General features: G+C 37.2%; 2 protein-coding genes across 10 annotated transcripts; both read left to right on the top strand.

The window, feature by feature from the left end:
- Positions 1-16,192: 16,192 nt before the first annotated feature.
- LOC149839728 (pollen-specific protein C13-like) lies at positions 16,193-17,530 on the top strand. The gene is made up of 2 exons (XM_090004211.1): positions 16,193-16,486; positions 16,885-17,530. Exons 1-2 carry the CDS (start codon positions 16,330-16,332, stop codon positions 17,205-17,207), a joined length of 480 nt encoding a protein of 159 aa, XP_089860337.1. The 5' UTR covers positions 16,193-16,329; the 3' UTR covers positions 17,208-17,530.
- Positions 17,531-51,479: 33,949 nt separating this feature from the next.
- Positions 51,480-231,437, top strand: LOC149839727 (putative sulfate transporter 4.2). 9 transcript variants are annotated; one of them, XR_016431346.1, is made up of 18 exons: positions 51,494-51,854; positions 93,402-93,450; positions 93,687-93,888; positions 133,541-133,709; positions 142,612-142,677; positions 142,822-142,929; positions 143,250-143,357; positions 143,448-143,513; positions 145,510-145,570; positions 146,098-146,225; positions 146,492-146,533; positions 160,535-160,651; positions 188,629-188,680; positions 228,781-228,919; positions 229,202-229,290; positions 229,881-229,957; positions 230,060-230,528; positions 230,620-231,437. XR_016431346.1 is itself a non-coding variant. In XM_090002776.1 (17 exons), exons 1-17 carry the CDS (start codon positions 51,558-51,560, stop codon positions 230,312-230,314), a joined length of 2,025 nt encoding a protein of 674 aa, XP_089858902.1. In that variant the 5' UTR covers positions 51,494-51,557; the 3' UTR covers positions 230,315-230,601. The 9 variants fall into 9 exon arrangements, 6 of the variants coding, with proteins under 6 accessions (XP_089858905.1, XP_089858902.1, XP_089858904.1 ...); XR_016431347.1 differs by lacking the exon at positions 93,402-93,450 and having other exon boundaries at positions 51,480-51,854; XM_090002776.1 differs by lacking the exon at positions 230,620-231,437 and having other exon boundaries at positions 230,060-230,601.
- The last annotated feature ends 56,921 nt before the right edge of the window (positions 231,438-288,358 follow it).

Raw genomic sequence — 288,358 nt, 5'->3', positions numbered from 1 at the left:
GTAGAGTATGATGATGAATTTTTGAAATACAGATGTTTTAATCTCATTTCTCAAAAATCGGTGATATCTAGGCATGTTTTTCATGAAAATGACTATATGCCCAATCAACATGCTGCCTACCAACTGTAGGAAGTAGATTTGTGATCCTTGTCGCCAAGTGTTATAGCTCCAGCAGTAGAGGATATGTCTGGTTTACAAGTTGCTAACTAATCTGAATCAACTAATGAATCAACTGTAGAATTTGACAAACTTGTTCATCCTGTTTCATATCTGAAATTTGATGATGTTTTCAATTCTTTCCTCAAGTTTATGCTCAGAGGAAAGTTGTACAGGTTCCTTCCAGGACTGACATTCCAGCAACACTCTCTCAGTTGATGGTGGACAATCACACTCAGCCAAATCAGACTGAACGTAGCCTTTAGTCCACAACTGATACTTCTTCCTCAACACAAGGTACGTGTAAAGTTGTTCAAGAACGCATTTCAGCTGAAAACATCTTGGTAGAATCCCCACTACCTAGAACTTCAACTAGAGTTTGACATCCTCCACAACGCTGGTTTTCTTATGAAACATTTACAGCTGATGTTTAGACTTTTGCAGCAAGTCTCATCCAAGAAAAAGAACCCAGATTATATCATGAGGCTTGTTAAAACTCATGAAAGATGGAGGCCATGAATGAAGACATTTCAACCTTACATGAGTGCCACACTTGGGATGTTGTTTCGCGACCTTTAAATAAGAATGTTATTGGGTGTTTAAAGTTAAGTACAAGAGTGATGGAAGCATAGAACATTACGAAGCGTGATTGGTGGCAAAAAAGTAAACACAGAAGCATGGTCTTGACTTTGATGAGACCTTCAGTCCTGTGGTATGTATGGGCACTATTTATGTTGTTTTTTCTCTTGCTGTTTCTTATGGATGAGATCTTAGTAAGCTAGACATAAAAAATGTCTTTCTACATAGAGTGCTCCAAGAAGAAGTTTACATAGAGCACCCATTTGGATATACAGAGGGAGATCCTCAGACCACTGTGCTCAAACTAAAGAAAGCTCTTTATGGACTCAAACAAGCCTCACGAGTGTGGTTTGAAACTTTCAGTAATGTCCTATATTCTCTTGAGTTTGTTCGTAGCCAATGTGACTACTCCTTGTTCCTTCATCATGACAAACATCATCTCACTATTATTCTTGTATGTAGATGACATTATCACCACAGGGACTGACACCCTTCGGATAATACAACTGAAGCAGCTTCTCAGCTTTAAATTTCATATGAAGGACTTAGGCGATCTCAAATATTTTTTGGGAGTTGAAATTGACAAGAGACATGAATTTATGACTCTCACACAACATAAGTACACTCTTGATCTCCTTAATCATTTTGGTATGCTAGACTGCAGACCCGTATCTACGTCAGTAGCAGTCAACACTAAGCTGACTATGAGGGAGGTTGATGATGTACTTCTTGCTACACTCCATGATTTTCGCAGCTTAGTTGGGGCATTCAATATTTGACCTTCACTTGTCCAGATTTGGTCTTTCCAGTAAACCAAGTTTCACAATTTATGCATGAGCCCTGAAAAAGGTCATATGGAAGCAACCAAAAGAATTCTGATGTATATTAAGGGAACGGTCACAGATGGATTAGTGTATAAAGAACATCCCAATAAGACCACCAGCCTTTCTCTTGTAATTCAAGCATACTCAGATGTTGATTGGGAAAACGATCTTGTGACTAGACAATCAGTGATAGGGTATGAAATTTTTCTTGGTGGACATATTGTCTCTTGGGCAAGTCACAAGCAACAAACCATGGCTTGGTCTAGCATAGAGGCAGAATACAAGGCAATGACAACTGTTATTGCAAAAGTCTTGGGGATATGTCACCTTCTCTCTTCTCTATAACAAGCTATCTCTTGATCTCTATTATTTTGTGACAACAGGAGTGTCATTTCTATTGCATCCAACCTAGTGAAACATGGCAAGATGAAACATGTAGAGCGGATCAACATTTCAAATGTGAAAAGGTTGAAAGAAAGGAAATTCAACCTCTCTTTATTAAAGAGGATGAATAGGCTGCTGATTTATCACCAAGTCGCTAACATGTGTCAGACATTGGTTTCTTAATTGTACATAGTTCTCACAAGAGACCCATGTTCTATTTGAGGGGGCATGTTAAGAATATGTAAAATATTGTAAGGTCATTTTTGTATTTATGTCTTTCTGTTGTATATTGACTTTCCTTATTATACACAATTACACAAGAGATATACATATATACACATGAGCGTGGAGTTGTAACATATGACCCTTACTCCTTTCTACCACATTCTCTCTCTCTCTTCTTTCTCTCATATTGTGTGACTATAGGAAACAAGCTCCGCACCATTTCTATTAATTATCTCTTGCAAACTTAGCAACGGACAAGAGATTTTGTTTAATAGAAGGTATATGTAGAATTCCATTTAACAAAATTTTTTATTACCAAGTGCCAAGTGGCAGTGAAAGATTACCTGTACTAGAGATAGGGAGGTGTGTCCCACTTCCGACCATGACACCGTTTGGGCTCTGGTATCCACTTTTGTTGGTCATACCTTAATCTTCAAAGGTGACACGATGAGTGGCTCCAGTCTCAGGATACCATGCAGAGTCTTGAATGCCATTAAGTGTCATGATTGCAGATGCCTTGGGAATCTAATAGCATGTGCGTGTATGGATACAATGCCCACAAAACTGAGAAATAACTTGACTCTCTTTCTAAGGAGGTCATGAGGCCTGAGACTTACCTCCCTAACTTTCTCTATTCTGAAAATTACTAAAGGATCGCTGACCTCCTCTGGTGCGTTCTCTCTAGGGGGACCACCTCTTCCACCCGCTCTTTGAGAAAAGAAGGTTGTGGTAGATGACTCTTATTGAGGAGATTGCTTATTTATCATTTTTAACCTCTTCTCTTGATTCAATAAAAGCTCATAAATTTCCATAAAGGTGGGTAAAGAATCTCAAAAAGTGACAAACGTAACAAAACTTTCATAATCTCTCTCGAGACCATTCAACATATAGTGAACCAGATTTTCATCAGATAAAAGTTTACTAATAACACAAAGAATTAACAAGAAATTTAATGTGATTTAAGTACTCTTCCATGTTTTTCTTTTCTTTTCGGACATCTTGGGAACCTTCTTTAACTATAGGATTCGAACACAGGACTGGGATGAATAAGCATTTTCCAATGTAGCCCAAGATTCATGCGTGGAGGAAATTCAAATAATTGTCTCTAGAATCGGTTAAAAGTAGCATGAATCCAACTAAGAGCAAGTTGATCTACTTGTTTCCACACAATAAATTCATGATTTGGTTTTATCTCTTCTCCTACTTTGATATACTGATTGGGAGGGGGAAAGGGCCCATCAATATAATTGATGAGGTCCTGAGAGAACATAACGTGCTCTATTTGCAATCTCCATAAGATATAGTTGTGTTGATCAAGCTTGATCGACACTAATGACGAGAATGTGTTTCATTGGATGGTTGGATTAGGCATGAGAGAAGACAGACTTGATGAAGATGAAACTCAGTCTGGTGCCATGAGGATCATAACCAAATACGAGGGTGCTTTACACACACTAGAACAATATAGATCATTTGGCTATGATACCATGCAAAAGAACAACTCAGATACACACACAATCACAATCACAATGACACGCAAGATTAATGTGGTTCAGTCAAGCTTAACCTGCTATAATGTATTATATATATAGGTGCTTGAACGTTAGGTGCTTGCGATACAATCTTGATGGTTTTTTCTACTCTCTTGGTGTGTTTTTTACAGTTTCAACCCCATAAATGTGTTGAACATGGTCGATTTATAAGGAATCCACACCTGGATCATGTGTTTTTTATGAAAAAAGTGATATTTGGAGCCTAAAAACTTTACAAAGATTTTGGACCATTGATTTTTTGAACCTTATAAAAACCCATCCATGTGTCAGAATTGAACACTTCCAGAGCTGATCCCTATAAAATCAAGCACATAGATCACATATGTACGTTCAGAACATAAAAAAAAAATTGAAAAACCCATCAAGCACATATCACAAGCACCTAATGTTCAAGCACCTACACTCTAATATATATATATATATATATATATATATATATATATATATATATATATATTTGTTTTCTGTGTATATAAACTGAAATACCCATTAGGGGTATTTCAATCATTTCATCATTATAATAGGTGTCAGTCCACTAGGGACTGACAACTTTATTTTTATTTTTATTTTATTTTTTTTTTGTTTTTACTTTTGTTGCTATTGTAAAAATAATTGTTGGACTAGTCCCAACGACTATAAATCTAGCCATTGGGGCTGGTTTAACAGCTAGTTGGGTCAATCCCTTGTGTATTGGAGTATGCTTGCTGCGAGCATATTTGAATAAGAGATTATATTTTTACTTGTATTCTTGTTCTCTTTTGAGAGATTTATGTGTTAGCCCTTACTGGCTCATTGTATTTGGCCCATAAGTGGCTTGTGTATTTGTGGATTGCACACTTGTAGCCCTTTTGTGGCATTGCGTTTGTGCACTTGGTATTTCATTACATGGTATTTGAACTTGCGATTTTTGAAGGCACGTAGACTCATAAAGCAAAGATGTTGAAAGGAGGTGTTGGAGGCTATAAATGTGCATAGAAGCCTATGGCATATCTACATCAAATTGGAGCACCACCTCTTATCTATCTCTCTTTCTTACTCTTACCACTCTTTCTCCTCTTCTTCTCTACTATGGCCAATAAAGAAGTTGTAACGGTTGTTCCCATCAAATTTGATGGAAAAAACTAGAATATGTGGGTCGCGGTAGACAAGAGAATTCTTATGGAAAAAGATATGTGGCAATTTGTTGATGGTTCCACATTAAAACCACAACCAATTCTCATAAAAAATAGTTATTGGAGAAAATGGTGAACATAAAGAAGAGAATCTTAGGGGAGTTGATAGAGAAAAAAATATGATTGAATATAAAAAAGGCTATAAAGAATAAGAAGTTGGTCATGCCAAAGTGCTCTCCCTCTTCATGGGTAGTATGATTGATGAACCATGTTTCGACATACTTGAATTTGAAAGAGCCAATAAGGTTTGAAAATATGTTAAACAAACATATACTCATAAGTGGGATCTCAAAGACAAAATACATAATTGCAAATAAGATGACAAAGCCGTGAGGGAATACTATAGTACCCTCAAGAGGATTTGGGATCAATTAGTCAAACTTGAGCCTATATGGGAAACTTCTAATGATGCTCAAGAATTGAAGAAATACAAGCATGACAAACAATTGTTTCAATTCTTTAGAGGTCTTAGACCGAGTTTGAACAAGTTCGGGTCCACATTATTCATAAAAAAAAAAACTTCTTCTCTTACGTGAAGTCTTGGCTCAAGTATGTATGGAGGAGACAAAATTAAGATTTATGTCCAAATCTAAGGAGATAAAGGATAATGTATTGGTCGTCTCAAAATTGGGTGCCAATACAAATGTTTATAAACCACCACATTTTTTAAAACCTTACTATGAAAAGTCTAAATATGAAAACAAAGAAAAACTATATTGACTTGTCATAATTATGGAGAACCGGGCCATATTGTCCCAAGTTCAAAGGAAGAGAAGAAAAAAAGGCGGCATACGTGGGATTGTCTCACGAAGAAAGAAGTGGAACCAATGAAGATTCAAAATCTATTGGAACCATGTTCTCTCAAATCATGGAAGCCCTTCATCCACTTATCAAAAACTTTTTTTTTTCAGTGTCGTGATCTCTATTCTATATCATCACCTCCCTGTAAGGTTTCATGGCTTTTGGATTCTGGAGCTTGATTTCATATGACTCCATATTCCTCTTTACTTTCTAAGTGTTGCACTAATTCAACACAAAATAATATTTTTATCGCCAATAGATTCTCTCTTAACATAAAAAGTATTAGAAATTTTGAAAGTACTTCAAAAATCTGTATTCCAAAAGTTAAGCTTGTCCCAAAACTAAATTTAAATCTCTTTTCTATTTCACAAATTATTGACCATGGGTGTAGTGTCTCTTTCTCATCCAAAAAGTGTTTTGTGCAGGATCTTCAGTCCGAAAAGCAAATTGGGAAAGGATATAGAGAAGGAGACCCTTATTACATGGATCGTCTTCCTCTTCAAAAAAGCATTTTTTGTTATAATGTTCAAAATGTAAATTTAGCTTTATAGCATCGAAGATTGGTACATCCTAGTTTATCAAAATTATCTTATGTACCACATTTAAACAAATTTTGTAATAAAAAATTCTATTGTGAGGATTGTGTTTTTGGCAAAATGAAGGCTCTTTCCTTTCCAAAAAAAACCTTCTTCTCCTCTAAACCATTTGAATTAGTGCGCTCGGATGTATGGGAACCTTCTCCTATTTTATCTAAAGGTGGTTATTATTATTATGTGATATTTGTTGATGATTATAAGATACACATGGATATACTTTTTTAGGCACAAAACTGAGTTTTTTTGGAAACTTTAAAAAATATCATAAATTTATTAAAAACCAATTTAAGACTAAAATTTCTGTCTTTTGCTCTGACTCTGGGGAAAATTTTATGTCAAATGATTTCAAAAGTTATTTTAAAAATAATTGAATTATTCATCAAAGATCATATGCATATACTCATCAACAAAACTGATTAGCTGAGACAAAACATAGGCACAAAATTGAAACTACTAGAACTCTTTTAATTGCAAAAAATGTTCCAAAATATTTCGGGGTTGAAGCATGCTTGACGGCTATGTACCTCATCAACAAACTTTTGTCATCTAAGCTTCAAAATATTTCTTCTTATTAAAAACATTTTAAAATCTCTCATGATTATCTTAGACTAAGAACTTTTGGATGTAAGTGCTTTGTTCTCATCGACAAAAATGATAAACTCTCTCCTAAAGCCATATCGCATACTTTTTTTGGATATGGAGAAATTAAAAAAGGGTTTAGATGTTTTAATTTTAAAAAAAGACAAACTATATATATCTAGAAATGTTCACTTTCTGAAAAATGAAAGTTTTTTTCAAAATATGCCTAAGAAAGACTCTGAGTATTCTTTTTTGCTTGAATTATTGCCTCAAAATAAGGATGATTCTTTGTTTAAGAATGATAGAAATAAAGAGCCTCAATCAAATCAGAATAGTGAAAATATTGAAACTGAAGGACCTAGCATAATTCAATATGAAAGAGGTGAAAATGATAGTCAACCACATGCCTTAAAAAGATACTCTACCTTAGAAAATCAACAATCAGAAGGAGTGAAAAGATCAAATAGGACTTCTAAACCCCCTGATAGATTTGTCTTATATGAATCCTTTTCACCGCAATATAGGGCTTGTTTGGCTAAAATTTTGTCCTATTTTAAACCTACCACATATAAACAAGCAAAAAAATATCCTAAGTGGATAAAACCTATGAATGAAGAATTATGGACACTCAAAAAATCTGACTTGAAAAATATCTGATTTACCTAAAGCTAAGAAAACTATAAGTTGCAGATGAGTGTATAAAGTCAAAACTAAGAGTGATGGAACCCTAGAAAGAAACAAAGTCAAATTAGTTGCCAAAGGGTATACACAAGAATACATGATAGACTATGATGAGACATTTGCACCAGTAGCTAAGATGACTTCACATAAAACCCTTATTATTGTTGTTATTAAAGGTTGACATGTCTACTAAATGGATATAAAAAATACATTTTTAAATGAAGATTTAAAAGAATAAACTTATATAGATTCACCTCTTGAATATGAAGTCTCTTCTGGTAAAGGTACTTCGATTGAGAAAGGCTTTTTATGGTTTGAAACATGCACCCAAAGCTTGGTATGACCATTTTAGTTCTGTTATATTAAAGCTTAGTTTTAAATCTTGTTATACTGATACTGCCATGTTTACTAAGAAATCTGAAGCAAAGATTATTATAATTCTCCTTTATGTTGATGATATGATCATTACAAGTGAAGATAAACATGGACTAAAATATATTAAATGTATTCTTAAAAAATATTTTGAAATGACTGATCTTTAATTTCTTAGTTTTTTCTAGGAATTGAGGTTGCTTACTCTCCTAGAGGATACTTGCTTTCTCAAACCAAGTTTGTTAATGATATCATTGGCATGTCAGGCATTACTGATGAAAAAAGGGTGACACACCTAAAGTTATTAATGTCAAGATAAAGATTGATGATGGGACACCTCTAGATGATCTTACTCCATATCGCTAAATGATTAGTGCTTTGACTTATTTAACTATTACTAGACCTGATATTGTACATGCAGTTCATACTGTTAGCCAATTCCAACGTTCTCCCACCATAATTCACATGAGTACTTTGATGAGAATTGTTAGATATTTACGAACCTCTACTTCTAGAGGTCTTTTATTATCCTCTTCATTCTTTCTTGAGTTGATTGCTTAGTCTGACTCAGATTGAGGAAGGGATCCAAATGATTGATGTTCAACTACTGATTTTTGTGCTTTTTTAAGAGATTCTCTGGTGTCGTGAAAGGGCAAAAAAACAACATAAAGTATCATTGTCATCCACTGAGGTCGAGTACCATGCAATGGCTATGACAACATCAAAGATTGTTTGGTTGTAAAGATTACTTGACGATATGAGCATTCATCTTTATACACCTTTCAGAATATGTTGTGATAATAAGAGAGCAATATATATAGCTGACAACTATACATTTCATGAAAGAACCAAACATATAGAAATGGATTTCTACTATGTGCATGAAGAATTGTTAAGGCAGATCATCACCCTACCTTATGTTACTTTCGAATATCAACTAAAAGACTTTTTCACTAGGGTATGTATGTCACCTTGATTTTATTTTTTTCTTGACAAACTTTCAGTGATCACTCTGTAAGTTTGAGGGGGGTCGTTAAAATGTATTGTATATATATATATATATGTGTGTGTGTGTGTGTGTGTGTGTGTGTGTGTAAATTGAAATACCCATTAGGGGTATTTCAATCATTTCATCATTGTAATAGGTGTCAGTCCACTAGGGACTGACAACTTTCTTTTTCCTTTTTATATATTGTTTATTTTTGCTTTTGTTGCTATTGTAAAAATAGTTGTTGGAGGTGGTCCAACTAGATGTGGACCAATCACAACAGCTATAAATCCAGCCAGTGGGGCTGGTCCAACAACTAGTTGGGCCAGACCCTTGTGTATTCGAGTACCTATTTAAAGGCACTCCCTCCCTTGTATTTGTTAATTCTTGCTGTGAGCATATTTAAATAAGAGATTATATTTTTTACTTGTGTTCTAGCTCTCTTTTGAGAGATTTATGTGCTTATTGTATTTGGCCCATAACTGGCTTGTGTATTTGTGGATGTGCACACTTGTAGCCCTTTTGTGGCATTGTGTTTGTGCACTTGGTATTTCATTACATAACCTAAGTCCACAATGAAGCTCTCTCCCTTTCTCTAATTCACGATGAGAAGTGTAGTTGATCTCTCTTAATTTAAGTAATTGTTTACATGAGAGATACAAACTTGATTATGGACTTTATGATTCGTTATCACCTTAGAGTCTTTACAATCTTGATGATTGTGGTTGAGGAGAGTCCTTCTAATGATACACTTATTTACATTAAGATTTACATTAAGATTTACATTAGAAGTTGTACCAATAACTAACTTCTTCTCATTAGAATCCTTGTCAACGTAAGAACACATGAGGAACTTCACTTCATGTGGGCTCTCATTAATTATTGTGGAACTTGGTTCAGGATGTGGACCCGGGTCTAGATCCGTTATCTTTACATATAGCACATCATATAATCCATAATGCTACGATCTTATTGCATTAAGTACATAACTGCAACAGGTTTGTTGGATGAAATCTTTCATCTTAGGGTCCGAAGAAATTCAAAGTTTTAGGGGAAACAAAAAAGAAATTGTAAACTTAAAAATAGGAGAAAATGAATAAATTCAGAGAAATATGAAAACCAAAGGTAATAAATGGGGAAGAGTTCCTCAAATTAGGGACAAGGCTGTTAAATTATGTAATCAATCATGTAAACCAATATATATATATATATTATATATAAGGTAATACATATACATATATTATATATATGTATATGTATCTACTTATTATATATAATATATATATATATATATATATTCTAATAGTAGTTGTAGGGGTAGTTTAGTCTTTTTATGCAAATTCAATTTCTTGAATATGATTGTAATTTATTTTTGCAATTTCTTTTTCTTTTTTTTCTAAAATCCTTTTTATTATTTTGTACAATGTACCTTACCTTGGGGGGGCCAACACACTAGTCGTTGGACCCCCTCCAACTGTCACATTTGTGACCGTTGGAGGGGTTCCAACGACTATGTGTGGAGCCCCTCCCAAGGTGCTCTCTTGCCCTAAAAATAAGGGCTTCTCCCCTTGTATTTGTATGGCTTTGAGTCAAAGCCCAAGCTCATAATAAAGTTCGAATATTTATTTTTTATGCTTTTGGTGCATTTGTGAGAGATTGTGATTTTGTGCTTTTATGCACAAGTGTTGTAAGTGTTCTTATTGTGCATGTGTGCCATTCTTTTTCAAGAATATTGAAGTCTTGATCATAGTATCTTGTTGAAGATACTTTCACAAAGGCAAGAAAATCATAACTAATGAAACTAAAACTGAGAAACTAATTCTTAACTAAGTTCTACCAGACAGCCATCCATCTACATTCACAAAGATGGTACAAAAACTGAAGTTCTCAACTTGGAATTTTCCAAGAAAATACCAGAGTGCTCTCATGATATCCTTATGCGTCTGTGAATTTCCTGGAGATTTTGATTTGATTTATTTAGAATATTCCAGAAATAGTGCTTAATATTGCAAATTCATGCTTGGGTTGTGCACTGTTGACACCTCTTTTTTCTACTTGCTCCATCCTCCAAATAGTTGGTATAACCTTTAATTGTCTCCTTTCTGAGCTTGATATTGAAATTCATCTTTCCAAGAGCTACAACACATGGTGACAAACATTGTGAGATTTTTTGAGAAAAAGTGACTCCGTAAAGATTTTGCAAATCCCAAGATCTTCATGGTGTATAGCTTGCCTTATGAATCTTTTATCATTATGCTGAAATCAAATGCATACCTGGTGATTGCAGTTCACATTCCATGAGTCATCTTACATCTCAATATAATGAAGAACAGTTTATTTTCCAGTCAATTTTCCCCCGTTCTGCAGATTTCTTAAGAGTCTAAAGCAACGTGGTGGTACTGGTACCCTATCTGTAACTGACTCCGTTCCATTGGCTTATACATAGTACTTTCCTTCTTCCTGTTATTACTACAAAATATTTCTCCCTTTGCTTTTGCTTTAGAAACACAATGTTTCAATTTCAGTCTTCTTTTTTAACCCAACCTGTTTAATCAAAAGTGCTAGGTGCTGCATGGGCACCAAGTTTCTAAATGGCTAGGTGGTGCCTAGATGCCACCTAGGAAAAATGCAAAAAAAGGTTATAACATCATAATCAATTGACTAATATCACTATGATTAAGAAGAGGAGCAGAAAGAAGGAACAAGAAAAAGAATAAGATGAGGGACAAGAAAGAAAAGAAGAAGAAGATGATGATGATTAAGGTTGAGAGGGGGCTAGGGTTGTCTGGTTTAAAAGACAAACTTTTCTTTTTTAAACAATGTTAAAAGTGTAAAAAGAAGAAAGATCGCTTGAACACTAGATGATCCTAGGTGGTAACTGTCTAGGCATTGCCTAGTTCGGATAGAGTGCCTAGGCACTTACCTAGGAAACTAGTGCCTAGGACACCTGCACCTAGGTCGCCCAGTTACACTTGGATAACCAAGGTCCAAAGTCCTAACTGGGTCTATGGTTTTCATGACAAGTATCAGGAGAGTGCCACTACTTGTTTAGGGATGGAAGGTGGCCAAGCTTTAGAGACCTCTGCTGCAATCATGCAAAAGAAACCTTCTGCATCTCATAAAACACTTCCGGAAATGGAACAAGTTCATAAAGCTCCAGGGGCTAAGGAGAAAGAAGCAACAACTGTGGTTGAGATTTTACATTTGGAAAATGTTGAGAAGATTTAGGGGAGAAAGCTTAAGGTCATATAAGTTTCATGGACAATAAATTGAAAAGGATTTGGTGAAAGGATGATTTGAATGGCAAGCAAATGAGCCGAGTCTTAGGTTGTGCAAGCTTGGCAAATATTTGGGGTGATTTTTATTTTTTTTCTATATGGTACTGTAGTTCGAAGTGAAATTTGATGAGAAATCCCAATGTTTCTGATAGAAGACTCTAAATGAAACATACAATATAAATGAAATATACTTAATACAATTGTAAATGATATGTTTGGACATTTGGGTAATTGAATTCCAATGGCAAACATTCGTTGAATAATACAAAAAAATTATGGATAATGCATATCTTATGTAGAAGAGAACCATTACCCAACTTGTGTTGGTACCATTTGTTGCTGCTACTGTAGGCATCTGCCATGAAGCAATCACATCTTTTCAAGATAATCTTTTTAGGGATGTCCACCACCAGTACCTTTGCCTTTACAATTTTTTAGTTAAATGCAATGAGGGTAAGGAAACGCTTTTTTCGAAATGCTGGCATATGTGCACAAGTAGGTGAAAATATAGTGGGACACCAAAAACTTTTTGAAATAGGGTTGGTATTTGCCTTCACTCAAGAACAACAAGGTTCAATGCGAAATTCATATTGGTTTATTAAGCAAATTTGGTATATAACGGATTTAACTAAGATTTACCATAGAAGGCAGTTGATATTCTCCAACTTGATGAGACTAAAACACAGTAGAAGGTACAAATTCAAATGGTTTACTTTGAGTGTGTTACCTTGCCACCATGCTGTATTACTTTTTTACACGTTTTCATAAAATATTTAACTTCTTTTCATAGTGACCTAATGAAAAAGAAAGCAGCACAACCCAATCCTCTCTCTCTCTCTCTCTCTCTCTCTCTCTCTATATATATATATATATATATATATATATATATATATATATATATATATATATATATATTGAAATCCCAACCAGTAAAACTGAGGTTGAATTTGACTCATTTACAAAATAATCACAGTTTCAAACCTAAAAGCTCTAGACCTATAGTTTGCAACTCAAATACGTTAACCATTTATTATACGCTACATTTTATAATGTAAAATAGCCTATATAAGCTGAGCTGAACACCTGCTGCTCGTGTTCGGCTTGCCGATCCTATTTTACAAGTACAAGCAAGCTCTTAGTGAGCTGAACACAAGTAAAAAGTTAAAAGTTTTAGAAAATCTAGAAATATGGTTAGATACCCATATGCATATGGGTAGAAATCTAGAAATATGGATATGAGTAGAAATGTCATATTTCTATGGGTACCCATATACATTTTTCTAGATTTTCTAGCAATATCATGATGTTTTTCCACCCCTACCGATATGCCCATGGGTAGAAATCTAGAAAATCTAGAAATATGAGAATCTGAGTCCGACTAAACCCAAAGAGGCATATGAATTGAAATCTAGAAATAAAGTAAAAAGTTTTAGAAAAATCATAGAAAATATTGACATACATATATCAAAAACATAAAATCATTAAAAATATCATGAAAGAATGTACAAAAAAGTAAAAAAAAAAAAACTAAATCGCTTTTTTATCATGTTAAGTATCATTGATAAAATTCATGATAAGAGATATTTTCAAAATATCATGACATTGCCATGATTATAGCTTTTTTTTTTTTAAATCACGATATTTAAAAGTATCCCTGATGTTTAAGTACTCGAATGGGCCGGGTATGGTTGAACCAACCGTGACCTGAGAATACACCCGAATCCAACTCATTAAGACAGATCCGATTAAGTTGGATTCAGTAATGCCTAGTTCCCACCCGAATCCGACCCGTTGACATCCATAACAGCAATAGTTTAATGATGGAAAACTGCAAGTCATGTTGAAAAAGATGCTAACATTATTTGATATGAGATGTCATCATAGGCTCGATGGACAGGGAAGATGCTCCCATGCTAAGCAGGGAGTGCGTATCAGGTGCTCTGATGACGTTCAGCGCTGAATGACATCCCAAATACCATGGAGGAACTGTTTTTTAAGCCGTTCATCTTGAAAACCATAGATGCCGTTCATCCAGGGCATCTATGGCTCAGAGAAAAAAACGTGGGACCCATCTAGAAGGCGTAGAATCCATCCATGGTATTTAGGGTACGGCATCAGAGCAATTTGCTCTGACCTGATACGCACTCCTAAGTTGGGTTCGGAATTGGGTCAGATGAATAGTCAAATGTCATTATTTGACTAATCAGATGTTCTATAACTGAATTCAAATTTGGATTTGGATCGGAACAGTAGAAAGCTCATACCTGATATGGTTTCTTACATATAAACACATTCTAATATCCATCAATTCTAGATATTCATTAGATTCGGTAGCACAAAATCAAAACCATATTTGAAGCCGATTATAATAGGACATGGTCTTGGCTTACTAAATCTAACTAATTGGAGTCAGGTTCAATCGGATATCAGATAAAATCCAATCCGTTGACATCCCTACTCCTGAGGAGCAAACTCACAAATATCAGCCATTTTTTTAAAATCTCAAGAATTTAGTGTGAGAATTTGAAAAACTGATATAATCCAGAAAAGAACACTATTTTCAAAAATAATGTGTACTATGAAAATATTGCATTTTTATTGGGATGTTATTCTCTTATTAATATGATAATTATATATACTATAAAATTTCTATATTTAATGTTTTATATTTTTATAAATTTTATTTTATATTTTCAAATTTTAAATATGTTAATATTTTCCTTGAGAAATTTTGAGAAAAGTTTATTATTTTATCGTGATTTTTTTTGTCAAGAAAATCCTGATGATGATATTTGTGACTACTCTAGATGGTACGGTCATTTAAATAATGGTTACTCTTCAGTGGAAGCCACTTATTTTTCAATATCTCTAATGAATCTATTTTTGCAGATGTTTTGCCGATAAGAATGTGAGAAAACCAAAAGAATTTAATTTATCACAATAATCTGTCCGCCGTTATTTTCCCCCGTTTTTAACTTTTATGGCTATGGTTTACATCTTATAGTCACAATGCACAAATCTTTTCCACTTAATTTTTCGATATAGGTTTAATTTAGTAAGTAGGGCAAACAATCTTATAGTTAGAGTTTCCCTTTTTTTCTGTTTTTTTTTCTGAAAGGGGTTAACGTTCTCCTTAGGGTATGTTTGTTTGTCACGGAAAGTGGGCACTTTCCGTGGAAACGCATCACGGGCGTGTATTTTGGTGGGGCCCACAGTGACAAAACAAACTATGGCTTCTCTTTTCGCGCAGAAAGAGGCCCAAGATTCAATGCTGGACCCCGGAAGAGGTGCCGTAGCTTCCTCTTCCGCGACAGACAGCTAGGATGGCTTCAAAGAGTTTTTCACTTTTACTGGTTAGAAAGAGAGAGAGGAAAAGGTAAAAATAAAATAACAAGGGATGATTTGGAGCGCAATTAAGGGTGTCAATGGGTCAAGTTTGACCCGGACCCAACCCATACCAAACCTGATAAATAAGAAGGCCCGTCGAACCTGCAGAGTCCAATTAATATATGGAGTCAGGTATGTTTTGTAAAATTTCATACTAGCCCGGCCCAAGTTAATTTTTCAATGTAAAAAAGATAAAAAAAATATTATTTTACCAAGTATGATCGAGGTCTAGTTCAGGTAATGCTTATAGGATCCTGGTATGGTTTCTCTTTTGGTGGGCAAAATTAGACCCCGGTCTGAACCCGATACCAACATCTCAAATCAAGTATGGGTCTGGTTTCACCTGAATCCAAACCAAACCCAACCCAAACCCAACCCAACCCCTTGACACCCCCTAAGCGCAATGGGCGGATAAGACTTTTTCCTCCACCATTTTCTGCTAAAACACTCTTCGTTAATGCATTCATTCTCTCATTCAAGAGAGAGAGAGAGAGGGCGGGGAGAGCATTCCAAGGAGTATCCCAACAGTTTTTTACCGAGTCTTTCTCTCCCACGGAAGCCAGCCAACCGAAGCGCGAGCGTCGGCGAGATCCACATTCTTTTGGCGTGTACGCGCTTGCCCGCTGCCCTATAAGACGCCACCCTCCCCCCTCCCCAACGAACCACCCCCGAGTTCTTTCTCCTCGCATCTCTTTGTTGTTGGGGGTGGGGAAGTGCAAAGACTCAAACCAAACCAACAATCCCCATCATCACCATGGCCGGAGCCAAGTCCCTCGCCGTCCTGGCTGCCCTCTGCTTCCTCTCGGCGCTGGCCGTCACCCACGCCATAGAGCGCTTCAACGTTCAGGGCCGCGTCTACTGTGACACCTGCCGCTTCGGCTTCGAGAACAATGCCACCATTTACGTCCCAGGTACCTAGCCCTTCCCTCTCCATCCTTTCTTTTTTATGGCAAAAAAACCCATCAGGATCGAGCCTTGATTGGCTCAAGAAGAATTAATCTCTGACATTGAGCGCAATTTCTCGAATCGAAATCACAGATGCACAGTTTAAGTATGTTGCTGTACTTATCTTTTACTGTGGGGCTCACATCTGACAGGATGTACCCCAAAGATGGTGTGGTATTCGGGTGGTGCAATCACAATCACTGATCCTCGTACAATTTCTCACATATATATTTCAAACATTCTAACTCTTAACAAACCAAGGGCTCCTTCATCTTGCTTCTTTAGTAGTCGTCATCATCATCACTGTCAGCATTATCAACTTTGTGATCAAGTTGTGCACCAACTAATCATAACATGATTGCAGGTGCGAGGGTGAGGGTCGAGTGCCGGGACAGAGTGAGCGGTCAGGTGACTTACAGCATCGAAGGATTGACCAACGAGACCGGGACATACAACATCCACGTCGAAGAAGAAAGACCCGATGAGATCTGCGAGTCCGTGCTGATCAGCAGCCCGCTGAGCGATTGCAAGGAGTTCGAGAAGGGCCGCGAGCGTGCCCGCGTCCTCCTCACTAACAACAATGGCATGATATCAAGCATCCGCTACGCCAACGCACTCGGCTTCATCAGGGACAGGCCTCTTCCCGTGTGTGCTGAGCTGGCTCAGCTGTATGAGTTGGAGATCTAGAAGGAGGAAGAACCAGGGGACAAGCTATTAAGGACCACCAATTTTAATCTCTTTTCCTCTTTAATTTCCTTCAAGTTACAATAAGAAAAAAAATGTTTTGATGTGAATCTTGCTCACCAAATACCATTCAATTATGTTCTCCTTCAATCTAATATGAATGTGGTGTTTGATGGGGAGGGGTCTAGTGCAATGAGGGTTTGGTAATGCATGTGCCTGAGTCACCCTTGTTGTGAGTCAAATTCTCATTGAGGAAATTACCAAGAGATTTGTTGCATTATTATGTGGTTCTTAATATTTAATGATTATTATGATTTGTTGGGTAATGATGTTATTTATCTCTTCACGTGGATGCATGTTATGTAGACGTATAAATGCAATTTTGATGGCGTTGGATGGATCATGTTTTACATCAATTTTGATGGTTGTTAGGATGAGCTTCTTTTCCTCCAAATCATCTGTTCCAAAAAATATGGCATTGCACAATTATGGTGCTCATGCACATCTGATGAACCCATTAATATCAGCCTCAATATCAGATGCATTTTAAACACGACTCATTGGCAGTTTAAAAATGCTAACAATGATTGGGGCTGGGAAACGAGACGAGTCGCTCATGGCTCAGCTCGCAAAAATATTTCCAAATCTTGTTCTTGGATTTTTTCTGCAAGTGACAATCTTGGGAGAAATTTAAATTTTATGTTTTTTCTCAAAAGAATATCGGAAAAATCTAGGCACATTCATGATCTAAAAATTATGAAAGCATATTTTGAAAAACTTATTAAATATGTAAAAATTTACAAAAAATAATTGCTTGCAAATTCATTAAATTATGATCTAATTGCCCATTTAGTAACAAATATAAGGCTTCCTATTTTACTACAATCTAAGTAGGGGTTTTGCTTTATTAGGATGTCTTAGTTATGTATTAGAACAGTTTTTAGTCTCATATAGATGAGGGAGAGTAGGGATGGCAGTGGACCGGGGGAAAATAGGGCCCTACCCCACCACGCCCCGCCTAGCCCCGTTTGGACTAGGGAGGGAGGACATGAAGCGGGGATGGAGGTTAAAATCAAAACATGTGTATGGATGGACTTATGCTTTCCTCCGCCCTGCCCCGTTCCCATCCCGATCCCCGCCTTTCCTCACCCTGTCCCCAATCCTTCTTTAGGGATGGCAATGAACTGAGGAGAAATGAGACCTTGCCCCGCCCCTTTTAGACCGGGGATAGAGGACATGAAATGGGTATGGAGGCAGGGATGAAGGTTAAAATCAAGACCCATGAAGAGATGAAGATGATAATGGAGGGCAGGATTTTGAGATGGGGAGGGGGTGGAGACCTTGTCCCCCACCCTGGTCCACTGCCATCCCTGAGGGAGATGGTGTACACCCACATAGTGGTCTATAAAAAGGCCTCCCAGCCTCTCCTTTCCCTCTACGAGCGAAGCATGTTATATGTTCTCCCCCGAAACACGCAGATGTGTGTTCTCGGGTCTGAATGAGCGCCACATATGTAAGGACGTGGGGCTCATTTCTTTGTGTGTGTCAGCATCACTTAACATTGGAGTCTGGTGTGTTTGCAAAGACTTAAGTACCCTTTCATGCCATTAGCACCATAAAATGATGTTTCGAGTAAAGAACAAAAATATCCTTTCGCCAAAAAGGGTTAAAATCAGCATCGTTTTTGCCCTAAGGAGTAAACTCCTCTGCTTTAACAGGAGCTCCTCGCAATATGTCACCCTAAACATTATGGATCACCCTTTGGTGATGCACTATCTGTTGTAACAGGAGCTCCGATTGATGATGCACCCTTTATCGTCGTCTGCTGCCGTTAGAGCTCCCTTTGTTGTCGTCTGCTGTCGTCGGAGCACTCATTGCCATCGTTTGTTGCCGCTAGAGTACCGTTTACCGTCGTTGTCGTCTATTATCGTCGGAGCACCCTTTGTTGTCGTCTGTTCATGAAAAGTAGTTGAACTACCAAAAAAATCAACATTTTGTCTATTGTTCATCATGATACGATGGTGCAAATATCGAATTGAGTAGACAAAGAATAACAATTTACAATAGAGATAATAATGACAAGGTCAAACTATGTAGAGTAGCGATTTACAATAGAAATCAGATAAGAAAGTAGTGATTTACAGTACAAATCAAATCAGAGAGTAGCTATTTATAGTAGAAATCAAATAAAAGAATAGTGATTTACAGTAGAAATCAAATCAGAGAGTAGAGATTTATAATAGAAATCAGATAAGAGAGTAGCTATTTACAGTAAAAATCAGATCAAAGAGTAGTGATTTATAGTAGAAAACAAATAAGAGAGTAGCGATTTACAGTAAAAACCAGATTAGAGAGTAATGATTTACAATAGAAATCAAATCAGAGTAGCGATTTACAGTAGAAATCATATCAGAGAGTAGTGATTTAGAGTAGAAATCAGATCAGAGAGTAGCTATTTACATTAGAAATTAAATCAGATAATAGCGATTTATAGTAGAAATCAGATAAGAAAGTAGCGATTTACAATAAAAATCAAATCAGAAAGTAGCAATTTACAGTAGAAATCATATAAGAGAGTAGAGATTTACATTAGAAATCAAATTAGAGAGTAGCGATTTACAATAAAAATCAGATAAGAGAGTAGCGATTTATAGTAGCAATCATATTAGAGAGTAGCGATTTACAGTAAAAATCAGATCAGAGAGTAGCAATTTATAGTAGAAATTAGATCAGAGAGTAACGATTTATAATAGAAATCAAATCAGAAAATAGCGATTTACAGTAGAAATCAGATCAGAGAGTAACAATTTACAGTAGAAATCAAATCAAAAAGTAGCGATTTACAGTAAAAATCACATAAAAAAGTAGCGATTTACAATAAAAAACAAATTAGAGAGTAGCGATTTACAGTACAAATCATATTTCTACTGTAAATCGCTACTCTCTAATCTGATTTGTACTGTAAATCGTTACTCTTTGATCTGATTTCTATTGTAAATCGCTACTCTCTGATCTGATTTCTATTGTAAATCGCTACTCTCTAACTTTATTTTTATTATAAATCGCTACTGTCTGATTTGATTTCTACTGTAAATCGCTACTCTCTTATCTGATTTCTACTGTAAATCACTACTTTCTGATTTGATTTCTACTGTAAATCGCTATTTTCAACCGAGAGAGAATAAAAAAAACCACAGCCACTCAGAGAGAAATCTTATTATTTTTTTCAACAGTTACAAAAGAGAAAGAAAACAAAACATTTATACAAGGCAAGGGTGACAACCCTAAATCTAAACAAGTTGGGTCTGATCCATAAGAAACCGAGTCTCAAACATAAGCCCAAAAAAATTTTGTTCACAACTCCACCGGAGGAACCCCCAGACCCCCCTTTCTGTAAGACAAAAAACTATGAATCAGGCTTCACAACTCATCAGGCAGGAACGAGAAGGCGGCCATGTTTTATAACACAAGCTAAAAACAAAGGCAAAATGTGTAAATCTATTTACAAGGAGTGGGAGGACATTTTCATCCAACGCATATCTATCTTACCAGAGGATATTTTCGGCAAAAGCATATCTACCTTTTTATATGTTATTTTATTATAAAGTCATCGTGGGCAACATTGGCATATGAATTATCGTGGGTCCCAAGATATTTTTCCGTACACACAGGAACACGCAATTTGCGTTTCGGGGAGAACACACACCACCCTCTCCTCTACGAGGCACAAGTATCATAGTTCTCTTTATTGGGATCAGTGAAAAAAGGAATTACTTTTGAGTTGCTTAATTAAAAAGCTCTTTATTAAGAACCATGAAAATTAAATTGGCATTTTGTTTATTGAAAAAGGTGTCCTTCATGCTAACATTATAAGCATGTATTTTGTCTAATATTTATCAAAAATTTGTGAGAAATTGAAATATAGTTATTTTTTGAAAATAACATGTTTTAAATACTTATTTTTTTGTTTTACTAATGTTTTTTTTGCATGATTTTCAAAATATGGGTGAGATATGTGACTGTGTGTAAAGAGCTCATAAATCTCATTCGAACTTGTAAAATAGGTTCGCCAAAGTCAAACACAAACTTCTCACCCAAATTTCTCAGAACTGACTATTTATTTCATGGAATTACGTCTTGTCTGAGTAGCATACAAATAATGCACGAAAAAATGGATTCATCTATTATGATTTGCCACCTATGGAGTTTTTTTCCTTTTTTTATGCCTCCTATAGAGTTATTCAATGAACTTTTTTTTATCAAGGAACCCTGACCGATAACCGGGTCACTTAGTTTGGCAGCAGGGTACCAGAGGAGTTAGGTGGGCACCAAAGACAGTTATATGATGTGGCAAGAGGGATGAAGTTTTGGCCTACATTTCGGAGAAGGGAGTGGAGGGTGGCGATGATTTAGGCTGGGAATCAGCCAACTCCAACTTCTGAAAACTTCACGTTTGAACTCTCCTTAGAAAGAGGAGGTATTTACGATTCCTTCATTCACAAGGATTCTGGTAAGTCCCTGAATATCAAAAGTTTCAAAAAATTTACAACATTTACCACAATAAATATCCTATTTTGACTCTCCTTCATCCTACTCACACAAAGTCCCTTTAAGGTTGTCTTCCATTGGCATTCTCAATCTCAACAGAAAAGAGGTAACATTGTAATTTTGTTCTTGTTCCTTTTTTTATCTTTTTGAAAGAAAAGATATAGGTTGATTTATATTAGTTTATTGGTAATAAATCTCTCTCTATATATATCAGTTAAAGAAGATCCTCCAGTCGTTTGGTTCTTGCAACTGATTATGAACACACCACTATAGATTGCTGGAATGCAACAATGTTGGCCAAATTCTTTTCCATTGCTGGTTCTTTTTTGTAGTAACTCTGGATGGCATCCCTAGAAAATCATACATCCAACTAGAACAATATTATAGATTTTGTAATCAGTTGAACACTCCCCAAGAACCTTGCTGGGGTGATGGCCTTGCTTCTTGATTCTAAATACCACAACTTAGGAGCAAATTGTCCAGAATATGACCCTAACAAATGGAAAAATGCTCCCATAATGCTAGACATAAGCATGTGTTTGTTCATGTACCTGTCTCTGTTGATTAGCAAAGTTAAAATTGAGGTCAATATGCTTTCTAGTAAAAAAAAATTTTAAGTATGCATTAGAAAAGCTAAAGGCTAGTTCAGTAGCTTTCTGTTTTTTAGACAGAGAAAGTTGGGGGTAGTCTGACCCCTACCAGTTATTCAACCATACGATGGGGATTCAAACTTGCAACGTCCCAACACAAGGTGGCGTGCACTAACTGCTCTTGCCAAACAAGCGAAACCCCCATTGGTTAGTTCAGTATAAGGATCTTCTGCTTGAGTTGGTTGGCTTGTTTTGGCACCCGCTTGGTACAAACAACTCTTATATTGCACAGATATCCCTGTTTAGTACAAATCCTCCATGAAACGTGAACATTAGCCTTGGATGCGTGAGGAAGCAGCCCTTGGAGCACGAGACCGTGTGAGTGCGTGTATAGTGCCGACAAACGAGTCTGGTTGGTGTTGTTCGTTATGGCTTGCAATCATCAACCAGTCTTCATATTGAGGTTGAAAGACCTTGTCCCTTTGGTGGCAAGGTTATGCAGAGGTTGTGCCCATGAAATAGCTATTCGCTTCATAACACGCGAGGCTAAGGCATTCATACACTCACCAAGCTGGGGGACAGGCCGCACCTTACCCGACTTACAAATAAATATGAAATTATATGCACACAGATAATGTGTGTTTGTACATATGGAAATATGTATTTGTACATATGGAATTGTGGCTCATCATGTCAAGTTCAATAGCTCAGTGACAAAATGTAAAAAATAATTGTATTGCATGCAGTATTTTCTACTTAACGTAGAAACTGCTAGATAAAAGCCTCAGTTAGGTATACACAAATAATGCACATTGAAATAGCCCCACATAATTCATGTATTTATTACAAAAGCATTTAAAAACATAGCAGAAGTAAACAAGAGGGTGGTGTGTGTTCTCTCCCGAAGATGGTTGTTAGCCACAGTGTGTGTTTGGGGGTCTCAATGAGCGCCACGTATATAAGCACACGGGGCTTGTATTCCCGCGTGTGTAGGCATCACTTAGCATCAGAGTCTGGTACAGTTGCAAAGACATAAGTACCCTTTCTTACTATTCTCCCCATGAAACGATGATTTGAGAAAATGACAAAAATGTTCTCTATTCAAAAAAAAGAAAACGACGGTTTGAGAAAAGGACAAAAATATCCTCCATTCAGAAAGTAAAGGATGATGTTAACTCTTCAAAGTTCAAATGTTCCATTTTTGCCCTAAACAGTAAACTTTTGCACCATCTACTGTAATAGGAGCTTCTTTTGACGATGCAAACTTTGCCACCGGAGTAGCAGCCTTTGCCATCGTCTCGAGTTGAGGTTCCCACCATGGTTTTTAGCTTGTGTTGCAACACATTGCCACCTTCTTGTTCCTGCCTTGTGTTATAAAATATTCCTGGGTTCACGATCGACTGGTTCGATCATTGGTGGGCGTCATAGGGCATTTGTCGACCATCTCTTTTTACAGTCTTCTCTTGTTTTTCGTTGTCGTTAGGCATTATGAAAGAAAGAAATGACACACAAACATTCCAACAAGTGCCATTAAGGCATCGTGAGTACCTTTCCATATCATCATGCTATCGTTGATGAATGTATGTCGTCATGAGTGCCATTAAAGCACTGTTTTGCTATTGCAGGTGGATCTTGTCCTTTCGTTGGTTGAAAACTTAATGATATTTATAAGACGTTGAGACATGTTGACAAGAATGCTTGTTTACAAATGCGAGGAAGTGCCTCTACCCCATCCAGTATTCTCCATTCACTCAGTATATCCAATATATCGCAAATCACGGTTATAGTAACATACTACCAATTTGTGAGATATTGTTTTGTTTGTTAATATCGATTTGTAAGCTATTATGTTGAATTTTCGTATTGATTTGTAATATGTTTTGTGATATGTATATCGATTTGTAAGATATTATGTGTTTTGTAGTAACGATTTGTAAGCTATTATGCTGAATTGTCGTATCGATTTGTAATATATTATGCGATATGAATATTGATTTGTAAGATATTATATATTTTTTAGTATCGATTTATAAGATATTTGTCGAAAGACTTTTAAAATGTGCGCGTGTAGAAATACATTGTTACGCGCTTGCGGTGATGATTTTTTTATTCAAATCGCTGCTTTGTTAACGATTTCTATTGAAATCGCTTCAAAGCATAGTAGATATAATTAAATCGCTATCATCATCACATATATACGATAAATCATTTCTTTTATTGGCATGGTAAGTAACAACTCGATGCATAGTATAAGCAAATAACAAATCGTTGTTGCTTTTATACTGTGATTTATTCAATCATTTCTTTGACTTCCTAAACCTTATCGGTATTCGTTGTTGTATGCATATTGAATAAATCATAGTAAACGTATGCACTTTCTAACGCAAATTGATATCTTGCTTATAACAGTGGTGAGCTTATCATCTGGTTGTAATGAAGATGATCTATCTCAATCATTTGAAAGATATGGAGAAGTGAACATCTGTACTAATGACGTACATGAAGAAGTGAACATGTGTACTAATGATGCACATGATAACAAGGGTGCAGGCATTGGATTCACTCTTGACTTGAATGTTCCAACAAAAGAAATGCAATTCGATAATGAGGTAGACGATCATGATAGTACACTTGATAAAGGTGTAGGTACTGGTAATGTACATGATGGTAGACCTGACTCTGTTCCCGTAGAAGGAATGTAGTTTAATAATGAGGATGCTGCATATAAATTTTATAATGAGTATGCCTTAAAATTTGGCTTCAGTGTCAGAAGATATTCTTGGTCAAAAAATGCACATGGTGTCGTAGTGAGAAAGGCATATGTTTGTTATAAGGAAGGTTGAAAGAAGTCAAGTGGAAATCCAACAAGGAGCATAATAGAATCAAGATGTGGATGTCCAGCGAGAATGGTGTTAAGAAGACTTTCGAATAGGAATTATCTTCAAACCTCGGGTTATAGACGCCAATCATGGTCGTCCAAGATCCGACCTTTGTGTCAAACTTGTCTACCAATTGTCTCAAAATCAATTATCAATCATTTCTCTTGCAAGGGACCCTCTTTTGTAGGTAATGTTCGTGGGAGTTCGTTCTTTTCGCATGTCATTATTATTGGTTCGTTGAACCCTTTTTTAGGGAGAGTTTGAAGGGACGTGTACTTCGCAAACAGTTTGCAAGACAACCTTTTATTATCACACAAGGAACCCTGTTTTCTGGGAGAGCTTCGACGAAAGCTCGTTCTCCTCGTGACCCCCAATACTTTTGTTAGACTATCCCATCATTGAGAACCATTTTCCAAGGAGAGTGTGATGGACTCGCTCATCTGTGATATCTTTGATCTCAACACATCTTCGGCCACATTTCCATAAGATAAGCCTAAAGTTAAGAAGTTTTGATGAAAGCTTAATTTCTCTTTGAAAGTTCATTTTGCAAACCCCTCCTCTTCAGGGAAGAGAGGAGTATCTTTCGTTACCCGTTCAGGTAAGGGTCAAGCCTGAGTCTCTCCTTTGAGGAAAGGAGAGGAGAATTTAGCCACGGATATGTCAGTTGGATGTCAAGCGATTTCTTTCACCAAGGATTTCAAGAACATTTTGTCAATTTGCTATCAAAAATAGTTGTTGATCTCAAAATCCTTATCGCATAAAATTTTGCCTTAAATTACCTTCAGTATTCTTTCCAAAAGAACAAAGCTTTTTCTAAGAAAGAAGAAAATTCAAGCTTTTTCTGTTGGTCAACCAAAAGGATAAAGAAAAATCCTCGATATGACTTGTAAAAGAAAAATTCAATGATGTTGAAAAATCATAAGTGAACTGATATTGATCATAGTTATGGCACATTTTTAAAGATTATTCTTCTGATAATAAGGCAGTGAAAATATCCTTGGCGATATAAAGAATTCACTCGATATCAATATCTCTTCAATCAATCAAGTTGTAAGCTATAATTAATTATCTACAAAAGGGATCTCTCACCCATCATCAAGTTAAAGACTGATGTATGAGTTAGACCCCCGGGGCCAAAGAAGACTCAGATCATCTCCAAGTTGAAAGAGTATGTGATGTGTCTTTCCAGGGAAAGTTTAAATCATCGTCAAGTTGAAGGCTGATGTAATGAACCTACCATCAATACCTAAAAGATATTTAATCACTATTATCATGAAGAGATTTTCAATTCAATTCTTGGGACTAAAGAAGACTCGAATCATCTCCAAGTTGAAGGAGTATGTGATGTGCCTTTTCAAGAAAAATCAGAACATCACCAACTTGAAGGTTGATGTGATGAAATTCTTGCCCAATCCCAAAAGAGCTTAATTTTCATGTCTCAAAAGAATACAAAAGACTATCAAGAGATTCTCAATATAAGAGACTATTCTATCAATTTAATTCCTGGGACCAAAGGAGACTCAGATTATCTCCAAGTTGAAGGAGTATGTGACGTGTTCTTCTGAGAAAAATTAGAACATCACCAAGTTGAAGGCTGATGTAATGAAATTCTCGGAAAACCCTAAGAAAACTCAATCTCTATGTCTCAAAAAGGGTGCAAAAGGATCATCATGGGTAAATCTCAGATATCAAACTGCCAAAATTGTCAAGAATCATCTTTATTCATGTAAAATTCTTTTATCAATATCCTTTCATTAATTGCTTTTATGATATTGAGAACATATTTCTTTTCTTTTTATATCAAGGAAATGAATAGCTTCTTTGAAGAAACACAACAACAATAATTTGTTTTTTGATTCTCGATTCTACGAAATTAGCTCAATTGGAGGTAATACTCTAGGTAGAAGAGGGAATATTTTTTGTACGAATGTACACATTTCAATTATTTTGAATCAACTATAATTTTTATCATTTTGGCAATATTTTCTAGCTATCCCGATATGAAGCAAGAGCTTGATGACCATTTTGACACATGCTCGCGTCACCTTATGCCTCCTTAAAAGAGTCACCTTAGTCATCTTTCGCATTGTCGAAAGATTCACCTCACTCTTCATCAAAAGGATAGTCTTCGTCATCTTTCGCGTTGTTGAAAGATTCACCTTACTTTTTATTCGAAAGGATAGCCTTTGTCATCTTTCGTGTTGTTAAAAGATTCGCCTCACCTTTTCTTTGAAAGGATAGTCTTTGTCGTCTTTCGCGTTGTTGAAAGATTCACCTCACTTTTCTCCGAAAGGATAGCCTTAGTCGTCTTTCACGTTGTTGAAAAATTAACCTCACTTTTCTCCGAAAGGATAGCCTTCTTTGTCTTTCGCATTGTTGAAAGATTCACCTCACTTTTCTCTAAAAAGATAGCCTTATTCGTCTTTCGCGTTATTGAAAGATTTGCCTCACTTTTCTCTAAAATGATAGCATTTTTCGTCTTTCGTGTTGTTGAAAGATTTGCCTCACATTTTCTCCGAACGGATAGCCTTTGTCACCTTGTGCGTTGTTGAAAGATTCGCCTCACCTTTTCTCTGTAAGGATAGCCTTTATTGTCTTTCGCGTTGTTGAAAGATTCGTCCTGCTCCGCTCCTCTGGGTCACCTTATTTGTCTTTCGTGTTGTTGAAAGATTTGTCTCACTTTTCTTTAAAAGGATAGCCTTATTAGTCTTTCGCGTTGTCGAAAGACTCACCTCACTTCTCTCTAAAAGGATAGCCTTAGTCGTCTTTTGCGTTGTTGAAAGATTTGTCTCACTTTTCTCTGAAAGGATAACCTTATTCATCTTTCGCGTTGTTGAAAGAGTCGCCTCACTTTTCTCCAAAAAGATAGCCTTTGTCATCTTTCACGTTAAAAGATTTACCTCACTTTTCTCCAAAATGATAGTCTTTGTCATCTTTCGAGTTGTTGAAAGACTCACCTAACTTTTCTTTAAAAGGATAGCCTTATTTATCTTTCGCGTTGTCGAAAGACTCACCTCACTTCTCTCCGAAAGGATAACCATAGTTGTCTTTTGCGTTGTTGAAAGATTTGCCTCACTTTTACCTAAAAGGATAGCCTTATTACTCTTTCGCGTTGTTGAAAGATTTGCCTCACTTTTATCAAAAAAGATAGCCTTTGTCATCTTTCGTGTTGTTGAAAGATTCACCTCACTTTTCTCTGAAAGGTCGCGTTATTGAAACATTCACCTCACTTTTCTCTAAAAGAATAACCTTTTTCATCTTTCGTGTTGTTAAAAGATTTGCCTCACTTTTCTCTGAAAGGATATCCTTATTCGTCTTTCGCATTTTTGAAAGATTCACCTCACTTTTCTCTGAAAGGATAACCTTAGTTGTCTTTCGCATTGTTGAAAGATTTGCCTCACTTTTCTCCGAAAGGATAGTCTTTTTTATCTTTCGCGTTGTTGGAAGATTTGCCTTACTTTTCTTTAAAAGGATAGACTTATTCATCTTTCGCGTTGTTGAAATATTTGCCTCACTTTTCTCCAAAATGATAGCCTTTTTCGTCTTTCGCATTTTTGAAAGATTTGCCTCACTTTTCTCCAAAAGGATAGCCTTTCCGTCTTTCGCGTTGTTGAAAGATTCACCTCGCTTTTCTCTAAAAGGATAGCCTTTTCGTCTTTCGCATTGTTGAAAGATTTGCCTCACTTTTCTCCGAAAAGATAGTATTTTTCGTCTTTCGCGTTGTTAAAAGATTTGCCTCAATTTTCTTTGAAAGGATACCCTTTGTCATCCTTCGCGTTGTCGAAAGAATTGCCTCACATTGCCTTATTTATCTTCCGCGTTATCGAAAGAATTGCCTTGTTCATCTTCAAAAGAGTCACATAATTCATCTTTCGTGTTGTTGAAAGGATCACCCTTGCCCTTCTTCGAGAGAGTTGCCTTATTCATCTTTTGCACTAACGAAAATTTTGCCCTATACTTAGAAAAAATTGCCTTATTTATTTTTCAAGATTGCCTCTTGCAACCTCATTTTTTTCCTTTTGTAAACCCCTCTCGGATTTATTATGCAAAATCCGAAGGTTCCATCATGGTTTCTCTTTTCGAGAATTTTGTATCCTCTTCAAGTTAAGGGTCAAGCTTGAACCTCGTTCTTCCATGAGGTATCTTTCATCCCATTTGGGTTAAGGGTTAAGCCTGAGCCTCATTCCGATGAGGTGAATTTTCTTTTATTTTTTCCGTTCAGGTCAAGGGCTAAGCCTGAGCCTCATTTTGATAAGGTGGATTTTCTTTATTCTTCATTCCATATCTATCATAATCACCAGAGCCAATTCTTTCACACCCAGTCAGATTCTTTTATCTGGGGCATTTTTATAGTCTAAATTTTGTGTATTTTTCTTTGCCACTAAGCTCGACTTTTAATCGGCTTAGTAGCAAAGAGGAGCATCTGTAAACATCCCAAATTTTCCACCTTCGCTCACAAACCCTTTCCTCTTGCCACTGGGATCCACTCTCTAAATCCTTCAAAAATCTAGCTCGTCAACACCCGAGCCAGGGCCATCCAGAGCCCAAATTTTGCCCCAAATTCAAATATTTTAAAATTCAATCTCCATTTTAGCTCAATTTCAATCATCAATTTTTGCCTTCGAACAAAAGTGTCCAATTCTTTATCTTCGCTAGAGGTCCGAGATTTCAAATCCCATATCTAGGGTCTACCTTTTTGCATCTCATTTCATATCATCTCACAACATTGTATGTCATTACATGTCATTTAATTGCATTGCATGACATTGCATCTCATTTTCGAGATCTACCACTCCTGTTTTTCAAAATATTCAATCCATATTTTATTCTAAAACTTTTTTTTTCAAAAATCAATTTCAAAACTTGGGTTTTAAATCGATATTTTGTCATTTGTAAACCCCCAGGATCTTACATTCTTTTATTTCAAAATATTTTCTTTACAAAACGATCGGAATTCATTTTAAAATCAATTTTTAACTGATCTCAATTATATGATGAGACCCATCTAGGTGGTGTCGCTTCTGGATTCCTTCATTCCTCAAATTTCTCAAATTTTCAGAGTCATAGTCAGATGAGGACTCTATCTTTTTACTTTTTAAACCTTTTTCAAAATTCTATTTCGGTTTTAAATCAGAGGTACTCTTATCCCTTGTCCATTCCTATCATTTTGGCCAAAATCTTAGACTCTCAGTCGGATTAGGACACTTTTCCAGAGTTTCAGTCGGATCAGGACTCTACTTTTCACTTCTATTTTTATCTTTTTTCAAAAAAACCTTTCAAAACCTTTCATTTTGGCCAAAATTTTAGAGTTCCAGTCGAATTTGAACTCTGCCTCAGAGTCCTAATCGAATCAGGACTCTATCCTGCTTTAATTTTTCATTTCATTTTTACTTGTCTTCAAAAGTTCTTTTTAAAATATCATCATTTGCTTCTTAGAAAATAAAAAATTCTCAGAGTTCTAGTCAAATTAGGACTCTTCCCCAAAGTCCTAATCGGATCAAGACTCTAAACCTGACTTCAATTTCTATCTTATTTTTACTTGTTTTCTAAAACCCTCTCATTTGTTTTCTACAAAATCCTTAATTTTAAGAGTTTTAGTCGAATTAGTACTCTGTTCCAGTTGGATCAGGACTCTAATTCTGATTTTAGTTTTCATCTTGTTTTCACATGTTTTCACGAAAAACTCTCAAAATCTTCTTGTTTTCAGAAAAATCATTTTTTTAGAGTTTTAGTCGAATTAGGACTCTGTCTTAGAATCCTGAGCGGATCAAGACTCTGTTTTGATTTATGTTTTAACTCCCATTTTCACTTGTTTTTAAAATCTTTTCATCTATTTTTCAGAAAAAATCCAGTTTAATAGAGTTTTAGTCAACTTAGGACTCTATTTCAAGAGTTTCAGTTGAACTACGACTCTAACCCTAACTTCGTTTTTCAGCTCATTTTATAAAATTCTAAGAAAACCTTTTAAAATTCTTTTATTTATCTTTCAAAAATGCCAGATTTTCAGAGTTTCACTCGAATCAGGACTCTGTTTCAAAAGTCCTAATCAGGTTAGGACTTTAATTTTTCATGATTCTAATAATTTTTTTTCATTGTTATTCATTTTAAAAACCTCTTTTAATCTTCGTTTTAGCATTTTCAAAATCCAATTTTTATCAGCTTTTTTTAGGTGGGACTTATACTACAGGGGTGCTCAAACCCTAATTTTTCCATTTTTATTCAAATTCTTTCTATTTTATATTTTATCCATGACAAAAATGCAAAAAAAATGTTAAGAAGTCTAGGTGTCTTTTGAAGTTTTTTTTTAAATCATTTTTAACCCCTTTATTTTCAAGTTTTTAAAATCGTTTCCTGAAAACTAAGTGGGGCCCACTCTGAGTGGCGCCACATTTGAGAGTGTTAGGGTTAGCTTAGTGTCCTATATAGGTTAGAAGAGTCAAAATTGATTTTAAAACTCTATTTTAACTTTTCATTTTAACTTTGGTTTTTGTAATTAGGGTTTTAAAAAACAAATGTGGGCCCACAGGGGATGGCACCACATTTGAGATTGTTTTAAGTAAATTAGAACTCAATTAGGTCAAATTAAGGAAGGTTGAAAAGTCAAACTCCTCTAGGAAAATCGTTCTCCCCTTAATTAGATTAATTAAAAAGAGTTCTAAAAAAATAAAAACTTCTTAATTAACCCTAATTAAGGAGGTTTTGAAAAACTATAAAAAGGGAACTTCAAGGGGGCCATGACATCTTTTTCTTCTTCTTCTTTCTCTCAAAATTTCATGGCTTCTCTCTCCTCCCAGCATCCTCTCCTTCCTCCATTGAAGTTGTAGCAACCTAAGGTAAAGTTTCTTTACTTTATTTCATTAATATTATTATTTTTTCATAATTTTTCTCCATGATTTCCACCATTGTCGCCCCCTTGTGCATTAGATTCAAGCTAGGCTTTCATTTAAGAACCATAAAATCGATTTAAGAAGGTGATCTAACATTGTTTAAGGGTGTTTTTCATTATTCTAATCTGTCAAAATTGTTTAAATTATTATTTTTTATGTTTATGCCAGATAAAAGATGAGATTCGCTCGTTTAATGGGTTGAATCTTTCTTTTCGAATGCTAAATCAAATTCAACCGTGTATTCTTTTATTTGTTTTTATTTTCTTATCATTTTAATATTTATATTACTTATTCAAGCATCAAATACTATTTTATTGTGTTATTTACATATTTTTTCATTATTTTTTATATTTAGATTAGGGTTTTTAATGTTTTATCGAATACCCATGTATTTCAATCCCAGGCACGCGGAAGTCATGTTATTTCATGTATAAATTTCTGTAAAAAAATACAAACTTTTTATGGTTGCTTTACGGGTTTGTCAGTGATTTTATGTGAAAAATCATATTATTTTGGATTCTGGAACCTTGTCAAAAAAATTGAAAATTGTACTTTATTTTTCAAACTGTAAACTCGCTATGGAGATTCATAAACAACTTGCAGAGTCGATATCTCCCTCATTCAAGATACGATCGACAATCCGTAAGTTGTGATGGTTCTGGCTTGATGTCTAGTATTTACTATAAATTCTTAATATTTTTATGTATCTGTATAATATTTTTACTGTGATAGAAGGTAGAATTAGTTTTAGAGAGTTTGTTACATCTTGTTTAAATGCTAGATCAACTTATGTCGATCATATCTCCCTCACCAAATATTCGATCGATGATTCATAAATGGAAAAATCTTTCTATGTGTGTCTTCTTCAATCTGTTAAAATTTTATATTTTTAATGTAATTTGCTATATTTTTCTGTATCCAAAACCGGATGCATGTATTTCAACTCGTTATATATTTGTCATAATCAAGCGTATATTGCCGGAGCAATATCTCCCTAACCAAAGATGATTTTTTCAATCTGTAAAAAGGAAAATCTTTGTTTTTTTTATCTAGTATCGCTTTGTAAATTTTTATGAATTTCTATGGTGATTTGATCCTTGATTAGGGTCTGACACTGTGACAGGTACGTGCTCACGAGCAAAATCAAGTATTTTAGGGTTTTTATTCAATTTTTATATTAAAATAATGTCAAAACATATTTTTTTTTCAGTTTAATTTTAGGGTTATGAAAACTATCCATGCCAATTTTTGTTAATTTTTGAGTTTATTTGATATGTTATTTGATTAAATCATAAAAACAGGTTGTTTGGGGAGTCCCGATTCGAGTAAAACACTGGCGAAAGTCACTATTTTTGTGATATTTTCATTTTTTATAAAAAGTTTCATGTTTTTAATGTTTTTTCATGTTTATAGTCATTCTAGTGTACTTCATATCCAATTTGGTTTTATTTAAATCTCTTTGAGCCCTTGATCCAAAACTTTACAAAAAGCTTTTTTCTGAAAACCCTCATTTCAAGTCCATAGTCTTATTTTTAGGGGTATTTTTGTTATTTTTTTCCAAATTCTGAATTTTAAAGTTATTTATTTTTATTATTTATTCAATTTTATATCATTTTTTATTATGTTTATCTCAGAGAAAATGAAAAAAGGCTTATATTTGAATAAATCCACTAATTTCCAGATATTATTGGATAAATCCAGAAAAGCTGACATATTTTTACTAACAAGCTTTCTAGTTTAGCAGGGATATTCAAGACTGTATTATTTTTATTTTTCTTTATTTAAATTCAATTAGTAATGTAAATTAATTATAAATTTAGAATAAGAATTTACTTTTCCAGCTTAGAATAGGATTGCATTGCATATAATTTTATTTTTCAATGATGTTAAAGTGTAGTGGATGATGAATCATGCATATTCAGATTCACAATGGTCTACGTTAATGGCACGTGCACCAGCTTCTAAGAAGTTGATAAACTCGGTGGGTTTCGTATTTTTTGCCATAGTCAGAATACGAACGAACTCCGCCTGTGTATAACTGTTTAGTTATACACTGTCGATCCCAAGCCAGGATAAAGGAGGAGGGTTTCAGTAGGCAAGTGACAGCCCACATAAAAACTTAGTCATACCCTATGAATATGAACCAATATGAGAATTTCATTGGTGTGTTCCCTATTGAGCGATGCATTGTACTCTATAGGCCCGGAGGCAGTGATAAATTGGCAAGGGTTGCTAGGTTGTCGCCCAGAAGCGACGCGTCACACTGAACCCCAGGTGTGGTGTCAAATAGGCAAGGGTTCCCTCACTTTGTTGGACGGGTGGGGGTAAAGAAGTTAGTCCAAGACCATAAAATTAAATTAGGATCGTAGAATGCCATTGCGGTTGAAGAAAAAGTTTTATAGGACGACTATTAGGCTCGCTTTACTATATGGTACAGAATGTTGGGCTGCCAAGAGACATCATATTCAAAAAATTAGTGTAGCTGAGATGCGTATGCTTAGATGAATGTGTGGAAATACAATAAAAGATAAGATTCAGAACGAGGAGATACATTAGAAGGTAGGCGTTGCACCCATTGAAAATAAGAAGAGAGAGAATCGTTTACGGTGGTTTGGACATATTCGGCGAAGGCCTAATGATGCTCCAGTTAGAAGGATGGAGAAATGGGAAAATATATTAGTTAAAAGAGGTCGGGGTAGGCCTAAGAAGACATGGATGGAGATGATAGGAAAGGATATGAATGCTTTGAACCTCACCGAGGACATGACATTGGATAGAAATGATTGAAGGAGAAGGATTCATGTGGAAGACCCAGAATGATTTTCTTTGTTGGTTCATATCGCCGACCCCAATTGTTTTGGGATGACGGCGTAGTAGTTGTTGTTGTTATTGTTGTTGTTGTCAGAATACGAACGAAACCCAGATTTATTAAAACAGAATACATGGAATGTAGGTTTAGTAAGCAACGAAGTAGTGATGGGAGTGTAGTGAAGCTTGGTGAACAAGAAATATCGGTGGATGACTGTTTCAAATATTTGGGATCTATCATTCAAAAGTATGGAGAAATTGATGGAGATATAAATCATAGGATAAAGGTTAGGTGGATGAAATAAAAAAGTGCAATTGGAGTGTTGTGCGATCGTAGAATGCCATTGCGGTTGAAGGAAAAGTTTTATAGGACGACAATTAGGCCCGCTTTACTATATGGTATGGAATGTTGGGCTGCCAAGAGACATCATATTCAAAAAATGAGTGTAGCTGAGATGCGTATGCTTAGATGGATGTGTGGAAATACACTAAAAGATAAGATTCGAAACGAGGAGATACGTAAGAAGGTAGGCGTTGCATCCATTGAAAATAAGATGAGAGAGAATCATTTACGGTGGTTTGGACATATTCGACGAAGGCCTAATGATGCTCCAGTTAGAAGGATGGAGAAATGGGAAAATATATTAGTTAAAAGAGGTCGGGGTAGGCCTAAGAAGACTTGGATGGAGATGATAGGAAAGGATATGAATACTTTGAACCTCACCGAGGACATGGCATTGGGTAGAAATGATTGGAAGAGAAGGATTCATATGGAAGACCCAGAATGATTTTCTTTTTTGGTTCATATCGCCGACCCCAATTGTTTTGGGATGAAGGCGTAGTTGTTGTTGTTGTTGTCAGAATACGAACGAAACCCACATTTATCATCTTTTTCTAGGCCACAAATGACCTACTCTTTTAGGCATTTTTACAAATCATATTATGTTTTCCAAACTTTTCTAAGTATTTTCTCCTTTAGAAGTCAAATAAAATATATTTAATATATATTTGTGGTCATAGTCAGGGATATATAAAGAATCTATTTCATCTAAGTTCTATAAGGCACAAAAATTCTCTATTTCAAAGATTTTCTCAAATTCTTTAGAAAAATATTTTTGCAAATTGCATTCATTCATTCATCTTGGTTTAGATTGCATCATGACTAATTTTTACAGGGCTACACACCCATTCTTTTGACCAATTCAAGAGTTCAAAACTCAGAAAAATCAATTTTCTAAAAAATCTCTAAAGTTTCTTCAAAATTTGATATCCTTTTCTTCAGAAATCGATTTTTTCTTTCTTCAAAGATACTTCTCAGATGTGGTTCACGATTTTCAAAGTATCCTCTTTTCTAAGTATTTTTTAATATTTGAAGCATACATCATGTTTTCAGTCAAAGTAGTTTTTGAGTCATAGCACATGCCTGATTCTTTGTGCATTAAGTAAAGCAAATCATAAGATTGATCATTGGTTCGATTACCCCAGGTTATGGTGCCAGGAACGGTTGAACCTTGTACCGACAAGCGAGTCCCATTCTTCGGAATTATCCTACATTTTAAAACGGAGGGGAGTTATTTTCAATTTTTTTTCAAATGTCAGTTTGACTTGCAAAACTAAAATTTTGCAATAATAACAGTCTGGATCAGGTGCAATCATTAGGCACCTGATCACCCTCTATCAAGCCTTGGGCCCCGCAATTGACTAGCCTTGTCTCTAGGATAGAGGGTGATAAGGTGCTTAATACACAAATATTTGTGCAATCATGTTGCATCTAATCTTTTCATAGGGATGAAAGTGGGCCGGGGAGGGGGCGGAGGACAAGGTCTCCACCCCTCGCCCCGTCTCAAAATGTTGCCCTCCATCCCCGTGGTGGTAGGGACTTTTGACCTCCACCCCCACTATGTCTCAAAATAATTGTCTCTATCCTTGTCTCGAGCATGTATTCATTATTGTCCCCGTTCTTGTCTTCGTGTGCTATAAAGGTTCAACTGCTACAACTGCAATGCCCTCAATTGGCACAGAAAGAGTAAAAAATTGTGAACAAACATTAAATTAACAAAAACATGAGAAAATAGGCCCCAAATGTCGTTGGTAGCCTAAATAGACTCCAAATCAATAACATAAATATGAGAAAATGCACTTCAGATTGCACAATTGGACCCAAAATTAATATTCCCGACATGAATACAACAATTCTAAGGTATGCACAAAAGAATAGTGGCACTAATTAGGTATGCTTGCAAGTCGATCAAGTGGACTATAAAGTTACATGGCGGGTAAGATTATCACAATATGAGAGAAATACATCACTCATTTGTTAAATGGTAGCGACTTCTAGTTTTGAAAACTAATACATCACTCACAACCAGAAATACATTCAAGATGATGATTTCAACGATTTTAGAAAAGAAAAGCACATTCAAGCAAAAGAATATCGAACTATCTGAAAATAGAGAATGAAAAAGACATTGAGAATATCAAAATAAATGTAAGAGAAAATTATATCAATTTGATTTGTTGCAAATAAAGAATTACCATTAACTCATTAAACTCTAAATATCATCAGCATTGATAGCATTTGTATCTTCTACTTCATTTTCCTATTAACCAAACAATATAGATAGTATCATTGTGTGATAGTAGCATATAAAATAATGAGTAAAAGCTAAAATTCACAAGCCCATATCCTCCAATAATGTATAACACTGTGTGTAAAATCCACATAAAAAAAAGTGGACCTAGGTCACATCAAGACTCAGACCCGACCCGGATCCATATAGGAGCTGGGGGTCGGGCACCGCCTCACCGCTTGCGTGTTTTAAATAAAACACACAGGAGGAGAAACAGCCGGTGAGTCGCTCCCACACGCATTGGTGGTCTTCCCTCCACCTGGCAATCACTGCCCTCTCCCCCCTCTTCTTATTCTCATCGGTGACCCACTGCCATCGAACAACCCAACGACCTCCCTTGGCAAACCCTCAAACCCCCCCGGTAGCCCCTATCTGTGCTCTCTCACTCCCTCTCATTGTTTTCCCTGACCCATCGTCGTCGATGAGCACAACCACTGGTGACAACACCGGCAGAGCCCACCCTCATCGATGACAGTCTCCCTTTTCTGTTGTTCCTTCTCTCTCCCTCATGCCTCTTCAATTCGATAAAGAAGCCCTTGATGTAGGAGCTCCCTCGCTCGCCTCTCTCCTCCCATTTGGTTTTCGACCTCCGACCTAACCTCGGTCGAAACCTCATGTCCGACCTCCGGCCATCTGCCGACGGCACCCTGCGTCGGTGATGCCTCCCTCACCCAATCCCACCATCGATGACCCTCGTCGTTGTTGCCCCCCCCCCCTCCCCACACACACACACACACACATCTCTCTTGTCTTCCTCAAGCTCGTCGAGCAATTGACTCCCTTCGCAGATAATCACTCTCGTCTTCTTCTTCTTTGACTCCTCTTCTTTTCGGCAGGCCGGCAGGGGCAAAGCCCCTGTTGCCTGGTATTTTCGACAGACAGGGGCAAAGACCATGTCCCCACCTCCTTTCTCTTTCGTCTTTCACAGTGGAGAGGCCAAGCCCTCTCCTAGTGTTCTCAGGTTACAAGGGAGGCGCTCAACCCCCTCCTTGTTTCACTTTTTCACAAGGGAGGGGCTAAGCCCCTCCCTGTCTCCCTTTTTACTTAGGTTACGAGGGAGGGGGTTGACCCCCTCCTGTTTCTCCTTCTTCGTAAGGGAAAGGCCTTGCCTCGTCCCTGTTGCTTAGGATTTTAGGGAAGGGCTTGACCCCTCCCTCGTTCCTTCTTTCATCAGGGAGGGGCCGAGCCCCCTCCCTGTCTCCCTCTATGTTGGGGGTGCAAGGGAGGGGCTCGACCCCTCCCTGTTCTCACTGTTGCGGCAGGGGAGGGGGATGCCCTCCCTGCCTTTTTTTTGACAGTGGAGGGGCACAACCCTTCCCTGTGTTCCACCGCTGTGAACGGAGGGGCCAGACCCTTCGCCTTTTTCTCTATTGTTCGAGCATGCAGGGAGCACGGTGATGTCTTTTTTTTTATCGTTGTAATTTTGAAAAGATTTTTATATGAAAAACATGTAAAAACCAGACATCAAATAATAAAAACCAGTTCTCACTAGTTGATGAGACCGGGTCGAACTCAGGGAACGGGAATATTTCGTATTTAAACACACAATTCTAAACTATTCTTTATTGACGAATTATTGAAATGTAAAATGTTCAAGAAAAGTAAAACAACTAACTATTACAACAAATGAATACCCTTCGCAGAGGGCGTAAAGTGCAATATTTACAAACCCAATTAAATTCCTAATTCTAAACTGAAAAGTAAAAATCTTCTATCTTCGTACTTTGTGTCACGTAATCGCTTCCGCTCCAGTCCCGTGCTATTCTGCACAAATCAAAGGAACACGAGCAGTACAAGAGAGAAAAGTAAAAACTATACTAAACACAGTTTATGTTAATTCAATGCTAAAACATGAAAGCAATCTAATGACAAATAACTAAGTAATTCTACGATTAACTAACTGATTATTATGCAATTAACAATGCTAATTACCTATCATTTACTTAACTAACAACTACTTAAAACTCAATGAACTAGGATCTAACAATAGAGTAAGCTAATTATGAAAACAAAACATGAGATTAAAATTATAAGAATTGAAAGAAATGAAAATATCAAGAATGTAATGAAAATCAAGAATTTCAATATGTAAAGAAAACTAAATAGGAATTGACTAAAAACTAAACAAAAAAATCAATTAAATAGGCAAAAGCAAGAGATATAAAACTGAACAATACAAAAATTGAATACAAAATAAAAAAAAATAGAAACATGAAAAAGTTAAAAACAGTAAATTTGAACTATAAAGAAACAGAAATTAACTGGAAAAAACAAAGCAGGAAGATGATAAAAAGACAGGAAAATCAGGACATTAATTTCAGAAAAGAAAGTAAAAGAAACAGAAATTAACAAATGAACAATAAAACCAAATGTTAATGCAATGCAAGACATTTATGAAAAAAACAGGAACTTAATGCAATGAAAAATACTGTAAAATTACTAATAATTCAGGAAAAACAAAACATGAAATGGAAAACTGGAAAATGAATTTAACGAAAGCATAGAATGAATGTAAAAGCAAGAAAAACAGGAAATTACAAATTTCAGGAAAATAATAACATGTTGCAAACAGAAATTTCAAAACAGGAAAATAACGAACTATCAAACAGAAATCTACTCTATGTGATGAATGAAAAACATAATTCAATAACAAATAATGAACTACTTATGAAACTAAAATACAGATCTAAGTAACGACTTAACAAAATACAAATCAGACAATGAACAGAAAAAGGAAAAAATCTGAAACACAACTATCGATTTTTTTCTTTTTGTTTTTCACAATCAACACAGCCGGAGAATCAATTAAAATGAAAAAAAAAATTAACGAAGCTGAAGAAGAAGAAGAAGTAGATGAAGAAGAAACAGATCGGAAGAAGAAGAAGAGGAGGAAGATCTGAATAAGAAGAAGAAGAAGAAGAGGAATTGGAAGAAGAAGAAAAAGAGGAATTAGACTTACCGTGAAATGGAGGAAATCGTGGAAGAGGTTGGCGGCCTCCACCACCAGCCGTCACCGGAATGAAGAATTCCCCACCACCGCCGGCTGGAGTGTCATTAGAGGAAGAGGGAGAAGAGGAAGGTAGGGAAAGGAAGGAACCACCGGCGATGGTGGAGGAAGGTGAGAAGAGAGAGAAGAGAGGGAAAGAGGGGAAAGAAGAAGGGCTTCAGCCGTATGGGGGAGGCGCTTAAAAAATTTTCGTTTTTGGGTTTTTAAAAACACCAAACCGGCTGGAACCGGTTTGAAACAGAATTTTTTCAGTTTGAAAAAATGCAAACCGGTTCAAGCCGGCTTGCTTATTATTTTTTTTTCAATTTTTTCAAAGAAATCAAACCGTGTAAAACGGTTTGTTATTTTATATATTTTTTTTTCAGTTTTTTTTTTAAGAAATCAAAAACTATGTAAACCAGTTTATTATAAAGTTTTCAAAAGTTAAAAACAAAACTTATTTATAAATAAACTCAAAAACTATTCTAACTATTTATATTTATATTTAATTTTTTTCTTTTCTAAAAAAAACAAACATTTAAAATGATTTTATTAACAATATAAAACTATTTTCTCTATTTTTTTATTTTTTTATTTTAATTTTAATTGAAAACTAAAACTAAACTACTATGACTATAACAAAAACTAAAATATGCATAAAAATGTAAAATAAAACTATATTTCATGCATTTTCTATTTTAAAATCATTTTAACACATTTACTCGAAAACTAACATAAAATTGGGTTTTTGAAACATTATTTTATAAAATCATGCATATTTTACTGTTAATTAACCCTGAATTATATGCATGATCACACGGCTCCCTGCCTTTGCCACTGTCGACAGCTAGCAGCCAACAAGACCCCTTGTTCTTCTACAGGGAGCTCCTACGTACCCTCGTATCAAGGTCCAATCTGGAGACCATTGCGGGTCTTATTGGACCCGCCTCTTGTTTTGATAATGGCATACTAACATTTTTAGGCATCGTAGGTTGCATGACGGAGTCGCTCGTGCCTCGTGGCCGAGCACATACTTACCTACGTCGCAGGCATACGAAAACCCGCAACCCCCAAGGTAGGAGAAAGTTGTGCAAAAAGGGCAGTAGATGAATTGAATTAAGTTAAAATAATTAAAATGGCCATGATAGATATGCCTAGATTTACTTTCTTTTTTTTTTACTTATTTTGTGCAACCTGCACGCTTATTGGTTGAGGTATGGTTTCATACCTCATGCATTATTTGCATATTTACTTGCTTGCTCAAATATTTGGCCAGAGTATGGTTTCGTACCTCGTGCATTACTTACATATTTACTTGCTTGCCCATCTTTTTGACCGAGGTATGATTTCGTACTTCGTGCATGTTATGCATTTTTTGCTCAATGTGTGGTTTTGCACATCGAGTATTACTTAGTACTTTGATGTCATGCTATAATGTGCACATGCTTGCAGTCTTTTATCTATCCCGTTTTTGCTCATCTTCAAAAGATATGAGTTGCGCTTGTGCGTAATAGTTCTTTTATTAGGATTCTATATGAGAATCTAGTTTTCAAATGCATCATTTTGCAAAAGCAAAGATTGAAAGTCTCGCAGGTTGAGAAAATGCAATTAAGTTTTCCCAAGTTGGCATTTTCGAAAAGAATGTTTTACAACTATAATTTGATATTTTAATATGACTCGGAAACTCTGAAAATGGGTATAACTTATCGAGTGCGCAGTCTTGCAAAGCAACCCCGATGGGAGTTGCAATATATCAATCAAGTCTCCCAAATTGTTGTGTCTTTGGAGAACAGAAGCAAGATCCGTAGCGATATCCTGTATGCAATATTGTATCATCGCTCTAAAAAAAAGAATACGACATCTGAGCATTTTTTGATTTACATTCAATCTTAGTGTAATTTTTGTTGGGGTTTTTGTTGGGAAACCTATACCCCTTTCGTCGTAACTTACTTGTAGACATGCACAGCATGGTAGTTCTACGATGATCGAATGAGAGATCCGAGGCGATCTCATATTGTGCAATATGTCTTTGTTATTAATATAATTTAAAAAACTTGATCTTGTCAGACTGAGTAATTATTGTATCACTTCTTTTCTGAAAGATAAATGTTGGGGTTTCTTTTGAGAAACTGTTACCCTTTCGTCGTAATCATACTTATAGACATGTACGACCGTACCTTTGGACAAGTACATCACGTATGTGTTACGATGATGGGATAAGGAGGTTGTGGCAACCTCGATGCTTGTAAATGACATAATGCCTAGATCACCTAAAATGGTGATTATTTTACCTTCTTAGGCAAGAGGCTCGTGTCAGTCTAAAAGACCAGAGCGTGTTAAGATTGAACCTGAATTATTACACTATGTACTTTTGCAAAGCTAATGTTTGGGGGGTTTCCTTTTAGAAATTCATTCCCCTCTCATCGTGGTTATACTTTTGAATAGGTACGTTGCGTACTACGATAAGTAAGATCAGAGGTCTATGTTTGCCTCGAACGTGCAATGGCACATGTTTGAGACCACAAAGTGGTGACATTTTTACCCTCACAATAAGTTGACCCCTCTCATCATTGTTGTACTTTTGAACAGGTATATCGCGTACTGCGGTGAGTAGGATAAGAGGTGTGTAGTTGTCTCAAACGTGCAATGGCGCATATAACTCACATAATGGTGATGGTTTCGCCTTCACAGACAAGATGCTCAAGTGGGTCGAAAGACCAAAGCATGTAGAACGATGCGGCAATTAAGAAATCCCTATCGTACTTGTTCGACATGGTTCATTAAGAAAGATGATGGATGGTACAAAAACTCTTATGGACAGGCCATTAATGGCTATTTTGGGCAAATGACTCAGCTTCCCCAGTCACCAGAGTTAGGGGAAATGGGCTACAAAGATAGCTTTCAGGCTACTTCTGCAGAAGTTGGATGCAGCCACGGGCCACCTATGCCTTTGAGGATTTACTCTCTTGGTCACTGGTCATCCCCTTAAGAGCGGACTCAGTTAACCATTCGGGTTATCTAAAACACATAACAAAATAAACCCCTGGACTAGTCTCGGTTGTTTCTACGTTTCATGCATTGCGTGTACCCGCCTGACCAGCTAATATTGAAACATAAGTTAAACTATTCACATTATTTGAGATGTGTATACTGTGACGTGACTTGCTTGTTTGCTTAAAAGTTCAGTATACTACTCGTTGAATTATGCATGCCTCTTATAGCGTTACACTAGTTCTTTTCTAGTAATAACTAGTTGCTCGTACTAGTCAAATGCTTATGATAATAGCATTATGTTGTTGCAATATGCACATGTGACTTGCTTTACTACTTGGTTGAACTATTTTGGCTTATTGTGTAATTGCTTACAATTCGTAATTTATGAACTCGTTACATCTTATATATAATGTGATTGCTTAAACTTGTAATCTACGAACTGGTTACATCTTATGATTAATGTGACTGCTTACAACTCGTATTCTATGAACTAGTTGCATCTTATGACTAATGTGATTGCTTATAGCTAGTATTCTACGAACTACTTATAACTAGGACTAATGCAATTGCTTGTATTATAAGTAGCTTTCATCTTGTGATCAATAGAACTGTTTGGTGTGCAATTGCTTGCATCTTATGATTGATGAATGCCTTGTGATGAATGAACACTTATCTTGTGATAATTAATAGCCTACTTGACTTTATAGCTAATTGTTCACCTTGAAAACCTTTAATTGTTTGCATACTCAATTGTTTATGTTAGAAGTTCTTATTTTTTTGCATAGTCTATGGCTCATGGAGTCTAATTACTGCTTTACAATGCTTATTCTGCTAATATAATATGCCTTGCTTTAATTTAGTTCTACATTATTCTACTTGCACACCTATCAGTTTTTCGTGGAACTGTTCCATTTTATGGGTGCATGTGGTGTTTAGGTTTACGAGACTGGCAATGACACGATGACATGATGGTGCCAAGATGAGACTCTTTCCCTGGCATTTCGCTCCTGAGGATAATTCAGTAAATTTGCATAAAGGTCTTCTTGAAAATCTCTCATTTGTGCAAATTATTAAAATTGCATTCATTTTAATCTATTTGGTTTTGAATATATGGAGTTTCAAATCTATTTGAAAAGGAAAGTTTGTGCTGTAATGCGCCTAAGATCCGTTGACTTGTTATTTTAAAAATATCATTTTTCGCTGAATTACTATTTAAACTCTGATAATTGAATGATTTTAAAAGCTTTCTAAATTCTTCTAAAAGTTATAAGTCCTGGATTTTGGGGTGTTACACTGTGAATCCTTCAATGATGTTGAACCTATAAATGAAAAAAATAATGCATTAGTTACACATTATAACATAAACATTCACTAATTATAGAATTATTATTCCATTACCTTGTGCTTCAGCCCACAACCAACTTTGAGAGTACATCAAAGTCTCTACTGTAGTTAGAAGATGTTTGTTACGATGTGAACTCACCACCCTTCTGCTTATATTAAAAGTAGACTTGAAAGCAACTGTGGAGACATGAATAACAAATATATCATTTGCAATAATTTGTAAAAGAGGATACTTGGGACCACTTGACTTTCAAAAAATTAGTATATGAAAATATGTAGTTCTTGGCATCATCCCATCTTCTAAGTAATGTTCCAACTCCGATCTCTCACATGTTTTTTCCATATCTTTAGATTGTACAAACTTATCAAAATCAGAAAGATCATCAATTAATGGGCATTTGAATCCAACACTTTATTGAGGAGGAGGATAAGAAAGTTGAGGTTCATTGGAGTTGTTTTCTTATTTTTCATATTCACTAATCTTCAAACAAAAATTATTAATCCTCGTGATTTCATTTAATGCCTCGATATCTCCATAAATCTTCTTGTAATAATACTCCAACATGATCAGCTTGTATCTTGGATCTAAAACAGTGGCAACTCTCATAATACCACAGATCGCACTCCAATACTTATTAAAATTTTCTAACATTCTAAAAGTCATGTTTTTTACCACATCTTTTGGATCATTGCGCCACTTAGTCACCTTAACTATAATTCCATAAATAGTTGAAAAGTAGGCATTTGTTGTAGGATACTTTGCACTTGAAAATAATTATATTGCGTTATGACATAGCTCTAATTTTTCACAATTATTTTATACTACCTCTCAATCCTCTTATGTCGAACAATGCTTATAGTGGGGATCTCAATATGTCAAACAAGCAAAAACATCTTTATAAAGCAAAACAAATTGAAGCATGAGAAAAGTTAAGTTTTATCGAGTTTTAACATCAAGAGCAAGTTTCTTAGTAATTGAAATATGCATTTGATGTATAACCTCTTAAAATCTTTGTATTTTCTTGAGTGAAGTTGTCCAATAAGCAAGACTGTCATGAATTATTTCAATTCTTTCTTCAATCACAACCAAACCATCTTGGACAATCAAGTTAGAAATATGTGCACAACAACACATATGAAACAACTACTCATGTAATATTAATGAACCAAACTAAAGCTTATCCAACAAAATATCTATAACTACATTTTTAGTGGTGCAATTATCCATCGTCAAACTTATCAATTTTCTATCATGTTTCCATTCAAACAAACAATCCATCAAATACACAACAAGAACTTCTTTGGTATGTCAATAAGGCACATATAAAAACCTAAACATAATATAACGAAGGTGATTAAATATTGATATTGAAAAAATATGTTAGTAATGATTGAAAAAAAAAAAAGATTGACATTTGACAAATATCTTATTATTCGACTTTGCAAGCTCAAAGAATTATCAATGAAATGAACAATGATAACCATGTATACCTTCTTTTGATTGATAGATGACCGTATGTCCATAGTGATGACAAGTCTACTCTTGGTTTTTTCCAACAATTTCAGTGTATTCTCTCATTCTACATTATAAATTTTTTATCTTTCTTCAAAGTGTTTCGAGTAATCATTTTGAACAAGGGTTGAAGAGTATTAAAATATTTTCTAAACTCATAATGATCAACCATATTAAGAGGATATTCACATAGAATAGTTATCATAGCAAGATCCCTCCTCCTAACATCTTAAACAAATTGTCAATTCTCTATTGCTTTCTCAACATTCATTGTAGCTTTGTTTGTGGTCAAAATATATTGCTGAATATTATTATACTTAATCCTATGACAGATCTTAATATGATCATGCAAATGGGTAGTTCTAGCATTGGCACCACCAGCAAGGCATTTATGACAATGATTACACTCAGACTTATCTTTTTCACCAATCTTTTTCTTAGTGAAATATTTTCATACAGCTGATTTATGCCTACTTGTTTGTCCAAGTGCCAATGTACCAAAATTAGTTGATTGATATGCATTAACTTTTATTGAAACTTGGTTGCTATCAGCTGGAGCTTGAGACATACTATGTGAACTTGAAGATTGAGAAATTGAATTATTGGTTCTTGGTTCTTGGTTTTTGATTTTTTCTCTTCTATATCAAATTACCGCCCACCAACTTATAGATCTACAAAACATAAAAAAAAATTGACATACATAATACATTGCAGTTAAAAATAACAAATAATGAAAAAAACAATACCAATATAAATTTACCCATGTTCTATTTGATTCGACTGAAGTTTTGTTAGAAGATTCAACTAATTGTTTGTGGGAAAAGAGGTAAGATGACTCTTTGTGCATTAGATTTTGAGTAGAACAACTTTGAAATTCTTTTGTAAATGCTTTAAACAAAATGATTTTTTGTTTTTTTTATAACGAGAAACCTTTGCCAGAGTAAGACAAATCCCCAATGAGTCTCACAACCACCCTGCCTTATGTGATTTAGGAAATGAAGATTTCTTTTACTCTTGTTGCAAGAACCTATTGATCCCTTCAAATGTTTAGGTTGAAAATTATATTGGTTTTTTCTCTTGTTTTTTAGACAATGAGATAAACAAGGAAATGATAGAGTAAATATTTTTAGAAATATTTCTTTGAAAGTTTAGAAGAAATCTGAAAATTTTCACTAGGTGTAGAAATTCATAAATATTTCTTTGTCAAGAAAAGGGTTTATCTTTCATTCCATCGACCGTATCATGCTAATGCAAAGTGGAAATTATATGATAAACCAATAAATTTGGTGTTTGGACAAGTTTTTACCGTAATTTAAAAACCATAAAAAGGGATTATCTTTCATACCATTGATCGTATCATGCAGATGCAAAGTGGAAATTATGTGTTAAACCAACAGATTTGGTGTTTGGACATGTTTTTACAGTAATTTAAAAACCAACAGATTTGGTGTTTGGACAAGTTTTTACAGTAATTTAAAAATCATGAAAAGGATTTATCTTTCATACCATCGATTGTATCATGCAGGTGCAAAGTAAAAATTATGTGATAAACCAATAGATTTGGTGTTCAGACAAGTTTTTAGAATAATTTAAAAATCAACATTCAATATTGTAGCAAAAAGAAAACACTTTTACATCAAAATATTTAAATCCAAAAAATGTTTGGTATTAAAAAAAGGAGGAGGGGCGAGACAAGGAGTTGCAAGCAGAGCCCTTTACGTCAATCAACGAAATTGGCATTCCTCTGTCTTTAATTCTCTATCAGAGAGACGAGGACGTTCTGACAAGGAAACCCTTTTCTACTGTGTGGGTTTCCACACAGGGTAATGGAAATGAGATTGTGATCGTACATGGAGAAAAGGGCAGGCATTGATGGAGACCCTTGTCCTACGATTAGTAGACACATCGAACGTCCGTGGGGGATACCCTTAATGAAAAAATGCCAACGCGAGAAAGAAAAAAAAGGTAGCTAATAAGAGGCCATAATGAAGAGAGAGAGAGTCCATGTATAAATCACCACGAATGAGAAAGAGAGGAGAACATTCACCATTCAACATTACCAAAATACATCCAAAAGAATATTGGATGGGAGAGAAACAAAAGAGAAACATAAGAGCAAAACAACCACAATCTAGATGGTGATTGTGCATAGTTTAGAGTACAAGCGGATCAACCCCTCCCCCCTACTATGTAATTTAAGAGCCAAATACACATCAGACATGACCCGTTGGCGAAGCCTTCCGAAATCGAATTTGATGCCCCTGAAGAAGATGTCGTTTCTTTCAGTCCAGATCACCCACCCTGCTGAAAGCAACCAAACCTGCCACAATAATCTCCATTTTTTTTGTGTCGTACAAACATGGGACCAAACAAGAGGTCCCGAATAACGGAACACAAACGAGTTTGAACAGGCGGTGCACCCCAAGTTTGAAAAAATAAGTCTAGAACGATCGAGCAGAGCCAAAATAGGTGAGTCATGTCCTCTACTGCCTTCTCGCAAAGAACGCACATGCTGAGAAATTGAATCCCCCATTTCCTAACATTAATTTGGGTTTGAACACGATCCAGAGCCACAAGCCACGCCAAAGCTTTTGCCCTTGGGGCGAGCTCCTTACCCCACATACAATCACTGGGAAATCAGTCCATCCCGGATGGCAATAAGGAATGGTAAACTTGCTTAATGGAGAACCTATCTCCGCTCGCCATGGCCCAGTGAAGCCATGGCTGACCATGGACATGCTTCAGATCTCTGCCACTAAAGGACCAAAGTGTCTTCTGCCACTCCAGCCAAAGGGACGAATGACACACTGAACTGAGCGTCAAATGAAAGGAGTCAGGTAGACTACCATATTTTTGCCTAACAAACGTAGCCCAAGGAGATTGAGATGTGAAAGCTTCTCAAGCCCACTTCAAGACTAAAACGATGCTCCTCTTTCTCAAAGCTGAAATCTCCAAGCCGCCTCGCTACCTTGGGAGAACGATCTGTTGCCAAGAAACAAGCAAATACTTTTTGTGCGACACATTCCCAGACCAAAGGAAGTGCGAAAGCAAACAGTTAATCGTCAGTTCTACTGTCGTCGGTATAATGGACATGCTCATTCAGAACTTTGGTAATCGGGATAAAATATGGTGAATGAGCGTCGATCGTCCCACAAAAGATAAATATCGGGCCTTCCAAGCCTGCAATCTCCCTTGCATCCGCTTTATAGTAGACATCCAAAAAGAAGTTCCCGCTGGCTGCAAAGAGTGCAACGATAGACCCAAGAAATTGGCAGGAAGGTCAAATATTGGGCGGTTGAAGATCCTTGCAGCAACCGATTGGAGACGAGGGTCATCATTGAAAATTACCAGAGCGTACTTACTCTCGTTCATGCGAAGGCCTGAAATTGCAACAAAGACTTTAATAATGAAGCACAACCTTGACATTTGATTAACATTCGCATGTCCAAATATTAAAGTATTGTCTGCATATTGAATTGTGTGACCAACAAAACCAGGAATGTCCAAGGATTCTAAGAAGCCTGTTTGTTCTGCCCTTTTCATGAGAATAGGTAAACCATCTGCCGCGATATTAAAAAGGATAGGTGCTAGGGGACAACCCTGTCATACACCTCTAGCCATCTTGAATTCTTTCTCTCTTATTCCGTTGATGAAAACTGACAATACGAATTTTGTGACCAACTCCTTAACTCATGCTATAAACCGGTTGACAAACCTCATGTTTGTTAGAGATTCAATTAGAAAATCCCATGTCAGACTATCATAAGACTTGTGAAAATCCAATTTTATCATGAAGTGCGGCGATCCAGTCGACTGTAAAGAGTGAAGAAGCTCTCGCTTGGTTTCACACGATGATTCCTCACTTTCTTCTTCTTCTTCCTTCATCTTCTTTGCGTTCTTCTAACAGTAGAGTCAGCCATTTTCCGATTGAAGTAAAGGGCTCTGACTACGACTCATTCTCTACCTCTAAGAAGGGGCAACACGTTTAAGAATTTAGGGTTATATATATATGAGTTATATGTAATTTTATTAATTAACTTAGGATATTTTAGTAATTTTATTAACAGGGAGGGAGGGGGAAGAAGAAAGCGTTAAGTCCATTCCTTCCACCATCCCCGCACATGTTTTGATTTTAACCTTATCCTCATTTCATGTCCTCCATCCCTGGTCTAAACGGGGCGAGGAAGCCCCCCGTTCCACTTTCATCCCTATCTTTCCCTCCAAAACAAGGGACCTCAGTTGAAAAAAAAAATGAACTGATGGTTGAGATGCCAAGTTGGAAACAAATTACTTATCATTGCTTGCCACCTGTGAAGGATGTAAGCCTACTTACTCAGAAGCCAAAATCATTAATCTGCATTCCATATTAGCACATCGGCGACGACATTTTTTCTATCTTAAATTTTTATTTTTTAAAGGCAAGCTGGAGTTAGGCATACCCCAACAGCTACTCAGCGTACCACTTGGTTTTGAATCTACAACGTCCCACCACAGAGAGACGTGCACGGACAGCTCCTACCAACCACCGGGAGCCCCCAGTTGGTTATCTTAATCTTGAGTCTTGACGTGCTCTCATTGCTCACCGAGCGACCATCCTTCTACGTCTACGCCGTCTTTATACATCTCCGTGTGGTTGGTAGGAGCTGGCAGTGCACGTCTCCTTGTGGTGAGACGTTGCAGGTTCAAAACTGTGGGACGTTGAATAATAACTGGGTGACAAAAGTTTAAAATAGTAAAATATCGACAGTCAAATGCTCGGGAGGTATTTTTCTGCAAAATTTCGGCAATAAAAAATAAACTAAAAAATATAAAAAAATAAATTTTATAAAAGAATATAAATAAAACACATTTAAAAATAAAAGTCTTGCGGATTTTCACGATAAATATCTGCTAAAACCATAAATATCACGATATTTATCACGTTTGAAAATCTCACGAGAAATTGCTGTTTTAAACTTTCAGGCAATTCCTTGCGATATTATCACGAGATTTTTATAAATCTCGCGATATTTGTCACCGTCAGCCTAACCCCAAGCTTGCCTTTCAAAAAAAAAAAAAACTCTTCATTTACACGTGTTACGTCGTCTTTGTCATTCGTCGCTACGTTCTCTGAGCCGACTCGTGATTGAGAGTCAAAAAGGAAGGAGGCCAGAGAGAGAGAGAGAGAGGTGGAGATGGAGATCTCCTACGCCTCCTCGAGCGCGCCGGATTTCGCGGCCACGGCCGGCGGCGGGGGAAGGCAGGTGAAGGTGATCCCCCTCCGCCACCCCGACCCTTCGTCTTCCTCCTCGGCCTCATTGGCGTCCGCCTTCTCCCTCTCGGTCCCGCAGAAGCTCAAGCAGATGACGTTCCTCGATTGGGCGGAGCTCCTCATCCCCTGCATCCGCTGGATCCGTACCTATAAATGGAGGGAGTACCTCAAGATCGACCTCATGGCCGGCCTCACCGTCGGCATCATGCTCGTCCCTCAGGTTCCTCTTCCCTCCTCCTTCCTTTTCGGGGTTTCTGTTTGTTTTCCCTTCTGATTTAGTTTCCTTTCGTTTACTGGAACAAGAATTCAGTTGTTGTTGTTGTTTTTTTCTCTTTGCTTTCGCTTGGGACTTCCTTTTGTATCAATTGCTGGATCAGGGATTTAGGTTTTTTCTTTTGATTCTTGTGTTACGGATTTCTTTATTCATGTTAATTCTGAATCCAAATTGTATTTTTTTGAGAATTTTACTTTTTCTTTTAGTCTGGAGTTTCTCGTTTCTTTTGTTTTTTTGATGAACTGTTTTTGGTTTATGTAGATGAATTTGATGATGCTTTTTCGGAGGAGTGATAGCTTTGTAGTTTACGGTTTGCTTGTTTGCTTTGATTGTCATTGGAATCACAGATTGATTTTTTTGTGATGGTTGAGGCATTGCGGAGAATTGCAATGATCAAAGTGTGGCGTGTTTTTGGTTCGATTAGTCGATAGTCTGCTTTATCGGGTAGAAGTTTCGGTTATTTATTGTGCGGTTGCTGTTGTTTGTGAATTCATGGTTCAAGATGGAATTTAGCTCTATCTTTATGCGAAGGGTTCTTGTTCTTCATGGTTATCAGTTTCAAGGTTACAGCTACGTTGAGATTTAAGCATTTTTACAGTATTATGCTTTCCACTGTTAAAATGCTTATACAGTGTATGCTTGTGGCATAGTTGGATGAAGTGTTCACTGGCTTGATCTGGACAGCCTTTTGGAATGCAGGGTGGAAACTGTAAAGTATGAATTAATTCATGCAGAAGAGAGATTTGTGTTTTGAGTATGAAAATGAATATCTAGCAGAATGGAGTAAAAATTATGGTAGGAAATCACTAGCTGTATTGGTAGATGAAAGAGCAGAAAGCCAATTTTTGTTGTTGAACTTGAGAAGTAGGGGAAATTTTCATGAAATAAATGAAAATAGGCATTAAGGTGTATACTCATGATTGAGAAAAGAAGGTAAAATTTTGAAGGAAGACAATGCAAAAAGGGCACAACAGAGAATGTAGAACCGTTGAAATAGAAGAAAGGTTGAAGACAGACCACAAATAGTTCATGCAATAGCACTAAGGCAAACTAAGAGCTATATCTGAAAAAAGATAGAAATGTAGTGTGTAGATTTTCAAGAGTCTGTTGAACAGGGAGATGAGAAGATGAAGAAAAGCCTAAATTGGCAAATTTTTTGAGTTAAGACTGTCGATAAGAGAGAAACTTGGATAATGAAAGCATGGCCTTTAGGGGAAATGTTTATTAGGGGAAAACAGAAAAGAAACCAAGGCCATATTCTTGTCCTGAATTTAGAAGTACATGAGTTGTTAGGCAGCTGTAGAATTTTTCAGAGGATGTTGTTGTTAACAACATTTGCAAATGATGCCCCAAACAATTGGACAACTGTTTTGAATCAGAACTCTTTGGACCATTGCATAAACCAAAGAATTATACTGTATTCTCTTTCCTATCAAATTTTCAGTTTCTAGCATAGAATATCCACATGTAGTAACTTGCTCAATAAATACTGCTACAGGATAATTTGTCAAAAGAAAATCAATTTTTCTCATCTCGCTTTTCTCATTTTCATTTCTTTATCTTATTTTGTCTTGTGTTTATTATGTCTTTCATTTTTCTTTCGTTTGTGTTTGGTTCTTCTTTCACTTTTCTTTCTTCCCTTACTTTTCATGTTGTTCTTTTGACTCAAAGCAAGCAATACAAGGAATAAGCCATCTACCATAGGCATGATATGAGACCACACAGAATTCTAGAGCAGGTTGACCAATTGGCTGTGACTTCAGTGCAGATCATTTCATCTACCCTAGTTGAAAAATCTAGTACCCAATATGAAACAGAGCCTTTTCACGCAGAGAAGAAAGAAAGAGAACAGAGGTTTAGGGCAGAATTTTTCTGGTCCCATATTTCCCAATGTGGGAACATGTTATGGGTCTCCTTTTATAATTAAGAAACATGATGGCAAATTACAAAAATGCCCTTATAATACAAGTCACAACATATACATTAATTAAGGGCAAACCAAACCAAACACATACAGTTACATATAATAATAAAAAAAACAGGTCTGACATGATTTGGATTTGGGTTTGAAGTGGCCCAAATTTGACGTGATTTAGATCTGGATTGGTTCAACCACTATTCAATACCCTCCCTCAAGTTGTACATGGTCTTCAACATGGACAACTTGTTTTTAAGATACCAAAATCTTTGTGCCGTCAATCGTTTTGTAAACAAATCAGCTATCCGATAATCTGTGCCCACAAATTTTGCCTCCAACTCTTCATCTTCAATCTTTTGCCGGATAAAGTGATGATCAATCTCAATATGTTTCGTCCTACCATGATGGACAGGATTTAACGATATTTTAATGGCACTTTGATTGTCACTAAATAACACAGTCTTTGGCAATCTTTCTTCCAATTCTGATAACAAGAATCTCATCCATGTAAGTTCTGATGCAACTGCTGCCATCACTCTATATTCTGCTTTGGTACTAGATCTAGTAACTGCACTTTTCTTCTTGCTGCTTCATGATATGAAATGTCTCCCAATGTATACACAGTAACAAGAAATAGATCTCCTTTCATCCGGATCATCAACCCAATATGCATCAGAAAATGCCATTAACATCAAGATATCTTCTTGCCCCTTCTTATATATCAATCCGTCCCCAATAGTTTCCTTTAATAATCACAATATTCTCTTTGTGGCTTCCATGTGACTCACCTTTGGCTCATGCATAAACTGAGAGACCTGATTAACAACATATACAATATCAGGCCTTGCAAAGGTTAGGTATTGAAGCATACCTACTATACTTTTATATTCGGTGGGATCACTATAAAGCTCTGTCTCCGAATTCCCTAATCTTTGATGCACCAGACTTGGTGTAGAAATCGGCTTACATTCTTTCATACTTGTTTTGGTCAGTAAATCCATAGTGTATTTGTGTTGTGTAACGTGTTAGGACTAAACTGCCATCTTGATTCCTGTCCACTTCAACACCTAGAAAACACTTCAGTTTTCCCAAATCCTTCATCTGAAACATCTTAGCAAGTAGACATTTAGTTTCTTTAATATGCTGTTCAGAATTTTTAGTTACTATAATATCATCAACATATATAAGACGTAATGTCATCGTATTCTTTTCCTTGAAAATAAACAAGGAGTGATCAAGAGAAGACCTTTAAAAACCATATCTCTGAATTTCTAATGAAAATGTTTCAAACCAGGACCCTGATGCTTGTTTAAGGCCATATTTAGCTCGCAGACATATGCATTTGGGTCATCAACACTATATCCTAAAGGCTGATCCATATACACTTCTTCCTTCACATCTCCATGCAAAAAAACATTTTTAACATCAAGTTGATCCAATGGCCAACCATATTCAAGTGCAAGGGATAATATAAGCTTGATAGTACACATTTTAACCACATGACTAAATGTTTCATCATAATTCAGTCCATACTCTTGGGTGTATCCCTTCACAACAAGTCTAGCTTTGTATCACTTTATTGATCCATCTGGCTTGTGCCTCTTCAATTGTAGCCTGATTGTTCATGTTCCTGGACACATTTTTGAACAATATTTCATCAAAAACAATATTTTGAGATATCCGAATGCATCTACTCGATGAATCATAGTAGTGATATCCCTTATAATTTTCTGCATGTCCCACAAATCTACATACACGAGCTCTGTCATCAAACTTAGTCCTCCTCGTTGCCTTGTCTGTGAACATAACATGTGCATCCCCAAGCCTTTAACTCACTATAAGCTGGATGTTTCCCATATAGCATGAAATAAGGTGACTTATTTTCCAGCTTTCTCATAGGGAGCCTGTTTATCACAAACACAATAGAGTGAAAAGCTTTCGTCCATAAATACAGAGGCATATTACTTTCATGAATCATTGCCAGTCCACTCTCTACAATATGGCGATGCTTTCTTTTAGCAAGCCATTCTGTTGAGGTGTATATGGGTATGAAATTTTGCGATTAATTCCATTATCATTTAAATATGCATTGAATTCATTTGAATTGAACTCTCCACCTCTATCACATTGAAAATTAATGATGGGTAGATTGAACTGATTTTTGACAAACAAAAAGATATTGAAAACTTCAGATTTACAACAACAACAACAACTACGCCTTCATCCCAAAACAATTAGGGTCGACGATATGAACCAACAAAGAAAATCATTCTGGGTCTTCCACATGAATCCTTCTCCTCCATTCATTTCTATCCAATGCCATGTCCTCGGTGAGGTTCAAAGCATTCATATCCTTTCCTATCACCTTCATCCATGTCTTCCTAGGCCTACCCCGACCTATTTTAACTAATATATTTTCCCATTTCTCCATCCTTCTAACTGGAGCATCATTAGGCCTTCGTCGAATATGTCCAAACCACCGTAAACGATTCTCTCTCATCTTATTTTCAATGGGTGCAACGCCTACCTTCTTACGTATCTCCTCGTTCCGAATCTTATTTTTTATTGTATTTCCACACATCCATCTCAGCATACGCATCTCAGATACACTCATTTTTTGAATATGATGTCTCTTGGCAGCCCAACATTCCGTACCATATAGTAAAGCGGGCCTAATAGTCGTCCTATAAAACTTTTCCTTCAACCGCAATGGCATTCTACGATCGCACAACACTCCAGTTGTACTCTTCCATTTCATCCACCCAACCTTTATCCTATGATTTACATTTCCATCAATTTCTCCATACTTTTGAATGATAGATCCCAAATATTTGAAAGAATCATCCACCGGTATTTCTTGCTCACCAAGCATCACTACACTCCCATCTCTATTTCGTCGCTTACTAAATCGACATTCCATGTATTCTGCCTTATTCTTACTCAACTTAAAACCTCTTGCTTCCAATGTCTCTCTCCATAATTCTAACTTAGCATTAACCCCAGCTCTAGACTCATCAATCAAAACAATATCATCAGCAAACAATATACACCACGACACATTTTCTTGAATTGATCTCGTAAGCTCATCCATCACTATAGCAAATAGGAAAGGGCTTAAAACAGATCCTTGATGTAACCCAACCGTTATAGGAAAATTGGTTGTCACCCCTCCACAAGTGCGGACATTGGTTACTACTCCTTCATACATATCTTTAATTATACTAATGTACTTGAGAGAAACACCTTTCTTCATCATTGTCCACCAGAGAACGTCCCTAAGTACTCTATCGTAAGCCTTCTCCAAATCAATAAAAACCTATGTCACATGGGTGCGGGTGCGGGTGCGACACGGGTGCGGCACAATTTTAAAATTTTTGGACACGGGGACTCGGCAAAAAAAAATAAATAAAAAATATATATATATATATATATATATATATATATATAAAATTTTATTTTATTTTTAAAATGCCGCAACTGACAGCACAGTCTGTGTGTCTGTGCACAGTCACAGACTGTGACTGTGCACAGTCACAGGCACAACACTGTGCACAGGCACAGACTGTGCACAGGCACAGGCACAGGCACAGACTGTGCACAGGCACAGGCACAACACTGTGCACTGTTCACAGGCACAACACTGTGCACAGGCACAGACTGTGACTGTGCACACTACACAGTCACAGTCTGCACTGTGCCTTTTTTTCTATATATTTTTAAATAAAAAATATAAAAAAATTGGTTTTTTAGGGACATTTTTGGACTCGGTCAAAGTTGACCGAGTCCAAAATGTGGACGGACTCGGCCTGGACTCGTTGACCGAGTCCGACTCGGCGTTGATCGAGTCCGGGCCGAGTCCGAAGCCGCACCCGAGTCCGCACTCGTGTCGGGGTGTGTCGACTCGGGTGCGGCACCTCCTTAGCCGAGTCCGTGTGACATAGATAAAAACCATATGCAAATCTTTGTTCCTCTCTCTATTTCTCCCAATAAGTTGTCTAAGAAGATGTATAGCTTCCATAGTAGATCTTCCAGGCATAAAACCAAATTGATTCTCTGATATCATGACAACCTTCCTCAACCTAGACTCAATCACCCCCTCCCAAAGTTTCATAGTATGACTCATGAGTTTTATACCACGATAGTTTGTGCAATCTTGTATATCACCCTTATTCTTATATAGAGGCACCAAAGTACTCTTCCTCCACTCATTAAGCATCTTATTTGTCCGCCAAATCTTGTTAAAAAGATTTGTCGACCATTATAAACCTTTCTCTCCCAAGCATTTCCAAGCCTCGATAGGTATACCATCTGGGCCAACTGCCCTTCTTGATTTCATTTTCTTCAAAGCCTCTGCAATTTCTTTCTTTTGAATCTTGCGCATGAAATCACGATTCATCTCATGAAAAGGAATGAAAAAGTCTCCAAGATCCTGAGCATGACTTTCATTAAATAGCTTATCAAAATAATCTTTTCATCTCTCCTTAATCTCCTCATCTTTGACTAAAACCCTTTGCGTTTCATCTTTGATATATCTAACCATACCCAGATCCCTCGATTTCCTATATCTCATTTTTGCAATCCTATAAATATCCTTCTCACACTCTTTGGTATCCAACTTGTCATAAACCTCCTTATATACCTTATCTCTCACGTTCCAAACTACTTTTTTAGCTTCCTTCTTTGCTATCATATACTTCTCCAAATTCTCATTATCACGACTTTTACTTAGATTTCTATAACACTCTCGTTTAACCTTAATGGCTAATTTGACATCCTCGTTCCACCACGATGTATCCTTACCTAGGGGTGCACCGCCTTTAGACTCACCCAATACCTCCTTAGCCACCTTTCTCATGCCACCCGCTATCTTATTCCACATAGATTCTGAATCCTCCTCGAGACACCAATCAACTTCATTAACTACCCGCTCTATAAACATTCCTTGTTTAGCTCCTTTCAGTGCCCACCACTTAATTCTAGGATCTATCCTATGTCTATCCCTTTTGCGGCATTGTCTAATTCTAAGATTTAAAATTAAGACTCTATGTTGTGTAGCTACACTTTCTCCCGGTATAACCTTACAATCGATGCAACAACCCCTATCTCTCTTTCTAAGTAGGAAAAAATCTATCTAACTCGTATTAACCCCACTTTTAATCTATAAAACTTCAGATTTACATTTCATGAAATAGATCCATGTAAAACATGAATAATCCTCAATAAATACGACATAATACTTGATGCTAGACAATGAATCCTTGGGCGCAAATCCCCAAACATCTGAATGTACAATTTCAAAAGGCTTGGAAGCTTTATTATCAGATGGTGAAAAAGGTAATACATGACTTTTTGATACTTGACAAATAGGACATAAGAGACCTTCAAAAAAAGTACTAAAATTGTACCTAGGAATTAAATTATAAAAAACAAGGCGATGTACGAATTGTCTACCACAATGAGCTAAACGATTGTGCCATACTTTAGACTTATTGAACTCATCAACAACGAAAACATAAATGAAAGAGGATGACGACAAGGGCAACAATTTCAGCTTGGGGAGGACTTCTACTAACGGCTTCATGGGCTTTAAATGACTCTCGTTGAGGACATACATATTTTTGCACTTTTTTCCTTCAACGAACGTCTTCCTCATGAGAAGATCCTTCACATAAATAGAATCAACGTTGAAATTCATGTCATCAACAAACTTAGAAACAGAAATAAAGTTCCTTTTGATATTGGGAATGTATAAGGTATTTGACAATGACAGAGATTTTAATGAGAGATAGAAGATGGGGTGTCGAGTTCCATTACCAGTAATAACATTGTTATTTCTATGATAAGGAATTAATTCAGAAAACTTATCCACATCACCACTAATGTAATTGGCTGCTCCAGAGTCTATGTACCACACCCCTTTTTCATTCCGCTTTAGATTCGGACCTGTAAGTTTAACAAGCAAGAGATTCTTGTCCAGCGTGACAACATTTGAACTCTGTACCTCACTCGTCTGCCCTTTCTGTTGTTCTTGACCATTATTATCTCTCTTGGTTTGCACCATATTCACTTCTAAATTATACATGGGATACATAGCATGTAAAGACTCCCCGTTCTCCTTGATTACTAACAAATAGAGGAGCGTTTGGACTAGGAGTAAGCCTCTACCTCCACCATTGTTTATGCCACGACCTCTGCCTTCTTGATAGCCACGACCTCTTCCATGAGATAGTCCAGTAAACAACACATCCTGAGAATCTCCCTGGTTTTTATTCATTTGATCATATAACCTCTTTAGAGACATCTCATAATCTAGCAATTTTGGCCTCAAGTTTTCAAAAGTGGGAAGAGCAGGGAGACATGCCAAAGAGATTGATAGAACATGATATTCAAAACCTAAACCATTAAGCGTCTGTTGTGTAATCTCTTGCATTTTCATACTTAGTTAAATTTTGAGATTTCTGAAATTTGACTAAGTGTTGTAGAAATATAGGAAAACCCTTGATAATAGGATGGGATAATTGAGTCTGGGCGTCGCCCATGTCTCATTGACAAGACCGAAGCAAGCCAATTAAAAGGTGATAAAAAAAAATTTAACCTTTAAAATCAAGCAAAATTCGAGTGAAATTCAGGTTAAATTTAGGTGAATTTCTGAGGCAAAATTTGAATTACATACCGTTAGATGCGCCTCAAAATTCTAAGTTTAACGATATTTTACTTTTCTGAATTCAAGTTACGATTGGTCCGAAAATCACATTTTTTCAAAAAAGGCTAGTCTCGATGAGACCGAGTCTGGATTGGATCAGACCGGATCCGATCCATATGATCCAAATTAATATTGATATGGACTCAATCTAAGACCCATATTAATTAGGATCAATCCATCTTAGGATCAATCCATCTTAGGATCCAAATGGATTTTGGATATGAATTTGGATCTTGAATCAGGATCCACATCCAAAATCGAGATCCAACAAAAATACAACTTTAAATTCAATATACAAGTTTAAATTAAGTAAATAAAAGATTTAAAAGACTTCCACAGGGATAAGGCACCCTCTGGAAGTTTTTTGGATATTTATTTATTAATAAATAAATAATTAAATTAATATTAAATATTATTTAATTCCAATTTTTTTAGTTTCTAAATGGTGGAGACTCTAGAAGAGTCCATAATAGTTATGAGAAAGGCATAAAGTAGGAAAATAAAGGAATTCTAATAGAGTTGGAAAAAAAGAAAGAATTGGAGAAGTTAACAAGAAGAGTTTTAGAAAATTTGAAAAGAAGAGTTGGAGATGATGTCCAATCTCCTTCTTTCTATAGAAGAGCTGGAAAAGGGGGAGGCGTCACCCCTAGGTGCCTCTATATAAACTCAAAAAAAAAGGGAAGAAAGAAAGAAAGGAAAAGAGAGAGAGAGAGAGAGAGAGAGAGAGAGAGAGAGAGAGAGAGAGAGAGAGAGAGAGAGAGAGAGAGGCCTTCTTCCTCTCCGAATATCCGAAATTTGTTTTCCATCATTTTTCAAGCTTCGATATAGGTACGAATTCCCTCTCTTGATTCAAATGGGGAAAAAGAGCATAGGATGGGTTTGTGCAAGGTTGTTATTGAAAAAAAAAAATTGATTTACGCATGGCTGTTTATGTGTGTTGCAGATTTAAGTTTTTGTTTATGGCAAAAGCATCTCATACATGTGATCAATGCATTCATTCTTTATGAGATTCGAAAAGAAATTGCATACATATTATTTTTGTTGATCTTATGCTGTCACATGGGTGCGGGTACGGGTGTGACACAGGTGCAGAGCAATTTCAAAATTTTTGGACACGGGGACACGGCTATATATATATATATATATATATATATATATATAACAATCATAAGACTCGGTCAAAGTTGTGCCATTAAGGGACACGACTATATATATAACAATAATAAGACTCGGCTATATATATATTAAAAAAAGATATAAAAAGATTGATTTTTTTAGTTTTTATACGTCTTTTGCCCTAAAATTAGACAAAAATAGACTCGGTCAAAGTTGACCGAGTCCAAAATGTGGATGGACTCGGTGCATTGACCAAGTCCGACACTTGGTTGATTGTGTTCGAAGCCGCACCCGTGTCGGGGCGTGTCGACCTTATAGCCGAGTCCGTGTGACTTAGATCTCATGTTAATCACGGGCACACACGCACGTTAAATACACCTCCAGATCAGTCATAATGATTGTTATGACTGATTTGGTATGGATTTTGGAAATAAGGAACTTTAGGAAAGATATTTGATAAAACAAAAAAAAAACTGTCTTGGGGAACGTTAGGACCAAGAGTATATATATTTATCTATATCTAACTTGTCAGCAGAATATATATATATATATATTGGCCTGGTTGGTAGTAAATCAGAAAATTTTGTATCGGCCATCCTTGTCATTAAATTTCTGTTTATACAATCAGTTTACATATTCCTGGGACAGTATGTGTTAATGTTACCGATCTGTCGCCTTTTTCAGTTGGTGTTCATACAGGTTTTTTTTAGAGGTAATCTAAAGATTTAGAAATGTTGATAGTGAGGAGAGATGCACAACAACCAAGGTAGAGAGAGAGAGAGAGAGAGAGAGAGAGAATAATCTAACTTACTCTTTTCAATTAGGGCTACTCTCTATATTAAATAGAGATAGTCCAAAGAACACAATTACACCCAGGTCCCTCATTAAAGAATAAGACTCAAATAATCTCTACTTTAGAAAAACTTATTTACTAAAAGCATCATAAAAACATCTTAGTCTCAACACTCCCCCTCAAGCTGGAGCATAGATATCAATCATGCTCAGCTTGTCACAACACTTTGAGAAATTTGGTCTCGCCAGGGCTTTGGTAAAAACATGAGCTATTTGATCTTCGGAAGATACATGATCGGTGCAGATATACCCAGCCTGAACCAAGTCGCGGATATAGTGACAATCAACTTCAATATGTTTAGTCCTTTCATGAAATACTGGATTGTTGGCAATATATGTAGCAACCCTATTGTCACACATCATCAACATAGGTAAGGATACTTTCTCCTGAAGCTCAGTCAAGACTGATTTTACCCACATAATCTCAGCTGCACTCTGGGCCATTGCTCGGTATTCAGATTCAGCACTCGACCTGGCTACAACGGTTTGTTTCTTACTCCTCCAGGTAACAAGATTTCCTCCCACAAACACACAAAATCCCGATGTTGACTTTCTATCTTCAACAGATCCTGCATAATCCGCGTCAGTGTAAGCAACAACGTCCAAAGATGGATTTCGTTTAAACAACAGACCTTTACCAGGAGATGCCTTTAAGTACCGAATAACCATCATAGCTGCATCCCAGTGAACTTTTGTAGGTTTGTCCATGAACTGACTGATTTTACTCACAGCTAATAAAATGTCAGGTCTAGTAACAGTCACATATAGTAACTTACCCACCAAGGATCTAAAGCTGGAACTGTCGACATACTCAGACTTCTCATCGAACATGTGAGTTTTGGGATCCATTGGAATATTAGCTGGCTTGGCTCCTAGCATTCCAGTCTCTTTTAATAAGTCCAACACATACTTTCTTTGAGACAACACTAAGCCCTCTTTGTTTCTTGCAACTTCGATACCCAGAAAATATCGTAGGTGACCAAGATCTTTAGTAACAAAGTGTTTCTGAAGATGATCTTTTGTGGCAGAAATATCTTGGGCACTGCTCCCTGTTAATATGATGTCATCGACATATACCACCATAACAACAATTCCAGCACTGGTTTTCTTGATGAACAAGGATTGATCTGAAGCGGACCTGACAAAGCCAAAACTCGACATTACCTCAAACAATTTGTGAAACCATGCCCTTGGACTCTGCTTCAGGCCATAAATCGCCTTCTTCAACTTGCACACCTTCTTACCTTGAAGCCTGGGGGTTGTTGCATGTAGACAGTTTCATGCAAATCCCTATACAAAAAGGCATTCTTGACATCCAACTGAAACAAGGGCCATCCATGGTGCACAACAACAGAAAGAACAATACGAATAGTGCCAAGACGAGCAACTGGGGAGAAAGTTTCAAAAAAATCAGCACCATAAGTCTGAGTATACCCATTTGCAACCAACCGGGCTTTGTACCGTTCAATTGACCCATCTGAGTTATATTTAATGGTATATACCCACTTGCAACCAACAATATCTGCATCAGTTGGGAGATCCACCAAATCCCAAGTGCCCCTAGAACATAGGGCATCCATCTCATCCTTCATAGCCTGCATCCATTTTGGGTCGAATAGAGCCTGACTGTGATGAAGCGGAACAGAGGAGGCAGACAAAGCCGAGATAAAATTCTTCATAGAAGCCCCAAGATTAACTTCAGAAACAAACTGAGAAATGGGATGAAGGGTGCACCGTCTTTTCCCTTTTCGCAGAGCAATAGGAAGATCCTCATCAACAACAAAAACTTCAGTATACTCAGAGATACTAACTTCAGGAGAAAAAGATAATGGGGGCATGGAGGTAGGTGGTAACCTGTGAGTATACACTATAGGAGGGTTTCTGTATCGAGACTCCCCAGAGGATGGAGCCACAGGCTTTGGAGTGAACGACTCTAAAGGAAAAGGGGGAATTGGCAGAGAAAAAACATCACCTTGACTATCTTGTAACCTTGGAGTAGTACTCGAAAAATAAGGAATAGACTCAAAGAAGGTAACATCCGCACTGACATACTCTTTATGAGATATAGGGTCATAGCAATGATATCCTTTTTGGTTCTTAGGATACCCAAGGAAAACACATTTAATAGACTGAGCAACAAGTTTATCTCGATCAGGACCCAGCTTATGCACAAAACACACACATCCAAAGACTTTAGGGGGGATAGGAAAGAGAGGAGCCTCTGGATGAAGAATTTGAATTGAGATCTGGTCTTCTACAGAACTTGACGACATGCGATTTATAAGAAACCCGACTGTCAAAACCGCATCGCCCCAGTATGTAGCAGGCATATTGGATTGAATCATAAGGCATCGAGCAACATTAAGGATTTGTCTATGTTTCCTCTCAGCCACCCCATTTTGCTGGGAGGTATGGGGACATGTAAATTGAAGTTGAATCCCATTAACAGAGTAGAATTGAAGTAAGTCTTTGGATTTGAACTCAAGAGCGTTATCATTTTAACACATATGTCAAATTGAGTTTTTATCTCTGCAATTAAAGATTTAAGAATGACAGGACCTTGAGACCGATCTTTTAACAGGAACACCCACGATAGTCTCGAGAAGTCATCAACAATAACTAGATAATAACGACATTGAGACCTATTCGGAATCCTACTCGGACCCCACACATCTACATGAAGAAGATTAAACAATCCTTGACTTGATGGACTCTGACTGGAGGGAAAAGAGCTTCGACAATGTTTTCCCAATTGACATGTTTCACACTGAAGAGAAACTGAGGGAGGTATATGAGGAATGACACGACGAAGTTTTGTCACTGGAAGGTGACCCAAACGATGATTCCACAAAAGAGGACTTGAGGATGATGTAACAGCAGAATTGGCCGAAACCTCTGGTTGGTGTAGGTAATACAAACCACCTTCCTCATAGCCACCACCAATCCTTCTCCCCGTCAGCAAGTCCTGAAAGGTGCATCCCATAGGATCAAAAATTTATTATCCGTCAATCGACTGACGGATAATAAATTTTGTGGAAACGAAGGAGCATGAAGAACATGTGACAATTGAAGAGTAGGGGTAATAGACATGTTTCCCTGCCCTACAATTGGGGAAGAGCTACCATCAGCAAGACGTACCCCTTTTTGACCTGTCACAGGTTTTAAACTCACAAAGTTGCTCGAGTTTCCGCACAAGTGACCAGAGGCTCCAGAATCAATGACCCACCTACCACCTTAAGCAGATAGGCCATCACCTGCCGACTACACAACCTCCGCAAAAGAAGACTTCGAATTGAATGATCGTAAAGCAAGGAGCTCGTCATATTCAGCCCTGCTAGGAGTTACACAATCATTGGAGGAATCTGCATCTGATTTAACCACTTGAGCCATAATATAAACTAATGGGCTTGATTCACAAAATGCAGGAGCAACCACACACGCATACCCACAATCAACAACAAGCCCGACTATATCAAGTTTTGACTTCACCAATGAAATCTGAGAAACACGACCTTCGACTGTTCAGATCCAAACTTTAAATATAATTTTAAAGAAACTTGACCAAAACTTTTCACCTCAACCAAGGATGACTATAGGTTGTAAATCAAGATCACACATCTAACGCGACTTAGAATGTGTTACCATCACACATTCGCCACTACGACAAACAGTAGCAACACCCAACACATAATCTCACTTCAAAAGACAAGGTTCCCACAAACAGAATATTTTTCCACATGTTGTTTTCAAACATCAATTGAGTCAAAAGGATCACGACACAACACCCAGCTGCTTGCTAAATAAAATCTGAGCACAACCAGCGATAACATGAGCAGAAACAAAATAATTTTCCCTGTGCAATTTCACGACTGCTTTTCTGATCAGTTTCACGACTGCTTTTTCTGATCAGCAGCAACCTCAACGCAATACAGTCACAGCACCAGCACACACGACCTGTGCAGAAGGTTCCCTCCTGCTTTACCCTTCACGACTGCGTCATCCACGACCTCGACAGGCTGAATACCATGACTACAATAGGCTGTCTACTACGACTATACATCCACCACTATAGAGATGCATATCACAACTAAGATAGAGATGCATACCTCGACTACACATCCACCACGAATATGCCTCTGATTCATGCTAGAAACTGGAGTCACTCAAACTTGGAGCAGGGCACGAGATCACGCTCCCAAGGACAATGGATCAGATCTCTGCTGTATCTGATTCTTCATAGCCTTTAACAGAACCGACCCCCACTTGATTTGATTTCGCGACTTCTCTGCATCAGATCTTCACTCGATCTGAACTTCTCCACCATCCACACGTCAAAGATCATTTATTTTGAAGCCCGCAACATCCAATCAATTTGCAACGATCAGATTTTTTTTTATGTAAAAATCTGTGTCGACAACACAGAGAATCAAATCAGACCAGTGGCATCACACGACCCACGATCTGAGTGCTTCCACGATCAGCCACGATCTGAGTGCTTCCACGATCAGCCACTTTCCACGTTTCACGACACATGATGCAGCTTGCTGCAGTTTTCCACGATCAGCCACAACAGCATTACACGACCCACGATCAGCAACTGTATCCCAGGAGGGGACGCTGCTCTAATACCATGTTGGTAGTGAGGAGAGATGCACAACAACCAAGAGAGAGAGAGAGAGAGAGAGAGAGAGAGAGAGAGAGAGAGAGAGAGACGGCTGGAGAATAATCTAACTTACTCATTTCAATTAGGGCTACTCTCTATATTAAATAGAGATAGTCCAAAGAACACAATTACACCCAGGTCCCTCATTAAAGAATAAGACTCAAATAACCTCTACTTTAGAAAAACTTATTTACTAAAAGCATCATAAAAACATCTTAGTCTCAACAAGAAATAATGCTAAGGAGCAGAGTTGGCTGGAGCAGAGTTACCGGAAGCGCCTATACCATAGGGGAAGCGTGCTTCTCCTACGCTTCCCCCTCACTTCCCTCTTTTTTTTCTTTTTTCGCTTTCCCCTCGCTTCCTAGGTCGCTTCCGGTTCACTTCCGAGATGGTTCGTGATTCATTTCTAAGTCGTCCCACGCTTCCCGCTTCCTAAATTTTTTAAAGTGCCTCGCTTCCCGCTTCCCGTTTCTTCGACTAGCAACCATGGGCTGGAGTCACTTTGACCCTAGCCGTGGGCCACTGCCAACGGTGCTGCAGCCTGGTACTGCTACCCAGAGCAGACCAGTGGTTCGGTTAACTCCAGTCGATGAGTGTGCAGCTATATGCCGCTGCTGTGCTGAACACCATGGCGTCTGACTGCTACGTCAAGCCGTGTCTGCAGTGGAGCTGGGTCTGCAGACAAATATAATATGCAATACTTAGTGAACAGAACCAAATTTTTGGGCAGATTCATAAACTAATAGGCCCAGCCGACTGTAATCGGCTGGGCAACTGTAAAAAAAAAACCATTATAAAAAATATATATATTCCTTATTTGGACAGAAGAGTGTGTTGTCCAGCCCCAGCTGACACAATTGGCTGGGCAGAACAGTGTGCTGTTCAGTCCCAGCCGACTGGTTTGGCTGGGGGCAGAGCCCCTGTAAAAAAAAAACTGTCTTCAAAACAGTCCGCCTTCCCATGCACATAGCTGTAAGTTTTCTGGACTTCAATGGCCTGCTTAATGTGTATGTATATGCAGCCATGGGCTTGGGGTCAGACTTGACCCCAAGTCATGTCTGCCTCAGGGTTTTATATTCAAACTATAGTTTTAATAAGATATTACATGATCTAACTGGTTAAGAAATGCTAATAAAGCATTGATTCCTGTACAAAATTAATGTATTGCATAAAGTTTCCTATGTGTATATTAGAGTTGGTGAGTTCATGTGCTTGAGTTTCATGTCATACCAATTGTCTTTTGCTGGGAAACTGTTAGCAGACATCGTTTGATGCTGCCATAAAAGCTGGCATCAAGACCACCCTGAAATTTTAAATTTCTATCTATGTTAGAATTATGTCAGAAAATTTTCTGTACGATGTCATGATTGGGCTGAATATCTAGTTGTTCTTATTGCTGCCATTTGAGCTGTTATAATGCTGTTACATGTGGTACATTTACATTATGTGCGTTGTTGTGAGGCAGACTAGTGCTGCACAATTTTTTGCAGCATTGCCTGCTGTCCAACATTTTTTGGCTGCATGTTTATGCATGAGAAACATGCCGCCAATGACACGTCCTGTGTATGGGGGCAGCTTAGCTTTGGCTCCGTAATTAGGTTTTGTAACCTGAGTATGCCCGAATTGGTAAAGATGTTTATTGGTTATGCATGATCATGAAATTGAATATCATGTTGGCATATATGTGTATATCATGAACGCATGGATTCTGAAGTTACTTTAATGTTGCATCGACATACTTGAATGACATGCATAAGATAAAACACGATATGCTCATATGCATATGAAATTTATTCATGTACGTTCTTAATTTGTGTGTATGAATGTGCATGTGAGAGCATGTTGAATGATTGCATAAGTGGATGCTCATTGTGGTTTTTGCATAAAATGCATCGGTGGTCTAAAGTCAACCACTGTAAGCCATGTGAGCCACGAGCAGGTGTTGCTCTAAGTTTTTGTTGAATGTATTGCAAATTTCATAAAGATTTATTGGTTTTCTAAACAAATTACACTGTTAAATGTTGTAACGGGCTGAGGTCCCGCATTGCGTTCTGCATGTTGATTTGCAAAACAAGTATTGTGTAAAGAACCTGTCTTTTGCTAAAAAGATAATAAATGATACAATGTAATTAATGTTTCTTCCTTGATGTCCCTTCCACAATGTGGGAATCCTGGACTGCGGTTTTGGGGAACCGTGATGATACTAAAACTTTGTGTGCAATTGTGCCCTGAACCCAACTAGGTGGTTCATTTCCTGACCACAGTTTTAAGGAGATTCCATCAATTTGCCTGGGGGTAGTGCGTAGACACAACTCTTGTTATTGGTATAACAAGAAAGTGACATCAGTGGATGTTGATTTTCTTGGTGTCCCGATATTAGATATTGATTTTTAATGTTCCGATGAATGGTATTGATTCCTGATATCGGTTGAGGGCCAAATGTCGAACCTAGTAATAAAATACAAATTGTGTGTTAAGTTATAAATGAGAACCTAACTTGAACTCAGGAATTTATGTGCCCGTTTTGAGTATCCGCGAGTTTTAATGAAAGTGAAACTAAAATTGTGTGCATTTAATAGGGACATGCATACAAAAAAAACTCTGATAATAACTTAATAAGTTATTTATACATATGCATTAATTCTATGCATATTCCTGTTATGCATTAGTTCATGCATATTTACCTGTTTCTCTTATCTGTGATGTAGTGTTGTTGCATGAGTGTTGTTAATGCATGAATAGTTATTTGAATACTGGAGCTGTTGTTATATTTCCTCTAAAATATTGCATAAAATTGATTTATGTTCTTTTTGCTTATTTGATTCATTAGAGGAGTTCGTACGCACAATCTATGATTCTGACACTGTATATTTTATGTTTTCACAGCCTCTGATGCCCAGTGATGAGATGAACTGTTATTGAGAGCTACGAGGACTGTGTGACTGCTTGACATTCTACTTTGGGACAGAGTGGCTCTATATTTTGTTTTACTTGTCTTTTCTTATTGTTCTTAAACGTTATTGATTGATGAATAAAGTTATTATGGTTTAGAAAATGGCGGTGTAAGATCTCTTGTGGTTGTGAATGTGTTATGACTGTAAAGCCTGTGTCCAAGGTTTTAAAACCCAGTGACTCGGGACTCTATTCGTTCTTTATTGACTCGTGACTCGACGGGTCAACTCGTGACTCGGATCGGGTTTTGTTAACTTTTGATTTAAAAAAAAACAATATATAAATTGTCATTTAAACATATAAAGGTTTGTAGAATGACTTAATATGGCACATAGAAAGGAGATATGGACAAATATGTGCACTTATATAATGATATTTATTTTATAACCTCTACATAAGGCACATCATGGAATATCAATGGAGTGATCATTAAGTCCATTTCTTAGCCACATTCTAGAAATGTACTTCGAATAGCAAAGGAATAGGCAAGGAGGCAATTCTAGTTTTCTATTTCTTTGCCATAATTGTAATCAACACGACACTACATTTTCCCACTTGCTAACGTTCCAAGAGACAGTATCACTACTGTCCAAATATCAGTAAGAATATAAAAACAACTGCAAAGAGCTATAGAGCTATACAAGTACTTTGACTAATTCATGACTTGAATTAGAGGATGTGGTCACCATGAGTTCAGTCTGCTACTATCTACGGTTCCTAAAATGACCAATCATATATGCTAGCTTGTTTTAAAAGTTTCAATTCCCTCTCTAACAAATCCATAAATGTAAAATAGGGATATATGTGCATGTTGAAAGTTTACAGAATGCCCAATATCAACATAAATAAGCAATTTTCTCATGTATGAAAACTATGCAGAAAATATATTAATGGCACAACTATAAAAAGACTACTAATATTTGAATATATAGAATGCTTGTTCACGTAACAAATGGATGATGAAACCTAAATGTGACTTCCTATAGGCACATTTGACCCTCCACATATAGTGAGAATCATTTCTTTAAAATATTTTGCTAAAATAAGTTGATAGCACTGGGTGAACAGTAGTTCCAACAACATGACAATTTTATTTTATGGATTTAAATGATTTTTATTTTCTTTTTTATACAAAATCTGGGGGTAACCCTTGTTAAAATATATGTACTTATATATTTCGAAACTCAAAAATCAAATTTCAAACATCCCAGAACTCGCCCGAGTTAGGCCGAGTCAAGCCCGAGTCTTGGCAAACCGAGTCTGCCTTGCCGGGTTGACTCGCTGGAAGGCCGAGCCGAGTCAACAAGTTGACTCGGCGAGTTTTAAAACCTTGTCCATGTCTCTAGGTTGTTTTCGCAATTGTTTAAAAAAAAATCCACTTTTTCACCGGTATGAGTTGGGGTCGTTACATGTTGCACCTTGTCTTTATCTGAAACCTCATATCCGATTAACGCCAGTTGGTCACTAATGCTCTTCACCTTATTCAGATATTCTATAATGCTGGTGTTGCTGTCTTTCTTTAGGTTTTGAAATTCCTTCTTTAAGAACATAACTTTGGATACAAATATTTGAGAATATGTCCGTGCAAGATGTTAAAATATGTATATATTATATATATATACATATACTTATATATACATGCATATATATAAGTATATATATACATATATTTATAATTCAAATACCCGAGAGGGGTATTTGTGTAATTCCCCATGTATTTTTTACTTTTTATTTTTTGTTTCTCTTTTTCTTTTCTTTTTATTTTTTCTTGTCTTTTTTCTTTTTCTTTTTAATATTGTAATAGGACCACTAGGGGCCCCACCTTCTAGTCATTGGGGCCCCAACGGTCATAAATATGACCGTTTGGGCTCCCAACAACTAGAAGGGAGCCCCTATGTGGTCCCTTCCTCTACTTTTTCTCCTCTCTAAAAAAGAGGGCTCTCCCTCTTGCATTGTATGGGTTTTTCACTCACCTTCTCTCTTTTATAGGCACTTTACCCCTTAGTGGGTTACGTATGCACTTTTTGTGCTTGTGTTCTTGGCTTCTTTAAAGTGTGTTTTGCTTTATTGGTGTTTCCGCTATTTTCATTACATGGTATCAGAGCAAGGTTGGTGATCGGGCTTCTCTTCTTATTGGTGTCTTGGGACGTGTGCCTCTGAAGCTTTTGAAGAAAGGAAGGCTATTCGGTACCTATGGAGCACGAATCTAAAGTGGATCTCTCTTTTAAGCTCAATGGATCCAATCACTTTATGTGGGCCTCCGCTATGGAAAATCATCTAAGAGGTAAAAAACTTTGGGGTTTTGTTATGGGAACTACTCCCGAACCCTCTCTTGTTCTCACTAAAATTGAAAGTGAGATTGGAAAAGCTTTAGATGGCGATGAACGCATCAAAGCTATCAATGACCATCAATCCAAAGTTGAGGATTGGGAAAGTAACCATGCCAAAATATTGTCATGGTTTATGAACAATGTTGACCTCAAAAATTGTGCCAACATTGCTAAGTTTAGAAGAGCTAATGAGGCATGGTGCTTTCTTAAGGGTATGTATACCCAAAAGGATCTAGCTAGACAAATTTTTTGTCAAGAAAAAATTCGTTCTACTAGACAAGCGGATATGAGTGTCCGTGACTACTTTAGTATTTTAACCCCTCTTTGGGATGAACTTGTTCTTCTTGAGCCCAAATGGGTGGCTCCGGAAGATATTAAGTTAAGAAGAGAACAAATTGAAAATGAGCATTTCTTCCAATTCCTCCATGGTCTTTGGCCAGAATTTGAACAAGTTAGGGCATCCCTTATCCATAGAAGTAGCGCCTTACCCATTGAAGACACTCTTGCCGAAGTATGCCAAGAAGAAACTCGTCTTGGCATAAGTATTAAGAGTGATGAAATCTTGGTCGTTACTAGGCCCGGATCAAATATAAAAGCATATATTTACTAAAAACTGGTAGGTGCACAGACAGGACAATATTGAACATAATTAAGCAGAATAATTTAATATGTCAAGCAGACAGACAATTATATAGTAATTTAATTTCAACAGATTCACAGAGCAAACTATCATGAGCACAATGCTAAAATTATTACAAGCATTTTACTGGCACAAGTAGGCTAACTAGTACAAGCAAAGAACTGCACAAGAAAGTTAACTAGCAAAATACAATGCTTCATCAACCACACACACAATTCCATAAGTATTGAACCTGTTGTACCCTATAACTTTCATACGTGCATAACTGAACACATTGTGTGATCAGATTTAAATTATGTTTCGATATTAACGGGCCAAGCGGGTACGCACAAGGCACGACTCTAGAAACAGCCTAGACTGATCCGGGGGTTTATTATGATATGTATTTTATGATAATCCGGATAGCTGACTGAGTCCGCACCTAAGGGGACAGTCGGTGACCAAGAGAGAAATCCCCAAAGCAGCATAAACAATGGATGCATCCCAAACATGGAGAGCTACCACCTAAGATAATTATGGTAGTCCCATTCCCCTAACTCCGATGACTGAGAAGCCGAGTCTTTTGCTCGTAACTGCCATTAATGGCATGTCCATCGAAGTTTTGTACCTTCCTGTCCTCTCTCCTGACAGGAGTCAACGATTCGAATGGGTAAATCAGTGGTAGTTAACTGAAGACCCATTCTACATACTCTGGTCTTTCGACCAACTCGAGTATCTTGCCGGTGAAGGCGAAAACATCACTTATTTAGGTGATCTCAGCATTTTGTTATTTGCACTCATCAAGGTTGCCACAACCTACTCATCCAATCATTGCAACGTAAGAAGACGTACTTGTCAAAAGTACGACTACGATAAAAAGGATATGGTTTCACCAAAGAAACCCCAACAAATATTATCTGCATAAGAAGTAACACAACACAATTTGACAAGATAAGTCTTGAATTCATTTCAACAATATTTTGCATATTTCATGATACAAGGTCGTCTCGGATCTCTCGTCCGATCAACAAAGTACTTAACATGTTGTGCATGTCTAAAAGTACGCTATACTGAACCAGGGAAGTGTGTGGGCTTCTAAAAAGGAACACCCAACACACAACTTCATAACGATCCAAAGAATATAGGAGTACTCATTTGGCACGATTCATCCCTAAAAGCCACAATGCCCCATTAAGTCATTCACACGAGGCACAACACTATCAATCTTGCATCCAAAATTTATCTTAATATCGACATGATTCGCACGACACGCGACACTAAGTTTAATAAATGAAGAATGGGTCCTTCAACAGAACCTCACTCAATCATAGGCTCCTGCCCCCCAATCGGGGTTATTCAAAATGAGCCGCAACTGAATCAAGGTTATAAAACATTTCTCCCGTGTGTGGACTTGGGAGGGGCCAAATGTGACTTCGCAATCCTGCAAGACTTAATCATACTTTGCAAAAGTTGTGCATTTTGAAGAGCACCGGGTTCGCAGAAGGAAACTCGTTTTTAGAGAACTGAAATGCACAAGCACAACTTCTAGTGTTTTGAAAACAAGTGAAATCAGGATGGGCACAAGACTACATTTATGTAGGTACATATTTACCATAAGTGTCACATATGTAGGCTATAACATGACGACAAACAACCCTCGACTTGCGATGCCGCACCTCGAGCAAAAAGCACATAAGTAACACACGAGGTACCAAAATCATACCTTGGCCACTTAGATAGACAAACACATAAGGTCATAAGTAATACATGAGACCCGAAGTCGTACCTCACTTAAAGGAAACGTGCAGGCAAAAATGTATGCAATCAAACAATGGCATAGGTATTGCAAGAAGTATGAAACCACACCTCAAATTCATAAACAACTACCCAAAATAATAATCGAAGAATGAAATTGTACATCAACCCATAGGAACGTACATGCAAGTATATATGCAAGCAATTAAGGGCATAAGTATTGCAAAAAGTGCGAAACCACCTTCAACACATAAGCAAATACGCAAATTAATACTCGAAGAGTAAAATCGTACCTCGACTCATAAACATGCAGACAAGAATAATACGCCACGCAAAAGCAATATAAATCTAAGTACAACTAGCATGAACATCTTAATTATTTCAACTTAATTAGATCTATTGCCCCTTGTGCGACTTTACCCTACCTTGGGATGTCGTGCAGCTGCGTACGCCTACGCGTGAGGATAATACGAGGGTCGGGCCGCGGAGCACGAACGGGACCTGTTGCGTAAACTGCAAAGGTACGTTATTAGTATGCATTTAAATGAATAGGAAAAATGACAACAAAGGACTGGGGTCTCGACTTCTTTACAAAACAAGGCAAGGATCAACGGTCACTGCTAACCTGAAACAGAATGGGGTAAGGTCTAATGACCCATGCTGCCAAAAGAAATAGGTGCAGGGGCCATCGGCCCCTGCCGGATATCTAAAGAAGGGCAGGGGCCAAGACGACTAAGAGAGGGGCAGGGGCCATCGGCCCTTGCTGGGTTTCCGAAAAGGGAGGCAGGAGCCGAAGGCTCCTGCTGGCTTTAAAGGAAGGGTAGGGGCCATCGGCCCCTACCAGAAAGAGAAATGGAATGAGCAGAGAGAGGGGAGCGCAGGGGCCAAAGCCCCCCTGCGGCTTTCAAAGAGGAGGCAGGGGCCAATGGCCCCTGTCGTTCATGGAGAAAAAGGGCAGGGGCCATCGGCCCCTGCTGGTCTTTAAAAGAGGAGGGCAGGGGCCAAAGGCCCCTGTTGGTCTTGGAAAAAAAAATGGCAGGGGCCATCGACCTCTGCTGGGTTTTAAAAGAAGAGGAGCAGGGGCCGATGGCCCCTGCCGAAAGGTAAGAGAGAGAGAGAGATCGGGGCGGCAGGAGCCACCAGCCTCCTGCCGACCCCTACGCAGGTCAAGGAAGAGGGGAGGGTGACAGGGGGACGACCGACCTCCTGTCGGTCGCCCGATCTCCCACGGGGAAGAGAAGGGGGTCCGCAGGGGCCATTGGCCCCTGCCGTCACTCCGGCGTACCCCCAGAGACGGGGGTCCCGTAGGCCCCCTGTCGGTCTCTGATGGCTACGCAGGGCGCGGCAGGGGCCGTGTGCCACCTGTCGGCCCACCTGTGAATCCCAAAGAAGGGGGAAAAAGAAGGAGGTGAAGAGGGTGGAGATGGCGTACCTGGAAGGGGCAGATCGCCGGCGGTGCTCGCAGCGGCGGCGGCGATCGGACCAGCAGGAGGAGGCGTCGGTAGGTTTGCCGGCGAGGTTGTCGCCTGCAGGGAACGAGAAGGGGGGGCGGGGCATCGATCCTCCCCTCCCGCAACGCTCTTAAAGAGCTCGGGGAGGGGCGACAAAAGGGGAAACCCCGATGGGTTTCCCTTATCGGGTCGAAGGCGCGGTGGGGGGTGCGGCACACAGGAGAAAGGGTTTTCTCAAAACCCTTTCCCTTGTGTCGGGTTTTTAAAAAACCCTAACGATAATGGGCCCGGGTCGGGTCCGGACCCGACCCGGCCCGGGTCTGATAATTTTTTTTTAAATGCGGGTTTTACAGCCCCACCATCTAGTCGTTTGGGGCCCCAACGATCATAAATATGACCGTTTGGGCTCCCAACGACTAGAAGGGAGCCTCTATGTGGTCTCTTTTTCTACTTTTTCTCCTCTATAAAAAGATGACTCTCCCTCTTGCATTGTATGGGTTTTCACCCACCTTCTCTCTTCAATAATATTAATCTTATGCCTTAAAGGCACTTTACCCTTTAGTGGGTTACATATGCACTTTTTGTGCTTGTGTTCTTGGCTTCTTTAAAGTGTGTTTTGCTTTATTGGTGTTTCCGCTATTTTCATTACACAAGATGCATCCAAAGTTGCATGGCTTTGCAGTCATCTGGGATACTGATCAATACCTCATGTGAAAGGGTTGATGTGATGCACGCAACGAGGGCCTAATCTCTCTTCATCCAACTGATAAAATTTGAATTCTTGATCTGACCGGAAGATACATTCTGCCCTGTTTCATCCTTCTCTTCCTGCATAATAAACTCTCTTGGGACCGTAGTGGACCCATCCAGATGCCCTGACAAATATTGACTCCTTATAAAAGGGGTAATTTGCTTTTTCCAGATTAAAAAGTTAGAATTGTTTAACTTTTCAGAAACAAGTTGAGGTAAGAAGTTGAAAGAAAGATTTGGAGAAGGGGAATAAAAACTAAAATCCATGGAGAAAAGAAACAATTAATGATCAGTTTGATCTGCCCTACAGTTTTTTTTTGGTAGGAGCTTTTCGAATGACTGATCACGAGCAATCAGACCTCAATAACACATTTAATTAGGCAAAGCAAGTACCAAACCCAATTTAGATAGAAGGACCTGCGTTAATCAGATAAAAAATTTCCAGATCTGATTTGTGAATATTCAAATTGAAGAACATAGAAAAATACTTTTTTTTAGACAAGAGATATGAATATAACTGAGAATATGCAGCTAAAACCCACAAAAAATACGAGGTTTTAATCAGGACCGTCTATGTATATGGATTTGATATATGACAATCAGATCTATATATGCAAAAAGATATATTTATGTTAATGACATTCTATCGGATGAAATGAGATCTATTTCTGGTTACTGTGTATACATTGGGAGAATTTTAATATCATGGAGCAACAAGAAGCAAATAGCAGTTGCTATATCTAGTACTGAGGCAGAATATAGAGCGATGACAATAGTTATATTAGAACTTACATGGATGAGATTCTTGTTATCAGAATTGGGAGAAAGATTGTCAAAGACTGTTATTTTGTAACAATAAAAGTGCCATTAAAATATCGTTAAATCCGGTTCAACATGGTAGGACAAAACATATTGAGATTGATCAACACTTTATCTGGCCAAAGATTAAAGATGGAGAGTTGGATGCAAAATTCGTGGGCGCAGAAAATCTTGTTTACAAAGAGTTTGACAACACAAAGTTTTTGGTATCTTAAAAACAAGTTAATTTGAAGACCATGTACAACTTGAGAGAGGGTATTGAATAGTGGCTAAACCAATCCAGATCTAAATCACGTCAGATTTGGGTCACTTCAAACCCAGATCCAAATCACGTCAGACCTGGTTTTTTTATTATTATATGTAACTATATGTGTTTGGTCTGTTTTGTTAGAAAGTGGCTTTGAATACATTAGGTTCAATAAAGAACCCATACATATGCACATGAAGTGCGAATAAACCCATTAAAGGGAACAACACAAGCACATAATGTGCTAACACATAAACCCACACAAAGGGCAAAAATATGACATAAAGTCATAAGTTGAATATTATTGAAGAAGAAGGAAAAAAGGGGGTATAAACCCCATACAATTGAGCATAAGCTCCTCCAAGGAGTCAAGAATACAAAGGGGGAGACCCCTATTTATAACACAAGAGAGGGGCCACCAAGGGGGCTCCCAAAGGAGTCGTTGGGAGCCCCCAACGGTCACATTTGTGACCGTTGGGGGCTCCCCAATGACTCTTTGGGGAGCCTCCCTAGGTGGCGCAAACCACAAAAAGGGAAAAATAAAAAATAAAATAAAAAATAAAATTACAAACATATTCCAAATGGAATATGCGTAAAAACTGTGAAATGTCTAAACTACCCCTATGCCTATAAATAGATAAATATATATTTTATATATATAATTAGGATAATACATATGCATATATACCATATATGAATATGTATTATCCTTTATATATATAAAATATATATAATATTACAATTGTCGAATGATACATTTTAACACCCCCCTCAAGCTTTGCGTGGGGGAACGAAAAGATTGAAGAAAGCAAGAGGAAGAATCTCAAGGCTTCAAGAGCCTTCAGGACGAATGCCATTGTAAATGTCTCCCTCCAATGTCTTTAACGATGAGCACCTTCCATGATCTATCCAAGGTACTTCTTTTCCTCTTCAAGATCCTGAGGAACAACAACAAAGAACAAGTAAAAAATATCTTTGCACTTTACTCAAAAAGGAACATTCCTAACAAGGTGCAAAATTTATGCATAATAGGATAATTACTTTAGCATGAAAAGAAAATTTAGAAAACCAAAGTTTTAAAAATCATATATCATGTTTAAAGAGTGAGCGGAAACATATTGCAAGAATGCATAATGCATTCATAAGGTCCAATATTGGACAAACACAACCCCATAATGGAGGATTAACAAAATAGTCCACTAAGGGACACCACAATAATCCTACGAAGAGGCATAAGCAACATATACTTTATTGAATGAGATCCTAAAAGGCCATATATGCATATATTATCATGAAATGAATTAATACGTAAAGGAATCATTAATGAACATGCTTCAAACATGTAATGAAGTGCCAAACAAGAGAAACGAAGTCTCCAAGCATACTTTAGACAAAAAATAAACACAAGAGTTCACAAGGTTTTAAATCCATTTACGAGGCAAAACGAATAGTGTTATTTGAGTAGAGAATCTTACCCATTTAGGAAAATCTCACTCAATTGACAAAAAGGACACATTTTGCATACAAAAGTGGCCAAAATACCATAAGCACTTAATATATAGATTAAATTCCAAAAAATCAACTTGATTTTAAAATATGCATATCAAAAATATGATTCACTTGAATATCTTAAAACAAAGTCATGAATGAAATTTTGCAAATTTCAACAATAGTTCATCCATTATAAACAACTACCTCATTAGTCCTCCAAAACCCATAAATCAAGTGTATAAGCTACTAGATCAAGAATATAAATATAATGCCATTAAAGGCTAAAGACACACACAAAGGTGTGCAAAAGAATATATTGTCTACATATAATAATACTTGAAATGAGTGCATTTACGACAAGAACAAGAGAATACACGCCAACATGGACCAAAAGCATCTCTTGTCTACGTAAAAATACACTCAAAACCAAGTATGTTCAGCTACTAGAACAAGAGTAACAAGCCAACCATGGACTAAAAGCACAATACATCTCTTGTCTACATAAGATGACACTTGAAATGAGTGAAATAAGCCAACCATGGGCATACATCTCAACGACTAGAGCAAGGACACAAACGCCAACATGGAGTAAAATCACACACCATGGTGTGAATCAACGTGCCTTGTCTACATAAAATAACACTCAAGACAAGTGTGTTCAGCTACTAGACCAAGAGAGCAAAAGCCAACAAAGGGCTACCAACACACGAAGGTGTAATAAAATTCTTGTCTACATATGATGACACTTAGATAAGGGGCATAAAAGGAGAAGACTTTTGAGGTAATCAAACTTGTAATGACAAACATATATATAAATCAAACCTTGAATCAATAAAACAATATTCTTAAAAAAAGAATACCCATAAAAATAACATTTTGGAATAAACTATGTAAAAGTATCTTCAACAAGATACAACAACCGATAGAACAATATTCTTGAAAATAAATGTGTGAACATACGCACACCAAGAACATATGGAACACTTGTGCACAAAAGCACAAAATCACAAATGTGTAAATGCACTCATAATTTTCATAAACAATGGAAGGTTGGACAATAATCCCTAAAACCTTGATTTCAATATACCTTAAAACATTTTAAGGTTCCAAACATCATATATCCATCATATTTATATATATAAATAAGAGCATCCATAAGATCAATGGCCAACATCAAACTAGTGTCACACTCATATACCAAATCATTTTAGAGTCCCAAGGTGCCCATAACTCACCTCACCCCCCATCTATAATATGGTAAGTGGACAATCTAAAAAGACATAAAAACGAGTGTCACACTCATAATTAGAGATCATATACTAAATCATTCTAGAGTCCCAAGGTGCCCATAACTCACCTCAACCACCATCTATAATATGGCAATTTGGACAATCTAAAATGATATAACACGAGGTGCCCATAACTCACCTCAACAAACATCTCTAATAAAACAATAATAAGGCCAAAATAATGATGCCTTAAAGAAACATGTGATGGACAAATATAAATGCCACAAAAACGCAATAAACACTTTAGGAATCATTTTTCAAAGAAAAGAGGACCGATTAAAAATTGAATCAAAGGTCCAATATAATCAATCACAATAATATGCTTCATAACAACAATTTTGCATAAACATCAATTATGCTTAATCTTCAAAAGAAGTCATTTATACAAAAAAGACTTATTATGCAACTAACACAATTATGAAATATTAAACAACATCATGCGTAAGAACCGATTTGGAATAATAAAAAAAACAAGCCTCAACTATGATAGATATAAAGTGCAATTAAATGCACACCAAATGATAATAGATGCACTTTTATGCAATGCAAGATTTTTAAATGACAATAATCTTGAATAAGCAAATAACAAACTTAGGCCAATATAGGCATTCATAAAGATGGTGAAGTTTGAAAAATCTTATGAAATCCACTATTGTAACTTAAAAAATGATGCTCACAAACAATCTTCTCACAACAACCATGAAATCTTCATAAAAGAGTATATACTCACAAGAAGATTATAATGACCGAAAGACTCCTTAAAGAGAGCTCAAAACACACAAAATTCCCAAAGAAGGGGGAAACTCCACTAAAGTGACAGAAATTCCAACAAAGAAGAATAATAGATTTGTTAAAAAAACCTTATGATAAAGTAAGATTGTACTATGGCATAAATCTATAAAATTAAACATTTATTGAGGAAAAATTCAAAAGCTTTTAAGTTTTATCAAAAAACATGACTTAATAGATTATTACGAACTCCTAATGTAATAAGTACGCAACAAACATTAGTGAAGACCATAAATTTTATAATGAGACAAGCTCTTTAAATCAAATTGAAAAAATCTTTTAAAAGAAAATCACCATATTCCATAAGACTATTTTAAAACTTAATTCAACCGGAATTATATAAAAAAAAAACTTTCTTATTTAAATGTTGCTCATTATAAAAAGGACACATTGGGTAAGTGAATCAAAACTTATTAAGGAATTTAGCATTTTTCGAAAAACTACATCTCACAAACATTTTAATCTTAACATACCTTTCTTTAAAGACTTACCATATATAAAAGGTATTCTTATAAACAAAGTTAGATTTAAAATATAAATTCAAGGCTCCAATGGTCATAAATCTTTACTGACCCATTAAGTTTTGAGCAATCATATATCTAATTTTTCGCCAAACAAGTTATCATTTTCAAAATTTTCAAAGAAAAACATACGAAAAAGTATGTATACGAAAAAGATTCAATAGGGTATCAAGTAACTCAAATTTTTATAAAAAGACATAATGACAAAGAGTACACATAAAAAAAACATATTAAATTCTTCATACAATACTTAAGGAAATAGAATGCATACCTAATAACTTTAAGAAAGAAAAGAGAGAGAAATAAATACTTCACCATTTTTCTTTAAAAATTTCTTGAATACCACGCTTCCCGATGCACCAAAGAGCAACTCGATCTCAACTTGGCTCTGATACCATGTTAGAAAGTGGCTTTGAATACATTAGGTTCAATAAAGAACCCATACACATGCACATGAAGTGCGAATAAACCTATTAAAGGGAACAACACAAACACATAATGTGCTAACACATAAACCCACACAAGGGGCAAAAATATGACATAAAGTCATAAGTTGAATATTATTGAAGAAGGAAAAAAAGGGGGTATAAACCCCATACAATGGAGCATAAGCTCCTCCAAAGAGTCAAGAATACAAAGGGGGAGACCCCTATTTATAACACAAGAGAGGGGCCACCAAGGGGGCTCCCAAAGGAGTCGTTGGGAGCCCCCAACGACTCTTTGGGGAGCCTCCCTAGGTGGCGCAAACCGCAAAAAAGGGAAAAATAAAAAAGAAAATTAAAAATAAAATTACAAACATATTCCAAATGGAATATGCGTAAAAACTGTGAAATGTCTAAACTACCCCTATGCCTATAAATAGATAAATATATATTTTATATATATAATTAGGATAATACATATGCATATATACCATATATGAATATGTATTATCCTTTATATATATAAAATATATATAATATTACAATTATCGAATGATACATTTTAACATGTTTTGCCCTTAATTAATGTATATGTGGTGTCTTGTATTATAAGGGCATTTTTGTAATCGATTGTCATTTTTCTTAATTATAAAAGGAGACCCATAAGCCATAACACGTTCCCACATTGGGAAACACGAGACCAGAAAATTTCTACCCTAAACCTCTATTCTCTTTCTTTCTTCTCTGCATAAAAAGGCTCTGATACCATGAAAATAGAGGTTTAGGGCAGAACTTTTCTGGTCTCACATTTCCCAATGTGGGAACGTGTTATGGGTCTCCTTTTATAATTAAGAAACATGATGGCTGATTACGAAAATTCCCTTATAGTACAAGACACAACATATACATTAATTAAGGGCAAAACAGACCAAACACATACAATTACATATATAATAATAAAAAAACCAGGTTTGACACTATGTCACACAGACTCGGCTAGGGAGATGCCGCACCCGAGTCGACACGCCCCGACACGGGTGCGGCTTCGGATTTGGCCCGGACTCTGTCAACGCCGAGTCGGACTCGGTCAACGAGTCGAGGCCGAGTCCGTTCATATTTTGGACTCGGTCAACTTTGACCGAGTCCAAAAATATCCATTTTTAGGACAAAAAACAAAAAAAATCCTTTTTATATATCTTTTAATATATATATATATATATATATATATATATATATATATATATAACCAGACTGTGCACAGTCTGCATTGCACAGTCTGTGTAACTGTTAACGTATAAAGTTTAAACATTTGAATGTCAAAACTGAACAGACTGTGCACAGTCTGTGCAACTGTTAACGTATAAAGTTTAAACATTTGAATGTCAAAACTAAACAGATCACAAAGATGTGAATGCTATAGTAAAGGGGTCATTTCAAAAATTGGACCAGTACAGATTATGGACCATTTCACAAGGTCATAGTTTCAAGTTTTTTTTCTTTAACCATGGCCCATAGATGTGTTTACCTTAATTTTAATTGTTTACTAGAATTATTGTTATATATATATAGCTGAGTCCCCGTGTCCAAAATTTTTGAAATTGCTCCGTACCCGTGTCGCACCCGCACCTGCACCCGCACCCATGTGACATAGGTCTTTGACATGATTTGGATCTGGGTTTGACTTGACCCAGATCTGACGTAGTTTGGATCTGGATCGGTTCAGCCACCATCCAATAGTAGTGAGACTATATAAAGCAAAAGAAAAAAAAGCAGCGTATCTATCTGGTCACCGATTTGTCTTTACCTTGTTTTTTGTTACTATTTTTGCTTCTAATATTGCTTCTTCAGTCACTTCTTCATTTGATTGCTGATTCTAGTCTTCTTCCTTTGGCTTCTTCATTTGATTGCTGATTCTAATCCATAAACACCAGTATTTTCTCGGCAATCTCATCTAGGGTTTTTTCTTGGAAGTGTTTTTTTTAAGTGAGTTTTCTTGGAAAATCTTGAAAGTTATAAAAATTCAGAAAAATGCAAAGAATAATAAAAAAGACAAAACAATAGGTTTTAGTAGTATTTTTTTACAAAATATAAAATAAATAGTTATAACATTTTTGTAATATAAAGGAAACAAGAAATTAGAAAATATACAAAAATAAATTTTCACGTTTTTTAAGGATTAGGAGAGAAATGTTAATATTGCAATACTTTCAAAATATCGGCAATGTTGGTGACTATGTTCTAATCGTCCTCCCATGGTTATTTCTTATAATAAAACTCAATGGATGGGTGAAAGGTGGAAATGTAAGCTTGGGGATAGCATCCCACGACTGAAGGAGTTGAGTGTAATGAAAGAGCCTCCAAGAGATGAAATCACAATGCCACTAAGGGCACTCACAAATGCACAAAGGCACCCACTCACAATATGAAAAATATTATCTTTTATTAAATGCACAAAGAACACATAGAGAACAAGGGGTGAGAAACCCCAATATATATACAAAAGAAGATCCATGACTAGCTGTTAGGTTAGTATAATGGCCAGAAATAGTTGTTAGACTAGTCCTAACAGCTAGTTATCCCTAGCTACTATGTCCATTTTATTAAGTTTTCAGTGTAACTAGTTGGGATTTCTTTTTCTGATAGGCAACAAGTTGGGATTTTATTCTTATATATATATATATATATATATATATATATATATATATATAAAGGAATGTGTATACTTGTGAGAAAAAGTAACAAGTTGAGATTTTATTCGCTCTGTAGACACCTTAGTTTTGGTTCTTCTTCTAGCTTACTTCATTCACTCTAACTTCTTCCTTGAGTTATTGTCATGCTGTGTTCTAACCTTGAGGAGTTTTTTCTCACACTGGGTGACATAAAGGGCTTTATATTAAGCTTAAATGGAGAAGTGCTTTTGGCCAACAAAGTCAGAAATTCAGAATACTATTGGCAACACCTCTCTTTGAATGTAAAGAGTACACCAGAAGACATTGAAGCAGCTCATATAATACAAGGAGAGCTCGGATCAGGAGTAAACGTCCATTGAATCCTTGATTGCACTACAAAAATGTCAGGGACATCTTGATTTGCAAAGACGATTGGTGGTAAATGAGGTGTATTAAGTTAAATTTTAAGAGAAGAAGAAAATGTCTTCGTTGTGGATTTTGATGGGACATGAACAACCCAAACTCGATTGTGTGCAAATATTGGTGTAACAGGAGATTGAGAAAACTAGGGATGATCATGTCAGTGGTTAATCATGCGAGCATTTGCTTGACGATGCCCAAAGAACTCTCCAAAAGGTACTGGAAAACACTATTAAAGTGGGAGATATCTAGGTCCAGGTTAATCCAAAACTGCCGCCAGATTCTAATCACAGTCTTAGTGTTGGCAATGCCCAGCCATTATCTTCAGTGGAGCGTGGTTTTGGGGGTTGGAGGGATGGAACAGAATGCTCCATTATTCACTGCATATTTCTTGTATAAAAAGTCTATTTTTCATGGTTTTGGTTTTGTTGGAGTATGGTCTAGATCGTCAGAGCCTCGAGTCTAGTACAAAGCCTGGCACCTTTTCATAGAGTGTTGGCTTTGCATCGAGTTAAACCACATGTTGCACCATCTGCATACTCATCAATTCCTTTATCATTATTGTGAACATATTTTCCAGGTGGTATACCTAACGTGTTAGCTACAACACTGCCATGGGTCAAGTCAAAGATTAGATACCTTATTTTGGAGGCTCATGTTGCCTTTACAAAGAGAAGGATGCAATAAATTCACCTTTCAAGTAAGGGAATGTTATCTTCGCTCTAGTTGTGCTTTGTTATGTCAGCTTAACTGTGGAGTTTTTGTTTATCCTTAGCTTAGGTTGTTTTGCACAACTATCCTTTATCAACGAGGACCCGAGCTAACATTACTGCTACCAGTGATCAGGCCCCCATGGCATCCATTGGAGTGGGAAACAATCCTTTTCTTGGTTGTTCATCGATAGATTTCTTCTAACCTAAGACATTCGTTTCATATACACCATACTTGGGTTTCACTTGATGGTTCAGGAAGCTAGATCCAAAGTCTAGAAAAGACACTCTCTAAGATCAGTCCTGGTCTGCTTCATCCTCAGGTTTGATCACTATGACCGATAATCTCCTTCCATTAGTCCCTCTTCTACCTTCAGGGATAGAGTTCTCCTTGAAAAGCGTGATGAGCACAATTGAGGAAGTAGGAGAAAGAAGAATTACTTGGTCGAGCATTAGGAAGCCTTTCACTACTAAGTACACGACTGGTTATTTCAAGGGTTTTAACTTAGCCAAGCATTAACATGAATGCAAATGGTGCATGGTTGTTGTCGGCTTGTAAGCTTGTGCCATAAGGTGTTTGTTAAGTCTTGCAATGTTCAACTTGGATGTTTGGTTAAGTCTTGCAATGAGCAACCCTCTTGTTTAATTGCTATCAAGGAGCTTGGAACCCTAATCAAACTTCTGCTGATAAGTTAGAGAAAGGTGAGAATGATTTGATGTCATTATGCCCCTTTTGTCCTAGGCGACACATGCTATAATGGCCAGGGCAAAGAGTCATGATCTCATGAGGGTGGCTAATTCCTTTAACCTGCCTAACATTTGAATTGCAAGTTGCGACTTGTGTGAAAGCATAATTGCTAGTAAGAGTCGGTTAGCCTGTAACAACCCCAACTCATACCTCTTGAAAATGAGTTTTTTTTTAAACCATTGCGGAAAACTTTTCAGAGACTCGGGGTCCTCACATTTTCAATTCAAACTGGATAACCAATCAACACAAGGGAACTTACAATCATCATCCATAAGAACCAAAACAATCTCTTTATTTATGAATCGAGAATCAATTTTAGAGACAATGTTTTACTCGACAGAAAGTATCAAAACAACTGACTGCAACAAAAGAACAGTAGAACTAAAAGACAAAAAAAGAGTCACTCTATCCACTAGTGAAGCTGTCAAGAACCAAGTGCGACTCATGCTTTCCCAGTAGCCGCCAACTTCACTGATCACCTATCCCTGTGAAAAACCAATAAAGTAGGGTGTCAGAATCAAAATTCTGAGCACAACTACTTCTAGTGAAACCGGTGAGAAAAAGAATATAGATAAGATTCTATGTAATAGTTTGAGTGAGTGCAATTATAATAATTTACAACAATTAAGGAAACAACCATGCAACAGGTTATATATGCTAAACATGAGAGAACATTAAAGCAACAGCATATAGCAAGAACTAAATAGCCAAGACTTTCAACATGCGTTAGAAAGTAAGTAACAAACACTCATCATCATGTAATGATTAATGGAACAACTAAAATATGCATGATCTAATGCATAGCAGGAAAATGCATGATTTATGTGCAATGCATGAGATCTTTTATTAGCTTTCATTTAGGTTTCCCTTTTCCATATGCATGCCTTATTAAATGCATACAACTTTAAATTTCTCTTTTTAATTACCGTTGCCCGCGGATACACCAAATAGGTATAATCTTCGAGGTCAAGTTAGGTTCCAAGGGTAGCTTAGCAAACAAATTTATATTTTATTACTGAGTCCTAAACTTAGTCCTCGACCGAATCACCTTCGAAACATTAAACCTCCACATCTATTGTCAGGGACACAAGGGACACCCCACGCCCACGCCCACATGTGTCACTTTCTTGGTACAAAAAACAATAGCTGTGTCAAATACACCACCCCCATGTAAAATGACAGACTCTCCCTAAAACTGTGGTCAGAAAAAGGAACCTCAATATCAGGTTCAGGGGACAAAATAAAGCACATGGAGTTTTTTAATCCTCACAGTCTCCCCAAGATCGGATCTCTAAGATCCCCATTCTCCAGATGGGAGATTCTAGAACATACATTACACTATTCTTAACTATTATCTTTTTATTAAAAGTCAATTCTTGTAGTTTTGCAACACCATATGTAAAAACAAAGGCAGAAGCTCGCACATACCCCGCGAGAGCCATCACAGGACTCCAACCCGTGGAAACATATAGAACAGTGCAATAGAATGAAATAGTAATAAAATATGATTTTTGTGATGCATTGAGATGAATAAGGAAAAACAACCCACAACTTGGGCTTACCAAGCCCTTGATGATTAATTTCCGTCATCGATGCACCATATGCATAAACCATAACCTATGTCACAGGGATTCGGCTAGCAGGGTGCCGCACCCGCGTCGACGCGACTCGACGCGGATGCGGATGCGGATGCGGGTGCGGTCAACCCAATCCTGGGTGCGTTGACCGCACCCAGGATCATTTCGGTCCATTTTTGTTTGGATTTAAAAAAAAAAAAAAAAATTTTGCCCTACGAAATGGGCTGCGAAATTGTTTTTAAAAAAATTTTCTGCTGACAGCAGCTGCCTTTTCAATTTCGTAAAAGATTTTCTCTCTCCACAATAAATGACAGCTGACAGCAGCTGCCTTTTCAATCCTTTTTCGTAAAGGATTTTCTCTCTCCATAATAAATGATAATGATGGTTTTTTTAGTAAAGGATTTCCACTGTTCTCCTGTTCTCCTGACGAAATGGGTGCGTGCAGCTGTATATAAAATGAAATTTGAAAAAACCCGCGTCGTATATATATATATATATATATATATATATATATATATATATATATATATATATATATATATATATATATATTTTGCCCCTGCCGCACACCGCACCCGGGTTTTTTGACCCGCACCCGCACCCGCACCCATGTGACATAGACCATAACATATTTTATATGAAGAAAATCATATACTTTCAAATTGCACATTTTCAAGTCAATTGCAAGCTCTTATTCCTTACGCATAACCATAGCAAATTTCAGAGTTTTGCTATATGCATACTCCTATGTCACATGGGTGCGAGTGCGGGGATGCGGCACTTCCAAAAAACCTGGGTGCGGGGGTGCGTCAAATTTTTTTTATATATATATATATAGGACTTATAGCCAGTTTTTTTTTTGCTGGTGTGTTTGTTTGAAGACTTGTTACCCACGTTCTGCTTGTTGTGTACTTTGGCGCAATGGAACAAAATTGATGAACCGAAAGGATTGGCAATCTGATCGACCCAGCCTGCTGCATTCTGCTGACTGTCATGATTCAATCATGTCTGAAACTCCTTGGTCTTCACGAAAAAAATATAAGCGAAAGGTTTGATGTGGTTTGTTGGAGAGAGAGTCTTCACGAGGCCTACGACTCCACTGCCACTGCCACGACACTGCCTAGGGTTCTTCAAATTTCATTTTATATACAGTTGCACACAGATCTCCAGTCTGGACTCTGGATGACAGCTAAAAGAAATTTATTGGATTTGACATGTGGAAAAGAGAGGTCTACACCAGGCTACGGCTAGAGCACCCATCTCGTCAGGAGAAAAGTGAATACTAATAGCCACCAAGGCTACCACCACCATTATCATTTATTATGGAGAGAGAAAATCCTTGACGAAGAAAGATCTGGATGGTTAAAGAATAAAGACTTCAAAAGGCTCTTGAATTTTGGTTTTAATATTTGAGGAAGATGGATCATCATTTCCAAGTTAACAATATGTTTTCCAACGCTACAAATTCATTGTTTGAAAGCAGGAATAGCATGGGATGCCAACAAAGCTCGTCAGATGTTGTGGACACAAGTGCCCCCTTTATAAAACAAGAGCAACAACAACAAACAGGCATCAACTGTTCCGTCCTTTCATTCTCTCATCACTACCTGTAGGGATCCAACAAGGGGTGGGGAGAGGTGAAGAATCTGGAAGTCCTCGTCAGGGAATAGGCAACTCTAAAGATATCGAAGTTATCAAGGCCAAAATCAAAATCAAAATTAAAATCCAGCAAGGGGCGGGTCCTGCTGCGCGGTCAGCTGTCAACAGATTTTGTTTTTAAATTCCCCAGCCCATTTCACAGTGCAATTTAAAAAAAAAGCAAAAAATTAGATCAAAATGACCCTGGGTGCGGTCAACGCACCCAGGGTCGGGTTGACCGCACCCGGTGCCGCACCCGCACGTGCACCCGCATTGCGTCGCGTCGACGCGGGTGCGGCACCTGTCTGGCCAAATCCCTGTGACATAGGCATACTCAAGTCGATGCATGTTTTCTTTTAAGTGAGCTTACTTATGTGCATACATATTCCCAAACTGTGTGCCTATTCATGTTGGTTGCATAATCTCAACAAACATTGTATATGCATATCACCACGTGTTTCCATCATGTGCACACTTACTAGTAAATGCATGTTTTTCATTCAAAGAAACATCAATGCATATTTGTTTTCACGTGTGTGTAACTGGCAATGCAATGAGTTTGTTTGCAATAAACATAGGCACATCAACACAATTACTATAGCACTACATGACTGTCGAATGCAAAATTCTTAATAAGAGCTTACTTGCTGTTGCATAATTTGATCCGATCTATGCATGTCTGTACGTGCCTTTCATTAACACACATATGTATATTTTAAAGAAAAATTCTGTTTATAAGGAAGTTAACACCCATCCCATGTCCAACCAACACCCGGTTGGTTATGGCAGCGTATACACAGGTTTAATCCCAGCCTTAGTGTCACTTTTGATGGTGTAAAAACAGTCTTGTTATGCTCATAGATGCGAATCTACCTGAAACTGGCTTCACTCAGTGTGAAACCTCATCTAGATAGGGACACAAACTATAGGCTATTAGTTCAACGGGAGCTCAACCCCAGAAAACAAAAAGGAGCGCGCAGGCCAATATGACAAATATACCCAGTTTACATTCTACACAGAAAACGAGTTGGACTGTGAAAGGGGAGTTCGACATAGGTACACATTCACGCACCCCTCGATGGAACAAAAAATCAGTGTGAACCCCTTTTTCGGTAAGGAAATACGACTAAAGATTTATGCCTTTGATGCGAATCTAATTCAAGAATGTGAATCCACTCCAAGAACGTGAATCCAGTCCAAGAACACGTATCCAATCCAAGAAACACGATGCCCGAGTTGAAACAATGGAAATAATTTACAAAAAAACTGAGATTCTTAACAAAGAAGGAAATCAGTTCGTTTAGGGTCATCGATATACGTAAAATCTTTTTCTTAAAAAGAAAGAGGAAAGAAGACGAAAAAGAAAACAAGAACTCGGGCCATGGAGAACGATCCATGGTTCTTAGAGAAAAACATCCATCTAAAGTTTTTTTTTTCCATGGATTCTCATCTCAAAACATCACACGGGATCGAACCAATATTCGATCCCTCACCTAGATTCAAAAGAAGAACCATACCTCTTCTGATACTTGGGGCTGCTACCGTGAGGAGTTGATATCGCTGCCTCCGGTGACTCTGCTGCCGAACAAGGGGTCGCGTCCCCAACGTCACCCCTTCATGTCGCGCGCGAGAGAGAAAGAGACAGAGAGAGATTTGGGGAAACAGTGAGGGAACGGGAGAACAAGAGATGAGAGATGAAGGGAAGAGAGCACGAGGGTGAGAGAGAAAAAGGTTTCAGGATCCCCCTTTTAGAAGGAAGGTGGCCTCTCGAGAAAAGAGGTGGTCGTTACCCTCACTCCGGTGGCTGCGCTCCTGCCCACCCCCTCCCATGAGATTTCAGTTAGGGTTCTCTCTCTGAACCCTAACTTTTGTTTTCTGTTTTATCGGGCAACCCATATCGGGTTGCCTTTTTACCCTTGTTTTTTTTTGCAGTGTGCGGGCCAAGTCCGGGTCTGAGACTCGGGATCCAAGTCTGGCTACGGTTTTGGACCCGCACCACCCACGTAGTATGGATCCACGAATTGGATCCGTATGGATCCAATCGCGGATCCCCTAATATACTTGTGTAAAGTATATATATATATTTCATCATTTTTTTATATATATAAGGTATTATACCTATATACATAAAGATCCTATCTGGGTCTTGGATCCGGAATGTAGATCCCAGGCCCATTTACGTATTATAAAAAAAATTTTCTCAATTTACTAAGGTAAAAAATAAGGTTATTACATAGCCACATGGCAGTGAATTAATTCCAGGCCTTGTATACACTGCCTTATGCAATCCATCTTCCACCTGTTGCCTGCTAAGTTGGTTCGAATATGGTGGCCAAAAGTACATGACCAGGTAGTCTTGAGAGCAGCATGTGAAACTTATCATCTAGATAGAGAAATCAGTACTTGATGGTACTTTCCTTGAAAGAACACTTATTCATCCAATATTCAGTTTTTTTAGTTGTTTCACTTTATAGTGGTATATTTTGATCTTGGATGCATCCATTTTTTGTTTTGTTGACAAATTTTCCTTTAAGTGAGGGCTTGAAGGCAATGTAGAAAATGAGATATAACATTGCCACCTAGACAGATCTGCAAATTTTTGCCTCAATAAATCAATCTGACAAGCCACAAACATGTAAAATTTGTTTTTTATTTTTTTTGTTGTCGCAGCTTGTACATCCTTACTTGCTGAATGATATTACTTTTTCCTAGTGTACATCGTCTCCCCATGCAACATTTGATATTCTGGTGAAGTTACATCAATAACTCAAACTGCCTTTATCTTAGGAGCAATATCTTGAATTGTTTGACCTTTTTTCTGTCACTTGTTTTCATTTTCGCACAAGATCTGCATCTGGTTGGGCCAGTTTATTCTTAAGAAATTCTCATAGTTGTTGCTTCCTTCTTGATTTCCTAGCATGATTATTGTAGTTTCATTAGCGATGTGCATCTATAAGCATCAGCAGTGAGCTTGGGGCAATACGGGAACTCTATGGGCTATTGATTCCTAGATTTGTAATTTAATCCTTGTCATTTACGAGCAGGCAATGTCATATGCAAAATTAGCTGGACTAAAGCCAATTTATGGGCTCTGTAAGTATGCCATTGTAGCTTTCTTACGTTCCTTTTGTGAAGCATGTCCTTGACAAATTATTATCATTGATTCATTTTAGAAATATCTTTAGCATCTACTTTCATAATCATTACGTTATTCTAGTTGTTGGTTCTACAACTTTAAGTTTATCTATCAATCCCTATATGCTGTCTTTATTTATCAAGTATGATAAATTTATCCTTCTGCCAAAATTTAATGCTTACTTTTCCTCCAGATTCTGGCTTTGTGCCTATTTTTGTGTATGCAATATTTGGCTCCTCAAGGCAACTAGCAATTGGTCCTGTGGCATTGGTTTCCCTTTTGGTTTCAAATGTTTTGGCTGACATCGCTGATTCCAGCGATGAATTATATACAGAACTTGCTATACTGCTGGCACTCATGGTTGGTATATTGGAAAGCATAATGGGATTACTAAGGTATGGTAGTATACTCTTTCTTAGGACTTCATATAAGCATATACTATCAATTTAGATAAAACTGGAAATCTTTTATATATTGGAATAGTATCTTGATGATTCATAACATTTTCATGCGCTTCAACAAATTCTAGTTCATTAAGCTAATTTATTATGTGTTTAGAGCTTACAAAATGAGAACATTATCGAGGTATCAGTGTCATCTCTTTATGTTCTTAATTTTTTTTTCATATTGTCATCTATTGTTGTAAGCTGATAGCAATATGGGTATTTACCCTGGTTTATTCAAACCCATTAATCCTCTTTTAATCTATCTAGACTTTTACCAAGTCAGCTATGAAATTCAACCTCTACATGTAATTACCTGAAGATTCAAATGTCAGTTTCTTTTCCCCCCTTTTCCCTGCTGCCTCTTTTCGTTGTTGTAAATAGGGCTGGTAAATGAGCTGAATGAGGCAAGCTTGTTGTGTTCAAAGTGTTGGTTTATGTTACCTAAAATCAGAGTGACAAAAGTTAAAAATGGCAAAATATCGGGAGTCAAAAACTCGGGAGAATTTGAAAATATTTTGAAATTCTCGCAAATTTTCAGCAAAATCTCGATAATAAAAAATAAATTAATATGTAAATTCTTTTTATAAGGATATATAAATAAAAATTATTAAAAAATAAAATCCACAGTTTTTCATGATAAACAACGGATAAAAACATAAATATTGCGTTTAAAACGCAATATTTACGATATTTATGTTTTGACGAAAAACTCACGAGAATTGTCACTACGCTTAAAATGGAGGTTTTATAGTTTTCATTCATGTTATCCTAACTTAGATGCACACGACTACATCTACTTGAGGGTCCTGTTGGACTTGATAACATGTGCAGTTGAATTTCAATATGAATCAACTTGGATATAAACTTGTGTTGGAAAGGTTTATAATCATATTTGATGTGTTAAAAGACTAAAACGGTTTTAGACTTTGACATGTTCAAATGGTGATGAGAAAAATAAAGGACTCCCATTGGACCTGGTTTGTATCCAATTGAGTAAAGGACTTGGTAATAGTGTTGGTAGTTAAAGAAGAGAGTGGATCCTATAAAAGGTTGGGTGAGATTAGCATACTCACCCAGGGTTTACAATCACATACCTCACCACTATGTGGGTGGGTCCCACTTGTACTGAGCTACGGTACAAGTGGTGAGGTTTGTGGTTGTAAACGCTGGGTGAGATTGCTAATTTCACCCAGCGTTTTACATGATCTCTCGTTAAAGAATGTTCCCCTAACTAAGATTTGAAGCTGTCACGATTTTTTTTGTCTACCCATTTAATCAATGTATATATGCCCAAATGGTAGGAGAAAAATTATAATTTTGACCTTTATGTGAATATTTTTATCGCTGTTATGATGAATAATCATCAGAAAATTCAACTCCTTGAAGTTGTGTCTTAGTTGCTTGAAATATGAATGCATAGTTTTGCATGCACTAGAGGTTTAATACACAACCTGAAAAGTAGATTCAAAAATGATATATGGCTTGGTAGCGGCTGACCAGACAATAGCGGAAGGCCCATTTAATGGATTCATTATGGAGTTGAGGAGTTGGGAGTTAAGGAGTTAATTGAAACTCGGTTTCTGGTTTCGTCTGGTCTGGAGTGATAATGTAACATACCACCCTATTTTTTTCAGTTATGAGCCTGATTTTACTCCAAATATAGTGATTTATATAAAAGTCAAACCTGGGTCCTTATTGTAATGAAAGTGAATAAAAAAACAATTGAATGCCTCTTATGGGCTACAAGAGCTCAAGAACAAGGACCACTTATGGCCTATATATAAACACATTCACACAACCCACTAAAAGGGCAAAAACACGTAAAAATATCAATATTATTGAGTGAGGGTGCTTGAGACAAGCATCCCCAACTAAAGGAGAGAGAGAGAGAGAGAGAGAGAGAAGAGAGAGAGAGAGAGAGAGAGAGAGAGAGCTGCGACAGTAAAAAGGGGAGACTTCGCGATAGAAGCCGTGCCCTACTTCATGTATATATATATATATATACAAAGTAGTAACTGGGTTGGACCAAATGTTTACATCCATACCCAAACATAAAGTTATATGTTACATTAAAGAACCCAACATTAATTGGAAAACCCGATCCAGTTTATAATACAATCTTAATACCCTCCCTAAAGTTGTGCATGGTCTTGTACCATGGACAACTTGCCTTTGAGATACCAAAACCGCGCACTCGTAAGTCCTTTGGTAAGTAGATCGGCAACTTGATCTTCTGTTGGTACATAGAGTGGAATAACTTCTTTGTCTTCTACCTTCTGTCGGACAAAATGTTGATCTATCTCTATGTGTTTCGTTCGACCATGGTGGATAGGATTGAAAGCAATTTGAATGGCACTTTGATTATCACAAAACAGATTCGCAACCTTCACTTTTTCTCCTATCTTTGTTAATAAATGTCTTAACCACGTAACTTCGGCAGTGGCAGAGGCCATGGATCGGTACTCAGCTTCTGTACTTGAATGCGCAACAACACGTTGCTTGTGGCTACTCCATGCTATTAAGTTGTCATCAACATACACACAATACCCAGAGATCGACTTTATATGCCCAATCTGCATCTGCATACACTTCTAGTTGTCTATGTTCTCCTTTTGCCTTTGATTGACGATAAGCAAGCCCATCTTCAAGAGTACCCTTCAAGTACCGAAAAATTCTTTTAACTGCATTCATGTGTTCTGTACGTGGATCATGCATGAACTGAGAGACTTGATTCACTGCATATACAATATCCGGCCTCGTAAAAGTAAGATATTGAAGCATCCCAACTAAGCGACGATAATATTTCGGGTCCTCATAGATCTCCCCATCTTGAGCACTGAGTTTATGGTTTAACACGCTAGGAGTATTCAATGGCTTGCAGTTCTTCATTCCTGATTTCTCCAAAAGATCCAGAGCGTACTTGTGTTGGGTCAACAAGAGGCTAGTATCTTGTCGATCCACTTCAACCCCCAAGAAATATCGTAGGACACCCAGGGCCTTCATCTTAAACTTTTGGCTCAATAGGATCTTTGTAGCCTCTATATGCTTACAAGAACTTCTTGTAATAATAATGTCATCTACATATATGAGAAGTAAGGTGTTGACCTGGTGTTCTTGAAAGATGAACAATGAATGATCGAGTTGAGAACGGACGAATCCATATCGAACAATGAATGATCGAGTTGAGAAAGATGAACAATGTCATCTACCAAGGGAGGGTAGAGGATGATCGACTAAACAGTGAGGAGAGGAGAGGATGGTCGACTAAACAGAGGGCACGGTAATAGAAAAGATGACAGATGGAAGAACCTGGAAGAATCAGCACCTGGGACGTTGATCTCGCTGGACATGCCCTTCGGAGTCGACTCATGGTGCAAAAGTCTGCTCTGATACCATGTGAGAATGGCCCTGTGTGAGAGAGAGAGAGAGAGCTGCAACAGTAAAAAGGGGAGACTTCGCGATAGAAGCCGTGCCCTACTTCATGTATATATATATATACAAAGTGGTAACTGGGTTTGACCAAATGTTTAGATCCATACCCAAACATAAAGTTATATGTTACATTAAAGAACCCAACATTAACTGGAAAACCCGATCCAGTTTATAATACAATCTTAATAGTACCCCTTTATATATACAAGAGAGGCCCTATAGAGCCGTTGGGAGCATCCCAACAACGATAAGCTCCCAACGACTATATTGGGCTTATGACAATAATGCTCATTACAAAAATATATTTTACAAAATAAAAAACAAGGGAAAAGAAAAATATGAAATGACATGTGCCCCTAATACCCCTAATGAGTATTACCTATTATAATGATATGAACATACAATATCCAAAATTTGTACATTGTACATTAAAAGTATTTTTGGGAATAATCAATTGATCCACGTAGTAGAGATTTCCTTCTCTATGGCCTTCCCCAATCTGCATCCCAAACTGGAGATCCTGCACCAAACATTGATCTGATGAAAAGAAGATTCTACAACTATGATCAGCAATTTGAGAAATTAAAAGAAGATTTAAATCGAGTTTTCGAACAAATCTAATTTTTGGTATAGAAAAATTTAAAGAATTTTTAAAATCATCAATCCCTTCTATGTCAAGAGAGGAGCCATCAATGGTGAAAACTTTAGATATACTTAAATTATTTCATTCGGAAAGTAAATGATTATGAGGAGGCATATGGAAAGAAGCCTTGAAGTCCAAGAGCCAAAAAATTTTACCTGAAAGAGAAGAAGAGGAGGCCATGGTACCCGTGATAAGGTTGATGAAGTTTTGAGAAGCGGTTGTAGGGCCTCCACTAATTGGGATAACGACATGGTTTCAACGGTTTTGAAATCTCTATTGGTTCCATTCTTATTCTCATATGATGCATCTACGCTCGTCGCTCATCCTTTCTTTTAAATTCGGGGCAATAAGGCTTAATGTGCCCTGGTTTACCACAATTATGACATAATCTTCTTTCTTCCTTCATCATTTGCCTCCCAAAGTTGGGTCTTGTGAAGTAAGGAGGCTTGTAGGTATTAGTGTTGGCACTAGGCCTTTGGACTGCCAACACATTATCTTTAGGTTCCTTGGACTCGGTCATGGTCTTCAATCTAGTCTCGTCCATACATACTTCGGCTAATACGTCATGAAGAGGTGGATGCTCATTTTTCTCACGATGAGTGATGGTGACTCTCACATGTTCGAATTCGGGTCTTAGGCCTTGCATAAATTGAAAAATTTGCTCTTTTAAGATTTGTTTCTTTCTTAGACAAGCATCATTGGGTGTGTCCCAAATATGCTCTAATTTAGCCATTTGATCACAAACTCTTTTTAAGGATCCATAGTATTCACACACACTTTTGTCACCTTGTGTGCACTTATTGATCTTGTTACATATTTTCCATTTATGAGTGACATCTCTTTGGGTATACATTTGCTTGATAAAAGTTCAAGCCTTATTCACTCTTTCAAATTCCAAGATGTTCTCACATGGCTTTGATAATATATATATATATATATATATATATATATATATATTTGTAAGTAGTCATAACTTTTAGGGGTATTTTTGTCCTTTTGATCTTATGTAATTAGCACAGTCCACTAGGAACTTTTTTTTTCTTACTTTTTCTTTTTGACTTTTCACCGTGGACAAGTTGGTCAATTTAATAGGACTGCTGGGATCCTTCCCAACGGTCACAAATGTGGCCGTTGGGGAGCTCCCCTTTGTAGTATAAATAGGGGACCTTGTCCCCTCTCATTTTATGGTGGTTTTAAAGCATTTCTTCAATAAAACTAATTATTTATTTTATGCTCTCTTGTGCTATTGTGCTTAAGCACCTTGTGACTATGTATCTTGCCCATTAGTGGCCTTGTGACTTTACTTATCTTGCCCATTATTGGCCTTGTTATTGTGTGTTTAGGGATATTTCTTGTGATCTCTTATTTCATTACATGGTATCAAAGCCCATTGGGTTCTCTTGATCTTGAAAGTTTTGCTTGTGGTGATTGAAGATCGTGACTAAGGTGTGTTGCCTTTTCTTCCTATTTACCTATCTCTTTTTCGTCATTGAGCATGAATGGAGAGTTGAGCTCTCCTTCAAACTCAATGGATCCAAACTCAATGGATCCAACTACTTGATGTGGTCTTTGGCAATGGAAAATCATATTAGAGAAAAGAAACTTTGGGACTTTGTGATGGGCACTACTTTTGAACCATCGTTAAAGCTTACCAAAGTCGAAGAAGGTGTTGAGAAAGCTCTTGTTGGAGATGGTCGTGTTAAAGCCATCAATGAACATCAAATAAATGTAGAGGATTTGAAAAACAACTATGCCAAAATTTTGGTATGGATTATGAACAATATGTAAAAGTATCTCCAATAAGATACTAAGATCAAGACCTTAATATTCTTGATAATAAACCCGGCACGAATGCACAATAAGAACACTTGTGCACAAAAGCACAACTCACAAATAACTCACAAATGCGCAAAGGCATAAAAGTAATGGAATCAATTTATTGAGCACTTGGGCTTTGACTCAAAGCCATGAGAAAATACAAAGGGGAGAACCCCTATTTATAACCACACAAGAGGGGCCTTGGAGGGGCTCCACTCATAGACGTTGGAGCCCCTCCAACAGTCACAAATGTAACCGTTGGAGAGGGCCCAACGTCTATGTTAGTGGCCCCCCCAAGGTACCTTTTGGTACTTTACATAAAAGAAATAAAAAAACAAAAAGAAAGAAAATAAAAACAAATTTACAATCACATCCATAAAGTGAATGTGCGTAAAACAGGGAAAAAGACTAAACTACCCCTACGGCTAAACAAATAGAAATATATATTTTATATATATAATAAGTAGATACATATACATATATATTAATATATGTATATGTATTACCATATATATATATAAAATATATATATTACATTATATGATTATGTACATAATTTAACACCCCCCTCAAACTTAGGGCAGGATGACCGAGAGTTTGCTAAGAAGGAAGTTGAAACGCGGAGCACACAAGGCTTTAGTGAAGAAATCCGCCAACTGATACTCGAACGTGACATATGGAAGGTCAATGATTCCTTGGAGGTACGCCTCCCGAACATAGTGACAATCCATCTCGATATGTTTGGTCCGCTCATGAAAGGTGTGATTTTTAGCAATATAAATCACACTTTTGTTGTCACACCATAACTTAGTGGACCCTTCAATTGTGATTCCCATGTCTTCCAGCAACTGATGAATCCAAACAATTTCCATGGTAGTAGTCGCCATGGCACGATATTCAGCTTCAGTTGAAGATAGAGACACCTTTTGCTGCTTCTTGCATCTCCATGAGATCAATGAGTCTCCTAAGAATACACAAAAACCAGTGGTGGAGTGACGGTTATTTGGTTCACCTCCCCAATCAGAGTCAGTATAAGCAATTAATTTTAACTCAGAAGAGGAAGACAGAAAAACTCCCTTATTAATAGTGTGCTTTAGGTATCTTACGACACGTAAGATAGCACCCATGTGAACAAAAGTTGGTGCATGCTGAAACTGACTTGCCGTATGCACCGCATGTGAGATGTTTCACAAATTTTATCGTCCGTAATACCTGACCTGTCAATAATCTCAGATGCCAGCTTAGTTTGAGACAAAAAATATCCTCTATGAGAGTATACTACCTCAATACCCAAAAAATAAGTTAAGAAACCCAAGTCAGACATTTAAAGCTTATCCTTTAAAATGAATTTTATGCTTTTAATCCCGTTAGAATCGCTCACAGTTATAAGCATGTCATCCACATATAGTAGCAGAATAACAATCCCTGCATTAGATTTTCTAACAAACAAAGCAGTATCAGTAAAACAAGATGAAAAACCATTATCTAACATTACGAAGTTAAACCTATCATACCAAACCTTGGGAGCTTGTTTTAAACCATAAAGTGCTTTCCGAAGGCGAAACACTTTTCCTTTAGGAGATTCCATTCCAGGAGGAGCATCCATATATACTTCTTCGTTTAGATCTCCGTTTAAAAAGAATTCTTAACATCCATCTGATAGATGTTCCATTTATTGATTAAGGCAATGGTTATAAGACATCGGACGGTGACCATTCGAGCTACCGGGGCAAAGGTCTCCTCATAATCAATCCTATATTTTTGACCATATCCTTTTGCAACTAAGCGGGCCTTATATCTCTCAAGGGACCCATCACTCTTAGTCTTGACTTTAAACACCCATCTACACGCTATTGCTTTCTTGTCTTTAGGGAGGTCTTGAAACTCCCATGTCTTTGCTTTCTTTAGAGCTTCAAGTTCATTATTCATAGCGACTATCCATTCCAGACAATTTCGTGCTTCCTCGAAGTTCCTAGGTTCTATGTAAGAGTGAATGGCGCTTAGACATGCTCTATATTTAGGCGAAAATGACTCATATGAAATGAACCTAGAAGGAGGTCTTCTTAGTCTTTCGGTCCTACGAAGGTTTTCTTCACTCGAAGGTGTAGACTCATTATCATATCTTTCGAGGGCACTTCTGAAAGTATTCCTATCTCTATGAGAGTAGGTTATGAGATCTCTATGTGGTTCTTCACTGATATGTTGATGAAGTGTTGAGGACTCAGAATGGGTTTCATTATTACTTAAGTTATTTTGATTTGATTCATCATCACTAGTATCATTATCATCAGTCAATAAATCAAACAGAAATGAATAGTCAATATTCTCGTCATTAGTTTCAAGTTTTTCGAAACCACTAATATTTTCCAAGAAGCTTACATTTCTGGAAACATATAGTTTATCATTTTTAATATCATAACAGCGAAAGCCTTTTTGAGTTTCAAAATAAGCAAGAAAGGCACACAGAATGGCCTTAGGAGAGAGTTTGTCATTTTTATCAGTAAGGACAAAACATTTGCATCCAAAAACTCTTAACCTGCTGTAATCAGGTTCTTTTTCGTATAATTTTTCAAATGGGGAAATCTTGCTCAAGTTTTTAGATGGAAGTCTATTTATGAGATAGACAATGTAAGGGCCGCCTCAGCCCAAAGTTTTTTCGGAATATTTTGTGAAATGAGCAAAGTTCGTGTTGTTTCAATAATGTGCCTATGTTTTCGTTCTGCCAACCCATTTTGTTGGGGGGTTTTAGGACAAGACTTTTGATGAAGAATTCCATAATTTTCAAGATAACTTTTGAATTCATTGGAAAGATATTCGCCACCCGAATCGGTTCTAAGAATTTTTAAATTTCCATTGAATTGATTTAAAACCATCATATGAAATGTTTTAAAAGTTGAGAAAACTTCATGTTTATGTTTAAGAAAATATATCCAACTAAACCTAGTGAAATCGTCCACAAAGATAACATAGTATAAAAAACCTCTCTTAGATATCACCGGAGCCGGACCCCATACATCTGAGTGAACAATTTCAAAAGGTCTTGTTGTAAACATGGATCTTTGAGGAAAATGAAGACTTCTCATTTTTCCAAGAATACATTCATTACAAACAAAATTTTCATTACAAAGATGCTTAATAAAAGGCAAATAAGAGATTTTAATAATGTTGGGATGACCCAATCTCTTATGCCATACATGAATATCTTTGTTTTGAGCAACATTACAAAATTGATTCTTGGGAATTTTAAGAAAATCAACATAGTAGAGGTCTCCTCTCCTAGAGCCTTCCCCAATCAACTTCCCGGACTGGCGATCCTGTATCCAACATTTATCAGAAGAAAACTTTATATCGCAACCATGGTCCGAGAGTTGAGAAACGGAAAGTAAGTTTAAGTTTAGTTTTGGTATAAGACGAATTTTTGGGATAAAGAAGTCTTGTTTTTCAAAATTGCCCATTCCTTTAATTTCAAGAGGTGTTCCATCCGCCGTTGAGACAAAAGATGGAAGAAAATTTTTAGAATAATCAGAAAGAAAACAAGGACTTAGAGTCATATGAAATGAAGCACCGGAATCAAGGAGCCAAGATGTCTTACCGAGAGAGGATGGGGATGACATAGCGGCTCCAAAAATGCCTCCTTTGAGAATAGGTTGAAGAGCATCCATAATTTGTTGAAGCGAAAGAGACTCATTTGATGACGAAGGTCGTTCTTCTGATTGGGATGCTAAAGCCGCGACAAGAAATTTCTTCCATTTGGGACAAAGGGGTTTGATATGCCCCGGTTCTTTACAAAAATGGCTAGTTAATTTGCTATAGTCTCTCTTGCCATATCGATCATTTCCTCCTTGCCATTGATTTTTGAAATGGGGTGGTTTGTAGGTTTTCAAATTATTTCCGGGTCTTGACACGACATTAACCACTTCATAATCACTTTGAGAAGGTGTAGCAAGGATACTCGGGTTATTTTTACTAATCCCCATACGTGTTTTCTCACCACTTAGCTTGGTGATGACATCTTCAATAGAGGGAGATGTGAAAGCGGATAGGAGAGAGGACCGAATTTGCTCAAATTCGGGTCTAAGACCATTTAGAAAGTTGAAGAATCGATCTTCCTCTAGTTGCTTGTGTCTTAATTCAATAGCTTCTCCGCTACATTTTGGTGCGAGCATAGCAAGCTCGTCCCAAATAGATGATAGTTCGGCAAAATATTCCCGAATAGACAAATCATTTTGTTGAAGAGTCAAAGCTTTCTTTTGGAGATAATACTTGTGAGATAAGTCCCTTGAAGTATACATTTTTTCAAGGTACAACCAAGCTTTGGAGGCCCTTTTAAACTTAATGATGTTGGCATTGATCTTGGTTTTAACGGATGAAAAAATCCAAGATAAAATTTTGAAGTTCTTCATTTTCCACTCATCATGCTTTTTTGAAATATTCTTCTAGGGCCTTTTGTCTATCTTCACCTTCAAGAATCTTAATATCCCCTTTCTCTATGATAGAAAGTTTGGGTTCGGGTTCCGATATGGAACCTTGAACGTATCCCCAAAGGTCTTTCCCTTTGATATGGGCTTCCATATTGCCGGCCCAAACATGGTAGTTTGAACCACTAAGTTTAAACCCAAGGGAGAAGTGAGAGTCTTTTTCACCCATTAGAGAGGTAAGACGATAGAAAATAATGCGTACCTTAAAAGTTTTTCAAACTTTTCTTGACAAAAGTTGTTTCTAAAATATTACCCGAAGTAGATGATTTACTCCAAAATTTCACTTACTTGAGGGCACGATTTTCGAGGTACTTCACAAGTGACGGGATGCACGATCCTCCTTCAACGAGGCTCTGATACCATGTAAAAGTATCTCCAATAAGATACTAAGATCAAGACCTTAATATTCTTGATAATAAACCCGACACAAATGCACAATAAGAACACTTGTGCACAAAGGCACAACTCACAAATAACTCACAAATGCACAAAGACATAAAAATAATGGAATCAATTTATTGAGCACTTGGGCTTTGACTCAAAGCCATGAGAAAATACAAAGGGGAGAACCCCTATTTATAACAACACAAGAGAGGCCTTGGTGGGGCTCCACTCATAGACGTTGGAGCCCCTCCAACGGTCACAAATGTAACCGTTGGAGAGGGCCCAACGTCTATGTTAGTGGCCCCCCCAAGGTACCTTTTGGTACTTTACATAAAAGAAATAAAAAAACAAAAAGAAAGAAAATAAAAACAAATTTACAATCACATCCATAAAGTGAATGTGCGTAAAACAGGGAAAAAGACTAAACTACCCCTACGGCTAAACAAATAGAAATATATATTATATATATATAATAAGTAGATACATATACATATATATTAATATATGTATATGTATTACCATATATATATATATAAAATATATATATTACATTATATGATTATGTACATAATTTAACACCCCCCTCAAACTTAGGGCAGGATGACCGAGAGTTTGCTAAGAAGGAAGTTGAAACGCGGAGCACACAAGGCTTTAGTGAAGAAATCCGCCAACTGATACTCGGACGTGACATATGGAAGGTCAATGATTCCTTAGAGGTACGCCTCCCGAACATAGTGACAATCCATCTCGATATGTTTGGTCCGCTCATGAAAGGTGTGATTTTTAGCAATATAAATCACACTTTTGTTGTCACAGCATAACTTAGTGGACCCTTCAATTGTGATTCCCATGTCTTCCAGCAACTGATGAATCCAAACAATTTCCATGGTAGTAGTCGCCATGGCACGATATTCAGCTTCAGTTGAAGATAGAGACACCTTTTGCTGCTTCTTGCATCTCCATGAGATCAATGAGTCTCCTAAGAATACACAAAAACCAGTGGTGGAGTGACGGTTATTTGGTTCACCTCCCCAATCAAAGTCAGTATAAGCAATTAATTTTAACTCAGAAGAGGAAGACAGAAAAACTCCCTTATTAATAGTGTGCTTTAGGTATCTTACGACACGTAAGATAGCACCCATGTGAACAAAAGTTGGTGCATGCTGAAACTGACTTGCCGTATGCACCGCATGTGAGATGTTTCACAAATTTTATCGTCCGTAATACCTGACCTGTCAATAATCTCAGATGCCAGCTTAGTTTGAGACAAAAAATATCCTCTATGAGAGTATACTACCTCAATACCCAAAAAATAAGTTAAGAAACCCAAGTCAGACATTTAAAGCTTATCCTTTAAAATGAATTTTATGCTTTTAATCCCGTTAGAATCGCTCACAGTTATAAGCATGTCATCCACATATAGTAGCAGAATAACAATCCCTGCATTAGATTTTCTAACAAACAAAGCAGTATCAGTAAAACAAGATGAAAAACCATTATCTAACATTACGAAGTTAAACCTATCATACCAAACCTTGGGAGCTTGTTTTAAACCATAAAGTGCTTTCCGAAGGCGAAACACTTTTCCTTTAGGAGATTCCATTCCAGGAGGAGCATCCATATATACTTCTTCGTTTAGATCTCCGTTTAAAAAGAATTCTTAACATCCATCTGATAGATGTTCCATTTATTGATTAAGGCAATGGTTATAAGACATCGGACGGTGACCATTCGAGCTACCGGGGCAAAGGTCTCCTCATAATCAATCCTATATTTTTGACCATATCCTTTTGCAACTAAGCGGGCCTTATATCTCTCAAGGGACCCATCACTCTTAGTCTTGACTTTAAACACCCATCTACACGCTATTGCTTTCTTGTCTTTAGGGAGGTCTTGAAACTCCCATGTCTTTGCTTTCTTTAGAGCTTCAAGTTCATTATTCATAGCGACTATCCATTCCAGACAATTTCGTGCTTCCTCGAAGTTCCTAGGTTCTATGTAAGAGTGAATGGCGCTTAGACATGCTCTATATTTAGGCGAAAATGACTCATATGAAATGAACCTAGAAGGAGGTCTTCTTAGTCTTTCGGTCCTACGAAGGTTTTCTTCACTCGAAGGTGTAGACTCATTATCATATCTTTCGAGGGCACTTCTGAAAGTATTCCTATCTCTATGAGAGTAGGTTATGAGATCTCTATGTGGTTCTTCACTGATATGTTGATGAAGTGTTGAGGACTCAGAATGGGTTTCATTATTACTTAAGTTATTTTGATTTGATTCATCATCACTAGTATCATTATCATCAGTCAATAAATCAAACAGAAATGAATAGTCAATATTCTCGTCATTAGTTTCAAGTTTTTCGAAACCACTAATATTTTCCAAGAAGCTTACATTTCTGGAAACATATAGTTTATCATTTTTAATATCATAACAGCGAAAGCCTTTTTGAGTTTCAAAATAAGCAAGAAAGGCACACAGAATGGCCTTAGGAGAGAGTTTGTCATTTTTATCAGTAAGGACAAAACATTTGCATCCAAAAACTCTTAACCTGCTGTAATCAGGTTCTTTTTCGTATAATTTTTCAAATGGGGAAATCTTGCTCAAGTTTTTAGATGGAAGTCTATTTATGAGATAGACAATGTAAGGGCCGCCTCAGCCCAAAGTTTTTTCGGAATATTTTGTGAAATGAGCAAAGTTCGTGTTGTTTCAATAATGTGCCTATGTTTTCGTTCTGCCAACCCATTTTGTTGGGGGGTTTTAGGACAAGACTTTTGATGAAGAATTCCATAATTTTCAAGATAACTTTTGAATTCATTGGAAAGATATTCGCCACCCGAATCGGTTCTAAGAATTTTTAAATTTCCATTGAATTGATTTAAAACCATCATATGAAATGTTTTAAAAGTTGAGAAAACTTCATGTTTATGTTTAAGAAAATATATCCAACTAAACCTAGTGAAATCGTCCACAAAGATAACATAGTATGAAAAACCTCTCTTAGATATCACCGGAGCCGGACCCCATACATCTGAGTGAACAATTTCAAAAGGTCTTGTTGTAAACATGGATCTTTGAGGAAAATGAAGACTTCTCATTTTTCCAAGAATACATTCATTACAAACAAAATTTTCATTACAAAGATGCTTAATAAAAGGCAAATAAGAGATTTTAATAATGTTGGGATGACCCAATCTCTTATGCCATACATGAATATCTTTGTTTTGAGCAACATTACAAAATTGATTCTTGGGAATTTTAAGAAAATCAACATAGTAGAGGTCTCCTCTCCTAGAGCCTTCCCCAATCAACTTCCCGGACTGGCGATCCTGTATCCAACATTTATCAGAAGAAAACTTTATATCGCAACCATGGTCCGAGAGTTGAGAAACGGAAAGTAAGTTTAAGTTTAGTTTTGGTATAAGACGAATTTTTGGGATAAAGAAGTCTTGTTTTTCAAAATTGCCCATTCCTTTAATTTCAAGAGGTGTTCCATCCGCCGTTGAGACAAAAGATGGAAGAAAATTTTTAGAATAATCAGAAAGAAAACAAGGACTTAGAGTCATATGAAATGAAGCACCGGAATCAAGGAGCCAAGATGTCTTACCGAGAGAGGATGGGGATGACATAGCGGCTCCAAAAATGCCTCCTTTGAGAATAGGTTGAAGAGCATCCATAATTTGTTGAAGCGAAAGAGACTCATTTGATGACGAAGGTCGTTCTTCTGATTGGGATGCTAAAGCCGCGACAAGAAATTTCTTCCATTTGGGACAAAGGGGTTTGATATGCCCCGGTTCTTTACAAAAATGGCTAGTTAATTTGCTATAGTCTCTCTTGCCATATCGATCATTTCCTCCTTGCCATTGATTTTTGAAATGGGGTGGTTTGTAGGTTTTCAAATTATTTCCGGGTCTTGACACGACATTAACCACTTCATAATCACTTTGAGAAGGTGTAGCAAGGATACTCGGGTTATTTTTACTAATCCCCATACGTGTTTTCTCACCACTTAGCTTGGTGATGACATCTTCAATAGAGGGAGATGTGAAAGCGGATAGGAGAGAGGACCGAATTTGCTCAAATTCGGGTCTAAGACCATTTAGAAAGTTGAAGAATCGATCTTCCTCTAGTTGCTTGTGTCTTAATTCAATAGCTTCTCCGCTACATTTTGGTGCGAGCATAGCAAGCTCGTCCCAAATAGATGATAGTTCGGCAAAATATTCCCGAATAGACAAATCATTTTGTTGAAGAGTCAAAGCTTTCTTTTGGAGATAATACTTGTGAGATAAGTCCCTTGAAGTATACATTTTTTCAAGGTACAACCAAGCTTTGGAGGCCCTTTTAAACTTAATGATGTTGGCATTGATCTTGGTTTTAACGGATGAAAAATCCAAGATAAAATTTTGAAGTTCTTCATTTCCCACTCATCATGCTTTTTTGAAATATTCTTCTAGGGCCTTTTGTCTATCTTCACCTTCAAGAATCTTAATATCCCCTTTCTCTATGATAGAAAGTTTGGGTTCGGGTTCCGATATGGAACCTTGAACGTATCCCCAAAGGTCTTTCCCTTTGATATGGGCTTCCATATTGCCGGCCCAAACATGGTAGTTTGAACCACTAAGTTTAAACCCAAGGGAGAAGTGAGAGTCTTTTTCACCCATTAGAGAGGTAAGACGATAGAAAATAATGCGTACCTTAAAAGTTTTTCAAACTTTTCTTGACAAAAGTTGTTTCTAAAATATTACCCGAAGTAGATGATTTACTCCAAAATTTCACTTACTTGAGGGCACGATTTTCGAGGTACTTCACAAGTGACGGGATGCACGATCCTCCTCCTTCAACGAGGCTCTGATACCATGTAAAAGTATCTCCAATAAGATACTAAGATCAAGACCTTAATATTCTTGATAATAAACCCGACACAAATGCACAATAAGAACACTTGTGCACAAAGGCACAACTCACAAATAACTCACAAATGCACAAAGACATAAAAATAATGGAATCAATTTATTGAGCACTTGGGCTTTGACTCAAAGCCATGAGAAAATACAAAGGGGAGAACCCCTATTTATAACAACACAAGAGAGGCCTTGGTGGGGCTCCACTCATAGACGTTGGAGCCCCTCCAACGGTCACAAATGTAACCGTTGGAGAGGGCCCAACGTCTATGTTAGTGGCCCCCCCAAGGTACCTTTTGGTACTTTACATAAAAGAAATAAAAAAACAAAAAGAAAGAAAATAAAAACAAATTTACAATCACATCCATAAAGTGAATGTGCGTAAAACAGGGAAAAAGACTAAACTACCCCTACGGCTAAACAAATAGAAATATATATTATATATATATAATAAGTAGATACATATACATATATATTAATATATGTATATGTATTACCATATATATATATATAAAATATATATATTACATTATATGATTATGTACATAATTTAACACCCCCCTCAAACTTAGGGCAGGATGACCGAGAGTTTGCTAAGAAGGAAGTTGAAACGCGGAGCACACAAGGCTTTAGTGAAGAAATCCGCCAACTGATACTCGGACGTGACATATGGAAGGTCAATGATTCCTTAGAGGTACGCCTCCCGAACATAGTGACAATCCATCTCGATATGTTTGGTCCGCTCATGAAAGGTGTGATTTTTAGCAATATAAATCACACTTTTGTTGTCACAGCATAACTTAGTGGACCCTTCAATTGTGATTCCCATGTCTTCCAGCAACTGATGAATCCAAACAATTTCCATGGTAGTAGTCGCCATGGCACGATATTCAGCTTCAGTTGAAGATAGAGACACCTTTTGCTGCTTCTTGCATCTCCATGAGATCAATGAGTCTCCTAAGAATACACAAAAACCAGTGGTGGAGTGACGGTTATTTGGTTCACCTCCCCAATCAAAGTCAGTATAAGCAATTAATTTTAACTCAGAAGAGGAAGACAGAAAAACTCCCTTATTAATAGTGTGCTTTAGGTATCTTACGACACGTAAGATAGCACCCATGTGAACAAAAGTTGGTGCATGCTGAAACTGACTTGCCGTATGCACCGCATGTGAGATGTTTCACAAATTTTATCGTCCGTAATACCTGACCTGTCAATAATCTCAGATGCCAGCTTAGTTTGAGACAAAAAATATCCTCTATGAGAGTATACTACCTCAATACCCAAAAAATAAGTTAAGAAACCCAAGTCAGACATTTAAAGCTTATCCTTTAAAATGAATTTTATGCTTTTAATCCCGTTAGAATCGCTCACAGTTATAAGCATGTCATCCACATATAGTAGCAGAATAACAATCCCTGCATTAGATTTTCTAACAAACAAAGCAGTATCAGTAAAACAAGATGAAAAACCATTATCTAACATTACGAAGTTAAACCTATCATACCAAACCTTGGGAGCTTGTTTTAAACCATAAAGTGCTTTCCGAAGGCGAAACACTTTTCCTTTAGGAGATTCCATTCCAGGAGGAGCATCCATATATACTTCTTCGTTTAGATCTCCGTTTAAAAAGAATTCTTAACATCCATCTGATAGATGTTCCATTTATTGATTAAGGCAATGGTTATAAGACATCGGACGGTGACCATTCGAGCTACCGGGGCAAAGGTCTCCTCATAATCAATCCTATATTTTTGACCATATCCTTTTGCAACTAAGCGGGCCTTATATCTCTCAAGGGACCCATCACTCTTAGTCTTGACTTTAAACACCCATCTACACGCTATTGCTTTCTTGTCTTTAGGGAGGTCTTGAAACTCCCATGTCTTTGCTTTCTTTAGAGCTTCAAGTTCATTATTCATAGCGACTATCCATTCCAGACAATTTCGTGCTTCCTCGAAGTTCCTAGGTTCTATGTAAGAGTGAATGGCGCTTAGACATGCTCTATATTTAGGCGAAAATGACTCATATGAAATGAACCTAGAAGGAGGTCTTCTTAGTCTTTCGGTCCTACGAAGGTTTTCTTCACTCGAAGGTGTAGACTCATTATCATATCTTTCGAGGGCACTTCTGAAAGTATTCCTATCTCTATGAGAGTAGGTTATGAGATCTCTATGTGGTTCTTCACTGATATGTTGATGAAGTGTTGAGGACTCAGAATGGGTTTCATTATTACTTAAGTTATTTTGATTTGATTCATCATCACTAGTATCATTATCATCAGTCAATAAATCAAACAGAAATGAATAGTCAATATTCTCGTCATTAGTTTCAAGTTTTTCGAAACCACTAATATTTTCCAAGAAGCTTACATTTCTGGAAACATATAGTTTATCATTTTTAATATCATAACAGCGAAAGCCTTTTTGAGTTTCAAAATAAGCAAGAAAGGCACACAGAATGGCCTTAGGAGAGAGTTTGTCATTTTTATCAGTAAGGACAAAACATTTGCATCCAAAAACTCTTAACCTGCTGTAATCAGGTTCTTTTTCGTATAATTTTTCAAATGGGGAAATCTTGCTCAAGTTTTTAGATGGAAGTCTATTTATGAGATAGACAATGTAAGGGCCGCCTCAGCCCAAAGTTTTTTCGGAATATTTTGTGAAATGAGCAAAGTTCGTGTTGTTTCAATAATGTGCCTATGTTTTCGTTCTGCCAACCCATTTTGTTGGGGGGTTTTAGGACAAGACTTTTGATGAAGAATTCCATAATTTTCAAGATAACTTTTGAATTCATTGGAAAGATATTCGCCACCCGAATCGGTTCTAAGAATTTTTAAATTTCCATTGAATTGATTTAAAACCATCATATGAAATGTTTTAAAAGTTGAGAAAACTTCATGTTTATGTTTAAGAAAATATATCCAACTAAACCTAGTGAAATCGTCCACAAAGATAACATAGTATAAAAAACCTCTCTTAGATATCACCGGAGCCGGACCCCATACATCTGAGTGAACAATTTCAAAAGGTCTTGTTGTAAACATGGATCTTTGAGGAAAATGAAGACTTCTCATTTTTCCAAGAATACATTCATTACAAACAAAATTTTCATTACAAAGATGCTTAATAAAAGGCAAATAAGAGATTTTAATAATGTTGGGATGACCCAATCTCTTATGCCATACATGAATATCTTTGTTTTGAGCAACATTACAAAATTGATTCTTGGGAATTTTAAGAAAATCAACATAGTAGAGGTCTCCTCTCCTAGAGCCTTCCCCAATCAACTTCCCGGACTGGCGATCCTGTATCCAACATTTATCAGAAGAAAACTTTATATCGCAACCATGGTCCGAGAGTTGAGAAACGGAAAGTAAGTTTAAGTTTAGTTTTGGTATAAGACGAATTTTTGGGATAAAGAAGTCTTGTTTTTCAAAATTGCCCATTCCTTTAATTTCAAGAGGTGTTCCATCCGCCGTTGAGACAAAAGATGGAAGAAAATTTTTAGAATAATCAGAAAGAAAACAAGGACTTAGAGTCATATGAAATGAAGCACCGGAATCAAGGAGCCAAGATGTCTTACCGAGAGAGGATGGGGATGACATAGCGGCTCCAAAAATGCCTCCTTTGAGAATAGGTTGAAGAGCATCCATAATTTGTTGAAGCGAAAGAGACTCATTTGATGACGAAGGTCGTTCTTCTGATTGGGATGCTAAAGCCGCGACAAGAAATTTCTTCCATTTGGGACAAAGGGGTTTGATATGCCCCGGTTCTTTACAAAAATGGCTAGTTAATTTGCTATAGTCTCTCTTGCCATATCGATCATTTCCTCCTTGCCATTGATTTTTGAAATGGGGTGGTTTGTAGGTTTTCAAATTATTTCCGGGTCTTGACACGACATTAACCACTTCATAATCACTTTGAGAAGGTGTAGCAAGGATACTCGGGTTATTTTTACTAATCCCCATACGTGTTTTCTCACCACTTAGCTTGGTGATGACATCTTCAATAGAGGGAGATGTGAAAGCGGATAGGAGAGAGGACCGAATTTGCTCAAATTCGGGTCTAAGACCATTTAGAAAGTTGAAGAATCGATCTTCCTCTAGTTGCTTGTGTCTTAATTCAATAGCTTCTCCGCTACATTTTGGTGCGAGCATAGCAAGCTCGTCCCAAATAGATGATAGTTCGGCAAAATATTCCCGAATAGACAAATCATTTTGTTGAAGAGTCAAAGCTTTCTTTTGGAGATAATACTTGTGAGATAAGTCCCTTGAAGTATACATTTTTCAAGGTACAACCAAGCTTTGGAGGCCCTTTTAAACTTAATGATGTTGGCATTGATCTTGGTTTTAACGGATGAAAAAATCCAAGATAAAATTTTGAAGTTCTTCATTTCCCACTCATCATGCTTTTTTGAAATATTCTTCTAGGGCCTTTTGTCTATCTTCACCTTCAAGAATCTTAATATCCCCTTTCTCTATGATAGAAAGTTTGGGTTCGGGTTCCGATATGGAACCTTGAACGTATCCCCAAAGGTCTTTCCCTTTGATATGGGCTTCCATATTGCCGGCCCAAACATGGTAGTTTGAACCACTAAGTTTAAACCCAAGGGAGAAGTGAGAGTCTTTTTCACCCATTAGAGAGGTAAGACGATAGAAAATAATGCGTACCTTAAAAGTTTTTCAAACTTTTCTTGACAAAAGTTGTTTCTAAAATATTACCCGAAGTAGATGATTTACTCCAAAATTTCACTTACTTGAGGGCACGATTTTCGAGGTACTTCACAAGTGACGGGATGCACGATCCTCCTCCTTCAACGAGGCTCTGATACCATGTAAAAGTATCTCCAATAAGATACTAAGATCAAGACCTTAATATTCTTGATAATAAACCCGACACAAATGCACAATAAGAACACTTGTGCACAAAGGCACAACTCACAAATAACTCACAAATGCACAAAGACATAAAAATAATGGAATCAATTTATTGAGCACTTGGGCTTTGACTCAAAGCCATGAGAAAATACAAAGGGGAGAACCCCTATTTATAACAACACAAGAGAGGCCTTGGTGGGGCTCCACTCATAGACGTTGGAGCCCCTCCAACGGTCACAAATGTGAATGTGCGTAAAACAGGGAAAAAGACTAAACTACCCCTACGGCTAAACAAATAGAAATATATATTTTATATATATAATAAGTAGATACATGTACATATATATTAATATATGTATATGTATTACCATATATATATAAAATATATATATTACATTTTATGATTATGTACATAATTTAACACAATATTGATATAAAAATATGTGCTAACATTGCTAAATTTAGAAGAGCCAACGAAACTTGGTTGTTTCTAAGGGTAAGACAATATTTTTGTCAAGACAAGATTAAATCCGCTAAGCAAGGAGACATGTGTGTCCGTGATTATTTTAGTATTTTGTTTCTCTTTGGGATGAATTAGCACTTCTTGAGCCTAAATGGGTGCCTCCCGAAGATGTTGAGATTAGAAAGAGTAAATTGTGAATGAACACTTTTTTAATTCCTTTATGGTCTTAGATCGAAAAGAGATTGTGAGAGAGAGGGAAAAGAGAGGGAAGTTAGAGAGAAATAAGGGGTTCGGTTCTCCTTTTTTTCTCTAACAGACATGAATGGGTGAAATTCCACGAGAGGTGGTTCGCCCCCCCCCCCCCCCCCCCTTAAGTTATTTATTTATTTTTTTAACCTCTCCACCTTTTGTAACTTCTTCCTTTTTTTTCTTTTATGTTAAAATTTACTTTAAATCTTTTACTGGCTTACCTTAACATTTTATCTATTACATAAATATATATTTATATATTAAGTAGGTGGGTGACGCCCCACCCTACTTGAGTTGTAGTATTGTGTATTTTTAGACTTGGTCAAATTTAGAGATTTATGAAAAGTTGTCTAAGTGTTGTAGAAAAGTCGATATTAGGTGGTGTTAATTGAGTCTAGGCTTGGCTTAGTTCTCATCGACATGGTCTAATTGAGCCAAATGAAAGGTAATAAAAAGTTTTATTTTTAACTTTTAAATTCAAACGAAATTCGAGCAAAATTTGGGTTAAATTCAGGCGAATTTCGGAGGCGAAATTCGAAGTATATATGGTTAGATGCACCTCGGAATCCTGAGTCCAATGGTATTTTACTTTTCTGAATTCGGGCTACGGTTGGTTCGAAAATCATAATTTTTCAAAAAAGGCCCGCCTCGATGGGCTGAGTCCGGATTTGGATCGGATTGGATCCAATACATATGATCCAAATTAATATGTATCTGGACTCAGTCCAAGACCTATATTAATTAGGTATTGATCCAGCTTAGGATCCAAATGGATTTTTGGATATGGATTTGGATATTATATCTGGATCCAGATCCAAAATTTAGATCCAATTAAAATACAGCTTTATATTTATTATACAGGTTAAATTAAAGTAATTTTAAGGTTTAAAAGACTCTTAGAGAGGTAAAGTACCCTCTGGATTTTTTTTGGGAATTTATTAATTAATAAACAATTATTAATTAATTATTTTAATATAAAAATTAATATATTCCGAAATTTACTAGGAGCGGAAGCTAACTAATTAGGGTTTCTATAAGAGTCCATTAGAAGCTTTAGAAATAGTAGAAGTTGGAAAGATTTATAATTTTATGGAACTAGGAAATTAAAAAAAAAGGTCAAAGGTAGAATCTTTTGGAAATTAGAAAGTAGGGTTGGAGATGGACTCCCACATGGGAAGTCCAATCTCCAGCCACAATTAGAAGTGCTGGAAAGGGGGTCGTCACCCCCTATAGAGCCCATTATTTAAACAAAGAGAGAGAGAGAGAGAGAGAGAGAGAGAGAGAGAGAGAGAGAGAGAGAGAGAGAGAGAGCTTCTTCCTCTCCAAGTATCCGTCGATTTCTCCGGTCATTGTTCAAGCTTCGAAAAAGGTACAGGTCTCTCCATTCGAATGAGAAGAAATAGCATAAAATAGTTTCATGCAATGCTTTTCCGTGAAAAGAGAAGAGGGTGAATGTATGAGATTTCCAGTTTGGAATAAGTATCTATGTACATATATATGAGCATATGATGTTGTCCTCTTCCTTCTCTACCAGTATCTATATATATATATATATATATATAATTTCAGAGTGGACGGTATGTGCTGTTGATCGTCGGGTACTCAGTGAAAGCTGTCCCACTGTTTAAAAGGACAGATCTGTCCCACTGTGCATAGGGATAGATCTGTCGATTTTTCCTGGAGTGCACAGATCTGGTCTAGATTTAGTGCACGAATGTTTTGAATATATATATATATATACATATTTTATTGTATGGGCAGATTTATATTTTTGAACAAGAGAAAAAATAAAATTTCAGAGTGGACGGTATGTGCTGTTGATTGTTGGGTACTCGGGGAAAGTTGTCTCTGTCCAAAAGGACAGATCTGTCTCACTGTGCATGGGGACAGATCTGTCGATTTTTCCTGGAGTGCACTGATCTGGTCTAGATTTAGTGCATGAATGTTTTGATATATATATATATATATATATATATATATATATATTGTTGTATGGGCAGATTTATATTTTTGAGCAAAAGAGTGTTCAGGTCAGATTTGGGACTGATCAGTCCCAACCGATTGGGCTGGACTGAGTCCCTGTCAAGAAAAACTTACATGTAACAAAAAAAAACTTATATGGGCCCAGCCAACAGGTTGGCTGGGCAGTTTCTGTTCTAAGCCAGCCCAGCCAACTAAATTGGCTATGCGATTCAAGGAGTGACTTGGCAATGCGACTCAAGGAGTGTGACTTGCAGACTTTAGGATAACATTGGCAAGGCAGTCCTAATAGGACCAATAATGTGGTGATAATGACACGAGAGAAGAATAGAAATATCTAAACATGGAACTTTGAAACACTATGGATGACAGACAATATGAACAATAAAGAAAAAAACCTGCAACAGTGGGAAATAAGAGAAGAAATAAAAAGAGATTGAACTTCATAATGATTTGGACACTGTCGATATGAACATTGAAAAGAACTAATCAGTCTGATCTCATTAACCAAGAGAACCTGATCAAAGACGCATGTGCACTATAATCAAGTCTGCCAAACAGATATAAAGATCTTGATTATAGACCCTTCGACATTCTAATCAGATTTATCGTTCAGATCTGTGTGCAAAAGATCGTTGCAACTAGAGACTGCAAGAGTACTTTGATCATACCTCTATGGATACCAAACCTAGATCAGAGTAGGTGCAAAAGACACAAATCTGATAAGACCTTTAACCGGGTTACTCTCAACCTATGGTGGGATGCCCTATATTAATGAGTATTTATTTTAATATATTCTATCTTTGTTACATTAATGCCCTTGTGCTTTGTTAAATTTGCAACTTAATCTATGTATATGTTACTAGGCCATTGATGAGTGCCTCTTAAACTTGAATGACCAACCTGCCCTTACTCATGACTTGAGAAACACCGTTGCATGCAAATGTATAATGCCCATGTTATTTTCAGATTAACATATGTTAAAATTTTAGTTTTCATGCGTGTAAATATACAAACTTATGCATGCTTTATATGCAGTTTTGTATGACTCTACATGTGCAGATTTTTGCATGATCACTACCGAACTGTTATGCATGTTTTCATGGGAATATTTAAATGTGTTCATGTATCTACCGTTGTTGTCCTGTGTGTGGGCAACATGGTTTGGACTCGGTGGGTATGTTTGTTGTACCCCGAGTTTGCCAAAATGGCAAAAGAATTTTGATTATACATGATTTTGATATACAAAGTGTTGTTTACCTACTTATGCATGAAATGAAAATATGAATATTGAAACTTGGGTTTTTGTTATTTCACTTGCATAATCGCACGAATGTTTGCATATCGATTATGAGATGAATCATGAAAAGTGAGTTGTATTTTTGTAATCATGTGATCATATGTAGGGGTGGCAATCGGGTCGGGTCGGTGGGTTGGCGGGTCAGAATACCTCAACACTAACACAACCCGTTTATTAAATGGGTCAGATGTGGCAAACACGAACACGACCCATTTATTAAACGGGTAACCCGACACGATTAACTAATTTAATAAATAGGTCAGGTCGACACGACACGATTACACGACATGGCGACCCGTTTATTAAACAGGTCGACATGATAACCTCACAGGCGCACACCACCACTGGAGAGGAGAGGTCTCAGGCTCTCGGCTGCGGCTGGGTAGGAAGGAGTTAGGTGGGTGACTAAAGTGTAAAGTTAGGAGTTAGGGTTATATATATATATATATATATATATATATATATATATATATATATATATATATATATATATATATATATATATATATATATATATATATATATATATATATATAAACGTGTTGCGGGTTGACGGGTTCGTGTAAATGGGTTGACCCGCCCGCCTAACCCGTTTATTAAACGGGTCAAACGGGTTGGTGGGTTGGCATACCCCTAACACGAACACGACCTGTTTAATAAACGGGTTAGGCGGGTCGACCCTTTTACGACACGAACCTGTTTAAGCCAAACCTTAACCCGACTAAGAAGCGGGTTGGCGGGTCGGTTCAAATTTTGCCACCCCTAATCATATGCATGTGAAATTTGTTATTCATGTATATTCTTGTTTAATAGGTATGGATGCACATTTGAGAGCCTCTTAAATGATTTTATAAGTGGCATGCTCATTATGGTTTTTGCAATAGATGCATCAATGGTTAAAAGTGAACTACTGTAGGCTATGTGGGCCCCGAGCAGGTGTTGCTACATGTTTAGTTTTTATGCATTGCAGGAATCAATTTAATGTTTATTGAAAATTGAACTGTTTCATGTTAGAACAGACTGTGGTTTCGTTATGAGTTTCGCATGTTGATTTGCAAAATAATAATTTATGAAATAAATCACTTTTTTAATAAAAAGATAAAAAAAACAGTGTAATTAGTGTTTTTCTTCGATATCCCTTTTTTAGTGTGGGAATCCTGGACTGCGGTTTTGGGGAACTGTGAGGATACTAAAACTTTGTGTGCGTTTGTGCCTCTGAGCCCAACTAGGTGATTCACCTCCCAACCACGGTTTTAGAAAGATTTCGTCAATTTGCCTGAGGGTGATGTAAACACAACTGTTGATATTGGTATATCAAGAAAGTGACATTAGTGGATGCTGATTTTCCTAATGTCTCGATATTAGATGTTGATTTCTAATGTTTCGTTGGATGCTAATTCTTGATATCGGTTGAGGGCTAAGTGTGAAACCTAGTAATAAAATACAAGTTGTGTATTAAGGTGTTGAACTCGAAAATTTGTTGTGCCCGTTTTTGAGTATCCACGGGTTTTAATGAAAGTGAAATTAAAATTGTGTGCATTTAATAGGGACATGCATACAAAAGAAAACTTTGATAATAACTTAATAAGTTATTCATGCATATGCATTGAATCCATGTATTTTACTATTCTGCATTAGATCATGTATCTTTACTGCTTTCTTGAATATGATATATCCTGTTGCATGATTCTTATTCTTATAATGCATGAATGGTTAACTGAAGCATGCGATAGTTGTTACATTTCCTCTAAAAATATTGCTTAAATCTAATTTATATTATTTTTACTTATTTTAATTGTTAGAGAAATTCGTATGCAGGATCTATGATTCTGACTCCCTACTTTTTGTGTTTTTTCATAGCCTTTGAGACCCAGTGATGAGACTTGCTGCTTTAGGGCTCTACGAGGGCTATACAACTGCTTGACAGTTTTCAATTTGGACATGGGAGCTCCACTTTTGGGTTTATTATTATTAATGTTATTATTTTTCATGTTCATTGTTTCTAGACATTATGGTTTTAATTAAATAAAGATGGTTTTGTTTCGTTGATGGTAGTGTAAGATCCCTTATGGTTGTGGATGTGGTTTGGACTATAAGACCTCGGGTCTTTGAGATTGTTTTCGTAATTATTTTTTTTTAATTTAAAAATTCACTTTTTTTTATGGGTATGAGTTGGGTCATTATATGAGTTTTTTCTTACCATGGGTTACTGAATCTATTTAATGAGGATCCACAATCCATTCATGTTTTTGGATCCATATTGGGACTATTCGGGTCCATACAAAAATCCAGACTTTCAGGGATTCAAATTAGAAGATCCAAAATCCGAGATCCAGTTAAGATATCATGGATCCAATACCAGAGATCCAAATAAGATATTAGGAATCCAATAACAAAGACCCAAATAGGATGTCATGGATCCAATATCAAAGATCCAAATAAAATATTGTGGCTCCAATATAGAAATCGAATTAAGATATCAGGGATCCAATATCATAGATCTGAATAAAATATTCAGGATCCAACATCAAATATCCAAATAAGATATCAGAGATTCAATATCAAAGATCCGAATAAATTATTTGAGATCCAATATCAAATATCCAAATAAGATATTAGGGATCCAAATAAAATATCTAGAATCCAATATAAAATATCCAAATAAGATATCAAGGATCCGATATCGAAGATCCGAATAAAATATTCGAGTTCCATTATCAGAATTCAAATAAGATAGCAGGGATCTGATATCAAAGATTCGAATAAAATACTCGGGATCCAATATCTGAATCAAAATAAGATAACAGGGATTCAATATCAGAGATCTGAATAAAATATCCGAGATTCAAAAAAAAATCAAATTCAAAAGTAAAAATACCCCTATATATATTATATATGGGTTGACGTCAAATGGATCTTGTAACACTTGTAAATTTTATCGGCTAAATAGACTTGAATTTCATGGCCAAATTGTGGTACGCGAATATTTTCACTGATTTTATTTTGATCTATATTGAATCTCGAATATCCCATTCGAATCTTCGATATTGGATCTCAAATATCTTAATTGGATATTTAATAGTAGATTTCCAGTTAATGGTTCGGATCCTTAATATCGGATTCTAGATATCATAGTTATATTTGATATTATACCCAAAGCCTGTGAATTTTAAATTGAATCTTTGGAGGGAAAATTTTTATATGGCATCTATAGCATTGTATTTGGATCCATAATAGTTTACCACATGATTGGATACCAAAATTTTTACTCGAAAAATATGGATCCAAAATGCCTTATTTGGATCTTTGACATCGGAATTTTGATGTCTTAATGTAGATTTTACATCAAAATCGTCACGGTCCAATTAAATTTTTTATATTGGATCCATAATAATTTATTTGGGTCCATATCCGAAGTTTTGAATACTGGTAATTTAAACTAAAAAAGATTCGGATCCTTGGATGGACCCGGATAGCCCAAGTTTGGACCCAAAATATAATGGGTCGTGGGTCACCGTGTGGGAGATCCAAACTCGCAAAAAGAAAAAAAAAGGCTCACACCATGATGCGTGTGGGGCATGGCAAAATGGAAAAAGAAAAAAAATATTCGGCGGCGTTATTGAACCCTAAATAAAAAACTCGTGAAAGGGGGTTCATTAGTGGACCCTAAATAAAATGGTGGGAAGTGGGGGGCGTGAAAGCCCTTGTTTCACGCATAATGGGGGAGGGGGGACCGACCCCCACCTCTCACCCACGACTCTCCTTCCCGTTTCCTTCTCCAACTCCCTTTCACGAAACTCCTTAAAAGTAGGAACCTCTCAGTAGGCGTGAAACGCTGTTCCTCTCTCCCCTTCATCCCTTCTACTTTCTCCTTCACGGTTCAGAAAAGAAAAGATTCACGTAGGCACTGCAGCAAGGGGGAAATCAACGAGAAGTGGGTTCTCGATTTCAGGTAGGATTCTATACTGCCATACGTTGAAATGTTCAGGGCAATAGATCTATGCATTAAATATATATATCGGTGAAGGAAAAAAAATACAATAGATTTGCAGTCTGCGTTTCTGCAAATTTTTTTATTATTACACTTCAATGTAGCTGCATTTTCTGCCTTTAGATACAATCAGCGTGTGCCTGCATTCTGTATTTTGTGTTTCTGCCTTTTGATACACTGAACATATGCCTAGATTCTGTATTTTTTATGCACTTCAAGGTGTTTCATTTCTGCATTTTGATGCACATCATTGTGCTTGTGTTTCTGTAACGACCCTGTCTGGGGCCTCTCGAGCCCGGGTTCGTGGACGTTAGTTCCCAGAGGGAAATTACTCAATAATCTAAAAAACAACTCAAAATCGTGTCAGAAAATTTTTCTTTTATTCAATACTTGAAGGTCCATACATCCATTTACAATATTATAACCATCCAAAGACAAAAGCAGAATAAAAAAGTAAAGGAAAACCATACTTCTGATGTGGCTGATGTGCCAGAGTCGTACTAAGTCCTGTGAGTGATGGCAGCAGTCCCTGAACCTACAATTGCAACCAAAAGAACGGGGGTGAGTCTACAACCCAGTAAGATTCCATTTACAAATAGATACGACCGTTGCAACTGTAGTGAGCTCTAAGCTCTTAGTCTTAGTTTAGTTTGCTACTTATGCACACATGTTAGTTATGAGTTTTACCCCCTTTACCGCATCTTTATTATTATTTTCAAACACCTCTTCTACTCTAATCGGCTATTCCGGACATAGCCTCCTCGGGCGTAGCAACCCATGTAGACAACTCAGAGTCTACAATGTTGGCCAGACTTATGAACCACTCACAAACAACGTAGTCCAAACCGGCCCAGATTACGGACACATGTGCTGCAACAGCTCGCCGGTTGCAAGTCGGGAGCGAAGGGACTCAAACGGTAGCTAGCTGAAGAGCCAGGGTGACTATACCTGCCCCCAAGGTGTCTCAAGGAGCTATACCTGCCCCCAAGGTTTTGTGGTTCATGCTACGTCCTACATGTGTCTAGTGGGCAATGTTTTAACCCCTAAGGGTCACCTAGAAACGTCTGAGATATTCCCAGGTTACTCACGAGGTACACACCTCAACATTACCCTAGATCATGCCTCCTAGTAGAGTTCTCATCACACACTGGGTGGTCATCCTATAGACAACTTTTACTCAACATTTACATCTTGAATTTAGTGCGTTATATAATCCTCAATGTATATCTACTAATTACTTTTAACACATGTTTACATGTCTGAACTGTTAAGGATGACAACCCACCACAGCTTAATTCACGACACTTACAATGCTCCTCCCAAGGCATAAGCGTGACATTTCCCAAGGTAATACCTACCCTGAGACTCTTGAAGTCTACCCTCAATTTTCACATAACACATCAATCTCATACATGCAATCATGTCATGCCATTTTTATTTCATAACTCAGAAACTATGCATGATCAGGTTTAAGCATCACACTTGAACTTTATAAATTCCTAGGCATGCAAAACAGTGTCTCTTTACAATAAACAAAACTAGCATACTTGAAGCACATGAAATCATATATAAAGATGCCTAAACTAATTAGCATGTGTTTTAATCAACTAAAGAGGAATTTGCAAATGTTCACTTACCTGGAACACTTAAATTCCAATTGCAACACTTGATCTGAAAACAACGAATACCTCGTATCATCAAAATTACCAAAACACTCATAAACTTAATTGTCAAACTCTGACTCCATTTTTTCAGAGTTTGTTCACACATCCCCTACTAATAGATTCTACCCAAGCAGTAGAATCCATGGATTCAAGAATCACATGAATCTGACTTCGGGGCACTTAGTCATGCCTTGTATATTTTGTAGGCATATCAAGGGCAAAATGGTCTTTTTGCTCTTTCAATGACCTCTATGTCATCTTTAATTCATGTTAATTTAAGATCCACATCCATAATAGAATTTGACCACTTAGGTCATCAACTCAACTATGATTTGGATCATGGATTCAGTATTCTTGATCCAAACCTGCTTGAAAAGGGTTTGTCCGGATCTAAATCAGGTCGTCTTATCGAATCCAACTTGAGTTTTGGGTCCAAATTGAGATCCAAACCCGAATCCAATTTGTAATGGAAAAATAGAGTCTTCGCTACTTCGATTTTTCCACCGTACTCGATGAATCAATCGCACACGCATCCGATTTGTCTCGGTCTAGACTTAGTCGGTCTGACCCATATTGGGTCCACCTTTGGTCTGGGCCGAAACTGTCCACCATTACAAACCCAACTCGGTCTGCTAACTACTTCGGACCCGACTCGGTCCGTATAGACCAATACGGTCTGCTGTCACAATGCACCTATCCACTTCATCATTTTTTTTTCTCTGCAACAGTTCCGACAACATCATTGTTGTTGAACTGTTGCAACCTCTGCAGATGGGCCGGTGCCTGCGGTGATGAGGGCAACGGCCAGACCTTCTGCCTCCTTGTGGCAGGCGGTCCTCCCTTCCCCGTTTTCGTCATCAGTGGGTGACAACAGTAGAGGGAAAATCCCTCAATCACTCCTTCTTCTATTGAAATGCAGGGACAGGGTTCTCTCTGTCCCTGTTTTGCTGCAACTCGCCGACAACCGTGAGGTTGCTGGCGACCCCGTATTTAAACAAACAACGAGAGAGAGAGGCTTACCTGACGGCGACCGACGACGGCTGCAACACCTCCTCCCGATTCTCCCTTCACGCTCCTCTCTGTTCCTCTGGTGATCGAATAGGGAAATGAGAGGAGCCCCCCCCATGGCTTTTATAGCCATGGGGGTTGGTCGGTTACCCCCTCCCTCCTTTTGCATTAACTGGGGGCAGCCCGCTTTCTCTCCCACGATCTGCTTCGTGGGAGAGGAAGGGGCGTCGTCCCCATCTCCTCCTGTAACCCCCCCACGATGGGGGGAGCGTTATAGTTTCTGCATTTCTATACACATCAGAATGTGTTTTGCGTCCTCTGCATTCTCAATGGATATCTGAAACGAAAAGAAAAGTTAGCAACCTACGCACTTTGCTCATATTCTTTTATATTGTTATTATGATCGAATCCTGCTCTGAGTGTTTTCGTTTTTACTAAAAACCTGCAAATATACTTGAGATGCATTTCTAGTAGTTGGGAAATTTCAATACAAAAAAAAATATATAATACGCTGATAACACTTCATCTGCGTATTTTTGTTTTATTGAAAACCTGCAAGTACACCTGAGATGCATTTCCAGCATTTGTGAAATCTTAATACGCGTGTTTGACATTTGTAGTATGTTGAAATCACTACAATGGTGTGTTTTGCTTATGATAATCTACAAGTCTTTCTGATAGGCCTTCTAGTGTGGATAATTTTTGTTACAGGCTTAATAATCTGTTACATGTGTTTAATAAAGAGATCAAATACGCTGAAATCCTTACTCTGTATTTGGTTTTGATGACTTGATGTATTAAAAGTATAAACAGAAAGTTATTTGTGATTTTCTGTAGTAGTTTCAAGGACAGAAGTTTTATCTTCAAGAATGATTTTTCTGCAGTTAGCAACAAGATAGCCTTGCATTGATGTATTAAAGTATAAACAAAAAGTTATTTGTGATTTTCTGTAGTAGTTTCAAGGACAGAAGTTTATTTTCAATAATGATTTTTCTGCAGTTAGCAACAAGACAGCCCTGCATTGATGTATTAAGAGTATAAACAGAAATTTATTTGTGATTTCTATAGTAGTTTTAATGACAAATTTTATTCTCAAGAATTATTTTCTGCAGTTAATAACATGACAGTCTTGACGTGATGTATTAAGAGTATAAACAGAAATTTAATTGTGTTAAGTGTCAATGACGGCATGTGGTTATATGACAGTTTTGAATTGCAGTGATAAGTACATTGGCAGAAATTGATCTCTGTGTTAAGTTTCATGTCAGTTATGATTTTCAGTAGTTTCAATGACAGAAATTTTATCTTCAAGAATTAATTTCTGCGGTAGCTTAATGACAAACTTGACTTGTTGTATTAAAGGCATTGATAATTTAATGGCAAGGGAGCTATATCAATTTCTAAATTTCAATTACTCTTTTTATAAAGAGGTACCACTGTATTAACACTTAGTGACAATTGAGTTTAAGCAACCTGTGATTTTCTTAATTTAAGTTCATAGCCGAGCTTGCGATTCAGGTGAACCATTATGGTGCTAGGCAAGCACAGGTTATGTCCTTATGTACAAATAGATGTAATGAGCCAATGAAGGCACATGGGTTGCCTAACCAGGGATTTGCAAACCCAAGGATTCAGAATATTGCACACACATTTAAGCCTCATAAACATATTACATAAGAACTCCGAACTCTAATTTTGCCTGACTGGTTTAAAGGCACCAAGGCACTTGTGCTCGCTGGTTTGAAAGAATCGGGCCACACTGAGTGGGAATGCATAAATAAGTTGATAATTGACAACCTACCTACCTAAGGTGGGAATCTATGGGATCATGCTACTACGGTGGTATAATTCGTTGCTTATGTGAGTACCTGCAACATCGAACTATCAGGTTCAATACATTCACTTCATGAGAAGTCAGATAACAAAATTAATAAGATTAACAACCACTCAGACTCAAGCTTACCTTGGAGAGGGTGGTACACAACTCCGGGGACATGTGCTATTTAGTTTCGAGTGACAATGGCTCGTTGATCCCCAGTTCTCATAGTTAAGAGACCCGGACTACCAAATTTGTCTTAGGTGGTAGTTCCAAGTTCTTCTGGGATGCATTTTTTGATTTGGCCTTTAGGAGATTCTCTCGGTTGTTACACCACTCTCTTAGGATTTCAGTTTCAGTCAAACACTCAGGTTAATAAAACACACAACATAATGCACCCCCGTGTATTCTCTTCTATTACTGTTGCCTTGGCCTGCGAGTACCCGTAAGATAATTTAAGAGAAACTTAAATTAATCATTTATGTTCTTGGTTTTTGTGAAAATTTGCACATGAGTATGCTTATAATGAATAATGTTTATTTATATGTCAGTAATGAATCATGACATTGATTGTTATTTTGTTATTATGACATGCAGTTAGTTAAAATATGAGCATGGTCGTGTTAAAACAATTGTAACAATATATATATACACCATAATACCTGATAGGGGTACTTTTTTTTATTCTTTTATTCTTTTTATTTTTTTAAAATCCTTTTTTTGAGCCACTTAAGGGGCCCCACCATAGAGTCGTTGGGCCCCCCAATGACTCTATTGGGAGCCCCTTGAGTGCCTCCTTGTGTATAAATAGGGGTGCATCCTCTTGTATCCTTCAATGCTTTTAGAGAGCTCCTCTCCAATAAATGGAGTATTTATTTTATGTGTAGCCTTGTTGCAAGGCCTTTCATATTGTCCCTTTAGTGGATTTATTCTCTTGTGCTAAGTCCATTTGTTGGACATTGTGAATGCATTTGCATTCTTGATTCTTCCGCATACTTCATTACATGGTATTAGAGCCATTCGATTATTCAAGGTGAAAATCTTGTCTCTCTCTACTTTTTCTTGTTTGCATCTTCATACCAAAGCAATGGAAGCCAAGATCGACTTATCATTCAAGCTCAATGGAAAAAATTACATGATGTGGGCATCCGCAATGGAAAATAATCTCAAAGGAAAGAAGCTTTGGGGTTATGTAATGGGGACCGTTCCGGAACCCCAACTAAATCTCACAAAGATGGATGGAGATCAAGAAAAAGCTCTTAAGGGTGATGCTCGCCTCAAAGCAATAGAAGATCATCAACGCCAAGTGGAAGATTGAGAGAGTAACCATGCAAAAATCCTAGCATGGTTTATGAATAATGTTGAACTTAAAGTATCTGCTAATATTGCCAAATTTCGCCAAGCCAATGAAGCTTGGTTTTTATGAAGGGTATGTATACCAAAAAAGATCTTACAAGAGCTTACTTTTTGCAACAAAAAATGAGAACCACAAAACAAGGGGATATGAGCATACAAGATTACTATAGTGCTCTAAACCCTTTGTGGGATGAATTGTCTCTCTTAGAGCCTAAATGGGTGACTATGGAGGATATAGAACGCAGACAAAAGCAAATGGAACAAGATAGATTGTTTCAATTTTTATTTGGGCTTCGTCCTTAATTTGAACAAGTTAGATCTTCTCTCCTCCATAGATCCACTATTCCTCCATTAGAGGATGCTATTGTCGAAATTACTCAAGAAGAGACTAGGCATGACATGAGTAAAAGTATGGATGAAGTTCTTGCCGTGTCTAAACCCGAGAACCATGTTAAAACATACAAACCACCTCATTTTGGTAAACAAAGGAGTGATGAAAGGAAGATGATTATATGTCATCATTGTTATGAGCCAGGACATATCAAACCCGTTTGCCCAAAGCTTAATAGGACTTTCAAGCTGAAGGTGGCTTCCGTCGAAGAATCCTCCAAAGAAGATGAAGGCAAAAACATGGATCTTAAGGATACTCTTGGTTAAATTTACATGGCTCTCCAACAACTTTTAAAGGCCACTTCCTCCACCTCCGGTGCCGCTATTGCCTCCTCCTCATCCCCCGGTACGTATTCTTGGATTTTAGATTCTGGAGCTTCTTTTCACATGACTCCCCATGAAAATGCATTAACCAACGTGTGCACCAATTCAAAAATATCTTGTGTATCTACGACCGATGGAACCTTTCTCAAAATAAATGGTATTGAGACTCCTAATCCAAAAAATATTCAAAATTTCTTTGTTCCAAAAGTAAGAATAGTTCCTAAACTAAATCTTAACATTTTCTCCGTTTCCCAAATTGCCGACCATGGATGTGAAATATTTTTCTCATCTCAAGGGTGCTTTGTGCAGGATCTCCGGTCCGGGAAGCGGATTGGGCAAGGCCATAGAAAGGGAGATCTTTATTTTATGGATTACTTAACACTCCCTAATACTTCTTTTTGTACTTATGTCCAAGATAAAAGTATTGAGACTTTGCATAAAAGACTTGGACATCCAAGTTACTCTAAAATGTATTTTTTTTCTTTTGGAAACAAATTTTGTAAAGAAAAAGATATCAATTGCAAAGATTGCATTTTTGGAAAAATGAGTCTATTCCTTTTCCTACTAGAACCTTTGTGTCAACAAGACTGTTTGAATTGATGCATTTCGATTTATGGGGACCATCTCCGGTTCTATCTAAAGGTGGTTATTCATATTATGTTACTTTTATTGATGATTATACTAGATATGTATGGATCTATTTTCTTAACCTTAAATCGGAAGTTTTCAACATTTTTAAGAATTTTGTGCAATAGTTCAAAATCAATTTCAAAGCCGCATATCAATTCTTCGATCCGATTCGGGTGGAGAATACTTATCAAATGAGTACATTTGTCATCTATGTCACATGGGTGCGGGTGCGGCACAATTTTAAAATTTTTGGACACGGGGACTCGGCAAAAAAAAAAAAAATATATATATATATATATAAAATAAAATTATATATATATATATATAATTTTATTTTATTTTTAAAATGCCACAGCACAGTCTGTAGACTGTGCACAGTCACAGGCACAGTCCACAGCACTGTGCACACTGCACACTGCACAGACTATGCACAGTCTGTGACTGTGCACAGTCACAGTCTGTGACTGCAACACTGTCACAACACTGTGACTCTTTTTATATATATATATTTAAATAAAAAAGATAAAAAATTGGTTTTTTAGGGACATTTTTGGACTCGGTCAAAGTTGACCGAGTCCAAAATGTGGTCGGACTCGGCCTGGACTCGTTGACCGAGTCCGACTCGGCATTGACCGAGTCCGGGACGAGTCCGAGTCCGCACCCGAGTCCGCACCCGTGTCGGGGCGTGTCGACTCGGGTGCGGCACCTCCTTAGCCGAGTCCGTGTGACATAGTTTGTCATCAAAGCTCATGCTCAAGAACTCCTCAACAAAATGGCCTAACAGAAAGAAAACATAGATATATTTTAGAAACCACTAGATCATTACTTATCTCTAAAAATTTTTCAAATTTTTTTTGGGCCGAAGCCGTGTTAACCTCCACCTATTTAATCAATAGAATGCCATCTTCAAAATTAAATAATGTCTCCTTATGAAAAACTTTTTAACATGATTGGAATTGGCGGATTCTAGGCTAGAATTGGCCTAGAACCATAAATTTTTTTGGTTTCAAACCAGTAAACCAGCTTGGAACCCGGTTCGACCGGTTCTCCAAACGTGGGAGATCCCACCCGATGGGGTATTCCAGGGGTGGGAGCCTCCCATTGTGGAGGTCAGGTAGAAGACCTCCCTTCAAGCAACAACAGGTGGCTTCTTGTGTGATGAGATATGTGGAATTACAAGACAAAGAGCAAAAGCACATACACAAGTCCAAGAATGGACAATACAAAGGCACAATACAAGCACAAGAGTGCATACAAAGACTTCAAAGAGTCTTAGAATAACAACAAAAGTAAAAATACGGAGTTTATTGGATGAATATGCTTTGAAAAAGCATTGAAATACATGTGAGCGATTCATCCCTATTTATACACGAGAAAAGAGGGGAAAGAGAATATGGACTCTATTGGGAAGCCCCCAATGGAGTTGTTGGGAGCCCACAACGGTCACAAATGTGACCATTACTCTATGGTCTTTTGACCATAGAGCCCATGCTCTTTTACATAAATGACATAAAAAAATAAAGAAAAGAAAAAGTAAAAAAAAGAAAAGAAAAAAGTATGAAAATGTTCCATTGTGAAAAAACCAAAATAGCCTTCAAGGGTAATACAAGTAATAATCATATATATATATATGATTATATATATAATCAAATATATAGTCTATTTTAACATCCCGCTGGGGGCCCAAGGCTCCACTGGCCGGCTCCGTCCGTCAGACGATCGTCGCACATGTCGGCACCGGTGGCCGGACCCTAGGTCATCAGGAAAAAAGTAAAAAAGGAAAGGGAAGGGTCATCTACCGCCTTCCCTTTGTTCCTTCTTCTGTTAATGTAGACACTACCGATGACGGCGGGTTGTGAAGTGTAGGCGATGGCGGTGGCTGAATCATAGGTGGGGGGGGGGGAATTGATGATGTGGTTGGGTGTTTTTCGTGACCACTCGTCCTGAGTGAAATAAGTAAGAAGAAGGGGGTGGGTGAGCAGGATAACCTCCTTCCCCACCTCGAAGAACCTAAATCGCCGATTCACTGCCTTTGTTCGACTTTCAAACGTCGCGAGAGACCATCGACCCGTTGTTCCAAGGCTGCAAGTCACCGATTCATTGCCTTTTGCTCATCTTTCATCTCATGCATCGATTTGGCTATTGACGTTACATCATTGCGTAGTTGAAGGAAAAGTGACTTCAACGACTTCATGTCATAAGGAAAATCCAATTATGCATCTTTGCTTTCAAGTTTCAACCATGATTTCTTCCATGTTTTCTTCGTGCTCACATTCCGACATGATAAACACAATTAGAAATTTGGCTCTTTTACCAAATTGATGTAAATCCAAGAATGAATTTATAAAAAAATTCTACCCAACTATAAGTTTATCTAGGAAAAATGAGAAATCTAATAAAAATTGCGGGGAAATAATAGGAAATTGCAAAGAATTAATTGAAACTAGAAATAAGACAAATCTTGGATTCCAACTCAATTGTCTCCTCTAATCCTTAGATAACCCTTTACTTATAGGAGAAGAGTCCTAATGTTACAAGACCTAACCTGCCTATTTTGATAAACATTAATTAAGAAACTTGCTAATCCTAATGAACTACTAGGTTTGGATATGGATTAAGTATTTGGATCCAATATCCATTACATGAGATCTAAATAAAAGAAAAAAAAATCCAAAACTATAATGGATCCAAATGGACCCTGTGGACCCAGAAATCTGTCGCTCTGCTCCTGCATCAAAATTGGAGATAAATGAACCCAGTTCCATTCCAAGCATACCTCAAATTTTAGGTTCCTTGTTATAAAGCAAAGGTCTCTCAACTTGTTATGAGTCAGAGGTCTAGTTGATCATTATTGCTCAAACTTATTATGAAGTAGATTGTCAGTATAAAGGCTGTGTTGTGAAATTATGGGCAGGCACGGTCTCCTTTCTCCCTTAATTTTCTATCTCTTTTCTCTTGTTTCTCTATACGCCATGGTCATGGGCTGTCTATAGGCAACATGGGACCAGATTGTGATATTATGACTTGGTGATAGTGCCCCTTCAATTTGAAAATCACCTTATAGCTGTTGCATAGATGATATTCAACTAACATTAAAATCATGGGGTTATGTCCAGCCATATCTCTCATATTTCCTTATTTGTTCACACATTAACCATAAGATAGGCCCATATATATATGTGTGTGTGTGTGTGTGTGTGTCATCATCCTAATACAACCATATGACACACCTGGACTGCAAAATATGGCATATCTACTTTGTTAAAATAATAGAATGCAAAACATTTGCTTCATTGAATCATTCATTCCTGAAAGTTTGTCCCATTTTCCAATTTTTTATCATTGCTGTTATTTTCATTTTTTTGATAGCCCCCTTCCCCACATGAATGGTTCAAAAAATGCTATTCTCCATTGTGTGTGATGTTTATCATGGCTGTTGTTTCCAGTGAGGTGTTTCTTGTCCTTGTGGTTCTGTCAACACTGTTTAGAATTTTTAAAAGAGAAAAGAGAGGGAAAACTTGCAAATGTCAGAAGTTAGATACATAGAATTCTAAATTTAGTCCTTTTCAGAAGAAAAAGTTCATGTTGTACCTATCTGTGCTACTTCACTTCAATCACTTTCTTGTTTGGTATTTCATATATGTTTTGTGTTTATACTTCATTAAGTGCTATGCCATGTGAGGAAATTATTGCTCATATGTTCATTGTCCTCATTGTTTGGTAATTGTTTTTGGAGTCTAATAGGGCATGCTCTAAAATTGTGACTTTGGTGAACTGCTGATGTTACCTTACAAATTAAATATTATCATATTACAGATTGCTTTATGCTAGATTTTCTTTCTCCTGTTTTACTGATTTCAAATTATGCCATATAATATCGACAATTCTATTACAGATTGGGCTGGCTTATTCGGTTCATCAGCCATTCAGTTATTTCGGGTTTCACTACTGCTTCTGCCATAGTTATTTCTTTATCTCAAGCTAAATACTTCTTGGGTTATAGTATTGTTCGCAGTAGTAAGATCATACCGCTTGTTAAAAGTATAATTGCTGGAGCTAGTCAGGTTAGCCTCGCATGCATACCTGTATTCATCCATATAGCCTGTCCCCCTTTCTTGGAAAAAATCTGTACTGCTTCTTTGCTTTTCATTTAATGAACCATTTATATTAGCCTTGTTTCAATTGCATAGGCAGCACCAAGTCTGTTGCAAGTTCTGTTGGTTTCCTAGAAGGAATTTTTTACATTTTTGCCACTGCCGCACCCCCGCACCTGGGTTTTTTGGAAGTGCCGAATCCCCGCACCCGCACCCGGCACCCGGCATCCGCACCCGCACCCAGCACCCGGCATCTGCACCCGCACCCGCACCCATGTGACATAGCTGATAATATAATCTAGTCATGATTCAAAGAAAAGAAAACATGGTGTCTCAATGGAGAATGTTGGGAATATGTGTCCTTAAACAGCAATAATTTCAAGTTGCAATTGGTAACTCTCTATGAATGCTAATATCTGGGTTTGCTACAAAATGGACTTCATCTAAGAACCGACATAATGAAAAAAAAAATGCAGAGGAAGAGGAAAAAATGTAGAAACAAGACTGCCTATTCTTACATGGCATTGTAATGCCAATAAAGAGTAATCATCACTGGAGGAAACATAATGTGTCTCAGTGCCCATAGATCTAACCACTGCAAGGCTCCTGACATGAAAAAGCACTAACTAAAAGGTACCTTAGTGAAAGAGATCGTTCAGAACAAAAAGAAATGCATGCTCTTGGCAGCTACTGCTGAGCATGACAAAACCAGCCATCAAAGCAATCTCAGTCTACATATGGAAGTCATTTAAGGGAGGTGCTCAGAGAAAATGATGCTGATGATCACCAATTCCTATAAGATGAAGAAAGAGAAAATTGAACAAAATGGTATATGAAAGGGCCTTTAAGTTATCAATATAATATGTTAAATGTCACTTTGAGCAAGTGTAGTCTGTCCTCTGACCTTTGTACTAATGAATAATGTGTATAGAGAAAAGAAGTGTACATCATTTCTGTGGTCAAAAGCTGTTTTTAGTGGTGGACAGAATTGTGCCATTTGCGATATAAACAAAGTAATTGTTGACAATGGAGGATCTGATGTAGTCAAAAGTACTAGTCAGCCCCTAGTCGGTAGTGTAAGAAAGTGGGTGAAAATGAATAACAAGAATGCTTAATGCATTCACAAAGTCCAACAATGAACAAACACAAACCCACAATGGGGAATAAAGAAATAGTCCATTAAGGGACAACACAAGAAGCCTTCAAAGAGGCAAAACCTAAAAAATAAACTCTTTATTGAATGAGGGCTTAAAAAGCCATGAAGAATACAACGGGAGCAACCCCTATTTATACACAAAGAGGAGTAAAAAAGCAGAGGCCAAAAGGGGCTCCTCATAGAGACGTTAGGAGCCCCCAACGACTCTATGTGGGCCCCCCTCTTGCATGAAATAAAAAACAAAAATAAAAAAACATGAAATAAACTAATTCTAAAAAATAAATAAATAGTTGTTTTCTAAAAACAACTATGCAACTATGTAAAATGACAGAAATATCCCTATCGGGTATTGCACACACACACACATATATATATATTTATATATATATACATATATGTGTACGAGTACATGTATTTTAACACCCCCCTCAAACTTTGCGGGGAAAATTATCCCGAAAGTTTGGAAATACAAAAGGAATCTTGGGAAGAAGTCCAATTCTTCAAAAGTCTTCAAGGGAAATCTCCATCTTTATGACATCTCAGCAAATTCTTTCAAATATAAGTCTTCAAAAATGTCTTTATTGGTGATCATCCCCAAGTACCTTCATTGGTTGAATCCATGATGTATCTAAGGCACATCTTAACGATCCTGTATAGAAAGAACAAACCAAAAGAAGACTCCAAGTACACAAGAGAAATATTCTAGCCCAAGAATTGCAAAATTTTTTAACCACAATATATTGTAAAGCAAGAATAACATGGTTTAAACAAAATAGTAATAACTTTTTGAATCATTAAATATTTAAGAAAGACAAGAGGAACATCCCTCAAGGATGAGATTAAATCACAATCAACTTATTTTTAGAACATGATCCATTAAGACAAGATAATTACTTATGCATAAAAAATGTTTTTAGAAGAAATAGTGGTCTTCTAAGAGTCATACCAATCTCTCAAAAGAGTGTCTATTAGAGTCATTTCAAACAAATCCTATAAAAGGATATACAAAATGGAAGATCACAATAGACAAATGAATCTTTAGTTATGCCAAAAAAGTTTAAGCATTTCAATACTATGTGAGAAAGTTGTATAATGTCTCCAAAGAGAATGCATACGAAGAAGATATGTGCATAAAGTCATAAAACAGTGAATCCTTATTAAAAGAAGAAGAGCAATAAGCTCCATGCATTTAGAAAGAGCTACTTAACTTCATGCTAATATATACATTATACATAACTTTTATGTATAATTGTGAAAATGTCATCAAGACTAAAAGAACATCAAGTTCGAAAGATGACTTTAATGTGAAAATATTTTTAATAAGATCAAGTCCAAAAATGACTTGATTAACTCACAAGAATCACAAGGAGGTTAAGTGCATAAAGGCACAAAAGTGTCCACACATTATATAGTTAAAGCATGTTCAATACAAATAAATCAATAATGAAGAGAGAATTAATTTTATCAATAAAAGATGAGTTAATAGTGACTCACATATCTTAAAATGAAATATTGGGAAAATACAAAAGCCCACTAGAAGGCCGAAGAACCACAAGCACTTAATGTGCAACATACCCAAATTTCTTATAGGGTAAATTCCAAAATGTAAAAGTGATTTCCAAATATGCATATCAATGATATGAACTTTTGTCGATAAATATTTTTCTATGCAAGGAAGAAACAGGTAGTAAGGATTAAAATTTAGAAAGAAATCCCATATGATAAATGGAATGATACATACAAATCAAAACCAGGTTAAGAATTTCCATAAATATGGAATTTTGCAAATCTCAACAATAGTTCATCCACTACAAGCAACCACCTCATTAGTCCTCCAAAACCCATAAATCAAGTGTATAAGCTACAAGAATATAAACATAATGCCACTAAAGGCCAAAGACACACATAAAGGTGTGTATAAAGTTATAAATACCTCTTGTCTACATATAATAATACTTGAAATGAGTGTATCAACGACTAGAACAAGAGTACAAAAGCCAACCATGGGCTAAAAACACACATAAAAATGTGAATAAACATATCTTGTCTACATATAATGACACTCTAAATCAAGTATGTTTAACTACTAGAACAAGAGTACAAAGCCAACCATGGGTTAAATCACACACGAAGATGTGAACAATATTTCTTGTCTACATATGATGACACTTAGATAAGAGACATAAGAGAAGAAAACACTTGAGGCAAGAATGCTTGTAATGAAAAACATTTAACATGATGGATATCAATTTTTCAATAAACCTTGAAACACTATGGTTTTAAACCTTAGACATCCATCACAGGTATACATAATTAAGAGTATCCATAATAAAATCAATGGCAAAAAACAAACGAGTGACACACTCATAATCAGAGATCACATAACATGTCATTTAGAGTCAAACTACAAGTTGACAATCTAAAATGACATAACACAAGGTGCACATAACTCACCCTAACAAACATCTCTGTAATAACAAGGCCAAAAAGTGATGCATTAAATAACCTGTGATGAACAATATAAACGCCATAAGAAGGCAATAAATACTTAGGGAAATCATTTTCCAAATAGGTGATTTTTATAAAGAGGACCGATTTGAAAAATCAAATCAAAGATCCAATATTGGTAGATAATCAATTTTAGATAAAGTGCAATCATATGCACAACAGAATGCCTTATGACAACAATTTTGCATAAACACGGATCATGCTTAACATAATTAATTCTTCAAAATGAAGTTAAAAAGGTATATTATGAGACAAACACAACAAGAAATATTAAGCAAATAATGCATATGAAGTTTTTAGGACCTCTTATAACACAATTATTACTAATCAAGAATACTTGAAAGATAATCCAACAATTTATATAGAGGCTATGAAATTATGTCAATTATTTATTCATAATGCAATCTATTTTATGTGATTATGACACATTTTTAGAGAAAATTGAGTTAACATTATAAAATGTATTCAAGATATCCAAAAATCAAGCTAGAGATGAACAAAAATCTAGGATCATTCTAAAAAATTATCAATCTAAGAATTAGTTTTGTATTATGAAAAAACATCTTAAAGTTATCAGTTGTAATGAAATAAAAAAATACTCATTACAAAAGATAACACAAGCGAGTTTAACCGAAGCATATGAATAGATAAAAGAAATCATATGAGGGACCAAATGCATACATTCTCATAGAGATATCAAAAGCAGTCGTGCAAAAATTAAAACCACATGTCTCGTACAAAAGACATGCTTCCAATCAAGTTTAAGTATATATGCAAGTTTAAGCATGTAAAGAGTCAAGGAGTTTAAGCATGAGCACACATGTCTATCAAAGATGAAATACAAATTGTAATTGACAATTATATATATATATATATATATATATGTGTGTGTGTGTGTGTGTGTGTGAAATGCAAGTTCAAACAAGAATATATTTTGTGAAATAAGACATCATTATCAAATTATTTTAAGATAAGAATATGATTGAAGAACTATCTAGAATTAATAATTCATACAACAACAAACAACAACAACTACGCCTTCATCCCAAAACAATTGGGGTCAGCGATATGAACCAAAAAAGAAATTCATTTAGGGTCTTCCACATGAATCCTTTTCCTCCAATCATTTCTATCCAATGCCATGTCCTCGGTGAGGTTCAAAGCATTCATATCCTTTCCTATCATCTCCATCCAAGTCTTCCTAGGCCTACCCCGACCTCTTTTAACTAATATATTTTCCCATTTCTCCAACCTTCTAACTGGAGCATCATTAGGCCTTCGCCGAATATGTCCAAACCACCGTAAACGATTCTCTCGCATCTTATTTTCAATGGGTGCAACACCTACCTTCTTACGTATCTCCTCGTTCCGAATCTTATCTTTTATAGTATTTCCACACATCCATCTAAGCATCCGCATCTCAGCTACACTCATTTTTTGAATATGATGTCTCTTGGCAGCCCAACATTCCGTACCATATAGTAAAGCGGGTCTAATAGTCGTCCTATAAAACTTTCCCTTCAATCGCAATGGCATTCTACGATCGCACAACACTCCAGTTGCACTTTTCCATTTCATCCACCCAACCTTTATCCTATGATTTACATCTCCATCAATTTCTCCATACTTTTGAATGATGGATCCCAAATATTTGAAATAATCATTCACCGGTATTTCTTGCTCACCAAGCTTCACTACACTCCCATCACTACTTCGTTGCTTACTAAACCGACATTCCATATATTCAGTCTTACTCTTACTCAACTTAAAACCTCTAGCTTCCAATGTCTGTCTCCATAATTCTAACTTAGCATTAACCCCAACTCTAGACTCATCAATCAAAACAATATCATCAACAATCAACATACACCACGGTACATTTTCTTGAATTGATCTCGTAAGCTCATCCATCACTATCGCAAATAGGAAAGGGCTTAAAGCAGATCCTTGATGTAACCCAATCGTTATTGGAAAATTGGTTGTCACCCCTCCACAAGTGCGGACATTGGTTACTACTCCTTCATACATATCTTTAATTATTCTAATGTACTTGAGAGAAACACCTTTCTTCATCATTGTCCACCAGAGAACGTCCCTAGGTACTCTATCGTATGCCTTCTCTAAATCAATAAAAATCATATGCAAATCTTTGTTCCTCTCTCTATATCTTTCACTAAGTTGTCTAAGAAGATGTATAGCTTCCATAGTTGATCTTCCAGGCATAAAACCAAATTGATTCTCCGATATCATGACAACCTTCCTCAACCTAGACTCAATCACCCTCTCCCAAAGTTTCATAGTATGACTCATGAGTTTTATACCACGATAGTTTGTGCAATCTTGTATATCACCCTTATTCTTATATAAAGGCACCAAAGTACTCTTCCTCCACTCATTAGGCATCTTATTTGTTCGCCAAATCAAGTTAAAAAGATTTGTCAACCATTCTAAACCTTTCTCTCCCAAGCATTTCCAAGCCTCGATAGGTATACCATCTGGGCCAACTGCCCTTCTTGATTTCATTTTCTTCAAAGCCTCTGCAATTTTTTTCTTTTGAATCTTGCGCATGAAGTCACGATTAATCTCATGAAAAGGAATGAAGAAGTCTCCAAGATCTTGAGCATGACTATCATTAAATAGCTTATCAAAATAATCTTTCCATCTCTCCTTAATCTCCTCATCTTTGACTAAAACCCTTTGCGTTTCATCTTTGATACATCTAACCATACCCAAATCCTTAGATTTCCTATCTCTCATCTTTGCAAGCCTATAAATATCCTTCTCGCCTTCTTTGGTATCCAACTTGTCATAAACCTCCTTATATACCTTAGCCCTCGCGTTTCGATTAATAATTCATGATTATATATATATATATTAGAGTTATTTTTGAGAAAGCTTCGAGATTCAAACATGATACATATATTTTGTTTTCTTAAAACAAGTTCATCGATGATTAAAATACTAAAAATTTCAAAAAAACATACATTTTGTTTTTTATTTTAATCATACAATATATATATACATACATATATATATATATATGTATATATATATGTATATATATACAATGATAAAGAACAAGAAGTGTTTTTCTCATGCATAATGCATGGGCTAAATACTTGAAAAATGAAAAAATACATGCCAAGTAACTCTAAGGAGAAGAGAGAGAATACAATACAACGATGTTGCTCAAGCTCTTCTTTCCAACCAAATCCTCTTGTAGCTGATAGAGACATGATAAAACACCCTTTTGGCAAGTGCTGAAACACACCTAGCCAAGTAAGGAAACACTCCTTGCAAGAACAAGGTGATAAGTAACACACCTTTGCAAATGAAGCATGAAAATCGAGGAAGAAGCTTTTCAAAATCTAAAAAATTTTGTGGCTCTGATACCATGTAAGAAAGTGGGTGAAAATGAATAACAAGAATGCTTAATGCATTCACAAGGTCCAACAATGGACAATCACAAACCCACAATGGGGAATAAAGAAATAGTCCACTAAGGGACAACACAAGAAGCCTTCAAAGAGGCAAAACATAAAAAATAAACACTCTTTATTGAATGAGGGCTTAAAAAGCCATGAAGAATACAAGGGGAGCAACCCCTATTTATACACAAAGAGGAGTAAAAAAGCAGAGGCCAAAAGGGGCTCCCCATAGAGATGTTGGGAGCCCCCAATAGTCACATTTGTGACCGTTGGAGGCCCCAACGACTCTTATGTGGGGCCCCCTCTTGCGTGAAATAAAAAACAAAAATAAAAAAGCATGAAATAAACTAATTCTAAAAAATAAATAAATAGTTGTTTTCTAAAAACAACTATGTAGCTATGAAAAATGACAAAAGTACCCCTATCGGGTATTGCACACACACACACATATATATACATATATATATACATATATGTGTAAGAGTACATGTATTTTAACAGGTAGACCTTTAAAAAGACTAGTTAGAGACCAGGTGGGACTGCCTAGTTGGTACCAAAAATAAAAAAATAAAAGATACAAAGTTTACAATGAATGGCTAAAATTAATAGCAAACATGTCTGCAACGTGAAATTCATTACAAGATAATTATAAATCGCCATATAAAACATGAATCACATAAATCACATAAATCACATAATTGAACATGAATAACATAAATCGCTAAATAAGAAAGGCAATCCTAAACATGAATCATGTAAAGCACTATATAAAACATGAGTATTCTCGCATAATCATATTATCAGTTTTTTACAGAAATATATATCACAGAAATCAGCATATACCAATTTGTCATAGAAATATATACCACAGAAAACCAATGAGAAAGAGAGATACAACATATAAGGGTCAATTTCTCTTATTACAACTTTTTCATGACTAAAATGCCCTTGACAACATAAATAGTTACAACTTAAACCTAAGCAAGAAAATGTGGACTGGTTTGACCATTACAAGATAGAGTACTTTGACTATATTGTTACAACACTATATTACAAGCATACTTTAACAAAATATGCCTGTTAAGCTTCTTTAGGGGATAAACATTCACTATGCTGTTATGTTTCCAATAGCTGACTTTGGACCAAATATATTTTTTCATGGGTAAAACATGCCTGTTATTTCATAACCATAACCTTTTAGCCATTTGAACATAATTTCTTGTCAGTATTGTATGCTAATTACTAAATATTATGCATATCTCTGATAAGCTTACATGGCTTGCTTCATCACGGCATGGTTTGTTGGTGGCAGTCATTTACCAATTTCTTTCTTATTTTATTTCAAGTTTTCAATCTCGTAGTCATTTCGAAGGAAAGGAAAAATGCCTTCTTTTTCTCTGCTATTTTACTTGTTTGAGTTTCATGCCCTGCTTATAATTTCAGCTTTGTGCTGCTATTACTATTTATCCTACTTGGAGCCCCATTATATATTTAATTTCTTTTCACCACTGTGGGTTAAGAATGTGTCGTGCTTATGCAGCTCATCTGTTTCTAGATTCATCAAACAATCAGGTAACTTGCGAACAAATCATGGGGTTATAAGCACAAAATCATGTATTCATACGGTCATTCGATTTCATGTTAAATTAGGTTGTAGCTTATAGCAGTGTCAACAGCTTAATGCCTGAAAATCAGCTTTATAATCTTAAGTAATTTATGCTTTTTAAACATAACTTTGATGGCATTAGTGCTTATTTGATGACATAATTTCATTCTGTAGTTCTCGTGGCCTCCTTTTGTGATGGGATCTATCATTCTTGCGATTCTCCTCATCATGAAGCATTTGGTATGAACTTATGGTTTTTCATGTAAAGCCCAAGCCCTTCCCTGTTCTAGATTGATTGTCATGCTTTTCATTGTGTTTCTGAGGGCTCTCTAACAAGATTAACTGCATAATCTGTGCTTTTCTAATATAAGTTTGTCTTTGCAGGGAAAAACTAAGAAAAACTTGCGCTTTCTAAGGGCATCAGGTCCACTTACTGCAGTCATTGTGGGTACAGTTTTCGTGAAAGTGGTTCATCCATCATCAATTTCTGTGGTAAGGAATTTTTCATTTATTTCATGAAAATTGAAACTCTGATTTTTTTTTCTTGGGACACCAGTGTTTTTTATAGCTGCATTCTATATAAATAAATTATCAAGCCATTTTGGGCTTTTGTTATCAATCAAGGGCATGACGTGCAATTGGATGAGTGTCTCTTGCATTTTAATGTAATAGTGGAGCTTTGAGAATGACACTCTTCGGCAAGCTCTGGCATCAAGGGCATGCCTCAGAGTACCTTGAGTGTCTCTAGTTAATGGAACTCTCTTTGGTAATCTCTGGCTTCATTTGATTGAATTTGTTATGTTTATATGCAGGTAGGTGATATCCCGCAAGGCCTTCCAAAATTTTCTATACCTAAGGAATTCAAGTATGTGAAGAGTTTGATACCAACAGCCTTTCTAATCACTGGTGTAGCTATATTGGTGAGGCAGAAACGATAAATTGTACAAGTTGCTGCCAGTGACTCTCCATGCTGATTGTTTATAAATAATGGTATGTTTTTTAAAATTAAGGAATCTGTGGGAATTGCTAAGGCATTGGCGGCAAAGAATGGATATGAGCTGGACTCAAACCAAGAGGTATTAGATATTTCTTTCTTATGCAATATGATTGTGGTTGAAGAATTTAAAATACAAAATTGTTCGTCTGCAGTAAATTTGGTTCATGTGATGGCTATTTGTGGCGTCTGCTAAATCTGTTAAGGCCACATTCAAGTTGACATCTAAGCTTACTCGTGTTTGTACTTAGAGCCAGATAAAATCAGGAAACAAGTTTTATCTGTATCCATCTTAATTCAATTATACATGTCCAAACCAGCTTCCTTGAGTCGATGAAATGATTGATTTGAGTAATATCCATCAGAAGTTCCATTTAGTTAAGTTCTCTTTTTATGCTTTGTCCCTCTTTTCACTTTCTACTTCAAAAATGGCATTTTGAAATTACTATCAGCATAATCATGACCAGGTGAATTAACAGGATGTCTATTTTGAAAATTTTAACTTTGAGGCTTTTAAGATTTTTCTGAAGATATCCTTGTAACGTGGTTAGGTGGCTTTTAAAGCAGGTCCTGAGGGTCAGGCTAACAAATCTTGTGCTTGTAGAATTCCTTATCTCTGTTTTTTTTGTCTGCTTTATAGATAATTAACAGAATTTTCTGGTGAAATCTGGGTTCCTATTCAAATTAGGTTTTTGATCAGAGAACCCAAAGACCCCAAAATTTGATTTCAATGTTGGACCTTCTTCCTGTAGTTCAAAAAAGAACTGGGTTATGGATGACAATATTGAAACATGCTTCATTTATACACGGGCTGCGTGATGCGAAGGAAGAATAGGGCTGGTATAGGGAAGGACTAAGGACGAGTTTCATTGAGGGTCAAAGATGGAGGTACCGAAGGTTCTCTTCCTGCTAATACCACCTCTGTGGTTAGACAAAAAACTTGGTTTGGGCAGTACCAAGCTGATCAAGGTGCACCTTGATTTGAGTTGATGGGTGAAGTTGAATGCCTCTACTTACCCATGGTTTATGCACATGAGCAGGCAATGTGACCAATATGATCTAGATTAGATGAGAGGTTAACTTGAGCGGTTTGATATCATGTTGCAATTTGAACTGATGAAAGATGAAATAAATAAATATGCAGCAGAGCAGTCGTGACTTCTTGTTCTGTCCAGGTGAGGAGAAACACCTGTGAATTTTATTTTATATTGCAGCCCTAATAATACATTACATAGAAAGAATGATTTACCATTATAGAGAAAATGACTAAATGGACATAAACAACCATATATTCACAAGGCAGTCCATTAATCTGGATAGTCAGATGAAATTACAAATTGCCTTGCAATCAGAATTACTAAAATACCCTTCTGATCTTAGAAATTAAGCATCAAACCCCATATTTTCAAGTTATGGATTGAAGAATTTAAATTTGAAGCCAGCTTGGTTTAAAAGATCTAATAACAAACTTGTTAAGTGCCAATTATTTACTTGTTTGACTTTCAGATCATATTCATCCAAAAAAATTCATGCCATAACAAAGATTCTGACATTATATGATGAGCCACAACATCTATATGTGTGTGAGTGTGTGCATGCTTTTACAGCTATTGATGCTATGCAATTTGTTTTGCACAGTTGTACCATACTGTTTGTTATAATGGTAACTTGTGCTTTGTTATTGGCTTCACCAAAATAGACAAACTTTCCAGCTTTAGTGGACTCAATATTTTGAAGTTTAGTGGCTGTTCATGGAGGAATTTTCCTACCATGGAAAGTTCTGGTTATCCATATTTTGGATTCCGTCTTGCTTATGACAAATACTATAAAACAGTTGTATGCTATTTACTCGTATTATATCTCTTATATGACATAATCAATAGAATGATCTTATGTACTCTTCATGTATTTAGTGCAGTCATGACCAGCTAAAACCTTTTGATGACTGCTGTAAATTGGAATCCAAATGGGGTTTTTGGCTGGACATACATTGCTTAGGAGTCTCCTAGAAATTAAAAATGCTTAGTACTGCATGTGTATGTTATTACTAAACTGGAATTTGATTTCCTGCCTTACAGTTGTTTGGCCTGGGCGTAGCAAATATTTGCGGTTCCTTTTTCTCAGCATACCCCACAACAGGTGAAATTTCATATCTTTAAAATTGTTTTGTGGAATTTCTCATGCACCTAGTTTGAGCGTTAGCTATTGTATGCATGTAGCAGTGTGAATGCTCCAAGCCGATCAGGCCATGCTGCTAGGTTCAGCCGTGATTGCCTAGTTCAGTTTGAGCTTGTGTGACGTTCAAGTCCAGCACATGGACATATGTTTCAGCTTAGCTCAAGCTGAACACAAGCAGAGCCTTAAATTGAAAAAGGGGCAAATTACATGAAAACTTGATATGCATTGGGGAAAGGCAGCAGATTAAATCCTGATATTCCAGGTTGAATAAGAGCCGGATCCTCTCTTGTAGCTTAGCTCCTTGTTGTTTTTCACAAGCCATGCCCATGCTTCTTTCATTTCCTACTGCTGTATTCACTACATCAGCATCACTTGATGATGATGAAGTATGGTCTATAAATTTCCCTATTGCAAGACTAGTTTGGATTCTGAATGTGGCTTTGCTGTACAAATGTGGATATATAAGGTATGACATACATGGTTTGCAGGATCCTTTTCAAGATCAGCTGTAAATCATGAAAGTGGAGCAAAGACAGGGTTATCTGGAATTGTTATGGGAATAATTATGGGATGTGCCCTCTTGTTCATGACATCCTTGTTTACCGATATTCCTCAGGTGTAATTTCCATGAAATCTTCTTTTTCATGCTTGGGAATAAACTTTTGTTACTCACCTTTTTCTATTTTTTCGTTTTTTGTCCATTACATGTTTGACATTCTTTAGATGGCTTTTTCATACCTTTATATATGTACTGTCATCTATTTATGCAACTGATAGACCTGCAGTGTCTCATGAAGAATTGTTATTAGTATTGATTCATGATATAAGAACATACTTTCCGGTACGAGATTTTGATTACCATATATTCTTGTGCAACTGCAGTGTGGTCTTGCTGCCATTGTGATTTCTGCTGTAATGGGTCTTGTAAGTATTCTATTTCAGTAGTTATCCATTATGATAATCTGAGTTACTTGGAATAAGTATCTGATGTTGTCATTCCCTGTCTGGTTTTCACCAAAGATCTAAAAGTTCGAAACTTCAAATGCTGAAAGGTTTTTCCATTTTTCACAATGGGTAACCATGTTGCTTCTATAATGAAAGCACTTGTGACTTGAAAATCTAGGACCACTGTGCTGTACTGTATCATAAATTTCCTAATCTATTCTTACTGTTGAAATTATAGCCAAGATTAAGGGCTAATAAAAATTTATCTCAGGTAAATGCTGATTTAAAAATGGCATCCTATGCTGTTATTTTTTGTCTCTGTACCTTAGCTTTTGTGTCGCAAGGCATATGCTTTGAGCATGTTACAATTTTATTGCCCTTATATGATCAGTTCCTGTATTATTTTTGGATGACATTATTTAGCAGTTATAAAAAATAATCTATATTGTCACACCCTAAAACAGGCCCATAATTAGTCATGTCTTAGAGTGTGACCCTTGGGCTTGCTAATTCTTGTCTTCTGGTCTTAAATGAACCATGCAAAGCTTTACAAAAAAACAAGAATATGCGCTTATACAGAGCATTCATAAAACTCTATCTAATAACTCAATTTTCATTAAAATCTCCAATATAGGATGAATACAACTGTGAAGCAATTACAATGTTTTCCAAAAGATCAAGCTAATAACTCCACCTTGATCTTTTGGAAGGCTTGTAATCACCTCACAGCTGTATTCGCTCTATATTAGAGATTTTAATGAAAGTTGAGTTATTAGATAGAATTGTATAAATGCCATGTAAACGTTAATATTCTTGCCTTTTTGAAAAGTTTTGTTGGGTTCATTGACCAGAAGATAGAAATAAACAAGCCCAAGACATGACTAATTATTGTGACATATGGTTGTTGCTAACTCGCTATATTGTTGTGTTAAATATGTAGAGACTGAAATATCGTATGGGTTTTAGATTTAGTAGCTATTGCCCTATGTCAACCTTCATCAGAGAAGGGAGATACTTCAGGTTTCTGCTTATACCTCCATGAAATAAGAGAACCAATGAACCATTCAAGAACACAAAGTATACTCTAGTAAAAGTATTTTTTAATCACTTCTCCACCTCAATCATCATTTATTTAAGCATAAACAGAAGGAGAAGATGAAGAATGCCGTCTATAGATGGAATTGTTGATATATCATATGCACATCAATGTTAATATGAATTCTAGTAGGAACATGCTGAAACTAACAGCCCAACCTACCATAAGAGCAAAGAACTCCTGTTTTGATTATGGTAATGTCAATATGGTTTTCTCCTTAACGAGGTCAAGTCTATGACAATGTTGTCAAACTCTACTATGTTTCTACGTTAGTGCCTTCACTATATATGTGTATCAAAGTGTAATGAAATAAGACGGATGCACACATAAAGCCACTAATGGCATAAACTGTAACGACCCCAACTGACCCTCGAAAAATAGTGATTTTTTTTTAAACAATTGCAGAAAACCTCCCAAGGACCCGGGATACATCACAAATTTAATATAATCAAACCACAAACCATTCCATGCATTGAATCACTTAAAAATAATAAATCAAACTTCATTAATTAAATCAATAAGTTGAATGTCAAAATATAGAAATCGACTCTCAAAATTCTGCGCCCTGGTCAGAACCCAAATACCAAGTCACAAGTCTCTCGTCCTCTAGCCAGCTAGTCCTAGACATGACTGAGTATCTGTGCCTGTAAAACAGTTTTAAGAAAACAGATAAGAAATGAAGTCTTCATACAAATTCCTCTAAAAACCCACCAGTAAAGGAAATAATATAAATTAACTCATGTATAAATTTCAGATGAAATCACAAGCAATAACTTACCATAATTAACTTATCATTCAAGCATTCAACAAATAACATGCCAAATCAAATATACAGAAATGCATAAATTAATGTTGAACAATAAAGATGCATGATTCAGTGCACATGCATGAATAACTTATTAAGTTATTTATCAGAGTTACTTTTGCATGCATGTCCCTATTAAATGCACACAAATTTAATTTTCACTTTTCCTTAAACCCGCGAATACTCAAACAGGCAAAATTTTTGAGATTCAAGATAGTTCCTGTTGAATTTTCTTTGTACATATATATTATATATATATGTATATGAATCTATCTAACTATATATATATACCCAATAGGGGGTAAAACAGTCTTTTTACACATTCTTTTTTGAGAATATGTTTGTAATTTTATATTTTCTTATATTTTCTGTTTTTTATTTTTATTTTTCCTCACATTGAACATGAGGGGGCCCACAACATACACGTTGGAGCCCCCTCCAACAGTTAGATTTATAACCGTTGGAGGGGCTCCAACGTATATGTTGGAGCCCCCCCATGTCTCCAACATGTATAAATAGGGGTGACCCCCTTGTGTTTTTTTTAAGGCTTGTCATAAAGCCCTTTGACATTCAATAAAGAAGTTCTCTAATTTTTTATGCCTTTATGCATGTGTATTTGTGCCTTTGTGCACTTGTGAGAGTTCTCCTTGTGCCTTTGTGCACACTTCTTGTCTCAAGTATTGTGTTTTTACACATACACTCTCTTTATAGAGATTTTCACATGGTATCAGTTCAAAGTTTTTTGAAGAAAAAGGATCATGTGCTTCTTCATATTATTGGATGCCTCGAAAGGCGTGCCTTCAAAATTCATATTCTTGGTGATTGGCGTGAAGACTTTCCTCAATTCATTAGAAGAATTCTACATCAAGTAAGATCTAAAATCTTATTTTGTACATATCTTTGTCTCTCTTCTCTCATCTCAAATGGGTGAAAAAGATTCTCATTTCTCTTTTGACTTAAAGCTTAATGGCTCAAACTATTACGTTTGGGCAGGAAATATGGAAGCCCATATAAAAGGAAAAGGGCTTTGGGGCTATGTCCAAGGCTTAATCCCGGAACCAGAGCCTAAAATCACCTTGGTAGAAAATGGTGAAATTAAGATTCTTGAATGAGAAGAGAAAATTAAAGCTCTTGAAGAATATAGCAAGAGACATGAGGAGTGGGAAATGAAAAATTTCAAGATCTTATCATGGATCTTTTCATCCGTTGAAACAAGAATCAACTCGAACATTATAAAGTTCAAGAAAGCATCTCAAGCATGAGAATACCTTGAAAAAATATACACTTCAAGGGACTTATCCCATAAGTTATACCTCCAAAAAAGGGCTTTGACTCTTCTTCAATGTGAAATGACCATTAGAGAATATTTAGCCGAACTCTCCTCTGTTTGGGATGAGTTTGCCATGCTCGAACCAAAGTGGAGCGGAGAAGCCATAGAGCTTAGACATAAACAACTTGAGGAAGATAGGTTCTTTAATTTTTTGAATGGGCTAAGGCCCGAATTTGAGCAAATTAGATCTTCTCTTCTATCCTCCTTCACTTCTCTCTCTCTCTTTAAGATGTCATTACAAAACTAAGTGGAGAAGAAACTCGTATGAGCATAAGCAAGCAAAATCCAAGCGTTCTTGCAATGCCTTCAAATCAAGAAAAAATGATGGAGTAAATGTCGTTTCTAGGCCGGGGAACAATTTGAGAACATACAAACCCCCTCATTTTAAGAATCAAAATCAAGGATCTAATGGTGGACAAGGCGGAAGAAGGGACTATAGCAAAATCGTATGTCATTTTTGCAAAGAACCGGGGCACATCAAACCGGTTTGTCCCAAATGGTAGAAATTGTTGACTATGACAACCACATCCCAACCTCAAAAAGTAGAGAAGTCATCTACTTTCACAAACGGAGCTCTCTCTCTAAATCAAATTATGGAAGCTCTTTAACCTTTTCTTAAGGGAGCCATTTCCGGAGCTGCCATGTCTACCTTTTCTCCTCCAGGTAAAACTTCTTGGCTTTTAGACTCGGGTGCTTCATTTCATATGTCTCCAAACATTTTTTCTCTTTTCGAATATTCAAAAAAATACATCACCATCTATGTCACATGGGTGCGGGTGCGACACGGGTGCGGCGTGTTTTTAAATTTTTTGGACACGGGGACTCGGCTATATATATTAAAAAAAAAGTGCAAAGACACAACACAACACAGTCCACTGTGCAGCCCCCCCCCCCCCCACCCCAAGGTTTTTTTTAAATTCTGTAGCCCAGAAAATTTTTATTTTTTTCCAAAAAATGGACCAAAATGACCTTGGGTGCGTTGACCACACCAAGGTCGGGTTGACCGAGTTCGAGCCGCACCCGTGTCGGTGTGTGTCGACGCGGGTGCGTCGACCTTGGAGCCGAGTTCGTGTGACATAGATCACCATATTTTGTTTCAACTGCGGTTGACACTTCTCTTGAAATTGAAGGTATTGGAAACTTTGAAATACAAAATTTCTTTATCCCCAAAATTAGATTTATACCAAAATTGAATTTAAGTTTACTTTCCGTCTCTCAACTCTGAGACCATGGATGTGACATTAAATTCTCATCTAATAAAATGCTTAATACAGGATCGCCGGTCCAGGAAGTTGATTGGGGAAGGCTCTAGGAAAGGAGATTTGTATTATGTGGACTCTCTTTAAATACTTAAAAACACTTTTTGTAATGTTGCCCAACATAAAGATATAAATGTTTGACACAAAAGACTTGGACATCCTAACATCACCAAGTTATCCTATTTACATTTTGTCAAAAATCTTTGTAAAAGTACTTTCTCTTGTAATGATTGCATTCTTGGAAAAATAAGAAGTATGCCTTTTGAACAAAGATCTATGTTTACCACTAAACCTTTCGAAATTGTTTATTCGGATGTTTGGGGACCGACATCCGTTATATCAAAGGGAGGCTTTACATGTTATGTGCTTTTGTGGATGATTTCTCTCGATATTGTTGGATATATTTTCTTAAACATAAGCATGAAGTTTTTTCGTGTTTTAAATCATATCATATGATGATTAAGAATCAATTTAATAGCAATCTAAACATATTTAGGACCGATTCCAGAGGTGAATACCTCTCCAATGAATTTAAGAGGTATCTTGAAGACTACATTATTGTTCACCAAAGATCATGTCCTAAAACCCCGCAAGAGAATGAATTGTCCGAAAGAAAACATAGGCATGTCATTGAAACCACTAGAACCTTACGTATTTCTTTAAGCATTCCGAAAAGTTTTTGGGCCGAGGCGGCTCTTGCATCCGTTTATCTTATTAATCGCCTTCTATCCAAAAATTTAAATAAAATTTCTCATTTTGAAATACTATATAAAAAAGAACCCAATTATAATAGATTGAGAATTTTTGGATGTAAATGTTTTGTTCTTACGGACAAAAATGATAAACTCTCACCAAAAGTCATTCCTTGTGCTATTCTTGGTTATTCAAAAACACAAAAATGGTTTCGATGTTATGATACTAAGAATGATAAATTATGTCTCAAGAAATGTGACATTTTTGGAAAATGATAGTGGTTTCGAAAAAAATGAACCACATTTAGAAAATATCGACTATTTTTTATTTGACTTATTATCTAGAGATGATGATATTTCTAGTGATGATGAATTAACATGTAATAGTGATAATGAATTGGATGAAATCAACAATGATTCCAACCCCTCTACCACCCATCATCAAGAAGGAAGGACATCTAGAGATCCTATCACTTATATACGTAGAGATAGAGGTACTTTTAGAAGTGCGATTGGACAATATAGTGAACCCAACCTTCACACATTCTATAAGTTCTCGAAGAACTAAGAAAATTCCCTCTAGATTCGTATCATTTGATTCATTCTCACCTAAATATCGAGCTTGGCTTAGTTGCATTAACTCATATTTTCAATCGAAAAACTGAGGAAGCCAAAAAGTGTGTCGAATGGAGAGAAGCCATGGAGAATGAACTCAAAGCCCTTAGAAAAGCTAACAAAAAGTGTGTCGAATGGAGAGAAGCCATGGAGAATGAACTCAAAACCCTTCTTAATGGAAAGAAAACCATAGGATGCAGATGGGTATTCAAGGTCAAAACCAAGAGTGTTAGATCTCTTGAAAGGTATAAAGCTCGCTTAGTAGCTAAAGGATATAGTCAAGACTATATGATTGACTATGAAGAGACATTTGCTCCATTAACACGTATGATCACTTTCAGATGCCTCATCACCATTGCATTAATTAAAAAATGGAATATTTTTCAAATGGACGTCAAAAATGCTTTTTTGAATGGAGATCTAAACGAAGAAGTCTATATGGATGCTCCTATAGGTATGAAAATCCCTAAAAATAAAGTTCTCCGCCTTCGAAAAGCTCTTTATGGTTTGAAACAAGCTCCTAAGGTTTGGTACGATAGATTTAACAATGTAATGCTAGAAAATGGTTTTCTTCATGTTATATTGACACCGCATTGTTTGTCAAGAAATCTGTTGCAGGAATTGTTATATTGCTATTATATGTTGATGGCATGTTTTTAACAGATGATGATACCAAAGGGATCAAGAGCATTAAATCCACATTGACAACTAAATTTGAAATGTCAGACTTAGGATTTTTAACATATTTCTTGAAATTGAGGTTGCCTATTCTCATAGAGGTTATTTTTTTATCTCAAACTAAACTTGCTTGTGAAATTATTGACATATCGACAATCATGGATGACAAGATCTGTGAAACTCCTAAAATAGTAGGTTCGAAAATGAAGATTGACGATGGGATTCTGCTAGAAGATCCCGCACTTTACATGCAACTGGTTGGATCATTAACATATCTCAGCATTACCAGACCTGATATCGCTCATGTAGTACATGTTGTCAGTCAATTTCAACATGATCCTATTACTGTACACATGAGCGCCATTCTCCGGATTGTCAGATACATAAAGGGAACCATAAATAAGGGGCTATTTCTGTCTTCTTCTTCTGAATTAAAATTAATTGTTTATACTGTCTCTGATTGGGGAGGTAACCCAAATAACCGTCATTCCAATACTGTTTTTTTGCATTTTTTTAAGAGAATCCTTAGTTTCATGGAGATGCAAGAAACAACAGAAAGTATCTCGCTAATCCAATGAAGTTGAATATAGAGCCATGACAACCACTACCATAAAAATTGTCTGGATTCGAAGATTACTAGAAGATATGAATGTACGAGTTCAAGGGCCCACGAAACTATGTTGTGATAATAAAAGTGCAATCTACATTACCAAAAATCACACATTTCATGAGCGCACGAAGCATATTGAAATTGATTGCCATTACGTTCGCGAAGAATATCTAAGAAAAGTTATAGATCTTTCTTATGTAACATCATAGTATCAACTGACAGACTTCTTCACAAATGTGCTCTGTTCTCCTAGATTCAACTTTCTTCTTGTCCAACTTTCGGTTATTTCACCCTAAGTTTGGGGGGGGGTGTTAAATTGTAATATGGTTTTTTGTCTTCTTTGTATATATATTTACATATATAGAGATACATATACATATATATTTCATATATATATATATATATCTAACTATATATATATGTATATATAAATATATATAAATACCCAATAGGGGGTAAAACAATCTTTTTACACATTCTTTTTTGAGAATATGTTTGTAATTTTATATTTTCTTATTTTTTCTGTTTTTTCTTTTTCTTTTTCCTCACATTAAACATGAGGGGGGCCACAACATACACGTTGGAGCCCCCTCCAATGGTTAGATTTCTAAAGCATGCTAAAGGTAAAGAGATACATTCTGAAAGAGTTGTTTAACTGTGAAACTGCAAATCTAATAATTCTACTCTGTGTGATACCTAAAATGTTCTAATTAATGTTTATCTTATCTTATCCCAATCGTTTCATACTAATTGCACAACCCATTCAGGGTGATCCAGTCAGAGTTACCGGAAGCACCTAGGCAAAAGGGGAAGCGCGCTTCCCCGAAGCGCGCTTCGGAAGCGCGAAACGTCGCGCTTCCGAAGTGTGAGGGGAAGCGTCCCCCTTTTTTGGGAAGCGCGCTTCCCTTTTATGGGAAGCGCTTCCCCCACGTTTTCCCCACGCTTCCCCCTCGCTTCCCCATTTTTTCATTTTTTTTCGCTTCCCCTCGCTTCCGGTTCGCTTCCTAGGTCGCTTCCGGTTTGCTTCCTAGGTCGTTTCCGAGACGGTTCAGAATTTTCTTCTAAGTGGTCCCACGCTTCCCCGCTTCCTAAATTTTTGAAAGTGCCTCGCTTCTCGCTCCTGCTTCCCGTATCGCTTCCCGCTCCCGCTTCTTCGACTGGTAACTCTGGATCCAGTACCTTTAAACCAGTCAAGCACACAAGCCCCGGTGCCTTTAAACCAGTCAGACAAAATTTTTTATATATTCCAATTTCTATATGAATTTACATTATAATTTTGAGGTTCATGCATTATTTTGAGGGAAATGCAAATATGACAATTTATAGTATTTATGGGATTTTTCATGCAACCGCTATAAGTACTAGGCATGTAGAAACATTAAAGCAGAAGAAAGTAACAAACCTTTGACAGGCATTAGGAAGTAAGCATCATACACTCACCATTATGTAATGATTGAGGGAACAATTAGAATATGCATGATTTAATGCATAACAGAAAAATACACGACTTATGTGTAATGCATGAATTCTCTTATTATCTTTCGTTTAAGTTTCATTTTCCATATGCATGCCCTATTAAATGACACAACTTTAAGTTTCTCTTTTTAATTACCATTGCCCGTGGATACACCAAACAGGTACAGTCCTCGATGTCAAGTTAGGTTCCAAGGGTAGCTTAACACACAAGTTGTAATTTATTTACTGGGTTTCAAACCTAGCCCTCGACCGATATCAGGAAACAACCCATCCATCAGAACATTAAACCTCCACATCTAATGTCGGGAACACCAGAGACACCCCACACCCATAAGTGACACTTCCTTGGTATACCAAAACAACAACTGTGTCGAACACACCACCCCCAGGTCAAGTGACAGACTTTCTCTAAAACCGTGGCGAGAAGAAGAAACCTCAATATCGGGTTTAAAAGCACACGAAGTTTTTGTATCCTTACAGTCTCTTCAAAACCAGATCACTAAGATCTCCATTCTCTAGATGGGAGGTCCCAGAACGTATATTACACTGTTCTTAATTATTATATTTTATTAAAAATCAATTCTTTAAGTTTTGCAACACCATATGCAAAAGTAAAGGTAAAAACTCACATCCACCCCTGCGAGGACCCTTACGGAACTGCAGCCCGCGAGGACAACAAGAACAATGTAGTAGTGTGCAATACCAACTTATGTGGTTTAAGTGATGCAATTAAATATATATGAAAAGCAACCAAGCTCACGACTCTTCAGGCCGATGATAATCCATTAGGTCATCGATGCATCACATATCAAAACCAAAGTAATGTGTTATTCATAACACCAGACCAATGTACCAAATGCATGTGCATCCATGCAAAACAAAGCCAATCATAAGCATGTAATTTCTCAAATCATATGCATCTTCGCCATGTGTATTTCTTACTTCAATATACACGTATCTGTGCCTATGCATACTCCCTTGAGCGTGTGTGCACGTGAACAAACCCGTTCATTATGCATGTTCATGTTGAATGAAACATCAGGCACATAGTATTTGCATGGGCATATAATTTACATGATTTGTTGCATCTCCATGACACCGGCTAACCCAATCAGTCAAGAAAAATCATGAGCCTACATGATTGTCAATACGACAAGATCAAATGAAAATTTGCTACATGTTAGATGACTAATTAGCTACATCATGATCTTCAGTTGTAGTACTTCATAACAGGAGCATCACTACAATATGTGTTTGAATCCCATTGTTTTCAAGACACATTAATCAACAACACAAACAAGCTCAATAGTATTTAAGTCTTGCAACAAATTGTATCTGGAAGATTATAATTACAATTCCAGTTTGGTGCAAGCTGGACATTTTATCTTTATTAAGATTTATTTAAATATTTAATTGTCTTGACTAACATTAAATGAACCATGCGACTAATCATATGATTAGATTCTTAGGAACACACAAGGAGATATCACTGTTACTCACTTTGGGTGTTTACACATCTGCATCTTATTCCTATATATACACGACATATTAGAATTTGAAATTTAACAAGAGAACCACTAAGCCTGGATTAGCAACCACATTTTTTTTATACCAGCAATACTGCATATGCTCCAACACATAAATCTGAACATTCAAACATCTCAATACACAGGATTTGTGGTTTGTTTCGAATGACCTGCTGTGATATCTAATCTTTTGTCTAGATTTAATAACAACTTCATAAAGCTTTATGGTAATGCAGGTTTAACTAATAGTCAAATTCCTTTCTGCATCGGAAGCATTCTTTTATATGAAACTTACAATTAAACATTCTGAAATTTACGTCAGCAACTGAAAAAAATATAGACCGAAGAACAATCAAACAAACCAAGAACAGTCTGTTATATTTTACTGTTTTTAGTAGTTACCTAATATTAGAGTGACCAACTGAGTGTGCCAAGTTAACTTGGTTTAAGTGATCATAAATCCTGGTAAAGTTTCTTAATTAAACCATTACCTTCCAGTAAACTAGTAATGCTTACCACCAGAATGTCAATAATGTGACGTAGAAGCATCAATTCAGTCAATCACGTTATACAAAGAAACAAACAAAACTTAATAGGTCATCAGTCGATAATAGAGCGTAGTAGCAATTTGCTTAATCCAAACGGTACCTTAACAGGGAAATTCCATTCAGAAACTTATACAAATAACATAAAGAATGACACGCAACAGGCCCATTGGTGACCGAGCTCAGACTCTAACCCTTCAGTCCGACCATAATCTTATTGTATTTATTTTTATTTTTATTTTTATTTTTATTTTCAACAGTCGGAATCCCCAAGTCTGCCGATTTGGGATTCCCGGCAGCTCTTTAGTCTTGGCCATCGCTTCTTAACATCATACCGACCTCCCTCCCCCCCCCCCCCCCCCCCCCCCCCCCAAGTTTGCCGATTTGGGGTTTCGGTCTACTCCTCTGACATTCATCGGGCCCCCTTATACCATTGACGGTTGGAACCCCCAAATCGGTGATTTGGGGTTTCCGACCATCTAGCAGGAATCAAACAAATACCCCTCCCTGCTACCCTTAAGAAACCCCTTCAATGCAGAAACCCAAAACAAAATCAACCTTCCATTGCCTCAATCATCGATCCGAAATCTCCAAATCTGTCGATTTGGGGTTTTCGGCACAACAAACACCCAAGTCTCCCTCCGTTTTGCCGAGTATTTCCGGTAACCACACGACCGGAATCAAAAAACCCCAAAACAAAAATTTTGTTTTGCTATTCACGGTAACCCACACACACATCGCTCGACATATGGGAACCCTTAAGAAAAGTAACAGGAAATCCTACCTGTTTCGGCGAGGAGGAGGCTGTCGCGGTTGGAAGGTCGCCGATGCTGGTGGTCTTGCAGTCGTGCACGAAAACGAGAGAGAGAGGGATGAGATGAGAGGTCGAGGGGAAGAGAGAGAGCTACAGTGGGAGGAAGGGCGAGAAGGTGGGAGAGAAGGGGTTTGGGGTTCCCTTTTGTAGAGGGGTGCCCAAAAAGGGAGGAGCCTCCTCCCTGCGGCTGCACATACCCCCCCTTCCGATTTCGCACAGCGTTAGGGTTTTGAACCCTAACGCCTCCCCCATCTTTCCATTATCGGGTTCAACCCGTTTGCGGCTGAACCCTTTAACATGTCATTTTTTTTACGTATGCGGGGCGGGGCTTGGGTCCGGGTCCAAGACCCGGGATCCAACCATGAGTTGGATCCGAGACTCACCTGCGGTGCGGATCCACAACTTGCCTGATATATGGATCCGCATGTTTGATCCAGATGGATCCAACTGTGGATCCATTCATTAACTTGGATATATATATATATATAAGTATTTAATATTTACTTATTATATTGTTATGTTTATTATTTTTTATGATATTATACATATATATGGACCCTTTATGGATCCTGGATCTGAAACTGGAATTCTAGGCCCAAACTAAAAAATTCAGTATTAATCATGTATTTAACAAGAAAAATACGGTTATTACAAAAATAGCATAAAAAAGCTTCACATCACAAAAGAGAATAAGTGCGTCAAATGCACTGTGTCATTAATATGAGGGGATAAAACCCCTTCTTGAATTAACTATTACAATGGGCTCATTGCCCTTATTTATAATGCATTACACCTTGAAAGAATCGTTGGGCTATTCCCAACGGCTCTAATTAGAGCTGTTGGGAATCAGCCCAACGGCTCTTATTTGACAGACTGTATGGCTGACTGTGTACAGAAAGGGTACAAAAAGTGACAGAAAAATAAATAAAATGAGAAATTACAGAAATAAGTAAATAAATAATACAAGAATATACATATATACTTTAAATATGTATTTATATAAATATATTTATACATATACATACTCTTGTATTACGAAGAGTATGTATATATATATATATATATATTCATGTATATACATATATGTATTATTTTCTAACATATAGGGCAATGGCCCAAGTCACAGCTGAGATAGTTTGGATACGATGGTTATTGAGTGAATGAGGAATTTCCAGTTCAAACAAAACTCAGTTATATTGTGACAATATGAATGCAATCTATATTGCAAGAAATCCAAAATTCCATGAGCATACCAAACACATTGAGATAGATTGTCACTATATCAAAAGGGCTTATGAAGATGGAATTGTTGCGTTGAATCATGTGATAAGAATAAGATTGCAGATGTGTTTACAAAAAGTCTAGCTCCTTCCCATTTTTACACTTTCCTTTCCAAACTTGGAATGATTCCATTGTAGCACTCCAAGTTTGAAGGGGAGTGTTGAAACTTGAAACACATATGTAATATAGCCCCTTTAGTTAGTTATTGTTCCTTTTATTTTTTTGTACTTATTGTTATAGGCAAGGGGAAAACTTGTAAATTAGCTCTTCTTTTGTTTTTATCTTTCTTTGTAATTCTAGAGAGGTAGGGAGTGAAGAGAGAAAGAGAGATGAGAAAGAAAAAACTGTACCAGATGAAAAGGAGAGGGTTTGATCCCTTATCCAAAACTCGTGAAATAGGGAGGAGGCTAGGGTTAGGTGGTGATGGAGGGGTGAGAGAGTTTGAGGGGAGATGGTGGGTGGAGCTTGAGTCAAACCCCCTTCTTAAGAATTCAATCTCCAAGAGATCCCTTCGGTTCCCATCTTCCCGAACCCCTTTTCATTTGGATATTTTTACTTGATGAGATGAAAAACACCAAAAGAACCTATTATAAGCATTAAAAAGATTGGTATGGGCTTTCCCATACATTTGAATACTCATATGCATGTGTACTACCAAAAATACATATACACATGAATGGGTGGATGTCATAGCATCCGCAATCTAAGAAAAATGCTAGGGGTTTAACTTACCTCTATGGATGAGAAAGATGGAAAACAGTAAGCACAAGTAATCCTCCCCTTCAAATCGTGTAGGATGGAGTTCCTTCAAGGCACCCCACACTACACCAATGAAGCAAGAGGTAAGGAGGTTGTGTCACGACTCACAACCCAAGCTTCCTCAAATATTTTTGGTTGGAGCCAACTCTTCTCCTCCCCTAAACCCCTACATTCAATAGAAAGCAAATTGGCTAATTATCATGTTTATGAGTTAAGATTCAGAATATGCAATTTCACGATAAGGAAAAAAGAAAAGAAGGTGAAGAGTTGTCTTTTTCTGCCTGAATATAACAAAAGTGAAATGAATGTTTTTCTGAGAATGTAATGTCTTAAAACAAAGCTGTACCCTTTGTCTTGAAAGAAATGAATGTCTAGGTTACCACTGCTTATGCAATGTGTATGTAAATGGTTAAAGCAAGTTCTATTGCTATAAATCAGATACACAGGGATGCTGAGCTAATGTGTTTCATATCTTGTTGCTTTTCTTCTTTCAGGTGGATTATGACGAAGCTATTTTATTATGGCGTGTCGATAAGAAAGATTTCCTTCTTTGGACCATTACCTGTGTTACAACATTATTCCTTGGAATTGAGATTGGTGTGCTTGTTGGGGTAAGTATTTATGTCATAATAAGAACAATCCTTTTTTCTTAAAGGGGGTGTGGGATGGGGTGGCAAGGGAAGGGTTAGTGGTGGGCTAAGATTTTCTTTGCTTTTATGGTGTATCACCCAATTTTCATATTGTGTACATGCTATTCAAGTTAGGTGTACCATATAAAAAATGAACTTGAACAGAACTAAGATTTTCATATAAATACACGGGCATGCATGCTCACACGCACACACATATACAAGCTTTCTCTGTTTACCTTTTCTGGTTTGGTTTTAAACCACTACTTTTCTGTTTTTCACAGATTATATTTTGGGCTTCATTATTGCTCCTAGTGTCATTATTTTAGTTTACATTTTCTTGTATAACATATTCTTTCTATGAAAAATTCTTTTGGCGTGTGGAGTTAGGGTCTGTCACTTTAGCCAGCATGTGACTCGAGATTGTAATGAAGTATGCGGAAAAATAAAGAATGCTAAAAGCATTCCCAATGACCAACAATGGTCCAATACACAAGAGAGATAATAGCCAAGTCCACTATGGGACAACATAAACAAGCCTTGAAAAGGCACAAACTAAAAATAAATACTCTTTATTGAAAGAGAGAGCTCTTAAACATGAAAAATACAAAGGGGTTCACCCCTATTTATACACCCACAATGGCTCTCAAAATAAGAGCCAAAAGGGGGCTCCCATAGAGTCGTTGGGAGCCCCCAACGGTCACAAATGTGATCATTGGGGGCCCCAACGACTCTACGTGGGCCCCCTTTTTGGGTTGGGTTTTGAGCCACCAATAAAAAAATAAAAAATAAAAAACAAAAATACAAAAAATAAAAGAAAAGAAAAAAAGAAAATAGTTGTTTACTAAAACAACTATGTGAAAAGTCGATAATACCCCTATCAGGTATTATACATATATATATATATATATATATATATTTGTCTATAAATATATATATATATGTATATATATATTTATAGACAAATATATATATATATATATATATATATGTATAGTTACATATATTTTAACACCCCCCCCCCTCAAACTTTACGGGGAGATGACCGAAAGTTTGCAAAGAAAAAACGTGAAGCGGGGAGCAAGAAGAGCTTTAGTGAAAAAATTCGCTAACTGATATTTTGATGTGACATGGCCGAGTAACTGTTTCGCGTAGGTACTCATCACGAACATAGTGGCAGCCCATCTCTATATGTTTGGTGCGCTCATGGAAGGTGTGATTACTGACAATGTAAATGATACTTTTGTTGTCACAACATAGCTTTGATGCACCTGGAATGTCAATCCCCATATCTTTGAGAAGGCTTGGAAGCCAAATAAGTTTCATTGTAGTAGTTGTCATAGCCCGATATTCAGCTTTAGTAGAGGATAACGAGACTTTGTGTTGCTTCTTGCATCTCCAAGCAATTAAGGAATCTCCTAAAAAGACACAGAAGCCCGAAGTTATGATTCTATCATTAGGGTTACCTCCCCAATCTGTATCAGTATAAGCAAGTAAATCCAATGAAGAAGATGAGGATAAAAATAGCCCTTTAGGTATGGTGTTTTTGATGTATTGAACGACCCAGAGTATGGCACTCATGTGCACAATTGTAGGAGCATGCTGAAATTGGCTAGCAGAGTGAACAACATGAGCGATGTCTGGTCTGGTGATAGTAAGATATGTGAGAGATCAATGAGTTGTTTGTAGGGTCTGGGATCTTCTAGAAGAACCCCATCCTCTAACCTTAATTTTGCGTTAATTACTTCTGGAGTCTCCACCTTTTTATTATCTAAAATTCTAGATTTAGTACATATATCTGCAACAAGCTTCATCTGTGACAATATATATCCTCGGGCAGAATATGCAACTTCAATGTCGAGAAAATATCTAACCTAAATCAGACATGTCAAAACTATCTTTTAACATATTTTTAACGTTAATAATACTAATTTGATCATTTCCTATGATAATCATGGCATCAACATAAAGTAATAAGATAACAATACTATTACTTGCACTTTTGATAAATAGAGCAGTGTCAATATAACATGAACGAAATCCTAATTTAATCATGATATCACTAAATCGATTATACCAAGCCTTGGGGTCTTGTTTAAGACCATATAAGGCTTTTAAAAGTTTAAGAGTTTGACCTTGTCCAATATTAACTCCGGGTAGTGGATCCATGTATACTTCTTCATTTAGATTTTTATTTAGGAATGCATTTTTCACATCAAGTTGATATATAGGATATTTTTTGGTTGATGCGACAACTATTAAGGTTCTAACACTTGTCATTCTAGCTACAGGGGCAAATATTTTCTCATAGTCAATTTCATATTCTTGCGAATATCCCTTAGTTACTAATCTAACTTTATATCTTTCCAAGGATCCATCGCTTTTGGTTTTAACCTTAAAGACCCAGCGACATCCAATAGATTTTTTTATGTAGAGGAAGCTTGACTATTTCCCAAGTATTAGCCTTTTTTAGAGCATCTAATTCTTGCTAGAAAAAGATCTTGAACACAAGAGGTTAAAAAATGAACCGATAAATACGCACATAAGGTGCGAATACACAAAGCCACTAAGGGGTAACCGTAAGCACATTAAGTGCAAGCACACAAACCTATAAAGGGGAAGAGCCAAAATAACTTATATCTTCATTGAGGTGAGAGTTAAACTCTACAGAGAAATGAGGGCGTTGCACCCCTTTATATACAAGAGGAAAAGGGAGAGAGAGAGGGAGCCATTGGGGCTCCCACTAGGTAGACGTTGGAGAGCCCCAACGTCTACACAAGTGGGGGGCCCAATGGTCCCAAGTTGAAAAAATAGAAAAATAAAAAATACAAAATAAAAAAAATAAAAAAGTAGAAAACCCTAAAAATAAAATTACATGGTGAAAGGACCAAAATACCCCTATCAGGTATTTTGGATAAAATCAAATATATATATATATATATATATATATATATATATATATATATATATATATATATATATATATTAACACGCCTCCTCAAACTTTGCGTGGGGAAACAAAAAGTTTGAAAAAAATACAAGAGAGAATTTCAAGTCTTTAAGAGTCTTCAATAAAAACACCATCTTTATAGCATATCAGTGAAATTGGAAACTATCATCCTTCAATTGGTCTTAACGGGGAGCCTTCAAATGTCTTCAATAGTGATCATCCCCAAGCACTTTCTCGGATGGTCTATATCAAGGATATTCTTCCATCTCATCTTTAAGATCCTGTGACACAAATCAAGGAGCTCAAAGTATACAAAAAAATATATATATAATTTGAAACTAAGTAAGATATATCAACTCATTTTTCAAGTGATCATAACATTGAGCATTAAAGAACATATGATTCAGTATGCAAAAACAAAATAATGATGCCCAACCACTTAAAAACATTGAATCAATTAGAAGCAATTAAATCTAGATTGAATCATGCAATAATTTAGTATTGAAAGAAGTGTCATATAGACCATCTTTTAAGAACCTATACTTGAAAATAAACAAAAATGAGAAAATTCTAATAAGTGCCCAAGCGTAATAGCTATTATGAGCATATGCATACGATATCATGTAATGAATTAATACTAGAATAAGTCACTTATGGACACACACACTTCAATCAAGTATATTACTTAGCCTACAAGAAGCAAAATCAAGTATAGAGCAATTCTCTTGAGAGAGATTTTTCAAAAGGAAATGCTTAAAAAAACATGATAAAAGAAGGTATGAACCTTACACTAGAACAAAGTGTAAAAATACATGCAAGTCCACTTATGGGATAATACAAAAATATATCCTTTTGATACTAAAAACATGTGCTCATACAAATTGTGCAAAATATGCAGACAACCATTTTTTCACATAAGTTAAGGAATCTCATCATAGAGTTTGCAAATTAATTGATGATGACAAATTTGAAAAATGCACAAACATTTGCAAATTTCAACACTAGTTTATCCACTACAAGCAATCACCTCAAGTGACTAGACCAAGGCTATAAGTATAATGCTACTAAAGGGCTAAAGACACACACGAAGGTGTGTATAAACATCTCTTGTCTACATATAATGATACTTGAAGTGAGTGTATCAGCTACTAGAGTAAGAGTACAACAGTCAACCATGGGCTAAAAGTCACACACAAAAGTGTAAACAAACATCTCTTGTCTATATATAATGACACTCAAAATCAAGTATGTTCAACGACTAGAAAAAGAGTACAAAGTCAACCATGGGCTAAAACACACACGAAGGTGTGACTAAACATCTCTTGTTTACATAAAATGACACTTAAAATGAGTGTATCAGCGACTAGAACAAGAACACAAAAACCAACCATGGGCCAACATCACACACAATGGTGTGAAACAACAAGCCTTGACTACATATAATGACATACAAAACAAGTGTATCAACTACTAGATCAAGAGAACAAAGCCAACAATGGGCTAAAAACACACACGAAGGTGTGAACAACATTTCTTGTCTACATAAGGTGACACTTAGATAATAGGCATAGAAGGAGAAAGTCAATTGAGGTAAAAAGACTTGTAATGACAAACACTAATGCAAATAAAATTATCAATTTTAAACATATTTTGAAACACTATGGCTTTAAAAACAATATATATCCATCACAGGTACTCATAATAAAGAGCATCCATAGTAAAATCAATGGCCAAAGAGAAACCGAGTGATACCACACACTCATAATCAGAGAACGTAAAAGAGTCAGTTTGAGTCAAACCACATGTGACAACTAAAACTGACCTAAACCGAGGTGCCCATAACTCACCTCAACAAACATCTCTGATTTAACAATAATGTTAAGATATGTGCATTCATATATATTCATATAATTATATATGAATGTATAAACCTATGTAAACCGAAATACCCATCAAGGGTATTTCCGTCCTTTCACTAGATAGGCGTCAGCCCATTAGGGGCTGATACTTTGCTTTTTGTATATTTTTTTTCACTTTTTTACTTTTTCATTTTGTCTTTATTACTTTTTCATTTTTTGTCTTTTGTGATTGGGACAACTCCATATAGCTGCTGGAGCTGCCCCAACAGTCATAAATATGACCGTTGGGTGCAGCCCCAACAGCCATATGGGGCTGCCCCATATGTATCCTCATGTATTATAAATAGGTCTCTCTAGACCTTGTATTTTCATCTCTTTTGAGAGTGTCTCTATGCAATATCAAATTTGTTAGACCCTTGTGTGGGTGGTTTGATGATTCAATCAAGTATGCTACTTGATTGAAAGTGTGTTCTTGCATGTGTATTGTATTCAATCCATTTCATTACATGGTATCAGAGCATAGGTTTGTATATCATTGTGAGATGAGTTTATATCATGGTTGCCAGTTGAGGAAGCAGGAGCAGGAAGCGATACGGGAAGCGGGAGTGGGAAGCGAGGCACTTTCAAAATTTTAGGAAGCGGGGAAGCGTGGGACCACTTAGGACCGATTCGGGAAGTGTCTCGGAAGCGACCTAGGAAGCGTCTCGGAAGCGACCTAGGAAGCGTGGGGGAAGCGAGGGGGAAGCGAAAAAAATAAAAAATAAAAAATAAAAAAATGGAAAAAAACAGGGGAAGCGAGGGGAAGCGTGGGGAAGCGAGGAGGAAGCGTGGGGGAAGCGTGATGGAAAGCACGCTTCCCATTAAAGGGAAGCGCGTCCCCCATTAAAGGGAAACACGTCCCCCATTAAAGGGAAACACGCTTCCCAAAAAAGGGGGACGCTTCCCCCCACGCTTCGGAAGCGCGACGTTTCGCGCTTATGAAGAGCTCTTCGGGGAAGCGCGCTTCCCCTTTTAGCTAGGCGCTTCCGGTAACCCTGGTTTATATCATGAAAACCCTTTATACTCTCACTTGCATTATGCGTGTCTTCATTTCTACTTTATGTGTATCATGAGTATGTTCACACCATTCATGTTCATTGACAAGGTCAAAAAGGAACGAGTAGTCATAACTTTCTTGGATTTTCTCTTTGCAAAAACCAACTTCATTTTCAAGAAAAGTGACATTTTGAGAAACATACAATTTGTTTCTTTCAATGTCATAATATCTATAACCTTTTTGGCTTTTGCCATAGCCTAAGAAAACACAAGAGATTGCTTTTGGAGACAATTTTTGATGAAACATTTCTTTCGCCATGAATAATGATTTAGAAGCTTTGGAAAAGGCCAAAACTTGGGAAATCCAAAGATTACCTAAAGGAAGGAAAACTATAGGATGTAGATGGGTGTACAAAATAAAAACCAAATGTGACGGAGCATTAGAACAATATAAAGCTAGGTTAGTAGCCAAGGGATACATTCAAGAATATGATATTGATTATGATGAGACGTTTGCTCCCGTTGCTCGAATGACAACTGTTAGAACTCTCATTGCTATAGCCTCGATTAAAAAATGACCTATATTTGAAATGGATGTAAAAAATGCTTTCTTGAATGATAATCTAGACGAGAAAGTTTACATGGATCCTCCACCATGATTGAATTTAGTACATGGGAAAACTCTTCGGTTGCGTAAAGCCTTGTATGGCTTAAAACAAGCTCCCAAAACTTGGTATGATAGGTTCAGCAATGTAATGACTCAACTTCATTTTAAAACTTGTTTTACTGACACTGCGTTGTTTATTAAGTCTTTCAATGCAGGGATGGTGATCTTGTTACTTTACGTAGATGATATATAACACAGGAGGTGATACACAGGGAGTTAATCATATCAAATATGTGCTTAAGGCCAACTTTGATATGACAAATCTTGGTTTTTGAGGTATTTTCTTGAAATAGAAGTTGAATGCAGGGATGGTGATCTTGCTACTTTACGTAGATGATATATAATCACAGGAGGTGATACACAGGGAGTTAATCATATCAAATATGTGCTTAAGGCCAACTTTGATATGACAAATCTTGGTTTTTTGAGGTATTTTCTTGGAATAGAAGTTGCCTACTCACCGCGTGGTTATTTTTTGTCACAGACTAAGTATGTAGCAGAGATCATTGAACGATCCAGACTTTCGGATGAAAAACGGGTTGATACTCCAGAGGTTATAAATGCCAAAATGAAGAAAGATGATGAAGAGCCTCTATAAGATTCAACCCCCTACAGACAAATGATTGGAGCTTTGTCTTGTCTTTTCATTACTCGTCCAGATATCTCCCATGCTATTCACTCTGTTAGCCAATTTCAATATGCTCCCACTACAATACATATGAGTGCTGTAATAAGAATTGTTAGATATATTAAGAATTCCATTAATCATGGATTGTTTTTGTCATCTTCTTCCTTGTTAGAAATCATTGCATATTCTGATTCTGACTGGGGAGGGAATGTAAATGATAGACGCTCAACTACTCATTTATGTGTATTTGTAGGTGATTCCTTAATTTCATAGCGATGTAAGAAGCAACAGGAAGTGTCCCTTTCCTCCACTGAAGCTGAGTATCATACCATGACAACGACCATATCTGAGTTAATATGGGTGTGACAACTTCTAGCTGACCTGGGAATTCACATTGCAGAACCCTACCGACTATGCTGCGACAACAAGAGTGCGGTCTACATTGCAAGTAATCATACATTTCATGAGAGGACAAAGCATATTGAAATAGATTGCCATTATGTTCATGAAGAATTTCTGAAGAAGACCATCATATTGCCTTACGTTCCCTCAGAATACCAACTGATAGACTTCTTCACTAAAGCGCTTCCGTTACCTCGGTTTCATTTTCTACTTGGCAAACTCTCGGTTATCCCACCATGAGTTTGATGGGGGGTGTTAAGATATGTGCATTCATATATATTCATATATTTATATATGAATATATAAACCTATGTAAACCGAAATACCCCATCAAGGGTATTTCGGTCCTTTCACTAAATAGGCGTCAGCCCATTAGGGGCTGATACTTTGCTTTTTGTATTTTTTTTTTCACTTTTTTACTTTTTCATTTTGTCTTTTTTACTTTTTCATCTTTTGTCTTTTGTGACTGGGACAACTCCATATAGCTGTTGGAGCTGCCCAACAGTCATAAATATGACCGTTGGTGCAGCCCCAACAGCCAGCCATATGGGGCTGCCCCATATGTATCCTCATGTATTATAAATAGGTCTCTCTAGACCTTGTATTTTCTTGTCTTTTGAGATTGTCTCTATGCAATATCAAATTTGTTAGACTCTTGTGTGGGTGGTTTGATGATTCAATCAAGTATTCTACTTGATTGAAAGTGTGTTCTTGCATGTGTATTGTATTCAATCCATTTCATTACAAATAATACGGCAAAAAAGGGATTGATTCATCATATAACTTGTGATGGACAACTTAAGTGCCATAAAAGGCAAAAAATACTCTTAAAAAGACATTCTTTCAAATACGCAATGCCATGTGAAAGAACCATTTTGGGATAATCTAAGAGTCAAATCAAGTTTTAGCTATGCAATTATATGCACAACAAGTGCAATTTAATGCAAAAAATCTTGAACAAATCATGGCCAGAGTAGGCATCCTTTAATAGAGATGATAGAATTAAGAAGTTTGAAAATCTCATGTGGAAAAAGTCGCACACAAAAGAGAAGTTTACAAACTTGCAATATTAGGAGAAAATCCAAACTAAGGGATTAAAGCTTGTAGAACAGAATGAAATTCTACAATTAGACCTTCAAAAGTTTACAACCTATGTCACATGGGTGTAGGTGCGGGTGCGGCGCAATTTCAAAAATTTTGGACACGAGGACTCGGCTATATATATATATATATATATATATATATATATATATATATATATATATATATATATATATATATATATATATATATATATATATATATATAAGACTCGGTCAAAGTTGTGCCCATTAGGGGACAAGTGATGAGTTGTGAAGCCTGATTAAGGGTTTTTTTCCTTACAGGAGGGGGGGGGGGGGGGTTCCCCAGTGCGGGTCCCGCTGCGCGGTCAGCGGGCGGGGGTCCATAAGCATTCATACATTGACCAAAATGACCCTGGGTGTATTGACCGCACCCAGGGTCTGGTTGACCGAGTCCGAGCTGCACCCGTGTTCGCACCCGTGTCGGTGCGTGTCGACGAGGGTGCGTCGACCTTGGAGCCGAGTTCGTGTGACATAGCTTACAACAAAACTTCCCAAAAGAACCATCAAGATTCTAAAAAAAAATCCTTCACAAACCAAAACTTCGAAGGATCTTTACAAACATTCTTCTAACAAGAACCGTGGAAGTCTCACAAATAGTATTCACCGACAAGAACTACAACACTAAAAAACGAGTATGCAAAGCAAAGTGGAAAGATAAAAAACTTAATTCAAATGGGAGAAATCCACACTCAAGAATTACTAGAAGCATTCATACATTAATTACACAAAGAGTAACAAAAGTGCACTAAAACACACAAACAAGACTAATAAATGAGAGAACCTCACAAAAAGTGATTAGGTTACAAATGAGAGTCAAGTGCATTAAGCAAAGACCAATAAGACTCATTAGCAATAAAAAACATGATTTTCGAAGTTAGAACCAACTCATAAGTCAATCACGAAACAATTATACGAAAAGAGAATGTAACAAGCATTAATCTAGTCAAATAATGGTCATGTATAAAGCTTACAATGAGACACAATTGAAGCTAATCATATTTGAGATTCTTAAGAAAAACATCACTACATAAGAGAGAAATCTCAAAAAAAATAACAAGTCAGGATTATTCCTTTTAATAAATAAGGCAAGTGTAGTTTTAAATCAAATATTGCTCAAATATATATGAAATGACTCATTAAGTAAACTTTGTTGATCATATTATAGAAATTTCATGGACGGTCCAATTATATGTCAAGGGTTCCCGAAAACACACAATATTATAAAAAGCCATATACAAGACTTTGAGTGGATAGGCACAAACATGTAAGAAATCTCTAATAAGCATCCTTTCACTACCCATAATATACAATAGCAATTATGGTTTTTGTAGAAAAGTATGTGAATTATCACAATCTTTCATATACTAAAAATTTCAATCTCATCCCAACTTTCTTTAAGAACTTCCCACACATATTAATTCATGCTTTCAAAGAACGTTAACATTATAACTTCAAAGTACCAAAGTTATTTTATAAAAATTTAAATTCAAAGAGTCAAATATTTTATCACAACCACGTATGTCCATCAATACAAAGCTTTAAATCACATGCAAGACTTGAAATCAACAATATAATCATAAAAACTCCTAAAGCCATACACACGAGTTCAAGTAAGATTGACATCAAATTATGCTTGGAAGATAAACATGATAAACGACCCATTAAAGCAAATTTTGAGCAATCATATATCTAGAAAAACAAGTTCATCGATTTAAAAATTATCATTTAAAAAATTTCAAAACATGTGAATAAGTGAAATGTGATGTGCGAAAAAGTAAGGGTTCAATGAAGACCCAAATAACACAAGTACTTAATGTGCAAAATACATTTTGATTTAAAAAACATAATGACAGAGGAAACACATGCATATAAATGATCAAGAAAGTAGCTTTATAATGCATGATACTTCAAGAAAAATAATACATACCGAATAACTTCAAGAAAGAGAAGAGAAACAACGAATACTTCACCATTTTTCTTGAAGTTTCTTGGGTGACATGCTTACCGATGCACCAAAGAACAACTCGATCACTGCCTAGCTCTGATACCATGCTAGAAAAAGATCTTGAACACAAGAGGTTAAAAAATGAACCGATAAATACACGCATAAGGTGCGAATACACAAACCCACTAAGGGGTAACTGTAAGCACATGAAGTGCAAGCACACAAACCCACAAAGGGGAAGAGCCAAAAGGCTAAAATAAATTATATCTTCATTAAGGTGAGAGTTAAACTTTACAAAGAAATGAGGGGGTTGCACCCCTTTATATACAAGAGGAAAAGGGAGTGAGAGGGAGCCATTGGGGCTTCCACTAGGTAGACGTTGGGGAGCCCCAATGTCTACACAAGTGGGGCCCCCAATGGTCCCAAGTTGAAAAAATAGAAAAATAAAAAATACAAAAGAAGAAAAAATAAAAAATAAGAAAATAAGAAAATAAGAAAACCCTAAAAATAAAATTACATGGTGAAAGGACCAAAATACCCCTATCAGATATTTTGGAAACAATTATATATATATATGTATATATATGATACATGTCTATATTTTAATAATTCTATCTTCATTGCTTCAATCCAATGAGGTAGAGTTTTGGCTTGATTATAATGAGTGGATTCATAATATGAGTGTAAGGCTATTAGGCTGCGAAAGTATTTCCAACATGATACTACAAACAATATTACAATATTCTTGAAAATAAATGCGTATACAAACGCCCAACAAGAACACTTGAAACACTTGTGCACACAATGCACAACACAAACTGCAAATGCACAAATACGAACCCAAAAGTCATAAGTTCCACTAACACAAGCTTGGGCTATAATCCCAAAGCCTTACAAATACAAGGGGAGAAACCCTTATTTATAGGGCAAGAGAGAGCCTTGGGAGGGGCTCCACACATAGTCGTTGGAGGGGGTCCAACGACTAATGTGTTGCCCCCCCCCAAGGTAAGGTACATTGTACAAAATAATAAAAAAAGATTTTAAGGAAAAAAGAAAAAGAAAAAGAAAAAGAAAAAGAAATTGCAAAAATAAATTACAATCATATTTAAGAAATTGAATATGCGTAAAAAGACTAAACTACCCCTACAACTATAATTAGAAGAAATATATATTTTATATATATAATAAGTAGATACATATATATTAATATATGTATATGTATTACTTTATATATATAAAATATATATAACATTACATGATTTGATTACATAATTTAACACCCCCCCCCCTTAAACTTAGGGCAGGATGACCGAAAGTTTGCTAAGAAGGAAGTTGAAGCGCGGAGCACACAAAGCTTTAGTGAAGAAATCCGCCAACTGATATTCTGATGTGACATATGGAAGGTCAATGACTCCTTTGAGATACGCCTCACGAACATAATGACAATCCATTTCTATGTGTTTGGTCCGCTCATGGAAAGTGTGATTCTTAGCAATATAAATCACACTTTTGTTGTCACAACATAGCTTGGTGGGCCCTTCTATTGTGATCCCCATATCTTCCAACAACTGATGGATCCATATAATTTCCATAGTAGTAGTCGCCATGACACGATATTCTACTTCAGTTGATGATAGAGACACCTTTTACTGCTTCTTACATTTCTATGAAATCAACGAATCTCCTAAGAACACACAAAAACCAGTGGTGGAGTGACGGTTATTTGGGTCACCTTCTCATTCAGAGTCAGTATATGCAATTAATTTTAAATCAGAGCAAGAGGATAAGAAAACTCCCTTATTTAGAGTGTCTTTTATGTATCTTACGACTCGTAAAATAACACTCATGTGAACGGAGGTTGGTGCATGCTGAAACTGACTTGCCGTATGAACTGCATGTGAGATATCTGGTCTTGTAATACTCAGGTACATCAACGATCCTACAAGCTGTCTGTAGGGAGTAAGATCAGAGATAAGAACACCATCATCAATCTTCATTTTAGCTCCTACTATAGCAGGAGTTTCACAAATCTTATCATCAGTAATACCTGACATGTTAATAATCTCAAACACAAGCTTAGTTTGAGACAAAAAATACCCTCTATGAGAGTAAGCTACTTCAATACCCAAAAAATAAGTTAGAAAACCCAAGTCAGACATTTCAAACTTATCTTTTAAAATTGATTTAATGCTTTTAACCCCTTTAGAATCACTTCTGGTTATAAGCATATCATCCACATATAGAAGTAAAATAACAATCCCTGCATTAGATTTCTTAACAAATAAAGTTGTATCAGTAAAGCAAGATGAAAAGCCATTTTCTGTCATTACAGAGTTAAACCTATCATACCAAGCCTTAGGGGCTTGTTTTAAGCTATAAAAGGCTTTCCTAAGGTGAAGCACCTTTCCTTTGGGAATCTCCATTCCAGGTGGAGCATCCATGTAAACCTCTTCATTCAAATCACCATTTAGAAAAGCATTTTTAGCATCCATTTGATAGATGTTCCATTTGTTGATAGAAGCAGTAGAGATGAGACATCAGACAGTTACCATTCGAGCAACAGGCACAAAAGTTTCTTCATAGTCAATCCCATATTGTTGACTATACCCTTTAGCAATTAATTGAGCTTTGTATCTCTCCAGAGATCCATCGCTCTTAGTCTTAACCTTAAATACCCAACGGCAGCCTATGGTTTTCTTTCCAATATGTAGAGTTTGGAATTCCCATGTCTTTGCTTTCCTAAGAGCAGTGAATTCATTTTGCATAGCTTCTTGCTATTCTATACATTTTTTAGCTTCTTCAAAATTCCTTGGTTCAAAGTAAGAGTGAATAGCGCTAAGACAAGCCCTATATCTGGGTGAAAAAGAATCAAATGAGACAAACCTAGAGGGTACTCTTCTACTTCTCTCAGTGCTTCGTAGATCATTTGTTGATCTAGAACTACTAGGTTCACTGTATTTTTCAATAGAACTCCTGAAATTACTTCTATTTCTATGGATATATGTTATAGGTTCTCTTAAATCTTCTTGATTACCATGTTGAGGTACCAACGGAAGAGGAGGGGAACTATCCTCATTTTCATTGATGTCATTAGGAGTAAGAACATCATCACTATCCTCATTGTCATCATCATGAGCTTACATTTCAAATAGGAAAGAATAATCCATATTATCTTCACATGATTCACCTTTTTCAAAACAATTAACATTTTCCAGAAAACTCACATTTCTGGATACATACAACTTATCATTCTTGATATCATAACAACGAAACCCCTTATGGGTTTCGGAATATCCAAGAAAAGCACGGGGAATCGCTTTAGGTGAGAGCTTATCGTTCTTATCAGTAAGAACAAAACATTTACAACCAAATATTCTTAATCGACTATAGTCAGGTTCTTTAGTATAGAGTTTTTCAAAAGGCGAGATATTGTTCAAGTTTTTAGAGGGTAGTCCCCCCGCACCCGCACCCATGTGACATATGGTTTAATGTGACCCGACTTATAGCAATGATGACATATAATCATCTTTCTTCCTCCACTATTGTTTCCATGTTTTCTAAAATGGGGTGGTTTATAGGTTTGGATACGGCAAGCACTTTATCAATGTTCTTATTCATGCCAAGCCTAGTTTCCTCTTGTGTGATTTCGGCAATGACGTCTTATATTGGTGGAAAAATAGATCTATGGAGAAGTGATGACCTCACTTGCTCAAATTTGGCACGTAGCCCAAACAAAAATTGGAACAATCGATCTTGTTTCATTTGTTTTTGCCTTAGTTCAACATCCTCCATAACTACCCATTTTGGCTCTAAAAGAGTCAACTAATCCCATAATGGGTTTAATGCAGTATAATAATCTTGTATACTTGAATCACCTTGTTTGGTGGTTCTAATTTTTTCTTGCAAAAAATATGCTCTTGCAAGGACTTTTTAGGTATACATACCCTTTATAAAGAACCAAGCCTCATTGGCTTGGCGAAATTTAGCTATATTAGCAGATACCTTGAGTTTGACATTGTTCATAAACCAAACAAGGATTTTGGCGTGGTTGCTCTCCCAATCTTCTACTTTCCTTTGGTGGTCTTTAATGGCTTTGAGGCGAGCATCTCCCTCAAGAGCCTTTTCTTAATCTCCTTCAATCTTGGTGAGCTCCAATTGAGGTTCCGGAATAGAACTCATTACATAACCCCAAAGTTTTTTACCTTTGAGGATGTTTTCCATTGTCGATGCCCACATCATATAGTTCTTTCCATTGAGCTTGAAGGATAGATCGATTTTGGTCTCCATGATGCCACCAAAGTGTACGAGGAAGAGATACAAAGAATGCGAAGATAAATTTCACGCTTCTTCCTTTAAGGACCGAATGGCTATGATACCATGTAATGAAGTATGCAAAAAAATAAAGAATGCTAAAAGCATTCACAATGACAAACAATGGTCCAATACACAAGAGAGATAATAGCCAAGTCCACTATGGGACAACATAAACAAGCCTTGAGAAAGGTACAAACTAAAAATAAATACTCTTTATTGAAAGACAGAGCTCTCAAGCATGAAGAATACAAAATGGTTCACCTTTATTTATACACCCACAATGGGTCTCAAAAGAAGAGCCAAAAGGGGGCTCCCATAGAGTCGTTGGGAGCCCCCAACGGTCACAAATGTGACCGTTGGGGGCCCCAATGACTCTATGTGGGGCCCCTTTTTGGGTTGGGTTTTGAGACACAAATAAATTTTTTTTTTTAAAATGTGACCGTTGGGGGCCCCAATGACTCTATGTGGGGCCCCTTTTTGGGTTGGTTTTTGAGACATAAATAAAAAATAAAAAACAAAAATACAAAAATTAAAAGAAAAGAAAATAGTTGTTTACTAAAACAACTATGTGAAAAGTCGATAATACCCCTATTGGGTATTATATTATGTACCCATTTTTCCTATCTTTTGAAAAATTATTTGTTTTTTAAGGTTTTTTTTATTTCCTTGTTTTATGCTTGCTAATTGGCAAATGATTGAGCTCTTTGAACTTTTTTTAGTATATGGGGTTATTTAAAAAAAAATGTAAACTTAAGTATTGTCCTTTTCTTGGGTATAATTGCGTTCATATTTGTGCTAATTAAATATTTTATTAAATATTTTTATAAGGTTTATAATATTTTTTTGATTTTATGAAATGATATTTATACATGTGTGAGCACTTTATAGTATTTAGAGATTTTAATATTAAATCATGTTTTTTTCATGCATGACATGTTTTCTTATGAAAATCATACTATTATCATGGCTGAGTTTGTAATACATACTCTTGTATTGAGTGTATTAGGCACTTTTGCGTGTATTTCAACGTGCATTCGATCTATAGGATCATATTGTGATGCATGTGTTCTTTGGATATTTGTTTTTCTTCATGCATATGTTGTGTATTTTGTAAGATTAATAAAATTAATACTTTTTATTTGTGTGTGCTCTCTTGCCTTATTGGCTTGTGTTTATGCCTTTGTGGCTTTGTATGTGCCCACCTTCTAATTCATTAAAATTAATATTTTAATTATGTACTCTTTTGCATTAATGGCCTTGTTTGTGTCCTTAGTGGCCTTGAGTGCTTCCATTGCCCTTGGGTGGCTTGTGTGTTTTTAGCCCTAGTGGCATTGTGATTATTCCACTCTTGACTATTTCCCTCTTGAATTACCTTTCATTTGTCTTGCTTGTAAGGTTATATGTCTTGTGAAAAAATTGTTACATATTATTGTGAGACTTATGTATGTCTTATTTGTGGCTTCTCATAAGGATATGCTTGTGTCTTGTTTTGCATGTGATTTCTATTAAGATAGTGTATATATATACACTATTTATGTCATGTAATTTTTTTTTGAGTTAAGGGTATTTTGGTCTTTTTCCCTTGTAATAAAATAATATTTAGGGACTATATGTAGCCCTTTTTTTTCTTAGTTTTTTATTTTTCTTTTTTTTGTCCTTGACCAAAAAGACCAAGGCTCTTTGGTCAAAGAACAAAGAGCTGTTGGGAGCTGCCCTACGATCATTATTTATGACCGTTGGGAGCTCACAACAGCTCTTTGGAGATCCCATGTGGTCTCCCCTAAAAGGGGAATTTTGTGTATAAATTAGGGGTTGACCCCCTCTTAATTTGTTGTAGGCTTGTATTACGCATTTGATCAATAATGACTTATATTTTACATTCTTGTGTATTTCTCTTTTGCCTTATTGATCTTTGTATTGTCCCATAGTGGACTTGTGTACGTGCACTTGTATGATTGTGATCTTGTAAGCCGTTAGTGGCTAGTGTTCTTAGTGCTTCCACATATTTCATTACATGGTATCAAAGCCATGGTATTCTTGGACTTATGTAAGGTTGCCATCAAGTGATTGTGTTCGTGGCTAAGTGATTGTGCTCTCCTCTTCTCATTTCCACTTTCTTCCTCTCTTGCTCACGCAATGGAGACCAAGATTGATCTCTCATTCAAGCTTAATGGAAAGAATTGCATGATATGGGCTTCCACTATGAAAAACAATCTCAAGGGGAAAAAGCTTTGGGGTTATGTGATAAGGCACTATCCCCGAACCTCAATTGAAGCTCACAAAACTAGAAGGAGGTCAAGAAAAAGCCTTCGACAGAGATGCCCGTGCCAAGGCTATCGAAGATCATCATAAACAAGTGGAAGATTGGGAGAGAAACCATGCGAAAATTCTTGCATGGTTCATGAACAATGTCGAACTTAAGGTATGTTCAAACATTGCAAAATTTCTAAAAGCCAATGAAGATTAATTTTTTATGAAGGGTATGTATACCCAAAAGGATCTTGCAAGAGCATATTTTTTGCAAGAAAAGGTTAGGACCACCAAGCAAGGTGAAATGAGTATCCAAGAGTATTATAGTGCTTTGAATCCCGTATGGGATGAATTAACACTTTTAGAGCCTAAGTGGGTTGCTATTGAAGATGTGAAACTTAGGCAAAAACAAATGGAACAAGAGAGATTTTTTCAATTCTTATATGGGCTTCATCCCAAATTTGAGTAAGTTAGATCTTCTCTTCTACATAAATCTACTCATCTTCCTCTAGAAGATGCTATTGCCGAAATCATTAAAGAAGAAACTCGTCTTGGTATAGGTAAAAGTTGTGAGGAAGTCTTGGGGGTATCTAAACCTGGCAACCATGCGAAGACCTATAAGCCTCCACACTTTGGGAGGCAAAATAACTATAGTAATTATAATAACTATAGTGGTGAAAGAAAAAATGATTATTTGTCATCATTGTAATGAGTTGGGTCACGTTAAACTCGCTTGTCCTAAGTTGAATGAAACCTTCAAGTATAAGGTTGCTTCCGTTGAAGAATCCATTCCTAAGAAGGAAGAAGAAGGCAAAAGTGGAGCGGATCTTAAAGACACACTTGGTCAAATATCCATAACACTTCAACAAATTCTTAACGCAATTTTTTCTATATCAGGTGCCGCCGTCGCCTCCTCATCTTCACTCAGTATGTACTCTTGGATTTTAGATTCGGGAGCATCTTTCCATATGACTCCTCATGAGTATATGCCTTATCCAATATATGCACAAATTCAAATTTATCTTGTGTTTCTACAGCTGATGGAACCATTTTGAAAATTAAGAGTATAGGAACATTAGATTCTAAAAATTTTCAAACTTTTCTTGTTCCAAAAGTTAGCGTTGTTCCCTAACTAAATTTAATTTTTTTTTTGTTTTTCAAATTACTGACCATAGATGTGAAATATCTTTTTCATCTAAGGGTTGCTTTGTGCAGGATCTCCGGTTCGGGAAGCGGATTGGGCAAGGCCATAGGAAGGAAGATCTTTACTTTATGGACTCTTTGTCTATTTAAAATCATTTTGTTCTTATGTCCAAAATAAGGGTATTGAAACTTGACATAAAAGACTTGGACATCCAAGCTATTCTAAAATGTATCTTTTTCTTTTTTGGGACAATTTTTGTAATAAAAAAGATATGACTTATAAAGATTGTATTCTTGGAAAAATGAAATCTATCTATTTTCAAATAGAACCTTTGTCTCTACTAGACCTTTTGAATTGGTGCACTCAGATGTATGAGGTCTTTCTCTGGTTATATTTAAAGGTGGTTACTCATATTATATGACTTTTATTGATGACTTTACTAGATATGTATGGGTTTACTTCCTTAATCTTAAGTCAAAAGTTTTTTCCTTCAAAGAATTTCATATAAAAGTTAAGAATCAATTTCAAAGGAATATATCTATTCTTAGATCGGAATCGGGTGGGGAATATCTATCCAATGAATTTCAAAACTATTTAAAGCAAAATGGGGTTTGCCATCAAAGATCTTGCCCTAAGACACCACAACAAAATGGGCTACCAGAAAGAAAACAATCATATAATTGAAACCGCTAGAACTTGACTTATTTCTAAAAATATTTCCAAAAACTTTTGGGTCCAAGCCGTTTTAACTTCCATCTCAGAAAAAGCAAATACCAAAAGTTTTTCATGATCCTCAACTTAATATTTTATTAAAAACTAAGTATGCAACACAATATATTAAAATATCATGAAAAACATGCCATGCGACTAATAAAATAACATAATCATAAATACCACAAAAATGATCAACAAGAAAAACACCTAATGTCATAATTATTGTCCCACAAAGGACTATAAAAGATATTTATTAAAGTGAATGACTTTCCATAAAAAATTATGCTCAAATATCAATATAAAAATTATTTATTCATAAGTTAGATCATAATTTTTAACACTTCATATGCTACTTTTAATACACCAAGAGTAAAGAGAAAAATTATACACAAGTTTAAGCAAGATTTCATGCGATCGTATTTGTGAAATACACACAACACCATTATTTTAAAATATATAACAAACTTTAAAAAAGAAGAAGAACAAAACAAAGTTCAATAATAAATATGAACATGATTTGACATTTATAATCATGACTTGTTCAAATAAAGCATTTTTTGAAAAATTAAAATTCAAACATGATTTCAAAAAACATACATATATCTAATTTCACAAGATTAAACAAATAAACCTTATAAAAACAACTCCAACGATAATTTTAAAAAATATTTAAAGTTTTTTAATATATATATATTTAAACATAAAGAAAATAAGTACTTTCTTATGCATAATACATGAAATAGATAACATAAGTGTTGAGACTAAGAGGTTTTTAGTAAATAAGTTTTTTCTAAACTAGAGGTTATTAGAATCTTATTCTTTAATGAGGGACATGGGTGTAATTTTGTTCCTTGGACTATCTCTATTTAATATAGAGATCAGCCCTAATTATGAATTAGAAGTTCTTTCTCTGCAGCCGTCCCTCTCTCTCTCTCTACCTTTCTCTCCTCTCTCTCCTCTCTCTCTCTCTCACTTTCTCTCTCACTTTCTCTCTCCACCTGTGTTGCTGTGCATCTCTCCATACTTACAACATGGTATCAAAGCCGTGTCCCCTCCTGGGATACAGTTGTTGATCGTGGGTTGTGTAATGTTGCTGTGGCTGATCGTGGAAAACTGCAGCAAGCTGCATCATGTATCGTGAAACGTGGAAAGTGGCTGATCGTGGAAGCACTCAGATCGTGGGTCGTGTGATGCCATCACCTATGTGTGGGTCGTGTGATGCCGCTGGTTTGATTTGATTCTCTGTGTTGTCGACACAGATTTTTACATAAAAAAAAAACCTATATTGGTACCAGGTGTGTATTAATTTTCTTTTGTGAGATCTGATGGCAGATCTGGTCCAGATCTGTTATCAGATCTGAGGAGCATCGTGAGAGTGTTTTCTGCTGTCGTAATGGGTGTGGCAGCTGATAACGGATGTCTTTCTGTGTGGTTGTGTGATCGAGATGTGCTGCGACTGGGATTTGTTTACGCCATTTGGGATAGAGATCTGCTGCTGCTGTGATCTGTTTATCGTGTCCTTGTCGTGATTTGTTTTTGTATCCTGTTTTTTAACTGTCGTGATTTCAGCATCTCGTGATACCTTGATTCCTGCTGGGTATATTTTCTGCTGTCGTGATTTTTTATGTGAAAGACGCATATTAGTTTTGGTATCCGATATGCTGTCTTGAAATTTATTTTTCCAGAAATTCTGTCGTGGAAACAACAAGATTGTTTCTTTGCTGTGTTGGAAAATATCTGCTGTGTTGGAAAATATCATGCTTATGTGAAATTTTTAATGATTGTCGAGGGATTCTGTGTTGAAGTATAGATGATGGTCGTCGGTTCGGGCTGATGAGTGATCATCACATACGCTATTGTATGTGTTGTATTGTGGGAACCTTGTCTTTTGAAGTGGGATTCTATCTTGGGCACTGTGGTACCAAAAAGGGCATCGAGTACTACTGCTACTTGTTGTCGTAGTGGCGGATGTGTGATGGTAACACACTCTAAGTCATGTTGGATGTGTGATCTTGATTTACAACCTATGGCCATCTGTGGTTGAGGTGGAAGGTTTTGGTCAAGTTTCTTTAAAATTATATTTGAAGTTTGGATCTGAACAGTCGAAGGTTGTGTATCTCAGATTTCATTGGTGAAGTCAAGCCTTGATATAGTCGGGCTTGTAGTTGATTGTGGGTATGCGCGTGTGGTTGCTCCTGCATTTTGTGAATCAAGCCCATTAGTTTATATTATGGCTCAAGTGGTTAAATCAGATGCAGATTCCTCCAATGATTGTGTAACTCTTAGCAGGGCTGAATATGACGAGCTCCTTGCTTTACGATCATCCAATTCGAAGTCTTCTGTTGCAGAAGTTGTGTGCTCGGCAGGTAATGGCCAATCGGCTCAAGGTGGTAGGTGGGTCATTGATTAAGGATTTGTCTATGTTTCCTCTCAGCCTCCCTCAGTTTCTTTTCAGTGTGAAACATGTCAATTGGGAAAACATTGTCGAAGCTCTTTTCCCTCCAGTCAGAGTCCATCAAGTCAAGGATTGTTTGATCTTCTTCATGTAGATGTGTGGGGTCCGAGTAGGATTCCGAATAGGTCTCAGTGTCGTTATTATCTAGTTATTGTTGATGACTTCTCGAGACTATCGTGGGTGTTCCTGTTAAAAGATCGGTCTCAAGGTCCTGTCATCCTTAAATCTTTAATTGCAGGGATAAAAACTCAATTTGACATTTGTGTTAAAATTGTTCGCACTGATAATGCTCTTGAGTTTAAATCCAAAAACTTACTTCAATTCTACTCTGTTAATGGGATTCAACCTCAATTTACATGTCCACATACCTCCCAGCAAAATGGGGTGGCTGAGAGGAAACATAGACAAATCCTTAATGTTGCTCGGTGCCTTATGATTCAATCCAATATGCCTGCTACATACTGGGGCGATGCGGTTTTGACAGCCGGGTTTCTTATAAATCGCATGCCGTCAAGTTCTGTAGAAGACCAAATCCCAATTCAAATTCTCCATCCAGAGGCTCCTCTCTTTCCTATCCCCCCTAAAGTTTTTGGATGTGTGTGTTTTGTGCATAAGCTGGGTCCTGATCGAGATAAACTTGCTGCGCAGTCTATTAAATGTGTTTTCCTTGGGTATCCTAAGAACCAAAAAGGATATCGTTGCTATGACCCTATATCTCATAAAGAGTATGTCAGTGCGGACGTTACCTTCTTTGAGTCTATTCCTTATTTTTCGAGTACTACTCCAAGGTTACAAGAGAGTCAGGGTGATGTTTTTCCTCTGCCAATTCCCCCTTTTCCTTTAGAGTCGTTCGCTCCAAAGCCTGTGGCTCCATCCTCTGGGGAGTCTTGATATAGAAACCCTCCTATAGTGTATACTCACAGGTTACCACCTACCTCCATGCCCCAATTATCTCCTTCTCCTGAGGCAAGTATCTCTGAGCATACTGAAGTTTCTGCTATTGATGAGGATCTTCCTATTGCTCTGCGAAAAGGGAAAAGACAATGCACCCTTCATCCCATTTCTCAGTTTGTTTCTGAAGTTAATCTTGGGGCTTCAATGAAGAATTTTATCTCGGCTTTGTCTGCCTCCTCGGTTCCGCTTCATCACAGTCAGGCTCTATTCGACCCCAAATGGATGCAGGCTATGCAGGATGAGATGGATGCCCTAAGGTCTAGGGGCACTTGGGATTTGGTTGATCCTCCAACTGATGCAGATATTGTTGGTTGCAAATGGGTATATACCATTAAATATAACTCGGATGGGTCAATTGAACGGTACAAAGCCCGGTTGGTTGCAAAAGGGTATACTCAGACTTATGGTGTTGACTTTTTTGAAACTTTCTCTCCAGTTGCTCGTCTTGGCACTATTCGTCTTGTTCTTTCTGTTGCTGTGCACCATGGATGACCCTTGTTTTAGTTGGATGTCAAGAATGCCTTTTTGTATGGGGATTTGCATGAAACTGTCTACATGCAACAACCCCCAGGCTTCGAGGTTCAGGGGGAGTGTAAGAAGGTGTGCAAGTTGAAGAAGGCGATTTATGGCCTGAAGCAGAGTCCAAGGTCATGGTTTCACAAATTGTTTGAGGTAATGTCGAGTTTTGGCTTTGTCAGGTCAGCTTCAGATCACTCCTTGTTCATCAAGAAAACCAGTGCAGGAATTGTCGTTATGGTGGTATATGTCGATGACATCATATTAACAGGGAGCAGTGCCCAAGATATATCTGCCACAAAAGATCATCTTCAGAAACACTTTGTTACTAAAGATCTTGGTCACCTTCGATATTTTCTGGGGATCGAAGTTGCAAGAAACAAAGAGGGCCTAGTGTTGTCTCAAAGAAAGTATGTGTTGGACTTATTAAAAGAGACTGGAATGCTAGGAGCCAAGCCAGCTAATATTCCAATGGATCCCAAAACTCACATGTTCGATGAGAAGTCTGAGTATGTGGACAGTGCCAGCTTTAGATCCTTGGTGGGTAAGTTGCTATATGTGACTGTTACTAGACCCGTCATTTCATTAGCTGTGAGTAAAATCAGTCAGTTCATGGACAAACCTACAAAAGTTCACTGGGATGCAGCTATGATGGTTATTCGGTACTTAAAGGCATCTCCTGGTAAAGGACTGTTATTTAAACGAAATCCATCTTTGGACGTTGTTGCTTACACTGACGCAGATTATGCAGGATCTGTTGAAGATAGGAAGTCAACATCTGGATTTTGTGTGTTTGTGGGAGGAAATCTTGTTACCTGGAGGAGTAAGAAACAAACCGTTGTAGCCAGGTCGAGTGCTGAATCTGAATACCGAGCAATGGCCCAGACTGCAGCTGAAATTATGTGGGTAAAATCAGTCTTGACCGAGCTTCAGGAGAAAGTATCCCTACCTATGTTGATGATGTGTGACAATAGAGCTGCAACATATATTGCCAACAATCCAGTGTTTCATGAAAGGACTAAGCATATTGAAGTTGACTGTCACTATGTTCGCGACTTGGTTCAGGCTGGGTATATCTGCACCGATCATGTATCTTCCGAAGATCAAGTAGCTGATGTTTTTACCAAAGCCCTGGCGAGACCAAATTTCTCAAAGTGTTGTGACAAGCTGAGCATGATTGATATCTATGCTCCAGCTTGAGGGGGAGTGTTGAGACTAAGAGGTTTTTAGTAAATAAGTTTTTTCTAAACTAGAGGTTATTAGAATCTTATTCTTTAATGAGGGACATGGGTGTATTTTTGTTCCTTGGACTATCTCTATTTAATATAGAGATCAGCCCTAATTATGAATTAGAAGTTCTTTCTCTGCAGCCGTCCCTCTCTCTCTCTCTACCTTTCTCTCCTCTCTCTCTCTCTCTCACTTTCTCTCTCACTTTCTCTCTCCACCTGTGTTGCTGTGCATCTCTCCATACTTACAACAATAAGAAATACTTAAAGATATAAGATACGTACCAGGTCTAGATTTCCCTTGAATCCAAGCCACACAACGATCCTTGATACTCGCAAAGTTGTCAATACCAACATATGAATTGTTGATTGAGAATCACTTGAAAATCTGACACCATACAGATAGCTTATCGGGGCGTTGTCTTATCTTTTGATTACAAAATTTAACACAACAAGCCAGTTTCAGCATGCTCCTACTTCTGTTCACATGAGAGCGATTTTACACATTATTAGATATATTAAGACTTTCATTTGTCGAGGCCTTTTCTTATCTGCTTCTTTATCTTTAGATTTGCTTCTCTATCTTTAGATTTAACTGCTTATTCTGATGCTGATTGGAGAGGTGACCCGAATAATCGACCCTCAACCACGAGTTTTTGTGTTTTCTTAGGTGACTCGTTGATCATGTGGCGATGCAAGAAGTAGCAGAAGGTCTCTCTCTCCTAACTGAAGCAGAATACCGCACCATGGCTACAACCACTATGTAGGTGGTTTGGCTAAGAAGATCGTTGGTAGATATGGACATTCAGATTAAAGGAGCATCACAAATGTGTTGTGACAACAAAAGTTTCATCTACATCGCCAGCAACCAAACCTTTCACCAACGAACCAAACATATTGAGATGGACTGTCACTATGTACGAGAGGAGTATCTATGTGGCACTATTGATTTTCCCTGTTACTTTAGAATATCAGTTGATGGATTTCTCTACTAAACCTCTCATTGCTCCTAGATTTCACTCTCTTATGCAAACTTTCGGTTATCCAACCATAGGTTTGAAGGGGGAGTGTTAAAAATACATATATGTATTTATCTATATATAAATATCTATCTATCTATATATATATATATATATATATATATATATATGAGTGTAACTAGGGTTAGGATTAGTTAGTTTAATTCTAGCTAATGTTTGAGTTTGAATTAGTCAACACTTGTTGACTAGTCAAACAAAGAGCTGTTGGGAAGGCCCAACGGCTAGGCCTCTCCAACAGCTCTTTTGAGCTCCCCACTCTTGTGTAAAGCCTCTCTCTTTTGTATTGCTTCTTGCCTGGATTTCCTTTGAATAAATAATATTTTTTATTTGTGAGTGTTCCTTGTGTGCCCATTGAGCGGGTTTTGTATGTGAGCCCATTTTGTGGTGTTTTCGGTGGATTTTATTGTGATCCTTTTTTGTATCCACTTTGGTGATTTAGAGAACATTGTTGGAGGTTATCATTTCCTTACAGTTTGCTTCTTGATAGTCTATATTGATAGGAGATTATAATTTTGGTCCCCAGTAATTTAGTATTTTGTTTCTACCTTTGGAGATATGATCTTGTGAATATGGGTATTTGACTTATTGGACTTTTGAGAAATGGTTTCAAAGTTATCTTAGTATTTCATAGTTCTTGTTTGATGGGTTATGGTATCTCTTAATTATTTCGAAATATTTTGAATTAAGTTTTCTAGTGTATCTTTCTTTTAAATTATTAACTCTTGTTTCAATGATTATTAAAAGTGTTTTTGAAAGATTTCTAAATAGTTTTTCTTTTCTTTTCTCATGATTGTGATTTAAATGATTATTGTGTTTTCTATATATTGTATTTTCTTGTGTTTTGGTATGTTTAACCATTCTCTCCATATGTATATATATCTAATATTATAATTATTTTATTTATTTATATATATATATATACACACACACACACACATAGTGTTATAATCCTTTTGTTGTAGTTGTTGCTTCCTCATTTCAGGAACTAAGGGAAGTCGTAGATTGAGCCAAAGTACCGTGGAAATTTGAAGATTAAAGTGCTTGAAATTCTAATGATAATTGAAGTTTGAAGAAGCTTTGGAACTTGAATATCTCCTCTTGAAGATTATTTATAGAGGCATTTGAAGACCTTTTCTTATCTTGTTTTTGCAAACTTTTGGTTTTTCACCATAAGTTTGAAGGCGGGTGTTAAGATAAATGTAATATTGTGGTTTAGTTACCGAGGTATACTTATCGGTGCTTCCTTTGTATTTGCTATTTTGTGTATCCTTTTTGTTTTCTAGGTATACCTTTGGTATACCTATTAGGTATTTTGTATTTAGATTAAGTATACTTAAATGTATACTTGTAAGGTAAGAATAGGTAATTTTTAATTTGTATTTGTATGTTTATTTTTTAGTCATTATTTAATGACTAATATTTTTGTAATTTTTATTTTTGGTCAAACTGTTTCGACCAAGCTAGCCATTAGGACTATGCCTAACAACTAGTTGGAGGGAGGTCCAACAGTCAACTAGCCATTGGACCTCCCTCCAACTAGCCGTTAGGTCTCTCTCTCTCTCTCACTCTCTTATATAAAGGGTGTGTATGTATGTGTTTAGGTGAGAGAGGATGGATGTATATTGAGTGTGTGCATGAGTGTTGTAGTGAGGTTTTTCTTGTATAATTTTTGTGTTTATTTCACATTAATAAAATATTTAACTTTGTATATCTTGTTTCTTCTCTTGTATTTGCATCATAATTGGCAAACCCGGTGAGTCAACTTGGGAATCGCTCGAGTCACCCCGGATCGGACCCCAACCGGGTCACCGATTGAGGACTGCTGATCCACATGCCTCTTATGTGTTTTTTTCTTGTATTTTGTGATTTCAATGCATAATTCCCATAAAAGAATACTTATTATAAGAAATTATATGTTTTTAAATCATAAATATTAACAATTATATATAGTTGAATACTTATATAGCTTAGTCATTGAAGTCATGTGCTAAATTTAGTGATTATACAATATGAATTTTGTTTTTTTTTTTCATATCTTAACACTGTAAAATGCATAGTCCTAACTCGTCTGAGTTACCGAGTCGACCCGCTGACTCGCCAGTCAAGGGTTGGGCGATCTGACTCTAAGTCACAAGTGTTGTAGTGAGGTTTTTCTTGTATAATTTTTCTGTTTATTTCACATCAATAATGCATTTGGATTTTATCTTGTTTCTTCTCTTGTATTTGCATGGCTTATTTTGTCTAGCCAAATGCATCTTTATAATGCATTTAGATTTTATCTATGTTGTTATGTTTAGTTTCTTGTGTCTTGGGTTCGGTGCCATTTCATGACACTCACCTAGTTCAAGTTTGTCCAACCATGTCCAAGCTATGGATCGAATTCAAATTGGGTCTAAGTTAAGGCCTAGTTCTTAGCAAGCTCACTTTCATCCATGGATCGTCTTTGGGTACATGGTGGATGACATCTGAACATGTTTTTAACTTTACAGTTTCCCATCTGAACAATCATCTGGCTTTTGTTCAAGTTTATTTGCCTCGCTGCTTGAGTTTTTTGCCAGCCAGATAACATTATATGCTAGGATGAAATTAGTTCATGCTTTTCTTTATTGCAAAACATGTTTCTAGCTTTTTGTCATCAAGTACACTAAAACTTTGGATCAGCATAAATTAGCTTTATTTTCTCTGTAGAAAAGTTTTCTAATGAATACTTTCTGAATATAGGATCTTGTTATGTAGGTTGGATCCTCCCTTGCATTCGTCATTCATGAATCAGCAAATCCACATATTGGTGAGTTGTCTATTTTATTCCTTTAAATGTTTTACTCCAAGATGATGCTAGAGTAATTTGATTTTTTTTCAGTTGATAGGTCTACATTTCATTTAACCATGCCCTATGTCTGGATCAAGTTTTGATTCTTCCATTCCCTATCACGCGCACCAAGCATTAGGGCAAACACACAAGGGAGAAGAAGAGAGTAAAGAAGAATAGTAAACTTCATTAGCTTCAAAGGGATTTAGAATACAACATATAGGGGACGTCCCCTTAGGGTTACACAAGAAGACAAAAACAGTTGACTATAATGTCTATGGCTATGTTACAAAAATACCCCTCTATTAAAAATGTATGTACAAGATACTTAAATGAAAGGGATATCACGCAAAAAGGTACTATGGCATTTCCTCAACACTCCCCCTCAAGATTGAGGTGATGAGAACACGATCAACCCAAGCTTGAAAAGGAATGATTGGAAAGCCTTCAAAGGCACTTTTTTCGTAAAACAATCAGCAATCTGATGAAATGAAACAAGTGCACAATCACATTGCCAACAAAGGGCTACACAAGTGCACAATTACAATATGGTCTCTAATGGACAGAATACAATCTCATAAAAGAGAAAAAAATGCAAACTTTACAAGAACACAATATAAAAATAAATTCTTTGTATTCTTAACAAATATGCTTAAAAGCATATCTAAGCTTGTTAGGCTCTATTTATAGAGCTGAGAATACAGCCAAAAAAGGAGGATAAGGGAGGCACTCCAACAATTGTTGGACTGCCTCAACGGTCAGAAATATGACCGTTGGGATCAGTCCAATGATTAGTTAGACTGCTTTCCAACAGTCCAAAAAGATTACACTAAAAAAATAAAAAGAAAATGAAAAACTAAAGGACAGTATAGTCTCTATTGGAATGTATTTATTACAGCATATAAAATGACGAAAATACCCCTGATATATATATATATATATATATCAGGTATATATATTTGTATATATATATAATGTATGTTAACACTCCCCCTCAAACTTGCTGTGAGATCATCGAAAGTTTGTTAAGAAGAAACCAAAATCATGGTAGAGGAAGAGCTTTGGTGAATAAGTGCAAAAACTGAAACATGGACTGAACATATGGTAAAGTAATCGTCCGCTCCAAGTATTCTTTTCGAACATAGTGGTAATTCATCTCGATATGCTTTGTTTTTTCATGAAATGTATGGTTGCTGGCTATATATATGGCACATTTGTTATCACAACATAACTTTAAAGGTTCTGAAATATCAACACCCATATCTGAAAGTAAGGATCTCATTCATACGACGTCGGTTGTTGTTGTAGTCATTGCCCTATATTCAGCTTCCGTGAAAGATAAAGATACTTTCGGTTGCTTTTTGCATCTCCAGGAAATGAGAGAATTACCTACAAATACATAAAAACCTATAGTTGAGTGTCGGTTATTGGGGTCTCCTCTCTGGTTAAAATCAGTATAAGAAATGAGATTTAAAGATGATGCAAAAAGATAATAATAGTTTTTTAGATATAGTTTTCTTAATGTATCAAACTATTCTTAACACAACACTCATGTAAACTGATGTAGGTGCATGCTGAAGCTGACTTGTTGTATGTACTACATGCTCAATATTTGGTCTAGTAATGGATAAGTATATTAGTGATCCGATAAGTTGCCTATAAGGAGTTGGATCATCTAGGAAAACTCTGTCTTCAACTCTCTTTTTAGCATTTATTACTTCAGGAGTGTCAGCTTATTTTGTATATGTGATTTCCGAACGCACAACAATATCAGCTGCAAACTTTATTTGAGACAAAATGTATCCTCTCGGTGAATATGCTACTTTAATACCTAGAAAGTATCTCAAAAAATCAAGGTCTGTCATATCAAAAGATTTCTTACTTATAATTTAAAATTTTTCAATTTCCTTATGATCATTTTCAGTGATGATCATATCATCAGCGTACAAGAGCAAAATGATAAGCGAGAGGTACATGTAGATCTTACAAAAAGAGCAGTGTCAGTATAACATGATTTCAATCCAAATTTTATCATAGTTCTACTAAACCGATCATACCATGCTTTAAGAGCTTGTTTAAGCCCATATAAGGCCTTTCGAAGATGAAGAATCATACCATTTTCAATAGTCTGACCAGGGAGATGATCCGTGTAAACTTCATTTAAATTTTCATTAAAAAAAAACATTTTTAACATCTAACTGATATATAGGTCATTTCCTAATAGATGCTACTGCAACTAGAGTCCTAAATGTGGTCATGCGAGCTACTGAAGCAAAGGTTTTTTCGTAATGTATACCATATTCTTAGAAATACCCTTTCGCAACTAATCTTGCTTTATATCTTTCCAGAGATCTGTCACTCTTTGTTTTGATCTTAAATATCCATCTACATCCTATTGTCTTCTTTCCTTTAGAAAGATGTTGGACTTTTCAAGTATCTGCCTTATTTAAAGCATCTAATTCTATTTTCATAGTTTCTACCCATTCTTTTATGTCTTTGCCTTCTCTATAGTTGGATGGTTCATGATATGAATGGATTGCTAGAAGACATGCTTTATAGTTTGGGGAAAAAGATTCAAAGTTGACAAACCTATTTGGAGGGCTAGGTATTTATTCAGATATTCTAACACTAGATTCTTCTACATTTGTTGGTTGACTATACTTCTCAAAAGCGCATGGATACTCCCCATTATCTCGTCTAGACTATTGTATAAGATTATCAGTTGGTTCTCTTTTTACACTTGGTTCATCATTTGACTCAACATTATCATCATCTTCATTATCAATTTTAATGTTAAGACTCAGACAATAATTCAACAAGGCATACTCGGATTCTTCCTTAGGTTTTTCAAGATCAAATCTCTTTTCTTTTTCAAGAAGTGTTATATTTTTAGATACATAAAGTTTGTCATTTTTAGAATCATAGCATCGATAGCCTTTTTGATTTTCGGCATATATAAAAAAATATATTCAATAGCTTTACTAGAGAGTTGTACTTTTCAAGAAGCACAAAACATTTACATCCGAAAACCCTTAATCTTTTCAAATCGAGTGAAACCTTAAAGAGTTTTTCAATTGGAGATTTGTTTTCTAAAATTTGAGAAGGCATTCTATTTATTAAATAAATCATGGTGAAGGCAACTTCGGCCCAAAACTTTTTTGGAACTTCTTTTGAAATAAGTAGAGTCCTAGTAGTTTCAATAATATGATGATGTTTTTTTTGGAATTTTCATTTTGTTGGGGGGTCCTCGAATAAGATTTATGGTGCAAAATTTCATTGGTTTTTAGATAGGATTGAAAATCATTTGAAAGAAACTCCCCCCCCCCGAGTCGGAGCGGAAGATCTTAATATTTGTTTTAAATTAATTTTTAATAAGATTATGAAAATTTTTAAAACACGAAAAAACTTCGGATTTGAGTATATGGAAGTAGATCCAAGTGTGTCTACTAAAATCATCTATGAATGTAACATAGTAAGAATAACCACCTTTTGACATAACGGGAGCGGGACCTCATACATCAGTATGCACTAATTCAAAATTTTCATTAGTCAAGGAAGTTTTAGATCCAAAAGGTATCATTTGCATTCTTCCAAGTATACAATCAAGAAGGGCAGTTGGCCCAGATGGTATACCTATCGAGGCTTGAAAATGCTTGAGAGAGAAAGGTTTAAAATGGTTGACAAATCTTTTTAACAAGATTTGGCGGACAAATAAGATGCCTAATGAGTGGAGGAAGAGTACTTTGGTGCCTCTATATAAGAATAAGGGTGATATACAAGATTGCACAAACTATCATGGTATAAAACTCATGAGTCATACTATGAAACTTTGGGAGAGGGTGATTGAGTTTAGGTTGAGGAAGATTGTCATGATATCGGAGAATCAATTTGGTTTTATGCCTGGAAGATCAACTATGGAAGCTATACATCTTCGTAGACAACTTATAGAGAGAAATAGAGAGAGGAACAAAGATTTGCATATGGTTTTTATTGATTTGGAGAAGGCTTACGATAGAGTACCTAGAGACGTTCTCTGGTGGACAATGATGAAGAAAGGTGTTTCTCTCAAGTACATTAGTATAATTAAAGATATGTATGAAGGAGTACTAACCAATGTCCGCACTTGTGGAGGGGTGACAACCAATTTTCCTATAACGGTTGGGTTACATCAAGGATCTGCTTTAAGCCCTTTCCTATTTGCTATAGTGATGGATGAGCTTACGAGATCAATTCAAGAAAATGTGCCGTGGTGTATGTTGTTTGCTGATGATATTGTTTTGATTGATGAGTCTAGAGCTGGGGTTAATGCTAAGTTAGAATTATGGAGACAGACATTGGAAGCAAGAGGTTTTAAGTTGAGTAAGAGTAAGACAGAATACATGGAATGTCGATTTAGTAAGCAACGAAGTAGTGATGGGGAGTGTAGTGAAGATTGGTGAGCACGAAATACCGGTGGATGATTCTTTCAAATATTTGGGATCTATCATTTAAAAGTATGGAGAAATTGATGGAGATGTAAATCATAGGATAAAGGTTGGGTGGATGAAATGGAAGAGTGCAACTGGAGTGTTGTGCGATCGTAAAATGTCATTGCGGTTGAAGGGAAAGTTTTATAGGACGACTATTAGGCTCGCTTTACTATATAGTACGGAATGTTGGGCTGCCAAGAGACATCATATTCAAAAAATGAGTGTAGCTGAGATGCGTATGCTGAGATGGATGTGTGGAAATACAATAAAAGATAAGATTCGGAACGAGGAGATACGTAAGAAGGTAGGCGTTGCACCCATTGAAAATAAGATGAGAGAGAATCGTTTACGGTGGTTTGGACATATTCGACGAAGGCCTAATGATGCTCCAGTTAGAAGGATGGAGAAATGGGAAAATATATTAGTTAAAAGAGGTCGGGGTAGGCCTAGGAAGACATGGATGGAGGTGATAAGAAAGGATATGAATGCTTTGAACCTCACCGAGGACATGGCATTGGATAAAAATGAATGGAGGAGAAGGATTCATGTGGAAGACCCATAATGATTTTTTTTGTTGGTTCATATCGCCGACCCCAATTGTTTTGGGATGAAGGCATAGTTGTTGTACAATCTTCACATACAAATTCTTTTTCCTTATAAAATTTTTCCAAAAAATGGAAAAAGTGATAATTTGAATATACTTGGATGACCTAATATTTTATGCCAAAAATCCAAATTAATTTCTTGGATATGGTTACAAAAGGAATCTTTAGGTAGACATAAAAAATCCATATAGTAAAGGTCTCCTTTTCTATGGCCTTGCCCAATCAATTTCCCTGACTGAAAATCCTGCACCCAACAAACCTTAGATGGGAAACTTTTTAAAACACGAAAAAACTTCGGATTTAAGTCTAAGGAAATAGATCCAAGTGTGTCTACTAAAATCATCTATGAATGTAACATAGTATGAATAACCACCTTTTGACATAACGGGAGCGGGACCCCATACATTCGAATGCACTAATTCAGTTTTTTCATTAGTCAAAGAAGTTCTAAATCCAAAAGGTATCATTTGCATTTTTCCAAGTATACAATCTTCACATACAATTTTTTTTCCTTATAAAATTTTTCCAAAAAACAGAAATAGTAATAGTTTGGATATACTTAGATGACCTAATCTTTTATGCCAAAGATCCAAATTAATTTCTTGGATATGGTTACAAAAAGAATCTTTAGATAGACATAAAGAGTCCATATAGTAAAGGTCTCATCTTCTATGACCTTGCCCAATCAACTTTCCGGACTGAAGATCCTACACCCAACAAGCTTTAGATGAGAAGAATACTTTACACCTATAATAAAAAATTTGAGAAACCGAAAAAAGTTTTAAATAAAGTTTTGGAATAACCCTAACATTTAGAACAAAGAATTTTTTTGAATCATTATTAAGATTTTCTATACTTTTAACTTTTAAAGAAGTACCATCAACGGTTGACATACATGAAAAATATAAATAGTGCAATCAGAGAGTAGGGGCTCATTATGAGTCATATGAAAAGAAGCTCCCGAATTCAAAATCCAAGAGGACTTACCTGGAGGGGAAGAAGAAGAAATGACGACACCGGGTGTAGAGGGAGTGACTTTTAGTATTTGTGAAACGGCATCCGCGATTTGGATAATTGTCAAATCATTGAAGTTGTTCCCTTTCTTTGATTCATGAGGCTCTTTACTTACCGAGGCCACCTTTTTGAGTTTGGGACAATCCAGTCTTATGTGTCTCTATTCTTTACAATAGTGACAAGTAATTTTGCCTCCCTTATATCTTCCCTTGTATCTTTCTCCATTATGTCCTCCTCCATTGAATTTTTTCTCAAAGTGAGGAGGTTTATAAGTTTTTACAAAACTTTCGGGTCTAGATACTACAAATACCTCATCACCAGACTTGTGCATTCCAAGTCTGGTTTCTTCTTGACATATTTGAGCAAGTGCCTCACTCATATAAGGAGCCGAATTCCTATGAAGTAAAGAGGACCTAACTTGCTCAAATTCCGGTCGAAGACTATATAGGAAAGAAAAAAGATTTTCTCTTTCCATTTATTATTTTCTCATCCCAATTGCAAAACTTTGCCATTTTTGTTCCAACATATCCAACTCATACCAAATAGGAGATAAGAGGCCATAAAAATATCTTTTGTTCTTATCCCCTTGTTTGGTAGTACGTACCTTGTCTTGGAGGTAATATAGTCTAGCCATATCCTTTTGAATGAATGTGCTCTTTATGAAGATCCATGCATCACAAGCTTTTTTGAACTTGATGTTAGTTGCAATCTTGAACTCCATGGTATTCATGAATCATGGGAGTATTTGAGTGTTGTTAGCCTCCCAATCCTCCATTTTATCTTGATATTCTTGCAACGCCTTCTCTTTTTCTTCTTTGGAGAGAGCCTTGATTTGATCTCCTCTTCTCGTTAGCTTTAGTTGAGGTTCATTAGTTGTTTCACTAACAAAACCCCATAGCTTTTTCCCCTTGATATGGTTTTCCATTATGGTAGCCTACATTAGGTGGTTGCTTTCGTTGAGCTTGTAGGAGATGATGGATTCTCTTTCACCCATGTCGAAGAAATTGGCTTGTGGTTGAAGAACAAAGCTTGAAGACCGCCACTACAAAGAGAGCAACACCTAAGATAATTTTCAACACTACAAGAGCCCGAGACTCTGATACCATGAAATGAAACAAGAAGTGCATAATCACAATGCCAACAAAGGGCTACACAAGTGCACAATCACAATATGGTCTCTACTGTTAAAATATGATGTATATTTATATATATATATATATATATATATAGATTACGACACATACACATATATATTATATATATATGTCTATGTGTCTATCTATATATAAATATATATATATATATCTATTTTTGTAAAACCCGATAGGGGTATTTCTGTCATTTCACCTGTACACGCATATCTTTGATATGCTTTCTTTTTTCTTTCTTTTTCCTTTTAGTCTTTTTCTTTTTTGTTTTTTAATTTCTTTTTTTATTCATTGGAGAGGGGTCCACATAGAGTCGTTGGACCCCTCCAACGGTCATAAATATGACCGTTGGAGGGGCTCCAACGACTCTATGGGAGCCCCTCCTTGGGTCCCTTGCTGTGTATAAATAAGGGGCACAGCCCCATGTATTTGAAAAGCTTCTAGTGAAGCATTCAATGAAGTGAAATATATTTTTTATCTCTTTTTGTGCTTGACCACTTTTGTGGTTTATTTTGCCCTTTAGTGGCCTCTTGTGTATGTGCGTGCTTCCGTGCTTTCGCTTGGAGACGTTGCTCTTTTCATTTGGCACTTCATTACATGGTATCAGAGCCTTGGTTAAGAAGGCTTCATCGGATTCTCCCTTGACAAGTAATACCTCTCCTCTCTCTTGTCTTATAATTTTTCTCTTCTAATGGCCAACAAAGATGCAAAGATCGATCTCTCATTCAAGTTGGATGGGACCAATTATCGCATGTGGGCGGCCGCTATGGAGAATAATCTCAAAGGTAAAAAGCTTTGGGGTTATGTATGTGGAACCATTCCGGAACCACAACTAAAGTTAACTAAATTTGAAGGAGGTGAAGAAAAAGCTTTGAATGAAGAAGAAAAGGAAAAGGCTATTCTTGATTACTCTTCTAAAATGGAAGATTGGGAAAGTGAACATGCTAAAATCTTAGCATGGTTCATGAATAATGTCGAATTGAAGATTTGTGCAAATCTTGCAAAATTCAAAAAGGCTAATGAAGCATGGTTTTTCATGAAAGGTATGTACACTCAAAGGGACCTTGCTAGACATTTCTTTTTACAAGAAAAGGTAAGAGCTACCAAGCAAGGTGATATGAGCATTAGGGACTACTATAGTGCCCTATCCTCTTTATGGGATGAACTTGTTCTTCTCGAACCGCAATGGGAAGGGAGTGCTATTGCTATGAGACAAGAGCAAATGGAAAAAGAGAGGTTCTTTCAATTTATTCGTGGGCTTCGTCCCGAATTTGAACAACTTAGAGGATCTCTACTTCATAGGGCCTCTACTCCTCTAAGCGATATTTTGGCCAATTTATGTCAAGAAGAAACCCGCTTGGCCTTGAAAGGAGATGTTGATGAAGTGCATGCCGTGTCTAGACCCGGCAACAATGTAAGACCATATAAACCACCACATTTTTGGAAGAATACTGGTGGTGGAGGAAGAAAAATCATTTGTCATAATTGTAATGAACCGGGTCATATTCGTCCCGATTGCCCTAAATTCAAGAAGAAGGTGGCTTCCGTGGGAGAAACTCCTCCAATCATCAATGAAGATTCTAAGAAGGATGGTGACATAAAGGATTCCATCGCTCATCTAACCGAAACTCTTCAACAATTTATGAAGATGAACGCCTCTACATCATCATCCTCACCTTCCACTTCCGGTGCCGCCATCTCTTCTTTCCCAGGTATGACTTCTTGGATTCTTGATTCGGGTGCCTCTTTCCATATGACTCCAAATGCATCGCTTTTATCAAAACCAAGTCTCAATAAATTTAAATCATATGTATCCACCGCCGATGGAACATCTTTAAATGTTGAGGGTATTGGAAACCTAGAGAAAATTTATGACCAAAACAAAGAATTTTTTGTTCCCAAAATCCGGATCATCCCAAAACTTAATTTAAATCTTTTTTCCGTCTCTCAAATTACCGATTTTGAATGTAATGTCTCGTTTTCACCAACCCATTGCTATGTGCAGGATCTCCGGTCCGGGAAGCGGATTGGGCAAGGCCATAGAAGAGGGGACCTTTACTATATGGATTTTTTGTCTTTGCCATCCAAATCATTTTGTAATCATGTTCAATCCAAAGATATTGAGACTTGGCATAAGAGACTCGGACACCCTAGTATTTCCAAATTGTACCTTTTTCCATTTTTGGAAAAATTTTGTAATACAAATACATTTACATGCAATGATTGTATTCTTGGGAAAATTCACTCTCTTCCATATTCTCATAGCAATTTTGTGTCAAAAAGGCCTTTTGAACTTGTGCATTCCGATGTATGGGGACCGGCACCCGTTATGTCCAAAGGAGGCTTCTCTTACTATGTTTCTTTTATTGATGATTTTTCTAGATACACATGGATTTATATTATCAAAAATAAATCCGATGTCTTCACCAATTTTAAAGAGTTTCATGCTCTTGTTCAAAATCAATTCCATCACAATATAGCCATTTTTAGATCCGACTCAGGAGGAGAATACATGTCTAAAGATTTTCAAAATTATTTTAAAACAAATGGAATTTTACACCAACGATCTTGTCCTAAAACTCCGCAACAAAATGGTCTTGCGGAAAGGAAACATAGACATTTAATCGAAACCACAAGAACTCTTCTTGTGTCTAAAAATGTTCCTAAAAATTTTTGGGCCGAAGCTCTTCTTACCGCAACATATCTTGTGAATCGTATACCCTCTTCTTCTTTGAAAAATGTTTCGCCCTTTGAAAAATTATTTAAAATTACTCCCGATTTTAATAGACTAAGAATCTTTGGATGCAAATGTTTTGTACTTAGTCTAGGACAAGATAAGTTGTCACCTAAAGCTATTGAATGTGTGTTCATTGGCTATGGTGAGAATAAAAAAGGCTATAGATGCTATGATATTCGAAACAATAAATTATATGTGTCAAGAAATGTAAACTTTATTGAAGAGCAAAATGGTTTTGATATCCACACATCTAATGAAGACATCGATTATTCTTTTCTATTTGACTTAGCTCCTAAAATCGAGTCTCCTAAGGATAATACTTGTGATACTAGTTGTGATGGAATTTCACATTATAATGATATACCACAACATGATAATATTTCCCAAAATGAAAATCTTAATGATACAAATGTTTATACTCGGCGGATAGGAAATGAACATCAACCTGCTATTGACAGATACTCTCAAGACTTCTCTTTAGAAGAATCTACTGACAACAATCTACCTAGGAGATCTTCTCGTACTAGTAGGCCACCACAAAAATTTGTGTCCTATGAATCCTTTTCTCCGAATTATAGGGCCTGTCTCATGTTAATACATTCGTATCACGAACCTACCTCATTCAAGGAAGCTAAAGATCACCCACATTGGGTTGAAGCTATGAAAATCGAATTAGAGGCTCTTAACAAGGCCCAAACCTGGAGCATTATTCCTCAACCTTTAGGGAAAAAAGCAATTGGGTGTAGATGGGTATATAAAGTCAAAACCAAATGTGATGGGTCTCTTGAGAGATACAAAGCCCGTCTGGTTGCAAAAGGCTATGCCCAAGAATATGGGATTGATTATGAAGAAACCTTTGCTTCTGTGGCCAGAATGACTAGTGTACGAACCTTAATTGCTTTAGCATCCATCAAACAATGGCCTATATACCAACTTGATGTTAAAAATGCATTCTTAAATGGAACTTTATGTGAAGAATTTCTTATGGATCCTCCGCCGGGTCTTGAAATTGGGAAAGGTAATATTCTAAAATTAAACAAAGCTCTTTATGGGTTAAAACAAGCACCAAAAGCTTGGTATGATCTTTTTAGCAAAGTAGTTCTTGATAATGGCTTCTCCTCATGTTACACTGATACTGCTTTGTTTGGTAAATCTTCTAATGAGTATATAACAATTCTGTTATTATATGTTGATGATATGATTATCACAGGTAATGATAAGAAAGGTATTGATCTTATTAAGAATATTCTTAAGAAAAATTTTGATATGTCTGACCTGGGTTTTCTAAGGTATTTCTTAGGAATTGAAGTTGCATACTCCCCCAAGGGGTATGTCCTATCTCAAATGAAGCTTGCCTCTGACATTATTGCTAGGTCTGGGCTGACTGATGACAAAAGGGTGGAGACTCCAGAAGTGATTAATGCCAAGATGAGAGCCAATGATGGCACTCCTTTAGCAGATCCCACGCCTTATCGTCAATTGATTGGATCCTTAACATATTTATCTATCACCAGGCCTGACATTTCTCATGCAGTTCATAGTGCAAGCCAATTTCAAACTGCCCCTACCACTACTCACATGGCAGCAGTTATGAGAATTATCAGATATCTAAAAAATTCCATAACTAAGGGAGTGTTCTTATCCTCTTCTTCACCTCTTACTTTACTTGCGTATACTGACTCTGATTGGGGGGGTAACCCCGATGATCGTATTTCTACCACAGGTTATTGTGTGTTCCTTGGGGAATCGCTTATCTCCTGGAGGTGTAAGAAGCAGCGTAAAGTTTCTCTCTCGTCTACCGAAGCAGAATATCGTGCGATGGCCACTACCACAACTGAGATTATATGGTTAAGAAGTCTGCTTAAAGATATGGGTGTCTCACTCTCAACTCCTTCAAAGCTGTGTTGTGACAACAAGAGCTCCATTTATATTGCTAGCAATCACACTTTTCATGAACGGACAAAGCATATTGAGATGGACTGTCATTATGTTCGAGATGAGTTCTTACGAGGCACCATTTAACTCCCATATGTTTCTACCGAATATCAGTTGGCGGACTTCTTCACCAAAGCTTTGCCTTCGCCTCGCTTCTACTTCCTCCTTAGCAAACTCTCGGTGATTTCACCGTGCGTTTGAGGGGGGGTGTTAAAATATGATGTATATTTATATATATATATATATATATATATATATATATATATATATATATATTACGACACATACACATATATATTATATATATATATGTCTATGTGTCTATCTATATATAAATATATATATATCTATTTTTGTAAAACCCGATAGGGGTATTTCTGTCATTTCACCTGTACACGCATATCTTTGATATGCTTTCTTTTTTCTTTCTTTTTCCTTTTAGTCTTTTTCTTTTTTGTTTTTTAATTTCTTTTTTTATTCATTGGAGAGGGGTCCACATAGAGTCGTTGGACCCCTCCAACGGTCATAAATATGACCGTTGGAGGGGCTCCAACGACTCTATGGGAGCCCCTCCTTGGGTCCCTTGCTGTGTATAAATAAGGGGCACAGACCCATGTATTTGAAAAGCTTCTAGTGAAGCATTCAATGAAGTGAAATATATTTTTTTATCTCTTTTTGTGCTTGACCACTTTTGTGGTTTATTTTGCCCTTTAGTGGCCTCTTGTGTATGTGCGTGCTTCCGTGCTTTCACTTGGAGACGTTGCTCTTTTCATTTGGCACTTCATTACATCTACTGGGCCGAATACAATCTCATAAAAGAGATAAAAAAACACAAACTTCACAAGAACACAATGTAAAAATAAATGTTCTTTGTATTCTTAACAAATATGCTTAAAAGCATATCTAAGCATGTTACGCTCTATTTATAGAGCTAAGAATACAGCAAAAAAAGGAGGATAAGGGAGGCAGTTCAACAGTCATTGGACTGCCTCCAATAGTCAGAAATATGACCGTTGGGATGCTTCCCAACAGTCCAAAATGATTACATTAAAAAAAATAAAAGGAAAATAAAAAACTAAAGGACAGTATGGACTGTATTTATTACAACATATAAAATAACCAAAATACCCTTGATATATGTATATTGTATAAATATATGTATATCATGTATATATATACATTATATATATACATGTATATATAATGTATTTTAACATATGACTCTGAGTTCCAATATATGCCAGAGATATGACTCCATCCAGATATGCCAGACGAGTAAAGCGACAATTTATCTCAATATGAATAGTACTTTGATTGTCACAATACAAAGAAGTTGCAATTGCTATGTTCACTTCACTCCTATATCTTGCAACAACCATCTCAACCAAATAATCTTTGCAGTCACCTGAGCCATAGCACAGTATCCAACCTCAGTAGTGGATAGGGCAATCCTTTGTTGTTTCTTGCTTTTCATGATATCAAAGATTCACCTAGGAATACACAAAATCCAGAGGTGAAATGCCTCTCCCGAGAAGCTCTTCCAAAATCTGCATCACAATAAGCTTTCAACTCTAATGATGATGTAGCAGAAAAGAATAGAAAAGAACATGCCATAATGCATAGTACCCTTAATATATTTGATAATCCTCATGACTACTGCCAAGTGGGATGACCTAGGAGTGCTCATGAACTGGCTTACCATGTGAACTGCAAAAGTAATGTCTGGTTGTGAGATAATCAAATAAATCAAACTTCCAACCAGCTTCCTATAAACCGTAGAATCACTGAGTAATTCACCATCTGTATGCTTTAATTTATAGTTGGCTTCCATAGGAGTGTCCTCGTTTTCTATCATCTGCATGTCTTGCTTTACTAATCAAATATGTTGCATACCTGTGTTGGGTCAACAAATATCCTTGCTTGGAGTATGCAACTTCAAGAACTAGGAAATATTTCAATTTTTCCAAGTTTTCATCTCAAAATTTTGGGCTAGTTGTGTCTTCACTTTGGCAATCATTGACTTGTCATCTTCAACGATGATCATATCATTTACATACAACAAAAGAAGACACTGACCCCTATCAGAAGATGTCATAAATAAAGCAGGCTCATGATAGCTCTGTCTAAATCCCAAGCTCACCACTACTACACTGAATTTTTCAAACCAAGCCCTTGGGGCTTGTTTTAACCCATAGAGAGCCCTCTTCAATCAGCACACTTTGCCCTCCTCATTAACAACACCTTGAGGTAACTCCATATACACTTCCTCCTCCAAGTCCCCATTCAAAATGTATTTTTAACATCCATCTGCCATAAGTCCCATCCCTGGACTGCGCCACTGCCAACAGGGTTCTAATTGTAGTCATGTGAGCCACTGGTGCAAAGGTCTCAGCGAAGTCTATCTCATACTACTGATTGTAGCCTTTCGCTACAAGACGAGCCTTACATCTTTTGATAGATCCATCTGCTCTTGTCTTGATTTTATACATCCACTTGCATCCAACTATATTTTTTCCATCTGGTACTTTAACTAGTTCCCACACTTTCATCCTTTCCAAAGCCTCAAATTCCTCTACCATTTTCTTTTGCCACTCTAGATCTGTCGCAACCTCAGCATAGGATTTTGGCTTATAATAAGATTGAATCATGGATACAAAAGCTTGATGAGTAGCAGAAAAGGATTCATAGGAAGCAAATCTAGAGGGGGGAATGGAGGGTCTAGAACTTCTACGCACTTGTGAAACGGAAGAAGATGAAGGTGACGACTCATTATGATCGGTTAGAGAGACATTGGGACTTGACTCAGGCAAGGGCTCTTCCTCTGGATCATACTGATCAAGAAATGACTATGTAGGAATCTCCAATGGTCTCTTGATATATGTAACCCATTCCTTGTCATCGATTTTATCCGAAGCTTCTAAGAAAGGTACCAAGAAGGACAAAGTAGACTCCATGTTCTCCCTTAGATCATTCTGACTGTAAAATGGCGTATGTTACCAAAACTCCACATGTCTTGATGTCCATACTTTCCTGCTCATAGGATCAAAGCATTTATAACAATTTTGTCCTTCAGGATATCCTATAAAATTGTTAATATATATATATATATATATATATATATATATATATATATATATATATAAACCGAAATACCCATTAGGGGTATTTTGGTCTTTTCATTAATAAGCATCAGCCCATTAGGGGCTGATATTGTTTTTTTGTCTTTTTCCTTTTGTACCTTTTTGTTTTTTTTTGTTTTTTACTTTTTCAAATTGATTGGGACAACTCCATTTGACTGTTGGAGCTGCCCCAGCGGTCACAAATGTGACTATTGCCCCTTTGGCCCCTCATTGTATTATAAATAGGCCCATTGGGCCTTGTATTTCATTATCTCTTTAGAGAGTGTATCTATGCAATATCAAATTTGTTAGACCCTTGTATGGGTGGTTTGATGATTCAATCAAGTATTCAACTTGATTGAAAGTGTGTTCTTGCGTGTGTATTGGATTTAATCCATTTCATTTCAAAAACAACACTTCACATCTTTAAGGGACAATTTATCTCTGAATTGTTGAGGAATTAAACAAAACATGTACTCCCAAATACTCTCAGCATGTCATAATTTGGCTCTTTTTCAAATAGTCTTTTATGAGGTGAGACTTTTTTAACCATCGTGGAGGGCATTTGATTTATCAAGTGCTCTGTTCAAAACTCCTTAGGCGTTCTACTATTGAATAGCAATGCTCTAGTGATTTCCAATATGTGTTTATTCTTCTTCTCTGCCACCCCATTTTGCTCTGGAGTATAAGGGCAAGAACTCTGGTTGTAACGACCTCAACTCAGGGTCTGCCTTTCCTGAAAAAGTTGGCGGATCCAACTTCAGGAACTTTTCGAAGGAAACGCCGCCCGCGTTTGAAGCAATAACGACAGGAGGGTCACGAGCCGCTGCCTGTGCAGCTGCCTGTGCCGCTTGGGCCGCTTGCTCAGCCTGTGCCACCTGTATGGCCTGAGCCGCTTGCATCGCCTGTGCTGTCTGTGTCGCCTGAGCTGTCATGGTCTCGGTCAGGGTATAAATGACTTCCATCATGAAATCTCTTTGCTCCTGCCAGTTTGCGGGAGCAGCAGTAGAGGACGAAGCACCTCTGCGGGTATAATGCGACATCTACAATGCACATCCTTTCGTAAAAATTTAGACCCCCTATCAATCTTACCGCCTTAGGATTTGTCCCGTATGTTTACCACAATTACAATAAATACACTTCTACAAGCACATTACACTTTCTTAATTCATAAAAAAAAAAACTAAGAAATGAACCATAAACACATAAGAAGTTCACATACTTTCATAAAAGTATATCATAGCCTTACCAGTGAAGAAGACTGCTCTGGAGTACGAGGCATAATTTGTTGACGCTTCCGGACAGGGCTCACATAGCAAAATTAGAAATTTAACATAAAAAGATGATAAAAGTGTAAGTCTTTGTGGTGGCTCTGATACCAAACCTGTAACGACCCCAACTCATACCTTTGAAAAATGCAGAATTTTTTCTTTTTTAAAGAGAGTCGCGGAAAACTTCTCAGAGACCTGGGGTCCCTACAGTTCCAATTTCAGTTGGATAACCACACACCACAAACAAACTTACATTTATCATCCATAATCAATCAACTAAACTCTTTTATTAATGAATCAATAAGAGTCTCATACTCAATGTCAAAAGTGAAATAACAACTTGCAGGAAATAAAAAGAACTAAAAGAAACAAAAATAGAGCCACTTTGTCCGTAAGTGAAGCAGTCTGAAACAATGTGACCCTTGTATCCTTTCAGAAGCGAGTCGATTTCACTGATCATCTGTATCTGGGAAAAACCAATAAAGGAAGAGGGTCAGAAATCCGAAGAATTCTGCGTACAGGTTTCCCTAATAAATTAAATAAGAAAAAGAACATAAATAAGATCCATGTAATATTTTTGAGGAATATTGTTATAAGCAATTCATAAGACAATGAACCATCCACGCAGAAATAAACTAAACATTAAGCATGAGGGAACACGAAATAAGTAACATTGATCAAAACTTAATCAATAAGGCAATTAAATGCAAAAGAGATCAACATCATGCAATGATCAACATATAACAACCAAGTGAACAGGTAAACATGCATAAACTAATGCATAGCAAGAATATGCGTGATTTATGTGTAATGCATGAACCCTTATTATCTTTCATTTAAGCTCTCATGTTTCCATATGCATGTCCTATTAAATGCACACAATCTTTAAATTCCTCTTTTTAATTTATCATTGCCCGCGGATACACCAAACGGGTACAATCCCCGAGGTCAAGTAGGGTTCCCGGGGTAGCTTCACATACAATTTGTATTTTATTACCGGGTTTCAAACTTAGCCCTCGACCGATATCAGGAAACAGCACCATCCATCGGAACCATGAAAAACAACATCCAAAGTCGGGGACACTAGGGAAAACAGCATCTACTGGCGCCACTTTATTGGTATACCAAAACAACAACAGTTGTGTCAAAACACACCACCCCCAGCCAAAGTGGCAGACTCTCCCTAAAATTGTAGCCAGGAGAAGAATCTCAATATCGGCTTCAGGGGGCAACAATAATGCACACAGAGTTTTTGTATCCTCACGGTTTTCCCCAAACCGCAACATCCAAGATTCTCACGCTAAAGCAGGAACATCAGGGAGAAAATGAATTACACTGTTCTTTACTTTCTTTTATATGGTTATTAATTCATCTCTTTTACATTTGCAAATTAACATGCAGAATTAATAACATAAGTTTGCACATCAGCATGCTAAGCTTTTCACGGAACCACAGCCTGTGACAACATAGAACAGTGCGGTAAAACAATAATATCTCATTTGATGTGTTGCAATGCATCAAAATAACTAAAACAGAGAACAATTGGTTCTCGAGGCTCTCCCAGCCCCTGATGATCCAATTTGATCATCACTGCATTCATAAGCAAAATCCTCAATCACATGCCACTATGCATTATTTTTTTCATGCTTTTCAATGCACATTCGTGTATGCAAACTTTTGAGATGTGTGTGAGACAATAATTTCATAAGCATATGCACGAGTTCACATATATCCAGGTTAATTGCATGCTTCTATTTATGAATCATGTCACTGACTACATGCAAGGCATGATGGTTTCTGGTCTTTACGTGCATAAGAAAAGACTATGCATTACTACCATGAACATGCATGTTATAAACAGCCTAGACATGTGTGCAGTGTCATTCTCTGGCATGCATAAAACCAAGTGTAAACCCATCAACCCATGCAAACACTCATGCCCTTATGAACATGTAATAGCATATCAATTTCATTATCTTTATGCACATGAAAATTCAATCATGTAATACCAGTTCGGGTAACCCATTACATAGTAAATGCAAGCATGTGCAAATTTCATTCTATTGCATGCATAAAGATATTTCAATCAAACTTAACAAAATCTGGAAATTAAATCCCATGACTATACACATTCCTGTTTTTTTTTTTTTACTACGCGTGCATTTGAACCCAAATCCTGAAATAATAAAATGCTAAAGTAGATCATATAAGTTAACACACATGAATAAAATATTGAATTACATGCGCCTTGCAAAGTCTGCAGCTTTTAAGCGCACAAAGAAATATATATATATATATATATATATATATATATATATATATATATATATATATATATATATATATATATATATATATATATATATATATATCCCACTTGGCAGGTCTGTCAAGGCCTGCACCAGTCCAGCCGAGGGCTGGACTGGGCCTGACAGAACCCGACATGTCCATCCGACCCACTCAGCTGGACTGTCAGGTGCCCAGCCGGCTTCAGGGTGGGTCTGGCCCAGCCTGACCTGGCCAGCCGATCAATACTCAGCTGGTCTGACAGCCAGCCCACCGAACACTCACAAAACTAATAATTTTTTTTTTTGACAGCATACCAACAGAAGAAAAAAATCAGAACCTCGGGTATGCTTATGCATAAATAGAAAAAGAATCCCAGTATGCATGTCCTTCATTCAGATGTTCGAATATAAACCGATTCCTTGCCAAGAAAACATGCTTTTTGTTGATTCACCTACAAGTATGCATGTGTAAACAAACCCACAGGCACTTATATATATATATATATATATACAACCATAACAAAATAAAAAGGCCAAGGATACTTGTAAGTATAGCTTACATTCCGATATGTGCCTAATCATGATATACTTAAGTGGATTTATACCTATGCAGTGACATGCATACATTTTAAATAATCCCTTTCTTATACATTGGAAAATCGTGGAGGTCAAATCTACCTTGACGCACACATGAAAAGCCATAAATCTCATGGTTTAAAATTCTGTTTTCATAAAAATACATTTATATCTATTTTATTACACAACAACCTTCAAGAAGATGAAAATACCTTGATTTCATCCATGGATTTTCAAGAAAATACCACATGGAATACGAATCCTGTAATGAAGTGCCAAATGAAAAGAGCAACGTCTCCAAGCGAAAGCACGGAAGCACGCACATACACAAGAGGCCACTAAAGGGCAAAATAAACCACAAAAGTGGTCAAGCACAAAAAGAAGATAAAAAATATATTTCTCTTCATAGAATGCTTCATAAGAAGCTTAACAAATACATGGGGCTATGCCCCTTATTTATACACAGCAAGGGACCCAAGGAGGGGCTCCCATAGAGTCGTTGGAGCCCCTCCAACGGTCATATTTATGACCGTTGGAGGGGTCCAACGACTCTATGTGGACCCCTCACAAGTGAATAAAAACTAAAAAAGCAAAAAAGGAAAAAGAAAAAGAAAAAGAGAAAAGCATATCAATGATATGCGTGTATAGGGTGAAATGACAGAAATACCCCTATCGGGTTTTACAAAATAAATATATATATATATATTTATATATATATAGATAGACACATAGACATATATATATCATATATATGTGTATGTGTCGTAATCTATGTATATATATATATATATATATATATATAAATATACATCATTTTTTAACACCCCCCCTCAAACACATGGTGAGATCACCGAGAATTTGCTAAGGAGGAAGTAGAAGCGAGGCGAAGGCAAAGCTTTGGTGAAGAAGTCCGCTAACTGATATTCGGTAGGAACATATGGAAGTTGAATGGTGCCTCGTAAAAACTCATTTCGAACATAATGACAGTCCATCTCAATATGCTTTGTTCGTTCGTGAAAAGTGTGATTGCTAGCAATATAAGTGGAGCTCTTGTTGTCACAGCACAGCTTTGAGGGAGTGGAGAATGAGACACCCATATCTTTAAGTAAGCTTCTTAACCATATAATCTCAGTTGTGGTAGTGGCCATCGCACGATATTCTGCTTCAGTAGATGAGAGAGAAACTCTACGTTGCTTCTTACACCTCCAGGAGATAAGTGACTCCCCAAGAAACACACAATAACCTGTGGTAGAAATACGATCATCGGGGTTACCCCCCAATCAGAGTCAGTATACGCAAGTAAAGTAAGAGGTGAAGAAGAGGAAAAGAATACTCCCTTAGTTATGGAATCTTTTAAGTATCTGATAATCCTCATTACTGCTGCCATGTGAGTGGTGGTAGGAGCAGTCTGAAATTGGCTTGCACTATGAACTGCATGAGAAATGTCAGGCCTGGTGATAGATAAATATGTTAAGGATCCAATCAATTGACGATAAGGCGTGGGATCTGCTAAAGGAGTGCCATCATTGGCTCTCATCTTGGCATTGATCACTTCTGGAGTCTCTACCCTTTTGTCATCTGTTAGCCCAGACCTAGCAATAATATCAGAGGCAAGCTTCATCTGAGATAGGACATACCCCTTGGGGGAGTATGCAACTTCAATTCCTAAGAAATACCTCAAAAAACCTAGATCAGACATATCAAAATTTTTCTTAAGAATATTTTTAATAAGATCAATACCTTTCTTATCATTACCTGTGATAATCATATCATCAACATATAATAACAAAATTGTTGTGTGTTCATTAGAGGATTTACCAAACAAAGCAGTATCAGTGTAACATGAGGAGAAGCCATTATCAAGAACTACTTTGCTAAAAAGATCATACCAAGCTTTTGGTGCTTGTTTTAACCCATAAAGAGCTTTGTTTAATTTTAGAATATTACCTTTCCCAATTTCAAGACCCGGCGGAAGATCCATAAGAACTTCTTCACATAAAGTTTCATTTAAGAATGCATTTTTAACATCAAGTTGGTATATAGGCCATTGTTTGATGGATGCTAAAGCAATTAAGGTTCGTACACTAGTCATTCTGGCCACAGGAGCAAAGGTTTCTTCATAATCAATCCCATATTCTTGGGCATAGCCTTTTGCAACCAGACGGGCTTTGTATCTCTCAAGAGACCCATCACATTTGGTTTTGACTTTATATACCCATCTACACCCAATTGCTTTTTTCCCTAAAGGTTGAGGAATAATGCTCCAGGTTTGGGCCTTGTTAAGAGCCTCTAATTCGATTTTCATAGCTTCAACCCAATGTGGGTGATCTTTAGCTTCCTTGAATGAGGTAGGTTCGTGATACGAATGTATTAACATGAGACAGGCCCTATAATTCGGAGAAAATGATTCATAGGACACAAATTTTTGTGGTGGCCTACTAGTACGAGAAGATCTCCTAGGTAGATTGTTGTCAGTAGATTCTTCTAAAGAGAAGTCTTGAGAGTATCTGTCAATAGCAGGTTGATGTTCATTTCCTATCCGCCGGGTATAGACATTTATATCATTAAGGTTTTCATTTTGGGAGGTATTATCATGTTGTTGTATATTATAATGTGAAATTCCATCATAACTAGTATCACAAGTAATAGCCTCAGGAGACTCAATTCTAGGAGCTAAGTCAAATAGAAAAGAATAATCGATGTCTTCCTTAGATGTGTGGATATCGAAACCATTTTGTTCTTCAATAAAGTTTACATTTCTCGACACATATAATTTATTGTTTCGAATATCATAGCATCTATAGCCTTTTTGATTTTCACCATAGCCAATGAACACACATTCAATAGCTTTAGGTGACAACTTATCTTGTCCTAGACTAAGTACAAAACATTGCATCCAAAGATTCTTAGTCTATTAAAATCGGGAGTAATTTTAAATAATTTTTCAAAGGGGAAACATTTTTCAAAGAGGAAGAGGGCATACGATTCACAAGATATGTTGCGGTAAGAAGAGCTTCGGCCCAAAAATTTTTAGGAACACATTTAGACACAAGAAGAGTTCTTGTGGTTTCAAATAAATGCCTATGTTTCCTTTCCGCAAGACCATTTTGTTGCGGAGTTTTAGGACAAGATCGTTGGTGCAAAATTCCATTTGTTTTAAAATAATTTTGGAAGTCTTTAGACATGTATTCTCCTCCTGAGTCGGATCTAAAAATAGCTATATTGTGTTGGAATTGGTTTTGAACAAGAGCGTGAAACTCTTTAAAATTTGTGAAGACATCGGATTTATTCTTGATAATATAAACCCATGTGTATCTAGTAAAATCATCAATAAAAGAAACATAGTAAGAGAAGCCTCCTTTGGACATAACGGGTGCCGGTCCCCATACATCGGAATGCACAAGTTCAAAAGGCCTTTTTGACACAAAATTGCTATGAGAATATGGAATAGAGTGAATTTTCCCAAGAATACAATCATTGCATGTAAATGTATTTGTATTACAAAATTTTTCCAAAAATGGAAAAAGGTACAATTTAGAAATACTAGGGTGTCCAAGTCTCTTATGCCAAGTCTCAATATCTTTGGATTGAACATGATTACAAAATGATTTGGATGGCAAAGACAAAAAATCCATATAGTAAAGGTCCCCTCTTCTATGGCCTTGCCCAATCCGCTTCCCGGACCGGAGATCCTGCACATAGCAATGGGTAGGTGAAAAAGAGACATTACATTCAAAATCGGTAATTTGAGAGACGGAAAAAAGATTTAGATTAAGTTTTGGGATGATTCGGATTTTGGGAACAAAAAATTCTTTGTTTTGGTCATAAATTTTCTCAAGGTTTCCAATACCCTCAACATTTAAAGAAGTTCCATCGGCGGTGGATACATATGATTTAAATTTATTGAGACTTGGTTTTGACAAAAGTGATGCATTTGGAGTCATATGGAAAGAGGCACCCGAATCAAGAATCCAAGAGGACATACCTGGAAATGAAGAGATGGCGGCACCGGAAGTGGAAGGTGAGGATGATGATGTAGAGGCGTTCATCTTCATAAATTGTTGGAGAGTTTCGGTTAGATGAGCGATGGAATCCTTTATGTCACCATCTTTTTTTTTATCTTCATTGATGATTGGAGGAGTCTCTCCCACGGAAGCTACCTTCTTCTTGAATTTAGGGCAATCGGGGCGAATATGGCCCGGTTCATTACAATTATGACAAATGATTTTTCATCCTCCACCACCATTATTCTTCAAAAAATGTGGTGGTTTATATGATCTTACATTGTTGCCGGGTCTAGACACGGCATGTACTTCATCAACATCCCTTTTTAAGGCCAAACGGGTTTCTTCTTGACATAAATCGGCCAAAATATCGCTTAGAGGAGTAGAGGCTCTATGAAGTAGAGATCCTCTAAGTTGTTCAAATTCGGGACGAAGCCCATGAATAAATTGAAAGAACCTCTCTTTTTTCATTTGCTCGTCGCATAGCAATAGCACTTCCTTCCCATTGCGGTTCGAGAAGGACAAGTTCATCCCATAAAGAAGATAGGGCACTATAGTAGTCCCTAATGCTCATATCACCTTGCTTGGTAGCTCTTACCTTTTCTTGTAGAAAAAAATGCCTAGCAAGGTCTCTTTGAGTGTACATATCTTTCATGAAAAACCATGCTTCATTAGCCTTCTTGAATTTTGCAAGATTTGCACAAATCTTTAATTCGACGTTATTCATGAACCATGCTAAGATTTTAGCATGTTCACTTTCCCAATCTTCCATTTTAGAAGAATAATCAAGAATAGCCTTTTCTTTTTCTTCTTCATTCAAAGCTTTTTCTTCACCTCCTTCAAGTTTAGTTAACTTTAGTTGTGGTTCCGGAATGGTTCCACATACATAACCCCAAAGCCTTTTACCTTTGAGATTATTCTCCATAGCAGCCGCCCACATGCGATAATTGGTCCCATCCAATTTGAATGAGAGATCGATTTTTGCATCTTTGTTGGCCATTAGAAGAAAAATTTATAAGACAAGAGAGAGGAGAGGTATTACTTGTCAAGGGAGGATCCAATGAAGCCTTCTTAACCAAGGCTCTGATACCATGTAATGAAGTGCCAAATGAAAAGAGCAACGTCTCCAAGCGAAAGCACGGAAGCACGCACATACAAGTAAAATAAACCACAAAAGTGGTCAAGCACAAAAAGAAGATAAAAAATATATTTCTCTTCATAGAATGCTTCATAAGAAGCTTAACAAATACATGGGGCTGTGCCCCTTATTTATACACAGCAAGGGACCCAAGGAGGGGCTCCCATAGAGTCGTTGGAGCCCTTCCAACAGTCATATTTATGACCGTTGGAGGGGTCCAACGACTCTATGTGGACCCCTCACAAGTGAATAAAAACAAAAAACTAAAAAAGGAAAAAAGGAAAAAGAATAAAGGAAAAAGAAAAAGAGAAAAGCATATCAATGATATGCGTGTACAGGGTGAAATGACAGAAATAACCCTCGTAATCTATGTATATAGATATATATATATAAATATACATCATTTTTTAACAAATCCATGTCCCTTTTTTCTCATCTAAGACAATAGAGAAACCCGTACCTTTGAATCGGTGTTTGGAGTTGCTGTCGTGAGAGAAAGAGGTCGCCGGTGACAGTAGCTAGGGAGCTGGCTTCGCCGGACGGCGTCGGATGGTTGTCGAGGTATGCCGGATGGAAGGAGGCAAGGGAGACTTCAACATCGGCCAGCGTCGCACGCAGGGAGTGAGTGAGAGAGAGAGAGAGACGGGGAAGAAAGAAAGAGAGAGACGTGGGAAGAGGGTGAGACCCCCTCTTCCACTTCCCTTTTATCGCCGAAACCCCCCTCTTGCCGAGAGGCGCGGGGTTCGGTTACGCCTGTTGTAACCGACCCCCTTCTCTCCCTTTTGGTATTGCAGGAATCGTGCCTAGGGCACGATTCTTGCCTTTTTTTTTTCCTTTAAACAAGCTGTAGCCGATATCGGGTTTTAAAAAGACCCTACCGGGTTACGGATCCGGGTCGGGTCCGACCCGGGTCTAAGAGTTTTTTCTTGCTTTAAATTTTTTTTTTTCTTCGTTACTTACCTGCTACAGGGGGCGTGGCCTGGGCTCGAGACCGAGACCCGGGATCCAGACATAGTCTGGATCCGCGACACCCCATTGCGGTGGATCCGTGTCTTACCAACAATGTGGATCCACAAGTTGGATCCAACTGTGGATCCCCACACTAAATTTTTATATTTCTTATTTCTTTATATATATATATATATCTATATATATAATATTAACTATATATATAGGTATATGCCCCCTTATGGGTCCTGGATCCAAAATACGGATCCTAGGCCCATTTGCACATTTCGCATTATTTTATAAAGGAAAATACACGAAAAAATTTCGGTTATTACACTGGTGCACAATCCATTTTTCAAATATGAATTCATGCATCTTATTACTCATATATTCTCCCCCTGAGTCAGAACTTAGGGTTTTTATTTTAGCTGCAAATTGGTGTTAGAATACAGTTTGCATATGCGTATGGATCTGGATCCAGATCCATACGCATATTATATGAAACACATTTTAAATAGGATCTCATTAATGGCATTCTTGTAATATGTATATGTTTTTACTTTATAATGTTTAGGGTTTTGGAGGTCGAGCATTGTAGTGCTGCCCCAGCCATTGTGAATTTCTCTCTCTCTCTCTCTCTCTCTCCTTATTTCCTGTATGCAAATCTGATATGGTATCAGAGCTTTAGGTTAATCCTGTGCGTGAAGAAGTTCCAACGTGAACAACAGATCTGAAAAAGTCCCTAAGCAGTGTGCAGATCGTGGTTCTTCATCGTGAACAACAACCCAACGTGGACAGGTCCCAGCGTGATCATCTCGTTGTTTGTCAGCGTGAATAGCAACCCCAGCGTGGACAGTTCCAGCCGTGCAGATCGTGGTTCTTCATCGTGAACGGCAACCCCAACGTGGACAGGTCCCAGCGTGATCATCTTCTCTTTATCTGAAATCTCATCTTCTAAATGTGAAATCTCGTCTTCTGAAAGTTGGTACCTTTTTTTTTTCTTTTCTGTTACTCATTTTTGTTACTCTCGTTCATTGGTATTTGTCTATCTTCATTCCATCGTCTGTGTTGATTTCCTCTTTTCTTCAACATCAATGACTGGTTTTCAGACCTGTGTTGGTTCTATATTTTTTTTTCTCTTAAACACCAACGACTGGTTTTCAGACCTGTGTTGGTTTTTAGACCTGTTTTTCCTTTCCTTTATTGTTGTTTTAGTGTTCTTTGTGCAATACTTTTGGTAGTACAGGCATATGCCTTATTCAAGGTTTACTGATTGATTAAGTGATCTCAAATCTGTTTATTTTTTCCCATTCATCTTGTTTGCTTATTCATCGTTTCACTGCTATGGATTACTCTTCGTCATCCAGTCCCTCTGCCAATTTCTTGAGTCAGCTCGTTACTGAAAAACTTACTCATTCTAATTTTTTGACTTGGAAGAGGCAAATCCTTCCTTTTATACGGAGTCAGGATCTCGATGAACATTTGGGTGGTTTAGTTCCTATACCACCACGACTTATTTTGCAGGAAACCAAGGATGAGAAGGGTGACACAATTACCATTTCTATTAAGAATCCAGAGTATACAGCTTGGAGGAAGCGGGATCAGTCTTTGGTTGCTTATATTACGTCAACACTCTCTCAAGAAGTGTTGGTTACTCTTTCAGATGATTGCACTGCGGCAGATCTGTGGAGTAAGTTATCTCAGACATACTCTCAGATATCAGAAGCCTGAGTTATGTACTTAAAAAATGAATTTCAAAGTTTGAAGAAAGGCTCCATGACCGTCATGGAATACATAGGCCGCTTGAAGAGTATTACTGATCAATTGGTTGTTGTTGGAAGTGCTATTGCAGATAAAGATAAAGTTCAACAACTTCTCAATGGATTGGGCCCTGATTTTGACATGTTTACCACAACTTTATCATGCCTTCCTCACTTGCCCACTTTTGACGACCTCCAAGCGAAACTTCTCCAGCATGAGATGATTATGAAGCAAAGGGCAGCAGAAAATGAATCAGCTCGTCCTCATTCAGTTTTGGCCATGGACACTTCTATAGGTTTTGGACGAGGGAATGGAGGGCATCAAGGAGGCAGAGGCCGCGGACGTTTTGAGCAGGGAGGACGTGGTATTTTGCCTACACCTAATATTTCAGGGGGTTTTAATACATGGAATCAGAGGAGAGTGCCCACTTGTTTCTTATGTAACAAAAGAGGACATGTGAAAGCTGATTGTTGGTTCAATCTACAGAATAGAGGAAAACTAAACAAAATTGAGAATAAATCAACTACTGCTATGGACACAAAAGTGCCATCCACAGATGTGCAACAACTTTTGTTATCAGCATTATCACAGATGACGATCAAGCAAAATGAACAAGGCGAATGGTATGTTGATTCAGGTGCCGCCACACATGTTACGGGTAATGCGGGTAAGTTATCTCACTTATTGCCTTATTTTTAAAAAGGTAGAATAGTTACGGGAGATGAAACTTATCACTCCATTAGTCATACTGGCAATGCACATATCCCTATGTCAAAGTCCTCACTTCATTTGTCAAATGTCTTTCTTTCTCCTAATATTAAAAAGAACATTGTTTCTGTAGCTAAACTTGTTGACGATATGAATTCTTTCATCGAATTTACTCCCTCTTCTGTTTATGTTAATGATCTATGAACGAAGGAGACGTTCGCTAAGGGGGAGCGACAAGGAAACATGTACGTCTTCAAGGAGATTCCTCCAGTGTCTTCGCCCTCAGTCTCAGTCCTCCAGTTGAAGTCGTCCAAGCATTCTTCAGTGTCTTCGCCTTCAGAGTCTTTGTTTTTTCCTTCATTGGAAGTTTTTAATTCATCTCATTGTAATAAGCCAGATATTTGGCATAGTCGTTTGGGACATTGTAGTCGAGGTTTTGTTGAAAATCTTGTATCTGATGGTCTCCTTCTAGAGTCTAGTTTAAGTTCATTTTTTGATAATAATAATAAATGTTCTTCATGCGAACTCTGCAAAAGCCATGTTCTTCCTTTTCATATTATAAATAAAAGAGCTTCAAAGCCATTTGAGATTATTTGTTCCGATGTTTGGGGACCCGCACCTATTCCTTCTCTTTCTGACAGTCGTTACTATGTTGTCTTTATTGATTCCTATTCCCGTTATACTTGGATATATTTCTTAAAACACAAGCATGAAGTTTTTCAAATATTTCGAGAATTCCATTTGATGGTCAAAACAAAGTTTGCTTGTGATATTGTGCATTTACAATGTGATGGTGGAGGAGAGTATTCATCGAACGAGTTTATTGCCTTTCTTCGGGATAAAGGAATAAGCCGACAGGTTTCTTGCCCTCATACTCAACAAAATGGAGTTGCGGAGAGGAAATACAGGCACATTGTCGAGAGCGCGATGAGCATGTTACATGATAGCAATGTGCCCATTAGTCTCTGGACAGAAGTTTTTCACACATCTGTTCATATCATAAATCGTCTTCCTATGACACTCTTAGATCGAAAATCTCCCTATTATACTTTATTTGGGCAGCATCCCTCTTACGATGAACTGCGTGTTTTTGGTTGTGTATGTTATACATATTGATTCATCTCTGCGAAATAAGTTTCAGGACAAGACTGTCAAGTGCAGATTTGTTGGGTATGCAGATGAATACAAAGGTTATCAATGTTATGACCCTACTACAAAACGTATTAGGACCTCCAGAAATATTGTTTTTGATGAACAAAATTTTCAGGTCAATGACTTTGTCGTGTTGCCACCTCGAGAATTAGAAGTATATGATCCATGGATGAGCGAGATCTTTTTCTAATACAGGAGAAACATGTCAAACAAATTGTCCTTCCTTCGGCTCGAGTAGGGAGTTGAATGACTCACAAATGCATGGTGAATTATCTCCAGTTGAGCCACCCCCCGTAGAACGTTTCTCTGGACAGATATACACTAGACGGGACAAAAATACAGAGCCGAGAAATGTGGAGGAAAGCATCGCCAATGATTCGGCTCAAAGGCCGTCACGCATTAAGCATCCTATTCAACGATGGGTGAGTTATGAGACTTTCTCCCTTGATTTCCAGTTGTTTATGTCTCAGCTCACAAAACAGGATGAACCCACTTGTTTTAATCAAGCTCTTCAATCCCGTCATTGGACTGAAGCTATGAATGAAGAAATGGAAGCTCTTCATGAATGCCAGACTTGGGAAATAGTCCCTCGGCCAGAAGGAAAGAATGTAGTTGGCTCAAAATGGGTTTATAAAATAAAATATAAGCCTGAAGGAAGTATTGACAAATATAAGGCGCGACTTGTTGCTCGAGGATTCACACAACAATATGGTGAAGACTACGACAAAACTTTTAGTCCCGTAGTCAAAATGGGTACTATTTGTATCATCATATCCCTAGCAGTCGATCAAGGTTGGAGCCTTAGCCAGATGGATATTAAAAATGCATTTTTGCATGGAACTTTAAAGGAAGAAGTGTATATGGAGCAACCACCTGGTTATGCCGAGAAGGATCCTATTGCCTGGGTGTGCAAACTAAGGAAATCTCTGTATGGGTTGAAACAAGCGTCCCGTTCCTGGTTTGAAAGTTTCTCTATGCAGATTCAGAGTTATGGTTTTAGAAGATGCTCTCTGGATCACTCACTCTTTATTTACGAAAAGGCGGACATTGTTATACTTCTTCTTATATATGTTGATGACATTGTGATCACTGGGAGCTCAGATAGTCATGTGCAAGACTTGAAACAGTTTTTAATGAAAACTTTCAAGATGAAAGATTTAGGAGAGTTGTGGTACTTTCTTGGTGTGGAAGTTGACAGACAACAAGACATATTGACACTCATGCAACAAAAATACACTCTTGATCTTCTGGAAAGAGCCGGGATGACGAATTGCAAACCAGTCTGCACTCCTAGTGTATTACATCAAAGGTTGAGCTTTGAAGATGGTCATCTTTGTGTCAACCCTACAACGTATAAAAGTCTCATGGGGATGTTACAGTATTTGACCTTTACCAGACCTGATATAGTTTATGTTGTCAATCAGGTATCCCAGTTTACGCATGCTCCAACGAAGGGTCATATGGAAGCTGTGAAGCGCATTCTACGCTATTTAAAAGGAACTATAGGAGACGGACTTGTTTATCGCAAGAACGACAATCTGCATAGAGGACATGCACTCATCACTTATACAGACGCAGATTGGGCAAGGGATCCAGATGAGAGACGATCTGTCTCTGGATATTGTGTTTATATTGGGCACAATTTAGTGTCCTGGAGCAGCAGAAAACAAAAGGCAGTGGCATGATCGAGTACAGAGGCTGAATACAAATCGATGGCTGCAGACACGGCAGAAGCCACATGGATTAGACACTTATTGAGTGATCTTGGGGAAACAATTATTCGGTCATTAAGATCCACGATTTTAATTTTGATGTATATTGCATAATTAGGATGAAATCGATGAATTTTTATGTTTTGGCAATTTCTGAAGACTCGCTTATTTTGAGAATCGGGTAAAATCGCGTAATTTTATATAAAAAGAGCGATTCCGGGAAATCTAGAACGAATCAACCTCCGAAACTTTTAGTGTAAGTTTGGAATAGGGTTGTGATGTTTCACCCTGAATTTGAGACCCGAACGACGAAAAAACCTCGTCAGTGCATGTGATTTACGAGTTTTGATCAAAGCGCAATAAACATTGCATGTAATCCTATCCAGCATAGCAGAACGAAGCACATTGAGATTGATTAACATTTCATACGGCAGAAAGTCGAGATGAAGGAGATAGAACTACGTCATGTTCGAACAAAAGATCAAGTGGCAGACCATTTACCAAGGGATTAATAGGACGTCAATTTGGGCTATTGAAGAGCAAGTTGTACATGCTCCAAAATCACGTACAACTTGAGGGAGGGTATTAGAATACAGTTTGCATATGCGTATGGATCTGGATCCAGATCCATACGCATATTATATGAAACACATGTTAAATAGGATCTCATTAATGGCATTCTTATAATATGTATATGTTTTTACTTTATAATGTTTAGGGTTTTGGAGGTCTAGCATTGTAGTGCCGCCCCAGCCATTGTGAATTTCTCTCTCTCTCTCTCTCTCTCTCTCTCTCTCTCTCTCTTTCTCACTCTCTCTCTCTCCTTATTTCCTGTATACAAATCTGATAATTGGGTCACAACATACACATTAAATCTTTTAAAAATATCAAACAATTCACTATGATTTCTCATAAAATATATCCATGTATATTTGGTAAGATCATCAATAAGCTTCACAAGATATATGAACCCTCCTTTGGACACTACAGGGGAAGTGTGAAAACTGCTGCAAGGATTGAGAAATGAGAAGAGAAAAAGAAGAAAGATAACTCGGGTACCTATTAAGAATTGGCCGCCACACTGATCTCTCTATTCTGCTGTTAAGTTTAATAGGGTTACAACTTCTTTTGCATGGACAAAATTGCCCTGCATTAGTAATACAAAATACATAAATATACATGTGATATGGATCCTTCAATGGATCCATATTCTAATACATCCTTCAATGGATCCATATCTGATCCATATTCTAATACCCTCCCTCAAGTTGTGCATGGGATTGAACCATGTGCAACTTGTTCTTCAGATACCAAAAATGATTACTTGTGAGGCCTTTTGTGAACATATCGACGACTTGGTCTTCTGAAGTCACATAAACTGGTTCAATCTCTTTGTCTGCTATCTTTTGTCTGATGAAATGATGGTCAATCTCAATATGCTTAGTCTGATTGTGATGAACAGGATTGAACGCAATTTGTATAGCACTTCTATTATCACACATAAGAGTCGAACTTGAGATATTCTCTCCCATCTCTGTAAGTAGATGTCTAATCCAGGTCACTTCTGCTGTGGTAGCTACCATAGATCTATACTCTGCCTCTGTACTAGATCGTGCAACAACCTTCTGTTTCCTGCTACTCCATGAGGCTAGATTTCTTCTGATAAAAACACAGTATCCTGAAACAGACCTTCTCTCATCTGGTCCCCTGCTCAGTCTGCATCTGTGTAAGCCACTATGTCATGTTTCAGTGTCCCCCATGAAGATTGTACATATGTGAGTCCATCACCTACTGTGCCTTTTAGGTAACGAAGAATATGTTTAACAGCATCCATGTGACCAGTCTTTGGCTCATGCATGAATTGGGATACCTGGTTTACAGAATATACAATATCTGGTCTAGTAAAAGTAAGATATTGTAACATGCCCACTAAACTGCGATACTTGCTTGCATCATGGTATAACTCACCATCACAAATACTGAGCTTTTGACTGACAACACTAGGTGTAGGTAGAGGTTTGCAATCTATCATTCCTGCTTTGGTAAGAAGATCAAGAGTATATTTGTGTTGGGTTAATGACATTTTTCCATCCTGTCTGTCCACCTCTACACCAAGGAAATATCTCAGTTCTCCAAGATCTTTCATCCTGAATCGCATACTCAGCAAATCTTTAATTCGTCTAATATGGTCTGGAGCATTACCAGTGATCACGATATCATCAACATATATAAGTAAGAAAACTATATTGGATCCATCTCTGTATATAAATAGCGAATGATCTAGTTGGGAGCGGAGGAAACCGTGGTTCTGAATCTCTAAGGAGAAGCTTTCAAACCACGACCTGAAGGCTTGCTTTAAGCCATACAAAGCTCTGCTCAATTTGCATACATATTCTTTTGGGTCTCCCTCTGCATAGCCTTGAGGTTGCTCTATGTAGACCTCTTCCTTTAAATCCCTGTGAAGGAATGCATTTTTAACATCAAGCTGACTAAGAGTCCACCCATGTTCAATGGCCAGGCCAAGAATAATACGAATGGTTCTCATTTTCGCTACTGGGCTAAATGTCTCATCATAATCTTGACCGTATTCTTGAGTGAAACCTTTGGCAATAAGACGTGCCTTGTATCGTTCAATGCTACCATCAGGTTTATATTTAATCTTATATACTCATTTTGAACCAACAACATTTTTATCTGGGGGACGACCAACTATCTCTCATGTTTGACACTCATGAAGTGCCTCAATTTCCTCATTCATTGCTTCAATCCATTTGTTGGATTGAATAGCTTGACGAAATCCAAGTGGTTCCTCGTGTTTTTCAATCTTGGATAGAAAAAGCTGAAAATCCATAGAGAAGTTATCATAACTCACCCATTTCTCAATGGGGTGCCTTATCCTGCCTAATCTTCTTGTTCTCTCTCTGTTACTGGACAATGCCACATGTCCTTCTGTAGGTACATCAGTTTGTTCTCTAGGCCTCCTGGTATAGACATTTCCTCTATATCTTTGACATTCTGTTCCTGATGCCTCATCTGAAACTATCTCATTGTTTATGCTTCCAGGAGCCAAAGTAGTATGTTTTGCAGCATGTGAGATGAGTTCAACACTTAGCCATGGATCATACCAATTGACAGATGCGTCAATATGTTCATAATCATGATCTGCTTTATTTTTCAGAAAACTATTTTCATCAAAAATAACATTTCTAGAGATTCTGATCTTCTTGTTGGCAGGGTCATAGCACCTGTATCCCTTGTGTTCATCTGCATAACCTACAAATTGGCATATAGAAGCTTTGTCATGAAATTTAGTTCTCACGGATTTATCAATATGTACATAACACATGCAGCCAAAAACTCGTAACTCATCATAATCTGGATGTACTCCAAAGAGAACATAATAAGGAGACTGATTCTCAAGAATAGGCATAGGGAGACGATTTATCACATGAGTGGCAGTATGAAAAGCTTCTGTCGAAAGACTAATGGGCACGTTAGAGCCATGCATCATGCTCATTGCACTCTCCACAATATGTCTATGTTTACGCTCAGCAACTCCATTTTGCTGTGGAGTGTATGGACAAGAAACTCTACGATGTATCCCATTATCTTGAAGAAAATCTAAAAATTCTTTGGAGGAATACTCACCACCCCCATCACATTGGAGAATTTGAATATTTTGAAAGAATTGGGTATTAACGTAGGCATGAAAATGACGAAAGATAAGGGAAACGTCTGATTTGTGTTTCATAAAGAATATCCAGGTAAAGCAAGAAAAGTTGTCAATAAAAGATACGTAATATTTACTTCCAGAAGAAGAAGGATTGGGGCTGGGCCCCAAACATCAGAACATATTATCTCAAAAGGCATGTAGGCTCTTTTATTTATGTGATGAAAGGGAAGTACATGACTTTTGCAAACCTGATAACTGGAACACATCTTATTCTTCAACGAAGGTGGAACAGACTCTGGAAGAAATCCATTGGACACTAATTTTTCAATAAAGACTTGACTACAATGACCAGGACGAGAATGCCAAATTTTTGGCTTTTTACATTGAGATATACTTAAAACACTTCTAGAGACGTGATCAGAGTTTGAAGGCTTCAGAACATTGGAGGCTGGATCTTCATTAAAGATATACATGTTTCCACGTCGCTCTCCTTTAGCGAACGTCTTCTTCGTTTGAAGATCCTTGACAAAGACAGAAGTAGGAGTAAATTCAACAGATGAATTGGTAGAATCAACAAGCTTGGAAATAGAGACTGTATTTTTCTTTATATTTGGTGCATGCACAACATCAGATAAAGGAATGGACAAAGATTCAGACAAAGGAATGAAGACGTTGCCTACGTTTGAGATAGAGTGGTGAGTTCCATCTCCAGTTACAATATTAGATTTTCCAAAATAAGGGATCAAGGTAAAGAACTTACCTGCATTGCCAGTGACATGAGCAGCTGCCCCAGAGTCTACATACCATATTCCATCATCATTCTGCTTCAGGTTCAAGTTAGACATAGCTGACAAGAGAAGATCCTTAGCATCATCACTGACACGAAAGGTACCCGCAGATCCTGATGTAACATTTCTATTTTTTTGTATTCTATTGCAATTTTGAGGATTCTGAGGATTGAACCAACAATTGGCTTTGATGTGGCCACGTTTGTTGCACTGGTAACACGTGGGAACATTCCTTGTCAGACTAGGAGTGACATTTGGTGTAGGTAGCAACCCACGTCCACCCTGGATTTGTACTCCCCTACCTCTGTTGCCATGCCCTCCTCGTGTACGATCAGCAGTCATCCCGGTGGCAAGAACATCATGCATAAATGATTGCCCTCTTGAAGCATCAAAAATGCTTTTCAAGGACATCTCATACTGGAACAGTTTAGCACGCAAATCTTCAAAACTAGGTAACATAGGCAAGCACAGTAAGGAAGTCACAAGGACATGATACTCTGATCCCAAGGCATTCAGGGTCTGCTGCACTTTTTCTTTATCGGACACTGGATATCCAACAATGGCTAGTTGATCTGTGATGCTTTTGACTTGATTTAAGAACTCAATAATAGTCATTGTCCCTTTTTTTAAAAGCTGGAATTCGCGCTTGAGAAACAACACCTTAGCCTCTGATATTTGAGCATAAGTCTGAGCTAGATTTTCCCACAATTCTTTAGTTGTACAATCATCAGGAATAGAAACAAGTACTTCTTGTGTCAGTGTAGAAGTAATGTACGCGACGAGAGCTTGATCGCGCTTCATCCAAGTAACAAAGGTAGGATCACGAACAATGTTTGGTAAGTTTCCATCTTCTTTTGCTTCTTGTGGAATAAATTTTGGAGGCATTGGAGTAGAGCCATCCAAGTGGCCTGAAAGATCTTGGCTTCGGATGAAGGGAGTGATTTGACGTTTCCAGGTCAAATAATTATTGGTATTCAATTTTTCAGAAACTAGCTGTCCAAGAAAATTGGAGGAAAGCCCCGAGCTGACTGAATTGTCCATTTGCAAACTTATGATAGAGAACAGTTTTGTGGTAGGGCCCGGCACACAAAGGAGATTATGTCACTAGTCACGACAAAGTAATGGAGAATCAAGAAAGAGGAAAACAGCTTTAAGTCAGCAAATCTGCGTAGGGTTCAGATCTGACTCAATCAATGAGAAATGCAAACAATGATAGATAACAGTGGATAAAAGAAAAGGAATGTAAAGACTCTATTGTTGCGTGCTTGAGCAAATCTGTATAGGGTTCAAATCAGACTCAATCAATGAGTTGCGTGGACCAAGAAGATATGAAAACAGGAAAAAAAACACGAATGACATGAACAGGAGGTGTTCACGTGACCAGCGCTGAGTTGCGTGGAACAAAGCAAAAATAAAAATAAAAATAAAAGGGACTTGTGTGACCAGACTTTACCAGGTGTCACGTGAGATGAGGAATCAAAATTGTTCCAGGGCAGCTTTATTCAGATGAGACAGAAATGATGAGACAAGAAGAATAAAGGAGTAAAACCTGACAAGAAGAAAGAGGGTGCAGCCTTATTCAGATGAGACAAGAAATAAAGGAGTAAAACCTGATGGCTAGAAGACAAGGGTGCAGCTTTATTCAGATGAGACAAACTTGATGGCTAGAAAACCAAGACAAAAGTGCAACTTTATTCAGTCAGCAGCCTTGTGTGAGACAAACTGGAAGACACGAAGTTGGAGAACACAACTTTGATGAGAAGGTGAACACAACTTTTCTCGGTCTCGATGAAGGCCCTTTTTATTCCCAGAGGGGTCGATGCTCTGATACCATGTGAAAACTGCTGCAAGGATTGAGAAATGAGAAGAGAAAAAAAAGAAAGATAACTCGGGTACCTGTTAAGAATCGGCCGCCACACTGATCTCTCTATTCTGTTGTTAAGTTTAATAGGGTTACAACTTCTTTTGCATGGACAAAACTGCCACGCATTAGTAATACAAAATACATAAATATACATGTGATATGGATCCTTCAATGGATCCATATCCGATCCATATTCTAATACATCCTTCAATGGATCCATATCCGATCCATATTCTAATAGGAAGGACCCCATACATCAGAATGAATATATACTTAATTTCCTTAGAACTAAATGAGAGAGCATGACTTTTAGACAACCTACAACTCTCACAACACGACCTCGCTAGAGATGTCATGTTTACAAGTCCTTCCAAGTAAACCAGAGGATAACATAAATTGAAGCCTAGAAGTATACACGACCTAAACATTGATGCCACAATACCGAAGAATCCAAAACTACAACACCAGCTCTACACCCACTAGCATCTCCCGAACCCTGATCTAACCGATCCAGAAGGTAAAGATGACCCCGCCTATGCCCAGTCCCAATTCTCCTCCCTGATGATCGATCCTACACATAACAACCATCAGGAGTGAAGGTTACATCACAGTTATATTGGGTAATTTTACCAATGGAAAGTAAATTCATGGCAAGAGAAAGAACAAGAAATACTTCAGGGACATTAAGTTTTTCACATGGATTGGACTTAAAAGTAACAGAACCAACTTTTGAAATAGTCATCAAGGAGCCATTCGCAGTGCGAAAGGCACCACAACATGGTTAATATAGACTCATTTGCAGTCATATGACATGATAGCTCCTAAGTCTATCAACCAACTTGAAGCCAGGTTAAGAATACCTGCATAGGCACAACCAGACTTACTAGTGTAAGTAGATAAGCTGGAGGAGGTAAATAAGGAAAGAAGATGTTAGATTTGTTGTGCTAGCTGGTCAAGACTAGAGGTAATAGAGGCCTGAGCATCAGAAGAGGCAATAGAGGTGAAAGTTGCAGCTAAAACATGATTTTCTTCCTTCACAACATTCTTTTCTCCCTCTGCAATCCCTAACACTGCTGCACTCCCTCCCATCTTTATCCCCTTCTCCCTTAATATGGGACAAGAAATTTTCATATGTCTCGTCTCCTTATAGTAGTGACAATGTACACTGCTCATATCATACTTGGGAGCTCCCATCTTTTCCCCACCATAGTTGTTGAACTGCTTAGTTGCAACCATAACCAAGTCACTAGAGGAGTAGGACTGAAGTGATTTCATCTTAGTCTCCTCAGCAATAATCTCAAAAAGAGCCTGAGTAACTTGAGGAATAAATGTCCTGTGAATGATAGCCGTTTTAACATTGTCAAACTCAGAATGCAATCCCATAAGAAACTCAATCACTCTCACTATATCCCTAGATTGCACTTCTGCTTCTATACATTCCTTGTAGTCCTTTTACTTTTCGTATTTCTTATTACTATCTATCAAAGCCAAGGAGTCCCATATCAGTTGTATTTCAGAATGATATTCTTCAACTGATTTGCTTTTATGCCTTAGAGCACCAGGTCTTGCATCAGATGATACTGCCCGGCCCAATTCTCTTGCATACAGACCTACTTAAGGTAACCTCAAACATCTTTAGCCTCTACGGATTTTGAGATATTCATAGCAATTCTTGGCTCTACGGAGCCAAGAATCCATAACTTAACCTTGGCATTATTCATTTTTCATTCCTTAACTGCATTCTCATAGTTTTGATCTCCAGGTTTGGGCTTCACTGCAGTCCTTTCGAGAAAGCCCCCTAACCCATTGCCATCAACAATGACCAGCATGAAGTCAGACCAAAACCAAAATGACTAGTTGGTCCCATCTAGTTTTACTGGAGTTAGCTGAATAATATCTCTTTTCTCCATTCACACCACTTACCAATCCCCCAAACTACAAGCCAAGCTGCACAAAATACAAAAAGAGCACAGCACGAAAGCACCAAATATGTTGTGCAACAAAACCACTCAGCAAAATAGGGCAAGGGAACAAACTGATCACAACCTCAATATGGAAAAACAGTCTGTTGATTCACGAAAAAGAGCAGTTCTTTACACCAAGAACTTCAAATAGCATGAAATGCCAACCTACGACACACCAATACTCATCAACCAGATGATTAATCACACAAGAACCTGTTATTCAAGCACAAATCTCTGTATAACAGAGATTCAAACCCAAGAACCGATACCCGATATGCATGTATGCTTCTAAAACACACACCGCCTCTAGTAGATGCACCAAAAGCACAGAAAAACTCACAATAATCTCTTCAATACACCAAGAAAACCACCACTATAGCTTCTTACATAAAGAAACGACTCAAATAGAGATAATCTGATCCTTTAATAACAGGAAAATCTGATCAGATATAGAGATTTCTAAATCCTGGCCAGATTTATTGCTATCCCAGAAAAATCACAGAAAATTCCCTATAAAATCCAATGTCAACCCAAAATAAACAAGATTTCATTCACAGGACTTCAAAAACCCCAACTCAAATATGACAAAACCCTAACTGACGGTACAGTCGTTCCTCTCTTTGCTGACGTCAGTTGGGGTCGATTCCCACTGTGAGGGTTCAGCTCCAGCTTCTTCTCCACCACGATCAGATGCTCCTTCTAGCCCTAAAAATGGCTTTGATACCATATCACGAGCACCAAGGATTAGGGCAAACACACAATGGAGAAGAAGAGAGCAAAGAATAGTAAACTTCATTAGCTTCAAAAGGATTTAAAATACAACATATAGGGGACGTCCCCTTAGGGTTACACAAGAAGACAGAAATAGTTCACTATAATGCCTATGGCTATGTTACAAAAATACCCCTCTATTAGAAATGTATGTACAAGATACTTAAATGAAAGGGATATCACACGAAAAGGTACTATGGCATTTCCTCAACATTCCCTACCAACATTTGCGTATACAAATTGGGTCAGATTTTTTTTACGGCTTCCTAGATTCTTAAAAATTTCATGCCATGGTGAACCTTAATTTATGGATTCTTCTTTATCATATTTCTTTTTAATGTATGTGCATTTTCTGGTCTTTCAATTGCGTATTAACAAATGCTTGAATTCCATCTGTTGAACTTCATTGCTTATTTTAAAGACTGCCACTGCAGCTGTCCTAGGGCGTCTTCCTGGAACCACTGTCTACCGAAACATCCAACAATATCCCGAAGCTTATACTTACCATGGGATTGTCATGGTTCGGGTAGATTCCCCTATATATTTTGCCAACATCAGTTATATTAAAGAGAGGTAGCAATCATCTAAGATTCTCTTTGTGACACATGCATAGAAATTAATAGCTTTTGTCTTTTAATAAAGATATGAATATTTTCTTTCTTGTGGTTCACATGCAAGAAGTCTAAGCAGTATATGATACTGAATTCTTGCAAATGCATCTGCATTATAGTCCCTTTTAATGAATTAGTATGCTTCATACTCTCTTGTAACGTTCGGTGCATTTAAATTTTTGGATGGGGTATTATTCAAAAAAGGATCGGGAGCAAATATTTATGTTGCCTTTTTCTTGAACAGGCTGCAGGAATATGAAATGAATAATGAAGGAACTGCAAAGCGTGGACCAGAAGTTGAAAAAATCTATTTCGTCATCATTGAGATGGCACGTAAGTCTTTCATACGTTTTGTTGACTAACCAAGATTCTCTTCATTCCTGAGTTGTACACTGGCATTGTGGTGAACCATTGCCTTTTGTCTTATCATTGTCGACAATTTTGTGCTACTGAAGTTTTTCTTGACCATGTTGGTTAATAATTAGCATTATGATCAGTAAACTGAGTTAAATGTTGAATACTATGAATAGCTTGAGTTTCATTGTCAATCCTATGAATCACTTGAATTTTATTGTCCAAGTGAAGTTATTGTATTGTGAAGGGGAGAGCCATATTTTGGTTATCGACAACTTTTAATATTGGAAATGGTTTAATATATAATTGAATGGGCACGACTACATTTTTTATAAAACAAAAAACAAAAAAAACTTCCTCTTCTTTTTTCTGAGCAGTGGAGTTCACCCCTGTTCGTCTGCTTTAGCTTAGGTCTTTGTTTCTTATATTTGATTTTGTGATTCCACTTGGGCCCACTCTCAGCAGCATCACCTTTCTCCTTGCCATGAAATTGCAATTCATCTTTTGTGCACTTAACTTCATTGGCTGTCCACAAAATTAACTAGTTTGAGATTTTTATTTCTGCACAGCTGTTACATATATTGACTCCAGTGCTGTTCAAGTGTTGAAGGACTTGTATCAGGAATACAAATCGCGTGGCATCCAAGTAATTGATCTGTCTAACACGTTTATATGTTCACCAGCATTCCTCATTTATCATTCAAGTATTCAAAAAGCTTACTTCTTATCTGATCTTTACTATCTGCAGCTTGCAATTTCCAATCCGAATCAGAAAGTTTTAGAAACTCTCACAAGTTCTGGAGTTCTTGAACTCGTTGGGAAGGAATGGTATTTCGTGAGAGTGCATGATGCTGTTCAAGTATGCCTCCAACATGTCCAAAGCTTAAAAGAAACACCAAAAAAAACTGATTCGACAACAAAGGATGAGCCCCATTTTTTCCAAAAGACATGGAAACAAAACAAGGATGACTTGAAGGAGCCTCTTATGTCTGATAAAGTTTAGCACTGGTCCTGATTGATGCTATGGCATTTCTGATGGAAAATAAATAATGGTGATTATCTTGCTGCAAACTACTATTTGTGAAGTTTGGGAGAGTGCCCAAACACCTTGGTGTATAAATGCTCGTTACCATTGTCATTGCTGGTGTATCATAGTGCAAGAATTTGTGCAACCAACCTTTGTGAAGTAGAAAGCGATGAGCTCCGCAAACATTTTTGTATGTATATCATTCACAGCCATTGTTTTCATTATGGCATGCTCTAATGAAGTGATAACTTCTTTCCCTCTCCTTTTCTGTGTGTTTGCAGGAATTGACTCTCCTGCTTGTTCATGTTGGTTGGCTAAGCATCATGAATTGATTAGGGCATCTTCATTTCAGACGTGAGAAAAGAAAGAACTCGTCACTATTTTCATATGACAATAAACTCATGATTTTTTTGGGGGTGTTTCGCAAATTGGTCCCTTCCCTGCCTTATAGCTGATTTGCAAAACAGTCCCTGCCTTATGCCCTTTTGCAAATCAATCCTCGTCTTTCTCATCGCAATTACAAATCAGTCCTTCTGTCAACAGCTGCTAGTTTGACTAGTTTGACCTTGGTTAACTGGTCACCAAAATGCCCTTCATCAAATAGTTGTTAGTGTATTAATTTTTTGCAAATTAGTCTCTACCTTATTCACACTTTGCAAATTGGTCCTCCTAAGGGCAAGGGCAGAACTACCACCAACGGGGACTCAGCCTGCCTGGCAGGAGCAGCAGCTAGTGCACGTCACCTTGTGTTGGGGACGTTGCAGGTTCAAAACCCAAATGGTATAGTTGTATAACTGGTAGGGGTCTGCCTAACCCCAGCTTGCCTTTCAAAAAAAAAAAGGCAGAGCCATCAATTATCTATCCTTTAACAGTTATGGATGGGAAAGGTAACAGCTGTTAACTACAAGGACTGATTTGCAAGGGTTAATGAAAAGGCACAAACCGATTGCAAAATGGCACAAGGCAGAAACTATTTTTCAAATCGGCTATAAGGCAGAGATCAATTTGCGAAAAACCTTTTTTTTTTTATAATAGATGATGATCATACTATATGACAAATTTGATGCATTTTCCAAAAAAAAACCACAAATTGCCAAAATCCATGACCAATTTTGTAGGTTTTTTGACTTTTTTAGGACCTTTCGTGAAACTCTCTGATTTTTGTGTGTTACATCACAATGCTCTATCAATCTCACTAAATCTCAATAAAAAATGAATTTGCATGATATTTATGTAGAAATCATGTATTTTGTACAAATAGTACAAAAATTATGACACTTATGAAAATCTCTTATGAATTTTGTTAAGAGTTTCACGTTGGTGGTTATGAAACTCTATCTACTGATGCAGAATTCACGGACTTTCGCATGTGAACTTCTATTTTAACGTGCAAATTTATGTGTATATATAGGTGATTAGAGTGCAAATTTTGTCAAGAGTTTCATGTTGGTTATTGTAAAAGTCTACTTTTAATATAGAATTCATGAGAAGTTTGTAGAATTTATAGACTTTTGCATGTCGTCGACTTTAAGCGATATGAGATTCCATTTAGCATGCAATTTTCTGCATATATAATACATTCATAGCAACAACCAAACAAAAACACTACAAGGATATTAACTGCTCATATTTATAAAAAAAGAAAAAAGTTTGAAAACAAATAATAATTGCTGGAATGAAGAGAAAAAATTAAGAAAAGTGTACAGTTGCGCTAGAGTCTGTTTTGCTTTTGTTGAGTCTGATGTAAGCTGCCCGGTTCAGGTGAATCAATACCCCGAAGGGGCAGCCCGTATACTTGAACTGTAATAGCCTGCGGGCAAAATTGTGAATGAATTAAATGCGTTGAGCTTTCTTTTGTTCACCCTCGTTGTGATTGCTTCTTGTGATTGCAACTTCTCTCCCTCTATTCTCTCTTGCTCTCTTGCACTCTGATCATAAGCTTCTGCGACCGGCAAGCGAGCTGACGAGTAGGCTTGCGGCGGTAAGGAAGGACCGTCGCGCTGCGCTGGCCCATTGAAGGAAATAGGCCCGTGACAAGTGGTACCAGAGCCCGTTCTCATGCTGGGGAAGGGACTCCGGAGTCGGTGCCGACAGACAAGCCGACAGGCTGCGATTTGTGAGCAAGACATTGTGGCGCCTTATCAACACTTGCGCAACACCAAGGGCAAGGCAGTTGCCGGAGCTGAGGAGATGGGTTCACCTCGGGGCCAAGAAGAGTTGGCTGCAACTGTTAACAAGCTGGTGGAAGATGTGACTTCGCATGATGAAGCGATTTCACGCGCATGTGAATCATTCAATGGATTGAATGATGTGGTGGCGAGCCTGCAAGAGCAGGTGAACTTACTAATGGGGCAGGTCACTTCGTTGACAACTACAGTGACCGATCTTGAGTTGAGGAACCGTACGTTGCAGCGGACGGTGACCCTGAATGGCGGAAATGGTGAGAGACCATCAAGGATTGATGTACCTAGACCCGCAAAATTCAATGGTTCTCGCGACAGCAAGGCCATTGAGAACTTCTTGTTCCAAGTAGAAGACTACTTGGATATCCAGAATGTGACCCTCGAAGATCTGAGGATCAAGGCTGCAGCGGCCTTACTTGATGGTGATGCTATCGCTTGGTGGAGGCGGAAACACAATGACATGGAGAGGGGTCAATGTGTGATAGACACCTTTGACGACTTCAAAGTAGAGTTGCGCAACTACTTCATGCCAAGAAATGCGCAGAGACAGGCTTACCGGATGGTTCGTGAGCTCAAACATACTGGTTCGTTGCAAGACTATGTCAGAACGTTCCAGAAGCTTATGCTGGAGATACCTAACATGCCAGAAGACAACATGCTCAACTGGTTCATTGTGGGACTTCAACCATGGGCACAGTCTGAAGTAGAAAGGAGTAACCCCCGTATTTTGGAAGATGCATATGTGGCGGCTGAGCGCTTAGTTGACACTCAGCGCAAGCCTTTCACCCCATCAACCAAAGTTGGGAAGAAGCCTGACCACGGAGGCAAGAAGGATGAGCAGCGCAACGATAAAGGTGAGGCGTCGACACGCCATCAATCCGAAAAGAAACAGAACTACACAAAGCATAACAACAGCAACAAGGGTGCAGTTGTGACATGTTGGTTCTGTGGTGATAGACATATCGCCCGACAATGCCCAAAGCGCCTTGTAAAGGACGACGGGCAAGCCAATGCTGCACAGGAAGAATGCAACGATACTGAAGGCAGTGACACTGAGACCATGCAACCGAGGATGGGCGACATGCGATCGATTAACGCAGCTAGAAGTTGCGCAGCTAAGAACATGCAGGTCAGTAAGGAACTTATGTACGTAGAAGTCATTATGAATGGAAAGTCTACTTCGGCAATGGTAGACTCCGGGGCCACACACAACTTTGTTTCGCGGGAAGAGGCAGAGCGGTTGGGCTTGAAAACTGGGCCAAAGCAGAGGACTATCAAAACAGTAAACTCTGAGGCCAAGCCCATTCTTGGTGAAGCAAGAGATGTGGCTACTCAAGTGGGGAGTTGGGTCGGCAAAGCCAACTTCTTTGTGGTGCCCCTGGACGATTTCAAGGTGATTCTGGGTATGGAGTTTCTGCGAAGCCAGAATGTGATGATGCTGCCAAAGTTTAACACGTTGACGATCATGGGATCAGACCTGTCCCACACAGTGCAGTGCCTTACGCAGAAAGGCAAGTCTTCAGTGTTATCAGCAATGCAACTGAAGAAGGGTGTCAAGCATGGGGAGCAGACATTCTTAGTTGCAGTGCGTGCAGATGAAGGGAAGGTAGAAGCAGCAGTGCCGCCGACCCTAGCCCCGCTATTGGAGGAGTTTCGGGGGGTGATGCCTCCGAAATTGCCAAAGCGTCTTCCGCCAAGACGCGAGGTCGACCACAAGATTGAGTTGACCCCGGGAGCAAAGCCTCCTGCAATGGTTCCATACCGTATGGGGCCAGCAGAGTTGAAGGAGTTGCGCAGGCAGCTAGACGAGATGTTGGACGCAGGCATTGTTCGTCCATCAAAAGCCCCATTTGGTGCCCCGGTCCTTTTTCAGATGAAACATGATGGCTCTAAACGGTTATGTGTGGATTACCGGGCCTTGAACAAGGTCACGGTGAAGAACAAGTACCCATTGTCATTGATAGCAGACTTGTTCGATCAGCTAGGCAGTGCCCGTATCTTTTCCAAGCTAGATCTGCGATCGGGTTACTGGCAGGTGAGGATTGCCGAAGGTGATGAGCCGAAAACAACTTGTGTCACCCGCTATGGTGCTTACGAATTTCTAGTAATGCCATTCGGGTTGACAAATGCTCCAGCCACGTTCACGACTTTAATGAACCAGATTTTCTACCCTTACTTAGACAAGTTTGTGGTAGTCTATCTGGATGATATCGTGATCTATAGCAGTAACATGGAGGAACATGTCGGGCACTTGCGAACAGTGTTTCAGGTGCTGAAGGAGAATGACCTCTGTGTTAAACGAGAGAAGTGTCTCTTCGGGTAGGAGGAGATCAGCTTCCTTGGCCACGTTGTGGGGCGTGGTGTGCTGCGTATGGATGGGCAGAAGATAAGGGCCATCCAGGAATGGGTTTCGCCAAGCAAAGTGCCAGAATTGCGGTCATTCCTCGGCTTAGCAAATTATTATCGGCGTTTCATCGAAGGTTATTCCTTCATTGCTGTGCCCCTCACAGATTTGTTGAAGAAGAATCGGGTATGGCTCTGGACAGGAGCGTGCCAAGATGCCTTTGAGGGCTTGAAGAAAGCCTTAGTGAGAGAGCCAGTGCTGCGACTGCCTGATCATTCAAGACCCTTCGAAGTCCACACGGATGCCTCAGACTTTGCCATTGGCGGAGTTATTATGCAAGATGGTCATCCGATCGCATATGAGAGTTGCAAGCTGAAGGATGCAGAGAGGCGTTACACAGTGCACGAACGTGAGATGACCGCCATTGTGTATTGCCTCAGGACCTGGCGGTACTACCTTTTGGGTGCCGAGTTCGTCGTCAAGACGGACAATGTGGCCACGAGCTATTTTCAGACGCAAAAGAAGTTGACGCCCAAGCAAGCTCGATGGCAGATGTTTTGGCTGAGTTCGACTTTGCCTTAGAGTACAAGGTTGGAAAAACCAATGTTGTGGCGGATGCCCTGAGCCGTAGGGCTGAATTAGCTGCTGCGCGCGCAGAGCCTTCTGAAGTGCATTTGGAGGGTGCATTGCTGAGCCGCATCCGCGAGGGTACACAGCAGGATCCGACCGCACAACACCTTGTTTCTCTGGCGCAGGCAGGGAAGACTCAGCGATTTTGGCTACAGGATGGCCTTCTTGTAACAAAAGGGGGACGCATCTTTGTACCACGGTGGGGAAGCCTTCGCCGAGAGCTACTCAAGGAGTGCCATGATACACTATGGGCCGGCCATCCTGGTCAGGAGCGGACCTTAGCACTCCTTGAGCGCGGCTACTATTGGCCGCAGATGAGAGACGATGTTGAGGGGTATGTGCGGACATGCCTCATCTCCCAGCAAGATAAGGGGATAAACCAGAAGGTTGCCGGTCTCCTTGAGCCTCTACCAATTCCAGAACGTCCTTGGGAAAGCATCTCTATGGACTTTATTATTAGTCTGCCAAAGGTAGAGGGCCTCAGTTCTATTTTAGTCGTGGTGGATCGTTTCTCAAAGTATGCCACCTTCATCTCAGCTTCCAAGGAGTGCCCTGCAGAGAAGACTGCAGAGTTGTTCGTAAAGCATGTGGTGAAGCACTGGGGCATACCAAAGAGCATTGTGAGCGATCGCGATGCTCGCTTCACGGGCAAGTTCTGGCGTGAAGTATTTCGGTTACTTGGCTCTGATTTGCTGTTTTCAACAAGCTTCCATCCGCAGACAGATGGGCAGACAAAGCGCATCAACGGGATACTGGAGCAGTACCTTAGGCACTTTGTTAGTGCCAATCAGAAAAATTGGGTGAAGCTCCTTGATGTGGCACAGTTTTGTTATAATCTGCAGAAGAGCGAATCTTTAGGCCACAGCCCGTTTGAGATAGCCACGGGGCAGCAACCACTGACCCCGCACACTCTTGTCGCACAAGAAAAGGGAAGGTCATCCTTCGCCTATCAGTTTGTTCGCGACTGGCACGAGCAGAATGAGTTGGCGAAGGCATTCTTACACAAAGCGGCGAAGAGAATGAAGAAGTGGGCGGACAAACATCGTCGGCCCGCAGGGTTCCAGGTTGGGGACCAAGTGTTGGTGAAGTTATATCCTGGTCGCACAGGCATCTTCCGCGGGCGGCACCGCGGACTACTCAGAAAGTATGAGGGACCCTTCACCATCACAAAGAAGGTGGGAAAACTGGCATATAAGCTGGAGTTGCCCCCAGACTTCAAGGTGCACCCGGTGTTCCACGTGTGCAACCTCAAGCAGTTCCATCCAGATGATGGAGACCCGGAACGCAATGTGTCGCAACGCGCTCCCATCATGCAGAGGGCCCCGGCAGCACAACGGGCCGAGAAGCACCTCAGTCAGATCCTTCGCCACAAGGTCAACTACTTGGGGCAAGCGAAGAAATACTTGGTGCAGTGGGAGGAAACAGCGGAACCAACGTGGGAGCCTGCATTTCGAATGAACAGCCGCTACCCGGCTGAAGTCAGGGCTTCCCACGAAACAGATGGCGCCGAGGACGGCGCATGATTTGAAGGGGGGAGCATGTTCCCTTGCGACTTATAGTGTACAGTTGCGCTAGAGTCTGTTTTGCTTTTGTTAAGTCTGATGTAAGCTGCCCAGTTCAGGTGAATCAATACCCCGAAGGGGCAGCCCGTATACTTGAACTGTAATAGCCTGCGGGCAAAATTGTGAATGAATTAAATGCTGTTATCATCGCAAAATTTTTAACTTTTTGCGAATCAAACTGACATCTGAAAAAGTTTTTGAAAATAACTCGCCTCCGTTTTTAAAATGCGGGAAAATTTCGTAGAATGGGACTCGCCTGTCGGTACGAGATTCAACCGTTCCTGCCACCTTTAACAGGGGTAATTGAACCAATGATCAATCTTATGCTCTACTCTATTCAACTTGTCTAAATCATATTCTAATTTCTAAATGCACATAGAATCAGGCATGTGCTATGAATTTTCAGAAAAATGCACATTTGAAAACATGATGTTTGCTTTTAATGTTTGAAATATAAAATGTAAATCTTGGAAAATCGTGAATTGGGATTTGAAATATACTTCTGAAAGAAATAAAAATCAATTTTGAGAAATCCTTGACATTTGGTGAAAATCGACTCTGAGAGACTTGGTTTCTCTGAATTCAAACTTTGAAATTGAAATTCTAACTTAGAAAATTTGAATTTGGAACTTGAGAAATATTTGAAATATCCTTTGAAATTCAATGTCTTTTGGAAAATCGATTTTGCTATAAGACTTAGGAGATTTTGAGAAAATGAACTTCTTTGAATTGAAATTTTGAATTGGAATTGGCAAATGCATGAAATGAATGATTTTGAGGAATTGAGAAATACTTTTTGTATTTTTGAGAAATGCAGTGCATTTTGAAGTTAGCCTAAGAGTGTAGGCTGAATGTGGCTAATGTGAAGATCATAAATCTAAGTATCATTCATATTCTGACTATGGCCATAAATACAAATTCCACCAAGTTTATAAACTTCATAGAAGCTAGTGCATGTGTCATTCGTGTAGACCATGGTGAATTTGTAAAAATATGCATGAATCATCATCCATCACACATTGAAATTATAAAAATAAACTATATGCAATGCAACCTAAGCTAAGCAGGAAATGTAAATTCTTATTCCAAAGTTTAATTACAAATTACATCACTATTGAAATTTAAATACATGAAAAATAAAGTCTTCAATGTACCTGCAAAACTAGAAAATTTGGTTAATGAATATATGTTGGCTTTTCTAGATTTATCCAACAATATCAGAAAATTGCTGGATTTTGCTAGATATAAGCCTTTTTGCCATGATTCCCTTAAATCAAAATGATAAAATATGAAATAAAATTGAATAAATATAAATATAAGATATGGAATTTCGAAATTGGGGTCCAAATGACCAAAATACCCCTAATAACAAGACTATGGCCTTGAAATTAGGGTTTTTAAAAAGATATTTTGATAAAATGCAAGTTTTGAAACTTGAATGGAATAAACTAAAACCAAATATGCTATGACATGATTAAAAATATGAAATTAGGGTTAGGGATTTCAAAATTTAGGTCAAATGACCAAATTGCCCCCGATAGCAAGACTATGGCCTTGAAATCAGGGTTTTTGAAATAGATTTTGGTAAAAACTTAGGTTTTATGCACTAAATGAAATCAAATGAGCATCAAATTAAACCTAAAGCATTCTAATATGATTATGAACATGATTAAACCCTAAAAATATATGCTTATGCATGAAAATCCAATAATATCACAAAAACTGTGATTTTAGCAGTGTTTTTGGATCTTTCAGGAACCCGGTTTTGCAATTTTATTAATTCAGAGATCAAATGGATTCCAAAATCCATAAAAATTAGTACCTGCACTTGTTATAACCCTAATGTCGAATTGGAATTATAAAAATAATTTTTTGACATTGCATTAATCCGAAAATTGCATTAAACCCTAAAAATATGCTATTTTTGACCTAATTCACCAACCAGTCTCAATCCAAGACCTGAACCAGGGGTCAAATCTCAATGGAAATTTATGAAATTTTACAGAGACTAACTAAGAAGAAAAACAGAGATTTCCCAATTTACAGATCGGAAAAATCATCTCTGGTTAGGGAGAAACTCTTCCGGCAATCGGAGCTAAAATATATCACTCTTAACAGGGATTAAAACAGCTACTTCAGATTGAAAATATAGACATAAATAGCAATTCTAAACAAAAATCTCTGAAATTTTAATGGTAAATAGTAGACAGAAAAATAACAATACTCACTTTTTACAGATCTAAAATCGGATCTGTGGTTTGGGATTTATAACTAACACAAATCTGATTAGGGTTTTGGTATACCCTAACTAGTTTTAAATTTAAAAACAGATTCTCTAAAAGGGGAAAAATACTAAACAGTGATCAAAAAATCCGAAAATTTCACAGAAGACAGATCTATTCAATGTGAATCCATAGCACTTTACATATCTAAAATCCATAGTTACCTTCTTGATTTTAACCATGATTTTAAAGCTTTAAAAACCCGATTTGATGTCTGATTTTTTTGACAGGGTTCCCGAGATCCAAAACCTCTGATTTTTCTACAGTAACTCAATGACTCATGCATGCACTACATATAAAAAAATCAGAAATAAACAATGAGTGCTTCAATCCGAAATAACATCATCTTTACTGTTCTAAACCTAGAACACACAGAAATTTAAGAAACTTGAAAAACCATGCATTAACTAATGTAAATAAATAAAATAAACCATAAAACAGTAAAAAAACTTATTTCTATGCTATAGAACGTAAAACAAACATGAATAAACCATGAAAATAAATTAAAAACAGGGAATCAATGGATGGAATTTGATATCACCTTTAAAACATAGATTTAACCCATTAAAAAAGGGTAAATCATATATTTTATTGGTTAATAATGCAAAGAATCATATTTAAGTTCTAATGGATTAAAATCTCTGTAAATCATCCAAAACAGGGTTGGATCACCTTCTTGGATTGTTCTTGCTGATTCTTGATGGTTCTTGAGGTTAAATCCATGGTTTAATCCATGAAGATGATGGAGCCAATGGCTAAATCATGCTTAAAACAATGAAAAACATTAAATAAAAACTAAAAATTAAAGAAAAACATTACCTTGAGGTTGCTGCAATGGAGGAAGGGCTGGAGAGGAGAGAGAAGCTCCAAGAATCCAAAGGAAAGCAAGTTGGAAAAATCGACCCCCCTATGGAGACTATTTATAGAATTTTTTTTAGGTTTAAAAATTGGGAATTTTGAATTTTTTGGACTCTAACAAGGGGGGGCGATTTTGGGGTGGAGTTACCTAACTACCCCTAGTCTAAATTATCTTAAATAGTTCCTAATTAACCCCTAGCTAATCCTAAAAATCCCCCAAATGTGGTGCCACTTGGCATTCTCTCACATTGGGTTTTTAAAACACTTTTAAAAACCTTTAAAAACACTAGTTTTAAAAACTAACTTTCAAAAATGAGTTTTTCAAAAGAGTTTTGACTCTTCTAAACCTCTAACACTAACCAAGACATCCACTAACCCTAGTCTAGCCATGACTTACTCGAATATGGCGCCACCCCGAGTGGGCCCTACTTGAGTTTTTCAAAAAGCAATTTTAAAACTTGAAATTGAAGGAGTTTTCAAAAGATTTTCAAAAAGTAAACTTAAAATTAGGATTTTTGGAATGGCATAAGGTCCTAACTGAGTTAGAATTCCTCTGGATATGGTGCCAACTGAGTGAGCCCGCATCGAATTTTGAACATTTTTGAAATAAACACTGAAAATGGCTTTGAAAAAGGGTTAAAATCAGTATTTGAAATTCAAGATCTTTGAAAATAGGGTCTCAAGCGAACTGGAACTCCGGGTTAGAGTCCTGAACTCTTAGGACTCTGAGATTTTAGATTTTAAAAGCCAAATGAAAGATTTTTCAAAAGATTTTATCAAGAAATGATGAAATAAGTCAGAAAACACAGTCAGGGTTAGACTCCCAACTCGACCGAACTCTAAAATAGAGTCCTGAACTAATTGGACTCTGTGAAATGACCTAAATTTCGAAAACAAACAAAAAAGATTGAGAATGGAAGTAAAACAGACTTAAAAACCAGACTTCTGACCGGATTAGGACTCTGAGACAGAGTCCTGATCGGACTGAAACTTTCAAAAAATTGAAAAATTTGATGAATAGAGGAATTCAGAAGCGACACCACCTCAATGGGTCTCATCTGTGAATTGTAATCGATTAAAGTTTGAATTTGAAAGGAATCCAGATTGTTTTCTGAGAAAATATTTTGAAATACAAAGTCCTGGGGTTGGAAAATGACAGAGTATTGAATAAAAACCCAGGTTTTGAAATTGATTTTAAAATAAAGCTTTAAAATTCAAATCTGGATTGAATGTTTTGAAATAGGAGTGCTGGATCTCGAAAATGAGATGTAATGACATGCAATGATATGCAATGACATGCAATGCTATGCAGCATACATGCAATGATATGCAATGATCTGTAATGACAAACACTGGGTGAGGGTGAAAATTTGGTGTGTTTACAGATGCCCCTCTTTGCTGCTAAGCCGGTTGAAAGCCGAGCTTAGTGGCAAAGAAAACATACCAAATTTGGACTATAAAAATGCCCCAGTTGGATGAATCTGACTGGGTATGAAAGAATTAGTTCAAAGGATAATGATAGATATGAAATGAAGAATAAGGAGAAAATTTTACTTCGAAAAGAAGTGAGATTCAGGTTTTGCCCTTAACCTGGATGGGACAGGAAATACCTCGTATAGAACGAGGCTCAGGCTTAACCCTTAACCTGAAAGGGGACGATAAATAAAATACCTCATCAGAATGAGGCTCAGGTTTAACCCCTTGACCTGAAAGGGGACGATACCTTGTGGAAAAACGAGGCTCAGGCTTAACCCTTAACCTGAAAGGGGACGATACCTCATGGAAAAACGAGGCTCAGGCTTAACCCTTAACCTGAAAGGGGACGATACCTTGTGGAAAAACGAGGCTCAGGCTTAACCCTTAACCTGAAAGGGGGCGATATACGGAATCCTCAAATGAAGAAACCATGATGGGACCTTCGAATTCTGCACAATAAATCCGAGAGGGGTTTGCAAAAGGAAGAAAGGGGGTTCCCTAAAGCTTGAAAAGGGATTGATCTTGGACGTCTCATTGCTAAGACTGAATGGCTTTTAAGACAGATGACCTTTTGCGGAAAATTCAGGTTTAACCCTTAACCTGAACGGGAACTGTCTATGGTGGGACAGTGGGGAGCACAGGGAAGTGTGCGAATCTGAGAGTCTAGGCACTCAGATCAAAACAAGAAGGGAAGGATCTTGGACAACTCCCATCATTCGATTCTAAAAGGGATAACAACAACGCCTGGATACATCAAAATGAACATCAAGTTCTCACTTCATGTCAGGATAACTTAAAAAGATTGCCAATAAGATAAAAAAAAAATTTGTAGTTAATTCAAGAATGATAAGCACATATATATATGAAAAATATTCCCTCTTTTCTACCTGAAGTATTACCTCCGACTGGGCTTAACTCCGTAGAATCAAGATTCGAATTCAAATTACTTGCAATTGACTTTCCTTCAAGGAGGCTATCAATTTCCTTGATATGGACGGAAAAGAATGTATTCTTGATATTGCGAGAGCTATTAGCGAAAGGATATTGATAAAAGAATTTCACAAAATTAAAGAAGATTCTTGATAGATTCGGCAGTCTGATATCCTGGGATGCTTTTCTCATGATGATCTTTCTGCACTCTTTTTTTGACAGAATTGGAGCTCTCTTGGATTTTTCGGGAATTACATCATCCTTCATTTTGGAGATGTCCTAGCTTTTTCTCTCTTTATTTTTTTGGAAGGGTACGTCACAAACTCCTTCATCTCAGAGATGTTCCGATCCTTCTTTTCTCTCAGGGATTATATTGACGGTTATTGGCTCATTGGTTGGGAATCTCTTGATGATAGCAGAAATTAAATATCTTTTAGGGTTTGTCGGTAGGCTCATCACACTCGCCTTCATCTCGACGGTGATCTGAACTTTCCCTGGAAGGATCCGTCACAAACTCCGTCATCTTGGAGATGATCCAAATCTTCTTTGGCCCCGGGGGTCGACTCTTCTAATTCGCCTTCATCTTGACGACAGTTGAGAGATCCCTTTTGCAGATATTTAATTGCAGCTTAGGTGATTGAGGAGATGTAGAGATGGTATGGATTTTTCTGTATCACCCAGGATATTTCGACTGCTTTATTTTTCAAGAATGGTCTTTAAAAATGTGCCATTGACTGCGATCAATATCAATCACTCATGGCTTTGCAACAACATTGAATTTTCTTTGCTGGCCATATCGCGGATTTATTCTTCATCCTTTTGGTTGGCCAATAGAAAGATTTTGAATTTTGAATCCTTTTTCGCAAAAGCGTTGTCACTTCGGAAGTAATACTGAAGGTATTCTGAGGTACAATTTTTATGCGATAAAGATTTTGGAATCAACAACTATTTTTTTTTTATGGCAAATTGGCAAAATATTCTTGGAATCCTTGGTGAAGGAAATCATTTGAGATCTATATGACACATCCGTGGCTAGATTCTCCTCTCCTTTCCCCAAAGGAGAGACTCAAGCTTGACCCTTACCTGAACGGGTAACAAAAGATACTCCTCTCTTCCCTGAAGAGGAGGTGTTTGCAAAACGAACTTTCGAAGAGAAATAGAGTTTTCGTCAAAACTCCCTATTTCTAGGCTTCTCTTATGGAAATGGGGCCGCTAACAGAGACTGAAAGGATATCATAGAGGAACGAGTCCATCACACTTTCCCTGGAAAAAGGGTCCTCGACGACGGGGGTGGCCTAATAAAAGACATTTAAGGTTACAAGGAGGACGAGCTTCCGTCGAAACTCTCCCTAGAAAAAGGGTTCCTTGTGTGACAATAAAGATTATTTTGCAAACTGTTTGTGAATCACGAGTCCCTTCAAACTCTCCCTAGAAAAAGGGGTTCAACGAACGAACAATAAAGACATGCGAAAAGAAACGAGCTCTCTCGAACTCTCCCTGGAAAAAGGGTCCCTCGCAAGAGAGATACTTGGCGATTGATTTTGATAGCTTTTGATAACTCAAAGAACTGCTTGATAACACGAATGACTAGAGGTCTTGACAAAATCGGCAACCCGAATGTCAGACTAACAGAATGGAACGACCCAAGAGTCTGATACAGATTGTTTGGTTCGCAGGTCTAAAGATTGAGCCTGAACCTCAATGTGAGAGTTATGTTGCGACCAGTATGAAGACCGAACTTTGACAAAGTACCAATACGAGCACTGTATTTTAAAAGATTACCAGTACGAGCACTGGATTTTTAAAGGATACCAGTACGAGCACTGGACTTTAAAAGGCTACTAGTACGAGCACTGAATTTTAAAAGATTACCAGTACGAGCACTGGATTTTAAAAAGTTATCAGTACGAGCACTGAATTTTAAAAGATTACCAGTACGAGCACTGGATTTTTAAAGGATACCAGTACGAGCACTGGACTTTAAAAGGTTACCAGTACGAGCACTGAATTTTAAAAGGTTATCAGTACGAGCACTGAATTTTAAAAGGTTACCAGTACGAGCACTGGATTTTAAAAGGTTATCAGTATGAGCACTGAATTTTAAAAGATTACCAGTACGAGCACTGGGTTTTCAAAAGATTACCAGTACGAGCACTGGTTTTTAAAAGATTGCCAGTACGAGCACTGGGTTTTCAAAAGATTACCAGTACGAGCACTGGATTTTAAAGGATTACCAGTACGAGCACTGGATTTTTAAAGGATACCAGTACGAGCACTGGGTTTTCAAAAGATTACCAGTACGAGCACTGGTTTTTAAAAGATTACCAGTACGAGCACTGGGTTTTGAAGGGTCATTAATTGGCGATGACTTGGACGACTTGCCGGGGTCTCAGGATTTATCCCTTATCCTGAATGGGAAATTCAATGCAAATTAATGCAGATGAATGCGTGCAAATGCAAATGGATGCAACTGAGTGCACATGCGTGCAAAATGAGAGATTTATTAGATCCTGCCTGCACACAAATTGTTTTGGATAAAAGGCAACTTTAACAAGAATGCCCCAGTATATTCTGGGGAAGAGGGGTATTTTGACCAAAGAATAATTGATCATTTATTGAGGAGAATTTTTGAAGAATACAAAAGATAGAATAGAGATTTTCTAGGTATAGAATTTCTTCAGATGTCGAGCATTAATGGGGTCGGATAGTTCTACCCCGTCTGCATTAATCAGACGATATGAATTACGGGGCAACGCTTCTTTCACCACGTAGGGACCTTCCCAGTTTGGTGATCATTTGCCACGTGGACGATGCTTGAGATGAGCCGTTGATCTAAGGACCAAGTCATTAACTTGGAATCTCCTTTCGATGACTGACTTGGCATATTGCCTTGCTATCCTCTGACGATAAGACTGAGCGTGTTCTGCTGCTTTGAGTCTTTTTTCATTGAGTAAATCTAACTGTACCAATCTCTGTTGCTGATACTGATCGAGTGGTAGCTCTAAAAGAGATGCGAACTTAAGGGCGGGTTTCTGAACATGAAGAGGTAACACCACCTCAGTCCCATAAACAAGTTCTGAAGGAGTCGCATTGGTTGGGGTTCGAATGGTAGTTCGATATGCCCAAAGTGCATCATGAATTTTCTCGTGCCAATCACGACCCGTCTCAACGGTTCTTTCCAAGATGCGAATCAAACTCTTGTTGGTTGCTTCTGCCTGACCATTTTCTTGTGGATAATAAGGAGCTGAAAAATGATGATGAATTCTGAATTTTGAACAAAAGATCTTCATTCTCTCATTTTTGAAATGAGTATCATTATCTGACACGATGTCGTGTGGTATACCGAAACGACAAAGAATGTTCTTATGAATGAACGAGACTACATGTCGACCTTCCACTGTACGCAGAGTGACGGCTTCAACCCATTTGGTGAAATACTTTGTTACGGCAAGGAAATATTTATGACCATTAGAAGCTGAAGGAGAGATGGGTCCTACGACGTCGAAGGCCCACATAGAAAACGGCCATGGAGACACGACTGATTGCAAGTACGTGGCTGGCGCATGAATGGAAGGTGCGTGTATCTGACACTGAACGCACTTCTTCACAAAACGATAGCAGTCTTGCTGCATGGTTCTCCAATAGTATCCTGCCCGAATGATTTGTTTAACAAGGGTTTGGTAGCCGATATGACCACCGCAAATACCTTCATGCGCTTCTCGTATGATTTCTTTAGCTTCTTCTTCGTCTAAGCACCTGGAATACTCAGAACTGAACCCACGACGATAAAAAACATTGGCAAGGATAAAATAGCGGGCGGACATATGCCGAATTGCTTTTTGCTCCTTCTTTGATAGTTCTGGTGGAAGCTCACCAGTTTCAATAAAGTTTTTGATATCTTGATACCAAGGCTTTTTTTTCTGTTCCGCCTGGTTGACTTGCATTACCGGAACGAAAGCAGGTTGGTCAAGTCTACCGATTTCAAAGGAGCGACAGGATTCTCCATTTCTGAAAGACATAATGGAGCCCAGGCTGGCCAAACCATCAGCTATTTGATTAAACTCTCTTTTGATATGGAAAAGCTGAAATTCATCGAAATTGTTGATAAGGGATAAAACGATCTTTTGGTAAGGGAGCAGCTTCTGATCTTTTACCTGCCATTCAGCTTTGACTTGGCTGACGACGAGCAATGAATCGCCGAAAGCATGCACCCTCTGAACATTGAAGTCTTGCAAAATTCTCATACCTTGTATTAAAGCTTCATACTCGGCCATATTATGGGTACACTGAAAATCCAGTTTCAGAGAAAAGGGGATCATCTCTTTCTCTGGTGTGATCAGCAAGATTCCGACTCCTATGCCGGCCATGTTCTTGGATTCGTCGAAAAACAGATTCCAAACTGGGGATTGTTGAACATTACAGATCCGCTCATCGGGAAAGCTATCTTCGATTCTAACATCTTATGCTAAAGGAAAATCTGCCAATTGGTCTGCAATTGCTTGACCTTTGATAGATTGCTGAGAAACATACCCCAGATCATACTGCATTAACAGGACTTGCCACTTAGCAATCCGTCCACTAAGAAAGGGTTGTTCGAGAATATACTTGAGAGGATTAAGTTTTGAGAGAATCTTGACTTCTGATGCTAACAAGTAATGTCTCAGCTTCTGACACATTCATACCAGTGCTAGGCATGTCTTCTCTATTTGAGAATATTTCTTCTCGTAGTCAATGAAAGTCTTGCTTACATAGTAAATGGCATGTTCAACCAAACTGCCATCTTCATATTGTGCCAAGAATCTGCCACAAGCGGCTTGGTTAACTGAAACGTATAGCAAGAGAGGCTTTCCCAATTCTGGTGGCTTTAAAACGGGCGGATTAAGAAGATATTTCTTGATACGCTCAAACGATTGCTGACACTCTAGTCCCCATTCAAATTTCACTCCTTTTCTGAGTAGATGATTGAAAGGTTCACATCTCATGGCAAGGTTGGATATGAATCTCCAAATTGATTGCATACGTCTCTGAAGACTACACAATTCCTTAAGAGTAGTTGGAGGTGGCATGTCAATGATGGCCTTTGCTTTAGCGGGATCCATTTCTATCCCCTTTTTGCTGACCAAGAAGCCTAGCAATTTGCCTGATTCAACTCCGAATACACACTTCTGAGGGTTGAGTCTTAGCTTATAAAGAATAAGCCGCTTGAAGACTTGACTTAAGGCATCGATATGGTCTTCTTCCTCCTTGGATTTGACCAAGATGTCATCAACGTATGCATCCATGGTCTTGTGCATCTGGTCATGGAAAATGACAGCCATTGCACGCTGATAGGTTGCCCCAGCATTTTTGAGCCCAAATGGCATGACTGTATAACAGAAAGTGCCCCATGGCGTAGTGAAGGATGTTTTGGATTGGTCACGAGCGGCTAACTTGATCTGATTATATCTGGAGTATCCGTCCATGAAGGAAAACATGGCATGCCCAGCCGTGCTATCAACTAGGAGGTCAATATTTGGGAGGGGATAGTCATCCTTCGGAGTAGCTTTATTGAGATCGCGAAAGTCGATACAAATTCGCACTTTGCCATTTTTCTTGGGAACTGCAACGATATTCGCCAACCAGTCCGGATAATCTATTGCTCTAATGAATCCTGCTTTAAGCAAGTCCTCAAGTCCTTCCTTGACCTGTTGCTCGATTCGAGGATCCATTTTTCTTAACTTCTGTTTAACAGGTTTCGCATCAGGCTTCAGAACGAGTCGATGTTCCACCAATTTGGGATCTAAACCGGGCATATCTTCATAAGTCCATGCGAATACTTCTTGGTGCTGCTTGAGAAAGTCAATGAGCCTTTCCTTCTCATCTGTACTTAGGTTGATGCCGATCTTGAGAATTTTCGGACTATCTTCTGAACCAATATTGATGTCCTCAGTCGGATCCTGGACTAGGGTCGATGGTTCATCTTGTTTCTGAATCGCTGCAAATTCTGGCAACTCTGGAAGCGACGAATTGAATTCTGCCATTTCTTCTGACTGCTTTGTGACCTTACTGTCCCCTGCTCTTGCTCGGACCCGATATATCTTTGCCGGTTTCGATAGGATTGAAGGATTAATGACTAACCTTTTTATCGGTTGAGAAGACATTCTGAAATTTTGAAAAGGAATAGCTTTTAGAGAAAGCTCCTTTACTATGACATAAATTGCATGAGAATAAAAAAGATAAGAACAAATGAATTTTGAAGACAAATTGTAGAGAAATAAGAGAAAGATGACATCCAGATAGACGAGAAACTTGATAACTTTATTGAAGACTTGAAATGAAATAAGGACATTTAAAATGAACTGAAATGGGACATTGTCCCTACAAACTGCAAAAATCAAATGAATGAAATAGAAAAGACAGATGGTAGAAAATTTTTAATGGATCCCTTTAATGAAGACAGTATTTTTGTGGGATCTTTTGCCCGTGAATCCTAGTCCTGCCCTGCGCGGATGATGATCAGGGACCACTGGCTCTAGCCGGCCATCTCCGTTCTTGCCCAATCCTTTGAAAGGCTGATAACCATGCTTCAGTAACCGGTCAAATCCTTTCTTGGTCCTAACAAACTGCGGGAAAAGAGGATGGTCCTTGAAAGTACTGTAATCGAGACAACCCCCAATCTTAAAGAAATGTGGTCCTTGCCATTGGACCATCGCTGCTGTGTGATTTGTCTCTGATGTTGCTCCTAACTTTAGCATTTCAAGGCTTTCACTGAGAACAATTTCTTCACTTTCCCTAATGCTAGGGATATCAGCAGTATAAGTTGGCCTAGGGATCATAGGCTGAGGTAGCCTCTCTTCAGGATCTTCCCCCAAAACAGTAGTTATCATGCCACCTTTAGACCACTTGATGCACTGATGCAGAGTGGATGGCACGGCGTTGGCATTATGAATCCATGTTCTTCCCAGTAGAAGATTATACGTTGGTGGCACGTTAACGACATGGAAAAGCACTGTATGTGTAATAACCGCAATGTTTACATTTAAAGTTTTTAGTATTTTAGGCATAAAATGGGCTAATATAGGCACGGATCCAAGTTTAAGATCCAGAACCCATATTATAAGATAAACCTATTTAAATATTAAAATACGTAATAAGAAAAGAAATAAATTAAATATATAAATGGGGTTTTTGGATCCAATTAAGAATACATGTTGTTATAAGACCCGGATCCAACATGTGGTTGGATCCCGAGTGTGGGTCGCGGGTCAGACTCGGACCCGGCCCACACCCTGTAAAAAGGATACAAAGGCTGCCCGATAAAAATAAAGGGGGAAACCCCCCGATAAGTCACTGGTTAGGGTTCTTTTGAACCCTAACATTTGGAAATGGGAGAGGGGGGGGAAGCCGAAGCCGCTGGGCTTCCTTCCTTTTTGGAAGGTCACCCACCTACAAAGGGGGACCCCGAACCCTTTCTTCTCCCTCTCTCGCTATCCCATTCTCTCTCTCTCACTCTCTTCTACCTTTCTAAACCTCGAAGCTCTCTCTGATCCCAGGCCGCAGCTCGAGACCTTTCAGTGAAGAGCCGACCTCGCCGGTGGTGGTGCTGTCCAGGCCGACCGACCCCTCTCGTGGATGCCGCAACAACCTCGCCGGATAATAGTAGGTTACTGTTTTTTTTTCTGTGTAGGTAGCTCGCGTGCTCGGGGTATGAGTGAGTGGGGGAAAAGAACATCCCCAAATCACGAGTGGTGTGGTGACAGTTGGGGATTTCTACAAACGCAATGTCCGTGAGTAGATCTCCCTGATTGTTTCTTGGGAGTTGGGGTCAAGTATGAAGGGTTGTCCGATTAACCCCAAATCAACTAATTTGGGGGATCTCGGTTGTTGAGAGAAAAAAAATAATTTAAATAAATAAAAATAAAACCCCAAATCTGAACTAGGAATCTGGGGTTTATCTTCCCAGATCGTTACATTGTATAAAGTTATGGAACCTGTATTCAGTGTTATGCAAATAGTTTTTTTTTATTGTATGATGTAACTTCGACTATGCTAAAAAGTAAAAAGAAAAAAAATTCTGGAAATCCTTGTTACATGATTATTCTTTGAACTAAATTATGGTCGGCATACGTGTAACCTGTCGAAATGGGGCAGAATGGGTTATAATAGGGAAAAGTTGTAAATTATTCCCCTAGTATGATTCAGTCTGTAGTTGGGTAAGAGAAATTAAGTTTTGTTTTTCTCACAAAAGAAAATATACATAAAGAGGTTAGCCACGCCCTTGGTATGAAAATTTTGAATGTTCATTTGTATCCTATTAAATTGTTACAAGTTCTTTTGGTTATGTGTAACTGGATTAACAGGTAGGAAGTTTTAGGTTTTTACATCAGTATATGACCTGTAATATGCAGCCTCTCTGAGCTGTCTATGTTAGAGGAATGGGGATCATGAGGGTTGGTGTACTATGTTCTGGAAAATTTTCAGTAACAGAAATGATGCATTCGGGTAGACTGACACACAGTCTGTACACGTATGACCATGCTTGAATACCGTAAGGATCTGGACATTTGTTTTCATATGATTAATCAATGTAAATGCATGTTTAAATCCTGTGTTTTTAGTTTGAATTACTTATGATAAACCCAGGTGCTGCCCATGTTTGAGTCTTGTATATGTCCAGTAGTTGTTCTTTTGTTTTTGTTGGTTCTGCATAATACAACATGTTGTTTAATACTTAATAATATTGTAAAATGCAGTAGAATGGCTGAAACCATTGTTGGATGTATATGCGGTATGAGGGCTAAACTGAAAAAAATAGGGGTGTTTAGTTCATGCGGCTAAATGAATTTTTGGTTCTTTCCTTTATTTTCTGTGTAACACACCGTACTGTACTTCACTTAGTTAATCTGTGGGATATAGTAGAATGGCTGAGTGATTCATATTGGATTTTTATTTTTGAATTCCTGTGTTGTATAACTGAAATAGGTAGAATAAGTTACATGCTCTATTATTTTCGGCATGTATTGTGATGCACATCAAAAGGATTTGTTTTGGTATATTGGCTGTAGACACTGCATATGTTAGTTTCGACAATTGTAATTAGTTCGAGATCTTTAGGAGATGCCTATTTCCCCTTTGACATGTTGTAAATAGTATGCATAGAAATCTCACGTTCCTATTAAGGAACTATCAATAGTGGGTTTGTGAATGTGCCAATTATCATTTTAGTAAATTTTATCACCATTGATCCTTATAAAGGGCTGAGCTAAGTTAATGACGATTCCAGTCAAAGAGAGTTGTAACCACTCTTTTAGTTTAAGAAAACCATGGTAGTGATTGATAAATAAGAATAAATTTTCATTTATGTGTGGTTGTTATGGTTTAAGGCTGGCATGTGAATCACCAGGTACTTGAAGGCTTTACCTTGGTACTCAAGTTAAAAAGGGTTAATAACCACATAAATTTTAACATCCGTGCTTGACTGGTTTAGAGGCACCAGAGCACTTTGGGTGGGTTAACCAATAAATATAACAAAGGATTGTGATGGTTTTATACCCGGGTAAATAAACTAAGGATGGGAATTCTACTGCCGTGGTAGTAGAAGGAAGTTGGGGAAATGCCTTGTACTTCGGGAAATAAATTTAAATAAAAAGAGTAACCCACTCAGTTTCAGGCTTACCTTGGAGAGGGTAGGTGGTACAAAACTCTGGGGACATGTGTTTAGTTTCGAGCGTAAAGCGACTCGTTGGTCCCAGTCCTCAGAGTCGGGGGACCCGGACTACCAATTGTGTCCTAGGTGGTAGTTCTATGTTCTTCTGCAGAAGTTAGGGATGCATCCTGTTTTGGTTTTGGCCTTTGGGAGTTTCTCTCAGTCACTGGCCGCTCCCTTGGGATTTCAGTCACAGTTAGAATGTTCGGGTTAATAAAATAACCCCGAATAATATACCCCCGGACATTCTCTTCTGTGATGGTTGCCTTGGCCCGTGTGTACCCGCGGGATAAGAAAAGATAAACACTAACTAGAACAGTTAGGTATCACTGTATGGGAGTCATTAAAGAGACAAGTGCTTACTCTTCCATCATGTTTTATATTCGGTGCTTATGATGAAACGACATCCTAAATTGTGTATTTATTAGTTAATTGAATTCATATTATGGATGTTGTTCATGTTAGTGTAAATTCTGCTTGAATTGCTTAATACCTTACTTAATTGTTGTAGTTGCATAAAATGTTTCTTGTGCTTAAGTATAATTGTTACAGAATCTACCTTTCTATTCAGATATATGTCTATGATTGCTATTGCATCGAAATCCTTATGTGGTTATGTTTAGATTGTAATTCAAACACAACACCCACATCACACTTGACACATGATCTACTTGCAAGAATAATTACAGTTTTCCTACTTAGACGTGGTAGTCTAATTCCTATAATTTTTATTATTTTCAGGAGAAGAGTAGTTCTATGAGCGATGCAGGATGAGGCGCTGACCGAGACTTGATCCATTTGTTCCCTGGCGGTTCTGCTTACTTTCAGATTGAGATTTTTCTTTTGAGACTAAATGTGAAAACTCTGATGTTGGATTTTATTATTATTGAAGTGGAAATAAATGGTGTGGTTTGCTTTTACCTTCCTGTATCATTTTGAAATGCTTAACTCGAGAATTATTAGTTGTTTCCGCTTGAAAAAAAAAATCCCTAAAAATTTGGGTTAAATTTTGGGGCGTTACAGTTATGGTATCAGAGCATGGGAACAATAAATCAAGGATCACGGTCATGCCACATCCTGAGATCGCTCTGTGAGTATATTTGTATCATTCTTACTTTATTAGTCATGATAATTGCATTGTTTTCTATGTAAGTATTGATATATACATGTGATGATTTTTGGGACACTACAATTCAAAGATAGTAAAACTGTGTGTATTGAAATGATTATTAGATATATCGTCGATCCCAAGCTAGTTCGAGCACGGCGAACGAGTGTCAGGACCAAAGGGGTTTCGTGATGGAAACTCTCGGTAATCTGGCTCAAACCATGGACACCCAAATGCGCCATCAGGCGGAGTTAGCCGCAGCCATAAATGAAAGGCATAATACGAACACAATCACCTATGAGAAGTTCTTGAAGTTGAACCGGCCTACCTTCTCAGGCAAGGCTGATCCTGAATTAGCTGAGAATTGGATTGCAGAGACAGAACGAGCTTTTCGGGTTCTGTCTGTTTCCGAGGATAAGCAAACGGACTTCGGCACTTACCGCTTGACGGAAGATGCACAGAAATGGTGGGACACAACCCGAACCATCCACTTTGCCGGAGAGGATACTATTCCATGGGAAGAATTCAAGCGGACATTTCTAGAGACATATTTCCCCCAGTACGCTCGTGATCAGAAGCATCAGGAGTTCTTGGAGCTTATACAAGGAAATATGAATTTGGTGGAATACACTACCAAATTTCGGACCTTGGAGCGTTATTGCCTAAATTTGTTCGCGAATGATAAAGCCAGAGCAACTAGGTATGTCCGCGGACTCAAGGACGGATTGCGACCACGAGTGATGATAAATCTGCCATCCACCCTCGCACAAGCCATTGAAGTGGCTACTATGCTGAACGAGGAATGGGAGCGATCAAGGAAGAGTCAAAAGGACACATCGGGGAAGCGGGTAGCCGGTCCGCCTCAGCACCACGGTGGTAAGAAGTACCAGCCACCTTACAAGAAGCAGAAGTACAACGGTGGAAATCGTCCTCCGCAGCAACAAGGACAAAATCGGGTGTGCCAGAAGTGCAACCGGTCCCACTACGGACAACCTTGTCCTAGAGACACAGGAGCATGTCTCTACTGTGGAAAGATGGGTCATTATGCCCGTCAGTGCCACAAGAAGATGGCGGATATGCAGAAACGTAATACCGGGGGAGGACAGCAACACCAACCATCTCAGTCGCAGCAAACACCACAGCAAAATGCACAGAAGAGGGTGTCGGGACGAGTATATGCCACCACTGCGGAAGAGTTGGAGAAAGAAAATCTGGTACAAGGTACGGTATTTGTTAATGGTTGTGCTGCACTTGTTCTATTTGACTGTGGTGCTACACATTCGTTCATATCCGTAGAATTTGCAAAATTACTTTGTGCACATACTGAATCTCTGAAACATGAATTATATGTGTACAATCCAATAGGATATAATTCGATATGTGTAAACTACATCCCTGATGTCATAATTGTACTTGAAGGGCAGAACTTACCTGCTGACCTAATCTTGCTCGATATGACTGAATATGATGTCATTTTGGGGATGGATTGGTTATATGAACATTTTGCCAACGTTCTCTGTCGACAAGGGAAAGTGGTTTCGTCCCGACCAGGATTGCCAAAGGTTGAGTTTTGACTCTCTAGACCTACAGTGAAGGGCCGAATTGTATCGATATTAAAGGTTCAGAAGTATATGCGGCAGGGGTGCCGAGCATTCCTAGTAAATGTATTCTCCTGCGAGTCGAAAGTCACACCATTAGAAGAACTTGAAGTGGTTCGTGAATTCCCGGAAGTGTTTCCGGATGAGTTGCCTGGACTACCTTCACAGCGTGAGGTGGATTTTCATATTGAGTTGGTGCCTGGGACGGCACCGATCTCGAAAGCGCCTTATCGTATGGCCCCAGTAGAGTTTGAGGAGCTGAAGAAACAACTCCAGGAGTTGATGGAGCAAGGTTTCATTAGACCGAGCGTATCACCATGGGGAGCACCAGTTCTTTTCGTGAAAAAGAAAGATGGTTCTATGAGGCTGTGTATAGACTATCGGATGTTGAATCAAGCGACCGTCAAAAATAAGTATCCCCTACCTCGTATTGAAGACTTGTTCGACCAATTGCAAAAGGCTAAAGTGTTTTCAAAAATCGATCTTAGATCTGGTTATCACCAACTTCGGATAAAGGACGAGGATATTCCTAAGACAGCCTTTAGAACAAGGTACGGTCACTACGAGTTCGTAGTTATGCCATTCGGACTGACAAATGCTCCCGCAGCATTCATGGACTTGATGAATCGAGTATTCAGAGCATACTTGGATACATTTGTAATTGTCTTTATTGATGATATACTCATATACTCAAAAAGCATAGAGCAACATCGTGAACATTTGAGGATCGTATTGGGGACTCTCAAGGAACACCAGTTGTTCGCCAAATTCTCCAAGTGCGAATTCTGGCTCGAGAAGGTCATGTTCTTGGGTCATGTCATATCGCGAGACGGAGTCGCTGTAGACCCGGCTAAGGTTGAAGCTGTATTAATATGGGGTCAACCGAAGAATATCAGTGATATCAGGAGTTTTCTGGGATTAGCAGGCTATTATAGAAGATTCATTCAGGACTTTTCACGGATTGCTATGCCCATGACCAAGCTCCTGAGGAAAGGAATCAAGTTCGAATGGACGGATAAGTGTGAGGAGAGTTTCCAAATCTTAAAGAAGAAGCTTACCACCGCACCAGTGTTGGCTTTACCTTCAGGTCATGGTGGTTTTGTGGTCTACTCCGACGCATCAGGTACTGGGTTGGGATGTGTTTTAATGCAAAATGGTAAGGTAATAGCTTATGCCTCTCGCCAATTAAAGACTCATGAACGAAACTACCCAACTCATGATCTCGAATTGGCAGCCGTGGTGTTCGCGTTGAAAATATGGCGACATTACCTGTATGGGGAACAATTCGAGGTATTTACTGATCACAAAAGTCTCAAGTACCTGTTTTCCCAGAAAGAGTTGAACATGCGACAACGACGATGGTTGGAGTTTATAAAGGATTACGATTTTACCATTTCCTATCACCCAGGAAAGGCAAATGTGGTAGCTGACTCTCTCAGCCAAAAAGCTGGTTGCAGTTTGTCTAGTCTTTTGACAAAAGGGTGGAATTTGGTGGAGGAATTCATTGATTGGAAACCGTTCGCTGAGGTAGTGGGAAGTATTAAATTATCTAATTTGTCTGCTCACCCGGAGATCCTTACAAAGATTATTGAAGGTCAGAAAGAGGATCCCCAATATGAGAAATTGAAGTCACTAGCACAACAAGAGAAGTCACATTTCTCACTCAGGAAAGATGGCAGTATCTGGATGAAAAAGCGACTTTGGGTCCTTAGTGATCCCAAGTTGAAGGAAGAACTATTGGGTGAAGCACATAGGTCCAAGTACACCATACACCCGGGGGGCACAAAAATGTTTAAAGATTTACAACGAGGGTATTGGTGGAATGGAATGAAGCGTGAGGTCGCAAGTTATGTCTCGAAGTGTTTGACTTGTCAGCAAGTCAAGGTAGAACATCAGAAACCTGGTGGGATGATGCAGCAAATGGAGATTCCACAGTGGAAATGGGAAGAAATCACCATGGACTTCGTGGTGGGTTTGCCCAAAACACGGAAACAACATGACGCTATATGGGTAATAGTGGATCGACTAACCAAATCGGCTCACTTTCTACCCATACGAATAAATCAATCCCTCGAGAGCTTAGCAGACTTATACATCAGAGAGGTTGTTCGACTGCATGGAGTACCAGTTTCTATTATCTCAGATCGAGATCCTCGATTTACTTCACGAATTTGGGGTCAGTTGCAACAGGCCTTAGGTACAAAACTGAAGCTGAGTACTGCTTTTCATCCCCAGACTGACGGACAATCAGAGAGGACTATCCAGACACTAGAAGATATGCTGCGAGCATGTATGTTGGATTGGAAGGGGGAGTGGGACAAGCATGTTATTTTAGCCGAATATGCTTACAATAACAGTTACCATGCGAGTATCGGCATGGCTCCTTTCGAAGCTCTGTATGGAAGACCATGTAGATCACCTGTGTATTGGGATGAAATTGGTGAACGGTCGGTAGAATCACCAATCGTGTTACAACATTATACCCAACAGATCAAAATGATAAGAGATAGACTGCTCACAGCCCAGAGTCGACAAAAGAGTTATGCAGATCAAAGGCGCAGGGAGCTCACTTTTGATGTGGGGGATCGAGTCTTTGTAAATGTATCACCCACCAAAAGTGTGTTTCGTTTTGGTAAGAAAGGAAAATTGAGTCCCAGATATGTCAGACCTTTTGAGATTTTGAAACGGATTGGGGAAACGGCCTATCGTATAGCCCTACCTCCTCGGTATGCTCAGATACATAACGTATTCCATGTATCTATGTTAAGAAAATATCTTCAAGATCCGTCGCACGTCATCCAATATGAGGACGTAGATATAAGGGAAGACCTGACAATGGAAGAAAAACCAGTGGAGATATTGGAACGAAGCGAGCGAGTCTTGAGATCAAAGACCATTCCTCTCGTTAAGGTGAGATGGCAACACCATGGCATTGACGAAAGCACGTGGGAACCAGAGACAAATATGCGGGAGAAGTACCCCAACCTTTTCGAGTGAGCAACCACAGGTAAATTTCGAGGACGAAATTTCTTTTAGGGGGAAAGGATGTAATAACCGCAATGTTTACATTTAAAGTTTTTAGTATTTTAGGCATAAAATGGGCGAATATAGGCACGGATCCAAGTTTAAGATCCAGAACCCATATTATAAGATAAACCTATTTAAATATTAAAATACGTAATAAGAAAAGAAATAAATTAAATATATAAATGGGGTTTTTGGATCCAATTAAGAATACATGTTGTTATAAGACCCGGATCCAACATGTGGTTGGATCCCGAGTGTGGGTCGCGGGTCAGACTCGGACCCGGCCCACACCCTGTAAAAAGGATACAAAGGCTGCCCGATAAAAATAAAGGGGGAAACCCCCCGATAAGTCGCTGGTTAGGGTTCTTTTGAACCCTAACATTTGGAAATGGGAGAGGGGGGGGAAGCCGAAGCCGCCGGGCTTCCTTCCTTTTTGGAAGGTCACCCACCTACAAAGGGGGACCCCGAACCCTTTCTTCTCCCTCTCTCGCTGTCCCATTCTCTCTCTCTCACTCTCTTCTACCTTTCTAAACCTCGAAGCTCCCTCCGATCCCAGGCCGCAGCTCGAGACCTTGCTGTCCAGGCCGACCGACCCCTCTCGTGGATGCCGCAACAACCTCGCCGGATAATAGTAGGTTACTGTTTTTTTCTGTGTAGGTAGCTCGCGTGCTCGGGGTATGAGTGAGTGGGGGAAAAGAACATCCCCAAATCACGAGTGGTGTGGTGACAGTTGGGGATTTCTACAAACGCAATGTCCGTGAGTAGATCTCCCTGATTGTTTCTTGGGAGTTGGGGTCAAGTATGAAGGGTTGTCCGATTAACCCCAAATCAACTAATTTGGGGGATCTCGGTTGTTGAGAGAAAAAAAATAATTTAAATAAATAAAAATAAAACCCCAAATCTGAACTAGGAATCTGGGGTTTATCTTCCCAGATCGTTACATTGTATAAAGTTATGGAACCTGTATTCAGTGTTATGCAAATAGTTTTTTTTTTATTGTATGATGTAACTTCGACTATGCTAAAAAGTAAAAAGAAAAAAAATTCTGGAAATCCTTGTTACATGATTATTCTTTGAACTAAATTATGGTCGGCATACGTGTAACCTGTCGAAATGGGGCAGAATGGGTTATAATAGGGAAAAGTTGTAAATTATTCCCCTAGTATGATTCAGTCTGTAGTTGGGTAAGAGAAATTAAGTTTTGTTTTTCTCACAAAAGAAAATATACATAAAGAGGTTAGCCACGCCCTTGGTATGAAAATTTTGAATGTTCATTTGTATCCTATTAAATTGTTACAAGTTCTTTTGGTTATGTGTAACTGGATTAACAGGTAGGAAGTTTTAGGTTTTTACATCAGTATATGACCTGTAATATGCAGCCTCTCTGAGCTGTCTATGTTAGAGGAATGGGGATCATGAGGGTTGGTGTACTATGTTCTGGAAAATTTTCAGTAACAGAAATGATGCATTCGGGTAGACTGACACACAGTCTGTACACGTATGACCATGCTTGAATACCGTAAGGATCTGGACATTTGTTTTCATATGATTAATCAATGTAAATGCATGTTTAAATCCTGTGTTTTTAGTTTGAATTACTTATGATAAACCCAGGTGCTGCCCATGTTTGAGTCTTGTATATGTCCAGTAGTTGTTCTTTTGTTTTTGTTGGTTCTGCATAATACAACATGTTGTTTAATACTTAATAATATTGTAAAATGCAGTAGAATGGCTGAAACCATTGTTGGATGTATATGCGGTATGAGGGCTGAACTGAAAAAAATAGGGGTGTTTAGTTCATGCGGCTAAATGAATTTTTGGTTCTTTCCTTTATTTTCTGTGTAACACACCGTACTGTACTTCACTTAGTTAATCTGTGGGATATAGTAGAATGGCTGAGTGATTCATATTGGATTTTTATTTTTGAATTCCTGTGTTGTATAACTGAAATAGGTAGAATAAGTTACATGCTCTATTATTTTCGGCATGTATTGTGATGCACATCAAAAGGATTTGTTTTGGTATATTGGCTGTAGACACTGCATATGTTAGTTTCGACAATTGTAATTAGTTCGAGATCTTTAGGAGATGCCTATTTCCCCTTTGACATGTTGTAAATAGTATGCATAGAAATCTCACGTTCCTATTAAGGAACTATCAATAGTGGGTTTGTGAATGTGCCAATTATCATTTTAGTAAATTTTATCACCATTGATCCTTATAAAGGGCCGAGCTAAGTTAATGACGATTCCAGTCAAAGAGAGTTGTAACCACTCTTTTAGTTTAAGAAAACCATGGTAGTGATTGATAAATAAGAATAAATTTTCATTTATGTGTGGTTGTTATGGTTTAAGGCTGGCATGTGAATCACCAGGTACTTGAAGGCTTTACCTTGGTACTCAAGTTAAAAAGGGTTAATAACCACATAAATTTTAACATCCGTGCTTGACTGGTTTAGAGGCACCAGAGCACTTTGGGTGGGTTATGCAATAAATATAACAAAGGATTGTGATGGTTTTATACCCGGGTAAATAAACTAAGGATGGGAATTCTACTGCCGTGGTAGTAGAAGGAAGTTGGGGAAATGCCCTGTACTTCGGGAAATAAATTTAAATAAAAAGAGTAACCCACTCAGTTTCAGGCTTACCTTGGAGAGGGTAGGTGGTACAAAACTCTGGGGACATGTGTTTAGTTTCGAGCGTAAAGCGACTCGTTGGTCCCAGTCCTCAGAGTCGGGGGACCCGGACTACCAATTGTGTCCTAGGTGGTAGTTCTATGTTCTTCTGCAGAAGTTAGGGATGCATCATGTTTTGGTTTTGGTCTTTGGGAGTTTCTCTCGGTCACTGGCCGCTCCCTTGGGATTTCAGTCACAGTTAGAATGTTTGGGTTAATAAAACAACCCCGAATAATATACCCCCGGACATTCTCTTCTGTGATGGTTGCCTTGGCCCGTGTGTACCCGTGGGATAAGAAAAGATAAACACTAACTAGAACAGTTAGGTATCACTGTATGGGAGTCATTAAAGAGACAATTGCTTACTCTTCCATCATGTTTTATATTCGGTGCTTATGATGAAACGACATCCTAAATTGTGTATTTATTAGTTAATTGAATTCATATTATGGATGTTGTTCATGTTAGTGTAAATTCTGCTTGAATTGCTTAATACCTTACTTAATTGTTGTAGTTGCATAAAATGCTTCTTGTGCTTAAGTATAATTGTTACAGAATCTACCTTTCTATTCAGATATATGTCTATGATTGCTATTGCATCGAAATCCTTATGTGGTTATGTTTAGATTGTAATTCAAACACAACACCCACATCACACTTGACACATGATCTACTTGCAAGAATAATTACAGTTTTCCTACTTAGACGTGGTAGTCTAATTCCTATAATTTTTATTATTTTCAGGAGAAGAGTAGTTCTATGAGCGATGCAGGATGAGGCGCTGACTGAGACTTGATCCATTTGTTCCCTGGCGGTTCTGCTGACTTTCAGATTGAGATTTTTGTTTTGAGACTAAATGTGAAAACTCTGATGTTGGATTTTATTATTATTGAAGTGGAAATAAATAGTGTGGTTTGCTTTTACCTTTCTGTATCGTTCTGAAATGCTTAACCCGAGAATTATTAGTTGTTTCCGCTTGAAAAAAAAAATCCCTAAAAATTTGGGTTAAATTTCGGGGCGTTACAGTATGAACAGAGTAGTTGATAAATATTTCCAAGAAGATCTTTCCCTTTGCTGTCTGTCCATGATTATCAAACCCATAAATGGTTATCGGATCCGGTGTATACTCTTCTTCTTTTATACCCAGAGCCTTGGCAGTCATTTCAGGACAAATGTTGAGGCTACTGCCTCCATCTACAAGCACGTGGGGTACAGTCATTCCCCGGGTTCGCACCACAATGTACAAGGCATTGTTATGAAATGCGTGAGGTTTTGGCAGATCCTCATCTGAGAAGGTTATGGGAGCATTGGTCATGGCCTGATTAACGATCTGAGCCATGTCTTCAGGTGTGGTGTCTGGCTTGACTTTGATCTTTTGCAGTAAATCGTCCAGAACTTGCTGATGCTTAGGAGAGGCACGTACCAACTCAAGGATAGGGATATTAGAGAGGGCAGTGATTGGCCTTTGCACCGTGTCGACCTTTTCTTCTGGTTTTCTCCCTTTTTCCGAAGTAGATTTGACAAGGTTCTTGGGTAACCATGGCATTCTTTTGGCTACCTCTGGAGATATTCTAGCGGGTTCTCTCGAAACTTTCAGCTTACTGAATGCTGAAATGAGGTCCATCTTTTGAGAACTGGACTGGGCCTTATGCAATACTAATACCTGATGCTGCACCTTGATATCACTGCTAGGGCATGGTCGGATATGATCTTGTGGCTGAAAGGGATGATCAGATATCATTGTTGTTGAGTGCTGCAAGAAAGGCTGTTTTAGAATCTCCATTTTCTCATCTTCAACCCCTTCTACTAACAGATTTTTGCCAATATAATCTTGTATGATGTTTTTGAGAACGAAACAGTTCTCGGTATCATGTCCCACAGTTCGGTGGAACTTGCAGAATCTGTCCTTCATTTTTTCCATAACCACTGGCGGGTCAGCTACCCTTGGAAGCTTAATCATATCACTGCCGAGCATATATTCTAATACTGTCTCGAGGGACTGGTCTAGAGGAGTAAACTTGCGGTTATAACTCCATCCTTCCCGCTTCGGCTTTTCTTGTGGTCTTGATCTTTGTTCGAGGGTTTGCTGTGGCTGCTTATCATATTGAATAATCGACTTGCCTTTCTGATCACTTTTGTTGGGATTTGACCCTCCTAAAGCATAACTATGATTTTTTCCATTTCCTTTGTTCTGATTCTTACTGTTATTGGCAGAGTAGGTAAAATGGGATTTCTTCTTTGATTCTTGTTGACTGTTATTCTTTGTAAACATAAAACCTTCATAAGACCCGTTCTCCATACTCAACTCGAGCCATTCGGCTCGTTCTGTTAGTTCTATGAAGCTCTTCGATGGAGATGTAGAAATTAGTCCCCTCAGGGGCTGCGAGAAGTTGCTCAGGATCAAAGATAGTGCATGTCTTTCTGCTATTGGCTCGCACATCTTATTGCAAGCGGATCTCTATCTATGAATAAAATCCTTGGCCTTCTCATTTTCCTTCTGCCTCAGACTGCAGAGATGACTGAGAGTCGGGAGTGCTTCAACATTGAATAAAAAGCACTCAATAAAAAAATTGACCACTTTATCAAACTCTTTCAGCTCTATGGGATTAATATGCTCTGAATACCATTTTGCTGCAATACCCTCCAGACTGCGAGGGAAACAAAGAAATAAGGCTCGGTTATTCCTCCTGAACTTGGAACACTCTGCAAAGAAAAGGGCGAGGTGTGACGTTAGGTCACCCGAACCATCAAACTTAATGAATTTCTTGGGGAGGTTATCGAGATCATCATCCCCATCCAGTGCATCATAGAAGTCTTTACTTGTAAAGACTCTTTTGCCCTTGTCACGAGCTTGAAGATCCTTAACCATCTTCATCACATCTTTCAGTTGTGACTGCGTAGGGTCGTCAACAGACTAATTCTTGGTTTTGTAGGCCGACCCCTGCCCCTGAGTCGACCTTTTGAATTCATATTTATTTTCACATTCATTGTCAGCATCGTCAGCTGATTCTGACTCATCAGATATTTCCTCGTGACGACTCTGCTTTTTGCTGATCTTCACATTCTTGGCGGCATGACCCTTATCTTTCTGTTTGGTCTGAATTTGCTCAGTACCGGCCTCAGCTTGCTCTGCCAGCATCTTGGTCATCATTTTTTTGAACATGACGTACATTTGGGGATCGATGCCATCATCCGCCTACTGACCCTGACTCTGGATTGATCGAGGTGAGTCCATCTCTTCTTCTGAAGCTACTGAGTACACGACGCCTTCAACTGATGTGGTTTTCTTTCTGGATCTTGTATGAACCATCGGGTATCACAAATGTTCTCTTGGATGTTGCTGATGCTCTCTGCAGGGCAGAACTGATGGTTAGGCTTCTGAAGGAAATTTGGTTTGGAGGAAAATATTTGTTGAGAATTTTGGTAGACAATTGAAAGAGTATCCCATTACTAGAGATTGAGTCATCGCTGGGATTACGACAATTGCGTTGCTATTCTTTGCAAGATAAACAACTGAAAATATGCCTTGTTACCTAGGCGAGGTCGTCAAACCAAAGTGAAATGTAAAATAAAGGAATTTTATTGAGGGGAAAAACATGATTTTATCAATAATACACTTGACAGAGGGGAGGGGGACAAACAATTTTCCACCACTCCAAATAATCAGAAGACACTCGAGGACCAGGAAAAATAGTAAGACTGACAAAGGAATCTCAGCCATGTCTGGCAGAATGGTATGCTCTGGACCACTGATCTGATGCGAGATCGAATTCTGGTAGAACCCCGGCTAGTGGACGAATCTCTACGCGCTTCTGTCTCTGAGAGAACTGCCTGACGCACCGCTCTGGATGATAGTATGCGCAGAAAAATGGGCCAAGTAGCCTGAATCGCTTGCCATATGCATAAGTATATCTGGGAGGTGATTCCTGACGATCAAAGTAGTCCCATACGACTTCTTCCTCCTGAAGGTTGTCGATCAGAAACCGGTATCGCGCAACTGGAAGAAGCTTCTCTCCATTGTATCTGAATGAACTGACTCGGACTGGCACATGCCGGAGGAACCAAGACTGCAAGGCATAGGTGCACCCTTCGACTAGGATCGACTCTCCGAGTGAGAAACGAGTCAACCCTCGGTATAGAAAAGCGAGTGCGGCCATGGCTATTGAGAGGTGGCTGGTCTGTCGACTTCCCCATCTCCTCATAAGCTGAACTATTCTGATATCCATGTAATTCCGTCCGTCGGGAAAGAAAGCTAATCCCACCGTGCACAGAACCATCGCATGCTGAATTCTTTCTCGAGCTGTCCTGGACAACGAGCTGACTTCTACGAATGTCCCATACTGTCTGTAGATTTCGAGCAGGTCCACATATTCATTCCCATCTTCTTCAATCAAAGGCCAAGACTTGTGTCCCGTCATGCGAGCTAAGGCATCCTTAGGGTCCAGACCCTTAATATTAATCAGAAACTGTTTCTCCAATGGATCTCCAGGCTGACCGGCTGGCTCGGGCAATCCCATAATCTCTGAAAATTCATCCATCAGTACTGTCATCTCGCCCCACGGGAACCAAAAGGTAGAAGTGCTCGGATTCCACCGCTCTGCTAGTGCATGAATCAAGTTGCCGTTGACTGTCTGCTTTCCCACTGCGGACGCCAGTTCCAATCCACACTCGTCCAGATGGTCCGGAAACCTACGAGAGAAGTTCTTGAACCATGAATAATACCACCGGGAAAAGAAGGATCCGGTGCTGAGGACTCGATGTTCGGGAAGACTTTGTCGCACCTCGTAGGAGATGTGACCCTCAGGGAAGACTGAATCAAGCTGACTGGATGCCATCGGACTGGAAAACATGGAAAATTGGAATAAGACTTTGAAAATACAGGAATTTTGAGGAAAATGCAGGCAGGATAAAAATAAAGCAGGAAATTCGAGATCCAGAAGAAAGGAAAGATGGGAAATCACCTGGAGTTTTGAAGGAAATTAAGGGAAATTTGGAAAATCGTCCAGGGTTTGATGAAATATGAAGAAATGAAGTATTTGGAAAATCGTCCAAGGTTTAAAACATGGACAGTACATGGACATAGATTGGGGAATCTTGAAAAATTGTCCAGTATTTTAGAAAATTGGGAAAAATATGGAAAATAAAAAGGAAATAACATATTCAATCAAATTCTGCATAAACAAGTATGTACAAACAGCATTCCCTAAAAGCTGACTCTAGATGCACAAATTTTGAAATGGCTTGTGGGACCTTAATCCTAACTCTAAGGCTCAGATCATCTGTATCCAATCTAGTTATGCCTATATACTCAAGCCAAGGCTCAATGTACGTGGCATAAAATCAATTTCTTCGGTTCTAGGTTCAAGTTTTCCAACATCCTTGAGCACCTGCCGATATACGTTGGACTATGGCCCTTGGTACGTGGCAGGGGGGTTTTCACCCAAATAGGTGGCCCAGTTGTGAGGCTCTGTCCCGAACTATAGTTCTGGAAGAGAGCCCAGCAACGTGAAGACCAGGACAATATAGGTAGGGTGATTTTTGAAATATGAGCACATGCAAGAAAACAGAGGGCTCTAAGTCCTAAAGAGATAGAATTTTGAAATATTTGAAAAAGCAAACATTGTTTTCATACAATTCCTAAATTGAGGAGTGTTGTATTAGACCTAAGTCTATGTGAGCATGAATAATTCTCCTCAATATGGTCCTACCAAACCATACCTAGTCTATATGCATTCCATGTCAGCTGGGTTCAAGTCTAGGCTCCTAGGTTCATATGATATCATAAAGCAAAGCTGACATTCCATGGAAATCGATTTTGACAATTTGAACTAAGTAGAGCATTAGATTGATCAGGCAAAGACAGGTCCCATCACGGTCGCCAAACCTGTTATCATCGCAAAATGTTTAGCTTTTTGCGAATCAAACTGACCTCTGAAAAAGTTTTTGAAAATAACTCGCCTCCGTTTTTAAAATGCGGGAAAATTCCGTAGAATGGGACTCGCCTGTCGGTACGAGATTCAATCGTTCCTGCCACCTTTAACAGGGGTAATTGAACCAATGATCAATCTTATGCTCTACTCTATTCAACTTGTCTAAATCATATTCTAATTTCTAAATGCACATAGAATCAGGCATGTGCTATGAATTTTCAGAAAAATGCACATTTGAAAACATGATGTTTGCTTTTAATGTTTGAAATATAAAATGTAAATCTTGGAAAATCGTGAATTGGGATTTGAAATATACTTCTGAAAGAAATAAAAATCGATTTTGAGAAATCCTTGACATTTGGTGAAAATCGACTCTGAGAGACTTGGTTTCTCTGAATTCAAACTTTGAAATTGAAATTCTAACTTAGAAAATTTGAATTTGGAACTTGAGAAATATTTGAAATATCCTTTGAAATTCAATGTCTTTGGGAAAATTGATTTTGCTATAAGACTTAGGAGATTTTGAGAAAATGAACTTCTTTGAATTGAAATTTTGAATTGGAATTGGCAAATGCATGAAATGAATGATTTTGAGGAATTGAGAAATACTTTTTGTATTTTTGAGAAATGCAGTGCATTTTGAAGTTAGCCTAAGAGTGTAGGCTGAATGTGGCTAATGTGAAGATCATAAATCTAAGTATCATTCATATTCTGACTATGGCCATAAATACAAATTCCACCAAGTTTATAAACTTCATAGAAGCTAGTGCATGTGTCATTCGTGTAGACCATGGTGAATTTGTAAAAATATGCATGAATCATCATCCATCACACATTGAAATTATAAAAATAAACTATATGCAATGCAACCTAAGCTAAGCAGGAAATGTAAATTCTTATTCCAAAGTTTAATTACAAATTACATCACTATTGAAATTTAAATACATGAAAAATAAAGTCTTCAATGTACCTGCAAAACTAGAAAATTTGGTTAATGAATATATGTTGGCTTTTCTAGATTTATCCAACAATATCAGGAAATTGCTGGATTTTGCTAGATATAAGCCTTTTTGCCATGATTCCCTTAAATCAAAATGATAAAATATGAAATAAAATTGAATAAATATAAATATAAGATATGGAATTTCGAAATTGGGGTCCAAATGACCAAAATACCCCTAATAACAAGACTATGGCCTTGAAATTTGGGTTTTTAAAAAGATATTTTGATAAAATGCAAGTTTTGAAACTTGAATGGAATAAACTAAAACCAAATATGCTATGACATGATTAAAAATATGAAATTAGGGTTAGGGATTTCGAAATTTAGGTCAAATGACCAAATTGCCCCCGATAGCAAGACTATGGCCTTGAAATCAGGGTTTTTTGAAATAGATTTTGGTAAAAACTTAGGTTTTATGCACTAAATGAAATCAAATGAGCATCAAATTAAACCTAAAGCATTCTAATATGATTATGAACATGATTAAACCCTAAAAATATATGCTTATGCATGAAAATCCAATAATATCACAAAAACTGTGATTTTAGCAGTGTTTTTGGATCTTTCAGGAACCTGGTTTTGCAATTTTATTAATTCAGAGATCAAATGGATTCCAAAATCCATAAAAATTAGTACCTGCACTTGTTATAACTCTAATGTCGAATTGGAATTATAAAAATAATTTTTTGACATTGCATTAATCCAAAAATTGCATTAAACCCTAAAAATATGCTATTTTTGACCTAATTCACCAACCAGTCTCAATTCAAGACCTGAACCAGGGGTCAAATCTCAATGGAAATTTATGAAATTTTACAGAGACTAACTAAGAAGAAAAACAGAGATTTCCCAATTTACAGATCGGAAAAATCATCTCTGGTTAGGGAGAAACTTTTTCGACAATCTGAGCTAAAATATATCACTCTTAACAGGGATTCGGATCTGTGGTTTGGGATTTATGACTAACACAAGTCTGATTAGGGTTTTGGTAAACCCTAACGAGTTTTAAATTTAAAAACAGATTCTCTAAAAGGGGAAAAATACTAAACAATGATCAAAAAATCCAAAAATTTCACAGAAGACAGATCTATTCAATGTGAATCCATAGCATTTTACAGATCTAAAATCGGATATGAGATGAGAGAAATATCATAACAGCAAGTTACCTTCTTGATTTTAACCATGATTTTAAAGCTTTAAAAACCCGATTTGATGTCTGATTTTTTTGACAGGGTTCCCGAGATCCAAAACCTCTAATTTTTCTACAGTAACTCAATGACTCATGCATGCACCACATATAAAAAAATCAGAAATAAACAATGAGTGCTTCAATCCGAAATAACATCATCTTTATTGTTCTAAATCTAGAACGCACAGAAATTTAAGAAACTTGAAAAACCATGCATTAGCTAATGTAAATAAATAAAATAAACCATAAAACAGTAAAAAAACATATTTCTATGTTATAGAACGTAAAACAAACATGAATAAACCATGAAAATAAATTAAAAATAGGGAATCAATGGATGGAATTTGATATCACCTTTAAAACATAGATTTAACCCATTAAAAAAGGGTAAATCATATATTTTATTGGTTAATAATGCAAAGAATCATATTTAAATCAATTCTAATGGATTAAAATCTCTGTAAATCATCCAAAACAGGGTTGGATCACCTTCTTGGATTGTTCTTGCTGATTCTTGATGGTTCTTGAGGTTAAATCCATGGTTTAATCCATGAAGATGATGGAGCCAATGGCTAAATCATGCTTAAAACAATGAAAAACATTAAATAAAAACTAAAAATTAAAGAAAAACATTACCTTGAGGTTGCTGCAATGGAGGAAGGGCTGGAGAGGAGAGAGAAGCTCCAAGAATCCAAAGGAAAGCAAGTTGGAAAAATCGATTCCCCTATGGAGACTATTTATAGAATTTTTTTTAGGTTTAAAAATTGGGAATTTTGAATTTTTTGGACTCTAACAAGGGGGGGCGATTTTGGGGTGGAGTTACCTAACTACCCCTAGTCTAAATTATCTTAAATAGTTCCTAATTAACCCCTAGCTAATCCTAAAAATCCCCCAAATGTGGCTCTCACATTGGGTTTTTAAAACACTTTTAAAAACCTTTAAAAACACTAGTTTTAAAAACTAACTTTCAAAAATGAGTTTTTCAAAAGGGTTTTGACTCTTCTAAACCTCTAACACTAACCAAGACATCCACTAACTCTAGTCTAGCCCTGACTTACTCGAATATGGCGCCACCCCGAGTGGGCCCTACTTGAGTTTTTCAAAAAGCAATTTTAAAACTTGAAATTGAAGGAGTTTTCAAAAGATTTTCAAAAAGTACACTTAAAATTAGGATTTTTGGAATGGCATAAGGTCCTAACTGAGTTAGAATTCCTCTGGATATGGTGCCAACTGAGTGGGCCTGCATCGAATTTTGAACATTTTTGAAATAAACACTGAAAATGGCTTTGAAAAAGGGTTAAAAACAGTATTTGAAATTCAAGATCTTTGAAAATAGGGTCTCAAGCGAACTGGAACTCCGGGTTAGAGTCCTGAACTCTTAGGACTCTGAGATTTTAGATTTTAAAAGCCAAATGAAAGAATTTTCAAAAGATTTTATCAAGAAATGATGAAATAAGTCAGAAAACACAGTCAGGGTTAGACTCCCAACTCGACCGAACTCTAAAATAGAGTCCTGAACTAATTGGACTCTGTGAAATGACCTAAATTTCGAAAACAAACGAAAAAGATTGAGAATGGAAGTAAAACAGACTTAAAAACCAGACTTCTGACCGGATTAGGACTCTGAGACAGAGTCCTGATCGGACTGAAACTTTCAAAAAATTGAAAAATTTGATGAATAGAGGAATTCAGAAGCGACACCACCTCAATGGGTCTCATCTGTGAATTGTAATCGATTAAAGTTTGAATTTGAAAGGAATCCAGATTGTTTTCTGAGAAAATATTTCGAAATACAAAGTCCTGGGGTTGGAAAATGACAGAGTATTGAATAAAAACCCAGGTTTTGAAATTGATTTTGAAATAAAGCTTTAAAATTCAAATCTGGATTGAATGTTTTGAAATAGGAGTGCTGGATCTCGAAAATGAGATGTAATGACATGCAATGATATGCAATGACATGCAATGCTATGCAGCATACATGCAATGATCTGTAATGACAAACACTGGGTGAGGGTGAAAATTTGGTGTGTTTACAAATGCGTTGAGCTTTCTTTTGCTCACCCTCGTTGTGATTGCTTCTTGTGATTGCAACTTCTCTCCCTCTATTCTCTCTTGCTCTCTTGCACTCTGATCATAAGCTTCCGCGACCGGCAAGCGAGCTGACGAGTAGGCTTGCGGCGGTAAGGAAGGACCGTCGCGCTGCGCTGGCCCATTGAAGGAAATAGGCCCGTGACAGATTTGCAAGGGTTAATGAAAAGGCACAAACCGATTGCAAAATGGCACAAGGCAGAAACTATTTTTCAAATCGGCTATAAGGCAGAGATCAATTTGCGAAAAACCCATTTTTTTTATAATAGATGATGATCATACTATATGACAAATTTGATGCATTTTCCAAAAAAAAAAACCACAAATTGCCAAAATCCATGACCAATTTTGTAGGTTTTTTTACTTTTTTAGGACCTTTCGTGAAACTCTCTGATTTTTGTGCGTTACATCACAATGCTCTATCAATCTCACTAAATCTCAATAAAAAATGAATTTGCATGATATTTATGTAGAAATCATGTATTTTGTACAAATAGTACAAAAATTATGACACTTATGAAAATCTCTTATGAATTTCGTTAAGAGTTTCACGTTGGTGGTTATGAAACTCTATCTACTGATGCAGAATTCATGGACTTTCGCATGTGAACTTCTATTTTAACGTGCAAATTTATGTGTATATATAGGTGATTAGAGTGCAAATTTTGTCAAGAGTTTCATGTTGGTTATTGTAAAAGTCTACTTTTAATATAGAATTCATGAGAAGTTTGTAGAATTTATAGACTTTTGCATGTCGTCGACTTTAAGCGATATGAGATTCCATTTAGCATGCAATTTTCTGCATATATAATACATTCATAGCAACAACCAAACAAAAACACTACAAGGATATTAACTGCTCATATTTATAGAAAAAGAAAAAAGTTTGAAAACAAATAATAATTGCTGGAATGAAGAGAAAAAATTAAGAAAGTCGATGAGCATCAGAATTAAGCAAAAACAAAATTCATAGAAATCGTTGCAAGGGTATGAGAAAAGGATTAGGGTTTTAAAGGAAAAAGGGTTGCCACTCTCTTCACATATAAACGCAAAAAACAGGAAAAAAAATGAACACAATCACCTATAATTTCAGTGTTGGTGATCTTCATCGCAGCACGTCGTGTGACACCTTAGGTAAAGGTCATTGAACTTTATAATTTATGCTTGAGTTGAAGGTTTTATTTTTATTGTTAATCTTGAAAATTAAAAATGCAGTAATATTGCATGCATGGAAGTAAAAAGAGCGATATATACGATAAATTTTGATTTAGTTTGTGCAACAGATCAGTCCATTTGAGGTAGTAGCAATGACGACTACAATGGAGAATCAGATGATAGCGATGATGATGATTATACCATGTCAGCTGAGCAGGAATAAGAAACGATAGGAGAAGACCAAGACGATGATGATATGGGACAAATCATGACAAGTGAGAATGACGCACAAATGGTATTTGAAAAGTCAAACCCTTGGTTCTTGTTAAATGGTTTCTCATTTAATGAAGAGCAATTGAAAATCATTGAAGCAGAGGCATCTAAGTTGTATGACAAGTTGCGCGATAAAAAATTCAACGATTGTAAACAGTTTCAGTGGCTAACAACAGGCTCAAATGATGGAGAAATTGCTTGTGATAAAAGGTTTCATGATCTTGAGCATTGTCATAATTTTTTGATAGATTATGTGATCAGGAATAATTATAACGCAAAATTTATGAAGAGTTGCAGTAACAAAGTCACTATCGTATGCACGAGAATGAACTCATAGACTATGTTTGATTTTTTCTGAAAGATCCACTGCACAAAGATGCACGAAGCACTGTTTTTTCTAGTGAAAAGGTTATAAACACAAATTTTGACAGAGTCATTTCATGTCATGAGTCGCGTACCAAAATCTAGTGTTTTCAACCTATTTTAAAGTTATGATAACTTTAACTTTATTTTTAGCCTATAAACCGACATCCTTAAGGTTTTTTTCAGAAATATAGATTAAACTAGAGGATCTCAGTTTTCTAATGAGCTAAAACCAAGTCAATACGACATCAAAGTATAAAATTATAACCAAAACAAGGTGACTTGTTTAATAAAAAACTTATTTTTTTATATAGGGCCCACTTTGAATATATTTTTGACCACCAAAATGAACTAATTTGGTTTTTTACTTAAAACATAAATGAAAATTGATTATGTTAGTGTTTCAACGCATTAAAAATCACCTTAAACTGACATTAGGATAGAAAGTTATGACCAAAACAAGTTAACCTATCAGACCTATTTTTACCCAATTTCGATGACGACAAGTTTTCGTTAGTAGTTGCCTAAAAATGTTGACGACAAGATAACTTGTCATTAAAGGTTTAAAGATATCGCCAACAGATTTTTTATCAAGAATTATTGTTAGAGTCTACCTCAAACAACAACTTAACTTATCGTTAGGGAAACATATCATTAGAGAAACTTGTCGTCAACCGCCATTTTCTTGTAATTAGCTGCCTTTTTTGCATGCCCTTTGAATAAAAATTGTCCCCTCAACCTTCTAAACTTATCTTTGGAAAGTTTACAAGTTCCAAAATACCTTTCTTTAGAAAGATCTATCCTAGGCAACCTACCTTGTTTAAATCTTTGCCCTTAATTAAAAAACAATCAATTAAGAACCTTTCATCGCAATCTGGATCGGTTTCAGAGCTTTGAATCATGGAAACACAGAAAACATATCCGGATTCGCCTAGAAAACTATAAATAGGGGTGCTCCTGCCCCCACCCCCCCACCCCCCCTATTTTAGATCTAGATTTTTTTCTCCTAGCATGGTTACTTTGTCAAAGCCTTGACAGGTTGTACCTAGCCTAGCAGACTCATCCTAGTTCTAACCCACTTGGACTTAGCCTATGACCCAAATCTCTTGTCTCACCCCTTTTTTGGAGCACGTGCCTAGCCAAAGTGTCATTCATACTCCCCATGCTCGTCATTAGAAGCCCCAAGTGAGATTCAGTTTTTTCCTTTTTTTGTTTATTTTATTTATTTTATGTTGTTTATTAAGTTTGAATTTTCTAACAGATAGTGCATTATGTTTCATATTTTTTTCAAGTTTTGATCATTGTCACCACCAAACTCGCTTTTTCTAAGAATTTGTGTTTAAGGTACACCCACATTCACAATGCAAGCTCCAACAACAATGATCTTCAGTCCCTTATTCGATTGATCTCTGCTCAATAAAGGAGGAAAGGAGTGAGGTCTTGAAGAACGATTCACATAATCTTGTCAAATTTGGATTTGGATCTCAGGTTCATTTTCTAAAATATTTTTGGTGAAAAAGTTGTATTTTTTAGCTCCTTTAAAAATTCAGTATCCACAAATGGCGATCGTGATAAGACCGATCATGTGATCTGAAGATTGAAGATTGACGAAATATCATTATGAGGTTAGTACTCATTTTGGGTGTTTTTTTAATCTGGATCCACCTCAAATCTAAATCATGCTTTGTTTTTTGTCATTATCGCAGTGACTGAGCCATATCTCTGCGCTATATTATGTTCTTAGCGATCCAATATCTCTGCGCTATATTGTGTTCTTATCGTAGTGATTGAGCCATATCATGCTTTTTTTTTGTCATTATCATAGTGATAGAGCCATATCTCTGCGCTATATTGTGTTCTTAACTAGTTTGTGTTCCTAGAGGCTTAACTCTCTATCCGATCGTCAGATCATTGTGATCTTGGTGGCATTGAAAATATAACTGGCTCCTCTTTTTCTGTTCTTTTTGTTGTGTTGTCAGATTTTTAGTTTAGGGAGCCAAAAATAGGTTAGAATAGACATAATAGGGGAAATAACACTTGTTTTTAAGAACGTTTTAGGGAATTATCTAAGCACCCTCCTATCAATTTTTTTTTGTGCGATACATCTTTAGAAAGATATTTTTAATTTTTATCTTTTCTTTGTTTTATGTTTTCTCGAATTTCTATATTTTCTAGATAAAAAATCAGTAGTAATGTCTATTATTGTTTCTTGACTTAGAAAATTTTCAAGAAAACACCCTTCTTTCTTTTTTTTTGTGTATCGGATCCTATTTTCTTTTGGGTTTTGGAGCCCCGGTTCCTGAGTCTCGTGCCTGCATTCTAATCTTGTATGTTGTTTGTGGCATTTGGACATAGGTAAATCTTTTGGATAATATCTATATCCATAACCAAAATCTGATTATTTTCCATTTTCTCATGAGAAAACCATTTTGGATACAAAACCATAGTGTTTTCTAATGTGTTTTCTTTCCTGATTTTTCTAGGTAAAGTCACTAGGTAGATTGTGTGTTTAATTTTTCTTGTTTTCTGATAAGAATAACTAGAAAACTCATTTTCAAAATCTGGATTTGAGTATTGTTTGATTTGTTTAGACTTTTGTTTAAATTAGATCTTAGGCCATGGTTCCACCAGTGGATCTCATAGATCTTCTAAGGAACCCGGTTTTGGGTTTGGGTCAGAGTTTCCAAAACCGTGACCATCCTGAGTATGCAACCCGAAATCGATCCAGAAATCTGAGAAAATTACCTTAAGGCACACAGGAGTTAAGAGCTTTGTTAGCCTGTACTCAATTTCAAGACATGAGAGCACTCCTATTTGAAAAGGGATCCACCAATAAACCAATTGAGAAAATTCCAAAAGAAGAAAAGAAGAAGAAGAAAAAAAAGAAGAGAAAGAACTTCAATATGTTTTGATCTAGAAGATGAGGCATAAGATGTCCAATATGTCATATCGCACAAAGGCAAACATGTGGCTCAAGAACCTTCAAGAGGATCCATTTTGGAAGTAGAAAACTTCATTGTTGCCCTGAGGTTGATAATGCAGGAGCTACAACAAAAGTTCCTAGAGAATGAGGCCAAGTTAAGAGGTTACAAGCATGTCCATATGCAGAGAAGCCAGGCTGCACCTGTCAGAAAGATCCAACCTGTGTGCCAGAAATAGTAATCTCAATAGGCAGAATTGCGTTTTCCAAGCCCAATAAGTATAAAGATCGGGTCTGAAACCTTAAAGAGAAACTATGAAATGTAACTTACCAGATGAAGGGAGCTAAAGAAGAAAGGAGACCATGTGAGATACAAGATTTTGTTTTGGGTCAAGATAGTATACCTTTGGGTCTTACCTCCTAGAAGTTTGTCAAATTCAACAAAATAGGAAATCCCCATACTCATATCACCTCGTTTTTTTATACCTATTCTGATTGTCTTCACAATGATCGAGCGTTGAGCAAATGGTTTTCAAGAAGTCTTGAAGGTAAAGCTTTGTCCTGATTTTCAACTATGAACGTCCATCAAATCAAACAGCTTCAGACCCTCATGAACCAATTCATCAAGTGATTTAGATTCAAAGTAGATGCCTTGCCAACGATAAGCCAACTTTATGATCTTAAGCTAAAGAAGAATGAGGATGCTCAAGACTTCATCAACCAGTAGAGAACAGTATATCATCGCATGAAAGACCTAATTCGAGGGTTCCATTTCATCACCCTCATCATGAACAACTTCAAACAACCTCTCAAAGGACTCTTAGCCAATCAAAGATGTGAGACCGTCATAGATTTGATTGATGTTGCCACTTAGATGGAATTAAACCTCAAAAGAGGTATGCACGATGAAATTTTGGTTAATACTAGGTCTAAAAAGGATAGATTCAAAAAAGATGAACCACCTAGAAGCTAGGTTAGCATGGCTACTCCCCGAAGAGAAAAAAAGGCAAAGTCTCCTAAGCAAAATCAGGGGCAAGCCCAAAATCCAAGATGGCTTAGTAACAAAGAGTTCACCGAGATCCAATAGACTCAATCTAAAGTCCTAGATATTTTATTGCAAAAAAAAAAAATTTGAATTGCTTAAAGTGTCAAATCCTCTCTAGATGAAAGGAAATGACCACAAAAAATTTTACAGATATCATCAAGCTCTTGGCTATGACACCGAAGAGTGTATTCTCCTTAAGCACATAATTCAGGATGATATTGACAAAGGTGAACTAATCTTGAAAAATAAAAAAGCTCAAGAGGAACCAAATTGGTTTCAAAATAAGGAAGTCCACATGATTATCAAAGCTAAACCAATACTAAAAATTTTTGTCATAATTTTCAAAGTCTATATTGACTTTGTTGATCATAAAGGAGCCTCATAATAGCCAGAATCACCACAGTCTTCTTGCACTTAGGTCCATTAATGTGAGACTCAAGTTCAAGGAAAAAGATGATAATGATTTTAGTCAAGTTCCAAAAAAATTTATTGTGCTTGAGTCATCCACTGAGGTCACCATTATAAAAGTTAAAGAAGAAGTCCCAATCATGGCTTCGAAAGAAGAAAGTCATGTAAAAGTTCCATAAAAGGAAAGTCCTCACATGGTTCTAGAAGAAGAAGCACAAAATGTGCTTGAGTTGACCCTTGGCACTCCCATTTTGGAGAAAAAAACATGTTTGAGAATCCTATCGAAGAGGAAAACCTTAAATATATTGATGTGATGGAAGACTTTGATTCATCCAACTTGGCAGATGTAGGTGGCCATGCTCAGATGAACTATCCATATTACGTTATGGAGAATAAAAAAGTTGAAATTCATCATATCTCCATTAAGAAGACATTTATAATGATGAGATTTCTTAGGACAACTCAAAATTTATTGAGAAAAGTTGCAGCTTTGTCATCCTCATGCTTATGTTGTTCATCAACCTTTTGATCTACCATGAGTAGTGTCCATAGAATGACCAAGATCCTCCCATACTCAAACCGAGTTTCTGTCTCTGATATTAAAAATGGTGGAGTTACTTGCAATTCACACTATATAGAACAAGTCTATGTTGGGTCAAGAGAACCAAAAGGTCAATAAATATTTTTAGTAATATGGAAAATCAACATCATATGTTATTTTACAGAGCCACATTTAGGGCAACAATGAAGCAAAAGTCTAAATCCTAATCTTTTAAAAGATCGAGGTTGGAAGGGAGGAGGACAAAATAAGAATATGGAAGAGAATGTCATGGACTTACCCTCACATCACTTGTAGTCTACTGCCATTATATATCTAAATCACACTTTGTTCTCTACATTAGGTCAGAGAGTTGCAAGATGTAAGACTGCACTATCTGAATGAAGTTTGCCTTTCACCTTTTGCAGTCCAAATTCATGCATTCATTATTCTCACATCTTTTGTGAATGTGAATGAGTTGCTTGGTTGTCTTTTGTAAATAGTCATTTAAAAAATAAAAAAATAGAAAATCTTTAAAAAAATCAAAAAACTTGAAAATAAAAAAAAATCCAAAAAAAATGAAAATTTTAAAAGGATTGCCCTTTTCGTTGTAAAAAAATGTCATTTGAATGAATTCTGCCTAAAAATTGCATTTATGAGAAGTTCATGTGCACTTCATCTCACTCCTTGCATCATTAGAAGTAGTCAATTTCTTTTCCATTATTGTAAAGAGAAAACTTAAAGGTTAAGCTCTTTATGAGAAGGCAATATAAAATGAAGAAGCTTGCAATGAAATAGAATGATAAATCTTTTTATGAAGACTAAAAATAGGAAAGGATGAATCATAGAGGGGCATGTTGAGTTTCATATTTTTTTGTTTAAGACCATGATGATTCACTTAGAAAAAAAACTCTTCAAGCTGAAAGATGTCAAGATTACCTTCTTCTTTGTCTTTGCTTCTCATCCTCTCCTTTGGTTGGTCTTGTGGACTTATTCATCTATGCTCTAGTACCTTTTTTCTCCTAAGTCTTGTTCTCAACATCCTTGAGAATGACTAAGTTGATCATCTCATTATACAAAGCAAAACCTACCCATTCATGTCTTATCCTGAGGCATTTTTTTATTTTATGAAAAAGAGCATAAAAAAAGTTCTCACAAAAATAAAAATGCCAAAATGTCAGAAAAAGGCATTACAAAAAAAAAGGAGACATTATTGGAAAAAGAAAAAAAATGTGAAAGCTCCAAAAATTTTAGTGTTTCTTCTGCAATCGAAGATCTCAAGTAAGAGATGCCCAGAATTCCTTAACCCATTTTATTTTTTTTGGGCCTCACATTCAAAAATGGTGTGCCCAACGTTCATTGGTATCTCTTTTTGAGCCTCATGATACCCAAAAGTTGAAAATAAAAAAATAAAGTCATTACCATTTCATCCTTTGCCATCGTCATTACCATCCACTTCATTCAATAACCCATGTCCTATTTGTTTTCTTCAAAGTCTTTGGAAAATGATTGGCTACATGAAAATATTCAATATAAATCAGTTTGATGCGAGTAAGGAGGTTAAAGTTCATCGGACTTGTAGCGCTCCGAAATTTAACCCAGATTTTTAGAGAAAATTTTTCTTTTTTTTATAATAGCAAAAACAATCATTTCATTGGGTTAAGCATTCAGGCGCATTACAGGAGTGATCAAGCAACACCATTAAATTTATTCTAAAAAGATTTATGACATCAGAGTTCTGAATAACATAAATAATAATAAATTAAAATTTAATCTAAGATGTCCCAAAAACACAATAAATCAATATCTCGATCAATGTCCCATCCCGCAGTAGCTCATGACATGTTATTTCTCACCTAAAAAATGGTACATTTATAGAAATTAGACTACAACTATCTAAGTAGGTAATTACTGTGAATTTGGCAAATATACTAAGTAACAAGTATGCAAGGAGGTTTGTTTAATTATAAACAATAAGGTATGACACTAAGCATAGCATGAGAATCAAAACATGACTAAACTATTGCATATTGCCAATTTAAGTTTCTAACTAGTATATATGAGCACTAACAGGATCAAATCAACAATCACAGGAATAAAAAATTTAATTCATGCTAAGTTAACTAATGACAGGTAAAAACACAAAGTAAATAACTTGATCTGAAGTATTACCACAACAACCTCTAGAGTCTAACTAACATATGTGAACAATAGAGGCTCAAATCAAACTCACGAATATACTGAGTTTATTTTATGCTAATTTAAATAATCACATGCTAAAAGTAACTATTAGCATGTTAAAGTGCAAACCTGTCACTCCCTGTTCAACTGATGTACGCAAGATGTTTTTAGTTAGTGTTTTTCTTTAATTATCCTATGGGTACACGCTAGCCAAGGCAACCATTTTAAAAGAGAACATTCAGGGGTTCATTATTCATTGGTGTTTTATTAACACAATCATTCTAACTGAAATTGTAAATCTTAAGGGAGCGGCCAGTGACCGAGAGAACCTCTCAAAGGCCCAAAACCAAAACAAGATGCATCTCTAACTTCTGCAGAAGAACATTGAGCTACCACCTAGGACACATTTAGTAGTCTGGGTCCCGTAACTCTGAGAACTGGGGACCAATGAGCCATTATCGCTCAAAGCAATAAACACATATCACCGGAGTTTTATACCACCTACCCTCTCCAAGGTAATCCTGAAAACTGAGTGGGTTGATCTTTTCATTTATTTAAATTTTTTGAGGTACATGAGAATTTTCCCAAAATTATTTTTCTGCTACCATAGTAGTAAATCTTTCTCTATTTGATTGCACAGACCCACTCAGAGTACTCCAATACCTTTAAACCAGTCAAGCACGGATGCTCCAATACCTTTAAACCAGTCAAGCTCATAAAATTTAAATTTAAGTTTTTCTCCAGTGTTATTGACATTGAGTGCAAGTTCATCAACCCAAGTACCTGCATCAGGTACTTGACCCATATTGCCCATTAGGCAAGATTTTTCCAAACACTCACTCAGAGTGCTCTAGTGCTTTTAAATCAGTCAAGCATGAATGCCCCGGTACCTTTAAACCAGTCAGGCAAGTTTACCAGATCTTCATTCATCATCATTATATATATTTTTTTTGTTTCATTAGCAAACTGCCACAACCTACCATTAGGTTTTAAACTTGCAGCGTCCCAACACAGAGTGACGTGCACTGACAACTCTTGCCAAATAAGCAAAGACACGTTTGTTTCCTTCAGAAAGTATACAGTGTAATCTCAAAGATTTGGTAATACAAGTATATGCTTTTCTCTAAACACATTCACATTTGAACATTCCACAAGGTATACAACTTAGTTGACATTTGATAATTTCAGAAAATATGTGGTTTATTAGGCATTTGCACTTTAGAAAAATATCCAACTTAACATGCATTTGAACAATAGAGAATAAGAAGCTTAATAGGCATTTGATTCTCACCAAGTATGCAACTAAATCACAACCGTAATTCATAGTACATGTGTCTTGCATTCAATTGCAAGAAGTAAGGTGCAAAGATGAAGCTCGTGTATAATATCATGGTGATGTTCTAAAGAAAATACCAAACTCATTTTCTGTATAACACAAAGAGTTCATGCAACAGCCTAACACAACTCACATTTTGCATAGATAAAGTGCATATGAACAACCATTCTCCATAATTCAAGTTATATAAACCCACCATAAGAACAACCACCAATCTATGTGGAATCACGACTTTTGTTGTTCATATTCATTTATAAGAGTGAACCATGGCACATGCAGCTTACTTGTTTTTACAAAAGCTGAAACTGAGAGTTACGATTAAAGATCATTCATATAGTACTAAACTGATTTTTTCTCTTTCTTTCACATTTATATAGATGCTTAAGACTCATGACTAATCTTTTAGTATTAAAATTACCGATTTTCAAGTTGAGCACATATTTAGGTTGAAAATATAGATAGGCAAACACATACTATGGTATTTTTACATTGCAAAAAATGCACAGATTCAGATGTGTTAAGATGCAGAAAATGCTCAGGTTCAGAGTTTTGTCATGGACCTTAACACACAAAAATGTAATTTATATCATAGATCCTCACAGAAATTTAATTTCTATTAACAAACTTACTCCCTATGATCATTCAGCTATTGTATTTAACCCATAAATGTCTAATAGAATTACATAGGGCACTACACCGAAGTTTAAAACCATTACTAAGATTAAGACAACAAAATACTATCATTAAAATTAACCTATATCAATTTCAGTCAACCCCTATCATAGACAATCAATGTTGTTGTTGTGCTACCTCAACTAAGAGACTTTAATATTAGTTCCTACATAGTCAGAAGTATGTATGTATTACTGATTATTTATCTAATAGAAGCAGGTATGTCAAAAGGTTTTATGACACAACTCAAGAATGTTTCTAAAACTAAGAACATGCTGATGAGAAATATTGAATAGTCCATGTTCACACATATTGGCATTAAAATTAACAATGAGATGTCAATTGAAAACCTATAACTATGGACTTTCAGTCATGGAACCAAAAGAAAACAGAATGTTTGACCTCTATTCCTGTAATCCATTTAACATAGCATAATGTGGACAATGTAAATGAAGAATCTTTTTAGCCCATACAGTTCCAGAACTTAGAATACTTATATGAGAGTTATGGATCAGTCTAAGTTTTATATATTGATCATTTAGTTTAACGCAGAGTATCACATGGCATTACATCTAGTGCCACTACAAAATTTTCAGTTAGCTATCTTAGGAAATATCACATGCACCACTGGTTTTATTCAGAAAACAACATATTGTTTTCCAAAATTAAGCAGTCATATGCAGAATAGATTGAGTAAAAAAAACATACAGATTCATTGTTGCAAAACACATACATTTTTAGGTTTAGGTTAAGATACACATACGCAGATTCATTGATGCAAACATGCAGTCATACATATCAGAAATCTTTTCGTGTATGTTACCCTGCTAAAACACCTATCACAACTACAAGCTAGGGTTTCGGTCCACAGACCTCACACCCAAATACATGACAATCTCACAACTTGGAATCTGATCTCTCCTTGATTTCTCACATCGAAATTAGTATTTTTTGTGAGTACGCACTCACTGTTTATTGATATGGTAAACAGGAGACCAAACGAAGGGCTCCCGCGTGTGCAATTCAAATCAATTCATGTGCAAATACCGAAATTCATACCAACAGGAAATTCACATGACAATACCTCGGTTTCAAGGACTTATGCTAATGCTGAAAGAAAAAAAAAAGTGTTGAATCCCAGTGCAAACCCTTCAACCATTTTTTTTTTAATTTGGGGTTCATGGCCACCTATCCCCAAATTTTTTGATTTGGGGTTTACGGCAACCCTAAAACCCCTTTCTTTTCGATTTGGGATTTAGTGGCACCCTAAGTTCCCAAATTTGTTTCAGTTTGGGACTTACGGTAGACCGAAATTCCAAATTCCTGATTTAGGTTTCACGGTATATGCTAAAATCACTGTAAAAACCTACATGGCATGCTTGAAACATGGTACACTTGCAAAAATGTTGTAAAATCCTACCTTTGTTGGAGCTTTTCCCCCCTCTTTCTCAGATTTACTCTTTTGGTCGCAGTGAATCCAAGTGATCCCCTTGTTGTCGTGCTCGTGTGAGCCCCTTTTTTTTCTATGTTTCTCTTTCCTCCCTTGCAATGGCAGTAGATTGATATGGGAGTTCTTCTGGTTGCAAGGGAGCTGGTGTCAATGGGCGGCCGATGGCGTCAACTTAGTCACACACAGAGAGGTGAGGGCATGGAGAAGCTTGTAGGGGAGAGGGTCAGTTATCGTGCGAGGTCGCCGACAGCATCGGTTGGTGTCAGGCAATCGTTGAGGTGCACCAGACGAGAGGAAGCAAGGGAGAAGCAAATGTCTGGCTCGCTGGGATTTGTAGAGGGGAGGTCACCAAGAGTGGGAGCAAGGAGGGAACAACCGAGAGGGAGGTGAGAGGGGAGGAGCACAGGGTCGAGAGGAGAGGAGGACCAGATAAATAGAGGGAGATGGGGAGAGGGGACAGTTACAAAAATCGTGAGAGGAGGGGGATAAGCCTGATCGGTTGCGGCCTGAAGGAGGCCTTCACGCAGCCACCCCTCTTCTCATAAGGGCAAACAAAAACCCTATTTAGGGTTTTCTCTTTTTTTTAACACACATACGGGTGTGGGTCTAGGTCGACCAGACTTGTGACCCGCGACCTTCTTATTTGTTTGGGTCCACTCTTAGCCTATCTGGATCCATGGATGAATCCAGATCTTCTTTTAGATTTTTAAGGTGTTAATCTTTAAAATTTTGAATAGGGATCCAAATTGAATTACTATGGATCCAATTACATAGACTTTAAGTAACTTATTATGGATCCAAGATCTACTATGTTCATAAAATTCTATAAGAAATCTGGATCTAAGGCTCCAAAGTTTTCTTTATACCATGGATCCAGACCACTATTATGGATCCAAACATAAAAATTCTAATTGGATCATCGCCATAATTAAATCTCTGATGTCCACGATCCAAATGCAATATTGTGGATTCCAAACATTGCTTAGAGTATTACGAATCCCCATAAGGTGTTATAAGTCCGATATAGAAATTTTCTTATTAAGAATATGATTTAAACTTCGTGGATCCATTCCATTCATCCTGGATCCAAAACCAGAGATCCCATTTGACCAAAAACAACTATTAAATATCCATTTGATGTTAGCAATCCAATATCTTAGATTCAAATGAAATATTGAAGGTCCGAACTGGATATTAAGGACCCAATCACTGAAGGTCCAAATAGGATTTTCGAGATTCAGATACGAATAACAATTATAAAAATAGCTTTGGACATAAACTGTGAGTTGATTTACCTAGTAAAATTCGCAGGTATTACATCCTTTTCCCCTAAAAAGAATTTTGTCCTCAAAATTTACATCTAAGAACTACTAAAAAAGACTAGGGTACTTTTCTCTCATACTGGCCTCTGGTTCCTGTGTGGTTTCATCAGTACCATAATATTAGCATCGAACCTTGACAATATATAATGTCGACGTGATATTCAAAATAATCCGTCTATATCCAATATGTCCTCATACTTAGTCCTATCGAGTAGGGTCAGGTTAGTGGTAATTCCTTCACGTCCAATAATATTTACGTGTCTGGTATATCGTTTACACATATATTTACAATCTATGAATTGTAGTATTCTTACAATCATTATAAATACATATACACATACACCATATATATACTTTAAAGGAATATCCAAGTAACATACACAATAAAATGAAATATACTCACATAGCGCTTGCAGGGTGTGACACGACCGTGATCTTTGATTTATTGTCCCAAGGCTTTGATACTATAACGGTAATGCCCCTCTCTCATAAGGGCAAATTAAAACCCTATTTAGGGTTTTCTCTCTTTTTTTAACACACATACGGGTGTGGGTCTGGGTCGACCGGACTCGTGACCTGCGACCTTCTTATTTGTTTGGGTCCACTCTTAGCCTATCTGGATCCATGGATGGATCCAGGTCTTCTTTTAGATTTTTAAGGTGTTAATCTTTAAAATTTTGAATAGGGGTCCAAATTGAATTACTATGGATCCAATTACATAGACTTTAAGTAACTTATTATGGATCCAAGATCTGCTATGTTCATAAAATTCTATAAGAAATCTGGATCTAAGGCTCCAAAGTTTTCTTTATACCATGGATCCAGACCACTATTATGGATCCAAACATAAAAATTCTAATTGGATCATCGCCATAATTAAATCTCTGATGTCCACGATCCAAATGCAATATTGTGGATTCCAAACATTGCTTAGAGTATTATGAATCCCCATAAGGTGTTATAAGTCCGATATAGAAATTTTCTTATTAAGAATATGATTTAAACTTCGTGGATCCACTCCATTCATCCTGGATCCAAAACCAGAGATCCCATTTGACCAAAAACAACTATTAAATATCAATTTGATGTTAGCAATCCAATATCTTAGATTCGAATGAAATATCGAAGGTCCGAACTGGATATTAAGGACTCAATCACTGAAGGTCCAAATAGGATTTCTGAGATCCAGATACGAATAACAATTATAAAAATAGCTTTGGACATAAAATGTGAGTTGATTTACCTGATAAAATTCGTGGGTATTACAGAATTGGAAAGTCTCTGGCCTTTATGCGCTTAAAGCTCTCATTTTTGGGCCTACATGGTCAAAGAGTCTTCATCATTTGAAAGTTTATAGAGTCACAATTTTTGTGAGATTAAATTGACAGCTATTCAAGTATGAGCTTATACATGTACCAGTATGACTAGTCACTTTGAAAGTTGAGGGTCAACCAAAAAATTTATTATAGTAAAAAAGAGAAAACTTGTTTTTTTAGGTGACTTCAATCAGGGACAAAAAGCTGGAAAGTGAAGTCAAATCAACATTGACAGAATCAAATTGGTGTTGTGTAATAAAAGTTGCATACACTCACTTTTACACTTACTCTTTTTATGTCTGCATTACTTTCCACGACATGTATCAAGTCAAATGAAATTTTTTTATTTTCAAAATTTATTTAAAAAAAATAGTAAGGAGAAATTCCTTTTCCTTGAAAAAAATAAAAAATAAAAAATTAGATCATCATTTTTGGACTTAGGTGGTCATCTGCATTGCATTTCATAAGTCTCACCATGGCACTTAGCATTATGTCATGCACCATTGTCATTCATAAAGGTCATCTTTGTCCTGTCATTTGTATCATGAAGTTCTTTAACATCATGATTTGATTGTCTTATCAATGGCATTTATATTGAGGTTACTCTTTTATGTCATCTCATTTGACCCACAAATATCTACAAGTTGATCCTACAACAAGATTATTTTTGCAAAAATTTTCTGCAATCTTTATCAATTTTATCCAATCTGTGTTTTCACAATGCACAAATCATTATCATAGCTTTTGCAAGAAGTGTCATTTTAAAGCAATCTTTTAAAAATATGTATTATCTGGTTGCATTTTGTCTTGTTTGTTTCATCTTGAGACCAATGGTTGGTCATCAGCAAGACCTCCCACCTTGAATGAATACTCAATATGTTAGGGAGATCCTCATGTAAAACAAGGTTTGTGCTTTGTCTTGAGACCGATGGTTGGTCATCGGCAAGCCCACCTTGAACGACTGATCAAAGGACGTCTGAAAATGCATTTTCTCAACATAGTCATTTTTTGTCAAAGATGGCAATATCAACTTCAAATAAGCTAATGCCAAGTGTCTTCTGCATTATTTTTTCAACAAATTAAACTTTCATGCGTCAAAAATTTGCCTTGATAACTTGCTTTAGGATCACCTTGATCAAAGTGGGTCAAATCAGAGCATTTCATCATGCATCATCATGTCATGTTATATGCATTTTTCTATATGTTACTAACAAGTTTTTTTTTTGTAATTGATGAAGCTCTTAGAAACCCAATTATCCTATTAAAAAAAGTTTGATCAACCTTATCATAGGATCATCCTGTGGTTGTGGATATATGAACATTAGGTTCTTAGGAAGTCATACAGATTGATAGAGCAATCTGATAACTCATTTGATGTATGCATAAATCATCCTAAACCCTTATCTTGTTCCCAATGATGCATTCCTAAAAAGGCATTATTCTATTTTATTTTGTCAAAAGTCCAAAATGTCTCCATCTTTTCGATGATTTTGCCCCAAAAAGCTTGTCTTTGTCTTTGTCTTTGTCTTTGTCTTTGTCTTTGTCTTTTTAAAAGAACTCTTTGTCATTGTTAAAACCATTGATCATCTTTAGTGCGATTTCAACTGACAAGGCACTTGTTTCATTTTCATTTGACCTCGTTCAACAAGACTTCTCGTTCACAACATTGAGTTCAAGGAAAAGCCCTTGTGTGAAACAAAGTACTAGCTTAGACATATACCAATCTTATTTGGTCAAACCTATGTGCCTATATGAGTTGGGCACCTCAGAGAGATTCTCATGTTGGGCTATGTACACATCTTTACCAAATGTCAACTATCAAGTTGTCTATATCTTTTATCAAAGATTTCTTTTCGAAAATGTTGTGTCAGAGTCAATCCTTTTGTCTTTCAAAACCAATGTGTCTACTCTTTGTTATTGTCTCAGCTTCGCACGCTCAACAACAAAGAGAGGCATTTGTAGACATAAATTTTGACTGAGTCATTTCATGTCAGGAGTCACATACCAAAATTTAGTGTTTTCGCCTATTTTAAGATTCTGCTAGCTTCAACTTCATTTTTAGCCTCTAAAATGACATCTTCAAGGTTTTTTTCTCAAAATATTAATTAAACTAGATGATTTCAGCTTTCCAACGAGCAAAAAATCAGGTCAATACGACATTAATATAGAAAGTTATAAAACAAGGTGACTTGTTTAATAAAAATTTTATTTTTCATGTATGGCCCACTTTTAGCGCACTTTTTACCACAAAAACAATCGAATTTAGGTTTTCACTTATGAATTAAAGTTGAAGATGTTAGCTTTTCAACGCATCAAAAACCATCCCAAGCTGACATCTAGATATGAAGTTATGGTTGAAACAAGTTAACTTGTCAGGCGAGTCTCATTCTCTCTCAATTTTCCCATATTTTCAAAACGGAAGCGAGTTATTTTCAAAACTTTTTCAAAAGGTCAGTTTGACTTGCAAAAGTAAA

Source organism: Nuphar pumila, chromosome 4, assembly GCF_984573655.1.
Source record: "Nuphar pumila chromosome 4, dmNupPumi1.hap1.1, whole genome shotgun sequence".
NCBI lineage: Eukaryota > Viridiplantae > Streptophyta > Magnoliopsida > Nymphaeales > Nymphaeaceae > Nuphar > Nuphar pumila.
Note: the sequence above shows the minus strand (reverse complement) of the source record. Positions and strands in the feature narration are given on the sequence as shown.

What these genes read in the sequence shown, in the direction of transcription:
- LOC149839728 (XM_090004211.1), top strand. Translation starts at nt 16,330, where the DNA reads ATGGCCGGAGCCAAGTCCCTCGCCGTCCTGGCTGCCCTCTGCTTCCTC. An exon ending in TGCCACCATTTACGTCCCAG is followed by an intron (nt 16,487 to 16,884) that starts GTACCTAGCCCT and finishes ACATGATTGCAG; the next exon opens with GTGCGAGGGTGAGGGTCGAG.
- LOC149839727 (XM_090002776.1), top strand. Translation starts at nt 51,558, where the DNA reads ATGGAGATCTCCTACGCCTCCTCGAGCGCGCCGGATTTCGCGGCCACG. An exon ending in GCATCATGCTCGTCCCTCAG is followed by an intron (nt 51,855 to 93,401) that starts GTTCCTCTTCCC and finishes ATTTACGAGCAG; the next exon opens with GCAATGTCATATGCAAAATT. An exon ending in TTTCTGCTGTAATGGGTCTT is followed by an intron (nt 146,534 to 160,534) that starts GTAAGTATTCTA and finishes TTCTTCTTTCAG; the next exon opens with GTGGATTATGACGAAGCTAT.